Genomic DNA, 288,358 nt, shown 5'->3' with positions numbered 1-288,358 from the left:
GATAATCTATGGAGAATGTGCACAGTAAGAAAAAAAAGATCCAGGATACCAACGTGGACCCAACTAATATACTAGCCAATTTACAGGGGTGACACATCTCCCATACTGTATATTTTCATCTATATTTTCATCTGAATCCTTAATAGATTATGTACCCATTCATTCAATGAGGCTTTATCAAGTGCCTACTGTGGGCCATACAGAGACAAGTATAAAAAATACACATGCTGTCACCATGACAACACTCATGGGTACTGAGAAAATGAAACCAAGGGCTATAATGAAGGTTCCCATTTGTCTTCAACAAAAGTGTTTGACAAATGGTCCAAAATAATCTTTTTAAAAAGAAAATCAAGTGTTGCAATCCAACTCTTTTATCAAAATTAATAAAGAAAAATGCAACCTAAGTGTCCATTGACAGATGAATGGATAAAAAAGATGTGGCACATATATAAAAAGGAATATTACTCAGCCATAAAAAGAAGTGAAATTAAGTTATTTGTAGTGAGGTGGATGGACCTAGAGTCTGTCATACAGAGTGAAGTAAGCCAGAAAGAGAAAAACAAATACCGTATGCTAAACATATATATGGAATCTAAAAAATTAAAAAAAAGGTTCTGAAGACCCTAGGGGCAGGACAGAAATAAAGACACAGACATAGAGAATGGACTTGAGGACACAGGGAGGGGGAAGGGTAAGGTGGGACAAAGTGAAAGAATAGCACTGACATATATACACTACCAAATGTAAAATAGATAGCTAGTGGGAAGCAGCAGCATAGCACAGGGAGATCAGCTCAGTGCTTTGTGACCACCTAGAGGGGTGGGATAGGGAGGGTGGGAGGGAGACACAAGGGGGAGGGGATATGGGGATATATGTATACATATAGCTGATTCACTTTGTTATACAGCAGAAACTAACACACCATTATAAAGCAATTATACTCCAATAAAGATGTTTAAAAAATAAATAAATAAAAAAGAATTTAAAAAAGAAAATGAAAATATAGAAATGGTTTCAATTGCATTGCCTGTAGTAGAATATAGAGATATCATGATACAATTTTTTGTGAAAGACAAAATTCAACTCAGGTCTTGTACCACAATAGGTAGAGAAAATGAAACCTAGCTTGTCTGTGCCATTGCATCAGATTGCTTATGGCTCCACTCATGGCATACTTCATGTCATCATTGAGAGGGTGTTTGAAGAACTTGTTTGCACTGATTAAGCACTATGCTTCAAGAAGTTTCCTGGAACCATCCTACACAATGATGACGATAATGATAATTTAGCCTTCAATTGATGACCCAGAGTCACTATATTAATCAGGTATAAAACCCTTCATACTGGGATAAACTTTGTTCAGAGAATTTTGCCTTTTTTTATTAGTTAGGATGTATACTGTTCAAGATAAAAGACAAAGTGATGACTGGAAAGTATTGTTAGCAATATTCTGTACACAGATTACCATTTTAACATCTATTGTGCTGGGTAGTCATTTATGAACATAAATATTACATTGTACCTTAAGTATAAGAAGTGTTCTGCTATAAAATATGTAAGAAATTAAAAATTTACAAAGCAAGCTGTGCATACAAATTAACAAACATGGTCATTGTTTTCTGATAAGTATTAATGATTCTAAGGAAATCAAAGGAGAACTTAGTTCAAGTTAATCATTAGTATAGGTAATAGAAATATAAACAGATTATTTTAAATAACACTTTAAAAATAAGTATCAATAGGGCCTTAACTTTAAAACACATTGTTGTTGGTTTCGACACTTTAGTGTAAGAATTTAGGAATTGTTTTGGTCCTTAATCATTTCATAGACAGATTTTATTTTATTTTATTTTTGGCGGTACGCAGGCCTCTCACTGTTGTGGCCTCTCCTGTTGCGGAGCACAGGCTCCGGACGCGCAGGCTCAGCGGCCATGGCTCACGGGCCCAGCCGCTCCGCGGCATGTGGGATCTTCCCAGACTGGGGCACGAACCCGTGTCCTCTGCATTGGCAGGCGGACTCTCAACCACTGCGCCACCAGGGAAGCCCGATTCTATATGGGAACATATAGAATAGGCAAAGTGTTACAATGCAGCCTCTATAAAACTCAAAGTTGGGTACTTAAAAGAGGAGGAAGAAAGTTTCTGAAGTGGGATATAACTTCAGTATATCATGCTCTGAAGAGCTGGCCCATGACTGTCAGCAATATCTAAAATCTGAGTGGGTAGTCTGGATTAGGTTTTGCATTACTCTATAATTTAATAACTTAGTATGACTATTATGCTATGAAGATGACCTCTTTGGGGTTCATTTATAGTAGCACCATATACAAGCACTAATTTTAATTGAATAATTCTTTTTTATGATATCTACTTTTTCAGTGTATTGTCCCAAGTCTCAGATAGATCTTGGTTTGAATTCTAGCTCTGCCACTTAAAGCTGTGTGGCTTTGGACAATCAATTTAATCTTGCTTACCCTTGTTTTCTTTATCTGTAAAATGCAGATAATTACATTATCTACATTATATAATTGTTTCGAAGATTAAATGAGGCATAGAGTGTCAAGGTTATGCATAGCACAAAATATGGTAAGCACTCGATTCATCTTATCATATCTTCTGTGATCATCTTCTGTTATCTCTGTCATTTCTCTTTTCGGGGGCAAAGAATTTTGAAAGAGTTAGCACAGATTCAATCAGTAGTTTTTTCTATATCTACAAAACAGAGACTCCATCTAAAACGAAGTAAGATCATACAAGATTTAAGCCCTGAAATTAAGCAACTAAACACAGAAAATGAGGCAGCAGATGAATTAATTGGTTTGATGCTTTCTGACTCCTATATCTGGGTTTACACTCAAGTGTTAAAATTGTGACACACCCCCTATGTTTCCAGTTGTTACCTGCACTCAACATTTTTCACGCATTACCATCGTGGAGTATCTTTGCCAATTGGACCAGTTTATATTTCAATATGAACCCCATGGTGAGTGAGGGAGCATCTTAGAGACTCCAAAGCTATGTGAAAATCTATTAGGGCCCTTTGTAGTTCACTTTTTGGTGTTTTTGAAAGAGATGGAGGAAAATTTATATTGGAGAAGAGGTAATAGCTCAGATATTTTTAATGTCACAGTATGAGCTTTAATGGGCTGGCAGAAATGTCACCTGGAATTCTCATGATCACAGAAGCAGCAGTAATTAATTATTTCACAGTGCATGATGCAGACACACCCTTAATGTCTTTGTTTTCTCCACTGCATCTCATTTCCTAATGATGTCTAGGCAGGAAGCGCTGCATGTGGAGGTCCATTGGTTGGTTGTTCAGCTAAGTTGAAGTGAAACTGGACAGAATTATGAGGTGTATAACTTTTATGTTAGAATTCATAACCTTTTCCTTTTAGAAAACTTCTCTCAGATAGCTTATGTGTTTTTTTAAAATTTTTATTGGAGTTGATTTAAAATGTTATGTTAGTTTCAGGTGTACAGCAAAGTGAATCAGTGAAACATATACATATACCCACTCATTTTTAGATTATTTTCGCATATAGGCCATTACAGGGTATTGAGTAGAGTTCCCTGTGCTATACAGTAGGTCCTTATTAGTTATCTCTTTTATATATAATAGTATGTATGTGTCAATCTCAGTCTTCCAATTTATCCCTACCCCTCTTACCCCCAGGTTACCATAAGTTTGTTTTTTATATCTATAACTTTATTTCTGTTTTTTGGTAAGTTCATTTGTAGCCTTTTTTTAAGATTCCACTTAGAGGGAATATCATATGACATTTGTCTTTCTCTGTCTGACTTACTTCAATCAGTATGACAATCTCTGTGTTCATCCATGTTGCTGAAATGGCATTATTTCATTCTTTCTTGTAATTAATTTTTATTAGAGTATAGTTGCTTTACAATGCTGTGTTAGTTTCTGCTGTATAACAAAGTGAGTCAGCTATACATATACATATATCCCCATATCTCTTCCCTCTTGTGTCTCCCTCCCATCCTCCTTATCCCACCCCTCTAGGTGGTCACAAAGCACCAAGCTGATCTTCCTGTGCTGTGAGGCTGCTTCCCACTAGCTATCTATTTTACTTTTGGTAGTGTATATATGTCCATGCCACTCCCTCACTTCGTCCCAACTTACCCTTCCCCCTCCCCATGTCCTCAAGTCCATTCTCTACGACTGCGTCTTTATTCCTGTCCTGCCCCTAGTTTCTTCATAACCATTATTTTTTTTAGATTCCATATATATGTGTTAGCATGCCATATTTGTTTTTCGCTTTCTGACTTAGTTCACTCTATATGACAGACTCTAGGTCCATCCACCTCACTACAAATAACTCAATTTCATTTCCTTTTATGGCTGAGTAATATTCCATTGTATATATGTGCCACAACTTCTTTATCCATTCATCTGTCGATGGACAGTTAGGTTGCTTCCATGTCCTGGCTGCTGTAAATAGTGCTGCAATGAACATTGGGGTGCATGTATCTTTTCAAATTATGGTGTTCTTCAGATATATGCCCAGGAGTGGGATTGCTGGATCATATGGTAGTTCTATTTTTAGTGTTTTAAGGAACCTCCATACTGTTCTCCAGAGTGGCTGTATCAATTTAAATTCCCACCAACAGTGTAGGATGGTTCCCTTTTCCCCACACCCTCTCTAGCATTTATTGTTTGTAGATTTTTGATGATGGCCATTCTGACCGGGGTAAGGTGATAATTTATTGTAGCTTTGACTTGCATTTCTCTAATAATTAGTGATCTTGCCCATCTTTTCAACTGCTTTTTGGCTACCTGTATGTCTTCTTTGCAGAAATGTCTATATAGATCTTCTGCTCATTTTTGGATTGGGTTGTTTGTTTTTTTGATATTGAGCTGCATGAGCTATTTCAGTACTTTGGAAATTGATCCCTTATTGGTTGCTTCATTCACAAATATTTTCTCCCATTCTGAGGGTTCTCTTTTTGTCTTCTTTATGGTTTCCTTTGCTGTGCAAAAGCTTTTGTTTCATTAGGTTCCATTTGTTTATTTTTGTTTTTACGTCCATTTCTCTAGGAGGTGGGTCAAAAAGGATCTTGCTGTGATTTATGTCATAGAGTGTTCTGCCTATGTTTTCCTCTAAGAGTTTTATAGTGTCTGGCCTTACATTTTGGACTTTAGTCTATTTTGAGTTTATTTTTGTGTATGGTGTTAGGGAGTGTTATAACTTCATTCCTTTACATGTAGCTGTCCAGTTTTCCCAGCACTACTTATTGCAGAGGCTGTCTTTTCTCCATTATATATTCTTGCCTCCTTTATCAAAGATAAGGTGACCATATGTGCATGGGTTTATCTCTGGGCTTTCTATCCTGTTCTATTGATCTATATTTCTGTTTTTGTGCCAGTACCATACTATCTTGACTACTGTAGCTTTGTAGTATAGTGTGAGGTCAGGGAGCCTGATTCCTCCAGCTCCATTTTTCATTGTAAAGATTGCTTTGGCAATTCGGGTTCTTTTGTGTTTCCATACAAATTGTGAAATTTTTTGTTCTAGTTGTGTGAAAAATGCCATTGGTAGTTTGATAGGGATTGCATTGAATCTGTAGATTGCTTTGGGTAGTAGAGTCATTTTCACAATGTTGATTTTTCCAATCCAAGAACGTGGTGTATCTCTCCATAGGTTTGTATCATTTTTAATTTCTTTCATCAGTGTCCTATAGTTTTCTGCATATAGGTCTTTTGTCTCCCTAGGTAGGTATATTCCTAGGTATTTTATGCTTTTTGTTGCAATGGTAAATGGGAGTGTTTTCTTAATTTCAGTTTCAGATTTTTCATCATTAGTGTATAGGAATGCAAGAGATTTCTGTGCATTAATTTTGTATCCTGCAACTTTACCAATTTCATTGATTAGCTCTAGTAGATTTCTGGTAGAGTCTTCAGGATTCTCTATGTATAGTATAATGTCATCTGCAAGCAGTGACAATTTTACTTCTTTTCTGATTTGGATTTCTTTTATTTCTTTCTTGTCTCTGATTGCTGTGGATAAAACTTCCAAAACTATGTTGAAAAATAGTGGTGAGAGTGGGCAACCTTGTCTTGTTCCTGATCTTATTGGAAATGGTTACAGTTTTCCACCATTGAGAATGATGTTGGCTGTGGGTTTGTCATATATGGCCTTTATTATGTTTAGGTAAGTTCCCTCTATGCCTACTTTCTGGAGAATTTTTATCATACATGTGAGTGGAATTTTGTCAAAAGCTTTTTCTCTATCTATTGAGATGATCATATGTTTTTTTCTCCTTCAATTTGTTAATATGGTGTATCACATTGATTGATTTGTGTATATTGAAGAATCTTTGCATATCTGGGATAAACTGCACTTGATCATGGTGTACAATCCTTTTAATGTGCTGTTGGATTCTGTTTGCTAATATTTTGTTGAGGAGTTTTGCACCTATGTTCCTCAGTGATATTGGCCTGTAGCTTTCTTTCTTTGTGACATATTTGTCTGTTTTTTGTATCAGGGTGATGGTGGCCTCATAGAATGAGTTTGGGAGTGTTCCTCTCTCTGCTATATTTTGGAAGAGTTTGAGAAGAATAGATGTTAACTCCTCTCTAAATGTTTGATAGAATTCGCCTGTGAAGCCATCTGGTCCTGGACTCTTGTTTGTTGGAAGACTTTTAACCACAGTTTCAATTTCAGTGCTTGTGATTGGTCTGTTTATATTTTCTATTTCTTCCTAGTTCAGCCTTGGAAGGTTGTGCATTTCTAAGAATTTGTCCATTTCTTCCAGGTTGTCCATTTTATTGGCATATAGTTGCTTGTAGTAATCTCTCATGATCCTTTGTATTTCTGCAGTGTCAGTTGTTACTTCTCCCTTTTCGTTTCTAATTCTGTTGATTTGAGTATTCTCCCTTTTTTTCTTGATGAGTCTGGCTAATTGTTTATCAGTTTTGTTTATCTTCTCAAGTAGTCACTTTTAAAATAAATAATTAATTATTTAATTTGTTTACTTTTGGCTGCATTGCGTCTTCATTGCTCTGAGCAGACTTTCACTAGTTGCAGCCAGTGGGGACTACTGTTCGTTGCGGTACTTGGGCTTCTCATTGCGGTGGCTTCTGTTGCTGCAGAGAATGGGCTCTAGGCACGTGGGCTTCAGTAGTTGTGACATGCGGGCTCAGTAGTTTTGGCTTGTGTCTTCTAGAGCACAGGCTCAGTAGTTGTGGTGCACTGGCTTAGTTGCTCCACGACATGTGGGACTTTCTTGGACCAGGGATCGCACCCATGTCTTCTGCATTGGCAGGCAGATTCTTAATCACTGCACCACGATGGGAGTCACTATAGTTTGCTTTTTAAGTGATTCTCTTTTAGGAATATAGGGACTTAGGATAAAGTACATCAAATAAAGCAATTTTATGTAGGCCCGTATAGTACATTACCACAGCAATAAACATAATTATAAATAACTAAAAACTGTGGGTTGGAAAAAGCCTACTTTATACAGTAAACTAGAGATCCATCAAGAATTTAAGCGGTCCAACTATTTCATGGCACCCTGTCTCCACTTCAACCACAAACGTGAAAGGCTGAAGCCTGACTTATGTTATACAAAAATAAATTTCTGAAAAAAAACCCTATTTTGTCTCAGAGTAAATGAACATAAATTCTTCTACATACCCACTGTCTCCCTATAATGCCATCATGCCATGACTAGCAAAACTATAATACATTGAAAGGACAGTTCCCTCCCCATCTCATCCACAGAATTTCTCTTACATTTTCTACTTTTTTCTTACAAAGCAGTCATAACTTAGATATCATCGCAATTCATCAGTCATCTAGTCAACCATCAGAATTCATTCTGTGGGAAAGGAAGGAAAAGCAAACAAGCAGGCAAAACCTGAGCTTTCTGCAAAATTTTATCTTTTAATACCTCTAAATAAAATCTTTAAGATGATCATTTAAGCTCAAAAGAAGCTATCTTCATACTATGTTAGGGATTCTAATTTGTTTACGAATTCTACTACTACTGCTATATACACAGACATACACACACACGCTCACACACAAAGTACTATTTTTTAGCCCAGTGAGAATGAAAGAGGAAGATTCTTTTCAATCCATATTTGGTACATATTTTCCAACTTCAGGGGACACACACCAAAAACTGAAACTGTGATAAAAAATAAAGAAAATAAAATCAAGGTTGATAGAATTTTTTTAATTTGCATTGGAAGTTCATTTGTTCATGTTACAAATTACACTCCAGAACTTAAGTTCTGGGAGCGATCATACAGTAAGGCTGCTGCTCCTACCCCATCCTCAAACTAAAGAAGACAGTTGCTAACAATGCAGGGTATGAACTCACCCCTTCTCTACTCTTATTTTCCCATCTGTTTTCCCATGGTGTTCTCCTCTACTCATTTGTTCTGCAACCTGAAGTGGACCTAAGTGCTCTCAATGAATAGTTCCTTTTCAGAACTCTTGTTACTGCTCAGTTTCATATCTTTAAGCAGGGATGCTAGGTAGAAGGAAGATCATTATATTAGACATCAGAAACCCTGGATTTGAAGCCTGGTTTGATTTTAAAACTTTACTCTTTATTTTTATATAGACTTCAATTTTTCTCCTGTATAACTAGATGGTTTAGATAATCGCTATATTTCCTTTAGACTCTTAACATTCCATGATTTGCAAGTATTTGCCTCATTTGCTTTCTGTGGTTTTCTTTCTAGTTTTCTCTTTTTTCCCTTTTCATAAATGGCTAGGTTAAATAATGGGATATCAGGAATTGAAAGCCCACTTAGTTGCTTAATTATGAAGTAAGGAGGGTTCATATTCTGAATAAATGAATCTACAAAACAGACAACTGCTCTGCAGAGTAAAATAATATCATCACTTCAGTAAATACAGTAATAATGATGACATTTAATTAGAGGTTCTTGATTAAATAGCTCACAAAACCAACACACACACACATATACACACACATGAACATTTGCTCACTCACACAAATATGAATTACAACAGCTAACAAATGTAAGGAGAAAATATTTCTTAGGGAGCAAATGAACAATACTTGACAGTTGTGCTACATGAGATTGTCCCAGGATAACTCTCATCCAATCTAGCTTTTACTCCTTGTTGGAAAAGAATTGTGGTTTTAAGGACAAGATAACTGTCATAGGGGTCAGTTTAGGGGGCATTCCAGGTAACTTCGTGTTGATGATGGTGATACCAGCTACCATTTATTGAACAAGTATTATTGAACTAGGAAATGTTACTATACCAGGTCTATGGGAATATCCTTATTTTACAGATAAAGAAACTAAAACTTAAGAAGACCAAGTAAAGTTACTGAAGGTTATAAAGCTATTAAGTGACTCTGATATTACTGCAGTTCTGGTGAAAAATTATGTGTTGTTTCTGCTTCATATCTAAGACTCAGTGTGGCGGATGCAATGGAATATAAAACAGCCAATTGTGGGCTTCCTTGGTGGCGCAGTGGTTGAGAGTCCGCCTGCCGATGCAGGGGACACGGGTTCGTGCCCCAGTCTGGGAAGATCCCACATGCTACGGAGCGGCTGGGCCCGTGAGCCATAGCCGCTGAGCCTGCGCGTCCGGAGCCTGCACTCCGCAACCGGAGAGGCCATAACAGTGAGAGGCCCGTGTACCGCAAAAAAAAACAGTCAATTGTTCCTCAGGAATCTTCCCCATGCCCCTCATTTTTTCTCTCTCAGTAGACTTTACATTACGAAGTTTATCCATTTTCTTGAGAGTTTTCGTGTAAAGTCTGCATGAACCTTTGCAATCCACCTCTATCTCCTATCACTTTTGTTGTCTCTTTGACTGTCCCACTGTCAACATGTCTCTGTGTCTCTCTTAGTCACTCTCTCTCTCTCTCCCTCTCTCTCCAGATTTCTCTCTAGTAAGAGAGAAAATGAAGTCACTAGGCTGAAAAGATACATAAATGTGGAACCTAACACTACATTAGTTTGCAAACCCAGTAAGAAACATCTGTGAACATGCAACTGTATGCAACTTGCTGTCCATTGGCTGTTTAAAACTCATAAATGCAGAGATTAGAATGGTGGTTGCCAGGGACTGGGGGTGAGGGAAATGTTAGTCATAGTACGATGTTTCAATTACGCAGGATGAATAAGTTTGGAGAGCTAATGTACAGCATGCTGACTATCCTTAATAATACTGTACTGTATACTTAAAATTTGCTAAGAGAGTAGATCTTAAACTTTCTCACCTCCCAAAAAAGTAACTATGTGAGGTGATAGATATGTTAATTAAGTTGACTGTGGTAATCATTTTTCAGTGTATACATGAATACACAGTGTATACCAAAATATCACATTTTACACCTAAAATATACACAATTTTAATTTTTCAATCATACTTCAATAAATCTAGGGGGAAAAGTAAAAACAAAGAAACAAAAAAAGGTGGTCAGGAAAGGTCTTTCTGAAGAGGTGATAATTGAGCAGAAATCTGATAGAAGAAAGTTATCAAGCCATGCAAAAGTCTGAGGGGAGAGTTTGCACAACATAAAGGAAAACAAGTAGAAAGAATTTAAATCAGAGAATGAGTTTTTGTGTTCTTGGAACAGTACGAATGCCATGGGGGTTGGAGAAGATTGAGTGGTGGGAGCTGATGGGAAACAGGTCAGAGAGCTTAAATAATGTAAAGTCTTGTAAGCCACAGTAGACGAGTTTGGAGTTTATTCTCAGTGCAATGGGAAGCAATTGGAGTATTTAAAGAAGGAGAGTGGCATGACATGGTGTGTGTTTCTAAAAGATTGATCTAATTTCTGTGTAGTGGATAGAATGTAGGGGGTCAAGAGTAGAAGCAAAGAGACCTGTGAAGGGCTACTGAAAGTATGTAAGCAAGTCTAGGCAAGAGTTGATAGTGGCTTGGACTGGGGATATAGTAGTGGAGATGGTCAAAAGTGTCTTGATTTTGGATAAAATTTGAAGGTAAAACTGACACGTCTTGTTGATGGATTGGATTAGAATAAAGATGTGAAAAAAAAGAAGTGTCAAAAATGACTCCTAGATTTTTTAACTTTAGCAGTTTAGTAAATGGTAGTGACATTTATTGACTCAGGAAGTACTGGAGGAGGAGCCAGTTTGAGATGGGGATAATTGAAAGTTCTATTTGTCCATACTAAGTTTGAGTTGCCTCCAAGCAGAGTTTTCATAGGCAGTTGGATATATAAGTCTTGGGGACAGGGGGTGAGGCCAGAGATGGATATATATTAAGCAACCACTTTTTGATAGACTGTAGATTAAGAACCATGAGGTGCATACTAAAAATATAATAATAAAAGGCACTGCCAATCAGGAAACCTCAATGGAATTCATAACATACAACATAAGTCTGCAGGACAACCTTTGGAATGTTTACAAATATAAAGGTTTGTACAGGTGATTATAAATTAATATAAATTAACATGTTTACCAAGGTGGTAAAAAATGAACATTTATTTGAAGACAAGGTGAGGCTAATGTAGAGTTTCCTGAAAGGTCTGGGAAAGTAAGGTTAATGAAAAGGCATGATTTGCTTCTTCTTGATAAAGACCTTGTAACTGAGATTGTATTGTGTAGAGTTAATTTAAATATTTGCCATTTCATACGTTTAAGATCACAAAAAGGAAGTGAGTGGTACATTTAGTGTTTGGGTTGTTTTTAATGTACTTGCCATTCTGGTTTCACTACCTTTGTTAGAGGGAAAATAGAAAACAGGTAACTCATGTAGTCTTATTGCAATTATCCAGATTCACAGTAAGCTAACCCAGGAAACTGGAACAATAAACCTGTCACTCATTTAGTCAAGTGCATGAGATCATGGAACCAATGAGAAGTGTGGCTTGAATAAGAGTTTGGGAACTACACCAATTAGATAGAGGATGCTTTACATTAAGCACTGTTCCACAGTTTTGCTTAAAAGTGGCTTCAGCTGCAACTTAACTGTTTCCTATGGGAATCAAATTTTCTCCTTTAACTTTGCCTCCATTCTCCCTCACTCACACCATGATGCAGATAAGTATGGACATACATAAAGATATCTCTAGCACACACAACAAAAATAAGAATAAATTATACTAGAACAGTTTCTTCAATAAATGATGTTGAGAAAACTGGACAGCCACATGCAAAAGAATGAAATTTGACCATTATCTTAACAGCATACACAAAAATTAACTCAAAATGGATTAAAGACTTGAATGTAAGACCTGAAACCATAAAATTCCTAGAAGAAAACATAGGTGGTAACCTCATTGACATTGGTCTTAGTGATGTTTTTGTGGATCTGACTCCAAAGGCAAGGGAAACAAAAGCAAAAATAAAAAAGTGGGACGACATCAAACTAAAAAGCTTCTGCACAACAAAGAAAACCATCATCAAAATGAAAGCCTAACCTACTGCATGGGAGAAAATATTTACAAATCATATATCTGAAAAGGAGTTAGTATCCAAAATATATAAAGAAGCCATACAACTCAACAGCAAAAAAACAACAATCCAATTAAAAACTGGGCAGAGGAGCTGAATAGATATTTTTTCTGAAGAAAACATACAGATGACTAATAGGCACATGAAAAGATATTGAACATCACTAATTATCAGGTAAAAGCAAACCAAAACCATGAGATATCACCTCGCACCTGTTAGAATGCCTATTATCAGAAAGACAAGGAATAACAAATGTTGGAGAGGATGTGGAGAAATGGAACATTTGTGCACCATTTTTGGGAAGGTAGATAGGTGCATCCACTATGAAAAACAGTATGGAGGTTCGTCAAAAAATTAAGAATAGAACTACCATATGACCCAGCTATTCCACTTCTGGATATTTATCTGAAGAATACAAAAACATTAATTCAAAAAGATATATGCACCTCTATGTTCATTGTAGCATTGTTTACAATAATAGCCAAGATATGGAAAATCTAAGTGTCCACTGATGAATGAATGGATAAAGAAGATTGGTATATATATATATACAATGGATTATCACAGTCATAAAAAAGAACGAAATTTTGCCATTTGCAACAATGTAGATGGATTTGAGGCTCTTATGTTAAGTGAAATAAGTCAGATGGAGAAAGATAAACAATATGATTTCATTCATATGTGAATAATCTAAAAAAACAAAATGAGTAAACAAAGCAAAACAAAACAAAAATAAACTCATAGATACAGAGAACTGATTGGTGGTTACCAGAAGGAAAAGAGGTGGAAGATGAGTGAAATGTGTGAAAGGGGTCAATTGTATTATGATGGAAGGTAACTAGACCTTTGGGAGGTTGGTGATCACTGTGTGGTGTATACAGGTGTTGAATTATAATACTGTAGTGTACACCTGAAACTTGTATAATGTTATATACCAATTTACCCTAATTTTCAAAAGTATACTAGAAAGTGCTTTAGTGCATTGAAATGAAAATATGCAATCTCTTGCGATTTACAGATTTATAGATGCCTGAGAGTAACAGATGAATTTCAAGAGATCAAGGTTGGGAAGGATGTCTTCCTCTGCACCATGTTTTGTTTTTTTTTTCCTTTGAGGGAAGGGTGGAAAGCAGTGGGAATAAAGACTAAAAGCTTGGGAAACACTAGCATAACACCAGGCACCCCAATCTGTTTCCTTGATGACCATTATAAATCAGTAGCCATGGCTTAGTCTTTAGTTGCTATCTTAACATCTACTTCATTTTCTGCCACTCTCCAGGCAGTGTACTCAACTCTGTGCTCCTCTTTGTTCCTTGCTGCTGCTTATAGTAAGGACCATATCTTATTCATCTCGGTAGCTCCAGCACTTAGAACAGAGCTCTGCCTTGAGCAAGTATTCTAATGCTTGTCTTGAGTCCTACTTTGTGCCAGGAATTATTCTCAGTGTTACAAACAGGGGACAAGACAGACAAGGTCATTACCCCAAAAAAGCATAAATTCCAGATGGAGGGTGGAGTAGGGGGAATGAATAAGAAAATAAGTATAAAATATCTCAGTGAGTGATATGTTATGAGAAAACTAATATAGGGTATTGAGGTAGAAAGAAAGAAGCTTATCATTTTAAGTAGGATAGTTAAGGAAAGGCTTCTCTGTGGGGAGATTTTAGCATAAACTTGAATGAAGTTAAGAGGAGGAGTCATGCGGAGATCTGCAGAGATGGTTGTGAGGTTGTATTATAGGCATAGGGAACAAGTCCAAAGGCCCTAAGGCCTGTAAGGCATGCATACTGTGCTCTTAGAACAGCAAGGAGCCCAGTGCAGTTGAAGCACAACCAGGACAGGAAAAGTGCTAGGTGGTAATGTTGAAAAGGTTGGGGGTCAGATCATGTAAGACTTATAGGCAAGTAAGTGTAATGGGAAGGCAGTAGAATATTGGGCTTTGAGAAAAGGAGGGAGGGAGCATGAGCACATCTAATTTGTACTCTGGCCAATGTGTGAGGAGCTGACAAGAGTGGGGGATAGGGAGTGGGCATAAGAGGAATCCAAGAGATCAACTAAGAGGCTAGTGCTGATGGTAGCTTGCACTAAGTAGTTGTGGTGAAATTGGTGAGGAATGGTCTGATTTGAGATATATTTTGAAGGTTATCCAGCATCTACTGAGATTTCACAGTTCTTTATTTCCCAGCTCTCCTTATTACCGCCACATCTGCTGATCAAACCATGGACTCATCTTTGCCTAGGAATGGTTGACTCCTGAAATTTTAAAGTTTATTATCCCACTCTATGACTATAATAACCTCTAACCTTTCTGTTCTCTCCTTTCCTTCCTTCTGCGACACTCATATTCCACCTTATGAATATCTCTGGTCTTTTGACTCCCCATAGCTTTTCTATCAGATTACCAGACTCCTTTGATCTTTCCTTCTTCCATCCCTCAGCCCAGACAGCACCATCCACCATCTCATCTACTACCTGACATCCATCCACAAGACTCTTCCTTCTATCTATCCCTCCTTTCAAGTCACCTACAAACTCCCATGTCTCCAGTCTCAGCAAAATATCTCACCTCCTTCATAAGCCACTAGGCTATAATCTCTAAGTAAATCATTCCATACTTATAGACTTATCTACATCCATACCCATTTTCTCCTGTTTTCCATCTTCCTGTTCTCTCTTCCTGTTCCAGTCTAAATAATCCCTTTGCCTGTGCTTTGTATATTATCCTCTCCCATTTTTTTAGAACCCAAAGTCCATCACATATCCCCTCCCTCAAGCTTCCCCAGAGAATCCCCCCCCAATCCTCTCTTCTCTCTGTCATATGTCTTACTTTCTCTATAGCCATTGTGTAGAAATAGTACTTTAAATTCACCACTGCTTCTCTCTCATTGTCTGTCCACTCTTCAGCCTCCTTGGATTTGGCTTCCACATTGTAACTCCACTGAAATTTCTTTTTTTTTTTCAGATGGAGACTTTTTATTAAAGTATATGGTATACTCAGAAAAGATGCAAAAACCATAGATCATTAGATTTTTCACAAAATAAATACATCCTGGTACGCAGAACCCAGATCAGGAAACAAAATAGTACCAGAATCCCAGAAAGTCCTTCATGTCTCTATCAATGTAATAACTCCCCAGCAGTTATCCTACCCACACTTTTAATATCATAGATTGTTTTGCTTCTATCTGAACTTTATATAAATGGAATCCTACAGCATGTGCCTTTATGTATCTGTCCCCTTTTCTCAACATTATTTTTATGAAAACCATCCATGTTGTTGCAAGTAGTTGTAGTTTGCTCATTTCCATTGCTGTATAAAATTCCATTATGTAAGTATCATCATAACTCACTTATGTATTTCTACTGTTGGTAAGACATTTGGGCTGGTTTTTTTGTTTTGTTTTGTTTTGTTTTGCTGTACGCGGGCCTCTCACTGTTGTGGCCTCTCCCGTTGCGGAGCACAGGCTCCAGACGTGCAGGCTCAGCGGCCATGATTCACAGGCCCAGCCGCTCCGCGGCATGTGGGATCTTCCTGGACCGGGGCACAAACCCGTGTCCCCTGCATTGGCAGGCGGACTCTCAACCACTGTGCCACCAGGGAAGCCCTGGGCTGTTTTTGATATTTGTATATTACAGATAGTGCTTCTGTGAATACTCTCAACTGGGTCTTTTGGTAAACATGCCTATATTTGTAGGATAAATTCTAAGAATAGAATTGGTGAGTCAAAAGATGCATGCCTTCAGCTAAGCAGGCATTTTTCCAAAGTGGTCTCCACCATCAGTGTTCCAGAATTCCAGTTGCTCCTTATCACCATACTTCATGCCATGTCTTTGACATTTTAGCCATTTTGGTAGGTCTATTCATGAGTGCAATGTGGTCTTAGTTTGTATTTCTCATGACTAGTGTTGTTGAGCACTTGTTAATATATTTGTTGGCAATTTGGATAAAGCGAGTCAATTTTCATGAATATTAAGTAGGTAACATAGGTGGTATGTGAAGATGGCAGATATCCTACAGGTGATAATTAAATGACTAAAATTGAGTAAACACTGCTTTCATTAAAGAATCTTTTACTAATTGATATATTCTATTTCTTTAACAAAACTTTTGCTCTGGTAAATTCAATTTAATAAAAGCTTATTGAGAGCTCATTATGAATAACCTCTTATGCAGAATGGAGTCAGGCCACCAAGGTCTATATCATTGAAAGCTGCCCAGAGGAGACCACATCTAAGCCGAGTCTAGAAGCAGGAGCAGGGTCTGACTGTGGGGCAGAAAGTGGAAGCTAATGTACTGGAAAAGCTTGAGTAAAACGTGTAAGTGTGAATGTGTATGAAACTTTTAGGAAATTCCAAATTTGCAGGTGTGGCTACCATAACTGATAAAGAAAATTGCCAACTAGCTTTCCGTAGGGAGTAAAGACTTGAAAAATGACACATTAGCCTCCAGAAGAGCCAAGGGTCCAGAGTAAGCTGGGCTTAGGGTTCTCCACTGAAATTTCTTTTGCTAGGGTCACAATGGGCCTTCCAGCTGCCAAACTGAATGGAGAAATTTTAGTGTTTCAATAAAAAACATACTTTTTTGTCCAGCATACAAGTCCCTTGATGCTGTGGCCCTTACTTACATTTCTAGGTTCATCTCCCTACCTCCATCTACAAACCCTACCCTCCAACCACACTCAACTATTTGCAATTCAAGTGTACAATGATTTTTTGCCCCCAAATTTTTGTATATGCTGTTTCTCCCTACTAGAAATCTCTTCTCTACCTGATGAACTTCTGTTTCAAGACTGGACTTAATGTAACAACCAGATGAAAGGTTATGAGATCTCCCTAGTCAGAGATTAACACTTCTCCTGTACTACCATAGTGCTTTATACATACAGCACTCATCATATCACTGTAATATTTCATTTACAAGTCTTTCTTCCCTCCAGTCTGTGAGACCCTGGCAGCAAGGAGGAGACAACGTTCTAATTATATCTTTATTTCCTCAGAACCTAGAATGACATATATTTGATGTTTAATAAATATTGATTAATAAACAAATGAATTACTATTATTAGTAAAAATTTATTCAGCATCTACTGTTCTCAGGCACTGTGCTAGGTACAGGATAAGTCAAACAAAGTATATGACATGATTTTGGTCCTCAAGTGGACTCTAATCTAATTAAGGTAACAGAATGAATAAAAAAACAGATATACAAATAAATAACAACATAGGTACCCTGCAGTAAGTGCCAAATGTGATAAGGACAAGAGCTATGGGACTATGAATGAAGGAGGACTATGAAGAAGGAAGAAGTAGTCTGGGCTGGAACAGTCACAGAAAGCTTGAACATGGTCTCAAAAGATTGACAGAATTTTGTTAAATAAAGTGAAGAAATGACTGTTTTGACAGAAAATATGGAATGAACAAAGACACCAAGGCAGGGATTCAAGGTCTGTGTTCAGGGAACTGGAAGTAGAAATATCTTATAAGAGTGGAAACTTCAAGACATAGTTCTACCACTTTCTCACTGTGTTATCTTGAGCTTTCTCACCAGTAAAAGTGGATTATAATGCTGCTTACCTCATAGTGTTGGGAAATTATATGTGTGTGTGTGTGTGTGTGTCTGACCCATAGTAAGCACTAAATAAGTACTGGCTGTAAATGCTGGAGTGGTTTTTACTTTAACCACTAGTTCATGGAACATTCACCCTTGAGCAGAGGAGTGTCCCATATAAAATGTTGTTTTAGGAAGATTGACGTGAAAGTGTTGTATAGGATAGATTTAAAGGTGGAAAGACCAGTTAATAAGCAACTGCAATAGTCAAGAAGTGAAGTTTTGAGGCTCTAAATAACGTGCTTACAGTGGGAATGAAACATAATGAGGCACTGCAAAGAGCCTAAAGGACTTGGTGATTAGATATTGGAGGTAAGGGAAAGAGAAGAGTCAGTGGGACGCCAACATTTTTAAGACTGGCTGAGATAATGATAGTGATACTGACAATGTTGGGTTAGTTGACAGGGGAAAACAATATCCTATTATTGGTTTAATTTTTACCTTTGATTTCCAGTGAGGGTGATTTTTTCCCAGATATTCACTAATTATTTGTATTTTTGTGAATTATTTGCTCAAGCATTTTACCCATTTTTAAGTATTAGCATATTATTTGATGTTTTAAATCAAGGCCCTTTAAAAAACCCTCATCAACCAACATTTCAAAACTTATATCCTATTTCTACAGTCTCTGTGGAGGAAGAACACACATTGCTGATCTTCATGTTATATGCATTTTATAACCTTTTAACCATTAACTTTTCTCCTCTCTGTTGGCCATGAAGCTCTATGTAACTGTGACTGATTATACTCCCTTCTGTTCGTTTACTGTTCACTCAAGGAGGCAAAGTTATGCCAGTCATACTACCCTCCCACCAAGGACAACTCCGTTATACCATCCTAATATTCCTCCTGAAACAAAATGATAGGATCATTTGGTCCTTCATACAAGGGACAGAATAAGTGGCAGTGTTAAGCCGTTTCATTTTGTTTTATGCTAGAAAGTTCTGCTTTGTTGACTTATTTTAATATTTCTAAATTGATAACCTTTCACTTTGCTGCCTCTTTTGGAAATGATGACATTACAGGTATTGCTGAGTGGATACAAATGTCTACCCAGCTTTTAAAAATGTATTAGAATAGCCTTGCAAATAGTCACTCGACCAGGGCAAGGAACAACTTACTCCAAGCAAATAGAGAAGAATGACAATTGCCATTATTTTACTACTTATGTGTGTGCTGCATAGAAAATGGCCTGAGAGTGTGGTGGGGAGAGAAGGTGTGAACTGTTCACAATATTTTCTATTTATTTTAATGTTTTACACTTACATTAAAATTTGTTAAATTTCTTACTTGCCTCCTTTGAAAAAAGAACATGCACCAACATTTAAACTACTTCCAAGTCTCTCTTGGGAATAAGAAACCTTATTCTTATAAGACTGTTTATAAGTCTTATAAGAACAGTCTGCAGCTGTTTCTTATGCTTTCATTCCACTGACTATTTTTGTCACAGTCTTCTCACCTCTGTGCTATCCTGTTACTCCTAAGGCATATTGTGTGTGTTCAAACTGCTCTTACCCATCACCCAGTGCCGTGTTCTTCCCTTGTGTGTTTGGGGCTTTGAGGGGGGTTGTTTTGCTTTGTTGGTTAGGAAGTCTTGGACAAGAGATTTTCAATTCAAGTGCTTTGCTGTTCTAGTACAGCAAGCTTCATTTGTGATGTAATTATGAAAGAAGCATGCTTTTCTTGACTAGCAGAGGCTGGTGAGATGTGGCATGAAAGATTATATTGTTTATCGACTCAAGGTCAGGCTAAAGCAGTTAGTGGATTTGGCAGCAAATATTGAGGTAGCAGGAAGACTACCTCATCTGGAACACAGTGTGTGAATATCGTTTATGATTTCTAAGCTAGCTCTCCTTTTACATAGAGTGAATTTCTTTGTTCTAACATTGTTTCAAAAAAGGATTTCACCCAGCAGGCTAGGCATAGCTATTCTGCTACATTTGTTACACTGAAATCTCCTCACCATGTTTCTAAAAATGTTTACATTGAAAAGAAAATGTCATTTCAACATGAAACATCACACAGGAGCAGCAAAACTTGAATTGGAAACTATGGATGACCCTTCTGGCACAGCTGAGTTGGAAAAAACAGTCACACTGCTGAAATGGCAAAGCTTTCAACTTGATGTGATTCGTGAGGCATTGGTTTATAGTGCAGACAATGGAATAAGAGACTGGGTTATTTACTCTTGCAATAAGTGATGTTAGGGGCTGTTGCGGGTAGGGAACAGAAGTAAGTTCTAAGAAAAGTAGCCCCTACATGGAGCTTAGGTGTCCCGCTGTGAAAGCTTAAGATAACATGTTTCTTCAAAATCATGTAATCATTACCTTGGAAAGAGCCTTAGATGTCCGCTAGAGCTTATCAGAATAGTGACCTACTGTAGGGGCTCCTTAACTATTTGTTTCATGATGGACTTGATAAATGGATGAATGCATAAATACACCACATTCAAGAATCCCTTCTACAGAGTTTACTGCCAGGTGGTCATCCAGCATCTGTCTGACTACTTCAAGTGACAAGAAACTCACCACCACCTGAGTAATCCATTCCAACTTTGAATAACTCTGATTATTAGAAAGCTTGTCCTTATACAACTAAAATGAGTCTCCTTGTGCCTTCTACCTATTTATCTCTCCTACTGGTAATGCTTGGAGTCATGAAAAGTAAATTTAATTATTCTTCACTAGCTCTTAATATTTTGGAAGGCTATCATTATCTCATCTTCCCCACTCCAAGTTTTCTCCAGTCCTCGTATTGGTTCCAATATTTCTACCCTCCTCAGTAACTTTCATATGGGCATACTGTTCCAGATGTGATTTGACACAAGTAAAGTAGGACTATCGTATTTCTTGTTAATAATAATAATAACTAGTGTATGAATGTTTATACTTAACCCAGTGCCAAGCGTTTTACATGGATTTTCTCATTTTGCAAGAGCCCTATGAGGAAGGTATCATCATCATCATTATTATTTATTATTATTATTATCCCGATTTTACAGATCTAGACACTAGGCTCTTACTAGTGCCACCTAAAATTCTATTCACTTTTTTGTTTTGTTTCATTTTGTTGTATTAGTTGGTTCAAAGGATGTTTGTGATCAATAAAATTCTATATCTTTTTCCCCATGAATTGCTGTCAAGTTTCTCTCAGGTCTCTGATTTTCTAAACTAAACACAGAACTTTACATTTATACCTACTACATTTCTTTTTATCAATTTCATATCATTTTTCTTCCTCTTCTTTTTTCTGGATGAGTGTGCATTTTTTCTAGCATTTTCATAAAGTTCTATTTTGATCTAAACATTCAACATCTTTTACAATATTGAGTTTATCATTCAGAATGTTTACTATCCTTCCCAGCTTTGTTACTTTTACATACATGATAAACTTGCTTTCTGCATCTTCATCCAAATAATAATAAAAATGCCAAAGAGAACAGCATTCTGTACGACAACATTTTAGAGGTCTTTCCAGAATAACACAAATCAACCCTGTTGAAGTTCAGTTGTTCAATCCAGCTTTTCTTTTGTCATCTTATTTACTAGGACATCATGAGACACTTTGTCAAATGAATTGTTGAGAATAAGATATACTATATCTGGGGCATTTCCTTTACTACCTATCTTGTCACCCCATCAAGGAAAGAAACTCAAGAAAATAGACTCATTTGGTATGACTTGTTACCAACAGACCTTTGCTGTCTCCTAGAGCTCGTCTAAGTATGCATAAATCATCCACAATATTATTTTCTTGACTTCTTTAAGGATCAAGGTTAAATCTGGTTGTCAATTATTTCCAGAATCAAACACTCCAGGCTTTTGGCATCTACAGATTTTCATGATTTGCTCAAGATTACTAAGAGTGGTTCAGCAATCCAATCAGTAAATTTTTTTCTATTTAATTTGTCTGAGTTGAGTTAAACCTATAAAATGGGGCTCAGTGATACCTTGCTATTGTCCCCTATGTCTCATTCTTCTCTTCTTTAGTTACTTCAAAGATATAGGCTGATTTTTGGTATTGACTTCTTAATTCTCTTCCTGTCCTATCTTGTTTTTCACTGGGCAAGACAAATATATACATTGTTGGCAATTATCTAAACAAAAATGGATTCTAAATGAGAATGTTCTCAAGGTAGGAGGAATTTTTTAATATTTAGATGGTGCCATCTTCTCTCACTTTTATTTACAATCAAGGGAGAATAAATCTGATGTCATCTAAGCACATTAAACAAATTTGATTCTATGAACCATTGTAAATCAAAATCTATGTTTATAAGAAAGGAAAACATTGGAATGGGGGAAGTCACCAAAGTAAAAAGTGAGACACCAAAACAATGTGAAATAAATCCAATAAAATAACAAAAGAAGTCTCAAAAGCAAGCAGAAAAAACTATGAGACATAATAGAGACAAAGATCTTACAGTTGATGATGAATGGACACTGGAAGGAGCAACACTGTAATGAATTAAAAGTCAAAAATAATTGAGTTATTAGATATCTCAGAAATCACAATGAGGGACTTGGGAATAATGAAGGTAAATTTTTATAGAAATTGAGGGAAAACCTGAAGTGACTTTTTGGCCATACAATTTCCATAGTAGCAATACTAGTATTTCTTCTCCCTGTAATTCTTTTTCCCAAATTCTAAAGGGATGAATAATGTCTTGTATCTGAAAATGATTTTATTTACCTTGCTCTTAATTCATCTGCAAAAGGGTCCCAATCAACAAGAATGTGGTAGGACTGAGCGTGTCATAAGGATGAATGCCTGGAGCATGAAGAAATATATAATGAGAATGTGGTCCCAAAGCTAGATAGCAGGCAGTTCTATTCCATTTGGCCCCAGACCACTAGTGAAAACCCAAATCATGGTGTCTTAATCCTTCTAACACACAAATGCATAATTACATACACTTCTAATTCTTCCCTGACTTCCAGGGACCCCATCATCTTTTGGTCTTAGTTACAGGACCTGACATCCAGTTGACTGAGGTTTACCCTCCTCACCAGTTTCTCAAAATTGTCTTACCCTAAGTTATTCACACTCATGTAGAGAAGCTTTAATTATCTTCTATTTTTTGGAATCTGCATTATTATTTTTCTTCCATGAATAGGAATATTTGAGAACTGACTGCGCTATTTAACTACTAATCCATGTTTGTTTCCTCCCATCTTAGGCTGTACTTCCACAAGACCTCTTTGCTGAGCTCTGAGTCAGATAATCTTTTAAAAAAGAGATGGCATGACCTTTCATAAAATACATGATTATGGTTGTACCTATCTGAGATAAATGTCTGGTGTGTGACTGTTTTCACAAACCTAGAAAAAATTGGCTGAGAACATGCTTGGGTGTGGCACACCATCAGCTAATTACTAACACTTTGTCTGAAATTTCCCTTAATGTGGTAGAACATTCCAGTTGGAAACAAATTTCTAATGAAGTGTTTGGTAGGTCAAAGGCAGTTCTTAAATTTAGGAACTCACCCTAAACAACAGTGCCCCACCTAGTTCCTTAATAAAAGCTTTATTTGCTAAATCTTACACAGGTTATGTGTTTATCTTTTAACCAGTAAGATAACATGCCAGTTTCTCATAATTTGGTAAGCTGTTCCAGGAGATATTATGAACATTGAGAAAATATTGTGTCTTAGTTCAAAATTTAGAGAAATGAGAAAATACCTAGACATATAGAAATAACTGTGAATGACCTTTGGTGTTAACTTTAATAGTAACTGAGTCAAAGATAATTTCTTAATGTTCAATTTTCAGTACCCTTATGGGCAACCATTCTACTCAATCCATGTTACTGTAACAGATAAGAATCATTCTCAAATAGCCTACAGTCAGCTTCCTTTTTCAAACCAAATAGAGATGTTAATTAAAAATAAAACATCTTTCACCCATTTGTGAGGTTGACTTTTATTTTTTAGAATAGATTTCTTTCAAGCTTTTTCTGACTAAGCACAACATTTGATTACATTCGTGCCTTTAATTGGTGTGTCAGTGCAGAAATGAATCAAATAGGCCTTTGACCTCTTTCAAAATAATTACCTTTTCAGTGATTTTAAGAAGTTAATAAAACCATGCTAGAGATAAGGCACTAGGAAAAAGGAGAGGCTAGATAAATACTATCTTCAGAATTGAGTTCTTTCAGCAGTTCCTAAAACTGCAACCTCCATGATGTGGAAAATTAATAGTCATTTATTTCCTTTCTCATTAAGTAAAACATATGAAGCACTTAATTCAATAGCATGTGCCTGGTGATTACTTAGGTAAAGATGATAATAATGACTATTCTTTATGCAAGAAGCTTTCCTGCAGTAACCTTCAAAGTCAACTTTCATCTTGAGCTATTTCTCCTAGTGAACACATATAATTAGCATAGATTGCAATATATGTTTTTCACTACACATCTGTACTATTAGTATCTCATTAATCTGTATTCTCCTTTAAGGTGATTTTAAAAATTAGGGGAAAATATATGCTTTTTAGAAAACACATTCAACAAATGGTAACTATTATTAGTAGTATTAATGTCTAATGAAGTAGTGTCCAATTCAGTAATCTGTATGTTCTCCTCAAAGAACAAAATCTGTGTTTCTTTGGGAAAGGTACAGTGAGTTGGGCACACTCATATGCTAATAGTAGATGTGCAATTTTGTGTATTTCCAAAGGGCAAATCAAAAATATTTAACAAAATAATATATACCATTTTACCCACTACAGTTAGTTTATTCTAAGGATATAATTATGAAAGGCACAAAGCCTTCTTTATAGGAATATTTATAAAATCTGTTTGTAATATCAAAGTAAATGTTTAGCAACAAGAGATCTGTTGAATAAAGTCTGATACAATTTTATTACATGGCTATTAAAAACTTGAAATGTAATATGTGTTGGCATTGAAATATTTGTGAACTATTGCTAGTTGAGAAAGCAAATAACAAGACAGCATGTTCAGATTACTATATGATTTTAAATCCCTATGCATATGCATGAAAGGAGACTGGAATGACATTTGTCTTTAGGTAGTGGGATTATGGATGGTTTAATTTATTTTTTTCGTTCCTGTGTTTTCCCAGTTTTCTACAATAAGCATGTATTATTTTAGAAATTAAGGGGGAAAATATAGCAACTGGTCCCTTTTACCTGTGAAAGCATGGGCATGGAAGATGCCTGGAGGAGTTTCTACTCCAGCTTTATGATTCTTCAGCTTCCCTTCCTCTGTATTATAAAAGGTGCTGAGGAGCATTAGGTGGACTGGGGAGAGGAAGTGGGTTAAAGCTGCTGGACTATTGCTACCCTAAGTCTGACTCCCTCATTCAAGGCAGGCCCCTAGTAATCTCTCATGATAATTTGTATTTCTGCAGTGTTAGTTGTTACTTCTTTTCATTTCTAATTCTGTTGATTTGAGTCTTCTGCCTTTTTTTCTTGATGAGTCTGGCTAATGGTTTATCAATTTTGTTTATCTTCTCAAAGAAACAGCTTTTCATTTTATTGATCTTTGCTATTGTTTCCTTCATTTCTTTTTCATTTATTTCTAATCTGATCTTTATGATTTCTTTCCTTCTGCTAACTTTGGGGGTTTTATTGTTCTTCTTATTCTAATTGCTTTAGGTGTAAGCTTATGTTGTTTATTTGAGATTATTCTTGTTTCTTGAGGTAGGATTGTATTGCTATAAACTTCCCTCTTAGAACTGCTTTTGCTGCATCCCATAGGTTTAGGGTCATTCTGTTTTCATTGTCATTTGTTTCTAGGTATTTCTTTGATTTCTTCAGTGATCTCTTGGTTATTTAGTGGCATATTGTTTAGCTTCCATGTGTTTGTATTTTTTACAGTTTTTTTTTTCCTGTAATTGATATATAGTCTCATAGTGTTGTGGTTGGAAGAGATACTTGATACGATTTCAATTTTCTTCAATTTACCAAGGCTTTATTTATGACCCAAGATATGGTCTATCCTGGAGAATGTTCCCTGAACACTTGAGAAGAAAGTGTATTCTGTTGTTTTTGGATGAAATGTCCTATAAATATCAATTAAATCCATCTTGTTTAATGTGTCATTTAAAGCTTGTGTTTCCTTATTTATTTTCAATTTGGATGATCTGTCCATTGGTGAAAGTGGTGTTTAAAGTCCCCTACTGTTACTGTGTTACTGTCAATTTCCCCTTTTATAGCTGTTTGCATTTGCCTTATGTATTGAGGTGCTCCTATGTTGGGTGCATAAATATTTCCAATTGTTATATCTTTTTCTTGCATTGATCCCTTGATCATTATGTAGTGTCCTTTTTTGTCTCTTGTAACATTCTTTCTTTTTTCTTTCTTTTTTTTCTTTTTTTGTGGTACATGGGCCTCTCACTGTTGTGGCCTCTCCCATTGCGGAGCACAGGCTCCGGATGTGCAGGCTCAGTGGCCATGGCTCAGGGGCCCAGCCGCTCCATGGCATGTGGGATCCTCCCGGACCGGGGCACGAACCTGTGTCCCCTGCATCGGCAGGCTGACTCTCAACCACTGCGCCACCAGGGAAGCCCCATTCTTTATTTTAAAGTCTATTTTGTCTGATGTGAGAATTGCTACTCCAGCTTTCTTTTGATTTCCATTTGCATGGAATATCTTTTTCTATCCCCTCACTTTCAGTCTATATGTGTCCCTAGGTCTGAAGTAAGTCTCTGTAGACAGCATATATACAGGTCTTGTTGTTGTATCCATTCAGCCAGTCTATGTCTTTTGGTTGGCTCCTGAGAAATACCTCACTGGCTCCACCTCTGCCAGATGTGCTACCTTTTCCTGGACAGGGACCCTGGTCTTAAACTGTGTCTGTTTTCCTGCTCTGCTTAACAATGCTGGTCAATAAAATTCCCTCTACTGTCCTTCCTGAAACCTTTAGAGCTTAAGGACAACTCTAGCAAGAAAGCCTTGCTTTCCGTCTTCTTAGATCCTCCCTCCCCTCTCTCGAGAGTTAAAGGCACTTACCAGACAGAATAACCACCCCCCCACTCGGGCCACCTAATTAGCCTCTCCCTGTATTACCACCGAGAGAAACAAGAGCATAGAAGAGGGGCTTCCCTGGTGGCCCAGTGGTTAAGAATCCACCTGCCAGTGCAGGGGACACAGGTTCGAGCCCTGATCCAGGAAGCTCTCACATGTCACGGAGCAACTAAGCCCGTGTGCCACAACTACTGAGCCCTTGTGCCACAACTACTGAAGCCTGCGTGACGAGAGCCCATGCTCCACAACAAGAGAAGCGACCATAATGAGAAGCCTGTGCACTGCAATGAAGAGTAGCCCCCGCTCTCCACAACTAGAGAAAGCCTGCATACAGCAATGAAGACCCAAAACAGCCAAAAATAAAATAAATAAATTTATTTTTAAAACAAAGAACATAGAAGAGGAATAAATCTTTTTATAATTCTCTCACTGCTTTTACCATAAGTGTGGGAAAGAGAGGTGGCCACACATCACATCACATACCCCCATTTCCCAGAGTAAAAATTTTGTAACTGTTGGAAATGCAATGGACTTATCAAAAATACCTGAAATCAGGTACTTAATGTAAATCATGCTTCTATTTGTTCTGTGACAGTGTGAAATTCACATTTTCAATAAGATAGAGCATAAAAGCTGAGCACTATTACATCTGTGGAATCAATCAGTCTAACCACTTTAGCTAAACCATGGATGTGTCACACAATAAAACCCATACTCACATATCATGTGTTGTACTAACTTGGGGAGGAAGTTGGGTGTGAAATTCGGGGGATATCTGTTACTCTCTGATGCTACAAATGGTATTTTTGCACCTCATGTTACACTTTTCATTACTACGGTGGCTCCTTAAAGCTGCCTACTTTTTAAGTCCTCGATGCATGTGCCAGAGCCCCTGAGGGGACTGTAACAAGGACAGGGAATATGTGGCCAAGAAATAATTCATTTAACATACTAAATCTCTGGTTAAAAAAAAAAAAAAGAGTCCTAAAACTACATCTTTCAAGTTTCCAGTTCTAATAGAATATGTTCACCTAAACCATAAACTCATAAAATTTAATAAATACTTGTCTTATTTCCACCCACTCTGTACTTTCCTAGCCTGGAAAGATTTTTTACGGAAGTCTCTATACCTTAGATAATTTTCTTATCCACCCTATAACTTTTCCCAGAAATTTCTATTCTGTTTTACTTGACATAGTGACTAAACTCACATATAGTGTTCCAGTTACATACATTATGGTTTTGTATTAAACAATGTTAAAGCTTTGTAGTTTTTTCCTAATACATTTATTATGTTTTTAAGACAATCCATTCTCAATATTTGTTGAGATGTAATAGACACATAAAATTATATTCGTTTCAAATGTACAACATAATGATTCAATATTTGTATATATTGCAAAATGATCAACACAATAAGTCTAGTTAACATACATCATGACAGGTAGTTACAAACTTTTTTTCTTAAATTCGAACTTTTAAGATCTACTCTCTTAATTTTCAAACATACACTACAGTATTATTAACTATAGTCACCATACTGTACATTACATGCCATGACTTATTTTATAACTGAAAGTTTGTACTTTTTGACCCCCTTCACTCATTTTGCTCACCTCTAACCCCTGCCTCTGGCAACCGCCAATGCTGTTGTTCTCTGTATCTTTGAGATTGTTTTATTGTTTTGTTTTGGTTTTGTTGTTGCTTTAGATTCCACATATAAGTGAGACCACACAGTATTTGTCTCTCTCTGTCTGACTTATTTCACTTATTTTTTTTTCACATCTTTGTTGGAGTATAATTGCTTTACAATGGTATGTTAGCTTCTGCTTTATAACATAGTGAATCAGTTATACAAATACATACATTCCAATATCTCTTCCCTCTTGCGTCTCCCTCCCTCCCACCTTCCCTATCCCACCCCTCCAGGTGGTCACAAAGCACTGAACTGATCTCCCTGTGCTATGCGGCTGCTTCCCACTAGCTACCTACCTTATGTTTGGTAGTGTATATATGTCCATGCCTCTCTCTCTCGCTTTGTCAAATCTTACACTTCTCCATCCCCATATCCTCAAGTCCATTCTCTAGTAGATCTGTCTTTATCCCTGTCTTACCCCTAGGTTCTTCATGACATTTTTTTTCTTAAATTCCATATACAGGTGTTAGCATATGGTATTTGTTTTTCTCTTTCTGACTTACTTCACTCTGTATGACAGACTCTAGGTCTATCCACCTCATTACAAATAGCTCAACTTCGTTTCATTTTATAGCTGAGTAATATTCCATTGTATATATGTGCCACATCTTCTTTATCCATTCATCCGATGATGGACACTTAGGTTGTTTCCATCTCTGGGCTATTGTAAATAGAGCTGCAATGAACATTTTGGTACATGACTGTTTGAATTATGGTTTTCTCAGGGTATATGCCCAGTAGTAGGATTGCTGGGTCATATGGTAGTTTTATTTGTAGTTTTCTAAGGAACCTCCATACTGTTCTCCATAGTGGCTTTACCAGTTCATATTCCCACCAGCAGAGCCAGGGTGTTCCCTTTTCTCCACACCCTCTCCACCATTTATTGTTTCTAGATTTTTTGATGATGGCCATTCTGACTGGCGTGTGATGATATCTCATTGTAGTTTTGATTTGCATTTCTCTAATGATTAATGATGTTGAGATTTCTTTCATGTGTTTGTTAGCAGTCTGTATATCTGCTTTGGAGAAATGTCTATTTAGGCCTTCTGCGCATTTTTGGATTGGGTTGTTTGTTTATTTGATATTGAGCTGCATGAGAAGCTTATAAATTTTGGAGATTAATCTTTTTTCAGCTGCTTCATTTGCAAATATTTTCTCCCATTCTGAGGGCTGTCTTTTGGTCTTGTTTATGGATTCCTTTGCTGTGCCTAACCTTTGAAGTTTCATTAGGTCCCATTTGTTTATTTTTGTTTTTATTTCCATTTCTCTAGGAGGTGGGTCAAAAAGGATCTTGCTGTGATTTATACCATAGAGTGTTCTGCCTATGTTTTCCTCTAAGAGTTTCATAGTGTCTGGCCTTACATTTAGGTCTTTAATCCATTTTGAGCTTATTTTTATGTACGGTGTTAGGGAGTGATCTAATCTCATGCTTTTACATGTACCTGTCCAGTTTTCCCAGCACCAGTTATTGAAGAGGCTGTCCTTTCTCCACTATATATTCCTGCCTCCTTTATCAAAGATAAGGTGACCATATATGCGAGGGTTTATCTCTGGGCTGTCCATCCTGTTCCATTGATCTATCTTTCTGTTTTTGTGCCAGTATCATACTGTCTTGATTACTGTAGCTTTGTAGTATAGTCTGAAGTCAGGGAGCCTGATTCCTCCAGTACCGTTTTTCATTCTCAAGATTGCTTTGGCTATTCAGGGTCTTTTGTGTGTCCATACAAATTGTGAAATTTTTTGTTCCGGTTCTGTGAACAATGCCAGTGGTAGTTTGATAAGGATTGCATTGAATCTGTAGATTGCTTTGGATAGTAGAGTCATTTTCACAATGTTGATTCTTCAATCCAAGTATACAGTATATCTCTCCATCTATTTGTTTCATCTTTAATTTCTTACATCAGTGTCTTATAATTTTCTGCGTACAGGTCTTTGGTCTCCTTAGGTAGGTTTATTCCTAGATATTTTATTCTTTTTGTTGCAATGGTAAATGGGAGTGTTTTCTTGATTTCACTTTCAGGTTTTTCATCATTAGTGTATAGGAATGCCAGAGATATCTGTGCATTAATTTTGTATCCTGCTACTTTATCAAATTCATTGATTAGCTCTATTAGTTTTCTGGTAGCATCTTTAGGACTCTCTATGTATAGTATCATGTCATCTGCAGACAGTGACAGCTTTACTTCTTCTTTTCCAATTTGGATTCCTTTTATTTCCTTTTCTTCTCTGATTGTTGTGGCTAAAACTTCCAAAACTATGTTGAATAATCGTGGTGAGAGTGGGCAACCTTGTGTTGTTCCTGATCTTAGTGGAAATGCTTTCAGTTTTTCATCATTGAGGATGATGTTAGCTGCGGGTTTGTCATATATGGCCTTTATTATGTTGAGGAACGTTCCCTCTATGCCTACTTTCTGCAGGGTTGTTATCATAAATGGATATTGAATTTTGTCAAAAGCTTTCTCTGCATCTATTGAGATGATCATATGGTTTTTCTCCTCCACTTTGTTAATATGGATTATCACATTGATTGTTTTGCATATATTGAAGAATCCTTGCATTCCTGGAATAAACCCCACTTGATCATGGTGTATGATCCTTTTAATGTGCTGTTGGATTCTGTTTGCTAGTATTTTGTTGAGGATTTTTGCATCTATGTTCATCAGTGATATTGGCTTGTAGTTTTCTTTCTCTGTGACATCCTTGTCTGGTTTTGGTATCAAGGTGATGGTGGTCTTGTAGAATGAGTCTGAGAGTGTTCCTCCCTCTGCTATATTTTGGAAGAGTTTGTGAAGGGTAGTTGTTAGCTCTTCTCTAAATATTTGATAGAATTCGCCTGTGAAGCCATCTGATCCTGGGCTTTTGTTTGTTGGAAGATTTTTAATCACAGTTTCAATTTCAGTGCTTGTGATTTGTCTGTTCATATTTTCTATTTCTTCCTGATTCAGTCTTGGCAGGTTGTGCATTTCTAAGAATTTGTCCATTTCTTCCAGATTGTCCATTTTATTGGCATAGAGTTGCTTGTAGTTATCTCTCATGATCTTTTTTATTTCTGCAGTGTCAGTTGTTACTTCTCCTTTTTCATTTCTGATTCTATTGATTTGAGTCTTCTCCCTTTTTTTCTTGATGAATCCAGCTAATGGTTTATCACTTTTGTTTATCTTCTCAAATATCCAGCTTTTAGTTTTACTGATCTTTGCTATCATTTCTTTCATTTCTTTTTCATTTATTTCTGATCTGATTTTTATGATTTCATTCTTTCCGCTAACTTTGGGGGTTTTTTCTTCCTCTTTTTATAATTGTTTTAGGTGTAAGGTTAGGTTGTTTATTCGAGATGTTTCCCATTTCTTAAGGTAGGATTTTATTGCTATAAACTTCCCTCTTAGAACTGCTTTTGCTGCATCCCAAATGTTTTGGGTCGTCGTGTCTCCATTGTCATTTGTTTCTAGGTATTTTTTGATTTCCTCTTTGATTTCTTCAGTGATCACTTTGTTATTTAGTAGTGTATTGTTTAGCCTCCATGTGTTTGTATTTTTTACAGATTTTTTCCTGTAATTTATATCCAGTCTCATAGCATTGTGGTCAGAAAAGATACTTCATGCAATTTCAATTTTCTTAAATTTACCAAGGCTTGATTTGTGACCCAAGATATGATCTATCCTGGAGAATGTTCCATGAGCACTTGAGAAAAATGTGTATTCTGTTGTTTTTGGATGGAATGTCCTATAAATATCAATTAAGTCCATCTTTTTTAATGTATCATTTAAAGCTTGTGTTTCCTTATTTATTTTCATTTTGGATGATCTGTCCATTGGTGAAAGTGGGGTGTTAAAGTCACCTACTATGAATGTGTTACTGTCGATTTCCCCTTTCATGGCTGTTAGTATTTGCCTTATGTATTGAGGTGCTCCTATGTTGGGTGCATAAATATTTACAATTGTTAGATCTTCTTCTTGGATCGATCCCCTGATCATTATGTAGTGTCCTTCTTTGTCTCTTCTAAAAGTCTTTATTTTAAAGTCTATTTTGTCTGATATAATAATTGCTACTCCAGCTTTCTTTTTGTTTCCATTTGCATGGAATATCTTTTTCCATCCCCTTACTTTCAGTCTGTATATATCTCTATGTATGAAGTCGGTCTCTTGTAGACAGCATATATATGGGTCTTGTTTTTGTATCCATTCAGCCAATCTGTGTCTTTTGGTGGGAGCATTTAGTCCATTTACATTTAAGGTAATTATCGATATGGATGTTCCTATTCCCATTTTCTTAATTGTTTTGGGTTTGTTATTGTAGGTCTTTTCCTTCTCTTGTGTTTCTTGCCTAGAGAAGTTCCTTTAGCATTTGTTGTAAAGCTGGTTTGGTGGTGCTGAACTCTCTCAGCTTTTGCTTGTCTGTAAAGTTTTTAATTTCTCCATCAAATCTGAAGGAGATCCTTGCTGGGCAGAGTAATCTTGATTGCATGTTTTTCTCCTTCATCAGTTTAAATATGTCCTGCCAGTCCCTTCTGGCTTGCAGAGTTTCTGCTGAAAGATCAGCTGTTAACCTTATGGGGATTCCCTTGTGTGTTATTTGTTGTTTTCCCCTTGCTGCTTTTAATATTTTTTTTTGTATTTAATTTTTGACAGTTTGATTAATATGTGTCTTGGCATATTTCTCCTTGGATTTATCCTGTATGGGACTCTCTGTGCTTCCTGGACTTGAATAACTATTTCCTTTCCCATATTAGGGAAGTTTTCAACTATAATCTCTTCAAATATTTTCTCAGTCCCTTTCTTTTTCTCTTCTTCTTCTGGAACCCCTATAATTCGAATGTTGGTGCGTTTAATGTTGTCCCAGAGGTCTCTGAGACTGTCCTCAGTTCTTTTCATTCTTTTTTCTTTATTCTGCTCTGCAGTAGTTATTTCCACTATTATATCTTCCAGGTCACTTATCCATTCTTCTGCCTCAGTTATTCTGCTATTGATCCCATCTAGAGTATTTTAATTTCATTTATTGTGTTGTTCATCGTTGTTTGTTTCATCTTTAGTTCTTCGGTCCTTGTTATATGTTTCTTGCTTTTGTCTATTCTATTTCCAAGATTTTGGATCATCTTTACTGTCATTATTCTGAATTATTTTTCCAGTAGACTGCCTCTTTCCTCTTCGTTTGTTAGGTTTGGTGGGTTTTTATCTTGCTCCTTCAACTGCTGTGTGTTTTTCTGTCTTCTCATTTTGCTTATCTTACTATATTTGTGGTCTACTTTTTGCAGGCTGGAGGTTTTTAGTTCCCGTTTTTTTTGGTGACTGTCTGCAGTGGCTAAGGTTGGTTCAGTGGATTGTGTAGGCTTCCTGGTGAAGGGGACTAGTGCCTGTGTTCTGGTGGATGAGGCTGGATCTTGTCTTTCTAATGGGCAGGTCCACGTCTGGTGGTGTGTGTTTGGGTGTCTGTGGACTTATTATGATTTTAGGGCAGCCTCTCTGCTAATGGGTGGGTTGTGTTCCTGTCTTGCTAGTTGTTTGGCATAGGGTGTCCAGCACTGCATCTTGCTGGTCGTTGAGTTAAGCTGGGTATGTGTGTTGAGATGGAGATCTCTGGGAGATTTTCGCTGTCTGATGTTATGTGGAGCTGGGATGTCTCTTGTGGACCAGTGTCCTGAATTTGGCTCTCCCATCTTAGAGGCACAGCGCTGACTCCTGGCTGCAGACCAAGAGCCTTTCATCCACATGGCTCAGAATAAAAGGGAGAAAAAGTAGAAAGAAAGAATTAGTAGAAGTAGAAAGAAAGAAAGAAAGGAGGGAGGGAGGGAAGAAAAGAGGAAGGAAGGAGGAAAGGAAGGAAAAAAGGAAAGAAAGAAAGAAGATAAAGTAAAATAAAATAAAGATAAAATATAATAAACTTATTAATATAAAAAATAATTATTAAGAAAAAATTTTTAAAAAACGGATGGGTAGAACCCTAGGACAAATGGTGGAAGCAAAGCTATACAGACAAAATCTCACACAGAAGCATACACATACACACTCACAAAAAGAGGAAAAGGGGAAAAAAATCATAAATGTTGCTCTCAAAGTCCACCTCCTCAATTTGGGATGATTCATTGTCTACAGTAGGGAAGGAAGGATAGAAAGCAAGCAAGAAAGAAGATAAAGCAAAATAAAATAAAGTTATTAAAATAAAAAAATTATTATAAAAAAATGGACGGATAGAACCCTAGTACAAACGGTGGAAGCAAAGCTATACAGACAAAAATCTCACACAGAAGCATACACATACACACTCACAAAAAGAGGAAAAGGGGAAAGAATCATAAATCTTGCTCTCAAAGTCCACCTCCTCAATTTGGGATGATTCGTTGTCTATTCATATATTCCACAGATGCAGGGTACATCAAGTTGATTGTGGAGTTTTAATCCGCTGCTTCTCAGGCTGCTGGGAGAGATTTCCCTTTCTCTTCTTTGTTCTCACAGCTCACAGGGGCTCAGCTTTGGATTTGGTCCCGCCTTTGCATGTAAGTCGCCGGGGGGCCTCTGTTCTTCTCTCAGACAGGACGGAGTTAAAGGAGCAGCTGCTTCGGGGACTCTGGCTCACTCCGGCCGGGGGGAGGGAGGGGTACGGAGTGCCGGGCGAGCCTGCGGCGGCAGAGGCCGGCATGACATTGCACCAGCTTGAGGCGCACCATGTGTTTTCCTGGGGAAGTTGTCCCTGGATCCTGGGACCCTGGCAGTGGCGGGCTGCACAGGTTCCCCGGAAAGGGGGTGTGGATAGTGACCTGGACTCGCACACAGGCTGATTGGTGGCGGCAGCAGCAGTCTTCGCGTCTCATTCCCGTCTCTGGTGTCCACACTTTTAGCCGCGGCTCGCGTCCGTCTCTGGAGCTCCTTTAAGCAGCGCTCTTAATGCCCTCTCCTCGCACACCAGGGAACAAAGAGGGAAGAAAAAGTCTCTTGCCTCTTCGGCAGGTCCAGATTTTTCCCCGGACTCCCTCCCAGCTAGCCGTGGTGCACTAACCCCCTTCAGGCTGTGTTCCCGCCAACCCCAGTCCTCTCCCTGCGCTCCGACCGAAGCCCGAGCCTCAGCTCCCAGCCCCGCCCGCCCCGGCGGGTGAGCAGACAAGCCTCTCAGGCTGGTGAATGCCAGTTGGCACCGATCCTCTTTGCGGGAATCTCTCCACTTTGCTCCCCGCACCCCTTTGGCTGTGCTCTCCTCCGCGGCCCCAAAGCTTCCCCCTGCCCCCGCCACCCGCAGTCTCCACCCGTGAAGGGGCTTCCTAGTGTGTGGAAACCTTTCCTCCTTCACAGCTCCCTCCCACTGGTGCAGGTCCCATCCCTCCCTATTCTTTTGTCTCTGTTTTTTCTTTTTTCTTTTGCCCTACCCAGGTACGTGGCGAGTTTCTTGCCTTTTGGGAAGTGTGAGGTCTTCTGCTAGCGTTCAGTAGGTGTTCTATAGGATTTGTTCCACGTGTAGATGTATTTCTGGTGTATCTGTGGGCAGGAAGGTTATCTCCGCGTCTTACTCTTCCGCCATCTTCCCCTCGTTCCCCCTTTTTCACTTAGTATAATGCCCTCAAGGCTTATCTACGTTTTCACAAATGGCAAAACTTCCTCCCCTTTCATGGCTGAATTATATTCCATTGTGGTGTGTGTGTGTGTGTGTGTGTGTGTGTGTGTGTGTGTGTATACCACATTTTCTTTTCTTTATGCATTCTTCCATTCATGGACACTTAGGTTGTTCCCAACACATTTCTTAATAATGTCTATATTTCCATAATGAGTCCCTAATTCTTTACCAATATTTTGGACTTTGTGTAATTTTCTTGCAAACTCATTTATTCTTACTTGTCTGTGATGAAACTCATACTTTGTTATCTGCTCAGACTTGGGAGGGTTTTCTGAATTTCTCACCATAGTCCTGGCAATGCACCACCTAGATAGACGTCAAGTATCTCTCACAAATATGGAGGCATGGAGGCAATGTGTTGTGGAAGAAAACTCTAAGGGTCAAGATGTCACAGTTCTTAGCACTAGCTCTGCTGCTAGCTAGCTGTATGATATTGACAAAGTCACCTGAGGCCTCTTTCCTCCTCTGTTAAATAATTTCCTCATGGACTCCTGCTTCCATATTTATTAAGTTCTCTAGTAGTAAGGAGAAACATTGTTCCCACCTATTGGATAGTCCCAAGTTCTCAGTCTTTTAATGAGTTAAATGTATGTCTCCTTGAAAGTGAGATGCATTTCTTTGGCTACAAAATAATATAAGATTCAACAAAGAATTCAGAAAATGAATCACAATCAAACATAAGATACAATGCAAGAAAGTATTTAAACTTTTGCTTGAATTCACATATTTGGATGATTTTCTGTCAAGAGAATATGAATACAGTGTAAGAATGATTAAATCTATCCAAACCTACACGAGAATTTATCTACTTACTTCAAATACTGGGTAGATCAACCTAGGTAGATTTTTATCCTTGTGGGCTAAAATCAGCTAGAAAAGGAAAAATCTTTATCTGAAAGGTTATCCTTTGTATTTGAAAATGTTGTTTCTGATTGTATATTTTCTTGAATGGAAACATAGGCACCAGCAAGATTTACACCTGATTTATTTTATTGTTGGCTCTTATATTTTCCATATTGGAAAATCTCAACCTTGAACAATATTATTCTAAAGAATCCCTTATCAGCCAGTTTTTAGAATTAACAGTGCAATCCCCCACCAAGAATAATGACATAAATAGTGACTATATTCCCCAGCTATCACACAATAGCCAGTTGAATTCATGATGTAGCTGAAGTATATTATCAATAGATTCTTTAAAATTGTAACAGAGAACACTTTGGGGGAATGGCCCAGAAAAGGTCAGTTGAAAACTAGAAGAAATTTTAATCAAAGCCAAGATTTGGAGAGGCAGGTTGTCTGGAGTGTGCTTATGGTTGGGAGTTACCTAATAGGCACCAGGAAGCTAAAGTCCACAAGGAAAAGACAAATTTAAATTTACCTCAGATGTTCAAGAGGAAGAAGTTTCCAGGAAGATAGAGAGGGAAGGAGGAAGAAGCAAAGAGAAGGAAAATAGCTCTTACTGATTAATAGGCTAGAAGGTAGCCTATCTGCCTTGACTGAACGAATTTCAATAGGATAGCATAACCATTATTCAGGTAGCATCAGCATGATAGTAAAATAGGGTGACTTTGTAACAAAATAGTCTCTTGATCATCAACTAAAATCTAGTCCTGTTAAGTGTCTTATTTCTGGTATCTCTCTTGCAGGGAGACCCTGTGGTGTTTTTCATGCATTAGTAAATCACACGTGCTGCCCACATTTATGAATGGTTCTCACCTCTCTGTCTGCTGTTCCTGTTCTGGCTTGTTGGTCATTTTAAGTTTCTATAATAGCCTATGAAATCACCTTTCCTGGCTACCGATTCCTTTCCACGGTTCCTTATGCCTCATTTAGATGGATAGCCAGGATATTATTTAACAATCATGACACTGAAGTGGGAGAAAAAACTTCCTCCTTCATCTCCTACCCATCATCTGCTCAATTACAGGACCACAAACAAAAGCACCTCATGCTTTCTGTTTCTAGTCTAATTTAAAAACTTAGATATAGCTCTTTCATTTCATTTACTTCTTGAGTCAGTTACAGGTCATCTTGCCGTAGAGATCTGTCACTGTTTCCCATGATAGTACCAGAAGCCATCACCATCATATGGCCCTCACTGGCACCCACATTATTGCACTTACAATCATTCTTCACCTGCTACCCCCACCAGACTTCTAAACCAAGTTTCATTATCTTGACTCTCATTTTCCTCGAAGTAAGTCAGTACCTTCATTATTAAGTCAACATTCTGAAAGGGTATAAGTTAAGAGGTCACCCTTATTCTTTTACACTATATATGTCCTTAGCCTGAGGAGGCATCTGTTGACCCCAGCTCATCCAGTTATTGTCACACATGAGGATCATTGACGTTTATCCAAACAAACTCCAGTTCAGAGACACAGTATCTCACAGTGTTTTGCTTCAAATCTTGGACCTGCATTTTCTAAATAAGTGATTCTTGACTTCTGGCTGAAGAAAACACAGATTTCTGGAGCTTCAAAAGCTATAAGAAATGATACTCAACATTATTAGTCACTAGGGAATTGTAAATCAATACACAATGAAATACCACTTCACACTCACTATAATGGCTATAAGAAAAAATAAACAAAATAACAAGTGTTGATAAGGATGTTGAGAAGTTGGAACACTCATACACTGCTGGAGGGAATGTAAAATGGCATGGCCACTTTGGAAGGTATTTTGATGATTTCTCAAAAAATTAAACATAGAATTACCATTTAACCCAGGAATTTTACTTCCAGGGCTCTACTCAAGAAAAATAAAAACACAAATGTTCATGCAAAAATGCATACACAAAAGTTCATACTAGCGTTATTCATGATAGCCCAAAAGTGGTAACAACCCAAGTAATTGTTCATTAACTGATGAATGGATAAACCAAATGTTTTATATTCATACAAAGCAATATTATTCAACCAGAAAAATGTATGAAGTACTGATACATGCTAAAACATGGATGAAACTTGAAAATATTATGCTAAGTGAAAGAAGCCAAACACAAAAGGCTTGTAAGATTCCATTGATATGAAATGTCCAGAATAGGCAAATCCATAAATATAGAAAATAGATTCATAGTTTCCAGGGAATGGAAAGAAAATGGTGAATGACTTCCAATGTGTATTGGTTTCTTTTTCAGGGTGATGGAAGTGTTCTGGTATTGGATAGTGGTGATGGTTGCACAAATCCAAGAATATACTAAAACTACTTAATTGTATACTTTAAATGGATGAATTGTGTGGTATGTTAATTATACCTCAATAAAAAGAAAATCTATACAGACACAGTGGATTAGTGTTTGCCCGGGCTGGGGGTAGGAATAGGAAGTGTCTGCAAATGGATGGGGGATTTGAGGGTGGGTTGATGGAAATATTCAAAAATTAGATTGTGATGATAGTTGCACAACTCCATAAACTTATTAAAAACTACTGAAATTGTACACTTTAAATGAGTGAATTTTATGGTATGTAAATTATACCTCAATAAAACTGTTTTTTAAAACATTATGAATATCTGGTCTCCTCCTACACTGATTAAATAAGAACACTTGGGGGTAAGTTCTTGTCATCATTAGTTTCTAAAAGTTCCCCAGGTGATTGTAACATGCAGCTAGAATTGAGAACCATTGTCTTAAATCATGGTTACTGGGTCAAAGAATTGATTGATCTTGAAATGGCAATTCTTTTTTTTTTAATAAATTTATTTTGGCTGTGTTGGGTTTTTGTTGCTGCACATGGGCTTTCTCTGGATGTGGTGAGCGGGGGCTACTCTTCGTTATGGTGTGTCGGCTTCTCGTGGTGGCTTCTCTTGTTGTGGAGCATGGGTTCTAGGCTCACGGGCTTCAGTAGTTGCAGCACATGGGCTCAGTAGTTGTGACTTGTGGGCTCTAGAGCACAGGCTCAGTAGTTGTGGCGCACGGGATTAGTTGCTCCGCAGCATGTGGGATCTTCCCGGACCAGGGCTTGAACCCATGTCCCCTGTGTTGGCAGGCAAATTCTTAACCACTGCGCCCCCAGGGAAGCCCGGCAATTCTTATGGCTTATAAAATGCCTGGTACCATCTCTAGTACTACATTCTCATCTCACCCCACTTGCTACTTACATAGCATTCATCCATGTATTCAACCGGGATTTATTAAGCATCTATTGTGTGCTAAGTACTGAGCAGATCACTGAAGGCACAGCTCATAATCTAGTGAGATAGATAGAAAAACAACAAATTGCGATAAAATATGATAAGGGATAACTGAAATATATGCTAGTTCCAAAAGTCCAGAAAAAGGCATGACCAACTCATCCAGACATGCTGCTAAAAGCTTACAGTCAAATGATAAAGCAGATATACAAATGAATAATTCAAGTTCAGTATCATAAGAATTGCTAAAGTTTTGGGGGTGTTTTCTGTTTTGTTTTTTGTTTGTGTTTTTGTTCTTTTGTTTGTTTGTTTGCCACACCACATGGCTTGAGGGATCTTAGTTCCCCAACCAGGGATCGAACCCATGCTCCCTGCAGTGGAAGCTCAGAGTCCTAACCACTGGACTGCCAGGGAATTCCCAGGAATTGCTCAAATTTAATCATTCACAAAAGGCAATGTGAGCACCAAGTATACCTGGGAGTCTGAGGAAAACCTTACAAAGATTACATTTGAAGTGGATCTTAAAAGAGGAGAAATAGTTTGCCAGGAGAAGAGGGTGGGAAATGAGGGAGGATGATTAGCATTCACTGAGGGTTTACTTTGAACCAGTTATTGTTCTGAACTTTTTAAATTTGTTCTTAGTAAGCTTCAGAAATTTTTGCCATATTATACAATTAGGTGATTCTAAATCTGAACTTTGAACCCACGAAGTCTGAATATAGATCCCAAAATCATAATCACTACATTGTTGTAGGCTGGGATTTTGGTAGCTAACAAACTTGCTACTCTGGAAAGGCAGCTAAAGTAGCAAACATCAAAATACTCACTTAAGATTTGACCACATCTCAAATTGAAGGTTGATTAATTTGCTAAGTTATTAATTAATCTATTAGTGGGTGAAAAAGTTAGTTTTGTGTAATTTGGGTAATTCCTCCCTGCATTCTTTTATTCCTGTGGTTCCAAAAATAATAAACCAAACAGAGCGAAAAAACTTAGGATATAAATTTAAATTACTGGAAAAGAATTTCTATGTCAGCTCTTAGCAGAATGTACTGTCCTTTGAATAACTTGGGAAGCGTGAGAATAGGACACGTGCTATAATTATGGCTAAAGAAGGAATAGTCATCAATGTGTATAGCAGGAAAGATCAATAATAAATTAATTCAAATATTGGTACTGGTCCCTGGAATAATCCCTTTTTAACACCTGAGTTCCTCTTTCATTTGTTACTCTTTTATCTTTTCCTTTTGGTTATTATACTGTCACCTAAATTAGTTGAAGACCATAGTCCTTAAAATCTGGCTGAATTTACTTTATTATGAGAGGTGATCTGAACTTAGGTGCAAAGGCTATTTTTTAAATATAGGAGTATGATTGATTCTTAGCAACATAATTTTAAAGATTGTTAAAAGAATTTTACATGCACAGTCCATATAAAACTTATGACTACACTCAGCCTTAAAAAAAAAAAAAAAAGATCCTGTGGCTTGTTTTCTCTTTGGAGACCTGAGTCTAGGTTTTCTGGATATATTTACAGAGGCCCACTGGGAGGATTGCTGTTTTTCCCCTGACTGGACCAACTTGACAAAGCAGGCCAAATTCCTTGCCAAATTGAAGGCTCCTGTAATGATGCCCACCCTCCTTTTATGCTGTCTGAATATGTTCTACCCTTCTTGGAGTAATAAGAGACTAGAATTCCTTTCTTACTTTCGGGCTAGGTGAAATTAGAATTTGCTTTTATTTCACTAATACAGTGTAAGTCTGTGTTTTCTGTGTAAAGGCCCTCTCATTTAGAGGGAGCACAACCAACTTTCCCACTTTTGAAACTATAAATTGGTTTCTAATCAGACTAAGATAATCCATTAGTGCATTATTCACATTTTCGCAGGATTCTAATCACTAATTTGCATGTAATACCTAGAAAAATAACTGGCACAAAGTTGAAGATCCTCAATGAATATTTGTTGACCAGATTGATCAATGAATACATGTTTAATTGAGAAACTACTTTGAACCAAGCTTTGGAAGAGGTCTTATGGAAGACTCAAGAGAAAACAGTGACTGGATCCATCTTGTAAAGAAATTTAAAAACTAGCTTGGGCAGAAAAGATTGACAAATTTTCAAAGAATTGATTAACAATGGTACAAAGCAGCATACCAGTAGGTATAAAATTAAATTTCACAAGCTAAATGTTCCAAGTACCATTAAGAGCTTTGACTGGTTTTGAGTAGATCGAATATTAAATGATTCATATTATCAGTGAATGAAATGTATACCTGCATAGTCACATAAACATTAGGCCATGCTATATTTTGCAACTATAATTGAAGCTCAGTCCATATTTTTCTTTTAGTAGATAATAAATCAGCTCTTCTTTGGACTATTTGGAGACATGAATCTGAAGGTACAAAAAGATTATAAATCATTTAAATAGAAATTCAGTTTTATGATGTGCAACTTTATAGCCAGTATATTCAGCTACAGATTATAAAGGACTTCATATAAAATTTATTTTAGTGTATAGATTTTTTATAAAGAGTTTAAAGTTAACATAACAAATGTTTGAAAGATACTTAGGGATTTTAAATCTCACTTTGTTCTTTGAGTATAACATAAACATTTAAAAAATGTATTTACATTATTAATTTGCATAGATTTCCTGCATAAACATCAAGAAACTAAACAATCAAAGGCCAATAGCAAAAATTCCTAAATTAAGATAAACTGAATTATTCATGCATTTGATAAGCATTTTATGGAGAACTAAGCAAGTGCCAAGAAATAGTCCACGTACTTGAGATACATTAGTGATCAAAACAGACAAAAAGTTCATGTCCTCATGGAGCTTACATTCTAGCATGGAAGGTTCATGAGACTTTAATTACCTCAGAAATGAAATGAAGATGAAAAACACTTAGCCCAAAGGCAATAATAGCCTTTTAAATGCCCATGTCACTAAGAAATTTAGTAAAATGTTTAGGCTGTTATATTTCAAAAGAGTGCAAGACAAATATTCATTCTTGACTCCATGTCTCTCTTTGTTCTTCTTATTCTCTTATCACTCTTTATTCTCTTTGTGTCTTTACCTACACTGTATTGCAGTGTGTGTGTGTGTGTGTGTGTGTGTGTGTGTGTGTGTGTGTGTGTGTGTTTGGCAGAAGATGGAAAAGGAATGTTTTATATCTGTAGCTTCTGTCCCCCCTTGTTTCTTACAATTTCTTTGTTTGTCTTTTTTTTCATCTGTTTCTGTCTGTCTCTCAATCTGTCTACTCTATGCCTCTTAATATATCCTCTGCTTCTGTCATTTATCTCCTTTAATCTCCCAACAATGCTTTGAGACAGATACTTTTGTTATTTCAGTTTTACAGCTGAGGAAACAAGACACAGTGTGTTTGCTACTTTACAAAAATTACCCAACTGATAAGACAAAGCACAGGTAGTCTGACTCTGAATCATGGGACATTTTCATTACACCACAATGTTTCATGCTTGTCCCTTAAACAAGGAAACAAACAAAACAGGCAAGGAATCCAGTTCTAGGTAAGATGGAGTAAACACATAGCAATCATTTTCTCTTATAAATGCAACAATAAAACTTGCACATAATGCATGATACAGCTATTTGAGGTCTCTGAAAAGTAAATATCAACAGGAGGAAAAGGAAAGCACACTTGAATTTGAAATGTCACTGAACCAATTGTGAGTTTACCATTGTTTTCCTCTGGTATCCTGTAGCCTGAATTCAACGATGCCTTAAATGGAAGTGAGTACTGAGAGAGAGAAACAGACAGAGAGATAGAGACATAGATAAAGAGATCCAGGAGAAACCCACTAGTTCTAGCTCAAGAAGAAAAGGGAACCCCTAAAGTTCAGAGGCTGTTGAAAAATCCTCTGGGTTTTTTCTCCATTCACTTGACTTAACCAAATCAAGTGCCTGCTGAAGCAAAAATATAAATATTATCAATAGGATATAAACAAGAACCAAAGTCACATAAAGTATTGCTTACAATACAAGTACAAAAAATTACTCAGTGTATGAATTACCAGTTGAGATTACCAAAATCTCAACTCATAGAGGAAAAAAAATTAACAAATGCCAAAGACAAAGTAACACATATTTTTGAATTATCTGACAAGGTATTTAAAGCAGCTATTATTATGGTGCTCAGACACAAAATCATAGATATTCTTAAACCAATATAAACAGAAAGAATCAGCAAAGAAACGTAAAGCAAAAAGAAAAGCCAAATGGAAATTTTAGAACATAAAATGCTACAACCAAAATAAAAAAAATCACTGGAAGGGCTCAATAGTAGAAGGAAGATAACAAAGAGTTAGTGATTTTGAAGATAGATGAATAGAAATTATCCAATCTGAGCAACAGAAAGAAAGAAGATTGAAAAAAGTTAATAGAGCCTCAGGGACCTGTACAACAACAAGAGGAGCTAATGTTCATGCCATTGGAGTTCCAGAAAAGGAGAAGAAACCATGTGGTGATGAAAATAGTTGAAGAAATAATGACTGACTGCTTACCAAGTTTGATGAAAGATATTAACACACAGAATCAAGAAACTGAGCAAACTCAAAACAAGATAAAACCAAAGAAATCTATGCCCAGACACATCATAATCAAACTGCTGAGAACTAGAGAGCAGCCAGAGAAAAATGACACATTAACTACAGGAGAAAAATGATTCAAATGACTGCAGATTTCTCATCAGAAACAATTGAGGTCAGAAAGAAGTGGCCATTTTTTTTCAAGTTCTAGAAAGAAAAGAATTGCCAACCCAGTATTCTATATCTGACTAAAATATTATTCAGAAATAAAGGTGAAATAAAGACATTCTCAGAGGAAGGAACACTAAGGGAACTCATAGCCAGGAGAAATGTTCTGAAAGCATGGCTAAAGGAAGTTCTTGAAACAGAAAGGAAAGGAAACTTTGAACACCAGGAAGAAGGAAAGAGCAAGGGAAAGAGTAAAACTATGTGCAAACATAATAGACAATTCTTCTCTTGAGTTCTTTAAAATATGTTTGACTGTTGAAAGCAAAAAGTATAGCATTGTCTTATGCTGCTGCTAATGTATGTAGATGTAATATACATGAGAATAACATCAGAAAAGGGGGAGTATAAAGGACTTGTATGGTGGTATGGTTTCTACATTCCACTCTAAGTAGTAAAATATTAATTCTAGATATACTGTGAAATAGGTGAGTCTATATATTGTAATCCCTAAAGCAACTACTTAAAAAGTTATGTAAAGAGATATACTTAAAATACAATAGATAAAACCAAATGGAAAACTAAAAAAATATTCAAATAATCCAAAAGAAGACAGGAAATGGGAAACAGAGGAGAGAAAGATGGATGGTACAAACAGAAAATAAATAATTAAATGGTAGACCTAAATCTGAACATTACTTGGTATTTATTCTAGAGAAATGAAAGCTATGTTCACACAAATATCTATAAAAGAATATTTATAGCAGCTCTATTTATAATTGCCAAAACCTGGTAACAACCAGGATGTACTGCAATTGGTAAATGGGTATACAAACTATAGTCCATTCATACAATGAAATTATACTCAACAGTAAAAAGGAAAGAACAACTTAGATAAAGCTGGAGAATATTATATGAGTAAAATAATTCAGTCTCAAAAGATTACATGCTGTTTTGTTCTGTTTATATAACATTGTTGAAAGATCAAACTACAGGAACAGAAAACAGATCAGTGGTTGCCAGGGATGGGAGTTAGGAGTAGGTGTGACTATAAAGAGGTGACAATGGAATTTTGGGGAGTGATGGAACAGTTTTGTACACTGATTGTTGTGGTGGTTACACAAATGTATACATGTTATGTTACCACTTATATGTGGAATCTAAAAAATGAGAAAAATGAATATAACAAAACAGAACAAAACATAAACAGACTCACAGATATAAAGAAAAAACTAGTGGTTACCAGTGGGTGGGGAGAGGGAGGGGTGGAGGGGTAACATAAGGTTAGGGGATTAAAAGGTACAAACTACTACGTAAAAACCAAATAAGCTACAAGGATATATTGTACAGCACAGGGAATATAGCCAATACGTTATAATAACTTTAAATGGAGTATAATCTATAAAAATATAGATTCACTCTGTTGTACACCTGAAACTAATGTAATACTGTAAATCAATTATACTTCAATAAAAAAAGTTCATAGAACTGTACAACAAAAGAAAAAAAAATCAATTTTACTGCATGATATTAAAAAATAAGTAGGTGATTAACTTGCTACTTATATGGCCTTGATATTTATTTCTCTGTTAGTGGCCCTGGATAGGCTGTAAAACATCCCAAATCCTGGAGAATCTTAAGCTAACAGATGATTATTTTTTTTACAATAGAGCTACAAACTACAATCAATGTCATTAATTTCCTAATTATTCTTCCCTGCTAATAATATTTGATTCTGTTCCATCCTTAGGTGAGAAACAGCTTCAATATTTCAGTATAACACTACACTATTTGCTATGGTTTCATTAAGTAATCAATCATCTGTATCACTACTATAAAGGAGAAGTTTGTATTTCAGCACATGATTAGGTTTGCTACCTAGAATTTAGTGCTTTTCCAGCCATTGAGATGGGTATTTGTTAAAATGGAGATAGTTGAATGGAAACCCATGCTTGTGGGCAGGTGGGAGCCCCAGATATATTGCTCTTAATTGACAGCGTTTATGACCTTTAACCAAACACAGAGCTGTTGTTTTTGTCCCTTCCTGAAAACACAAAGATGGCAAATAACATGGTTGCTAGTGATTCTCTTGAGAAGGTTGTGTCTATAGTTGCTTCTAATAGTTAGAAACCATTGGTTCTAGTATCATAATAATCTCACTATTTTTCTTCAATAACAGCCCTGGCTTTCTTGGGTGTCAATCCTTTATTAAGAGAGAAAACCATTTTGGCTGAAAAATTATGTGTGTGTGTATATATATATATATATATATATATATGTGTGTGTGTGTGTGTGTGTGTGTGTGTGTGTGTGTGTGTGTGTGTGTATATATATTTAAAATCACAATAAAACAGCCCTTACATTGGATTTTCTGTTTGAGAACAGGGACTTCCACCATACTTGTCTTATGCATGGTTCTGATAAAAAGTGCATTATTATTATTTTTTAATAAATTTATTTATCTTTGGCTGTGTTGGGTCTTCATAGCTGTGCACGGGCTTTCTCCAGTTGTGGCAAATGGGGGTTACTCTTCGTTGCGGTGTGCGTGCTCATTGCGGTGGCTTCTCTTGTTGCGGAGCATGGGCTCTAGGCGTGGGGGCTTCAGTAGTTGTGGCTCGGGGGCTCTAGAGCGCAGGCTCAGTAGTTGTTGTGCATGGACTTAGTTGCTCTGCAGCATGTGGGATCCTCCCGGACCAGGGCTCTAACCCGTGTCCCCTGCATTGGCAGGCAGATTCCCAACCACTGTGCCACCAGAGAAGCCCAAAAGTGCATTATTGATTGGAGTTAATTGTAGACATTTACCAAAACCCACAAAAAAAAAAAACTATTAAAATTCTCATATCTTGGCTATTGTAAATAATGCTGCAATTATCATAAGGGTGCATATACTTTTTCAAATTAGTGTTTTTGTATTCTTCAGATTAATACCCAGAAGTGGAATAGCTGGATCATATGGTAGTTCTATTCTGAATTTTTTGGGGGGTAATCTCCATACTGTTTTCTATAGTGGCTGCACCAATTTACATTCTCACCAACAGTGTATGAGTGTTCCCTTTTCTCCACATCTTCTTCAACCCTTGTTATCTCTTGCCCTTTTTGATGATAGCCATTCTAACAGGCATGAGGTGATATCTCACTGTGGTTTTGATTTACATTTCCCTAATGAGTAGTCATGTTTAACATCTTTTCATGTGCTTGTTGACCATCTGTATGCCTTCTTTGGATATAAAAACAAAACAAAAGAAAACAAAATAAATGAACAAACCAAACTAAACAAATACCAACAGACAGATTCAGAGAACAGAGTAGTGGTTACCAGAGGAGCAGTGGGGTAGGGACAAAATGAATAAAGGGGATCAGCTGCATGGTGACAAATGGAAACTAAACCTTTGGTGGTGAGCACGCTGTAGTGTATACAGATGTCAAAGTATAATATTGTACACACAAAACTTACATAATGTTAAAAGCCAATAAAAAGTCTCAGCCCTGATCACTTAGCCTTTTAGGAGTTCTCAGTGGTAAGGAGGGAAGATGTTAAGACTGATGGGAGCTGAGACTGGCCAAAAGTGGAGAGTAGAGAAAGAGTCAGGGCAAAATGACTAGCTGCCTTTAGGGAAGAACACTGTCCAAAAAACAAGTTTCGGTAATGTGACGGAGTACATTTAAATCCATATGATCATTCATGTGTTTGTTCAGTCAATAAGTATTTGTTGAGTGACTACTCCATGTCATGCACTATTCCAGGTGCTGGGGATACTGCAGTGAACCAGACAGCCAGTATTCTTCTTCTCATGGAACTTATAAGTTTAGTGGGAAGAGAAAGACACTAAATAGGTAAATAAGACCATTTCAGATAGACGTAAGTAATACTGAAGAAATGAAACAGAGAAATGTGATAGAGAGTGACTAGCATAAGAATGGGGGTAGGTTTGGGAGGGTATTTTACGTATGGAGATCAAGGGGACACTTGAGCTGAGACCTAGTGATGAGAAGGAGGCAGGCATGAGAAGACCTAGGCTGAAAGAACAGCAAAGGCAAAAACCCTGAGATGAAAACAAGTTTGGCCAATGTGGCTAGATCATTAGAGAAGTAGGTAGAGGGACAGACCACTTAGGGTTTGGGGAGTCATAGTCAGCAGTTTGGATTTTGTTGTCATTCCAATGGAAAGCCACTGGATAATTTATAGTGAAGATGAATGATCTAATTTACATTTTAAGCAATTAGGATTTGTCTATTTTGCAGAGAGTGGGTTTTAGTGGGCAAGAGTGGAAGCAGGGCAACCAGTTAAAGTAATAGTGCACTAATCTAGACAAGAGAAGATGGTGACTTGGACCAGGGCAGTGGAAGTGGAGATAAAGGGAAGTAGATGCATTCAGTATATATTTTGTATATATCACTGATAAGACTTGATGATGGATTATATATGGACTGTGAAGGAAAGAGGAATCAAGAAAGACTGAAGTTTGTACCCTGAGCAATTTTATTGAAGATAGAAGCATTTACAGAGATGGGGAAGTATAGGTTCTTTTATTGAGGGAGGAGGGAGACAAAAAAATGTTCTGTTTTGAATGTTTTAAATTTGAGATTCCTATCAGACATCTAGACAGATATGTCAAGCTGGAAGTTGAATATATGAGACTAGAAATCAGAGGAGAGGTTGGGGCTGTAGAAGTACATTTAGGAGTCACTAATATAGAAATTATAAATGAAAATATGATACAATCTCTGGGATCAGAGTGTGACAGTGGAAGATTCTAAAAAAGCATCAGTCTCAATGTTAAGATATTGTCACAGCTGCAGATCAAAGCACTCTATCTGAGTTGATACAGTAGTAGAAAAAGCTATGTCCAGTCTATAGTTAAGGGGTCAATTTTATTCCCAGTGCAATAGGAAACTATTGGAGTGTTTCAAGCAAGGGAGTTATATCTGTTTTATGTTTTTAAAAGCTATATTAAAGGAATCATGTGCTGAATGGATCATATGAGGACAAGAGAAAAAGCAGGGTGTGCTAGGCAAAATTCTAATAATATGGCCCCCCAAGACTGTGGGCCTCTGAGGAAGATGTACCTTCTTTCAGTTATTCAAACTGTAATCTAGGTAATGTTGTGAAAGGGTTTTGCAGATGTATGAAGGTCCCAAATCAGCTGACCTTAAAATACAGAGATTATCTGAGTGGCTATGATGTCATCAGGTGAGCCCTTTAAAAGCAGAGTCTTCTTTGATTGGTAGCATTGCTAGCCTGAAGATGAAGGAGCCACATGGCAAGAAATGCAGGTAGCCTCAAGGACCTGACAGCAGTTCCTGGCTGACAGTCCGCGAGGAAATGGGGACCTCAGTCTTACTGAATTCTGCCAAAAACAATAATCAACTCAGAAGTGTATTTTTCTTCAGAGCCTCCAGACTAGAACTCAGTCCAGCTGACACGTGAATTTCAGCCTTTTTGATACTCTGAGCACAGAACACAGTCATGTCATGCCAGACTTCTGATCTACAGAACTGTGAGCTAATAAATGGGTGTTGTTTTAAGCTGCTAACGTTGTGGTACTTTGTTATGCAGCAACAGAAAACCAATATAAAATGTGTTAGCTTGCGACTGGGGTGGTTTGAACAAAAGAAATTTATTTTCTCATAATTCTGGAGGCTTACAGTCTGAGATCAAAGTGCTAGCTGGGATGGTTTCTTTTGAGGCTTCTTTCCTTGGCTTGTAGATGGGTTGTCTTTTCCCTGTGTCTTCGCATGATCTTCCTTCTGTGTATGTCTGTGTCCTGATCTATTCTTTTTTTCCCCTTTTTTCTTTTTATGGCTGTGTTGGGTCTTTGTTGCTGTTCGTGGGCTTTCTCTTGCTGCGGAGAGTGGGGGCTACTCTTCATTGCAGCGCACGGGCTTCTTATTGCGGTGTCTTCTCTTGTTGTGGAGCATGAGCTCTAGGTGCGTGGGCTTCGGTAGTTGCAGCACGCAGGTTCAGTAGTTGTGGCATGCGGGCTCAGTAGTTGTGGCTCATGGGCTCCAGAGCGCAGGCTCAGTAGTTGTGGTGCACGGGCTTAGTTGCTCTGTGGCATGTGGGATCTTCCCAGACCAGGGCTCGAAACCATGCCCCCTGCAGTGGAAGTGTGGAGTTTTAACCACTATACCACCAGGGAAGTCCCTGACCTATTCTTATAAGGATACTGGTCATATTGGATTAGGGTTCACCCTAATCACCTCATTTTAACTTAATCACCTCTTTAAAGACTCTGCTTCCAAATACAGTCACATTCTGAGGTACTGGGTGTTAGGATTTCAACATACAGATTTGGGGTAGGAATGACACAATTCAGCTTATAACACACGGGGAGACAAGTTAGGAGATTTTTGTGGTAGTCCAGAGGAGAAATAATAGTGACTTGGACAGGGATAATACAGTTGGAGAGAGAGAGAAGTGAATGAATTCAAGATATATTTTAATAAATTTCTGACAGGACTTGCTGACAGCTTATATGTGGATTATGAAGGAAAGAGTGAAATTATGAATGACTGAAAAGATTCTTTCCCGGGCAACTGTAAGGAAGGTAGTAGTATTTACTGAGGTGAAGGAGACTGGACCAGGTATGGAGTTTTTCATAGGGAAATGAAAGTTTTGTTTTGGTTATGTTCAGTTTTAAATGTCTATTATATCCAAGTGGAGATGCCAAGTAGGCAGTGGAAATATGAGAACTAGGCTGTTGATGTAAAGTTGAGGGCTATCAGCAATTAGATGGTATTAAGGCCATGGGACTGGAAAGGAGAATGGAGATTTTTTCCTTGAAAGTATAAAACATGAAATGTCAATGTTATTATAAAATATGTAATAAAAGAACACTACATGTTTGATTCAGCAAATAACCTCTTTAAAAGAGATAGTTAATTACTATCCTATGTTAGAAATAAGTGTTGAGATTTCTTTATAACATTCAATAGCCATCCATAATAAGGCATCCATGGGCTGGAAGGTTCAGTGGGTGGGTGGGGAGGAGTTGGAAGCAGGGAGAGAATATGTGAGTAAACATCAAGATTGATTGCAAAGTACCAGGTATTTGAAAGTAAAGCTAAGGAGTTCAGACTTGATTATGCAGAAGAATGATGAGATTCTAAAGAGCTTTGAACAGATACCTAGCTAAAGAAAGATGGTGCTGATACAATGGATGGTTGGGGAGAGTGATGGTGTGGGAGACATGAATTTAAAAGTAGAGAGACCAATTAAGCTTATTACAAGAATTCATGCAGGATCATCAGACAAAGATTCATAGGGATTCAAAAGCAAGGAGATATACTTTTCTGGTTAAAAAACTTGTCTAATTCAACACAGAGTAGGTTCTTAGAATAATGTTAATTTCCTTCCCTTTCCCCTTGGCCTTATATCTAATTATTGGGCCTGTGAGGCACAAATTAAATACTTCCTTTAAGAGTGGAGTTAGATAAGGAAATTGAGTCTCTACCAGTCTCTTATGTTTCAGGGTTTGATATGAGACAAGTAATAAACATTCTCAAACTATGTCTTAGTAAGGTATTCCTGAGACAAATTCCTTCATGGACTCTACACCTCCTGAAGTAAATGTTACTTCATGATGTCATTTTCTTTATTTGATTATCAGATACTTCCATAAACGAATTGAAGCTATAGTCCTTAAATAATAAAGCCCACTAAGGCAACATGTTTGTAATAAAGAAGTTTGAATTTAAATATCAATGCTAAGTTTGAAATAGAAGTTTGCATTTGGCTTCTGGCTATGTGATTTAAAATGTTGGTAGGCTAATTTTATTATGGCAGCCAAGTCTCTAATTCTCTGGCCACCCTCATTAAAAATCCATGAAAATCAACATTTCACTCAGTGACCCTGTAAAGGTGAGGATCCAGTGTTTGTCTCTGTAGATCAGCCTAAAGCAATCATGATCATGAATCTAGTGGGGCTACTACTGTATCACTAGTGAAGGTTCTATTCCTCCTCCAACTACATATGAAAGGTTTCAATTACCTTGGAAACTCGGGCTATCAGGAAGACTACACAATTCTTTGTCACAGGGTATATCCCATATCCACCTGTAGCGGTGAGGGCTATAATCATTAGCTCAGCTATGGATTCTCGCTTTCTTCCTCCATTAGGTCTAGACCAAAAAGGAGGCAGAAATTTAAGATTGCTTGTGATGTACCTATATCTTGTGAGTCTATATGCTTGCTCTTGGTGAAGCACATTCATCTATAGGAGAAAGAAGCCAATTCCAGCCATATTCCTGATGATAGAAACGTAATTAGACACCATTGCTACCCTCAAGGAATTCCCTGTCAATCTAGATCAAGTCAATCTCCTGTTATGTATGGTATATACTTACGTGTAGTGGTGATTGTTTTTGAAAAGTAGCTTTTATGACAGAATATATCTTTGTAGGGTGATTGTATCTAATATTACACTTACATTGGGACAATGCTGGGAACATTATCATTTAATGAATATCACCTCTTGCTATAAAAGTTCAAGAACGTGGTCAATCTATTCTCCTTGGGAGTGTTGGTGATTTTTTTCTCAGTATTCTTATCTCTTCCCCTACCACATTTATCTAGCTTTTATCATCCAACTGCACACTGTTTATTGCTTCTATTAAATTTGAATACTTTGTATACTTGCAATTTTTGATTGTGCAGTTTTTGCCTTTAGTAACTGAGTCATTTTCTGCTCAGTAATATCTGTTTCAAATGGTCCTACCCAACTAAATAGTTCTGCTTTTATTATTTAATATTTTGGTTTTTAAACAAAATCTTGTTTATATAACTTAGTATACAATCAATATTTTTAGGCTTAATCGTTTTTATTGATAAGCATCCCTCAGATTCATTTTCTTCAGTTTTCAAGGATTTTCAGGCATAAAATTTTATTTGTTATAGATTTAGTATAATAACAGAGTTTGAAAATTTGGCCATAATTTGGAATATGTTACAACATTGCTTGAAATACAGAAAAAGCACATGGGTCTTAAATGTTCACAAGTATGGAGATTGATTTATAGTGCCTCCATACACTGGAATATTATGCAGCTTTTTATGAGTGAGAATTTTCAATATGATATTTATGTAAAAATTTCCCATGATAAATTATTTGGAGGAGAAAGCACATTTCAGAATACTTGTATATGTGTCTATGCATATAAATATATATGTATACATACATTATCTATCTATCTATCTAAATTTCTAGGAGAATACACACAATACATGCAAAACTACTAACATTATTTACCTATGGGGGGGTGAGTGGGGGAAGATCAGGAGGATTTCAGTTTTTACTTTATACCCTACTGTATCATTTGAATTTTCTAACCAAATGTGCATTTTTCTTACAGTTTAATAAGTAAATGTTAAAATAGAGAGGAAGAAAGAAAGGAGGGAGGGAGTTTGGGAAGGAGATGAAGCCGTATCATGTGGGAACATCTGGAAAGCTAGTCACTAACTTCTCAATTAAAGAGATAGTAAATAGATGAAATAACCAACCAAGAAGTCATTCAGTGATATTTGCTGCAGGGACTTCCTGGTAGTCCAGTGGTTAAGACTTTGCCTTCCAATGCAGGGGGTGGGGTTTCAATCCCTGGTTAGGGAACTAAGATCCCACATGCCTCAGGGCCAAAAAAACAGAAAGAAACATAAAAAATGGAAGCAATATTGTAACAAATTCAATAAAGACTTTAAAAAATGGTCCACATAAAAAAAAAGATATTTGCTGCATACTTTTGAGAACCTCTTGAACATAGTAGCATAGAATAAAATGATAGTTAGGTTACTTTCCAACCCTCAGATTTTATTATTCTAGCTCCCAGTAGTCTGCTAGGTGACAAGGGAGATACATAAGTAGAATAAAAGACTTGTCTTCAAGAAATTATCAAACATTTATCAAGTACTACTTTTTATTTTTGCAAAAGAGGATTATAGGATCTGTGAGATGTACGAAGATGTTAAGACATACATAAGTGATGTATTTTTATAATAGTAATATATATGTAATAAACATTGTTGATTCTCTAATAATCACTCTCCCCTTCCTCTTTTCTAAATAATCTCAATCTTGTTTAGGTATCCATTCTTTCCCATTTCAGTTCATATGCCTCAGGGAAAACAGACCTTACCTCTTTTTCCAGAGGTAAGTCTAATAGATCGAGGACTGAGCATATGACCCAAGTTGGTCCAGTTCCACTGAAGGGCTTCCAATCAACTTGTTCTTCCAGATTGTGTGAGAGGGATATTATTTCTGCTGCTGGATGTGAATGAGGAAGCCTGTAACCCTGGTTGCTACTGGCAAGTATCATATAAACATAAGAGGAAATTGCTGTAGGATACTGTGGAGAACAGGTTCGAGAGACACCTCTGCCTCCAGAATTAACAACATAATGATATCATTGAGCAGCTGAATCAACCATCTCTGAATCTCTTCCTACCTCTGGGATCGTTATTAAGATAATAAATATCCTTATTGTTTATGCCACATTGAGTCAAGTTTTCTATTACCTGTGGATGAAACCATCCTAATATACAATGTGCAAAACAGTCTCTTGCTGGTGGTGGTATTACAGAGGCTTTATTTCTTTTTTATAACTTTCTAGGTTTTCCAAATATTTTACAGTAGACATGAATTACTGCTAGAATTAGGAAAGAAAAATAAATGTTGCTTTAAAATAATATTTCATATTACAAAATAAACATATATTAATTGTAGGAAATATGGAAAACAGTAAAACACAAAGCAAATAAAAATTCTTATAAATACATTATTTCAAAATGGCATTTTGCTGTGTCCTTCTAGTCTTTTTTCTATATATGCATATTTTTTTCTTTACCAAAATGAAATCACATCTTATGTGACCTACTTTTCCACTTGTTAATTTATTATTTTATGAACATTATCCATGAAATTAAATGTTTCTATGATATAATATTAATGGTTGCATAATTGTCCATATTACGAATAGAGCAAGGCATTCTTGGATATTTGGGTTGATCTTTGCCCAGAAGTGGAATTGCTGGATCATATGGTAGATGAACTTTTAAAATTTTGAGAATCCTCCATTTTTCTTTTCTTTTTTCATTTTTGTTTCTTTGGCCATGCTGCACAGCTTGCAGGTCCCTGACCAGGGATCGAACCTGCAAGTGGAAGCGCAGAGTCCTACCCACTGGACCACCAGGGAAGTCCCTTCCTTGTCTTCTTGATGATGGCCATTCTAACAAGTATGAGGTGATATCTCACTGTGGTTTTGATTTGCATTACCCTGATGATTAGTGATGTTGAGAATCTTTTCATGTATCTGTTGGCCATTTGGATGTCATATTTTTAAAAATGTCTAATTAGTTCACTGCCCATTTTTAACTGGACTGTTTGTTGTTGTTGTTATTGAGTGGTGTGAGTTCTTTTTTGAATATTAACCTCTTATTTGATATACAGTTTGCAAAATTTTTCTCCCATTCTGTAGGCTGCTTTTTTATTTTATTGACTGCTTCTTTTGCTGTGCAGATGTTTTCAAGTTTGATGCAGTCCCACTGGTTCATTTTTGCTTTTGTTGTTTCTGTTTTTGGTGTCATATCCAAGAAATCATTGCCAGGACCAATGTCGAGGAGCTTCTTCTTTACATTTTCTTCCAGGAGTTTTATGACATCAGGTCTAATGTTAAGTCGTTGACCCGTTTGGAGTTAAATTTTCTGAGCGGTATGAGAAAAGACCCATTTTCATTGTTCAGCCATTCTATCCATTGCAGCAACATCAAAGAAAACTTATCATCCCCTATATTGCAGGGGTTGGCAAGCTATGGCTGACACATTTTTTTGTAAATAAAATCTTATTGTAACACAGCCACTTTCATTTCTTTGCACGTTATCTATGCCTGCTTTTTTTTTTTTTTTTTTTTTGCGGTACGCGGGCCTCTCACTGCTGTGGCCTCTCCCGCTGTGGAGCACAGGCTGCGGACATGCAGGCTCAGCGGCCATGGCTCACGGGCCTAGCCACTCCGCGGCATGTGGGATACTCCCGGACCAGGGCACGAACCCATGTCGCCTGCATCGGCAGGCGGACTCTCAACCACTGAGCCACCAGGGAAGCCCCATCTATGGTTGCTTTTGCAGTGCAAGGCAAAGTTGAGTAGTTAAGTAAGAGACTCTATGGCCTGTAAATCCTAAATTATTTACTATCTGGACTTTTAGAGAAAATGGCTCCTTTAGAAAAATGTCCTTTCTAAGGGAATCACTTCAATTTTATCTAATTTAACTAAAAATAAAGCAGATAGAAGATTTTGATGTTGCAAATGCCATGCTTAAAAAGAAAGTTGTTAGCCCACTTGGAATGTCCATTTGACTTTGATTTATAATAAAATAAACCTGTTTATTTTAGATCCTAAATAATCTGCTGCATTTAACATTGACAGAAAATGAAAGTGATTAATTGCCATACTTTTTATTGTTTAAATCATAAAAATTAGCAGGGTACACTATGAATGAACTGTAACACCTCTGACTCGTGTGTATATTTATAGTCATTTCTAATCGGTTGCAGAATTACCTATACAGAAGCATATGACAATTTTAATATTTTTGTTTTGCTTTTAAAAGGGAGAAGGGAGAAGAAGAAAATGAAAGGTAGTCATGGTTACTCTACTCACAAGTAGTTAATTTCTCCCAAAGAATGACACTGACAAATATCAACCTTTTTATGTAGCTACACAAATGCACATTTGGTGAGTCTTGAAAAAAGGTCTGAGAGGACAGAAAACCGGGGGAAATGCCCCCCCCAATGACTTCTTCCTATCATCAGAGTAAGGAATGCCTACTTGATAATAGATAACTGTTTTCTTTGGATATAACCTGTTAGTAATTCATGACCTCACAGTTAATACTATCCCTCTCCTTCAAGAAAGTACTCACCAAGGAGACTGAAGGCTTACTTTGGGCCATGTATGCCTGACCTGCCCATCAGGAAGTCATACTCCCAGTGCTAATGGCTATCTGGATTTTTTTTTAAAAAGTGTTCATTACTATTATTTTTAGTTGACATACAGTAAAATTAAATTTTCTATTAGTGTACTGTTCTATGAATTTTAATGCATGCATGAATCCTTGAAATCACCATCACTGATAGAATAAAGAACAATTCCAATACCCCAAAGAATTCCCTCATGCTACTCGCTTTGTATTCAGACCCTCTTCTCAGCACTAACCCCTGGTATCCATTGTCCTATAGATTTATCTTTTCCATAAACTCATAAATGGAATAATATAATATGTATCCTTTTGGGTCTGCATTCTTTAACTTAGTAAAGTACACTTAAGATTCATCTATGTTGTTACATGTATAAAATCCATTCCTTTTTACTGCTGAGTAGTGTTCCATTGTATGGATGTCCAACAGTTGAAGGGCCTCTGGGCTGTTTCCAGTTTGGAGCAATTATGAATAAAGCTGTAATAAACATTTGCATGTAGGCTTTTGTGTAAACATAAGTTTTAACTTCTCTAGGATAAGTATCTGGAAGTGTGATTGATGAGTCACATGGTAAGTCTATATTTAAATTTGTAAGAAACTGCCAAACTCTTTTTCAAAGTGGCTGCACCCACTTTGTACTTCCATCAGCAATGGTAGAGTGTTCCAATTGTTTCTCATCCTTGTCAGCACTTGCTAGTGTCAGGTTTTTATTACTATTTATTTCCAATCTAATAAGTATTTAATGGTATCTCATGGCTTTAATTTAAATTTCCCTGATGACTCGTGATGCTGAGCATATTTCACAAGCTTATTTGTCATCCTTTTATCTTCTTTGGTGAATTGTTTGTCAAAATCTTTTGTCCATCTTTAGTAATTGGGTTGTTTGTTTTCTTATTGTTGAAGTTCGGGAGTTTTTAAAATGTATTCTGGATACAAGTCTTTTATCAGATATGCAATTTGCAAATATTGTCTGCCAGACTGTGGCTTGTCTTCTCATTCTATTTATGGTGTACTTAGCAGAGCAAAGTTTTTAATTTTGGTGAAACTCAATTTAGTGGATTTAATTTTGGTGAAATCCAATTTAGTGAGTTTTTCTTTTACAAATTTTGCTTTTGATGTCATAATTAAGAAGTCTTTGCTTACCCAAGGGTATGAAAATTTGTTCCTATGTATTCTTCTATGAGTTTTTATAGTTTTACAGTTTTTTTATAAACTATAAACTGTAGTTTCATAGTTTCATAGATTTAGGCCTATGATCCATTATGGGTTAAATTTTGTATATAGTGAAAAGTTCAGGTTTACGTTCATCTTTTATTTTTGCATGTGTATATTCAGTGTTCCAGTACCATTTGTTGAAAAGACTTGCCTTTCTCCATAGAATTGTCTTTACATCTTGGGTCTGTATCTGGACTCTCTCTTCTGATTTCATCAATCTATGTATCTATCTTTTCTCCAATACCACAGTCTTGATTATTGTAGCTTTACAATAGATCTTAATATTGAGTAGTGTGTGTCCTCCAACTTTGCTTTTTTTTTCAAAATTAGTATGGTTATGGCTATTCTAGTACCATTATCCTTCCATATAAGTATTATAATCCACTTGTGTATATATACAAAGAATATTGTTGGAGTTTTTACTGGGATTGCATTAAATTTATAGATGAATGCAATCCCTATCAAACTACCACTGGCATTTTTCACAGAACTAGAAGAAAAAATTTCACAACTTGTATGGAAACACAAAAGACCCCAAAGAGCCAAAGCAATCGTTTTTTTTTTTTTTACATCTTTATTGGAGTATAATTGCTTTACAATGGTGTGTTAGTTTCTGCTTTATAACAAAGTGAACCAGTTATACATATACATATGCTCCCATATGTCCAAAGCAATCTTGAGAATGAAAAATGGACCTGGAAGAATCAGGCTCCCTGACTTCAGACTATACTACAAAGCTACAGTAATCAAGACAGTATGGTACTGGCACAAAAACAGAAATATAGATCAATGGAACAGGATAGAAAGACCAGAGATAAACCAACACATATATGGTCACCTTATCTTTGATAAAGGAGGCAAGAATATACAGTGGAGAAAAGACAGCCTCTTCAATAAATGGTGCTGGAAAAACTGGACAGGTACATGTAAAAGTATGAAATTAGAACACTCCCTAACACCATACACACAACTAAACTAAAAATGGATTAAAGACCTAAATGTAAGGCCAGACACTATCAAACTCTTAGAAGAAAACATAGGCAGAACACTCTATGACATAAATCACAGCAAGATCCTTTTTGACCCACCTCCTAGAGAAATGGAAATAAAAACAAAAATAAACAAATGGGACCTAATGAAACTTCAAAGCTTTTGATAGCAAAGGAAACCATAAACAAGACCAAAAGACAACCCTCAGAATGGGAGAAAATATTTGCAAATGAAGCAACTGACAAAAGTTTAATCTCCAAAATTTACAAGCAGCTCATGCAGCTCAATATCAAAAAAAGAAACAACCCAAACCAAAAATGGGCAGAAGACCTAAATACATTTCTCCAAAGAAGATATACAGATTGCCAACAAACACATGAAAGAATGCTCAATATCATTAATCATTAGAGAAATGAAAATCAAAACTACAATGAGATATCATCTCACACAGGTCAGAATGGCCATCATCAAAAAATCTAGAAACAATAAATGCTGGAGAGGGTGTGGAGAAAAGGGAACCCTCTTGCACTGTTGGTGGGAATGTAAATTGATACAGCCACTATGGAGAACAGTATGGAGTTTTCTTAAAAAACTAAAAAATAGAACTACCATACGACCCAGCAATTCAACTACTGGGCATGTACCCTGAGAAAACCATAATTCAAAAAGAGTCATGTACCAAAATATTCATTGCAGCTCTATTTACAATAGGCAGGACATGGAAGCAACCTAAGTGTCCATCAACAGATGAATGGATAAAGAAGATGTGGCACATATATACAATGGAATATTACTCAGCCATAAAAAGAAACAAATTTGAGTTATTTGTAGTGAGGTGGGTGGACCTAGAGTCTGTCATACAGAGTGAAGTAAGTCAGAAAGAGAAAAACTAATACCATATCCTAACACATATATATGGAATCTAAGAAGAAGAAGGAAAAAAAAAAGGTCATGAAGAACCTAGGGGTAAGATGGGAATAAAGACACAGACCTACTAGAACATGGACTTGAGGATATGGGGAGGGGGAAGGGTAAGCTGTGACAAAGTGAGAGAGTGGCATGGACATATATGCACTACCAAACGTAAAATAGATAGCTAGTGTGAAGCAGCCGCATAGCACAGGGAGATCAGCTAGGTGGTATGTGACCACCTAGAGGGGTGGGATAGGGAGGGTGGGAGGGAGGAAGACGCAAGAGTGAAGAGATATGGGAACTTATGTATATGTATAACTGATTCACTTTGTTATAAAGCAGAAACTAACACACCATTGTAAAGGAATTATACTCCAATAATGATGTTAAAAAAATTATAGATGAATTTGGAGACAATTGGCATTATAACTATATGGAATCTTCCAGTTCATCAACATGGGGTGTTTTCTGTTTACTTAGGCCTTGTTTGATATCTTTCATCAGTGTTCTGTAGTTTTCAGCATACAGTTCATATATTTTTTGATATATACTTTAATATTTCCCTGGGAGGTATTGTGAATGATATTGTTTGTTTTTATTTCAATTTCCACTTGTTCATTGGTAGTGTATAGAAATACTATTGATTTTTGTATGTTCATCTTACCAACCTGCAGTCGTCCCAAACTTACTTACATTAGTTCCAAGAGGTTTTTTGTAGATTCCTTGGGATTGTCTACATAGACAATCATGTCATTTGCTAATAGGGGAGTTTTATTCTTTTCCTTTCAAATTTGGAATTCTTTTATTTTGTTTTCTTCCCTTTTTCCATTGTCAGTGACTTCAAGGAGTGATGAGAGCAGATGTTCTTGCTGGTTTCTGATTGTAGGGGGAAAACATTCAGGCTTTCACCATTAAGTATATTTGCTGTAGGTCTTTTTTTTGGATATCCTTTATCAGATTTATCATCAACCATGAATGTAGGATCCTGTCAACTGCTTTATCTGCATCAACTGAGACGACTATACATTTTTTTTCTTTTTTGGTTTGTTAATATGGTGAATTATATTGATTGATTTTCAAATGTTGAGTCAGTCTTGCATTCCTGGGATAAACTCTACTTGTTGATAATATATTATTCTTTTTATATATTGTTGGATTTGAATTAACATTTTGTTGAGGATTTTTGAGTTTATATTCATGAGGGTTGCTGTTTTATAGTTTTCTTTTTTGTATTGTCTTTGTCTCTTTTGATGCTGGTCTCAAAACACTTACCAGCATTAGTAAGTGTTCCTTCCTCTTCTGTTTCCTGGATGAGATTGTATAGAAAATGTATTGATTTTCCCCCTAAATATTTGGTGAAATTCAGCATTTTTCTTTTTGGAAGGTTTACTATTATGAATTCTAGTTCTTTTATAGATATAGGGTTAATCAGTTTATCTATCTCATCTTGTCTGAGTTGTGGTAGTTTGTGGTTTTCAAGGAATTGGTCCATTTCATCTAAATTGGAGAATGTATGTGCATAGAGTTGTTCATAGGGTACTTTATTATCCTATTAATGTCTGTGGAGTCAGTAGTGATATCTCTTCTTTTATTCATGATTTTGGTTATTTTTACTTTTTTCTTTATCTTGTTAGAGGATTATCAATTTCATTGATTTTTCTTCAAAGAACCATCTTTTGGTGTTACTGATTTTCTCCATTGTTTTTCTGTTCTCAATCTTATTGATTTCAGTTCTTATTATTTCCCTTCTTATGTTTGCTTTGGATACTTTTGTACATATACTTTAAGTAATTTGATTACATTAAAATTACTCCTTATAGTTTCTCTACATTACAACACAGATACCTAGAACAGACACCATGGGACTTTACCTTCTAGCTAAGCTCTTCCATTCTAGCCAAGCTTTTAAAATTATAAATGAAAACCTTACAATCAAGCGTCATTCTATCTCTCCTTTTTGTTAAGTTGACTGAGCCTTCTCTGTGGCTATGTCATCTGGCATTTCCCCACTTTTGATGTTTTCCCTTTTCTCAAGTCAGACCTGTATCATATGATACTTTCTACTATAGGCAGGTTTCTATCTGCAAAGCCATGGCAAGCCCTTTCTTTCTTTATCCCAAGCCAAATCTAGAACATAATGTTAAGAACTCCCATTTATTGTATAGCTACTAGATACCAGACACCATGCTAAACACTTTACATGCATTTTATCTAATCTACACAGCAAGCCATTTGTTAGGGGCTATTATCCATTTCACTGAGAATAACAGAAGCTCAGAGAAGTAACATGATTTGCCAGGCCATAGAGCTAATACATGGTAGAGCAAAATTTTAAATCCAGGTCTGTCTGAATGCAAAGTTATGCTCATCGACACTACACTATATAACCTTCAATATTCTCCTTTTATTAAGATGAAAATATTAATATCAGAATACCTTAGATAGCTATAATTAATGTACTACACTGTAGTTCATTCTTATTCTAACTTCTTTATATACATAGAACAGAGAGACTCTTACCCAAGTTTGTAGCTCACCTCTACTTCCTCATAGACTTTTTTATAAAATATCTTTATTGGAGTATAATTGCTTTACAATGGTGTGTTAGTTTCTACTTTATAATAAACTGAATCAGTTATACATATACATATGATCCCGTATCTCTTCCCTCTTGTGTCTCCCTCCCTCCCACCCTCCCTATCCCACCCCTCTAGGTGGTCACATACCACCTAGCTGATCTCCCTGTGCTATGCGGCTACCTCATACTCGCTATCTATTTTACGTTTGGTAGTGTATATATGTCCATGCCACTCTGTCACTTTGTCACAGCTTACCCTTCCCCCTCCCCATATCCTCAAGTCCATGTTCTAGTAGGTCTGTGTCTTTATTCCCATCTTATCCCTAGGTTCTTCATGACCTTTTTTTTTTTCTTAGATTCCATATATATGTGTTAGCTTATGGTATTTGTTTTTCTCTTTCTGACTTACTTCACTCTGTGTGACAGACCCTAGGTCCATCCACCTCACTACAAATAACTCAATTTCATTTCTTTTTATGGTTGAGTAATATTCCATTGTATATATGTGCCACATTTTCTTTATCCATTCATCTGTTGATGGACACTTAGGTTGCTTCCATGTCCTGCCTATTGTAAATAGAGCTGCAATGAACATTTTGGTACATGACTCTTTTGGAATTATGGTTTTCTCAGGGTACACGCCCAGTAGTTGGATTGCTGGGTCATATGGTCATTCTATTTGTAGTTTTTTAAGGAAACTCCATACTGTTTTCCATAGTGGCTGTATCAATTTACATTCCCACCAACAGTGCAAGAGGGTTCCCTTTTCTCCACACCCTCTCCAGCATTTATTGTTTCTAGATTTTTTGATGATGGCCATTCTGACCGGTGTGAGATGCCTCTTCAATAAGTGGTGCTCGGAAAACTAGACAGGTACATGTAAAAGTATGAAATTAGAACACTCCCTAACACCATACACAAAAGTAAAGTAAAAATGGATTAAAGACCTAAATGTATGGCCAGACACTATCAAACTCTTAGAGGAAAACATAGGCAGAACACTCTATGACATAAATCACAGCAAGATCCTTTTTGACCCACCTCCTAGAGAAATGGAAATAAAAACAAAAATAAACAAATGGGACCTAATGAAGCTTCAAAGCTTTTGCACAGCAAAGGAAACCATAAACAAGACCAAAAGACAGCCCTCAGAATGGGAGAAAATATTTGCAAATGAAGCAACTGACAAAGGATTAATCTCCAAAATTTACAAACAGCTCAATGACAAAAAAACAAACAACCCAATCCAAAAATGGGCAGAAGACCTAAATAGACATTTCTTCAAAGAAGATATACAGATTGCCAACAAACACATGAAAGAATGCTCAACATCATTAATCATTAGAGAAATGCAAATCAAAACTACAATGAGATATCACCTCATAGACTTTTAATCGCCCACTCCTGAGCTGCTTACAATTTCTTACCCAATACACAGGAAGTCTCATCTCTCTGGCACTACTGCCTTCCTCTTTTGTCCAAGCCTGCCCCCAACATATTGGTATAATTCATGGATTTTCATACTTTTTTGTGCATCAGAATCACCAGAAGTTCTTGTTAAACAGATTGCTGTGTCCCACCACTAGAGTCTCTGACTCAGTAGATCTGGTGTGGGGGCCAAGAATTTGCATTTCTGAACATTTTCCAGGTGAAGCTGCTGCTTCTGGTTCAGGGACCTAACTTCAAGTATCACTGGTATAGTGATATGGCTGATCAAATGGTCTTTGGTACGTTTTCATAATATTGGTAGAATTATAAACTAGTTATGAATTTCCACCTAATGAGTTTAGTTTAAAACATATGGAAGGGACTTCCCTGGTGGTGCAGTGGTTGAGAGTCCACCTGCCAATGCAGGGGACACAGGTTCATGCCCCGGTCCGGGAGGATCCCACGTGCCACGGAGCGGCTGGGCCCGTGAGCCATGGCAGCTGAGCCTGCATGTCCGGAGCCTGTGGTCCGCAACGGGAGAGGCCACAACAGTGAGAGGCCCACGTACTGCAAAAAAAAAAAAAAAAAAAAAAAAAAGCAAGAAAAAAGCATAGAGAAGAAAAAAGTCTGAAAAGCACCAGTCACTAAAGTTTTTCCACACAAAATATATTTCATCACCAACAAAACTTGAAAATATCTAAACATCGTTGGCCCATTTAGAATATCACAGTGTCCATTAGCTTATGAAAGCCTATAAGAATTATGTCAATAAAGCTACTTCTTGCAATATATTTAACCAAGTGTTTCTTAAACTTATTTGGTCATAAAACACTTTTCCAGGTATAACATGCTGTACACTAGTGTTATTCAGGACACACTTTGAGAAATGCTGTTCTAAAATAATCTCTTTCACAGGAAAGGTCAGGCATCCCTGGGGATCTGCCAGAATCATAGTGGCTTGGTGCCTGTTCAGCTGCATTCATATCATACAGAGGAGTTATTTACTCTGTTCAGAATCGAGGTCTGATTTTCTCTAGTGTGACTCTTAGAATGTCGGAGTTAGTTATTTCTGAGCAAAATTATGTCACACTTAAAATTTACTTAAGGACAGAGATTCAGAAACCATAATAGGGGATACCAAAGGATTTTCAGGTATCAACTATCTCTATTCTAAGTATGTGTATCATCAGACACTTGATAATACAATACAGACTTTTGACCTGAATTGATATCAGACTAAACTGTTCAGTATGTAAACTTCGCCATTCAGTTTTTTAAAAATCAAGACAATGATTTTTCATATCTGATATTCTGAAACATTGCCTAGTCTAAACTTTCCCAACAACAGTTAAGCAAGCTCAACTTTTAGTTCTGTCAGAAGGCTGGAATGGAGTTCTGTTGGATCAAGTGACTTGGACCTATTTAATAAAACATAGGTGCTTTCCTACAATCATCTCACTACCTTGGCCTTTAGCTCCCTCTGACCATTGTTTGTCGACCCTTTTTATACGAACATACTTCTCCCTGATCATAGAGAAATCAAAAGTAAAAATATTTGAATAACTTTGCTTTTAACTCTATCTTTTACCATTACACCATTAGCCTGAAGCAATGGGCCAGGGCTAGAGATATATTTGAGAGTCAGCCTCATAAAACAAGAGGTGGAGTACAGGATTAGTTATACAATGAAAACTCCACTGCTGATGCTTATAAAATTCATTTGGTGTTAAATTTATAATTAGTGTTATTATTTAATATTCTAAGATAGTTCTGTATATCAATTTTGATAAATAACTGAACTATTTTACCTTAATGGTTTTATGTAGCTAAGCTTTTAAAAAACCAGACCTATAGCCTCTTGGGACATTCATATTTGCTTTGCTTTTCAAAGCCTTCTATTTCACAAAAATCACACAACACCATCTGTTAATAGTATATTTAAAAATGTTTGTATCTGGATAGTGCATTACAATTCGCAGGCACTTTTTCATTTAAACCTAATAACAATTTTATGAGGTAAGTAAAGTCAAGACTTCAGATGACCTTCGAAACAGCTTAGTCAAAATGCAAATCACTGTTGTTATTTTTTTTTAACATCTTTATTGGGGTATAATTGCTTTACAATGGTGTGTTAGTTTCTGCTTTATAACAAAGTGAATCAGTTATACATATACATATGTTCCCATATCTCTTCCCTCTTGCATCTCCCTCCCTCCCACCTTCCCTATCCCACCCCTCCAGGCCTTCACAAAACACGGAGCTGATCTCCCTGTGCTATGCGGCTGCTTCCCACTAGCTATCTACCTTACGTTTGGTAGTGTATATATGTTGTTATTTTTATTACCAGTAATGTATATGGCAGACATTCCTGATCCTTACTCTATCCCTTGCTCTTACCATCAATATGGGAAGTTTCATTTTCTACTTTTTCCATGTCTTCAGTTATTTTAATTTTTAAAGAATAAATTATTTTTATAATCAAAAACACTAAAGGATTTTAAAAGTCTGTTAGAACTGAATTAGCTTCTAAAGGGATATCACGTCTAAGGGGAAATCAAATTCATCATCATAAATGAGGTTTTTTCAGTACTAAACATAAAATATCTATATTACTGAGTGAAACAAAATAACTGCCAGAAATATAATTAAGGATTCTCTGAACAAGTCTGGAGCTGAGAATAAGAAATCAACTCTTACTGTCTCATCCACCAGTGTAAGAAGTGTAGCATAATCATGAAGCCTGAGGAATGCAGAGTGTCAAGCCCTTGGGTTTTCAAGTAGAAAACAGAGCAATTACCATTATTAAATGGTCAAATAATTTATATGCATTTATTAATAAAAATAGGTATTAACATTATCTGCATAAAGGAGAAATAAAACAATTGGAGAAGCAGATCAACGAAGGCACAAATGCATTCTCGGAGAAGGAGCACAAACTTTGGTGAGAATGATTGGTAAGTCTCTCTGAGGTGTGCAAGGGTGGTCAACATCTGTTTCATATTTAGATGTAGTCTGTCTGCCAGAGAGTGTCTAATCTCATTTCTTATATAGTATCCCTGAGCTTCAAGGTCTCTTTTCCTCATATCCAGGCATGTGGAAAAGTGACGGATGAGGCTCAGGAATTGAAAGAGGGTGTCAGTTTCACACTTTACTCTTTGCCCAACTGCATTAAGGTGGTTGCCTCAAAATGCTATATATCCAAGAAATGTGAAGGGCAGATATGGATGAAGGAATTTTTATTCTTCATCTCAATCTCTTACTTTAGTTACTAGGATACAGATATTAATAGTACTGGATGCAGATATTAACAGCACTGTGTATATGTGTTTGTGTGTAGTTTAAGTTCAGATTTCAACAATCAGAGCTGACTGGATTACCCCACTTAATACCCATTCCCTATTCACATATAAAGCTTATTCAAAATGATACTGCTAATGATATTAACAAGTTATTGATCTGATATTTTGCCAGGCTGTTTGGCAGGTCATGTGTTCCTAATTAAATTTTCATTGATCCTTGAGGAACAGCATTATAATGAACAAGGATTAGATTTGAAAGCTTTGCACACAGTATGCAAATATAAACATAAATATACAATAAATTATTTTAAAGAGTTTTTAAGGTCGGTTTTGCATACCTCTCCTCCATAAAAAATCCATAGATTCTTTTTAAAGTCACTTAACGTGCTAATGGTTCAAAACTGTTTTAGGTTTCCACTTAGAAGATGTATTGGATGCCCAGATACAGAACATAATTTAAATTTTTACTTAGCAGTATAATATAGTAGAGCTATAGGCTCTATGTTCAAATCCCAGACTCATTTTTTACTAGTAGTTTAACTTTGGGAAGTTTTTCAGCCTCTCTGTGTCTCTGCCTCAGTTCCTCACCTATAAACCCTCATAAATTTGTGAGGATGACAGATATTCCATGTAAAGCTTCTCGCATGGTCAGAGTGAATGACCAGTAAGTCACTACCTTTTGTTTACTTAGCAGATTAAAAACCTGGCTAGACAGCTTGATGATATTCTCTTCCTCTCCAGAATGGTGGTGGTGTGCTTGGGTTCTATGGTATATATACACACTAGGAAGATGTCCCTTTTTCTGAAGACACCCTCAGTGAATATTCTAGAGTTCCGTGGTGCTGAAATATCTTGCAGGGAAAAACCTGGTGGTTAAGTAGGCCTTATGATTGTAATTTCAAGTAGTGATAAATATAAGTGCTGAGCATATTTAATCTCATTATATCAGGTAAGGCACCTCTCAGGACTTGCAGCTCCCTTAACAACTAGATATTAAAAAGGCAATCAAACTCAGTGTTTCCTAAGGCACAAATCAAGTCAGGGTACATTCCTTTGTAAAAATGTGAAACAATAAATATAAGTGCTAAAATGCAAAGGGTTTCTGGAATGGTTAGATTTTTCTTGACCAAATCTCCCACCTACAGACAGCAATTTAATCATTTAGACAAATCTTCCTCAATTTAAATTAGAAAGCCACACGAGGCCTGGAGCAAGATAAACAGGTCCACAAATTAGAGAGTGTTGCTAGAAGGAAACCTCATAGCAATCTCCCTTAACTGCAATTACTAGCTGGGTTTTGCAAAGAATGCAGATTTATCTGTGAAAACTAATGTGTCCTTAGGCTAATACCCCTTATTTTGGTCTGGGACTCTGGAATGATAATACTCATGTTTGTAATTACCTTTGCTAAGCTTAAGAACCATGGGAAAGCCACTTTCATGTGATATTTGTGACCTTTTTTCTGCAGTAAGTTTTGGCATGGGCATGTCTTTGTTTGCCTATTTACAGTTCAAGTGAATTTCCAAGACTGTGAATTTGGAAGCTCTGGCTTTAGCCCTGAAATTCCACATTCCTGCTCTTTCCAGACTTCCTTACCCTACTGGACAGCCTAGTAGCTATCTCCATAACAAAGCAGGGCCTCTCCCGGCAGGTAAACCTACCCAGTGATTCCTCCCCTCAGGGGCGTGGCAGTACTATTTCCTGGAGCAATCTCACGGGGTGGTTCCACTTTGCATTTGCACTCAATTACTTTATTTGCTGCCTCCTCTGTAGCTGCCAGACCTGCTTCTGCTGTTGCTCAGGTAACTCCCATCTCTCCCTGGCACCACTGTAGGCAGAGGTGGTTGATAAAAGGCTTCTAACGTGTGCCTGCCTGCCTGCTTTCCTACCCCTTTCTTTCATGATCTCTCTCTGTTTGTTCCTTAGGGAGAGCATCTGGGGAGTACCTTGGTGACCACTGAGAAGATGATGAGCTCAAACTATTGGAGTGAGATGAGCAGCAGCAGCTGTGGGACTCAGCAATCCCCAGAAGTGCTGCAGTGCCAGCCCCAGCATTACCGCTGCTACCATCAGTCAAGACAAGCCCAGCAGCCTCCAGAAAAAAATGTAGTGTATGAGCGAGTGAGGACCTACAGTGGGCCCATGAACAAGGTGGTTGAGGCCTTGGACCCCATCGGCTCACGGGAAGTGTGCTCCCCTCTCAAAACTGCCTCCTCCTACCAAAGCTTGCTTTGGAGCGACCGTTCCCAGGTACCACAAAGACAGCTATGCCAGAAAAGGGAAATCTTTGTTGCCTTTGTTTGCTTTTGAACCTCATTTCTTTTCTTTCTGCTTCTCTGGCTCTGTTCTACAGGATATTATCTCTTGGATTGCAGCTATATACGCAATGTACGGTCACCCAAATTCCATCTCTTGGCTGTTCTTTCATTTACTAGTTCTTGTAGCCATTTGTTTATGAGTTCCAGTGATTTTCATAATCTAACTAGAGCATAGGATGGTTCATTTTTTGTTGAATTAGATTGGAATATATGACCTGAGGTATTCTTTTGCTCCTACCACAAAGCAATCCTCAACTAGAATACCATCATTTTTATAAAATAGGTTCCCACTGATTCACTTCATATCAAAAGTAAACAGGTTTTTTTGTATCAAATATGGCGGTGCAGGGGCAATGGCATGTATGGAGTGACGAGCAATTATTTGTGTTTAGCAAATAGGATGCTACTCCAGGATAAGTGACAGGCACAATGTCTATTTCAATTGTCATATGTGTTTCATCTTTTGAAAATGATGCATTTGTTCTTGCATAGTCGAGGTGGATAATTTATGAATATTAGTAGAAGGAATATTGAAAGAGTGAATATAAGATTGAGGAAGGCAAGATGTAAGCAATTGTTACATGAAAGCTAAATATTGTGGAAGTCTAAGACACCCTTTAAAATGAAACAAATTTGTTTTTAAAGGGGTTAGTTTAACATCAGTATCTGTGTTAATAAACTTGCCAATGAGTATGAAAGAACACTGTAAGACAATACAAAATTAGCAGCTCTATGTCTGTTTTCATCTTTGACTCTCTTTATATTAAATTTGCATGTCTTTAAGCTTTCTGGAAACTTCAGTCCAAACTAAAATTATGTTTCAAGATACAAGTAGTACTGTGAAAAGCTCAAAAAGCAACCATCGGGATGATATCCTATGTTGCATTGTTATGCTGATCTGGAATAAAATGGATTATTTTTCCCAAAACAATAATTTTAATTAGGATATGAAGCAACATTTCTAAAGTATATAATGAAACTATTTTAAAAAGAAGTTTTAAAAGATATAGGTAACCCAACAACTACAAAGGCCACAATTTTCCTGTTTTATTTCACTCCTAGCTTAATTTGAGGGAAAAATATGAAGAAAAACCCAGTATTCACTGTCAGTAATTTCCTATTTGAGAAAAACTCCACCTGCATTGAAGTCAAAGGGAAGAAAAATAAAAGGTCAAAACTACTAGTTTGTGATAATAATAGTGCAAATGTACATTCCAGTATTCAGTGATGTTCATGAACAACAAAGTGGGTGTCACCTATGTTCCTGAGTAGCCCCAAAACAATGGGGAAGTTGAAACAACAGTTATCATTATCATACGAATGCTAAAATCACTCTATCTGGCGTAGTTATTTAAATACGTTAACCTCTTTTCTTATCAACTTCTTAGTAAAAGAAAAATAAATAGATAAAAATTTAAAAAGCTTAAATTTGGCAAATTATAAACATTAACCACAGAATAACTTTTAGGGTCACACTTTATTGTATACTCCATGGTTCAACTTTCCTTTTTAATATTCTTGGGACCAAGCTGGTTGAGTTTTTTACGAGACTCACCTTTCTATCTGATATTTGCTAAGTGATCCTCACAAGACTAGCTCTATCCTGAAATGTAGTTCCCCAAAGGAGTTTATAAAGAGCCTTAGGGACAGAAAGTATGGCCTCAGAAACAGGGAAAAGAAATTGGAATGGAGGGTGTTGTGAAGTCTGAAGTGATTTATAATTGAAAAGAAAGAAAAGGGCTGGGTAAGGAAGAGGGAGGTGAACTTCTAGATATGTGGTAAAGGAAAAAAAATAAGAATCTTCATTCTCTTAGTGAAATTAGAAAGAAAATTTGACTATAAAATTTCAAACTGAGTTCGATATCAATGGGCATTCATAAATCCACTAAAAGATAATTTGGCAAGAAAACTTTTAGATAGCTGCCACAAAGAATGTGACTAGGAAACTGTTATTCTATTATTTTATTTCTTTTCTCCCTGTTTAGTGGCAGGATGGCATTATATAAAGTAGAACCTAAAATTGATCTGAAATTACCTTCATGTTAACAAAATGAGTAAAATGTAGTGGCAGCTTTATTATATACCATGCCAAGCACAAGCAAGTAGTACACATTACTTAAAACACTTTTTGTTTTATGCTTTAAAATTCTCTCCTTAATATGCCATGTTTCAATGACATTTTGAGTTGGTATATAGCAATTATTCTGATGCTAAAGTTTGTGACCATGGCAGCTAGGAAGATAAGTATTATAATCAATTGTTAGTTATCATGAATTCAATTAAACTTTTACTTGAATTGTTTTTAGCATTTTTGTGTTTGGATGATAGTAAAAGAATTCCTAAGATTAAAAAAATATATAATTGCCAGTAGTAAAATATGTTCCCTTTGAGAAACCGAAATTGATGTCACTCTGCTTTGCTTCCTGAATCTTAATTTTCGCTTATGTAATAGACATTTTGGATTTAACCAAATGCTTTTTGCAGCACTTTAGTATTTTCTATTTCTGGCTTTTTGGCCCACGTTTTTCCTTTCTTGTGCACTAAAATAGTGCTTATGGACATAAACATATTTTAAATTTCTCCAGATATAATGTTGCTTTGCTTCTTGTCTAAAATTTATCAGATATATTTTATGATTCCCTCAGTTATTATTTTGTCTGACTGATAAAGTGTTTCTCAGAGAAAACTGACTATAGAAACCAGGTATGGTGAAATTGTCTAAATTGATGGTAGAATTAAAATTACTAAGTTTATCCATATGAACAGGAAAAAATCAAAAGCAGGTGTAATCAAGGTCATATGTGCATTTTAGAACTGAATATAGTCTTGTAAATAAATGGAATTCTAGAAACTACATAAAACTAAAGAAAACAAAAACCTTATGGCTCAACCTTTTAAAAGGCCTAAATATTAAACAGCCGTCATTAACTCAGAATGAAACACTGCCTCAGATGAACAGCATTGATGTTAATATGCATTGAACATATGTATTTCTCTTCCATTAATTTTAGCTTTTTATGAAGTTCAAGATATTTTCCACATATACAGAAGAGTTCTGTTGTGAGAGAAATTGATCAAAATAAAATATTTTTAATACCATTCATTAATTGAACACATATTTATTAAGTGCCTATTATATAAGAAGCACCATGATTATCTGGATAAATACCATTTGCTTATCCAGGGAGAGTTCATATTGAGGACAGATATACACGACCTGATCTGTAGGTGTCCTATATGTTTAGATTTCATTTTAAAATATAACTTTGTGCTTTTGCCATCAATATTTTATTGAATAAAACATTTTGGTGCAAGAAGGGATCTCTTAGAGATTGTGTTTTATGGATTACCATTTTTTTAAATTTGAAACTTGCAACCAAATTTAGCTCCAGAAAGCAGCCCAGGGGAGAATGTGAGTGAGTTTATGAATGGCCTCTGCTCTCAATAATTACCCAGCTTGGGCTTTTCTTTGTTTACATGACTTTTTTCCTTTTTCTTTGGTTACAGAGATAGTGGCTAGTTCCCTTACTGTGCCAGGATTTATATACACTATCATAAAATTTTCCTGTTCTGTGGGGATGGGTGTGTTGCTTTGAAAAATTGTTGTTCAAAGGAGTGGTCACTAAAGTGAATGATTATTCAGGGAAGTAGGTTGCCTGAGAAAGCAATGAGGTTAAAGGATAAAGAGGCCCAGTTTTCAGCTTTGGTCATCCCTTTTGTACTTACAATTAAATGAAGCTATAGAAATTGAGTGCAAGTAATTGCTGGGTGAAAATGTCCTTGCCAATTGTCTCTTGTTTAAGGGAGGTCTGATAAATTGCTAGGCCTGTTTTGAGTCAATGGCACTCATGAGCTATCATTGTGTGTGTGTGTGTGTGTGTGTGTGTGTGTGTGTGTGTGTGTGTGTGTGAGAGAGAGAGAGAGAGAGAGAGAGAGAGAGAGAGAGAGAGAGAGAGAAAGGTGGTGGGGGCAAAGGGGAGGGAGGTGAACTTTTCCTTTAACTGTTGTGATCCAAATTTTTTTTCTTGACAATTCTTGGTAAAATAACTGCAAGTTTGCCATGCTCTTAAACCCTACTTAAAAGTGAAAACCTTTCTAAACAGGTATATTTGAGCTAACTTTTTCTTCACAACAGCAGCTATCTTAATAGCCATCCTTTTTTGGCTTCCAATGGAATGTATGTACTTTGAGTTTTTAAATTAAGTCAAAAAGCATGCGCTACAAAGGGACTGTATACTTTATTTTCTCTCCTAGTTGCCTTCAAGAAAAGAAAGAATCCAGGAATGGGTCTCTTAAATGAGAGATTTTCCTTGGAGGGAAGGGATGAGTGGAAGGAGTTCTATTACTATTACATTCTATTGCTTTCTTTACATGAGAACAGAATCACAGATTTTATCCTAAATTAAGGAAGTGTTTGTTTCATATAAACAGAGGTCATTATAATTTACATGTTTCTTCATGTACAAAGTTCAGAACAGCATCTCAACAATAACCTAAGGCAAGTGTTTAACCATGTTACTGTCTTTGACAGTTTCTAACAAAAGCATCTCCCAAACTATTCTGAAAATTTATTTAAATGGCCTATTTAAATGGCCGTTTGCCTTGGCAAATTCTGTCAGCATAAATTTCAGGTGGTTTTTAAAGATACTGCTTCTTTTGAAACTATTCAGCCTAGCCTTTTCCTAAGTCACTCTTATTACTTTCAGTGATTCTCATAGTCATTAAAACTGACAGGAGCGTATAGAAGGCTCCCATGGTTTTCCTTCTTGGAACATTATATTATGTATTAGTTTTTAAGTAAAGTTTTAAAATTCAAATTAGGCAACATGAAAGAGTGCCATGTTTATTTCAACAAGATTCCAAATATTTAAAGAACAAAGTCCTGTACTATGCATGTAATCTTTTCTATTACCTAATTCTCGTTCCCAGCAGTCTTGCTGTCTCTCCCTTACATATTGCACCGAGGTCTTGAACTCTTTGATCAGAGCTATCAATAGGAAAATGAAAGCCAATAGGTATTGACTGAAAATGTTCATATTACGTAGAGCCTAAAGATCAGTCACAGAGAACATTGTGTGGAGAAAGTGCCCATGCAAATGAATCTATGTGTAGTGTCCCAGAGAGAACTACAAATAATAAATGTGCATTGATGAGGTAGACTTGGGGAGAACTGAACTATGAAACAGTCAAGTGTAGTGGCTAATAGTGTAAGCTTAGGTTTTAAACTTCTTTGGTTTAATTCCTGGTTCAGGGACTTGCTAGCTATATGCTTCAGTTGCCTCATCTATAAAATGGGGTGATAATAACACCTAAGTCATAGGATTGTTATTAGAGTCAAATGCGATAATATACGGTGAAAATTACACAGCACAGTGCCTGACACATCATGTTAATGTTGTATTACCCAGAATAAATGACTTGACCTCTCATGACCTAGTGTCCTCATTTGTAAAGTGGGGACAATAATACCTTCCTTCAGAGTTGTAGTGAGTATTGAGATAACATGTGAAGGTGTCCAGCACAGAGTTAGCACTGGATAATTCTTTCTGTTTGTATTATTGATTTATAAAAATATAGCCAACAAAAGCTGATAGCTGCACAAACTACGGTAATAAACTAAATGAATAGACTATAAAGTAAGGGTTCCTTTGACACTGGGAAGATTAGGTAAACACATATGCTTGAAAGGCTTATTAGGGCTCTACTAGCTAAGAAAGACTAACAAGGAAAACCATTAAAGCAATTTTCTGAAACATGGTATATGATCAAAAGACTGGAGCAGCAGGGATGTATTTATAATGTTTACTGGCATAAATATCCTTTAGAAAGAGTAATTTGGAAGTTCCCATGCTCTTAGAGTCTTTGAACTTGAACCTCAATATTTGAAATGAAGTTTTTTTTAGTGTGTGTGTTTTTTTTTCCTTTTTAAAATGTAGTGATGCTGACATTAAAGCTTGCTTGCAGTCTGCCTCTTACCTAATGCACTTAATACTTCCTCTAGAGCTACACTTCCAGTAGGGTAGTATGTGGTTAATTACATTAACATTTAAATTAATTCAAATCCAATAAAACTAATTATTCAGTTCCTCAGCTGCAATAGCCACATTTTAAGTGCTCAACAGCCACATGTGGCTAGTGACTACTGAACTGTACGGCACAGATACAGGGCATTTCCACCACTGCAGAGAGTTCTACTGGACACTACAGATCTATATATTCAAGCTACTCATTTACGTATAGAACTACCTCTAAGATCATTACAATTCAAAGAAATTCATGGTGGTGCAAATGTGCGATCAAAGGGCTGCCAAAGTACAGGGTCAGCTTTAACGGAAACATAGGAATGAAACAAAAAAGGAAGCCACAAACTTTCAAAGTACAAGTTTAGAATGACAATTTCAGTAGAAGAAGAATTAAATTCATAAAATTTTTGAAAAGAGCTGAATGAAATATTTTTCTGTATGTATGCAGGTATAGTCATCCTTTGCTATCTGAGGAGGATTGATACTTGGACCTCTGCTCCGGACACCAAAATCCACTTATGCTCAAGTATCTTTATTTTGTTGTTAGTTTCTGCTTTATAACAAAGTGAATCAGTTATACATATAAAAATGTTCCCAAATCTCTTCCCTCTTGCGTCTCCTTCCCTCCCATCCTCCCTATCCCACCCATTCAGGTGGTCTCAAAGCGCCGAGCTTATCTCCCTGTGTTATGTGGCTGTTTCCCACTAGCTATCTATTTTAGGTTTGGTAGTGTCCATGCCACTCTCTCACTTTGTCACAGCTTACCCTTCCCCCTCCACATATCCTCAAGTCCATTCTCTAGTAGGTCTGTGTATTTATTCCTGTCTTACCCCTAGGTTTTTCATGACATTTTTTTTTCTTAAATTCCATATATATGTGTTAGCATATGGTATTTGTCTTTCTCTTTCTGGCTTACTTCACTCTGTATGACAGACTCCAGGTCTATCCATCTAATTACAAACCGCTCAATTTCGTTTCTTTTTATGGCTGAGTAATATTCCACTGTATATATGTGCCACATCTTCTTTATCCATTCATCCGATGATGGACAGGTAGGTTGTTTCCATCTTCAGGCTATTGTAAATAGAGCTGCAATGAACATTTTGGTACATGACTCTTTAAATTATGGTATTCTCAGGGTATATGCCCAGTAGTGGGATTGTTGGGTCATATGGTAGTTCTATTTGTAGTTTTTTAAGGAACCTCCATACTGTTCTCCACAGTGGCTGTATCAATTTACATTCTAACCAACAGTGCAAGATGGTTCCCTTTCCTCCACACCCTCTTCAGCATTTATTGTTTCTAGATTTTTTGATGATGGCCATTCTGACTGGTGAGATGATATCTCATTGTAGTTTTGATTTGCATTTCTCTAATGATTAATGAAGTTGAGCATTCTTTAATGTGTTTGTTGGCAGTCTGTATATCTTCTTTGGCGAAATGTCTATTTAGGTCTTCTGCCCATTGGATTGGGTTGTTTGTTTTTATTGTTATTGAGCTGCATGAGCTGTTTATAAATTTTGGAGATTAATTCTTTGTCAGTTGCTTCATTTGCAAATATTTTCTCCCATTCTGAGGGCTGTCTTTTGGTCTTGTTTGTGGTTTCCTTTGCTGTGCAAAAGCTTTGAAGTTTAATTAGGCCTCATTTGTTTATTTTTGTTTTTATTTCCATTTCTCTAGGGGGTGGGTCAAAAAGGATCTTGCTGTGATTTATGTCTTAGAGTGTTTTACCTATGTTTTCCTCTAAGAGTTTGATAGTTTCTGGCCTTACATTTAGGTCTTTAATCCATTTTGAGTTTATTTTTGTGTAAGGTGTTAGGGAGTGATCTAATCTCATACTTTACATGTACCTGTCCAGTTTTCCCAGCACCAGTTATTGAAGAGGCTGTCCTTTATCCACTATACATTCCTGCCTCCTTTATCAAAGATAAGGTGACCATATGGGCATGGGTTTATCTCTGGGCTTTCTATCCTCTTCCATTGATCTATATTTCTGTTTTTGTGCCAGTACCATACTGTCATGATTACTGTAGCTTTGTAGTATTGTCTGAAGTCAGGGAGACTGATTCCTCCAGTTCCGTTTTTCGTTCTCAACATTGCTTTGGCTATTCGGAGTCTTTTGTGTTTCCATACAAATTGTGAAATTTTTTGTTCTAGTTCTTTGAAAAATGTCAGTGGTAGCTGGATAGGGATTGCATTAAATCTGTAGATTGCTTTGGGTAGTAGAGTCATTTTCACAATGTTGATTCTTCCAATCTAAGAACATGGTATATCTCTCCAACTATTTGTATCATTTTTAATTTCTTTCATCAGTGTCTTATAATTTTCTACATACAGGTCTTTTGTCTCCTTAGGTAGGTTTATTCCTAGATATTTTATTCTTTTTGTTGCAATGGTAAATGGGAGCGTTTTCTTGATTTCACTTTCAGATGTTTCATCATTAGTGTATAGGAATGCCAGAGATTTCTGTGCATTAATTTTGTACCCTGCCAATTTACCAAATTTATTGATTAGCTCTAGTAGTTTTCTGGTAGCATGTTTAGGATTCTCTATGTATAGTATCATGTCATCTGCAAACAGTGACAGCTTTACTTCTTTTCCGATTTGGATTCCTTTTATTTCCTTTTATTCCCTGATTGCTGTGGATAAAACTTCCAAAACTATGTTGAATAACAGTGGTGAGAGTGGGCAACCTTTTCTTGTTCCTGATCTTAGTGGAAATGCTTTCAGTTTTTCACCATTGAGGACAATGTTGGCTGGGGATTTGTCATATATGGCCTTTATTATTCTGAGGAAAGTTCCCTGTATGCCTACTTTCCACAGGGATTTTATCATAAATGGGTGTTGAATTTTGTCGAAAGCTTTCTCTGCATCTATTGAGATGATCATATGGTTTTTCTCCTCCACTTTTTTAATATAGTTTATAACATTGATTGTTTTGCATATATTGAAGAATCCTTGCATTCCTGGAATAAACCCCACTTGATCATGTTGTATGATCCTTTTAATGTGCTGTTGGATTCTGTTTGCTAGTATTTTGTTGAGGATTTTTGCATCTATGTTTATCAGTGATATTAGCTTGTAGTTTTCTTTCTCTGTGACATCCTTGTCTGGTTTTGGTATCAAGGTGATGGTGGCCTCGTAGAATGAGTTTGGGAGTGTTCCGCCCTCTGCTATATTTTGGAAGAGTTTGAGAAGGGTAGTTGTTAGCGCTTTTCTAAATATTTGATAGAATTAGCCTGTGAAGCCATCTGATCCTGGGCTTTTGTTTGTTGGAAGATTTTTAATCACAGTTTCATTTCAGTGCTTGTGATTTGTCTGTTCATATTTTCTATTTCTTCCTGATTCAGTCTTGGCAGGTTGTGCATTTCTAAGAATTTGTCCATTTCCTCCAGGTTGTCCATTTTATTGGCATAGAATTGCTTGTAGTAATCTCTCATGATGTTTTGTATTTTTGCAGTGTCAGTTGTTACTTCTCCTTTTTCATTTCTAATGCTATTGATTTGAGTCTTCTCCCTTTTTTTCTTGATGAGTCTGGCTAATGGTTTATCAGTTTTGTTTATCTTTTCCAAGTACCAGCATTTAGTTTTGTTGATCTTTGCTGTCGTTTCCTTCATTTCATTTCTGATCTTATTTTTATGATTTCTTTCCTTCAGCTAACTTTGGGTTTTTTTTGTTCTTCTTTCTCTAATTGTTTTAGGTGCAAGGTTAGGTTGTTTATTCGAGTTGTTTCCTGTTTCTTAAGGTAGGATTGCATTGCTATAAACTTCCTTCTTAGAACTTCTTTTGCTGCATCACATAGATTTGGGGTCATCGTGTCTCCATTTTCATTTCTTTCTAGGTATTTTTTTATTTCCTCTTTGATTTCTTCAGTGACCACTTCGTTATTAAGTAGTGTATTGTTTAGCCTCCATGAGTTTGTATTTTTTTACAGATCTTTTCCTTTAATTGATATCTAGTCTCATAGCTTTGTTGTCGGAAATGATACTTGAAACAATTTCAATTTTCTTAAATTTACCAAGGGTTGACTTGTGACCCAAGATATGATCTATCCTGGAGAATGTTCCATGAGCACTTGAAAAAAATGTGTATTCTCTTATTTTTGGATGGAGTGTCCTTTAAATATCAATCAAGTCCATCTTGTTTAATGTATCATTTAAAGCTTGTGTTTCATTATTTATTTTCATTTTGGATGATCTGTCCATTGGTGAAAGTGGGGTGTTAAAGTCCCCTACTATGGATGTGTTACTGCCGATTTGCCCTTTTATGGCTGTTAGTATGTGCCTTATGTATTGAGGTGCTCCTGTGTTGGGTGCATAAATATTTACAATTGTTATATCTTCTTGGATTGATCCCTTGATCATTATGTAGTGTCCTATGTTGTCTCTTCTAATAGTCTTTATTTTAAAGTCTATTTTGTCTGATATGAGAATAGCTACTCCAGCTTTCTTTGGTTTCCAATTGCATGAAATATCTTTTTCCATCCCCTTACTTTCAGTCTGTATGTGTCTCTAGGTCTGAAGTTGGTCCCTTGTAGACAGCATATATATGGTCTTGTTTTTGTATCCATTCAGCCGATCCTGTCTTTTGCTGGGAGCATTTAGTCCACTTACATTTAAGGTAATTATCAACATGTATGTTCCTATTCCCATTTTCCTAATTGTTTTGGGTTCATTATTGTAGCTCTTTTCCTTCTCTTGTGTTTCTTGCCTAGAAAAGTTTCTTTAGCAGTTGTTGTAAAGCTGGTTTGGTGGTGCTGGACTCTCTCAACATTTGCTTGTCTGTAAAGGTTTTAATTTCACCATCAAATCTGAATGAGATCCTTGCTATGTAGAGTAATCTTGGTTGCAGGTTCTTCTCCTTCATCACTTTAAATATGTCCTGCCAGTCCCTTCTGGCTTGTAGAGTTTCTGCTGAAAGATCAGCTGTTAACCTTATGGGGATTCCTTCGTGTGTTATTTGTTGTTTTTCCCTTGCTGCTTTTAATATGTTTTCTTTGTATTTAATTTTTGACAGTTTGATTAATATGTGTCTTGGTGTATTTCTCCTTGGATTTAACCTGTATGGGACTCTCTGTGCTTCCTGGACTTGATTAACTCTTTCCTTTCCCATATTAGGTAAGTTTTCAACTATAATCTCTTCAACTATAATCTCTTCAAATATTTTCTCAGTCCCTTTCTTTTTCTCTTGTTCTTCTGGAATCCCTATAATTCAAATGTTGGTGCATTTAATGTTGTCCCAGAGGTCTCTGAGACTGTCCTCAGTTCTTTTCATTCATTTTTGTTTATTCTGCTCTGCAGTAGTTATTTCCACTATTTTATCTGTGGAATAAGAACTTATCTGTTCTGCCTCAGTTATTCTGCTCTTGATCCCATCTAGAGTATTTTTAATTTCATTTATTGTGCTGTCCATCGTTGCTTGTTTCATCTTTAGTTCTTCTAGGTCCTTGTTAAATGTTTCTTGCATTTTGTCTATTCTATTTCCAAGATTTTGAATCATCTTTACTATTATTATTCTGAATTCTTTTTCAGGTAGACTGCCTATTTCATCTTCATTTGTTAGGTCTGGTGGGTTTTTATCTTGCTCCTTCATCAGCTGTGTGTTTTTCTGTCTTCTCGTTTTGCTTATCTTACTGTGTTTGGGGTCTCCTTTTCACAGGCTGCAGGTTCGTAGTTCCCATTGTTTTTGGTGTCTGTCCCCAGTGGCTAAAGTTCGTTCAGTGGGTTGTGTAGGCTTCATGGTGGAGGGGACTAGTGCCTGTGTTCTTGTGGATGAGGCTGGATCTTCTCTTTCTGGTGGGCAGGTCCACATCTGTTAGTGGGTTTTGGGGTGTCTGTGGACTTATTATGATTTTAGGCAGCCTCTTTGCTAATGGGTGGGGTTGTGTTCCTGTCTTGCTAGTTTTTTGGCATAGTATGTCCAGCACTGTAGCTTGCTGGTTGTTAAGTGAAGCTGGGTGCTGGTGTTGAGGTGGAGATCTCTGGGAGCTTTCGCCGTTTGTTATTGTGTGGAGCTGGGATGTCTCTTGTGGACCAGTGTCCTGAAGTTGGCTCTCCCACTTCAGAGGCACAGCATTGACTCCTGGCTGCAGCACCAAGAGCCTTTCATCCACTCGGCTCAGAATAAAAGGGAGAAAAAGTAAAATGAAAGAATGAGTAGAAGTAGTAAGAAAGAAAGGAGGGAGGGAGGGAGGGGGAAAGGAAGGGAAGAAGGAGGGAAGGAATGAAAAAAAGAAAGAAGATAAAATAAAATAACGTAAGATAAAATGTAATAAAGTTATTAAAATAGAAAAAATAATTATTAAGGAAAAAAAATATTAAAAAACAAACAAACAAAACACGGACGGATAGAACCCTAGGACAAAAGGTGGAAGCAAAGCTATACAGACAAAATCTCACACAGAAGCATACACATACACACTCACAAAAGGAGGAAAAGGGGAAAAAATCATAAATCTTTCTCTCAAAGTCCACCTTCTCAATTTGGAATGATTCGTTATCTATGCATGTACTCCACCAATGCAGGGTACATCAAGTTTAGTGTGGAGTTTTAGTCCGCTGCTTCTGAGGCTGCTGGGAGAGATTTCCCTTTCTCTTGTTTGTTTGCACAGCTCCCAGGGGCTCAGTTTTGGATTTGGCCCCGCCTCTACGTGTAGGTCGCCACGTAGGCGTCTGTTCTTCGCTTAGACTGGACGGGGTTAAAGGAGCCGCTGATTCGGGGGCTCTGGCTCACTCCGGCCAGGGGGAGGGAGGGGCACGGAGTGTGGGGCGAGCCTGTGGCGGCAGAGGCCGGCATGATGTCACAGCAGCCTGAGGTGCACCGTGCGTTCTCCCGGGGGAGTTGTCCCTGGATCCAGGGACCCTGGCAGTGGCGGGCTGCACAGGCTCCCCAGAAGGGGGTTGTGGATAGTAACCTGTGCTCGCACACAGGCTTCTTGGTGGTGGCAGCAGCAGCCTTAGCGTCTCATGCCCATTTCTGGGGTCCACGCTTTTAGCAGCGGCTCGCGCCCCTTCTCTGGAGTTCCTTTAAGCAGCGCTCTTAATCCCCTCTCCTCACACACCAGGAAACAAAGATGGAAGCAAAAGCCTCTTGCCTGTTGGACAAGTCCAGACTTTTCCCCAGACTCCCTCCCGGCTAGCTGTGGTGCACTAACCCCTGCAGGCTGTGTTCTTGCTGCCAACCCCAGTCCTCTCCCAGCGCTCCAACCGAAGCCCGAACCTCAACTCCCAGCCCTGCCCGCCCCGGCGGGTGAGCTGACAAGCCTCTCAGGCTGGTGAGTGCCGGTTGGCACCGATCCTCTTTGCGGGAATCTCTCTGCTTTGCCCTCAGCACCGCTGTTGCTGTGCTCTCCTCCTCTGCTCCGAAGCTTTCCCCCCTCCGCCACCTGCAGTCTCCGCCCATGAAGGGGCTTCCTAGTGTGTGGAAACCTTTCCTCCTTCACAGCTCCCTCGCACTGGTGCAGGTCTTGTCCCTATCCTTTTGTCTCTGTTTATTCTTTTTTCTTTTGCCCTACCCAGGTATGTGGGGGGGTTTCTTGCCTTTTGGGAGGTCTCAGGTCTTCTGCCAGCATTCAGTAGGTGTTCTGTAGGAGTTGTTCCACGTGTAGATGTATTTCTGGTGTATCTGTGGGGAGGAAGGTGATCTCCACGTCTTACTCTTCTGCCATCTTCCCGGAATCCCTCTTCTAACTTATTGTCAAGTATCTTATATAACCTATGCATATCCTTGCCCGTATTTAAAATCATCTTTAGATTTGTAAATACAGTGTAAATACTATATAAATAGTTGAGAGAGCACACCAAATTTAAGTTTTGCTTTTTGAAACTTCCAGATTTTTTTTATATTTTCAATCCTTCGTTGGTTGAATTTGCAGATGCAGAACCTGTGGATACGGAGGGGTGACTGTATCTATCCTTTATATAATTTCCCCAGAACCTTACTTTTTGAAAGAGTAAATATTTAAATAGAGGAAAATGATGAAATAACCCTCCTCAATAAAAATGCACCTCCCTTTCTTTTAGCACATGATCTGGGTTTCATAGCCTCTCTGGAACTACCTATGTCCCTTAAGCTACTGAATTAATTTTAAACTTTAGTAAGTAATGTTTGAATATCATTCCCATTTTTCCTGATGAGGTAACAAAGGCACAGGAGTGCTATGTAACTTGCTCAAGTTCATGGAGCTAGTATGTGGTAGAACTGGGATTTAAATCTAAGCAGTCTAGTTCTAGGTCTATGCTTGTAACCACCATGCTATACTGGATATTCCTGATCTATATATTTGACTCTTATTTATGTCATACAGTCTCTGATATCTGATTCCTGTATCCCAACTCGGATTTAGGTTAAACAAAGGTATGAACAATTATCTCAAGTGATGTTGTAAAATTATCCCAGAAAAGCAGACTGATTTTAATCCACTCTGATCTTAAAATTGGTAATGCCACATGTACTTATAAGAGGAGAAGGAGGAGAAAAACGGAAAGAGAAGGATGAGGAGGAGAAGGAGAAGGAAAAAGGTGGGGAGGAGGAGGAAGAGGGAAGAGGGCTGCTACAACTTTCCCAAAGTAGAAAATGACTTTAGTCATCGTGGGAAAAACACCCTTGGATTTCATACTAAGCCTAAATCTACTAATTATAAACAAAATTATTTTTCAACAAAACTCTACCTAAAGAATGTTGCCAACAGGCAATATTTATGTATTTAGCAAATATGAGCCACAGGAATAAACGACTCAATACTAGGCTGAATATTTGATCAGAAAATGTAGGGCCTTCCTGCAAAATCAAAGGGCTTAAATGATATGAAAATTAAATAAAAATTCAATGTTTTATTAAGTTTAGAGTTCTGTATGTACACTCTAAATATATAATGCTGTCTACTTTAAAAAAAACCCTATTGTATTTGTAGAAGTTTAAAATATTTAATCAGGGCTATTCTCTCACACGGTCAGTTATAGGTGGATTTCTTGTTTTCAGGCACCAAAAAGTTACTTTTGATAGTAAATAATAAAAAGAGTCAAATATCTAGTCTCCTATTATGGGAATTACTCAAATCTAACAGTAGAATTTTGTTCCACAACTTGAACAGAAAATATAATGAGGCAGGCTATAGGTGTGGGAACGTATAGTGATTAAGGTTATGAGTTCTGGATTTAGTGATTAAGTAGCATCATGCTACTTGAGTTGGAATCCCAACACCTTAGTATTAGCTGTGTGATCTTCAGCTAGCTACTTAATCTATCTTTGTCTAACTTTACTCATATGTAAAATGGGGTTATTATAATAGTACCTTTCTGATGACAGTTTTTCTGAGTGTTAAATAAGATGATCTATGTAATATATTTGGCATAGAAAGCTCTTAATAGGTGTTAGTTGTCATTATCATCTTCATCAAAGGAAAACAAGACTGACAAGTTGAAAGGATTTGAAATTGTCTTGTCTGTATGGAAAAATAAGCTGGGAGTGATCTCTTATATTCACAGAATGTCGGAAATAGAATGAGGCTTAAAGATCCTCCAGTCCACACTTAAACATACCCACATCCCGTTTCTCACATGAGGAAACAAGCTCAGGAAGATGGCATGAGTGTTCATTATCATAACTGGCTGGTGGTATAGTGGTATAACTAGAAGTAGAACCTAGGGCTCTGGACTTCAAGCACAGGACTCTTTCCACTATATTATGATAGTCACCACCACCCCTTCCCCAGCCTTCAGTTATTTTCTTATAAGGAACATGGGGCTATGGCATAGAGGACGTAAGTACAAAAGATGTAACTATTCATTAGATTTAATGATTTCAACATGAAGGATTTAGGGAAGCTCTGTACAGATGAGTGATGCTGAAAATTAAACATTGATGTAGGTTATCAAGAGAGAGATTTAGATTTCTATTCCTGAGATGCCTTTAAAACTAAGACATCCTCTTCATTCATCCATTCATTCATTCACAAACATTTTTGATCACTTCCTGTAGAATAGGCAATGACTACTTGTGGGATGACTTGCTGCAATCCTGCCTAGCGCTAGATGCCACTGAAAGTAACTTCCATCATCAAGACAATGTTCATTTTGGACCTTTACTCACCCTACTTACCTAATTCCGTAGACTTTCAGGGGAAAAGGGTTTTCTTTAGCAAGTTTTTCTGAAATTAATATACCTTATATTCAGATAGGTTTTTTTCCCATCTTATGATAAGTCTAATACTGCTGTAATTTAAACTCATTCTGGTCACTGCCATACGTCTTAATCTCTTTGACCCATATTAAGCTACCACCTTAATATTTTACTTTTTGAAGTCATTCCATTTGTCCTTCGTTTCCATAAGGATTGTATGGGAAAAGCCACATTTGCCTAGATCAATTCTAATAATGAAGGCTCAGAACAATTAAGTAAAGCATAATTTGTGGAATTAATGTACCAGCTTTCCAAATATAAGAAGATTGAATAATTTCTTCATTTTAGCACTAGACTAGTCTTTGTGTAAATACACCAATTTGCCTTTTGAATATCTGCTATCTTGGCATCTGAGTAAAGTAACTGCCTATCAATATATGCCTTAAATATGTAAGATACACACACACACACACACACACACACATATTTGTGTATGTGTGTGTATTCTTACTTGGGTTAATTTCAGCAAGTTTATAAAACTTCTCAGTACACTCTTTCATCTTAAAAGCTACTCCACATAGCTAGTGAAGTTTCATTCTGTTTAATTTTCTGATGTCATCATATTTGAATAGGATAAAGGGAAGGGGAAAGAACTACCATCTATAGAACCAGGTACCAGGCAGTGTGCACTAACTGTATTCTCAAAATAACCCTAGTATTACTAGCTACAGCCTAAAAAGGCTAAAAGTTTTCATAAAAGCATCTTTCACACATGAGTAATTTTACACTTGCTGATGGATGTGGAATTGGCATAGCCATTTGAGAAATCAATTGGGCAGTATGTATTAAAATGAATAATGCACATACTCTGTGCTCTAGTAATTCCACTTTGTGGGATTCTAGAGAAGTACTCACATTGCACAAGGATGCTCTTTGCAGCATAGTGGAAACCTGGAAACAATTTTAAAAAGATAGATAAATAAACTATCAAACAAACATTATGGAACACTATAATTTAAAATAATGAATTAAGACATTAATCTATAATATGAGATATTGTTAGGCTTATATTGCAGAATAATAAAAGCAGTAAATATTATTTATACATATATGTATAAATATGGGTAAGAGATTTGAATGAAGGGAGGATGGTTAAGGGAAGATTTTTGACTTTATAAATTTTTATGTTAGAGTGTATTCATGCACTGTTGTATAACTAAAAATCACATTTTTTGTCTTTCTGAACTTATTCCTGTTGGATCTCTGGGCCAAATCCACCTGCACTTGGTTGTATTTGTAACCATTTTCCTAAACTGAAGAACACGTACATTTTGGTCTAAAGTCTTTAATTCTGTGCATTTGTCTGAGCAATTATCCTCAGCTACCAGCAGGAAATCTGGGAACCTATTCAAAGTCTGCCTAGAAACATTAAGCTTGCAGTATTGCTATTGATGTAACAGAGGGAGGAAGGATGAAAATGTTACAAGTTGAACCAAAAGGAAAACCACAGCATGCAGAACATTTGGCAGTCTGAGTAAATGCACAGTCCTGTTTTAAGAACAGCACGTTACACCTACATTATAGCTATATTTTGATATGAGTCTGTCAGTGTTTCCCTTGTAAGTCTGTGATTCTGATTTTTAATACCTCCTTGATCTGAAGAAAACACTATTTTTATCGTTTTAGGAATATATCCTGGAGTTGTGTCAATTGGTTGTAAATTATAGTAATGTATGAAGAAATTGAGTAATGCTGTTGACTCTTTGCACACTGATAAAGTTATGCAATTTGCTGATCTGGGAAAAATGTTAAGAATGCCAGCATAATCGATAGAGTGAACATTTTATCTAAACATTATCAAAAATCATACTCTCATCTTTATGGATCATTCTTTAACATTAGAATCTACTCTTTGAAATTAAACTAGAAGCAGATCACATGAAGCATAATTAAAAATCAGCTTGAAGTAATATAAGAGCAGTAGTCTTAGTTGAGTTTTCAAAGGTAGTTTCCTATATTGGTTTCAGATTTTTTTACATTTAATGTTTTTGTTTGTTAAACTTTAAATCTTGTTAATTGCAGACATACAATAACATCGGGGGATACATCAGGCGAGTTCTCAAAAAAGCAAAAAAAAGGATGCAAACTAAAAGTGAAAGAAGTATGTACTGTTATGAAAGCATTCTAGAAATTATTTTTCATTAGATTACTTGCAATGCTGACAAAGGAATTGGTAATGTGCTCTTTGGAGAGATGGACATCATCTAAGAAAGCACTAAATAACGTTCTTATTTCTGACAAATTTGGATTATTATAAAAATAAAGGAAATAATAATACCTTAAGGACGTAAGACTTTTTTTTTTTTTTTTGTCGTACGTGGGCCTCTCACTGTTGTGGCCTCTCCTGTTGCAGAGCACAGGCTCTGGACGTGCAGGCTCAGCAGCCATTGCTCACGGGCCCAGCCGCTCCGCGGCATGTGGGATCTTCCCGGACTGGGGCACGAACCCGTGTCCCCTGCATCAGCAGGCAGACTCTCAACCACTGCACCACCAGGGAAGCCCAAGAACCTAAGACATTTAAACGACACTGCTCAGTAACAGTTTCTGAACCCCCTTTTGTTTCTATCAAAAGGAACTTCATTCTACAACTCTGAAAATATCTACTTGTGCCCCAAGCACTGTACATATAACCCCAAATATTGAACAGGTAAAATAAGATATGGGTTAGATCAGATTACTTTCTTTTTGTGTAAACCTTGCTTGTCTGTTTAAGTGATCTTTAGGCCCTCATAAAACTTTACACATTCACAAAAATTCAGGAACATAAAACTGGAAAGGAGAGCCTTACATATGAAAGTCAGCTCAGCGCATTATAGGAATGTGAAGCAAGTGCTGTGGATTGAGGTTTTTCAATTTCATTATCTACTCAATCTGATTGCTTTTGTTTGAGTGCAGTTTATTTTTCTCCAAGGATCTCCCACTGATTATGTATATTTTAAGGGTCTTTGATCTGAGCAGAAATGAAGTACCTAGATCTTGGATTGAGTGAGGACGTGGCTTTGTGAATGATAATACTGTACATTTATATCCAGAGAGAATAACTTGCAGGGTCAGAACTAGCCCTTCTCCAAGGTGCATGATTTGAAAGACACACAAGTTCAAGTTCCCTTAACCTTTGTGACCTAATAATCCCACTTTTAAGATTATTTTTGAGTGTACACATTATATCTCCAAAAGGTAGGTACCTGTAATAATAATTAAATACCATATTAACAAATATGTGTTTAATGAGCTAGTCCCACATATTAAAAAGTAAATTCTGAGTAAATAAACCATATGACATCTTAAGTTTGTTAGTACACAGGAGGGGAGTATAAAGGCTGCAGGATTTGGAAGATAGGAGGGAGAAAGATACTGTTCTGAGAAAACATGCCTGCCCAGACTGAAGTGTCACGATGTGAACTTGAATAGTGAAGGGACAAATGGACAAAAGCTGGTCTCTAGACCTGGGGTACAGTGAGGAAGAGGTGATATTATGCAGAACAAGTAAGATTATCAAAGAAAAGTTTGCCTACCATGTACCAATTCGGCCTGGCCTAGAGCTAGGTCAGTTAGAGTCATGCATTTATTCAGCGAACATTTGCTGACTGCCAAGTGTGTACCAAATATTGCACAAAGGTGAATAGGAACCAATCACTACTCCCAAAGACCTCAGACTAACATGGGTCACACACTAACAAAACATAGGACAGTGGAATAAAGGTTACAACTGAGTTAAAAGTGGAGCCCCATGGGATGGACCACCAAGATAGGATTAGCTCAGAAAAGTAAGTCTACTTAAATCACAGAGCTGTTCACTACACTGAAATCCAGTCATAAAATTGCATTTACTGTTATTTTTCATAATAAATGGCTCTATAATTAAGTTTGCTGTAAATTTTACTTCTGACAAAAAATGTTTTTTCTAGAAAATTTGGAAATACAAAAGAACATAAAGAAGAAAAAATAAAATTCACTCATGACCCATCCCCTACCCAGAGATGGTACTCTTAGCATTTTGTTGTGTTTTCTTCCATTCAAATAAAAAATTAAGATCATACCATATATGCAGTTTTATATCTTCATTCTCATTTAATCTTACATAATGTTATGAGTTTTTAATGTAAATTTGTATTATCAAGATCATTATTTCGATGGCTACATATTTCAGCTTATGCATGATTATTTAATCTTTCCCCTCTCCACAGGAAAATGCTCCTCTTACTGTGCCCTCATCAGCATTATTATTTTAACATTTTCTCAGTTAAAATATGGTATTCTTTTGTTATGTTTACTTGATTCTTAGTTTGTTTGAATAATTTTTGTTGTTTGTTAATCGTTTGCTTTTCTTCTTTTCTGCTTTCATACCGTTTGCTCATTTTTCTATTAGTGTGAAGATTTTTTTTCTCACCGAGGTATAAAACTCTCTTTATATTAATGATACCACTCTTTTTCCATCCAAAATTTACAAATGACTTTGTTCTTGTGTTTTGTCTCCCTTTTAACATTATTTATGGCCCTCGCCCACCACCACACTGAAGATTTAAATGTTTAAGTGTACACACACAGTTTTCTCTTTGCGTCTCCTTTCATTTTTTAAAATATAGGATGTCCTTTCCAAACAGAAACTCTGATTAATAAATATTAAGCTATATTTTCTTCTAATCATGTGGGGGCATTTACAATGAAACAAATATTTTGAAACTCTCATCAAATATAGTTTGGAATGTGTGATGAATTACTATGCAATGAGTATAATAGAAATACCTAGCATGGTGCTGAGCCCATAAACACACTCCTTCATGTATGTTTTTCAGACTGAAATTAACCAAAACATAAATTCATATGTCATCATTTATGTAAATGGTTTTTAAAATTTCACTCTGAAAATTGCTCCCTATTATTCTGGCTGCAAGGTCACTAAATAACTATGATTATATGCAGCTTTTATCTTTTCTTCACAGGAACTCCATTCTCCAACAGTGAAAGTCACTACATATCCGCAGACCACTATTAGGCAATATGTAGTGCAAAATCCTGAACAGGTAAGCTATATCATGCAAACTCTTGTCACAACCTAGTAATTCCTCAGAAGTTGATAGCTTAAACAAGAAGGGTGAGTCAGCTACTAGATTCCTAAAATCAGACTGTTGGAGTTCTTCCAGTTATAAAGTTACTTTCTGATTATTAATATTAACAAAGTCATCTTTAGCTCCAGACAACCATGTGCCTCAGAGATGCAACAGTTCCAAGTAACATGGAAATTGTTGGGTTATAAAGTCTTTCTGCTTCTATAGCACCACCCTTTGTGCACTTTGAACCAAAGAAAAAAGGGACAAAGTTCTTTCACAGGCTTCATATAAAACTATCACCTGTTGCATCGGCAGTTTGAGTCTTTAGTCTATTTAGATTTGCCATTGAGATATGGGCTAGGAAGAAGAAAATGAAAAGTCAAAAGTTCAAAAATGCCTCCATGCCTTTGTTTCCTACAGTGTATGAACTTTTGTGCCTAGAAATGAGGTCTTTTGAAAATTACATTATTATATTTTCTACAAAGATATTTAACTTTATATTATACAAACTAGGATATTATTCTTTGACTCATTTTGAGGAGAAAATTAAGAAAAATATTTTTCCCATAGTAATAAGCCTTCCTCAACACATACACACACACACACACACACACACACACAGCCTTACTTTAGCTGCAAAAGGAGGTTCTTCTATGGGGTTATAAGGACAAAAGTTTCACAAATAGAAACTGTGCCCCGGATAATACCACAATTCTTTGCTTTTCTCTTTATTTTATTTTTCTACTACTGCAGGAAACAGTTCTCTCTCTCAAAAATAAAACTGATCATTTTCTTCAGCTGTGGAAAACAAAGGGTTAAATTAGGGTAACACACTTGGTACTAGTCTAGTTGAGTGGGAAGTATATATTAATACTATACTTCTGCTTGTATCTATCTATCTCCCATCTTCTTTCTTTATTCATTTAAAAATTATCGTCTCATGTCTCTTTAGCTAGAGAGGCTGTCAGTTGTGCACATGCGCATGTGTGAACCTATGAGCTTACAAGCTCTGTGTTGGAGGGGTTGATTGTTTTGGACATTTCTTTGAGTTTTCATACATTTATGTAAAAATCAAGAGAGAATGTGATTATAGTAAAGCAGCTGCTTGCTCCTTTTGCAGAATCAAATGTTTAAGCAAAAAATCTGAAAAATGTGCGTGGGGGAAGGGAGACATGAGGAAGGCCTCGGAGATGAGACTGTGCCTCTTTCTACAACTTAGCCAATCACTTTATGCTTTCCCCTTTTTCCTCTCATTCTCTTTTTCTTCCTTTCACAAGTAAACTGGGGAATATGCATATTTGAATTCATATTACACTTGACATCCCTGGCTCTCAAAGAATTAGTTCTAGATAGCACTTTTTTTTCACGATGTGAGAAGTATTGTGTTTGCCTAAGATATATCCATGGAGAGATTTTAAATATCGAATCATTTGAATTCCAGCCTTCTTTGCAAGTGATTCTTATGTGACTTTGGATGCATTCTTATTCTTTAGTTAATGAGGAAATGGAAGAATTAATACTTATTGGATATACACTCCATGCTAGGCAATTTACATATTTTATCTCATTTAGTTCTAAAAAAGTGAGAAAACAGCAGCACAGAGAAGTTATCATGTATTCAGTGAATTTTTTTCCCTCAGGTTTAATGGGTTTAATAAGTTTACCATTTCAGTTCCTATTTGCAGCACCCAATATCCTTTGCAATACCAGAAAGACCCATCAGTGGCCAACAGTAAAGTTCAGACCTCCAGAGTTTAAAAGTTCAGGTTCTCTGAGCATTCTGTGTTGCAATGGCACTTGTACAAAATTGGTACCTCCCTATAGTTGGGGGCACGTTAAATGTACCCATGAAAAAATCTTTTTCTGCTAGAAGGGGAAGAAAGAAAATCACTTCTCAAAACCCAGCAGATCTAGCTGTGAGGATCTAGCTGTGAGGTCTTAACTCCTGTTCCATCTCTTCAGGCTTGTTTTCCTTGTAGTGCAGCAAGAGAACAAATGTAACCTGAGTTACAAGAAACAAGACAGTGATGGCTATAAAGGGAGTGACCAGGAGCAGCAGAGCCTCCTTTACCTCCCACATCCAATATATGTACTTCACAGAAAAACAAAAATAACAAGTCCACAAAATACAACAGCTAGAATTACAAAAACCCATTCATCAAAGGATGGTGGAAGGCAGGAAGGGGAAGTGGGAAGATAAATGGCACAGGGAGAAATTCAAATCAGTCTAGGCATGGGGGCTGGCAAATGCTAGAAAAGAACTGCAGAAAAACCTGTGGTCCTTTCATACTCACCGGTGTTTAAAATCCATACTGATGTCAGGAAGATTCTGCCTTACCTGCACTGGAGACAAAAATCCCGATTCCTGAAAATGGCAGAAGAGTAGGACATGGAGATAACCTTCCACCCCACAAATACATCAGAAATACATCTACATGTGGAACAACCCCTACAGAACACCTGCTGAACGCTGGCAGAAGACCTCAGACTTCCCAAAAGGCAAGAAACTCCCCACATACCTGGGTAGGGAAAAAGAAAAAACAGACAAAACAATAGGGATAGGACCTGCACGTCTGGGAAGGAGATGTGAATGAGAAAAGGTTTCCACACACTAAGAAGCCCCTTTGCAGGTGGAGATTGGGTGGCAGAGGGGGGAAGCTTTGGAGCCACAGAGGAGAGAGCAGCAACAGGGTGCAGAGGGCAAAGAAGAGAGATCCCTGCACAGAGGATTGGTACCAACCAGGACTCACCAGCCCGAGAGGCTTGTCTGCTCACCCCCTGGAGCGGGCAGGGGCTGTGAGCTGAGGCTTGGGCTTTGGAGGTCAGATACCAGGGAGAGGACTGGGGTTTGCTGCATGAACACAGCCTGAAGTGGGCTAGTGTGCCACAGCTAACTTGGAGGGAGTCCTGGAAAAAGTCTGGAGCTGCCAAAGAGGCAAGAGAATTTTTCTTGCCTCTTTGTTTTGTGGTGAGCAAGGAGAGGGGATACAGAGCGCTGCTTAACTGAGCTCCAGAGACAGGCGCGAGGTGCGGCTATCAGCGCAGACCCCAGAGAAGGGCGTGGGATGCCAAGGCTGCTGCTGAAGCCACCAAGAAGCCTGTGTGCAAGCACAGGTCACTATCCACACCTCCCCTCCTGGGAGCCTGTGCAGCCTGCCACTGCCAGGGTCCCAGAATCCAGGGACAACTTCCACGGGAGAGCACATGGCTCACCTCAGGCTGTTGTAATGTCATGCTGGCCTCTGCTGCCACAGGCTCCCCCACATTCCCATATCCCTCCCTCTCCCTGCCTGAAAGAGCCAGAGCCCCCGAATCAGCTGCTCCTTTAACCCTGTCTTGTCTGAGCGAAGAATAGACGCCCTCAGGTGGCCTACATGCAGAGGCGGGGCCAAATCCAAAGCTGAACCCCAGGAGCTGTGTGAACAAAGAAGAGAAAGGGAAATCTCTTCCAGCAGCCTCAGGAGCAGCAAATTAAATCTCCACCAGCAATGTGATCTATCCTGCATCTTTGGAATACCTGAATAGATAATGAATCATCACAAATTGAGGAGGTGGACTTTGGGAGCAAAGATATGTATATTTTTTTCCCTTTTTCTCTTTTTGCGAGTGTGCATATGTATGCTTATGTGTGTGATTTTGTCTGTATAGCTTTGCTTTTACCATTTGTCCTAGGGTTCTGTCTGTTTTTGTTTTTCTTTTTTTTAGTATAGCTTTTAGCACTTGTTATCATTGGTAGATTTTTTTTTTTTGGTTTGATTGCTCTCTTCTTTCTTTTTATTTAAAAATTTTTTAATAATTATTTTTAATTTTTATAACTTAATTTTATTTCATTTTATTTTATATTATTTATTTTATCTTTTTCTTTATTTCTTTTTTTCTCACTTTTATTCTGAGCTGTGTGGATAACAGGCTATTTGTGCACTGGCCAGTTGTCAGGCTGTGCCTCTGAGGTGGGAGAGCCAAGTTCAGGACATTAGTCCACCAGAGACCATCCAGCTCCATGTAATATCAAACAGCAAATATCTCCCAGAGATCTCCACCTCAACATCAACACCCAACTCCACTCAACGACCAGCAAGCTACAGTGCTGGACACCCTATGACAAACAACTAGCAAGACAGGAACATAACACTCATTAGCAGAGAGGCTGCCTAAAATCATAATAAGGTCACAAACATCCTAAAACACACCACCAGACATGGACCTACCCACCACAAAGACAAGATCTAGCCTCATCCACCAGAACACAGGCACTAGTCCTTTTGACCAGGAAGCCTACACAACCCACTGAACAAACCTTAGCCACTTAGGGCAGACACCAAAAACAATGGGAACTATGAACCTGCAGCCTGTGAAAAGGAGACCCAAACACAGTAAGTTAAGCAAAATGAGAAGACAGAGAAAAACACAGCAGATGATGGAGCAAGGCAAAAACAAACCAGACCAAACAAATGAAGAGGAAATGGGAAGTCTACCTTAAAAAGAATTCAGAATAATGATAGTAAGATAATCCAAAATCTTGGAAATAGAATGAAGACAGTACAGGAAACGTTTAACAAGGACCTAGAAGAACTAAAGAGCAAACAATGATGAACAACACAATAAAAGAAAATAAAAATTCTCTACAAAGGATTAATAGCGGAATAACTGAGGCAGAAGAATGGATAAGTGACCTGGAAGATAAAAGAGTGGAATTAAATACTGCAGAGAAGAATAAACAAAAAAGAATGAAAAGAATTGAGGACAGTCTCAGAGACATCTGGGACAACATTAAATGCACAAACATGAGAATTATAGGGGTCATAGAAGAATAGAAAAAGAAAGGGACTGAGAAAATATTTGTAGAGATTATAGTTGAAAACTTCCCTAATATGGGAAAGGAAATAGTCAATCAAGTCCAGGAAGCACAGAGTCCCATGCAGGATAAATCCAAGGAGAAAGATGTTAAGACACATATTAATCAAACTATCAAAAACTAAACACAAAGAAAAAGTATTAAAAGCAGCAAGGGAGAAACAACAAATAACATACAAGGGAATCCCCATAAGGTTAACAGCTGATATTTCATCAGAATCCCTGCAAGCCAGAAGGGAGTGGCAGGACATATTAAAGTGATGAAATGGAAAAATCTACAACCAACACTACTCTACCAGCAAGGATTTGGTTCAGATTTGAAGGAGAAATTAAAACCTTTAAAGACAAGCTAAAGCTAAGAGAATTCAGCACCACCAAACCAGCGTTACAAGAAATGCTAAAGGAATTTCTCTAGGCAGGAAGCACAAGAGAAGGAAAAGACCAACAATATTAATCCCAAAACATTTAAGAAAATGGGAATAGGAACATACATATCGATAATTACCTTAAATGTAAATGGACTAAGTGCTCTAACCAAAAGACATAGACTGGCTGAATGGAAACAAAAACAAGACCCGTACATATGCTGTGTACAAAAAGCCTCACTTCAGACCTGGGGACGCATACAGACTCAAAGTGAGGGGATAGAAAAAGATATTCTAAGCAAATTGAACTCAAAGAAAGCTGGAGTAGCATTTCTCGTATCAGACAAAATAGACTTTAAAACAAAGACTATTACAAGACAGAAAGAAGGACACTACATAATGATCAAGGGATGAATCCAAGAAGAAGATATAAGAATTGTAAATATTTATGTACCCAACATAGGAGCACCTCAATACATAATGCAAACACTAACAGCCATAAAAGGGGAAATTGACAGTAACAATCATAGTAGGGGACTTTTACACCCCACTTTCAGCAATGGGCAGATCATCCAAAATGAAAATAAATAAGGAAACACAAGCTTTAAATGATACATTAAACAAGATGGACTTCACTGATATTTATAGAATATTCCATCCAAAAACCACAGTATACACATTTTTCGCAAGTGCTCATGGAACACTCTCCAGGATAGATCATATCTTGGGTCACAAGTCAAGCCTTGATGAATTTAAGAAAATTGAAATCATATCACGTATCTTTTCTGACCACAACACTATGAGAGTATATATCAGTTACAGGAAAATCTGTAAAAAATACAAACACATGGAGGCTAAACAATACACTACTAAATAACCAAGAGATCACTGAAGAAATCAAACAGGAAATCAAAAACTACCTACAAACATATGACAGTGAAAACACGATGACCCAAAACTTATGGGAAGCAGCAAATGCAGTTATAAGAGTTATAAGTTATAAGAGGGAAGTTTTTAGCATTACAATCCTACCTTAAGAAAGAAGAAACATCTCAAATAAACAACATAACCTTACACCTAAAACAATTATAAAAAGAGGAAGAAAAAACCTCCAAATTTAGCAGAAGGAAGGAAATCATAAATATCAGAGCAGAAATAAATGAAATAGAAACAAAGAAAACAATAGCAAAGATCAATAAAACTAAAAGCTGGTTTCTTGAGAAGATAAACAAAATTGATAAACCATTAGCCAGACTCAGCAAAAAAAGGGAGAAGACTCAAATCAATAGAATTAGAAATGAAAAATGAGAAGTAACAACTGACATTGCAGAAATACAAAGGATCATGAGAGATTACTACAAGCAACTGTATGCCAATGAAATGGACAACCTGGAAGAAATGGACAAATTCTTAGAAAGGTATAACCCTCCAAGACCGAACCAGGAAGATATAGAAAATATGAACAGAGCAAGCATAAGTAAGGAAATTGAAACTGTGATTAAAAATCTTCCAACAAAAAAAAGCCCAGGACCAGATGGCTTCACAGGGGAATTCTATCAAACATTTAGAGAAGAGTTAACACCTATCCTTCTCAAACTCTTCCAAAATATAGCAGAGGGAGGAACACTCCCAAACTCATTCTATGAGGCCACCATCACCTTGATACCAAAAGCAGACAAAGATGTCAAAAAGAAAGAAAACTACAGGCCAATATCATTGAGGAATATAGATGCAAAAATCCTCAACAAAATACTAGTAAACAGAATCCAACAGCACTTTAAACGGATCATACACCATGATCAAGTGGGGTTTATCCCAGGAATGCAAGGACTATCAATATATGCCAATCAATCAATGTGATACACCATATTAACAAATTGAAGGAGAAAAATCATAAGATCATCTCAATAGATGCAGAGAGAGCTTATGACAAAATTCAACACCCATTTATGATAAAAACCCTCCAGAAACTAGGCTTAGAGGGAACTTTCCTCAACATAATAAATGCCATATATAAGACAAACCCACAGCCAACATCATCCTCAATGGTGAAAAACTGAAACCGTTTCCACTAAGATCAGGAACAAGACGAGTTTGCCCACTATGACTACTATTATTCAACATGGGTTTGGAAGTTTTAGCCACAGCAATCGGAGAAGAAAAAGAAATAAAAGGAATCCAAATCAGAAAAGATGTAAAGCTGTCACGTTTGCAGATGACATGATACTATACATAGAGAGCCCTAAAGATGCTACCAGAAAACTAATAGAACTAATCAATGAATTTGATAAAGTAGCAGGGTACAAAATTAATGCACAGATATCTCTGGCATTCCTATACACTAATGATGAAAAATTGGAAAGTGAAATTAAGAAAACAGTCCCATTTACCATTGCAAGAAAAAGAATAAGTTATCTACGAATACACCTACCTAAGGAGACAAAAGACCTGTATGCATAAAACTTTAAGACACTGATGAAAGAAATTAAAGATAATACAAACAGATGGAGAGATATACCATGTTCTTAGATTGGAAGAATCAACATTGTGAAAATGACTCTACTACCCAAAGCAATCTACAGATTCAATGCAATCCCTATCAAACTACCAATGGCATTTTTCACAGAACAAGAACAAAAATTTTCACAATTTGTATGGAGACACAAAAGACCCCGAATAGCAAAAGCAATCTTGAGAAAGAGAAACAGAGCTGGAGGAATCAGGCTCCCTGACTTCACACTATACTGCAAAGCTACAGCAATGAAGACAGTATGGTACTGGCAGAAAAGCAGAAATATTGATCAACAGAACAGGATAGAAGGCCCAGAGATAAACCCATGCACATATGGTCACCTTATCTTTGATAAAGGAGTCAAGAATATACAGCAGAGAAAAGACAACCTCTTCAATAAGTGGTGCTGGGAAAACTGGACAGGTACATGTAAAGTATGAAATTAGAACACTCCCTAACACCATACACAAAAATAAACTCAAAATGAATTAAATACCTAAATGTAAGACCAGATACTATCAAACTCTTAGAGGAAAACATTGGCAGAACACTCTGACATAAATCAAAGCAAGATCCTTTTTGACCCACCTCTTAGAGAAATGGAAATAAAAACAAAACTAAACAAATGGGACCTAATGAAACTTCAAAGCTTTTGCACAACAAAGGAAACCATAAACAAGACCAAAAGACAACCCTCAGAATGGGAGAAAATATTTGCAAATGAAGCAACTGATAAAGGATTAATCTCCAAAATGTACAAGTAGCTCAAGCAGTTCAATATCAAAAAAGCAAACAACCAAATCCAAAAATTGACAGAAGACCTAAGTAGACATTTCTCCAAAGAAGATATAAAGATTGTGAACAAACACATGAGAGAATGCTCAACATCATTCATCATTCGAGAAATGCAAATCAAAACTACAATGAGATATCACCTCTCACCGTTCAGAATGGCCATCACCAAAAAAATCTACTAGCAATAAAGGCTGGAGAGGGTGTGGAGAATAGGGAACTTCTTGCACTTTTGGTGGGAATGTAAGTTGATACAGCCACTATTGAGAACTGTATGGAGGTTCCTTGAAAAACTAAAAATAGAACTACCATAAGACCCAGCAATCCCACTACTGGGCATATACCCTGAGAAAACCATAATTTAAAAAGAGTCATGTACCACCATGTTCATTTCATCTCTATTTACAATAGCCAGGACATGGAAGCAACCTAAGTGTCCTTCGACAGGTGAATGGATAAAGAAGATATGGCCCATATATACGATGGACTATTACTCAACTATAAAAAGAAACAAAATTGAGTTATTTGTAGTGAGGTGGATGGACCTAGAGTCTGTCATACAGAGTGAAGTAAGTCAGAAAGAGAATAACAAATACTGTATCCTAACACATATATATGGAATAAAAAAAATAAAAATTGTCATGAAGAACTTAGGGACAGGACAGGAATAAATACTCAAACCTACTAGAGAATGGACTTGAGGCCTCGGGGAGGGGGAATGGTAAGCTGAGTCAAAGAGAGTGGCATGGACTTATATACATTACCAAATATAAAAAAGATAGCTAGTGGGAAGCAGCTGCATGGCACGGAGATCAGCTTTGTGCTTTGTGACCACCTAGAGAGATGTGATGTGGAGGGTGGGAGGGAGGGAGATGCAAGAGGGAAGAGATATGAGGATATATGTATATGTATAGCTGATTCACTTTGTTATAAAGCAGAAGCTAACACACCATTGTAACGCAATTATAGTCCAATAAAGATGTTAAACAAAAAATGCCCGATTTCTCAGAAAGCGGAATATGCACAGGGCCCTTGGCAGAGTTGTTGCCTTCCCTAGTCAGGGAGGTGAACAAGGAAAAGAGCTGCCATGGTGCTCCTGTAATCCCGCCCATCTCTTCTTGATGGCAGTTGACTCAGTGGCCTACAACAGCTTTCAGTTTGGCAGGGCATGGGTGAGGTGAGGGGAAGTTCTCTGCAGAAGTTGAGCTACTCAGGGCAGACTGCAGGTAGACTGTCTTGCAGAAGAATCTGTTGCTTAAGAAAACCACCAAGGAGAAGAGGTGCAATTGGGAAGACACTGATAATGAATAAAGGAACGAGGATAGAGAAGAGGCAGGCACTGACAACGTAGGAGTACTGCATTGCTTTGAGGAAAGATGAGGGCAAACCAAATGCAAAGTAGTAAGGCCAATTCTTTCTATGTTTGACAACTGTTGGTGAATTTCAATTCCTTTATTGAACCAACGATATTTGAAGCAGTATAGCGAGTAGAGAAGAGACATGTGAAGGAGACTAACCAGCTGACCAACAAGATGGATGGGGAAGAGACTCATAAACATCCCCTGGAGGAGAAAAAGAGCCTGCAGCAATAGGTTGAAGAGCATGTCAGCAATTATTTTGCTGAAACTAACGAATGGTGAGCCTTCATCCTTGATACCTCGAATGCCAGATCAGTTATACCCTGAAACCAGATTGCGTTCACAACTTTGCTAAGCACAAACGTGGAGCACCCAAAGAGTACTGAAAATTGACGTGAGGAAGAATTCTAGCCACAACAAAACATCCCGAGGGAGTGACGGTTCACCAAAATTTGGCCCACTGCTGACTGAAGCACAGGAATAAACACTCAATAAAACAAGAGGAGACAACCAGAATACTCCGCCATTCCAAGTGCAGCACTGAAAAATTCTAACAATATGTGGTTCACTGTCTTGCTTCCTCTCTATACTCTGGGCTCTCCTCTGAGCCAGGACACTGCTTGCCCTTCTTCGATGCTGCTCCTCTCTCTTTTGTTGACTTTGACCATCTAGCTTTGAGATGGTACAAATTCCCCAGATGGAGTCTTTGATTCCCCTGGCAAGGTCCTGTAGAAAAATTTTGACACTGTCCGCCATCTCTTCACTGCCCAAACTATCAACTACACAATGGAGAGAGAAATGCCCCCAAATCTTTCACCATGAAGGACCCGGCAGCTTTGCCCCTCCATGCCCGGCCGCCCACTACCACCTATCAGTGAATTTTTGTTGAAGCTCCCACCTATTCAGTGAATTTTTATCGATTGCCCACTATGCACCAAAAATTACCCCAAGAACTGGAGATTGACTAGTGAACAAAACAAGGTTGCAACCTTCTTGGAACTGAAGTTCTTAATTGACCCCAAACCATTCGGTTACAAAACAGCAGAGTTGGGACTGAAATTGAACAATGCAGATATGGGAGAGGAACATTTGGGAATTAAGGATGATTGATGATGTAGGTGAACTAGGATCCAGAGACCCACCCACATACCACTTCTCTCCCCCATCCTCACCAGCTAGAGTGTAATCACAAAAGCAGAGAAATCAGAATTATGTATGCAAGTACATAACATATTTGTAACACTGAGCCTGCCTCATTATGGTTGTGTTCAACTGCAAAGAAGCAAATAGTTTCTCAGGGAGAAGATGCAACAGAGGGTTAAAGAAAAATGATCATTTTAACTTTAATATTTTCAGCTTTTAACTCTACATTATTGAGGGGTAAAACAAATTTCAATCCCCATGCTTTGTAAACAAAAATAATCTAACTGGTTTTGCAGAGCAGCTTGAAAATCCTGTCCAGATACATTTTATTTATCTAAGTATATGGCTTTTTGTTTGTTCTTTTAAATTCCCTCAGGAGAAGATTCTGGCTAAATTACAATACTTATAATAAGCTGAGCCTCCTAAATGGCAACTTTATCCTCTTTCACCTTCCAGTTTGTCTAATCTTTACTTCTTCTCCCCATAATTAAACTGATCTCAATCCACTTCTCTCATGATATCCTAACTCTGTTCAGCCTTTTTATTTTTGGTTGCTCCTGATCTTCCTTATTTTCCATTTATTGTCATTTTAGTCAAGAGATTTATGCATTCTGGTATATAACATGACTCAGAAATGGGGAAGTATTTTTATTCAATCAGTAGATATAACCCAATTTATATTAGTCATTTTCATTAATTTTCCACTCACAGACTCCTACTTTGAGAATGGCACTCTACAGCCTTCAAATTGGAAAATAAAAGGAAATAAGACATGGTTCCTGAATCAAAGGGGCTTACAGTTCCTCTCAGGAAGGGGAATAAGATTATGTCCACAAACAGCTATGTAAAATATATGATGAGGTGTATGATAGATGCCATAAGAGAAATACAGATGAAGTCTTACTGAAGTTCAGAGGCTGGAGATAACACATTTGTTTGGGAAATCAGAAAAGGATTTATTGTGGTATTTAAGGAAATATTACAATGAACATCATTATTGGTACCATTTTACTAATGTGGAAACAAAAGCTTAAATAAGTGTGACTTGCTTAGGTTTTCTGACTAAATGTGTCACTCTCTATCTTTTCTGACAGTTATTCTGGGGGTAATTTTGACAAGTTTTGATAACCTATATTGGATTTGGGGTTAAAAGAAGAAAAGTCACATATGACTTAAGCTTTTCAGTTTGAGATACAGGGAACATGGTAGCCCAATTAAAAGGAGTAAGAAGTAGGGGAGAGGAGAAGCTGGTTTTGGAAACGGGGAGACTGAGATCTGTTTGAACCAGTAGCCTTTGAGACACATGGCAGCGAAGATGCCCAACAGGCAGTTAAAAAGTGACTTGAGGAAGGTCACATTTGTGATAAGGATATAGGAGTTATTCCTCTTAAAGTTATCTTTGTAGCTGTGGGAATGAGTGAGATCACTGAGGGGTAATGGAAGGGGTTGAGGTCAGAACCTAAAATGCCTACTCTAAAGGAACAGAAGGAAGGAACCACTTTCACAGGTAGAGGAGCGGTCAGAGAGGGATGTGAACACAGACTAACTGAAGCAAATAGAGAAAGGGGGTGGGCAACCATCTCAAATGGCCAAAAGGCCAAGGAGGATGAGGTTTGAAAATAGAGTTTGACCATTAAGAAAACAATGGTGATGTTTGAGAGAGCAGTTGTGGTATACATATGGAGGCAAAATCCAGATGCAAAAAGTTAATGGGTGACTGGATCACGAAGTGGAGGAAATAAGTGAGGATTACTCTCCTAAAAAGGATATTGGTCAAAGGAGGAGAGGTGGGATAGTAGCACAGAATCTTGGAGATCTGAGAGATTTATAGACAGGGAAATAACTAGTAGTAAGGAAAAGTTACGATGCAGCAGAGAAAGGGAAGAAAGGGGACACAATTCTGGAAGAGTCGAGTGGATAGGATTCCAGGTGCAGACAGAGAAGTGACTTCCAGATAAAAGAGGGGTCTGTTATTCCATAATGAGTGGAACGAGCAGAAACTGAAGAGATTTTTGAGATGGGGAGGAAAATGGAGGAATCTCATTGGACAGATTATATTGGTTTTCTCAGTAAGTAGAAGGTGAATGAACGAACATGAGCATGGGGCTTTGAGGAAAAAAAAATATTTGTTAACAGTAGTTATAGAGAACTTGGTGAATACAAGTATGACCATGAATGTCGGAGGGCCTCTTAAAGTTGGATAACTTGAATTCGTACTGAGCCACAACAGCAAATCTTTTTAAAAAAATGTTCTCCAACAAGGTTTCATGGCCTGGAAACAGTAAAGTGGATGCTGGGGAATATGTACTTTGTTAGATGTGAGAACTACTCCCAGAGGTTCTAAAAGTAACAATTAAATTATAAGATCAGCCATCTTTGAAAACACCTGTTAAATTTTAGGGTGGGTCTGGCACCAATTCCAATGTACAGGTAGAAAAATAAAATAAGCTACCAAATAGTGAAACTGTTTAGCAACTCATTTGTTAGAAATATAAAACTTTTGATTAATTTTGCTGACCTGTTTTATGCAGAGTGATCTATTCATATTAATATTTGGTTTTACTTTCTTATAGATTTGGGGAAAATAATAGTTCCCTAAATTTAGAAGTTTTTCTTTCAGTAGATCGTCTAAAATAAGTCCAACACACAGTTTAGGGAGAATTAATACTCTTAGCACCTAAGTCCTTTTTCTTCTTAAAAAATAATGGTTCAGCATTTAGAGTGAATTTTGGTTCATAGAGAAGAAAATTTCATGCTTTTGTTAAATTTTTTTCTCCTATTAGAAGATGCTTATATCCTTATATAAAAGTTCATATCGTCCCTTCTCATCCAATCATCTGTTCATTCACTATGGGGTATTTAAGATGGATAAAGTTCCTGTCCTCAACAAGCTTACTTTTGTGTATTTTTAAACTCGATATCCTAGAAAAGTTCTAACAAGATTCTCATAAATTATTTTAAAACCAGTATTGATTTTAAATATTATATTACTGTATTATTCAAAACCAATGCTTTTATATATTTACATGACAGATTAAAGGTACTTTAACATACATATTTTGCTTGGCATAAAGTACCCTGCATTACTATCCTTATGATAAAGGAACTGAGCCTCAGAGAAGGTAAATGACTTACCTAACTTTCCACAGCATGTAGGTGATAGAGGCAGAACTGAATATAGGTTTTATTAACCCAGAAATTTTTTTTATTATACCTATTTCCATTAATTTTAGTACTCAAATCCAATAGATTCATAGTAGTTCAAATCCAATCTACTTTGTATTTCTCACCTGTTGACCTCCCTGAAGCATTTATACCTTCACTAACCTTCCTATTGCTTCTTAAAAACTTCTCTTCTCTTGACTGTATGACATTTTTCTCTTATGATTCTCATATGTCTGAAGATTTGTAGTTCTGTCTTTGATCTTCATTTGCCTTTTCAGCAATTGCATGGTTTTAACTAGAACTTCTAAACATATGATTCTGAAATCTAGAACAATAGCCATGAAATCCCCACTTAGTTCCAGACATGTGTTTTCAACTGTGTGCTGTAAAAGAGTTCTTTTGCTAGTTATTTGCCATAAGTTAATACATGTTTAAGGGATTACTATGCACTATATACTTTGCTAAGTGTTATGAGGAATAAAAACATGAATCTGACCTAGATTCTTACCAGGAGCACAGAAAACTCCATGTGTCTCCACTTTTACTGTTTTAGTTTTTGAGCCCATTTACCATATAGTAGATTCCTCAGGTTCAAGACCTCGGAGTCTTCTTCGAAAAGTGCTGTCCTTGATTTAGGATAATTTTCTAACTGGTCTCCTCACCTGTATTCTTTCCATTCCCCAATTAATCTTCTTGAAGTAGACCTATGTTCAAATCACAGCCCCGTTTAAAAGCATTCAAAGGCATCTCACTGCTTGCAGAACCAAGCTCCATCTGCCAAGTATGACCCCTACATATAACTTTACACTTTTCCAACCTTGGTGTCTTGACTTTGTTTCCGTCACTTCAAATACCATTTTCTTTCACCTCCTTATATTTAAAGCCCACCTTTACCTTCTCTTAAATGCTACCTGATCCAAGTAACCTACCCAAGCACTGCCAATGGAACTTGGTTTTTCTTCTTCTGAATTCCATCCCATAAGTTATTTCTCTATACTTTTTATTGGCCCTTGGCTCTTTCTCCCTTGTATTATAGGTATTTGTGTTCATATATCATCTAGACTAGGGATTAGCAAACTTTTCCTGTAAAGGGCAATATAGTAAATATTTTAGGCTTTGTTGGCCACATGGGGTCTTGGTCTTCTTTCTTTTTACTTATAGTCCTTTAGAAATATAGGGTCTTGGTCGTCCTTCTTTTTACTTACAATCCTTTAAAAATATAAATACCATTCTTAGCTTGAGAATATTACAAGTATAGGCTGCTGGCTACAGTTTGAACCCTGATCAATATTCAGTGCTCCTAGTAATAATCTAACTTTGCTTCATGCCTTATAATACTTAGCAAAGTGTATTGTGCATAGTAAGCTCTTAAACTTGTTACATGAATGTAAACATGTGTTACATGTATTACCAAAGAGGCTTTTTTTTACAAAAACAAACACAAAATAGTTTCTAGGGGAATTTTTAAATATATATCCATCTTTAGATTTGGTAATTCATCAGCTAGTCAAAATGAATCACTTATATGTTTGTTTTACCAAAGTATCCCAGGAACATTAAGTTAAAGCACCCTTTATCCAAACTTGAATACAAGAAGTGTATACTTTGGGTTCAAGAGTGTCTTGCTTTCTCAACAACCAGTGTTTTAGTCCAGTTCTAACAGTTTTTACAATAGCAGACTACAAAAATGCTATCATATTTTGTTGGTTTTGAAATGGTCCTAAGCACATTAACTGGTAATAGGTTTAGCCAATCCCCTTCTCTACTGTTCCCTTGCATTAGAAAAATAAATAAATGCAATTTTTGGTTTGTAACAAAATAACCCTCACTCTCCCTATACAAGTGAAAAGTCATATGAAAACCAAAAGAAAGGAGAGGAGTATAATACACAGTACATTTATTTTGGACTCCTGGTCTGATTCTTATTAACCCTTCCTGGTTTCTTTCAGATCTTGGATATGTCACCACCCATTATTACATTGGTGACAACTTCTAAGCGCTTGGATAATCCTACATCAATTTAGTTGATTATATGGAGATACAGTGGCTCTTAAAGCCTCTACTCTGTTCTCAGTATTCAAAACATACTTTGTACTGAGAGCCTTAGCTTTGATTGTAATCACAAGTAGGAATTGTACACTTCAAGGGAACCCAAATTGAGTTCCAAGAAAAAAAATTTTTAATACAGTTCTACCTACTTTATGGCTCAGTGGTGCTGAATTATGTTTATTTTGCATTTCTCTAATAATACTTTGGCATAGAAAGTAACTTGCCAGTGAACGCAGTTTAGATGAGGTTGACCTCATGCCTGTCTACCTCAGAGGAAACTTATCTTGCCTTAGGAACAGAAAAAAAATCTTTACCACTCTTCCAATTTCCCCAAAACACTGTTAGGCTTAGTAAAATGTAGTGGGAGATACATTTTGCTCTGTTTGAGAAAATGGACTATTTTTATTACTATATCCTTATATCTCTCAGAACCTTTTTGGGATGTCATTCCACTTTCCTCCTAAAGTCTGCCACTACCTCAGATTTTATTGGAGAATGCATATTTGCTTAAGTTCAGATTCCTCTGAAAAGGTAACTTTCAAAGCAAAACACAGTCTTTACTGTCTTTATAGGAACCACTGTCGCCATTCCTAAGAGGAGGCCATTTCTTTCCAGGAAATAATGTCATTTATGAAAAAACCATAAGAAAAGTGGAGAAGCTAAATACGGATCCGGTAAGTGAAATTTGTTTTAAGGCTTATTTTATGTGTATACTTTTGAATTATGAATATTTTAATAGAGCTAAAATGACCTTCAATTGTCAAGTGCCAGGCAAGCTCGCTATATAATGATACCTCATTATATCTACAGCCCTTTGTATCATCCTTAACACTTTCATTTCCATTTCCTCATTTGAAGTATTGTCCGCATTTTACTGAAAGGGAAACTAAAATAAAGATATGTCCAGTCACGGGGAAAATTAAGAATCTGAACTTAATATAGATATCTCAATGCTTTGTATGTTTCTTTTAAACGAGGCTCACAAAAATCATAAAACATTGCAATTTTATCTTAATTCATTTAATATGAAGTGAATTTTTAAATGAACACTATCTATGAACAGATCTGTAAAATACTGTATACTGTAAAAGGTCTAGAAAGCTAAAGCTTGAAGTCAGTTTTTGAAATTCCATTAAGCTAAATTGAGAGACCAAGTACAGAGTACAAAACTGCAGCAGGGTGATGGTAATTCCATGGCATCTAGAGCTCCTCTCTCCCCCTGCCCTTCCGTCCTTTAAGCAGAGTTGTTACTGTAACCAGAAGAGGTTTCACATTGATCTCCTCAGTGGGTACAAGCATTCGCAGCCCAGACAAATCCTGGGATTTATCTCTTGAACTAGGACAGTGTATTAGCTTCTTAGGGCTGTGGTAACAAAGTATCACAATCTGGGTGGCTTGAAACAACAGAGATTTATTTTCTCACAGTTCTGGAGGCCAGGACTATGAAATTGCCATGTTTAAAGGGCGATGCCCCCTCTAGAGCCTCTATAGAAGGAACTCTTCCCTGCCTATCTCCTAGTTTCTGGTGGCCTCAAGTGTTCCTCAGGTTGTAGGTGCGTAATTTTAATTCTCTAGTGTCACATAGCACCCTCCCTCTGTGTCTTCACCTGGTCTTCCCTCTGTGCATGTTTGTCTCTGTGTCAAATTTCCTCTTTTTATGAGGACACCAGTCATGTTTGATTAGGACCCATCCTGTTGACCTCATTTTAACTTGATTACCTCTGTAAAGACCCTGTTTCCAAATAAGTTCACATTCCGAAGTACTGGGAGTTAGGACTTCAATGAATCTTTTTTTGGGAGGCACAATTCAACCCAAAACAGGCAGTTAAATATTATCAAATGAATTTTGATCACAAAATCATTTTTCTCATATACAACTGAAACATTAAAATATACTAAATTCTCTTTTTTTCATTTTTCTTGGCATGAGAACATGTCTTATTTTTATGAGCATTTATGGGCAGTTGTTACCCAATTCATAGGAACTAATACATCATTACTCATTTGATACCCAATAAAAATGAAAAAGAGTAAACTCTCAGGATCATAAATATCCAAATCTTTAAGATTCTAGTCTGCTTGGAAAACTGTATATAGTCTGAAGGGTTTAGTAGAGTACATATTAAATACATATTTTTCAAAAGAACTGCAGAATATTTCTGGACATTATGATACCAAATAGAAAAATTTCTCAAAATATTTTAGTTCTTCAAAAGGCATTTTCCTCAAGCTACCAGATTATAACATCTGTCCTTTATCTAACTGGACAGCCAAAACAATGTCTGACACACTTTAAATAGGAAGGAATGTTTGAGACACATCATTTCATGCTGCTTCCAACTTCTTGTTTCAAAGAGAATAAACAGCTTTTCTAAATCTTGGCCCTAGAAGAAAATATTGAATATCCTATACATTATTATTGCTATGCATCTGGAACAATTAAAGAAGAATTCCTTTAATAGAACATTGCTGCTACTTACTGTTAACTAGAATATTTACTTTTACATGTCCACTTTTCTTATTAATGACTTAAATGATTTGGGAGTTTTGGAACTGCCATGGGAGGCTGCCCAAGGTAAAAGGAAACATACATACAACTGCTTTGACCTAGCTGAGTTTCCTCAGTGACAGAAATACAGTGGGATGAGCTGGATAAAGCCAGAGTCTGGATGAACCTGTTTAATGTCATATGAGACTAATCCAAATGGGACTAGCTCTTAGGAGATGGGACCTGTCCAAAAAAAGAGGTATTTATAGTAGAAGGGTGGTAAAGTGGTGTCAGTTTCAAGATAATTATCCAATTCATATAAATTGTACTCTGTGTATATTTTTCTTGAGCAAAAAAGATAAGATATATGGTAAATCAGAAATGTTTGATCTTTTGTACATTAAAAACTCAGCTTGTGGTATACTTCAAAAGTATGAGAAATGTATGAATATCTTGCTTTGGAACAATAATTTTAGTAGTCAGGTGTGAGGAATGGAAACTGAAAACCTGCTAAGACTTTAGTGGTACCAATGAGTGGTTCAGATGCCAAATAGGCTCAGGAAAACCACAAGACATCCCAGATGGAGAAACTGTCAGCATTCTATTCAACTGATGCGTTAATAAAGAAAGATGATTGAGAAATGGGTTTTGTTTTATTTATTGTCCTTTCAAGTTTTTTCCTAATCTGCTTTTTAAGGGACACATTTATTTTTTCAGGAGGAATTCTACTTCAGTAGTGTACAAGCTCCCCACTGGTGAAAGCGTTCTCTGACTATCACTCTGACTTTATCCTAATCTAGTGTATGAAGGTATTTTGTAACATAAAAGAACAGATGATACATTCACCCCCAAAATTTGTACAAAAGTTACTGATAGTACACAGTCAGGCTTCTAAACTGTAGAGCTCTTACTTAGTGCTAGCATATTTGTAAAGTAGGTCATATTTGAAAAGAGCCTAGAGAAAATAATTCTATGAACTGATTCTATGACCTTTATTATCTATATGTCTACCAAGGCAGTGTCTACTTGTAAAATGTGTTTCTTTATATATATTTTTTTTCTTTCAAAAAATTTTTGTATACATGAAAAGATATTTGTATACATGGTAAAAAATTTCAAAGCATAAAAAGTATAAAAAGGTACAAAAAGAGTGTGAAAAGAGAATTAAAATGTATATAGTAAAAAAGCAGCTTCTTTATCTTGATCCTCTTGTCCCTCAGTTCTTCCTCCCAGAGGCAGTTACTCTTAAAATGTTTTTTGCTCTATTAATGCATTTAAAAGCAGCTGTATATATTTGTAAATACACATGTATGTACATTAAAAATATTATACAAAAGGAGCATATTATATTCATCCTTATGCATCTTGCTTTCTTCATTTAATATAGCTTGAAAATTGTTCCATATAAAACTTAAAATTTGAAGTGCCTTACTTTATTAATATAGGTCACCTTTCCAACAGTCAAAAGGAAATAGAGCATTGAATTTATACTTTCAAAGTTAATTGTATGTGCATGAATGTAGCATTATGATTCAAATAGAGTATGTTTTTCTTTGAAAACTGGCTTTCGGGTGCCTGCTTTCAAAGTAGGATAATAACAAAATAATATAGAAAATTCAAGCATACCTGAAATCCCCCAAACTATAACCAGATATCTATTTTTATTCTGTGCTCTACACTTACCAGAAAAAAGCCATGGTAAATAAGCAAGCAGATAGCAAAGATTTAGTTTGAAAAGAAGTTCCAAAATATTTTGAAGACAGTACAAATTCAGTTTAATGTTCTGACAGAACTCTGAGCAAGAAATCGTGAGTTCCAGTCCCAATTTTGCCATTAATTATTTGTGTCATTATAAGTAAATCATCTTACTTCTCTGGACCTCATGGTTATTTTTTTTTCACCTGCAGAATTAATGGGGTGGATGATTATTAAGTTGATGATGATGATGACAATGATAATATATGATAATAATAATAATAAATGTTAATTACCCACCTACTTTGTACTAAGCACTTAACAAACATTAGTTAATTTACTCCTCATAGCAACCCAGTGAGGTACATACTATCTCCACTTTTACACATGAGGAAACTGAAGCTTATAAAGGTTGCATATACAGTTTCTCAAGATCACAGAGTAAGTGGTAGAATCAGAGTTAAAATCCATGTTTTCTGAATCTGAAGGCTTAGTCACTGTTTTCCAATCTTTTTAAATTTATGCTTGATTTTCACAAGCATAAGAACTTCACCTGCCCCCACTGTGTTTCTAATATGCTTCCTGACATTGAAAATCACTACATTATATTATTTTCTAATTTATATCCATCAACATCTTCAGTATTATTTTGTAATTAGATCCTGAAGTGCCTGCTGAATCATCAAAGAAATATTAATATTCATTATAGTTTTAGTGTTAAGTATAACTGTAATATTAATTTAATCAGAACATGCAATTCTCTAGCCAACTTAGGTAAGTATTTGGATGTTTACAGCCACCTGGTCAAATAAAAATAGAGTTCAATACAATTTTTCGCAATGGAATAATTGGAAAAAATAATATATCACTTATTAAAACTATAAATCCTAGGGCTTGAATTATCTTGTGAAAGAACACATTAAATTTTTTAAAGTGGATTCAGTTGGCTTTTCTTTTATTAGTTATTTTTATTCTGAGTGACTGTTTTTGGCATGTGCATGTATTTTAGGAATGCTATCCTCAGGTTCAGTGCCATCATCACATTGTCTAACAGCCCCAGATCTTCCACTCTCTACACTATCAACAATCCCATTCTAGCCAGCAAATCCAAACCATCACAGGAAGTGATTCAATTTCTACAAACACTGGAATTGAACTGTATCATAGTGACTCAAACCATACACATGAGCAGGTAAGATTAATGAGCTGATTCCTTGTAAAACTGAAATAATCTCTTAAACACTGCTCACACCACTGTATAGGTACCCACATTATTTTTTCATCAAAATATTGAGGAGTTATACCATGAAGATTCATGTTTTATTATGGCATTTTTATATATTTATTTTTTAACATCTTTATTGGAGTATAATTGCTCTACAGTGTAGTGTTAGTTTCTGCCGTATAAAAAGTGAATCAGCTATATGCATACATATATCCCCATATCCCCTCTCTCTTGCGTCTCCCTCCCACCCCTCTAGGTGGTCACAAAGCACTGAGCTGATCTCCCTGTGCCATGCAGCTGCTTCCCACTAGCTATTTATTTTACATTTGGTAGTGCATATATGTCAGTGCTACTCTCTCACTTCGTCCCAGCTTACCCTTCCCCCTCCCCGTGTCCTCAAGTCTATTCTCTACGTCTGTGTCTTTATTCCTGTCTTGCCCCTAGGTTCATCAGAGCCACTTTTTTTTAGATTCCATATATATGTGTTAGCATACGGTATTTGTTTTTCTCTTTCTGACTTACTTCACTCTGTACGACAGACTCTAGGTCCATCCACCTCACTACAAATAACTCAATTTTGTTTCTTTTTATGGCTAATATTCCATTATATATATGTGCCACATCCTCTTTATCCATTCATCTGTTGATAGACACTTAGGTTGCTTCCATGTCCTGGCTATTGTAAATAGTGCTGCAATGAACTTGTGGTATATGACTATTTTTGAATTATGGTTTTCTCAGGGTATATGTATTATGGCATTTTTAAAACAAAATTTTCCATCTCTTCTCAGAAGACAAAATAATTCAGGTTTATTAATACATTCAATCTATGAGGGGAGTTAAGAACTGATCAATGAACACTTAATTTCTAGCTGATCCTCAGTTCTAAAATGGGTCCAACAGTTGTGCAACATTAAATATTTTCATGAAGTATGATATTTAAGTGAATAATGAATTGGAAGTGATATTGTCTAAGATGATTATAATGGTCACCATGTGACCATTATTTTTTTATGTTTTCTTTGAAAATATGGCATATTAAGTCAGAATAGGCATACATTTTATTATTTGTTACATCAACAAAATAGAAACTAAAACTTACTTGCTAAGAAGAAGTATCTTGGGATGCAATCATCAGTGACTAATTTATGTTCTGAATACTTTAGAATCTTGTAAACCTCTGTTATACATGTGTTAAAGGAAAAAAGATTGTCTTGTTTCTTGGAAAAACTAACAATTATAACTGGAACTGTGGGGAATAATCCACCCTTTGTATTTTTTCATATTTTTTTCTAATAAAGAATAGCTTGCTCAAATTGACCGCTCTCATAGGCAACTCCTACAGAAAGACAAAAGAAAAAGAATAAGAAAAAATAAAGAGGGAGCCTGCCCACATAAGAATATGATTGTTTTATATTAAATATGAATGAGATTATTTCTAAGGACTGAAACTTGAAATATACACTTTGGCCATATTGGTAAAAAAGAAGCACAAAAAATTTAATACCCACGTTTTTCCAATCTAAAAAAGCCTTAAATTATCATGTATGGAAATACTGGTCTTTAGAATTACTCTAAAACATGGTCCAGATGGTGTTGAATTTCTTAAATTAAATGGATTAGTAATAGCCATTAGAAAGACATTTTATTAGGTTAAATAATTTGAAATTGTCATTTTTATAGGTCAAAGTTGATCAAAGAGCAACAGTTTCATACGGTTCAGTCTAATACTTAACTTCATTACGCTTCAGTTTCTTCATCATAAAATAAAGATTCATCATCCATTTCTTACCGGGTTATTGTAAGAATAAATTATGTCATGTATGTTAAGCACTTAACCATTGTTGAGTGCTGATGGTAAGTACTTAAATGGTAATTACTAATTTTTAGTAGTAATTATTATTTGTAAGCATTAAATCTTCATGCCAGGTACTATGAAAAATACAAATGTGGGTAAGACATTGTCACATTTCTCTTAGGTGCTTATTGTCTAATAGGGGAAAGTCGCAAACACATAAAACATTATACAAAGCAAAGTGTTGTCTGTTATAAAAGAGGATCATGCATTGTGCTTTGGCAACAGAAGAGAGAAGAAATTAATTTCAGCTGGGAGATCTAGGAAAGCTTTGTTGAGGAAGAAGAGATTGTCCTGGGTTTTGAAGAGTGAGCAGAATTTCCAAACGTGGTATTGTGGTGTGTGGCATGGACATCCTAAGAACAGGGAATCACATGAAAAAAGTCATATATTTGGGAAAGTACACTTTGGGTTTCAGGAATAGTGGTTTGGTTTGTATGGCAAGGAAGACATGAGATGAAGAGTACTAGAGTGTAGGGTTAAAATGATACCTTAAGGCCAGATCATGAGGTCCTTCCCACTGCAGGATCTTAGCTCCCCAACCAGGGATTGAACCCAGGCCCTCGTCAGTGAAAGCACAGAGTCCTGACCACTGGACCACCAGGGAATTCCCGAATGTTAAGTTTAAAATTTTGAACTTTATTTGGCAGACAATGGAGAAAGGTTGAAGGTTATTGAGTAGGAAAATATTGATAGGTATGATTTAGGAGGTTAATTCTAGAAGCTTTGCACAAGATAGATTGAAATATTGATTAGTTTTCTTCTCACAATGATCAGATGAAGAAGGTATCATTGTTGCCTTTATTGTTCAAGAGAAGGAAACTGAGGTTCAGAGAAGTTAAGTTACTTGTGAAGGCTTGCATAGCTCTAGCATGTGGTAGAGCCAGGATTCATATATAGGTAGCCTGACTCCAGAGCTTATTGAGAGTTCCCTCTGGAAGTTGAGTCAGTAATGTGGAGAGTCCTTGGTCAATAATGTAAACATGAATAGGACAGTGGATTAATAGTCTGCCACTGGGGAGATATTCATGCTATAACAGAAAGTGGACTAGCTTCAGGGTAGGAAGACCTGGGTTCCAGTTCCAGCTATGTCCCTTCTAAGCTTTGTGTTCTTAATAGATACTAAATCTCTCAGAAATATCCTCATCCATAAATTTTGGTAGTGATGTCTACCTCACAGGGTTGATGTAAAGACTAAATGAAAATATATGTTTGACATGCTTTATAAACTATAAAGCCTACAACATGAAAAAATACCACGGAGAAGAAGTTGCAGAGAGATTATTAAAAGCTAAATATTCCAGTAGTCAAAGTGTAAAACTTAAACTAGGAAAATGACAGTAGGAATGGAGTGAGGGACAATTATCAGAGATGGGAAAAATATCATAGGATTAAGAATCTTGTACAGTGACAATGGTAATGCTATGATATCCTTTCATTAGCTTAGTGCAACTAATAATATATTTGACCAGATCAGATATTGTCTGTTTAGAAAATAGGCAGAGATTGGTAACTAATATATTACTTTCTATTTTATTATTCATCTTTTAGTTTGAGATTCCGACTTAGCTTTGTTAAAGGCTGGAGGCTTTTTGTATACTTTTCTTCTGGTTTTTCAGTATTTTATATGGATAAAGTTGAAGTGCTTCTGAAAATGGAATAGTGCCCTGGGAAGCTTAGAGCTGGTAATTTCCACCTATGTGGATTACACAGGATTGGATCCATTTCTGGTCAGAGTAGGGATGGGGTAACCCGATTTTGCAGATCCCATGGACAAAGTAGGGCAGAGAATGAGTTGTCTCACCTAGGCTCCTTGGTGTTTACATGTGTCTTCCACATGAGTGGAAGAGTCTCTGAAGAGTAATAGAGCAGATGTCAGTTAGGCTTCTTTAAAACTAAAGGATGACCCATTTTCAGTTTGTGTTTAGAGTTAAATTGTAATTCAGAGGTAGTATAATAAGGTAGAAAGAACACAGACTTTCAATTCAATTATCTGGGTTTATAAAACCTGATTCTACTGAGTTGCATGATCCTAGGTAATTGACTTTAACTGGACTGAGGTAATCGACTTAACTGGACTGCACCTCAATTTCCCCATCTATAAAAGAGGGGGAGAATCACACTTAATGTGCAGTGTATCTACAATGGATTAAATGAGGTAAAATATGTAAAGTATCCAGCTTAGTGCCAAGCACATACTAGGTACACAAATGAATGTTTGATTCTCTGCCTTTTCCTCCCCCAACCCCAGTCCCCAAATCTTTCAAAGCATCAAAATAAAAAATTGGTTTCCATTGTAATGATATTCTTTTTAAGATTTATTTATTATTTATTTCCTTATTTTATTTATTTTTGGCTGCATCTGGTCTTAGTTGAGGCATGTGGGATCGTTCGTTGCAGCACGAAGGCTTCTCTCTAGTTGTGGTGTGTGGGTTTTCTCTTCTCTAGTTGCGGCACACGGGCTCCAGGGTGCATGGGTACTGTAGTTTGCGGCACGTGGGCTCTCTAGTTGAAGCGCAAGAGCTCAGTTGTGGCTCGCGGGCTTTAGTTGCTCCGCATGTGGGATCTTAGTTCCCTGACCAGGGATTGAACCCGCGTCCCCTGCATTGTAAGGCGGATTTTTTTTTACCACAGCACCACCAGGGAAGTCCCTGTAATGATATTTTTAAATGAAACTAAATCACCTTTAAAGTGCTTTCCAAGAAGCAAAAGGCATTAAAATATTTTTGAAAATTAGATGTCCAAAAACCTGGCTCCAAAATATTTCTAATAAAACTAATTTATGTATGTTTTCCATGGTTCTCCTTAGAAAGATCATTATTTTGGTTTCAAATTCGAAACAGCACCAATCACATTTCTTTCCCCGAGGACATTAAGAATAACATGCTGTGATCATTTTCCTGCCATTAGCAAGGAACAGATAATTTCACATATGTTAGTGACAGGGAAAAGCTCAGCTGGACTCGTTTTACAAGTTGTTATACAGGTGGTGTTTATAAGAAAGACTCAAATAATTATATATATTGCATGTACAACTCTTTTGCACTTGGCTTGAGGCTTCCAAGAAAACTTTGAGTCATGGGAAGATGTCAAGGGAAGAGTCCTGCTCACTTGGATAGTGCTATTGCCAATGGAAAATTCTCCAACTTGTGATGCCTTTCTTCTGTCATTTGAAAATTTAATTTTTGTCAACATCAAGACAGCACAGATCTTAGTGTCAGGTGCTTTCTCTGACAAGTATCCAGGAAGCTTGTTACAATGTTTATTTAACATAAGTCGTTCACTAATTATGGAAACTCTGGGCTGCTTAGCTTAATAAACTCAGCATTTCTGCCTGTTCCCTCATTCAGTCACATGTGACTCCAGTCCTTCTCCATCTTTTTTTTTTTTTCCTTCGGTACGCGGGCCTCTCACTGTTGTGGTCTCTCCCATTGCACAGCACAGGCTCCGGACGCGCAGGCTCAGCGGCCATGGCTCACGGGCCCAGCCGCTCAGCGGCATGTGGGATCCTCCCGGACCAGGGCACGAACCCATGTCCCCTGCATCGGCAGGTGGACTCTCAACCACTGCACCACCAGTGAAGCCCTCTTCTCCATCTTTATTGCCTTCTCCATCCCCATTATTGAAAATGAGTGTCTTTTGTGCAAAACTCTATTCCCTGCTATCCTTTCCCCAAATTTAATTGATATCTGTTTTGGACCCATTTTTTCTCCAACACCACCCTTATCTGTCTCCAGCTACCTCCTGCTCTGCTCTTGTGCCCTTTTGAACTCTTGTTCTGTGGCAAACAAGAATTGTTATTTATTTACTCTTTTAAAAAGTTTTTATTTTTTTAATCAAAATAATACATATAGATAGCATAAAAGGTCAAATATTATTAAATGGCATAAAACAAACAGCAAGTTCCTGTCCCAACCCTTTCCATGCACGCCTGATGCCCAGAGGAAACCATTTTCTCTTTTGTTTTGTTTTGTTTTATCACAAATAAGATCTTTTATTTGTCACCATTAAAAGTCTGATTTTTAAACAGATTCTTGGACTGGTGGCTCACATCCATTAGCTCTTTCAACTTTAGCACCTGTCTCATCCCCAGCAGCTTCTCCAGAACTACTACCTTCACCATGTAGCTCCATGAGTTTTCCCAATTCAAACTTGGGCTCTTCAGCATTTTTACTTTTCTAACAAAGACATCATGGAGTGGATAAATAGATTGGCAGGCCTTTTCTATGTCTTTTCCAGTGCTGTCTGGAATCAACTGATTGACCATCTCTTTCAAGTCATTTGTCTGCACCTCTTGGGTCATGATTTCCATCATCTTCTTGAAGATCTGGCAGACCTGCTGGTGCTGGGCATAAGAGGTCTTCTGAATCTGATTGTTGCATTTTTTAGTAAAACCCACACAGAATAGACGAAGCAAATAACCATCGGTAGTCTTGACATCAACGTGAGCTTCAGGCATGGTCTGCCATTTTTTTACCATGGAGCACATTTTGTCATGGGTAAGATCCATGCCATGGAAATTAGGCAGTTTTTGCCCTGAACATCCTCAGTAATAAGCTTGAATTTTCTAAATGCAACTTCATCATTCTGCAGATCAACAAGGCTCACTTCAAAAACACGACCCTTGAGGCCATCAGATGCGATTTGGGTTCCTTGAGTTCTTGTGATAGTGTTTTCCCAATATTTCTTATATTGAACATAGCTGGTGCTTTCACATCATACCAATCTTTCTTAGAAAATGGGTCAACGACTTTCTTCTTGGCTCCCTTTTTACCCCCTTTTGTAAGGCGCTTGTTCTTGCCGACTGCCATGGTGCTGCTCAGAGAGCCAAAAGGGCGGAAGTTAGAGGCAACAATTTTCAACTCAGCTTTTTTTCTTCTTGTCTTTACTTCCATATAGCTAAATAATATGGGTATACTTATGCTGCTATTTTTTTGATTTATCAACGTTGTATATTATCTGTTGGTAATTCTGGTACATAAGGATTTAGTTCTATTAATCACCCACCTACCTGTTTACATCCCTTTCATCATCTCAGTATAGTTAAATCCCCATATTTTGGGCTAAATCATTATTCAGTGTTTATATTATTATTGCTATGAAAGTATTATTTACTGCTGAACCAATTTGTGTACTATTTTGCTGCTTTTATTAGTATAACTATTATTTGCTGGTGTTAATAATTCCCTAAATGTTTTCATTTGTTTGGTTTTCTATGTATCTATTGCTAATTATTTTCTGAGTACAATTTTTTTTTTTCGGTACGCGGGCCTCTCACTGTTGTGGCCTCTCCTGTTGCACAGCACAGGCTCCGGACGCACAGGCTCAGCAGCCATGGCTCACGGACCCAGCCGCTCCGCGGCATGTGGGATCTTCCTGGACCGGGGCACGAACCTGTGTCCCCTGAATCGGCAGGCGGACTCTCAACAACTGCGCCACCAGGGAAGCCCTCTCAGTACAATTTTATACAGTCAAGTCTTCTGGTTTTTGTTGATCAACCATTTCCTCTCTTTAAAACCCTGCAATCCATATACACCTCTCCTCTTGGCTCATATTATCACTACTACTGACCTTCTAGTCACTCTCATCATCCTTCAACAGTTTCACTGGCACGCTTACAATCTTCTCCCCACTTTCCCCTGACCCCTGCCCTGGAATCATCTATGAGAACTTCTCCACTCAAATGATAGATCTTTCTCATGCTCTGTCCTCATGGTTCTTCATCACCTTTAATTTCTTCATTTCTACTACATCTTCAGCTCTCATAGACTTTGGCCACTCCTTGAACCTCCACATCACTTGAAACTGTTTCATCTGGAATTCTGAATCTCTCTTTCTCTTATCATCACTTTCTTACTTCATCTCCTACTCCCTAATTCCCATTGAGCCTTGCCCTCAACAAGCTCTCCAGCCCTCAGTTCCAAACCAGGCTGGTGTCCCCTGTCAGCTGATTCAACAATGCTCTTGCTAGAAACCCTTAAAATTGTTGCCTTCTCTGATTAGTCCTCATTTTGCTAATCTCTTACTTTGGATAGACTGCCATCCACTTTCTCTGCACCTAGATTTTGACTTCGTGTGCTAGAGAAAGTTCGCAAACTAGGCCAATTTAGTCTAGTACAGATTATCTCTGTCTTGCTGGATTCCTTCTGTTGCTAGACAGTCCTTTTAGTTAATTCTGATTGACTTGCCACCCCAGTCCTCAGTATATAGTCTTTATTTTTCCCTCTTCACACTCCAGGTCCCATTGCTGTTCTCTTACTTTCTGCAGGTAGCCTTCCCTTCTACCAAGAATGGGCAGTGGAACTCAGATTTTAATGTGTACCAGAATCAGTTGGCTGACCTGCTTAAATATAGATTGCTGGGACTTGATAGTTTGCATTTCCAAGTTCACTTGTTATCCTAATGCTACTTGGTCCAGGGACCACAATTTGAGTTCACTATGCGAACTCCTTCAACACCCTACTTCACTGAAAAATTTCTCTGTACTTTCAGTGAACTTTTGATTCTTCTGATCTTTGAGAATTAATAATCTAACCTTGTCTTCAAGGTGACTCCATTAGCAACCCTACCAATCTACTGACTTATGATCTCAATCATTTTTGTTCCCTTCACTTGCAAAATCCCTGAAGGAGGAAGGCATACTCACTGCTGCCATTTCCTCATTACCCACAGATTCCTTAACACCTTGAAAACCAGTTTCTAGTTTCAACATTCTTCTGAAACTGCTTTTATTGACCTCTAAGTTGCAAATTCCACTTCCTTTTTTGCTTCATTTTCATCTTATTCCAGTTCGAATAAGATGGAATAGTTGATAATGTTGATCCATTGTATTCTTGATATTCTTTCTTTCCATTATACTGTACTGCTGCTTCTAATTCTTCTCAGGCTCCTCTTCCTTCTTTCATCAGATCTTCCCCAAAGACACATCCCCTTGGCCTTCTTCTCCTTTCTCTACCCCTTCTGCCTTGACTATATGGTGTAAAAGCTTGACTTCTATTACCTTTACATATCACCTTTACATGGACAACTCCCCAAACTTCCCTCCGAAGCTCTAATCTATAATTTTTTGTGTGTGTGTGGGACGCGGGCCTCTCACCACTGTGGCCCCTCCTGCCAAGGAGCACAGGCTCTGGATACGCAGGCCCAGCGGCCATGGCTCACGGGCCCAGCCGCTCCGCGGCTTGCGGGATCCTCCCGGACCAGAGCACGAACCCGCGTCCCCTGCATCGGCAGGAGGACTCCCAACCACTGTGCCACCAGGGAAGCCCTAATCCATAATTTTTAATGGACTAGTTGATGTCTCTACTTGGCTGTCCCACAGTCACCTCCAACTGACCATATACCAGCTTTTCATTCTATGCCCTCCATTTCTATTAATGATATCTTCAGTGCACTAATCACCAGACTTAAAATTTAGCATTATTGGGCTTCCCTGGTGGCGCGGTGGTTGACAGTCCGCCTGCCGATGCAGGGGACGCGGGTTCGTACCCCGGTCCGGGAGGATCCCACATGCCACGGAGCAGCTGGGCCCGTGAGCCATGGCCGCTGAGCCTGCACGTCCAGAGCCTGTGCTCCGCAACTGGAGAGGCCACAACAGTGAGAGGCCCGCGTACCGCCAAAAAAAGAAAAAATTAGCATTATTTTTTTTAGATTATTTATTTATTTATTTATTTATTTTATTATTATTATTTTTGCTGCATCAGGTCTTAGTTGTGGCACGCAGGATCTTTGTTGAGGTGCGTGTGATCTTTCATTGTGGCATGTGGGCTCTTTGTTGTTGTGCACAGGCCTCTCTCTAGTTGTGGCAGCGGTTTTTCTCTTCTCTAGTTGTGACTTGCAGGCTCCAGGACGCATGGCCTCTGTAGTTGTGGCGCCCAGGTTCCAGAGTGCATAGGCTCTGTAGTTTGCAGCACGCAGGCTCTAGCTGAGGTGCGTGAGCTCAGTAGTTGCGGCATGCGGGCACGTTTTGGCATGTTGCCCCGCGGCATGTGGAATCTTAGTTCCTTGACGAGGGATTGAACCCACATCCTCTGCATTGGAAGGCAGATTCTTTACCACTGGACCACCAAGGAAGTCCCTTAGGATTATTTTTTACTTTCCCTCTCATTTGCCACCTCACACCTAATCAGTTGTCATAGTCTGAAGAATCTTCCCACATAAAACCACTCTCATATAGCTGAAAGTTGGGTTTCCTTCCTATAACTCTTTTACCATTTTTGTTGTTGTCATCATAGCTAAGGTTTATTACAGTAATATAGCCAGTGGGGGGCTGACCCCTGGGGAGGAGACACCCACTCCACAGGAGCCAGCAGTTGCTTTGGGGGCCCTCCCTGGCTGTGGGGAGGGTGCACCACACTCACAGGAAACGGAGAGCAGAGGAAGGGCCTGTGGTTGCCTTTGCCCAGCAGCCCTGCTGCTCTACAGGGACTAATGTAGTACATAGAGCACATTTAAAATGGGGCCAGCATGGGAGATAAAACCATTATCCACCCTGTGATAACTAGTTACAAAAGTCACCCCTGGGTCAGACTGCTCAGGGAAGGCAGCACGTCATGCGCAGAATCGAGCCATGATGAACGAGGGTGTCCAGAGGCTCGACTTGCCTCCTGGGCGCGGTCTGGGGTCAGGGTGACTGTGCTGGACACCGGCCGCTGCCAGTCCCCCTGGGTCCGCAGGCCAGTCCTTGGCCCCTCAGGCAGGCACTGGGTCAGCAGTCAGGGGTGGGTGGCCAGGCTTTCTCGAGGCCAACCTGCATGGCCTGCGGGAGCCACTCGCAGTACTCAGCCAGCAGGTATTTAGGGTTTTTTCTCCAAGCAGCCAGCAAGGCGTCTCACAGTTGGCTTTCTCGGCAACAAGGGCTCTCAGGAGACTGCCCTGGGCTGCAGTCTAACCCACGTCTTCAGCATCGTGCTGAGGCTAGACAACAAACAGCCCTTGTAGGAGGCCAGCTTGTGGAAGACCTGGGGAGACACCACAGGACGGGGAGAAGGCTCCGGGGCTCACATCCCGCCCATAGAAATATGGAACGCTTCATTAATTTGTGTGTCATCCTTGCGCAGGGGCCATGCTAATATTCTGTGTATCGTTCCGATTTTAGTGTATGTGCTGCCGAAGAGAAGAGAGCACTCTTTTACCATTTGATCTGTGCTTCTCTTCGTATCTCTTATGAACTGGGCAATCTATCATATAAAGTTATTTAGATACATATCTTAGCTCTTCTAAAAGACCATAAGGTCCTTGAGAGAGGAGGAGACAGTATCTTATGTCTTTTCCCCCAGTAGTGCTTAAAACTGTACCATAAGGCAGTACTTAGTAAGTTCTCAGTAAATGTGTGCTGAATGAATGAAAACATCATGCCACTGAGACCTTTTAAATCCTGCATGTGGCTTGGGGGTATAGATTTTAGCCTTTGTGTTAAGAAAAAATGTTAGAATGTAAGATAAATTATCAATACACTGAAAGAGCTACTACATATGTGCAGTGAGTTCCTCCATTGGCTTTACTTACATAATAAAGAACTGGTTCCATTCCTTGAATAAATTACATACTAAGGAATGGCAGAATAGAGAAATGGCAGAGAGGTGGAGAAGAGACAAAAGTAGCAACAAAGATGTTTCCAAGAAGTTATGCATTAAAAAATACATATTCATTTAAAATTAATTTCATTGGGATATATCTCCTGCTTCATTACAAAAAGTATTTAGAGTGGCTTAAAAGAACAAATAAGATGTAATAGAACAGAAAAAGAAATGTCAAGGACAGTGTAAATATAATGGGGCAATAACACCAGAAGGAAAATAGAGTACACAGAAATGCAGGCCACAGAGTTCCATGTCATTAGTAAAAATGGGCTAAAAACTTGGCTCTGAGATTTCTGGAAGCCACAAGGGGGAAAAACATGATTAGTGGCAAAATTCCCATTGTTCATGAGAAAAAGCTTCATAAGTTTTCAGTAGTCACGTGTGTTACAGGAAAATATATTTTATTTTCCAGTCAGAGAGAATAATTTAAGCAGTTACAAATTAGTCACCTGGATTCATTATAAAATGACAATCCAAACCATCTACTTATTTTTAGTTGTTAGAGGAGTGGAAGAATCATCTTGTTTTATAATAACATGTCAAAAGCTATACATATACACTAAAAAGGGAGCAAGGACAGCATTGACTAGGTTTCGGATAAAGTCAATTTCAGCTGCTTTTTTTAAAAAAATTATTTATTTATTTATTTATGGCTGCATTGGGTCTTCGTTGCTGCACACGGGCTTTTCTCTAGTAGCAGTGAGCAGGGGCTACTCTTCGTTGCGGAGTGCAGGCTTCTCATTCCGGTGGCTCCTCTTGTTGTGGAGCATGGGCTCTAGGCACATGGGCTTCAGTAGTTGTGGCACGTGGGCTCAGTAGTTGTGGCGCCCAGGCTTAGTTGCTCCAGGCATGAGGGATCTTCCCGGACCAGGGCTCGAACCTGTGTCTCCTGCATTGGCAAGCAGATTCCTAACCACTGTACTACCAGGGAAGCCCTTCAGTTGCCTTGTTAAAGCACCTCTTCCAATTAGTGCTTTTCCATCTATTATAGTTAACATTTAGCCCAAATTGCATCCTTTATGACAACTTCCTCATGCAACAAATGTTTACTGAGGATCTACTCTACTCAGACTCTATGGTATGTGCTGGAATTAAAGAAATGTATAAAAAGAGTGTCTCTACTCTCCAGTAGCTGAGAGTCATGTAGAAAATTTATAACCATCTTCCACTCCTATCATTATTCAAATAACCAATTGTCCATATGTGTTAAGTTAAATAAAACCATTATTTATATGATGGTTTTTACATGACAGTTTAATAATTTACCTGCCCCCCTCCAAAGTAATACCTCCAGCAACTTTATAAAATAAGTACTAAATTACCTGCATTTTACAGTTGAGCAACCCGAGGTTCAGAGAGGTTAAGCAGTACATACACTTAGGCCACAACTAGGAAGTGGGCGCTCCACTTTTGGCTCCAATTTCCATTCTTTCTTCATTGCAACACTTTTCTGCCTAGAGTTACTCACAGGAAATTAAATTAGGTCTTTATTTCAAGTACAGGACTGTTGTTATGAGTCAAGTCTTCATTTTAGAATTATAATTATTGTACAGTACATTCAATTCAGTGACAACATTTATTGAAAATCTTCTGTGTACCAGGTACTGTATAGTGCAACATTTCTTTACTAAAATATCTATGGAGATTAAAATAGCACTGAGGATTTTCAGAACCTAAAATTCTGATACTTTTTCTCCTAGGATTTCTTCTTGTGGTACAAAATAGGAAGAGACCAATTATTGCTTTTTTTTTACCTTGTTAGCTAAATGACATTGTACATAAAATGCATTTCATTTCATGGGGATTAATGCCAACTAGATTAACTATGGTTTCAACCTATCTGACAGCTATTAAACGTCCCAAATCAAAGCAAAATTAATGAAGCAGTAACCTTATTTATCTACAAGTGTCACCATATAAGGTTTGCAGGATAATAATCCTATTCTCCTATTATTAGGATATTATATTATATATATTATATAATATATATTATATAATATAATATATATTATATTAATAATAATCCTATTATCCTATTATTAGGATTATTATTAATCCTATTATCCTATTCTATTATTACAACCTATACGTTGTAAACTTTCCTTAATAGTGATGTTTTCTGTTGTCATGTAGCAAAAAGTTACTACCCAGGAGGGTCTAAGCACAGAAGACCTTATTAGTTAACATGTCCATGACCTTTTAGAGGGTTAGGCATTTATGTATAATTGCTTTTATATAATATGGCATTTTAAGCACTTTTGAATCCACTAAGCAACCATTCTAAATAGGTGAAAAATGCATACATAAGCCAGTTACCTAGTGGGGATAAATTTAATTAAGCCAGTACCCTCTACTACGAGATTACTACTAGATTGTGATTTGTGCCTTCATCACAGGCTATCCCTAGTCCTGAACAGTATTCTCAAAAATGTGTGTCACTAAGCTTGAAGGGGGCCAGGGAAGAAAATATAGATAGCTCAGCTGAAATCTGCAACTATTGTGTGTCTACTATCGGTAGGACTCTATAATCACTACCACTGAACTTTGTAAATATGGTTGGTCAAAAGTATCATCTTTGAATATCAAAGTTTATATAATGTAGATACTAACAAAAGAAATTCCACACCTGGAATCTCATAGACCACAAATAAGAAACAAAACTCCAGACTAGAAACAGGACAAGAACTTCCAAGGCAGTAGTGAGGTGAAGCCCATGGTTTTCCTTTACAAGGTACTTCCTTTCTATAGATTTTCTGAAAAATGACTGCTGATTTGCCTCTGGTTTCACACTTAAACATTGTTGCTTGCCTTGGGTTTGTGGCAGTAATTCTAGTCAGAGGCTTTTACTAGCAATCAGACGCAAGGAGTTGGACTGCTTAGCCATTATTATGGTCAAATAGTGATCTGATTAAAGGTATTTGATTGATGCATGCTGAAGAATCTTTAATAATTTTTGTAATTTTTTGAGAAATATCACATTTTGTGTATCTTGGAACAACTATTCTTCAGCACAGTTTGTATTCCTGCCCTATTTTTATGTGAAAGCTAAAGCTATTATCTTAGATTGACATTCAAGATAGCTCTCATTCATCAGGCAGAAATGCTGATGTGAGGTAATTTTATTTCAAGTATCCTATCAACTCAATATTGTCACAGAGAGAAAACCTCCATCCATTAGAGCTACCATTCTGACTGAAAACATTCATGTTTCCTTGGGAGGCTCCCTGTCTTGGCTTTTTCAAGTCAACAAGAACATGGTTTTGAGCCAGCTCTAAAAGAAATGTCAAAGCACACCTACAAACAGTTCCAATAAAACTAAAATCTACCGACCTGTGATTTAGTAATGAAAATATTGCTAACTGGCACGTCATAGTTTATGGTTAGGAAATTTCATTTTATTATTGAGTGTAGTCCTGTCAAAGACTTAACAGCAGAAGAGAATCTGATTTCTGTCTGTCCTCTCCCCTCCACACTTTTGAACCCAAGTGGGTTTTGGTTTTTACTGTGTTACTCAAATGTTACTGTAACTTGTGGACTGTATACAACTAAGGAGGAATATATATACAAAGGAGTGAAATTTTGTTTCTTGCTATTCTACCTTGATGGCTGTTTGGTCAAAAGAACCCATTCTTCAATTTTAATGCTCTCACCTTTTCTCTAACTGATTAAAATTTATTAACTGAATTTCAGCCATATTTTGCATGGTTTCACAATAAGAAAATCAAACTCTTGACTGTTTCAACTCCTAGCCCAGCTAACCTCCAAAATAATGCAGTTAGGGGCAGTGTAATTCCTAAGTTGCTGAGAAAACAAACACAAGAGATCTTCTGGGAGGCAATATTGTGTAGTGGTTACAAGAGAACATTACCTCATTTAATCTTTATGTCAAGTTCATAGCACAATGGCTGGCACATAGTAAGAGCTAAATAAATATTAGTTATTGTTATCATTTCTCAAAATAAAATCACCTCCCTTTGGTAACTATTTTTTTTTCCTTTGGTAACTTTTAACACCTCTTTTTATCTATGAACACAGACACGAGGCTGATGCAAATTGTTCCCCGTCCTGGACTCTGTGACTCTTTATTTGGGTGCCACACTGAAATCACAAGAGCAAGAGTTTTAGTAATGGCACAAATTACTAATGTGGGCAAAGAATTGTATACCCAACATGTTAACTAGTGTACAGTGCAATGACAGGAGAATATTTGTGCAAAAATAAAAAAAGGAATAAATACTTTAAGATAATTTGAAACTATAAAATTACTCTGTCAAATTAAACTGGAAGGAAAAAAAAAAACTCCATGGTTTTCACAGCGTTATGAGGGCATTATAATTGGCTAAGAGAGAAAAATAGGCAAAATACTAAGTGTATCAAATTACTTGTGTGCAGATTCTAACAGGGAGCTCAGTACTTGAATGTCCTTGGCTAAAGAAATGCCCTTTTCTACTTGGGAAAGTTAATGGTTTTGGAAGGAACACATATAGAGAGGTGAGGCAGGAAGGCGTTATCTACCTGGCTAGCTATAGCAATGAGATAACCTGAGGATCAGTGGAATGACACTGACAGATGGATAAGCCATGTGATGATAATGAGCAACTCAGAGATTTTGATTTACTTGTTTTACTTTTCATTTAAGCATCTATATTCAAGAATTTTTATGTAAATTATTCAAGGTTTGCATTCATTAGATCACTTAGGCTTGAGTGAAATGAAACTGAAAATGCCATTACAATGTTGCTTTTCCTTTAAATTCCTCCCATATTGAAAAATGTATACATCAGCTACAAAGAAAATTTAGTGGCTTCATTTATGTGATGACTTTGTGATGAGTTACTTGTATTAATAGGTTATTTCACTTTTTTCATTTCACAGCAAAATATCTGTGAACTTAATATTGTTTATAATTGTGATTGATATTTTCTTCAGGTGATAATTCAGGATGATGGCCCTGAAAAATTGGACCCCAAGTATTTTGGAGAGTTGCTTGCTGATCTATGCCGTAAAAATACAAATCTATATCACTGCTTATTAGAACATTTGCAGAGAATTGGAGGAAGGTACTGTAAATATATCATTTGCTTGGCGTTGTAGCTTTCAAACATTTTACAATACCCTGGTATTTTTTAATAGACTTTATTTTTTAGAGCAATTTTAGGTTTACAGCAAAACTTGAGTACTTTTAATGGGGAAACAGGCAACTGTATGAGCAGATCTGAGGAAATATCTCATTTTAAGAGTTAATGTACTTAATGAAAATCATTGAAGATATCTTACCAGCTATTTTGGGGTCAGTAAAGAATTACGTGGATCTTCTTTTCTAACATACTTTGATGAAAAATGCAACCACTTAGACAAGGAGCTCCAAAAATGTGTGGCATACGATGACTTGTTTTAAGATATTACACTGATGATATAAGATACAGTCCCATTGCCAACACACTACTGTTTATCTTCCATTGATGTGTGCTCAACATATGAAGACCAGAGTTTAATATACATTTAGGGTTGTGTATTATTATAAATGTCATGTATTATTTTAATATTATATATTACATATAATGTATGAAATATAAATTATACAAATATCTATTTATAAGTTAATGTAAATATGTATATTATACAATAATATTATATAATAATATATAATACTTATTTAAATATATAAACATAAACAATTTATCAACTATTCATGTGTAGATGAGAGCACATTATGTCATGAAATGAATTTCATAAGCTATACTCCAAAAGTTGCCTTCTACTACATAGTCACATCATATATGTGGTCATCTGTCAGGCAAAATTTAGGAAAGCTCCATAAACTCAGAAAAATCTGGAGGTTAAAGGAAAGTCAGTATAAACTTCACCAACTAGATTCTTCTACTTCTCAGAGATCTTTAATCTCTTCTCTCTTTTCTCTCTGCTTATTACAATTCTGTTTATTAGCTCCCTCCTCCCCAAATTTTCTTGCTTTCTTATTCATGATTGCAACCATTCTCTTAGCATCACCCTCAACTGCCTTGCCTCTTTATCATATTGTCCCTGCCACTTAGCAAAATCCCAACTCTAGATCAGTCTAGCTCTCTGCTTTATCTATTGTTTTCTTTTTTTCCTCTATCCAGTACTCACTGCCCACTACCTCTAGAATTCAGACACTACCCCCCGAGGGCTGTTTCATTTACCCTGGTTTCCTTGGTGCCTAGTGTGGTGACTGATTTAGTGTGGTACTTAATAAATATTTGTTGAATGAATGAATGAATGCCTTCTTTATGCTACATCCATGCAGTTGAGCACAGAGAAAAGCGCATGGTAATTATTAACGCATGGTTTCCATCTTCAGCTAGGCCTTCATCAGTGTTTTATACTAATCAATATCCTCTCCCCTTATCCAAACAACTATTTCACACATTCATTCATTTGCATAATGTCACTACCTTAAAATCTTTCCCCTCATTCTGAGTACTCTATTATGTATTGAGTGTCCACTATTGTGCCAGACACTGTGCTAAGTGTTTTTTGAATATTATCTAATTTGTACAGTAACCATAGAAAGTTTCAAATGGACACCCAAAGAGAATAAGTTATTAAGATCACATAGCTACTAAGTGCTTGAGATGGATTCAAACAGTTTTGAGTACTCTTATACCTATAAGCCATGACTCAGCTTTTCTGCAAAGCCTTCTCTAGATACTGTTTTGTCTAGATGTTCCTCTTCTGTGTATTAATCATGTCTTGTGAATATTTCTGTTAAAGTATCACATGGTAAAATCAAGAGCATATAGAGACATATATTCTTAAGTACCCTGATTGTAGATGCAGGGTTCATACCCTGGGTTCATGTCCCAGCTTTTGTTACATACTAGATGTGTAATATCAGGCAACCTGTTTAACCTCTCTGTACCTCAGTTTCTTCATCTGTGAAATAGGGATTATAATAATGCTTATTTCATAGATTTGTTATAAGCAATAAATGATTTATTTAAGACATGTACTTACAAGCAGCAGGAGCATCATGTGAAATGCAGGTCTGGAAACAGACCTGTAGAATCAAAAACTCTGGGGTAAGGCCAAGCAGCAAGCCCTCTGGAGGATTCTGATACATGTTAAAGTATGAGAACCACTGACCTAAGGCCACAAAAGTGGCAAATCTGGGACCAGAACCTATGGGAGAACCTTTTTACCTTAGGCAAATCACTTAACCTTTCATACTAGATATGTGTCTCTAAATTATTTAACATATTGCAGACACATTAAAGAAATTATCAATTTTTGAATCATCAAATTTGAAAACGTTGGAGGACTTAGACCAATTTTACATTGCTCAAATTTTGCCTTAGATCACTTATGTTTGTGTCACGTACAGGACAAGATAATATTTGTGTTTGGATTGCTGAAATCCAGTTCAGAGCACATGGCCTTGACAAAGTCGCTACTCAATAAAGGTTTATAGAATGAGAGTTAAATATATTCCAAATGTATTAGTCTCATACTAATTAGAAGTAGACAAAGTAATTGAGCAAGGGAAGTTAAATTGTTTTATAATGACCAACCAGGTAGAGATGTAATCTGGGGTTTTGAAATAACTCCCTGTCATTGAGGGTTTTGATAAATGTATATGGGTGACCTAAATGTGTAATTAAGCACTGAAAAACATTGAGTTTAATTTCTAGAGTAGCTAAAAATACTAAAAAGAAAATAGAAAGCTGGGGTCTCCACATTAGTAAACACTCCAGAGTGGAGAGGGTCTCATAAAATTTTGGTGCTTAAGAGTTTTTGTTTGTCAGAAGGTTGTCAGTTTCTTTCTCTTCATTCCACCCGCCTTTTATTTCTTCTTTTGTTTTTTTCCTTATTACATTCCTTCCTTCCTAGGAGGTGAGATGACATAGTGAGTGCCTCTCTTTTTTTTTTCTGCCCACTGTAATTATAGTCACCATCACCTTGTACTGAATGGAGATATAATCCACAATGGTCTTTCCACCTCCCGCCTCTGCTCTCTTTGTTTCCACTCTCTCTCTCTCTCCCACCCCTTTGTCTCCACTTTTCTTCTCTTTCTAAATTGCAATTCAGCAATAAGTAGACTGGAAGGTCAGAATTAAGAAAGGTTGTCTTATGAAACCATTTTGGTTACATTTGTAAATTCCAGTATTAAGTGCTGTTGACTGCTCCTTGTTTGTTTCTTTGTTTTGTTTTCTTATTTGTAGAAAGAAGTAAGTGGCTAGGGACATGTGTACTAGGTTGGCATTGGAATTGGGATTTTAAACATAAAAGGTCTATTAATATTGTGATAATAATTCCAGTTAACAGTAATGCAAGACTACTATACCTGCATTGTGAGTCATATTTTAACTTCTTTTAGCTTCCAATATATGCATGCAGTTACTTCAGTAACACACTAAAAAAGTAGAAGATACTTCATTTTTTTTCGCTAGGGCCTCCCCAAAATTTATATTTTGAGCAACCCAGGAAATACCACATACATACATACAGACAATTGCACATATGCAGTCATGCCTCAGGAAATGAAATCTTCAGTTCTCATTCTCCACATTAGCTTGTGTATTTCTATAAATGCATGTGAGAGGTTTCGCACAGTGAGTGACCCACTTATCTCTGTAAGCAATATATTACTCATAAGCACTTACTTAGAAGGTAAAGGTAGGAGCTAATGTACTAGCTTATATCTCTAAAATATGTTTCTGTTGTACCTGACGATATGGCAGTCATATATCTATGATTTCCTAAGATAGTCTTACTTTAACATACTTTGTCTTGCTGTCAGAACATGTGTACAGTTTTTTGTTTGTTTGTTTGAGAAGTATGTTCATCGTATGTATTTTGGACCCAATTTTTCCACGAAGTGCAGGGGGAACAAGTAGGCAAAAATAAAGGCCTATCTGTTGCCACTGGCAACGCTAGAACTGTATCCTTCCCAGCTTTCACCATTCCCCAAAGGAGCCAGTGCCGGACTGGTATAACCACTAACAATTCGCTTGCAGCATTTGCCTACCTAACATGGCTTCACAAAGGGCCTTCCAACCCTCATGGACAAACCTTCATTTTGATGCTGGAAATTCTACTTTCCCACTAGAATTTTGGTGATGTTGCTTAAGGCTATGTCCCTATGTAAACATTCCAATATCCTTTTAAGCTTTGTCATTGCTATACATACTGTAGTGTAGATTGAATGACTAGTGTAGATTGCGAAGTCTTACAAGTTTTGGTTTTGACTAAAAGGGTATGAATAACTTAAAGACACTGTAGGGAGAAGCTGGAATCAGCATTAAAAGGGAGCAATACAAGGAGAAAAATAAGGTGGAAATAGAAAATGACTTATTGTTATTTGTTCACTCAGATAGTATTTTTTGCCAAACTGAAGACTTCTACATCTAGTCACAAATAAACCGGTGTTAATGAATGGTAGTAATTCTGCATATTATATTGGCTTGTTATTTGGATGTTGTTCATTTTTAATAGATTAGCTAATTCCAGGAAAATTAACTTTATTTTTGTCAAGTGCCATTTTAGTTAGCTTTAAATTTTTCATTAGGATTATAAATTTCACTTGATATGTTATATATCAAAAAGTAAGGTAAAATATTTAGAACACTAACATTTATATATGATCAATGTATATATTTTCCTAAGGTTGTCTGTTTTTTTTTTTCATTCTTGCAGCAAACAGGACTTTGAGTCTACAGATGAGGTAAGTGCAAAAAGAGTTGAAAATCAAATATAGTTGATAACAAAGCAGATAACAAAGCAGATACTTGCATTAATAATATTGTTTTTAGTTTGGTATTTTTATTAGACTGGAAACAGGTTAGTGAAAGAAATAATGATCCTTTTGCCTTTAAAATGATACAACCATTTATATCTTTGTAATGGCTTTAAAGGTGATAATTGTAAAAGTAATAATCATTCACACAAAAAATGTTTTATCAGCTGTCACCTTATGATTTAGCTTGTCTTTGCTTATGAGAACATTTAAAAGTTCATTGACTACATACTCTGTTTTACAAAACTGAAATCTACATTAACTAATTAAATAGCAAATTTAGTTTTAATGTATTTCGAAAACTTGTATGTCCCATGCCAAATAGCCAGCAACTTGAAGTAAATATTTTCAAGTATCAATTCTAAATATTATGTATATACATTTTGGTAATAGTTACTTTTAATGGAATAAGTCATCAAATAGAGAAAGAACTGATTTCAAAGTAACAATCACAATGGCTTCTTTTATGTTAATTTTCATCTTTATTTCCAAAGTATTGACGTACTGCATTTGTTACAATAATTCAGTAAGCCCTAAATTGTCTTTATGAAGTACTGAATTCAATTCAGCTTCTCACTTAAAATTTGTTGAAGCTTCTTAATGTTGCTGTGGCAACATCATAATCTTTCAAAAGTCACCACAGCTCTATGTAAATTCTCAGTAAACCTTTAATTTTATTTTATTTACTCAAATTTTCATTATTTAAAAAATCAGCCTTTAAAGTGTCATATCTACCACCCAACTAAACTTCCAGTTGTTAAAAAATACATGGAAATAAAGTGGTAATGGGATTTAAGTGACTACCCTTTTGTTTTTAAGTTGCTCTTTTTAAAAAATAGAAATGGGACATCTGATTGATTGCCCCAAACTTCCCCCTAAACTTCCTGTAATTCAGGGTTCTTTCCATGGTGTATGTAGTACAATGATTTTTTTAAAAAGTAAGAACTGATAATGCTAGAAGTAAAGTTTGTGGCAACTATTACCCAGAAAGTGAAGTAATCTTCTGATATCCATAAAAACACGTCCCTCTCTACAAAAGTCTGCTGACCCTCTGATTAAAACACTAAAATGTATCTGTTGAAAGATAAGCCTCTCTTTTCTTACAGTCAGAAGACACTGAATCGTTGATTCCTAAAGGATTGTCAGAATTTACAAAACAGCAAATTCGCTATATTCTGCAGGTGAGATGGGGTCAAGAGTGGCTGTGAAGGCAACACTAACAAACCACTAGCCCAGGATGTTTCCTTTAATTAAGGACAGAAAGTCCCAAATAAAATTCCTATTTCACAAGAGTTGATTGCATTTTGATTAAACAAGGGTTGCATTATAGTTTGGTCAGACTATCAAACACTAGTATTGAATGACTAGCATTCAGGAAATCATTATAGAAATATTCCGGGCTGTGGAATGCCCTTATTCTCTCCTCACTGCTGTAGCACAACCTGACTCTAACTTATAGGATTTGCCCTCCTCTTCTCCATTCTACTTTCTATACCTCCCTACCCTACCCCTGGCAGATGGAAAGGCCAATGACTTGATTTTCCTGAATTGTGGAATGCTAGAGACCACTGCAGCAGTAAATTCCCCTACACTGAAGGGAGAGACAGACCAAGACAGATCAAGATAGGTGCTAAAGAAATAAGGCTAAAATGAAGAGTACATGTGTTTGCAAGAAAGGATTCTAAAGATACTCTAGTTTTGTCTAGTGAGGAAAATTTCTAAGTTTGATATTTGGTCTCAAATCTTTGTTGATCATCCAGATATTGGACCTGACATCTTATCTGTGAAACTTAAATGAAATATTTTTAGTGGCACACAGTCTGTATTATAAAGAGACAGTGGTATGGGGAACACATATGCTCTGCAGAACCTGAATCTTGGATACATCCTTGATATTATTTCTGGTGGCAGGATGTCCATCCAAAGTGCATTCAAGGCCTATTTCCTCAAAAAACTCTGAGAATGTTTGCATCTAAGTTCCTGAGAAACATTAGTCTGTAGTTTTCTTGTATTTGCTTTGATTTTGGTGTCAGGATAATCTAGCATCATGAAATGAATTGGTAAATGTCTCTTCCTTTTCTGTTTTCTGGAAGAAAATGTATAGACATAGTGTTAACTCTTCGTTAAACATTTGGTATAATCCTTCAGTGAAAATATCTGGGCATGGATATATATTTTTCAGCAGTTTAAAAAAATTCTAAATTCAATTCCTTAGTAGTTACAGGTCTAGTCAAATGATCTGTTTCGTGTTGGGTGAGTTGTGGTAATCTGTGTTTTTCAAGGAAGTAGTCAATTTCAACTAAATTATCAAATTTATATGTGCATAACTATTCACAGTATTCCCTTATTATCCTTTTGATGTCTGTGGGGTCTGTATTACTCTTCCCTATTTAACTCCTGACACTAGTGATTTGTGTCTTCTTTCTTTTTTTGTTGTCAGTCTTGTTGGAGGTTTATCAATTTTATTGATTTTTTTCAAAGAACTATATTTTAGTTTATTGATCTCTATTGTTTTCCTGTTTACACTTCCATTGATTTTTTTTCTCGTCTGTATTATTTCCTTCCTTTGCTTGCTTTTGGTTTATTTTGATCTTCTTTGTCTAGTTTCTTGATATAGAAAGTTAGATTATTGATTTCACACCTTTTCTATTTTCTAATGTAAGCATTTAGTGCTATAAATATCCTCTCAGCATGGCTTTAGTTGTGTCCCACAAGTTATGATATGTATTTTCATTTTCTTTCAGTTTTATATATTTTTATTTCCCTTTAGACTTCTGCTTTGACTGGTGGATTATTTAGAAGTGTATTGTTTACTTTCTAAGTGTTTAGAGATTTTCCTATTGTCTTTCTGTTATTCATTTCTAGTTTGATTCCACTGTGGGCAGAAAATATACTCCATATGAGATTAATTTTTTTGAAATGGCTAAGTTTGATAGTCAAGGATATGATCTATTTTGGTATATGTTCCATGGGTATATGAAAGGAATGTGCATCTGTTGTTGGATGAAGTATTCTATAAATGCTGATTAGATCCTTTGGTTGATGGTATTGTTGAATTATTGTATTATGTATTCTTGCTCATTTTCTTCTAAGCAGTACTATCAGTTGCCGAGAGAGGGGTATAAAAGTCTTCAGTTATATCTATGGGTTTGTCTATTTCTCCTTTCAGTTCTATCAGTTTTTGTTTGATACATTTTGTAGCTCTGTTGTCTGGTGCATAAACATTTAGGATTGCTATGTCTTCTTGGTGGACTGACTCTTATTATGTACTGTCCCTCTGTGTTCCTGGTAATTTTCTTTGCTCTGAAGTTATTTTTATCTAATATCAATAGCACTCCTTTCTTTTGATTAATGTTTGCATGGTATATCTTTTTTCCCAACTTTTAAATTTCATTATGTATATTTTAATTTTCATTATCTTTGAAATGAATTTCTTATAGAAAACACATAGTGAGGTCATGTTTTTTCTTATCATTCTGTCAATCTGTCTTTTAACTGGTGTATTTAGACCAAGTTGTAATTATTGATATGTTAGGGCTAGATCTGCCATTGTGTTTTCTGTTTGTTCTGTTTTTTGTTTCTGTTTTCTTTGTCTTGCTTTCATGTGGATTACTTGAATATGTTTTAGAATTCCATTTTGATTTACCTCTAGTGCTTCTGAGTGTATCACGTAGTATAGCTTTTTTAGGGGTTGCTCTAAGTATTACATTATATACCCATAACTTATCCCCGTGTATTGGTGTCAACATTTAATCAGTTTCAGTGAACTGCAGAAAATTTTGCTTCTTTTATCTTTCTTTAACCTCCACATTTATAATTTTTAAAATATTTCCTCTACAGGCATTGAGAGCCACATCACACAGTGTTATATATATATATATATTTTGCTTCAATCTTCAAATATAATTTAGAAAATTCAAAAGGAGAAGGAAAGCCTACTGTATTTACCTATATTTTTGCTTATTGTGTTACTTCTTCCTTCTTGATATTCCAAATTTCTTCTTTTATCATTTTCTTTTTCTTCAGAGAACTTCCTTCAGCCATTTTTTTAAGGGTAGGTCTGCTAGTGAAAAATTCTTTTTCTTTTCCTCTGAAAATGTGATTTTCCCTTCATTCCTAAAGGTTGTTTTCATTGCATACAGAATTTGTAGTTGACAATTCTTTTCATTCATCACTTTAAAAATGTATGCCACTTCCTTCTGGCCTCTATGATTTTTCATGAGAAATCGGCTGTCATTTGAATTGCTATTCCCAATAGTTAAGGTTTCTTTTGCTGCTTTTAAGATTTTAAATTTATCTTCAGTTTTAAGAAGTTTGCCTCATATGTCCAGGCATGGATTTCTTTGGGTCTATCCTGTTTAGGGTTTGCTCAACTTCTTAAATCTGTGTATTTTTTTTGCTAATTTGGGGAAGTTTACAGCCATTATTTCTTCATATACTTTTTCAGCTCCCCCCTCTTTCTTTTTTCCTTCTAGGATTCTGATGACATGAATGTTAGATATATGTCATACTCCCACTGGACACTGAGGCTCTGTTCAATTTTCTTCCAACCTATTTTCTCTCTGATGTTCAGAACTCAGTATTTTCTATTGTTCTGTCTTCAAGTTCACTGATTCTTTGCTCTATGCTTTCCTTTCTGCTTTTTAGTCCATCCACTGAGGTTTTTGTTTTTGTTTTGCTTTTTAATTATTGAGTTTTCAGTTCTAAAATTTTCATTTAGTTACTCTTTATAGCTTCTGTTTGTTTTCTGAGATTTTCTGTTTTGTTGCTGAGACTTTCTATTTTTTATTTGTTTTAAATCTTTGCAATTTCTTGTTGAAACTTTTTTTAATTTGGTGTGTTTTTTAAATTAATTTTTATTAGAGTATCATTGCTTTACAATGTTGTGTTAGTTTCTTGCTGTACAGCAAAGTGAATCAGTCTTACATACACATATATCCCTTCTTTTTTAGATTTCCTTCCCATTTAGGTCACCACAGAGCACTGAGTAGAGTTCCCTGTGCTACACAGTAGGCTCTCATTCGTTATCTATTTTACACATAGTAGTGTATTTATGTCAGTCCCAATCTCTCAGTTCATCCCACCCCTCCCTTCCCCTCTTGGTAACCATAAGTTTGTTCTCTACATCTGTGACTCTATTTCTACTTTGCAAATAAGTTCTTCTCTACCATTTTTCTAGATTCCACATATAAGTGATATTATGTGATATTTGTTTTTCTCTTTTTGACTTACTTCACTCTGTATGACTGTTTCTAGATCCATCCACGTCTCTGCAAATGGCACTATTTTGTTCCTTTTTATGACTAATATTCCATTGTATATATGTGCCACATCTTCTTTATCCATTCCTCTGTTGATGGACATTTAGTCACTTTGAAACCTTTTTAAAATGGCTGCCTTAAAATCCTTATCAGATAATTCTAACTTTTCTGATATCTTGATGTTGGCATGTATTAACCCTTTTTTCTTACCAAGTTGAGATTTCCTGGTTCTTAGAATAAGTGACTTTTTTAAAATTGAAACCTGGACATTTTGGGTACTGTTTTCTGACTTTGGATCTTATTCACATCTTCTGTTTTAGCAGACCTCCTCTGATACTGAGCAACAGGGGAAGTAGGGGCATGACTTGTTACTGCCATGTGGGGGTGGAAGTCCAGGTTCCCCATTCTGCCTCTGTTGACACAGGTTGGGGGAGTAGCTCTTTGTTCTTCCTTGGCAGGTGTAGGAAGTGTGGCTCTCTACTAGGCTTCCACTGAAAACACCCTGGTTTGGATGGGGAGGTGTGTTGTGTTACTGTTCCCTTGTTGGCCTTTACTGACACTGCAATGTGAGTGGCCTCATTTCTGTTGGGCAATGATGAAAGTCTTGACACTTCACTAAGAATTCTCTGACATCACCCAAGCAGGGAGGTTGAGATAGAGAGTCTACGTTCCCTTCTTGGCTTTTGATGGTTTGGGTGGGCGTAGAATAGAGTTGCAGGTTTTTTCTGTGGTGTTTGGCTGGAGTAGACTGGTTATTATCTAAATGCTATCTGCCTTGCTAGGCTGCCCTTTTCATGGTACTTTGGGTAGAAAGAGCAGGCTTTTCTAGGGACTTTTGTTGTCTGTATCCACTGGTGTTTCTTTGTTATTGGTTTGCCCAATACCACTCATATATGAAGCAAAAAGAAAACCCAGGAAATCACTTCCGTATTATTCCTTAGCTCCCAATGTTCTCAACCAGACTTCATTCTTCTTTTTTAACTTTCAGAGTCTTTTTATGTTTGTTTTATACATAAAGTGCAGGGGTTTTAGTTAGACTTAGCAGGAAAAATAGAGAAAAGTATTTCTGCTCCATCTTTTCAGAAACAGAAGTTGCCTGTTTTCAAAACCACTTTTCTTTGAAGAAATGAGTTTAATCTAGTTAAAGGGTTTTTCTCCCTCTTTAAATTTTGAGACATTTCTATACTTCAAGGTTAAACTTAATTTGTATTAGATTCTTCTCAACTCAGGCAAAATCTATGCATTTGACAACACACTTAGGGAGATGCAATTTATTACTTGAAGGTTGACTGTCTCATCTTTTCTAATCTTTAAATAGAGAAGAAAAGTAAATTTAAGAATTTGATGATACATTTCTGTCATGAGAAAGATGATACTTTATCATGGAAAAAATAAGAGACCCTTGTTTTAATAGCATAGCTATGATCTCTTCAGGTACTCTTCAGGGATATTGCTTGGATTACTAATGCATGTTATTGACCAAATGCCCTGCATCACTATTCTAATATTGCCATATCAAAAATGAAACTGTTAATAAGTTTGCTTGTAGGAATAGAAAAAATAAGATTATTATTACTTATACTGCCTATTTTTAAATGCTAGTAAAAATAAACCATCAATAATTTTCTTCCTCCAGATGAGGGGTATGTCTGATAAATCACTCCGGCTAGTGCTGTCCACATTCAGCAACATACGGGAGGAGCTTGGAAATCTTCAGAATGACTTGACAGTAACATTTATTTTGATTTTTCTTTCCAAATCTTTTCTAGATCCTAGCTTCATAACATAGAAATCAAAGCATTCAGTATACCTTTCTAAAATTTAATACAACACAACAACATTGTGCTCACCCAGATATAGTTATTTTCCTGAAATAGTTAATTGGGGTTGGGAGAGAGGAGTAAAGAATTATCCAATGTGAAAATGAAAGTTGGGTGAACACTTACTACTTAGTTTACCGCTAAGGTAATTTAATGCATAAAACCAGGGAGTAGTTTGTAAAATTACAATAATCTGACTCTGATTCATACTTTCCCCTTTTCTGTAATAATAAAGCATACTTTGAATTTATTTGAATACTTGAAAACTTCTTTCTCTAAGAACTTAACATTTTCTATTTTAATTGGTGCTCTTCATGACATCAGCTAGATACATTCAGAATACTTTCCATACAATGAATAACTCCTTGGGGACTTTGGAGTGGGCTTTCTTGTTTCTGGGTTCTGATGAACACATTTAGACTCTTAATTTGAAAATTCACCACCTGCTGGGATTAACAAGGGTCTTTGTAGATTGAAGAAAAACATTAAAATAATTCAAAAGGTTCTGCTTCATTGTACTTACAATTAGTCAATTCATCAAAATGTCCATTGATGCAGGTTTTTAAATTTTCAATCCTTTGTATCCCATAGTTTGATTAACTTTTAAGAATTCCGTTTTATTAAACAATTACAAATGAAACAAGTGCTTATTTAAACCTTCCAATGTAAACAGGTCTTTGTATTACATAACTGTTGACAGGATTCTGTAATTCTGAGTCATAAATAATTTTGCTTCTAGTCACTGGAAAATGACAAGATAAGACTTGAGAAAGACTTGGCATTCAAAGAAACTCAAATAAAAGAGTATGAAGAACTCTTAGCATCAGTGAGAGCAAATAATCGCCAGCAGCAGGTAAGTTGACATTTTCTTTGATAATAAATTTGATAGTTTTTCATATGCACAATTACTAGCACATTGGAGTTATGAGATATAATCCAGAAAATTAAATATGATGGAAGAATTTGTTCATATGGGAATTGAGTGGCTTTAGGTATTTCCAAATACTGAAGCCCTCTCAGAAAAATAGATAACCCCAAGTATTTTAGATATAAAGTATATACTATCCACAATTATCTGTTTTGTTGGGTGACAAAAATTGTATAAATATTGAAAATCTAAGTTCACTCGTTCATTTAATCTACTAATGTGTCAATAAAAAAAGTTTTTGTAGATCTTAACACATGTTTGTGCAATGAATAACTGAATGAATGAACTCTAGAAGATTTCTCCAGATACCTGAGCAGAGAGGATTCTTAGGAAATCGTAATGAGTCTCTGAGGCCAGTCCATTCTTAAAATTCATTCCCATGACAGTCCCAAATTTGGCTGAGTTTTCATTTGTCACATAATCAGGCATATGGTCATTTTGGTGCCTACTAAAAGGCAGGTTACAGTATTGTCAAAAAGCAGCAAGAGTCAGGTTGCTAGATTGGTACACTGAAAATTCATCTGATCTTGATTCCTTCTCACTCAAGATAGGCAAGTGAGGGTAATGATGTCTTTCATAGCTGATTTAACTTACCTTTTTTTTTTTTTTTTTTTGCGGTACACGGGCCTCTCACTGTTGTGGCCTCTCCCGTTGCGGAGCACAGGCTCCAGACGCGCAGGCTCAGTGGCCATGTCTCACGGGCCTAACCGCTCCACGGCATGTGGGATCTTCCCGGACTGGGACATGAACCCGAGTCCCCTGCATCGGCAGGTGGACTCTCAACCACTGCGCCACCAGGGAAGCCCTTAACTTACCTTTTAAGGTTAAATATATAAGAAAACTGGGCATGGAAAAATATCAATATTTGCTTTGTTTCATTGAATTAATCAACTAAAAGCACTCTCTCCCAAAAAGTAGAATCCATTTGTCTTATTTACTGTGTCTTTACAGCAAGGACTTCAAGACTCAACCTCAAAATGCCAAGCATTGGAAGAAAACAACCTTTCTCTTCGGCATACACTATCAGACATAGAATATAAACTAAAAGAACTGGAATACTGTAAGCGTAATTTAGAGCAAGAGAATAAAAATCTTAGAGTGAAGGTATTCAAATTTTGTTTTAAATGTGTGTTATTGTCTTAGTTATATGGTTGTAATCCTAGCATTGGCTATATATATATATATATATATATATATATATATATACATATATCCAATTCATCTCGAGAAAATATGTAGACTGCTTTCTGATGATCTCACATGCAGTTAGGTCTTAACTCACTGCCATCTGAGCTGTATAATGCAGTTCCTAAAAATCACTCTCATTATTTCAATGTCTTGTTTAATCAAGTGGTTTTCATCTATTAATGTCTTGTAATATAATATGTGTTTCCTTCATAACAGTCTAACTACAGAAATTTATTTTGTCTTGTGTAGCTCTCAGAGACTTGCACAGGCCCGATGCTGCAGGCTAAAATGGCTGAGATTGGCAACCATTGCATGGAGATGGTAAAAAGCTTAAGAATGGAGAAAGATAGAGAGATCTGCAAACTAAGGGTATGTAGATCCTACACTGCATAAATACACAGTTCAGCACAAACTTTCTAATAAGATAATGATAGTCTCAAGTTTAATGCTACAAAGAAAAATCAACCAAAGGTAGAGTTTTAGGAGTATGCCATAGAACCATTTCTTTAAATACATATCACTATGTAGGGAATATTGTTAAATTGTCTTGTAATTTAGTTTCATCTTTTCTAGGAAAGCAAAAGAAGACCTTAAGTGCAGGGTTGTTGATTTTTAATTTCTATTTATTTACTTATGGTGACAGGGGAACACTTTATGATCTTGCCTAAAGCTTGCTCTATGCAGCCAAGCAACTTTCAAGATTATCCAGTGAAGCCGCATTTGACTTCATAAATATCCTCACTTGATTTTGAAGGATGATAGCTAGCAAGAGTTTTGTCAAGCACATGGATAAGAACTGTTGAATTATATACCTGTAATTGGCATCAAAATTAAGGTGATATTTGTGAGAATAAATATACATTGCCTTATTTTGTCATTCTAGGTCAAATTGACTAACCCTTAATTTACTGATTCCTAATTGTAGTTATATAAACTCAAATATTTTAATAGAAAAACTGACCACAGTTTTTTCTCTCCAAATATAATGTACAGTCTTTACCAAAAATCAAAATGAAACAAAATAGAATTTGTTCAAAAGTCTGCTGATGTTTCTTGCAGATGTCCTCCACTGGTTTATTTTCCATCTGAACGTTACTAATAACACTTTAACCTAAACAGCCATCTGTGCACACATAATGCAGTAAAAAGGGAAATGGACAGGATTTGCAGTCAGAAGACTTGTCATAGAGTTGCAGCTATGTTGCTTAGTAGCTGTTGTGCCTTCGTGTCTCTGGATCTCATTTACCTGTTTTGTAAATAAAGATTATAATAATACTTATCTCGGAGGGCTGCTGTGAGGACTGAGATGAGTCATGCAGGAGGAATATGTTGTGAACTGCAAATTATGATATAATATTTGTTATTGAGTTTTCCTTAATTAGTATTTGAAGGAATATAAAGTACCTGTTTTCTTAGCTTTATTTTAATTCTTGTTGCCTAGGACTTTTACTTAAGTAATGCTTAAGCCTAAATAGTAAAGTCACCTTTTAAAAATGAGAAATTTATTGGACTTCCCTGGTGGTCCAGTGATAAAGAATCCACCTTACAATGCAGGGGACTCGGGTTCGATTCCTGGTCAGGGAACTAAGATCCCACATACCATGGGGCAGCTAGAGCCCACATGCTACAACTACTGAGCTCGTGCACCTCAACTAGAGAGCCCACGTTGCCACAAACTACAGAGCCCATGTGCTCTGGAACCTGTGCGCCACAACTAGAGAAGAGAAACCCCACATGCCACAATTAGGTAGAAGCCTCAATGAAGATCCCATGTACTGCAACTAAGATCCGACACAGCCAAAAATAAACAATAAATCTTAAAAAAGTGAGAAATTCCTAATTGGCATTTCAGTTCACATATTACATTCATAAAGCTCTTTAAATGTTTATAACTATTGGTATTTTGCTCTTCATTTCATAACTAGCTGTATGACTTTATGTCACTTAACCTCTCTGGAACTCAGTTACCCATTTTGTTAATGAGAATTATAATAATTCTTAGTTCTTTTTAAATCCTTAGACTCAATTAAATCAGTACCAAAAAGATGTTTCAAGAAGAGAAGGAAGTTGCAGTGACTTCCAATTCAAGATTCATGAACTGACAAGCTTGCTGGAAGAGAAGGATTCCCTTATAAAGCATCAATCGGAGGTAACAGAGAAGGGGTCAAGGTGGAGACAAACCATACAACTCAGCCCTGTAGGATAAATACTTCCCACAAACTATAAAAAGACATGTTTCCAAGACTTACTTTATTCATGAAGTAGAATGTGAGTGCCTACGAGAAGTAGAAGACTCACATTTCAGGAGAAATAATTCAAATGAAAGCTAGAATTGAAGCAAAAAATATGTGCTATTGTGCCTTTAATAATTTTAAGACATTGATTTTCTACCTCATTGGCAGTCAAACTCCCAATAAGGCTGTGAGCTGCTTCAGCAAGGGACTGTGTTATATTCCTTTCTATGTCTGTAGCATGTAGCCCAAGATCTGTCATAAAATAGGTACTGAAGGAAGAAACTACCCAAATCGTGGCTAATGTTGTATTGCTGTTATTGAACAAATGGTATTTGTAGTAACATTCAGTGATAGATTTTCTGTTATGAAACAATATCTACTTCCATATTGAAATTTCATATTTTTCTGCTATAGATACACATTTAAATCTTTTTGGAACAAAAATTTTCACATCTTCATCTTGAGAATCATGCCCATTCTATCTCATGTTATCCCTTAAGTATAGAACCAGTTAGTGGATTCCTGCAGAGACTTATAATGTAACTGATTAGGTACCATGAAGCAAGACTATATGGAATTCAACAAGTGGGATTGGAACATTCTTACCTCAAGGCTAAAAAGGAAGGGAAAAAAGTAATTATTCTTTAGTAACGTTGTTAAATTATCAAACATACCTCTTACCTCATGTTTCTATGGTTTTCAAATGATTATATTGTCTTTTATTTGTAAGGAACTCTCGAAGTTGAGACAAGAAATATATTCATCTCATAACCAACCCTCCAGTGGTGGAAGGACAACTATTACCACTAGAAAGTAATGTATTTTTAATGAAATTTGGATATGACTTTGGTTATGTTATAATCCAAGTTATAGCATGTTTAACTGATATATATGCCCCTAGACAGAGTTTGGTGTTTTCTGCTGGCCAATAATTCTACTGAAGAATGAATGTTCACAAAAAGACATAGCTATTATGGTCAATAAAATTCAAGAGCACACTTTTACTGTATTTACAATACAGTAAATACAATGAAAGTGAAAAACAAATAATTAGTTGTTTAACCAACCATATTAGTCAGGGCTCTTTCAGTTGCACATGCCAGAAACCCAACTTAAACTGGGAATTAGTTAATTCACGTAATTGGGATTGCTTGGTGTCCAGATGGATTTGTGTGATCAAAATATGTCTTCAGAAATCTGTATATCTTTTGGCTCTGCTCTTTCCTGGATAGACGTCATTCTTAGGCAGGGTCTCTCCTCATGTTAGCAGTACGACCATAGCTTACATCTCAACAATTTAGCAAAACCAAATAGAAAGTGACTCTTTATGAATAGTTTCAGCAAAAGTCTGTTTTTGACATTTCACATAAATGGGATAATCAAAATGTGGTCTTTGGTGGCTGAATTCTTTCACTTTGCATGTTTTCAAGATTCATCCATGTTTTAGCATGTGTCAGTACTTCATTGATTTTTGTTACTAAATAATAGTCCATTTTATGGATGTACAACCTTTTATTTATCCATTCATCAACTGATGGACATTTAGGGGCTGTTTTCAATTTTGAAAAATGCTACTGTAAATATCTGGGTACAAATCTGTGTGGACATATGTGTTCATTTCTTTGAGTATATAAAGAAGAGTAGAATTGCTGAGCACATGGTAACTCTGTTTAACTTTTTGAAGAACTGCTAGACTTTTCCAAAACAGCTGCACCATTTTACATTCCCACCAGTGATGTAAGAGGATTCCAATTTCTCTCCATCCTCCCAAACATTTGTTATTGTCCATCTGTTGGATTGTAGCCATTCTAAGGGGTGGGAAGTGGTATCTCATTGCACTCTTGATTTGTAGTTCTCCAATAATTAGTGTTGCATAGTATTTTTTCATGTGCTTACTGAGCATTTGTATATCTTCTTGAAGAAATGACTAAAGTCTTTCTTCATTTTTAAATTGTATTATTTGCTATTTTATTGTTGAATTGCAAGAGATATTTATATATTCTGGATACAAGTCCCTTATCAGAGATATGATTTGCAAACATTTTCTTCCATTCCATGGATTGTCTTTTCACTATCTTGATTGTATCATTTGTAGCACAAGTTTTTAATTTTGAGAAAGTCCAATACATCTATTTTTTTCTTTACTCACTTGTGCTTTTGGTATCATATGTAAGAAACCATTGACTAATACAAGGTCATTAATATTTACACCCACATTGTCTTCTAAAGAGTTTTATATTTTTATCTATTACATTTAGATTTAGGATCCATTTGAGTTAATTTTTTATATATTGTAAATTAGGTATCCAAGTTCATTCTTGTGCATGGGGATATCCAGTTGTCCCAGACTCATTTATGGAATATGCTATCCTTTCCCCCATTAAATTGACTTGGCATCCTTGTCAATCAAACTACCATAAATGTAAGGCCAAATATGTAGACTTTCAGTTTCACTCCATTAATCTATTTATCTGTCTTTATGCTAGTACCATACTGTCTTGATTATTATAGCATTTTATTGAAGTTGTGAAAGCAGGAGTGTGAGTCTCTAAACTTTTCTTTTCAAGAAAGTTTTAGCTGTTTGTGGTCTTTTGCTTTTCCATATGGGATTTAGGTTAAGCTTGTTAATTTCTGTTAAAAAAGATCCCACTGGAATTTTTACAGAAAATTCATTGAATATGTAGGACACTTCAGGTATTATTGCCATGTAAACAAAACTGTCTTCTGGTCAATAAGCATGGGATCCTTTTCAATTTAGATCCTCTTTAATTTCTTTTTCTAAAAATTTTATTGGAGTATAGTCGATTTACAATGTTGTGTTAACATTCAGGTGTACAGCAAAGTGAATCAGTTATACATATACATATATCCACTCTTTGTTTAGATTCTTTTCCCATACAGGCCAGTACAGAGTACTGAGTAGATTTCCCTGTGCTATACAGTAGGTCCTTATTAGTTATCTATTTTATATATAGTAGTGTGTTTATGTCAATCTCAACCTCCCAATGTATCCCTCCCCCGCTTATCCCCTGGTAACAATGATTGTTTTCTACATCTGTGACTCTACTTCTGTTTTCTAAGTAAGTTCATTTGTACACTTTTTTATAGATTCCACACATAAGCGATATGATATGGTATTTGTCTTTCTGTGTCTGACTTACTTTACTCACTATGACAATCTCTAGGTCCATCCATGTTGCCACAAATGGCATTATTTTGTTATTTTATGCAAGAGTCCACTGTGTATATGTACTGCATCTTCTTTATCCATTCCTCTTTTGATGAACATTTAGGTTGCTTCCATGTCCCAGCTACTGTAACTAGTGATGCAGTGAACACTGTTCTGCATGTATTTTTTGAATTATGGTTTTCTCCAGAAATATGCCCAGGAGTTGGGTTGCTGGGTAATATGGTAGTTCTATTTTTAGTTTTTTAAGGAACCTCCATACTGCTCTCCATAGTGGCTGTACCAATTGACATTCCCAACAACAGTGTAGGAGGGTTGTCCTTTATCCATACCCTCTCCAGCATTTATTGTATGTAAATTTTTTGATGATAGCCATTTTGACTGGTGTGAGGTGAAACCTCATTGTAGTCTTTTTGTTGGTTTTGTTTTGTTTTTACATCTTTAATGGAGTATAATTGCTTTACAATGATGTGTTAGTTTCTGCTTCATAACAAAGTGAATCAGTTATACATATACATATGTTCCCATATCTCTTCCCTCTTGCATCTCCCTCCCTCCCAACTTCCCTATCCCACCCCTCCAGGCAGTCACAAAGCACCGAGCTGCTCTCCATGTGCTATGCGGCTGCTTCCCACTAGCTATCTACCTTACGTTTGGTAGTGTATATATGTCCACGCCTCTCTCTCGCTTTCTCACAGCTTACCCTTCCCCCTCCCCATATCCTCAAGTTCATTCTCTAGTAGGTCCGTGCCTTTATTCCTGTCTTACCCCTAGGTTCTTCATGACATTTTTTTTCTTAAATTCCATATATATGTGTTAGCATACAGTATTTGCCTTTCTCTTTCTGACTAACTTCACTCTATATTACAGACTCTAGGTCTATCCACCTCATTACAAATAGCTCAATTTTGTTTCTTTTTATGGCTGAGTAATATTCCATTGTATATATGGGCCACATCTTCTTTATCCATTCATCCAATGATGGACACTTAGGTTGTTTCTGTCTCCGGGCTATTGTATATAGAGCTGCAATGAACATTTTGGTACATGACTCTTTTTGAATTATGGTTTTCTCAGGGTATATGCCCAGTAGTGGGATTGCTGGGTCATATGGTAGTTCTACTTGCACTTTTTTAAGGAACCTCCATACTGTTCTCCATAGTGGCTGTACCAATTCACATTACCACCAGCAGTGCAAGAGTGTTCCCTTTTCTCCACACCCTATTCAGCATTTATTGTTTCTAGATTTTTTGATGATGGTGATTCTAATTGGTGTGAGATGATATTTCATTGTACTTTTGATTTTCATTTCTCTAATGATTAATGATGTTGAGCATTCTTTCATGTGTTTGTTGGCAGTCTGTATATCTTCTTTGGAGAAATTTCTATTTAGGACCTCTGCCCATTTTTGGATTGGGTTATTTGTTTTTTTTGTTATTGAGCTGCATGTGCTCCTTACAAATTTTGGAGATTAATCCTTTGTCAGTTGCTTCATTTGCAAATACTTTCTCCCATTCTGAGGGTTGTCTTTTTGTCTTGTTTATGGTTTCCTTTGCTGTGCAAAAGCTTTGAAGTTTCATTAGATCCCGTTTGTTTATTTTTCTTTTTATTTCCATTTCTCTAGGAAGTGGGTCATAAAGGATATTGCTGTGATTTATGTCATAGAGTGTCCTGCCTATGTTTTCCTCTAAGTGTTTGATAGTTTCTTGCCTTACATTTAGGTCTTTAATCCATTTTGAGCTTATTTTTGTATATGGTGTTAGGGAGTGATCAAATCTCATACTTTTACATGTACCTGTCCAGTTTTCCCAGCACCACTTATTGAAGAGGGTGTCCTTTCTCCACTGTACATTCCTGCCTTCTTTATCAAAGATAAGGTGACCATATATGTGTGGGTTTATCTCTGGGCTTTCTATCCTGCTCCGTTGATCTATATTTCTGTTTTTGTGCCAGTACCATACTTTCTTGATGACTGTACCTTTGTACTATAATCTGAAGGCAGGGAGCCTGATTCCTCCAGTACCGTTTTTCATTCTCAAGATTGCTTTTGCTATTCGGGGTCTTTTGTGTTTCCATACAAATTGTGAAATTTTTTGTTCTAGTCCTGTGAAAAATGCCAATGGTGTTTTGATAGGGATTGCATTGACTGTGTAGATTGCTTTGGGTAGTAGAGTCATTTTCACAATGTTGATTCTTCCAATGCAAGAACATGGTATATCTCTCCATCTATTTGTTTCATATTTAATTTCTTTCATCAGTGTCTTATAATTTTCGGCGTACAGGTCTTCTGTCTCCTTAGGTAGATTTATTCCTAGATATTTTATTCTTTTTGTTGCAATGGTAAATGAGAGTGTTTTCTTGATTTCACTTTCAGATTTTTCATCATTGGTGTATAGGAATGCCAGAGATTTCTGTGCATTAATTTTGTATCCTACTACTTTACCAATTTCATTGATTAGTTGTAGTAGTTTCCTGGTAGCACCTTTAGGATTCTCTATGTATAGTATTATGTCATCTGCAAACAGTGACAGATTTACTTCTTTTCTGATTTGGATTCCTTTTATTTCCTTTTCTTCTCTGATTGCTGTGGCTAAAACTTCCAAAACTATATTGAATAAGAGTGGTGAGAATGGGCAACCTTGTCTTGTTCCTGATCTTAGTGGAAATGGTTTCAGTTTTTCACCATTGAGGACGATGTTGGCTGTGGGTTTGTCATATATGGCCTTTATTGTGTTGAAGAAAGTTGCCTCTATGCCTACTTTCTGCAGAGTTTTTATCATAAGTAGGTGTTGATTTTTGTCGAAAGCTTTCTCTGCATCTATTGAGATGATCATATGGTTTTTTTCCTTCAATTTGTTAATATGGTGTATCGCAGTGATTGATTTGCGTATATTGAAGAATCCTTGCATTCCTGGAATAAACCCCACTTGATCATGTTGTATGATCCTTTTAATGTGCTGTTGGATTCTGTTTGCTAGTATTTTGTTGAGGATTTTTGCATCTATATTCATCAGTGATATTGGCCTGTAGTTTTCTTTGTTTGTTACAACCTTGTCTGGTTTTGGTATCAAGGTGATGGTGGCTTCATAGAATGAGTTTGGGAGTGTTCCTCCCTCTGCTGTATTTTGGAAGAGTTTGAGAAGGATAGGTGTTAGCTCTTCTCTAAATGTTTGATAGAATTCGCCTGTGAAGGCATCTTGTCCTGGGCTTTTGTTTGTTGGAAGATTTTTAATCGCAGTTTCAATTTCAGTGCTTGTGATTGGTCTGCTCATATTTTCTATTTCTTCCTGATTCAGTCTTGGCAGGCTGTGCATTTCTAAGAATTTGTCCATTTCTTCCAGGTTGTCCATTTCATTGGCATAGAGTTGCTTGTAGTAATCTTGCATGATCCCTTGTATTTCTGCAGTGTCAGTTGTTACTTCTCCTTTTTCATTTCTAATTCTATTGATTTGAGTCTTCTCCCTTTTTTCCTGATGAGTCTGACTAATGGTTTATCACTTTTGTTTATCTTCTCAAAGAACCAGCTTTTAGTTTTATTGATCTTTGCTATCGTTTCCTTCATTCCTTTATCATTTATTTCTGATTTGATCTTTATGCTTTCTTTCCTTTTGCTAACTTCGGGATTTTTTTGTTCTTCTTTCTCTAATTGCTTTAGGTGCAAGGTTAGGTTGTTTATTCGAGCTGTTTCCTGTTTCTTAAGGTAGGATTGTATTGCTAAATACTTCCCTTGTAGAACTGCTTTTGCTGCATCCCATAGGTTTTGGGTCATCGTGTCTCCATTATCATTTGTTTCTAGGTATTTTTTCATTTCCTCTTTTATTTCTTCAGTGATCACTTTGTTATTAAGTATTGTATTGTTTAGCCTCCATGTGTTTGTATTTTTTAGAGATCTTTTCCTGTAATTGATATCTAGTCTCATAGCATGTGATCAGAAAAGATACTTGATACAACTTCAATTTTCTTAAATTTACCAAGGCTTGATTTGTGACACAAGATATGATCTATCCTTTAGAATGTTCCATGAGTACTTGAGAAAAATGTGTATTCTGTTGTTTTGGATGGAATGTCCTATAAATATCAATTAAGTCCATCTTGTTTAATGTATCATATAAAGCTTGTGTTTCCTTATTTATTTTCATTTTGGATGATTTGTCCATTGGTGTAAGTGGGGTGTTTATGTCCCCTACTATGAATGTGTTACTGTCGATTTCCCCTTTTATTGCTGTTAGTATTTTCCTTATGTATTGAGGTACTCCTATTTTGGGTGCATAAATATTTACAATTGTTATATCTTCTTCTTGGATCGATCCCTTGATCATTATGTAGTGTCCTACTTTGTCTCTTCTAATAGTCTTTATTTTAAAGTCTATTTTGTCTGATATGAGAACTGCTACTCCAGCTTTCTTTTTGTTTCCATTTGCTTGGAATAACTTTTTCCATCCCCTTACTTTCAGTCTGTATGTGTGTCTAGGTCTGAAGTGGGTGTCTTGTAGACAGCATATATATGGGTCTTGTGTTTGTATCAATTCAGCCAATCTGTTTCTGTGATGGGAGCATTTAGTCAATTTACATTTAAGGTAATTATGGATACGGATGTTCCTATTCCCATTTTCTTAATTGTTTTGTGTTTGTTATTGTAGGTCTTTTCCTTCTCTTCTGTTTCTTGCCTAGATAAGTTCCTTTAGTATTTGTTGAAAAGCTGGTTTGGTGGTGCTGAACTCTTTCAGCTTTTGCTTGTCTGTAAAGGTTGTAATTTCTCCACCAAATCTGAATGAGATCCTTGCTGGGTAGAGCAGTCTTGGTTGCAGGTTTTTCTCCTTCATCACTTTAAATATATCCTGCCAGTCCCTTTTGGCTTGCAGAGTTTCTGCTGAAAGGTCAGCGGTTAACCTTATGGGGATTCCCTTGTGTGTTATTTGTTGTTTTTCCCTTGCTGCTTTTAATATGTTTTCTTTGTATTTAATTTTTGACAGTTTGATTAATATGTGTCTTGGCATATTTCTCCTTGGATTTATCCTGTATAGCACTCTCTGTGCTTCCTGGACTTGATTAACTATTTCCTTTCCCATTTTAGGGAAGTTTTCAACTATAATCTCTTCAAATATTTTCTCAGTCCCTTTCCTTTTCTCTTAATCTGGAACCCCTATAATTCGAGTGTTGGTGTGTTTAATGTTGCCCCAGAGGTCTCTGAGACTGTCCTCAGTTCTTTTCATTCTTTTATCTTTATTCTGCTCTGCAGTAGTTATTGCCATTATTTTATCTTCCACATCACTTTCCCGTTCTTCTGCCTCAGTTATTCTGCTATTGATCCCATCTAAAGTATTTTTAATTTCATTTATTGTGTTGTTCATCATTGCTTGTTTCATCTTTAGTTCTTCTAGGTCCTTGTTAAATGTTTCTTGCCTTTTGTCTATTGTATTTCCAAGATTTTGGATCATCTTTACTATCATTATTCTGAATTCTTTTTCAGGTAGACTGCCTATTTACTCTTCATTTGTTAGGTCTGGTGGGTTTTTATCTTTTTCCTTCAACTGCTGTGTGTTTTTCTGTCTTCTGATTTTGCTTTTCTTACTGTGTTTGGGGTCTCCTTTATGCAGGCTGCAGGTTCGTAGTTCCCATTGTTTTTAGTGTCTTCCCCCAGTGTCTAAAGTTGGTTCTGTTGGTTGTGTAGGCTTCGTGGTGGAGGGGACTAGTGCCTGTGTTCTGGTGAATGAGGCTCTATCTTGTCTTTCTGGTGGGAAGATCCACGTGTGGTGGTGTGTTTTGGGGTGTCTGTGGACTTATTATGATTTTAGGCAGCCTCTCTGCTAACAGTTAGGGTTGTATTCCTGTCTTGCTAGTTGTTTGGCATAGGGTGTCCAGCACTGTAGCTTGCTGGTTGTTGAGTGAAGCTGGCTGCTGGTGTTGAGATGGATATCTCTGGGAGATTTTCGCTGTTTGATATTATGTGGAGCTGGGAGGTCTCTTGTGGACCAGTGTCCTGAAGTTGGCTTGCGCACCTCAGAGGCACAGCAGTGACTCTTGGCTGCAGCAACAAGAGCCTTACATCCACACGTCTCAGAATAAAAGGGAGAAAAAGTAGAAAGAAAGAATTAGTAGAAGAAGAATGAAAGAAAGAAAGAAAGAAAGAAAGAAAGAAAGGAGGGAGGGAGGGAGGGAGGGAGGGAGGAGGGAAGGAAGGGAAAAAAGAAAGAAAGAAGACAAAGTAAAATAAAATAAAGTAAGGTAAAATAAAGTTATTAAAATAATTATTAAGAAAAATAATAAATGGACGGATAGAACCCTAGGACAAATGGTGTAAGCAAAGCTATACAGACAAAATCTCACACAGAAGCATACACATACACATTCACAAAAAGAGGAAAAGTGGAAAATATCATAAATCTTGCTCTCAACGTCCACCTCCTCAATTTGGGATGATTCGTTGTCTATTCATGTATTCCACAGATGCAGGGTACATCAAGTTGATTGTGGAGCTTTAATCCGCTGCTTCTGAGGCTGCTGGGAGAGATTTCCTTTTCTGTTCTTTGCTCTCACAACACCCGGGGCTCAACTTTGGATTTGGCCCCACCTCTGCATGTAGGTCGCCAGAGGGCGTCTGTTCTTTGCTCAGACAGGATGGGGTTAAAGGAGCCCTGCTTCAGGGACTCTGCCTCACTCAGGCCGGCAGGGGGCGGGTTAGGGAGGGGCACGGAATGCCGGGCGAGCCTGCGCTGCCGCCGGTGTGACATTGCACCAGCCTGAGGCGCACTGTGCATTCTCCCAGGGAAGTTGTCCCTGGATCCTGGGATCCTGGCAGTGGCGGGCTGCACAGGCTCCCTGGAAAGGGGGTGTGGATAGTGACCTGGGCTCACACACAGGCTTCTTGGTGGTGGCAGCAACAGCTTTAGCATCTTATGCCCGTCTCTGGGGTCCGCGTTTTTAGCCGTGGCTCACGCCTGTCTCTGGAGCTCCTTTAAGCAGCGCTCTTAATCCCCTCTCCTCACGCACCAGGAAACAAAGAGGGAAGAAAAAGTCTCTTGCCTCTTCGGCAGGTCCAGACTTTTCCCCAGACTCCCTCCTGGCTAGCTGTGGTGAACTAACCCCCTGCAGGCTGTGTTCACGGCGCCAACACCAGTCCTCTCCCGGAGCTCCGACCGAAGCTCGAGCCTCAGCTCCCAGTCGTGCCCACTGGGGCGGGTGGGCAGACAAGCGTCTCGGGCTGCTGAGTGCCAGTTGGCACCAATCCTTTGTGCGGGAATATCCCCACTTTGCCCTCTGCATCCCTGTGGCTGTGCTCTCCTCCGCGGCTCCAAAACTTTCCCCCTCCACCACCCATAGTCTCCGCCCACGAAGGGGCTTCCTAGTGTGTGGAAACGTTTCCTCCTTCACAGCTCCCTCACACTGGTGCAGGTCCCGTCCCTATCCTTTTGTCTCTGTTTATTCTTTTTTCTTTTGCCCTATCCAGGTACGTGGGGGTTTCTTGTGTTTGTGGAGGTCGGAGGCCTTTTGCCAACATTCAGTAGGTGTTCTGTGGGAGTTGTTCCATGTGTAGATGTATTTCTGGTGTATCTGTGGGGAGGAAGGTGATCTCCACATTTTATTCTTTCGCCATCTTCCTGGAAGCCTCCCTCGTTGTAGTTTTGATTTGCATTTTTCTAATAATTAGCAATGCTAAGTATCTTTTCATGTGCTTTTTGCCCACCTGTATGTCTTCTTTGGAGAAATGTCTATTTAGATTTTCAGCCCATTTTTCGATTGGGTTTTTTTGTTTTTTTGATATTGAGCTTCATGAACTATTTGTATAGTTTGGAGATTAACCCCTTGTGGGTTGCTTCATTTGGAAATATTTTCTCCCACTCTGTGGATTCTCTTTTTGTTTTGTTTATGGCTTCCTTCATTGTGCAAAAGTTTTTAAGTTTAATTAGATCCCATTTGTTTATTTTTGTTTTCACTTTCACTATGCTAGGAGGTGGACTGAAAAACAGTTTGCTGTGCTTCATATCAAAGAGTATTCTACCTATGTTTTATTCTAAGAGTTTTATAGTTTTTGGCCTTACATTTAGGTCTTTAATCCATTTTGAGTTTATTTTTGAGTATGGTGTTAGGGAGTGTTCTAACTTCATTCTTTTACATGTAGCTCTCCAGTTTTCCCAGCACCACTTTTTGAAGAGACTGTTTTTTCTACATTGTATATTCTTGCCTCATTAGTCATAGATTACATGACCATAGGTGTGTGGGTTTATCTCTGGGCTTTCTATCCTGTTCCATTGATCTATATTTCTATTTTGTGCTGGTACCATACTGTCTTGATGACTGTAGCTTTGTAGTATAGTCTGAAATCAGGAAGCCTGATTCCTCTAGCTCTGTTTTTCTGTCTCAGGATTCCTGTGACTATTCATGGTCTTTTCTGTTTCCATACAAATTGTAAAATTTTTTGTTCTACTTCCTTGAAAAATGCCATTGGTAATTTGTTAAGGATTGCATTGAATCTGTAGATTACTTTGGGTAGTATAGTCATTTTCTCAATATTGATTCTTCCAATCTAAGACTATGGTATATCTCCAGCTGTTTGTGTCATCTTTGTTTTCTTTCATCGACATCTTGTAGTTTCCTGAGTACAGGTCTTTTGCCTCCTTTGGTATGTTTATTCCTAGCTATTTTATTGTTTTTGATGTGATGGTAAATGGGATTGTTTCCTTAATTTCTCTTTCTGATCTTTTATTGTTAGTGTATAGGAATGCAAGAGACTTCTGTGTATTTTGTATCCTGCAACTTTTCCAAATTCACTGATTAGCTTTACTAGTTTAATGGTAGAATCTTTAGGATATTTTATGTATATATCATGTCATCTGCAAACAGTGACAGCTTTACTTCTTCTTTTCTGGTATGGATTCTTTTCATTTCTTTTTTCTTCTGTGATTGCTGTGGCTGAAACTTCCAAAACTATGTTGAATAACAGTGGTGAGAGTGGGGAACCCTGTCTTCTTCCTGATCTTAGTGGAAATGGTTTGTTTTTCACTATTGAGAATGATGTTTCCTGTGGGTTTGCCATATATCACCTTTATTATGGTGAGGTAAGTTCCCTCTATGCCTACTTTCTGGAGATTTTTTATCATAAATGGGTGTTGAAATTCGTCAAAAGCTTTTTCTGTATCTATTGAGATTATCATATGTTTTTTATCCTTCAATTTGTTAATACGGTGTATCACATTGATTGATTTGCCTATACTGAAGAATCCTTGTATTCCTGATATAAACCTCACTTGATGATGGTGTATGATCCTTTTAAGGTGCTGTTGGATTCTGTTTGCTAGTATTTTGTTGAGGATTTTTGCATCTATGTTCATCACTAATATTGGCCTGTAGTTTTCTTTCTCTGTGAACTCTTTATCTGGTTTTGGTATCAGGGTGATGGTGGCCTTGTAGAATGAGTTTGGGAGTTTTCCACCGTCTGATATATTTTGGAAGAGTTTGAGAAGGATAGGTGTTAGCTCTTCGGTAAATGTTTGAAAGAATTCACCTGTGAAGCCATCTGGTCCTGGGCTTCTGTTCATTGGAAGATTTTTTTTTTCTGTACATGGGCCTCTCACTGTTGTGGCCTCTCACATTGTGGAGCACAGGCTCTGGATGCGCAGGCTCAGCGTCCATGGCTCACGGGCCCAGCCACTCTGTGGCATGTAGGATATTCCCGGACTGGGGCACGAACCTGTGTCCCCTGCATTGGAAGGTGGTCTCCCAATCACTGCACCACCAGGGAAGCCCTGTTGGAAGATTTTTAATCACAGTTTCAATTTCAGTGCTTGTGATTGGTCTGTTTATATTTTCTGTTTCTTCCTGGTTCAATCTGGGAAGATTGTGCTTTTCTAAGAATTTGTCCATTTCTTCCACGTTGTCCTTTTTATTGGCATACACTTGCTTCTAGTAATCTCTTATGATCCTTTGTATTTCTGCAATGTCAGTTGTTACTTCTCCTTTTTCATTTCTAATTCTGTTGATTTGAGTCTTCTACTTTTTTTTCTTCATGAGTCCAGCTAATGGTTAACAATTTTGTTTATCTTCTCATACAAGCAGCTTTTAGTTTCATTGATCTTTGCTATCGTTTCCTTCATTTCTTTTTCATTTATTTCTGATCTGATCTTTATGATTTCTTTCCTTCTGCTAACTGTGGGGTTATTTTATTCTTTCTCTAATTGCTTTAGGTGTAAGGTTAGGTTGTTTATTTGAGGTGTTTTTTGTTTCCTGAGGTAGGATTTTATTGCTATAAACTTCCCATTTAGAAGTGCTTTTGCTGCATCCCATGAGTTTTGGGTCGTCGTGTTTTCATTATCATTTGTTTTTAGGTATTTTTTGATTTCCTCTTTGATTTCTTCAGTGATCTCTTGGTTATTTAGTAGTGTATTGTTTAGCCTCCATGTATTGGTATTTTTTACAGATTTTTTCCTGTAATTGACATCTAGTTTCATAGTGTTGTGGTCAGAAAACATATTTCATACGATTTCAGTTTTCTTAAATTAACCAAGGCTTGATTTGTGACCCAAGATATGGCCTATCTTGCAGAATGTTCCATGATCACTTGCGAAGAAAGTGTATTCTGTTGTTTTTGGACAGAATGTCCTATAAATATCAATTAAGTCCATCTTGTTTAATGTATCATATAAAGCTTGTGTTTCCTTATTTATTTTCATTTTGGATGATCTGTCCATTGGTGAAAGTGGGGTGTTAATGTCTCCTACTATTATTGTGTTACTGTCAATTTCCCATCTTATGGCTGTTAGCATTTGCCTTAAGTGTTGAGGTGCTCCTATGCTGGGTGCATAAACATTTACAATTGTTATATCTTCTTCTTGGATTGATCCCTTGATCATTATGTAGTGTCCTTCCTTGTCTCTTATAACAGTCTTTATTTTAAAGTCTATTATGTCTGATACAAGAATTTCTACTCCAGCTTTCTTTTGATTTCCATTTGCACAGAATATCTTTTTCCATTCCCTTACTTTCAGTCTGTATGTGTCCCTAGGTCTGAAGTGGGCCTCTTGTAGACAGCATGTATATGGGTCTTGTTTTTGTATCCATTCAGCCAGTCTATGTCTTTTGGTTGGAGCATTTAATCCATTTATATTTAAGTTAGTTATCGATATGTATGTTACTATTACCATTTTCTAAATTGTTTTGGGTTTGTTATTGTAGGTCTTTTCCTTCTCTTGTGTTTCCTGCCTAGAGAAGTTCCTTTAGCGTTTGTTGTAAAGCTGGTTTGGTGGTGCTGAATTCTCTTAGCTTTTTCTTGTCTCTGAATGTTTTAATTTCTCTTTCGAATCTGAATGAGATCTTTGCTGGGTCAAGTAATCTTGGTTGTAGATTTTTCCCTTTCATCACTTTAAGTATGTCCTTCCAGTCCCTTCTGGCTTGCAGAGTTTCTGCTGAAAGATCAGCTGTTAGCCTTATGGGGATTCCCTTGTATGTTATTTGTTGCTTTTCCCTTGCTGCTTTTAATATTTTTTCTTTGTATTTAATTTTTGATAGTTTGAATACTGTGTGTCTTGGCATGTTTCTCCTTGGATATTTTCTGTATGGGACTCTCTGCGCTTCCTGGACTTGATTGTTTCCTTTCCCATATTAGGGAAGTTTTCAACTATAATCTCTACAAATATTTTCTCAGTCCATTTCTTTTTCTCTTCTTCTGCGACCCCTATAATTCGCATGTTGGTGTGTTTAATGTCCCTGAGGTCTCTGAGACTGTCCTCTATTCTTTTCATTCCTTTTTCTTTTTTCTGCTCTGTGGTTGTTATTTCCATTATTTTATCTTCCAGGTCACTTATCCATTCTTCTGCCTCAGTTATTCTGCTGTTAATTCCTTCTAGAGAATTTTTAATTTCATTTATTGTGTTGTTCATCATTGTTTGCTTGCTCTTTCGTTCTTCTAGGTCCTTGTTGAATGTTTCTTGTATTTTCTCCATTGTACTTGCAAGATTTTGGATCATCTTTACTATCATTACTCTGAATTCTTTTTCAGGTAGACTGCCTATTTCCTCTTCATTTGTTTGGTCTGGTGGGTTTTTACCTTGCTCCTTCATCTGCTTTGTGTTTCTCTGTCTTCTCATTTTGCTTAACCGGATGTGTTTGGGGTCTCCTTTTTGCAGGCTGCAGGTTCATAGTTCCCTTTGTTTTTGGTGTCTGCCCCCAGTGGGTAAAGTTGGTTCAATGGGTTGTGTGGGCTTCCTGGTGGAGGGGACTGGTGCTGTGTTCTAGTGGCTGAGGCTAGATCTTTTCTTTCTGGTGGGAAGGACTATGTCCAGTGGTGTGTTTTGGGGTGTGTGTGAACTTTTTATGATTTTAGGCAGCTTCTCTGCTAGTGGGTGGTGCTGTGTTCCTGTCTTACTGGTTGTTTTGCATGGGGTGTCCAGCACTGGAGCTTCCTGGTCATTGAGAGAAACTTTGTCTTAGCATTGAGATGGAAATCAGTGGGAGAACTCTTGCTGATTGATCTTATGAGGGGCTCTTAGGTCTCTGGTGGACCATTGTCCTGAACTCGGCTCTCCCAACTCAGAAGCTCAGGTCTGACACCCGGCCAGAGAACCAAGACCCTGTCAGCCACACAGCTCAGAAGAAAAGTGAGAAAAGAAAAAAGAAAAAAAAAACCCTGAAGTTATTAAAGTAAAAAAAAAATTTTTAAATATTATTATAATAAAATTAAGTAATTAATAAAAAGAAGGAAGACAGCAACTAAACCAATAAACTAATCCACCAATTATAAGAAGTGCTAGAAACTATAGTAAAAAACAACAGACTGACAGAACACTAGGAGAAATGGTAAAAGCAAACCTATACAGACAAAATCACACAAAGGAGCATATACATACACACTCACAAAAATGGAAAAAGGAAAAAACAAACAAACAAAATACATATATATATATAAGGAAGAGAGAAACCAAATCAATAAACGAATCTACCAATGGTAATAAGCTCTAAATACTAAACTAAGATAAACATAATACTAGAAACAAATTAGACGTAGAAAGAAAACCCCAATTCTATAGTTGCTCCCAAAGTCCACTACCTCAGTTTTGGGAGGATTCATTGTCTATTCAGGTGTTCCACTGATGCAGGGTACACCAAGTTGATTGTGAAGATTTAATCCGCTGCTCCTGAGGCTGCTGGGAGAAATTTCCCTTTCTCTTCTTTGTTCACAGAGCTCCTGGGATTCTGCTTTGGAGTTGGCCCCACCTCTGCATGTAGGTCACCCTCTGGCATCTGTTGTTTGCCCAGGCAGGGTGGGGTTAAAGGATCAGGTGATTAGGGGGCTCTGGCTCACTCAGGCCAGGGGGTGGGAGGGGTACAGAATGCAGGGCGAGCCTGTGGTGGCAGAGGCCCGCAGTGACATTGCCACAGCCTGAGGTGTGCTGTGTGTTCTCTTGAGGAAGTTGTCCCTGGATCACAGGACCCTAGCAGTGGCGGGCTGCACAGCCTCCTGGGATGGGTGGTGTAGATAGTGACTTGTGCTTGCACACAGGATTCTTGGTGCCTGCAGCAGCAGTGTTAGCGTTTCATGCCCGTCTGTGATGTATGCACTGATAACTGAGGCTCACACCAGTCTCTGAAGCTCGTTTAGGCGGTGCTCTGAATCCTCTCTCCTCACACACCCTTTTGGGAAGTCTGAGGTCTTCTGCCAGTGTTCAGTAGGTGTTGTGTAGGAGTTGTTTCACATGTAGATGTATTTTTGATGTATTTGTGGGGAGGAAGGTGTTCTCCACGTTTTACTCCTCTGCCCTCTTAAAGGTCCTCTGCCTCTAGTGTATTTTTATTTTCATTATTGTGTTGTTCAGCTCTGTTTGTTCTTTAGTTTTTCTAGGTGTTTGTTAAACTTTTCTTGTATCTTCTCGATCCATGCCTCCATTCTTTTTCTGTGATCTTGGATCATCTTTACTATCATTACTTTGAATACATTTTTAGACAGATTGCTTATCTCCTCTTCATCTAGTTGTTCTTGTAGGTTTTTTTCTTGTTCTTTTGCCTGCAACATATTTCCTTGTCATCTCATTTTGTCAGACTTATTCTGTTTGTGGTCTCCTTTTCACAGGCTGCAGGATTGTACTTCCTCTTGCTTCTGTTGTCTGCCACCTGGTGGGTGAGGTTGGTCCATTGGCTTTTGCTGTTATCCCGTTGGTAAGGTGTTTGATTGGTGTTGTGGTGATCAGAGCCTGCCCTGGATATTGAGAGGACCTCCCCTTTGCTCCCAGTGGCTGTTACTGCCCTGTGAGGGGTGGGGTCTTCTCTATTTGTTGGAGTAGAGGTCCCTAGATCTTTTTCTTTGCTGTGATTCTGATCTGCGGTGTGATGTGAAGTATGTGGGATTGGAGGACTCCCACTGAGAGAGAAGCTAATGAGTGTTCCTCCTCTGGAGGTGTTCACTGTGAATGTGCTCTGTTGTGTCCCCTTTCATCCGTTGTGTGGACTCACAAAGTACACTGTTGTTGGCACTGCTCTTGGTCCCACCTTAACTGTGGGTATGCCAGCAATTGGCCCTGGTGACTCTCAGGCATTCTTTTCACCCAGTCACTGGCACAGATCCACTGAGGTCAGTTCCTAGGACTGCAGCATTCATTCACCTGGACCTGCCATGGGAGCTATGGAGGCTGCTCAGACTCTGGTCTGGCACATTCCCCATGTGTACATGCCCACAAATCCCACAGCTACTAGTGCCATATCCATCCAAGTGCAGGAGTTCTTGTTGTCCTTTTGGATGTTTCACAGGTGCTGAATTTAGGAAGCCATCAGCAGAGGTGTAACTCCACAGTTCGTTCAGCTCCGAGGAGAGATTTCAGCTCTTCTTCCTTAGTCACACAACCCCTGGCTCTCAGTGGTGGTTTCAGCCCCTACTCTGGGTGGATTTCCTAGTGGTGGGAGCTATCCCTCTCCTTCTGGGACAGTGGGGCAGGTCTGGACACCCACTGTCAGATTTCCCTGTAGCGAGAGCTATCCACATGCTCCCTGGATAGTGGGGCAGGTCCTGGCACCCGCTGATGAATTTCCTAGTAGTGAGAGGTTTCTGTGTGCTCCTGGGACAGCGGGTGAAGTCCTAGCACACGCTGACAGTCCCAGCACCCACTGGTGGATTTCCTTGTAGTGAGAGCTATCAGGGCACTCCTGAGACAGTCAGATGGGTTCCAGTATCTGCCTGTGGGTCTGGAAGAGGTGGCCAGTGCCTGCCTCTGGAGACCAAGATGGAGGTGGTGACTCACGCCCACCCTGAGAACTCCTCTAGGCAGTGTCCTGTTGACTGGGAGCACTCATAGGGAAAGAAGCTTGTGGTCACATCCCTCTCCTCATGCACCTCCCAATAATGGTGCCTTGTTTCTCTGGTTGGCCAAGGCTTCTTCATGGTATACCTTCAGTTGCCACTGCCTGACCTCTTCAGGCTGCTTCCACACCTAACCCTGGTCCTCTCCCTGGGACCGAACTTCAGAGTCTGAGCTTAAGCACCCAACTCCCACCCTCACCAACAGAGGAGTGTTTCAGATTGGGGAGTGCAGGGTGGCAGTTCCAGCCCTCTGTGCAGGTTACTCTCCATTTTGCCTTACACGAACTGGTTGTTTGCTCTCCCCTCTTAGGCTCCGAAACTCCCCCTTCATCCAGTCTGATCTCTCCACTGGTGAGCAGACTTTCCAAGGTGCGGGAATCTTTCTTCTTTCCCAGTTCCCTCCCTGTCCTGATTCCTTTTTTTTTTTCCTTTTGTCTTATCAGGTTATGTGGAGGTTTTCTTGTCTTTTCGGAAGTTTGAGGTCTTCTGTCAGCTCTGTTTTGTAGTTTGTGTCTCTCGAGGAATTGGTGCATGTCATCTAAGTTATCAAGTTTTCTTGGCATAAAATTGTCATAATACTCCTTTATTATGTTTTCAAGACAAAGTATCTCCTTTAAAATTTTAAAAATTGAGATATAATTAACTTATAACATTATTTTAGTTTTGGATGTACAAAATAATGATTCACTATGTGTATACTGCTAAATGATCACCACAATAAGTCTAGTTAACACCCGTCACCATCCATAATTACAAATTTTTTTCTTGTGATGAGAACGTTTTAAGATATAATCTTTTAGCAACTTTCAATTATCCAATACAGTATTATTAACTATAGTCACCACACTGTTCATTACATCCCCAGGACTTATTTATTTTATAACTGGAAGTTTGTACTTTTTGACCACTTTCACCCATTTTGCCCACTCTCACCCCCCACCTCTAGCAACCATCAATATATTCTCTTTATCTATGAGTTCATTTGTTTTAGATTCCATGTATAAGTGAGAGAATATGGTATTTGTCTTTCTCTCTCTGACTTATTTCACTTTGTTTAATGCACTCAAGGTCCGTCCATGCTGTCATAAATGGTAGGATTTCCTTCATTTTTGGCTGAATAATATTCTAGTGTGGGGCGGGGTGGTGGTGGGATGAATTGGGAGATTGGGATTGACATATATACACTAATATGTATAAAATAGATAACTAACAAGAACCGGCTGTATTTTTTAAAAATAAACATAAAATTTTTAAAAAACTAAAAAGAATATTCCAGTATGTGTGTAAATATATGTATATATATATTATACATTTATTTTATATATATAATATTTTATTTATCCATTCTAATATTGATGGACACTTACATTGATTCCATGTCTTGACTATTGTAAATAATGCCACAGTGAACATGAGGGTGTAGATATATTATAGTGTTTTCATTTCCTCTTGATAAATACCCAGAAGTGACATTGCTGGATCATATGCTAGTTCTATTTTTAATTTTTTAAGGACTCTCCATACTGTTTTCCATAGTGGCTGCACCAGTTTGCATTCGCACCAACAGTGCACAAGTGTTCCCTTTTCTCCACATCTTGCCAACACTTGCTATTTCTTGTCTTATTGATAATAGCCGTTCTAAGACATGTGTGAGGTGATAGCTTCTCTTTCTTAATATCAGTTAATTGTGTGCTCTTTCTTTGCTAACTAGTCTGCTTAGAACTATATCAATTTTAGTGATATTTTAAATGTTCTTTCATTATTGTTTTTATTTTATTGGCTTATTGGGTATATTACTTTCTTATAATTGGTATAAGTTTCAAAGTATTCCTTTTTATCTTATCACAGTCTATCTTCAAATAATATACCTCATCACATGTAGCATACAAACTTTATGGTAGTATACTTCCATTTCCCCTTCATGATTTTTTGCTATTTTTTTCATTTATATGTACTTTTTTTAGTCCAAATTTTTTTATTGAGGTATAGTTGATCTACAATATTAAATAAGTTTTAAGTACACTATGTAGTGATTCACAATTTTAAAGTATATTCTATTTTTAGTTACTATAAAGTATTGGCTATATTCCCTGTTTTGTACAATATATCCTTACAGCTTATTTCATTTTATTTTTTTAACATCTTTAATGGAATATAATTGCTTTACAATGGTGTGTTAGTTTCTGCTGTATAACAAAGTGAATCAGCTATACATAAACATATATCTCTATATCTCCTCCCTCTTGCATCTCCCTCCTATCCTCCCTATCCCACCCCTCTAGGTGGATACAAAGCACCAAGCTGATCTCCCTGTGCTATGTGGCTGCTTCCTACTAGCTATCTATTTTACATTTGGTAGTGTATATATGTCCATGCCACTCTCTCACTTCGTCTCAGCTGACCCTTCCCCCTCCCCGTGTCCTCAAGTCCATTCTCTACCTCTGCATCTTTATTCCTGTTCTGCTCCTAGGTTCTTCAGTACAATTTTTTTTTAGATTCCATATATATGTGTTAGCATACGGTATTTGTTTTCCTCTTTCTGACTTACTTTGTATGACAGACTCTACGTCCATCCACCTCACTACAAATAACTCAATTTCGTTTCTTTTTATGGCTGAGTAATATCCCATTGAATATACATGCCACATCTTCTTTATCCATTCATCTGTCGATGGACACTTAGGTTGCTTCCATGTCCTGGCTATTGTAAACAGAGCTGCAATGAACATTGTGATACATGACTCTTTTTGAATTATGGTTTTCTTGGTGTATATGCCCAGTAGTGGGATTGCTGGGTCGTATGGTAGCTCTATTTTTAGTTTTTAAGGAACCTCCATACTTTTCTTCATAGTGGCTGTATCAATTTACATTCCCAACAACAGTGCAAGAGTGTTCCCTTTTCTCCACACCCTCTCCAGCATTTATTGTTTGTAGATTATTTTGATGATGGCCATTCTGACTGGTGTGAGGTGATACCTCATTGTAGTTTTGATTTGCATTTCTCAAATGATTAGTGACGTTGAGCATCCTTTCATGTGTTTGTTGGCAATCTGTATATCTTTGGAGAAATGTCTATTTAGGTCTTCTGCCCATTTTTGGATTGGGTTGTTTGTTTTTTGAAATTGAGCTGCATGAGCTGCTTTTAAATATTGGAGATTAATCCTTTGTCAGTTGCTTCATTAGCAAATATTTTCTCCCATTCTGAGGGTTGTCTTTTGGTGTTATGTTTTCCTTTGCTGTGCAAAAGCTTTTAAGTTTCATTAGGTCCCATTTGTTTATTTTTGTTTTTATTTCCATTTCTCTAGGTGGTGGGTCAAAAAAGATCTTGCTGTGATGTATGGCATAGAATGTTCTGCCTATGTTTTCCTCTAAGAATTTTATAGTGTCTGGCCTTACCTTTAGGTCTTTAATCCATTTTGAGTTTATTGTTGTGTATGGTGTTAAGGAGTGTTCTAATTTCATTCTTTTACATGTACTGTCCAGTTTTCCCAGCACCACTTATTGAAGAGGCTGTCTTTTCTCCATTGTATATTATTGCCTCCTTTATCAATGATAAGGCCACATATGTGTGGGTTCATCTCTGGGCTTTCTATCTTGTTCCATTGATCTATCTTTCTGTTTTTGTACCAGTACCATACTGTCTTGATGACTGTAGCTTTGTAGTATAGTCTGAAGTCAGGGAGCCTGATTCGTCCAGCTCCGTTTTTCTGTCTCAAGATTCCTTTGGCTATTTGGGATCTTTTGTGTTTCCATACAAATTGTGAAATATTTTGTTCTAGTTCTGTGAAAAATGCCATTGGTAATTTTTCTCACTACTAAGGTGATAGTCTTTTGTAGTATTTGCCTGATGCCCTCTGGTATTAGGAGGTCTTTCCACTCTGGTTAGTGGAACACAGATTGGAGTTCCCTTTACTATGTGAACTCCAGGAATTTGAAGAGTGCTCTTTTTCAGTGCTTCTTTCCCTAGCCTCAGTAGCTTTTTCACAAGCCTATACTGATCAGTGCTCACCCAAGGACTTGTGGGGGAACTCTCTACAGATCCCATGACCTCTCTCCAACTATGTAGCTCTCTCCTGTCTGGTATTCTGCTCCACATATTCTGACTCCAGGCCATGAGCTAGGCACTTGTAGTGCTCATGTCATTTGCTTCCCTTCTCTGGGATCACTGTATTGTGCAGCCAGTGGTCCATTATTGCCAGAAGCAAAAGTACTTCCCTCTTACTCTCTTGAAAATAGCCGTAGTAAATCTTTGTACCACTGAGAGGTGATTTTCTTTTTAGAAAGAGTTAAAAGTCATTCAAAGCCAAATTAATTAAATAAGGAGGATCAAACTAGGAGTGACTAAAAAGTAATGAGAGTTATTTTCTTGTCCAGCTTGTAAACTAACTTTTTTTTTCTATATAGGTACAGGTCACAATATCCTATCTTAGGCCTCCTGTATGATGACTATGAATATATACCACCAGGTAGTGACACACAGACTATTGTGATTGAGAAAATAGAAGACAAATGGACTTGTGTAAGTTCACTTGGGCATTTTTCGAGTATATAATTAGGGAGAAAAAAATCCTAAGGCCATTGTGTTGTGTTAGCAGAGTTTCTCAACCTCAGCACGATTAACATTTTGGGCTGGATAATTTGATGTGGGGGGACTTCCCTGCACATTGTAGGACATTCTAAAATGATGTAGAATCTCACTTTTAACACTATGAAAATGACAGTCTTTGTCTTGTTATGTTAAAAACTTCTTAGGTACTGAAAGCAGGTAAAACTAATCCATGGTTATTAAAGTCAGGAAGTGGTTGGTTATCCTCAAGGTCGGGTACTGATTGGAAGGAAACAAAAGGAGGACTACTGGGGTACTAATAATATGCTGTTTCTTGATCTGAGTGATAGTTGCATATACATGTTCAGTTTGGGAAAATTCATTTAGTTGTACACCTACATGTGCACTTTTCCTATGTTTATTATACTTCAATAAAAGTCTTAAAATGCTTAAGTATATCATGATGAGCAATAGATAAATGTATGTCAATCAATTATTCTGTACAACCTTTTGAGGAAATTTTTAAATGTAGATTTATCATTAATAAAATACTACAGATGTATAACTAATAAATTACTACAGATGTAGTTAATAAAATTAAATATCTGTTAAATAACTCACTTTAAAAAAATTATCTTTTGGTTGAACAAGCTCAAATATTTGAATAAACCAAAAAATTCAGAAAGTTGATAGCTCTGAAGCACTTCTCTGACTACAATAAAGCCATCAATCTTGTATACATGATTATCTATCATCACTGAAAGCAACCAACACTTAGTAATCCTAAGATAAAAATTTAAGCTTTGAAATATATTGTGCTTCTTAGGTCATTAATTAGTTGAGAATTATTTATTACTAATTATTAATTGACAAAGGGTGCTTTGTGGCCCAAGAACCAGTTGAGCAACAAGAGAAAGTCAGCATAGGATTTAAAATTTGTCACTCAAAGTTTATTTGATTCTGAAATTTAATACTGAGAAGCAATTGCTGCTACTAACCACATGTGTCTCAGAGGTGGCATCAATGTGAAGACCTTCCAAATAAAGGGTCTACAGAATAATAGTCATTACTTCTCCTTTCATTAACAGCATACAGCAATGAACATCAAACTCAATATCTGAAGGAACTAGATACTGATAGCAAATTCAAAATATATTTAAGTAAATTCACAGATGATAGATCTGTACTTATTAACAGAGACTTTTGGACATATTTAACTTCTAACTATGACACCAAGGAGTAAATCTACTCACATCTCCCTCCCTTGTGCTTAAAATCATTTGAAACATATACTTTGGCTAAAGTCAGACAAACCATTGTTTCATTGAATATACATATAAAAACTGCCCAAACTGTGCCATACATTTCCCTTGGTATTATTCATATCAATTTAAATCATTTTTACAACTGTGTGCATACAATTACAATGTTTTAAATTAATTATAACCCATTCTAAACTTTTTTTTTCTTTTCTAGCCGTGAATGAATCTCCAACTCAAAGGAAATTTTTTTGTCTTCATTAGTACTTTGTTATTTTTCCATAACTAAAGCCAATCAATATTTTGAACCAAGCTACTACCCAGGAAGTCTAATGGAATTAATTAGATATACAGATGAGAGTTTCTCCAACCATTTATAAGGCCTGAATCCTTTCTATCACATTTTTGTATTCAGTATAGCAACACACCACTTTTTTTTTAACATCTTTATTGGAGTATAATTGCTTTACAAGGGACACCACTTTTAAAACTCAATTACAGGCACTGTAGGACTTAATCCACTATTTTTCAATAGGGTGCTTCCTAGACACTGAATTAACTTTGTTGGGGTAGAGATTTTACAAGTTATTCCATTAGAAGATTTTTCTATGATATTAGATGTGCAATTTAGCTACAAGAGTAAATACTGTGTTTTAACAACAACAAAAAGCAATACTATTGAATTAAAAACAACAGTTTAGTGCATGGTATATACAGCATATATTTGCTTTTCTCACATTAGACTTTGTGAATAAAAGAGGTGATTTATTACATGCTATTCATACCTCTTGGAGACAGAACTAAATCAAAGGTGATGATTAATTTCATTTAGCAGGGAAGTGGGAAGCATATTTTTTAAAATACCTAAATCCACTAAATTGTACATTATGCTATTATGGTTCTAAGTACATATCAGTAGCTTGGCAAATCTGTTCTTTTGAAGCATATCATCCCCAAATGAGCCCACCCACTTCCTTAAAAACCTGTAACACTGGGCTTCCCTGGTGGTGCAGTGGTTGAGAGTCCGCCTGCCAATACAGGGGACACGGGTTCATGCCCTGGTCCGGGAAGATCCCACATGCCGCAGAGCGGCTGGGCCCATGAGCCATGGCCGTTGAGCCTGCGCATCCAGAGCCTGTGCTCCGCAACAGGAGAGGCCAGAACAGTGAGAGGCCCACATACCGCAAAAAGACAGACAAACAAACAAAAAACCTGTAACACTACTATTATAGTAACTGGTGGAAGGAAGGTGGGCTTTTTTTTTTATAGCAGTAGACAAAACAACATTGAAATACTGTGTAAAAGCTTAAGGAATAAAAATAACGAAAACAAATACTTGATATGTGTATTCTACTTGGGAGAGACTTTATAGTAGAATATTTAATGTACTTAGAAGTTGGTTGATTAATTGGGTTCTAATGACCTTACTAAAAGTGAACTAAAGTATTTTCTAAATACAGTAGTAGATAAGAATAAATTTTTAAAATGTCAAGGCCTTTGGTTAAAGTTAAGAATTAGCAAAAATTAAACTGTTTGCATTTGACAAAGTATAGATTAAGATAACAAATAAATTTGGGTTTAAATGTGAATGAGATTTTGCACTGAAATGTCTCTGCAAGTAACTATATAGAATTCTGTCATTCCTTATAATTATATTCTAATAATTATCCATTATATTAAGAAACTGTTAAGATAGCAACATATAAGGCACTACATGAAATCAAACCACAAATGAAGAGAGAAAATGCTTTTAATACTTATGTAAATATCCAAATAAGTTTTGATATGAAGCTAAAAGCCTTATTTTATTTTAATACCTCAACTAAAATGTTAAGCTTGAGAACATCCTGGCGGTCCAGTGGTTAAGACTCTGCCCTTCCACTGCAGGGGGCAAGGGTTTGATCCCTGGTTGGGGAACTAATATCTTCCATGCCGTGCAGTGTGGCCAAAAAAAGAAAATATATTAAAAAATATTAAATGTTAAGCTCTATAATGTGGATTGATACAATTCCAGTCTTATTAGTTATTTTGTGATAGAAAATGTTAATATTCTTTATGAGCTATGTAGTCCTTACATTTTTTCCCTTGGTGTAAGAACAGGGTAGTTTCTCCTCTGCTAACTACTCATATGTGTAACTGTAATTATGCCATGTTATCTACCCATTGCATATAAGTGAAAGTTTTTAGTAGCTTGATAGAAAAGTGCCACCATAACTGTCTGAAAATTAGAACAAGTGTGATTTTCCTAAAATACTCTTAAATAAAAATAAGTGTCCAAAATTTGGGATAGTTAAGAAGTCAGCACTTCATTGGCTCACTTGATCCATGCATAGTGAGAAATGCGGGTCATAACAAGGTGCTTATTATACTTAACAAAGTTAAATGTATGTATTTCTTTTCCAATTTTTGATTAAGCTCAATAGAAATACTAGTGATTTTTTCCTCTCACAAGTTTCGCACAGCTTATCTCTGAAAATTGCAAAGATATTGTTGGATGAGGAATGCCTGTTTATCTAATTTCTATTCCCAGCATATTTTGCTTTAGATGTTGAATAAAATGGAGACTGTGCAATGACATGCAAAGTAATTTGTTTAAGTGTGTAAATAAAATATATATCTGTATGGTCTTTGTGGAAGTCCTAGTAGGAAACATGCGGAATGGAGTTTTAGCTTAGCTGTATACTTTTGTCAGGAAGTTATTATCATGTGAATGTTTATGTTAGAGCTAACAAGCACCACTATAAAAATAATCCTGATGTGGACTACTAGAGACAGCAGTTTAACATAGTTGGACCTCTGGTTGATGCAGGTTTCTGCTTTAAATGAGAATTTATTTGCTTACAAACCTAGTCTTCTAAGTTGTGTAATTCTCTAAGTTCATAACTAGATGCCATAAAGCATTCTTCCTATCTTTGTAATGGGGCTTTAACTGTTATACTTTGTCTTTACACAAACAGTACAAAAGGAAAAAAATAAAGCTCAAAAAATTGCATGTCACCACCCAATTTAGATCACTTTTAACAAAAAGCCATTCTCACTTCTTTCCTGTTATAATCTACAAAGATAACATGTAGACATAATTTCCTCGAAAGTAAATAATAAGCCATGAAAAGACTTCCCTACAAGGTCTCTCTCTCCCACCACACACCATTACTGAATTTATTGGATTTCCATAGTACTTTTTTGTCCAATAAAAAAGTGCAACGTATTTCAAGCCCAACCTAGGATAAATAAAATATATTTTTTAAAAACAAAGAATGGAATAAACAACTACATCTGTCTTATAAAACCATTAATCTTTAGTGACAAAATAAGACATACTGCTTTTGAGTCTACAAAGGAAGACTGGAATCGTTGTATGACATAATTATAATACATGATAGCCAGGCAGTCTTGGTAATCTTGGGTTGGTCTCTTGTAGATGAGATGTTAAGTCCAGTTCTTAATCTCTGCTGTTTTCCTTCAAAAATTCTTAAAAAGCTGTCTGGGATTTACTTCAAATTAAGCCAGTGAGAGAAGGGGGCATCAAAATAAACCAATGAGAGGCAGGTTGGTGAAAGCAGGAGTGAGGAAGAGTAAAAGTGAAACAAAATTGGCCATAAGGTGATGATTGCTGAAGCTGGGTAATGGCTGTATGGGGATTCATTATATTGTATGTGGTTGAAGATATTTTACAATAAAAGTTATCTGTCATACTACATCTATCATACATATCTTTAAGGGAAGGCCAAGGTTCAAACTGGTGGTTGTCCTGTATGAGACGTGAATTGGAGAGGTCTGCCTGAATAATTCTAAATATTTTCCTGTCCATCATGGTATAGGCCGCATAGAAGTGACAATCAGACAAATTCATCTGCACATAATGACCCTAATGACCCTGGACTGTCCTGGAAAAGTGCCTTTTTTTTTCTTTTGTTTGTAACATGGGCTGAATTCTCATGTGTTCTATCTTGGCTGTTTTTTTCTTTTGTTTGTAACATGGGCTGAATTCTTATGTGTCCATCTTGGCTGTTTTCTAGGCCCAATTTATAAGAAAGAAAATCCATTTGCTTTTCTCCAGCACCACTGTGACCACGAACAACTGGAATAACCTCTTCACATGGCTGCCTGCTTCCTCTGGTCCCTGTACAATACATTCCTCACACAGCCTCTACAGTGATCTTCAAAACGTAAATCACATCATATCACTCCTTTCCTTAAAACCCTCCAATGACTTCCCATTTCAAATTCTCACAGGTGTCATCCCTTATCAGTCTCCCTTCACCATGATCCAGCCAAAGCTGGTACCATTTCAGGTTGTTCGCATTTGCATGTGTGTTTCTCTGCCTTGAATGCTCTTGCACTTGCACAAGATTTTCATGACTGGTTCTTTCCTGCCACTCATGTCTCAGCTCAAATGCCAAGTCTTCAGTATGGATCTCCTCTATGTACTCACCCATAGATATTTGTTTAAGCAAAGTTGGCAAAGTGTACGGGAATTACACTGGGGGCTTTGTCTAACACCTTACTGTTTCTGTGGTGGTAACACATTGGGGGCTTGCTAGAAATGCAGAATTGTAGGCCCCGGCCTGCACCTATGGAATTAGTATATTTTAACAAGATCCCTAGATGAACTCTATAGAATTAAAGCTTAAAGCACCGGTCTAACATGTAATGGCTAACAGATTCCTTCTTTTTCTCTTAGTGATCATTAAAGAATAACCCAATTGACAAAGAGTCTTAGCAATAGTGCTATATATTCTATCCAGGTACATGGATTCTACTGAATGCTGACTAGTTTGAATACAGCACGTTATTTTTACGCTCATTTGCAGAAATATTTCCCAAATACTTGATTTAATACTTTTCCTTTTGAATGTATATTGGTCTATTGGGAATATAATTAGATTCATTTTTCAGGATTGTGTTACTTAAGCAGGTTAAGAATTTTTAGTTTCCTCTGTAATACTAAGTCTCAAGTCTTAAGATGGGCAACTTTAAAGCATTCCATCACGGTTTTAGCAAAAACACAAAATTTTGAGGAATAATCATGCCATAGTCATCATAATTGTTTAAATTCCTAGCTCATGTTGTTAATGCACAAAATCCTACAAGACGCTAAACTGCAGACAAAATTGCCTAAGAGCAATTTTAAGTGAAGTCTTTTAATGAGGGACACTGCAACACAACTTTAAATAAACTCATAAAACCCTGAAGTGCAATAAATGCTTTTTATTGTATGCTCATTTCAATGAGTAACATTTAGAAATAATAATCCCACATAACAGTGACAATCTTATTTTACAGCGTGTACATCATTTACAATCACATGACACACAATTTTAGATTTCCAAATTTAATATTCTGAAGTTAAGAAAGATAAAAAATTTATTCTCAAGGAACTGATTCCTATCTGGTGCAAAAACAGAAAGGTGAACATTATTTAAAACACAAAGCCACAATATAGCATGAAGTAAAATTACATTTTAGTTATGTTTAACAGATGAGTGTAAACATGAAGCAACTAAAACTTAAAAATACACATCATATGCATTACATTTATGAACAGGATTTTCATTAAATTTCCCTAAACCTGCTTTTTATTTTAAGCGCCATGTTGATTTGCAGCATGCTAACATGAAGCATTGTTAAAGGGATGCATATTTTAAATTTATACACTGTAAACTGAATATCCACCTCCAAGTTCTATTGGCAGCATAGTGTTTTGTTAAATACCGCATAAATACTGCCTCATATTGAAAATTCATGTTAATAATATGGTATATAGATTTTAAAAATCAAAATTTTCAATAATGGCATAAAATTGCACCTTTAAACATTAGAGCAAGTAAGACTAGAACAATCATACTTGCTATGACTGTCTTAAAAAAACCTCTAAACATAATATTTAAGAAAACTGTGTTCTCTCAATGTAATCTTTAGATCATTAAGAAATATAGTGCTAACTTTGCAACATTACTGTTGCATCCATTTTAGAAAGCCACATTTGACTCAAATATACTTCTGTCATATATGCCACACTGAACAACAATCAACTTGAACATCAGAAAAAGGGGAACTTTAATCTTTAGACTTCAGTACAGAATGCTATATTTCAAACATCCTATCCTGTGTTAAAATCTTAGCAGCTCTGAAATTCTTTTAAATAGTATTGAATTAATCTAACCTGTTTTCCAGTGAAATTTCTTTTGATGAATACACAAAACTTTTGCCATTTCTGGAATTCAATTTCCAGGTACCATATAAAGGCTCAATGACTAAGTGACTAATGGATGACTGCATTTTATTTCCCCACTCCATTTCTAAAACGGCATAAAAGTGACGCTTGCGATAGCAAAGCATTGCTAAACTCCTCAATTAGATATGATCTTTTCAGAAACATCTGTCTCTAGTATGATCAGTCAAATAAAGTGGTTGTCTTTGCTCTTGCCCCCTGTAGCTGAATTATGCTTATAATACTATTAAATAGACAATAAGGTTTTCTGCAACCATTCTATGGTGCTCCTTAAATTCTTTAATTTCAAAGGGCTATGAGATCCCCTCTCAATTCAAATATCTTAAGATCTTTAGTAAAAAGAATGTAAATTTATGATTTAATATCAAGCTTTGTAACCAGGTGAAACAGTTCATGAAATTATCTTTCCATGTAGCATGTCATATTTTCTAAATAGCTTCTTTCTTTATATTGATCTTATTACATAAGAGCCTCCTTGTGGTGCCTCATAATATGCTGATTTTTTTCTGATGGTCTTCGGAATCCCTTCTTGCAGAATTCACACCTGTGTGGATAGTCTTTTGTATGTATTGATATCACATGTCGTTTAAAGCCAGATGCATCTGTAGTGCTGTATTCACAATACTCACATTGGTAAATCTTCCTTCCAGTGTGAGTCTTCATATGCTTTTTGAGCTCATTTTGTTGTCTGAACCCTCTTTTGCACCTTTTACACTTCAGTGACTGATCCTTAGTATGAACTGAAAGGATATGACCACTAAGAATAAATGGATCTGATGTTTTAAAGTCACAGTGCCTACACTGATGAATCTTCCTACCCTTATGGATATCACTATGCTTTTTGAGCTCAGAAGGACGATGGAAACCTTTATCACAGACCTCACATTTGTGAGGAAAATCCTTAGTGTGGACAGATATGATGTGCCGCTTAAGGTCACTTGAGTTGGTGCTCTTATGGTCACAATGAGGACACTGGTGTGTCTTATGTCCTTGAAACAAATCCAGATGGCGTTGAAGTTCCCTCTCATCACCAAATGCTTGGGGACAATGCTCACATTTATATGGCAAATTGTTACCATGCTTAGACTTAATGTGAGTTTTCAAATTTGATTGATCTGCACACCTGAAGACACAATACTGACATTGATATGGCTTCTCACCAGTATGGGTTCTCATATGCTTCTTGAGTTCAGAAGGATGTCGAAAGCCCTTCCCACACTCAACACAAACATGAGGAAAATTCTTGCTGTGAACAGCCAGTAAATGTCGGTTTAACAGTCCTTGTTCTGCAGTTTCATAGTCGCAGTATTTGCACTTGTGCATCTTCGGCTCCTTGTCTCTTAATATAAGTTTATTTGAACTCAATGGACTAGCCTCTCTGTATCTTCGTGTGTATTCTGTAAATTCATGGGTTTTGTCAACTTTGTTTATAAGCTTATGGCTTTCTAAGTGGTTATGGAAACTCACTTTCTTGTTAGTTGTAAAGTCACAATCTGTACACTGATATTTTTTTCTCATCAAATGATCAGGATGATTCTTCATGTGTCTTTTCAAGAATCCCCTGGATTTAAACTTTTTCGTGCAAATATGGCAAGGGTATACTGTCAGGGGCTGTCCATCAGGACCTATTATAACAGCTAGATTAAAAACAACAACAACAACAACAAAACAAAACAGGGAAGTTGTGAAATTTGGCCAGACTGTTTTAAAGTTTTACCACAAAGGCGGCAAAATTAGCTGACATTCACAATGTGAGAACTGTACTAGTAGAATAAGATCCCGTAAGATAAAATGCACATTGAAAGCAATTTATAATAAAGTAGCTCACTAAAAAGTAATGAGCAGCACTCTACTATAGACTATTCACCTGCCAAAATGCTATATCACATGCACTTTGTAAACTAGAAATAGGCACCCTTTATTGTTAAATCAACCTGAAAATTCTCTTTAAAAACATCATTTGGGTAAAAAGCAAACAAGCACAGTTTTATTAAGTACCAGTAGAACATTTAAAAAACCCCAACTATTTAGATCAAACACAAGTAGGTACATGGGAGTAGGACTAACTACACTACAAACAACTGGCATATTCTTGGGTTACAAAAAATACTACTGCATTTCAAGTAATTATAATATTCATCGAGTAATGTATTAGTATTTTACCTGTTTGCCACTGCCTCATTTCTCCCCTTCTCCTCTTCTTAGCTTTTTGTTTAAGTACTTTATTTGTATTAATGCTATCACAAATTTGAAGGTATTGTGCTGCTGTACTACTTCTGTTTTCTAATGTTGAGTCCAAAGTATTTCCTGGAAAAAAAATCGATACACTATTAAACTACATATATTTATACTTTTTTGGTTTTAGTTAGAGGAATTAGAGAAGACATGGCATTCAGTTGCCATTGCAGTACTAAATTTCACAAAGTACACCCATCTTCTCCTTCTCTGTCTTTTATACTCGTACACACACATGTGTATATGCAAATACTTTAAATACGATACCATGTGGAAGTAACTTTAAAATATCCCAATTTATTCATCCTAAAGGAACAAACTGATAAGGTGAATGAAACATAAGAAACTGAATTTTATGATCCTAAACAAAATCTTGACATCAGATCAATTTCTCATTGATGAAGGCTGATGAAATTAAAGAGATTTAGCAAAGAAATTTACACATGTCAGTTATCCAGTACAATCATGGTAACTGTAATACATGACAAACAACAGATTTCTTGTATTTATGCTTTAGAATAGTTTACTTAATGTTAAAAGTATTAAGATTGATTTTTTTAAGTGTTAAGATAAAAGTGGCAGGCAATCTACTGCAATTTCAGTGGGATCAGTGTATATGGAATAAAGTACTTAATAAAATCTCAGTTCTCACAGTCTCTTGTGTTATGCAATTTAGTTTAAAAATGTAGCCCTAAGAAACTGTTTAGCTTAAATGCTGTGATATATATGCCTCTCATTAATTCCCCTGAAATCTACAGTTAGAGAGTCAAATACCTCCTAAAGATAGAAACAAAATAGACACTTTATCATTAGAAAAAGTCTCCTTGTGTAAGAAAATAAAAAGAACTATCAACCATGGAATAAATAACACTATATGAAGTGTATCAAAACTAAAAAAGAAAAATTTACGCTGACACATGAGCTTTATGTAACAGCTATATAAATCTACTGGTTGCCATAGAAATTAAAAAAATAGTTCCATCCCAAGGAAGACATTAACAAGTAGTTGATATCATGGGCAACTTTTACTTTCATGTCAGAGTAATTTCTATTTTATAATTTTTTCCATAGTAACTTTTTTATGGCCCATGTAGTAAGTGGCCTGATATTTGTATCTTGAGGTAAATCTATTTTTTTAATTTTAATTTTTTATTTTTTGGCCATGCCATGTGGCATATGGGATCTTAGTTCCCCAACCAGGGATCAAACCCGTGCCCCCCTGCAGTGGAAGGGCAGAGCCTTAACCACTGGACCACCAGGGAAATCACGAGGTAAATCTAAAATGAACTGCATTCACAGAATAACACACGCTATGTCTCTATATAAATTAATCAATTTCCCAAGGAGGTAAACTCTTCTAACTAACTAGATATGACCAGGCAAGTAAGAGTCTAACAAATGGGTCTGTACACACAAACTAATAACTCTGTATCTACCAAGCAGTACACAAAACCAGTTACTTAACTTAACATCTCACATACAATGCTCTCTCACCTGATGACTGACAATCTTCATACCTTCGAGAAACTCTTCTTTCATCTCCTTAAAAAAAAAAGGCTAATTAAAAACTGATAGACTGAGTATAATGATTACTAGTAGATCACATCTTAATCTACAAAATCTTACTTTGATCACCGTTCCTTGGATTAAACTTTTTTGTTGTTGAGTTCTTCCACTCCCATAGATTAGATAATATCACACACTGAAAATAAGGGCTGCTGTCAGCATCCTTTGAACTACTAACATCTAGGACAACCTTACTTTTCAAATAAAACCTGGGTAGATATTTCTGCAGAATACCCTCAAAATTGAAGATGCTCAATAAATGACTGTTGAATGAATGAACCTTTGGAAAAACCAAGTAAAGATAAATTAATGCATTTGAACAACAAAATTTTTCAAAGTAAAGAGTATACCTGGACCATCTTGTAAATTAAGTAAGAATGAGATAAAATAGAAAGGGAAAAAATAACTTGATAAATTTACCTTTCATTACGTACTTCCTAGAAGAGCACACTTGGATTTCTGTTCCTTTTCAAAACCCCAATATCTTATTATTTGTGGTGTTAAAACATAAAATAAGTTTTTCCAAAAGGGGAAGGATCAATTTTCAAAGGATATTCCTATTTTAGAAAAATAAAACTTTTTATGGCACTCACTTACACATGTAGGATTTAAAATAAATCCTACTGAAAAACAAAATGCATTAAGCAAGGTTCATTGTAAATAACACAAGATATGTGGTACAAAAATTATGTAAGTAACTAGAGATGAATCAGTCCACAGCAAAACATTTTATAGTATTAGCCAACTCATGGGGGCATTAGCACAGCATATTTAATGACCTAAAGGCTGATCAAATAGATATGTTATGTACTTATCAGGTGAAAAAATGCCAGTGTCCTACCATATGTCGCAGCCCAGACAACAGGGACAATTGTTTTATTAACATCAGAGTCCTCAAGCTGAGTCTCAGGGAGAGAAGTTCCTTCCTCTTCCCCTACAATGACTTCCATGTAAACTTCATCTGCTATTTCAGCGCAACCTAAATTTTAGAAATAATTGCTTGTTTATAACCCCAAGTATTTAATAAATGGGTAAAAATTTCCAAACGATTATCTTTCAACTTTCAAGATTTCAATTTGGTTAATTTAAAAATTACATTAGGCACTTCGCAGGCTGGTGCCACTAGGAGACAGTAATCTATCAAAGTTCTTATCCTCCTCTTAAAACCTAGTCCTACGAAAATGACTTCTAGATTATATAAAACGTGCGCTTGAAATATATTGACTGATTTCACAGTCCATTGGGCATTAGGAATTTATAAGAAAAGCTGTATTCCATAATTCTGCCTGACAGTTCTTCAGAACTCAGAAGGCATTTCCCATAGAATCAGTACTAAAAAGCGGTCCATGCTATCCCACATGTAAATTAAATGCAGTACTGTACGTGCAGTGAAAAATTGTCAAAAATATTAGTAATTGAAAAAGAATTAAAAATGAAAGTAAAACCATAATATATGGTTATAATATAAAATGTTGGTGGCTCAAGGCTATGTGGACACCCATTAAGAGGCAGGATTTTCAGAGACCCTACTGAAGACAAAAGCGTTAAGTGAGACATTTAAAAAAACATAGTATTAGTGTAAAAGAATTTAAACCTAGAAGGTCAGTAAGTATATTTTATGTGAAATAATCCATTTGGATTTGAAGTGTTAAGTAGAAAATTGGCTTGAATTTATGCTTTTCCTTTGATTCACATACTGGGATTTTCTACTAAATTTTTTTTTCTTTTTTTGGCCGCGCCGCGAGGTGCGGCATGCGGAACTTCCCCAACCAGGGCTCAAACCCATGCCCCCTGCAGTGGACGCATGGAGTCTTAACCACTGGACCACTAGGGAATTCCCTACTCACTACTGAAAAATGTGGAAAAAATGTGGGGAAAAAGTATCCCTTTTCTCCTAGGTTTCCCTTCTTTCAATTAACCAGAAGGAAACATTGGTCTAAGTTTTGCACATCCTTATGGAATTCTGGCATCAGCTAACCTAACCTTCAGTCTCCTGACCAATGAGCAAAACAGAAAAGAAATAATCTAGACACCAAATAGAAATTAATTCTTTTTCTCTCTAACCAAATCCTCTAGACTCATTTGTTTTGACATTTTCAGCTGTGGTATATTATTCATGTTTGTTTGGGATTGGAATTCAGCTCCCTATGACTTCTAGGGGAGGAAATTTGAGGAGTGGGGATCATAGTGCAGTATAGGTAAAGCTAACTATTATCAAGGTAATGCACTGAAGTGGAGGCTCTTGCTCTTCTAGGGCAAAACAAAGTCGTTTTTGTCTCAGCATGGCAAGAAGACAGAAAAAGCCTTAAGGAAGGGCTGCATTCCTACACTGAGGTGAGGAGAAAGTAGGAAGAAAGTAAAACATCTTCATAAGGAAATGTGTACCATGGCAGGAAAGGAAATGTGAGGAGCTTTTTACTCCCTGTGGTACTCAGCCGCAAGAAACCTTAAACAGCAACTACTTGGAGACCATCAACGGCATAATAAGTAAAAATCCTGGTGGCTTGACTTGGAAGAATACTTACTCAGCTAATCTCTCAGTGGCAGAAGGAAAACAAACAGCTAGCCCTTCTACTGCTAAATTCAGAGAGAGTTCAACAGTGCTCACTGCCATGTACAAAGATTACTGACAGCAGAGTTAGGCAGACATGAGTTCAAATCCTATCTTCCTCATTTAATACTGGAATGGCCTTGGGCAACTGCTTAATTTCCCTGAGCACTTTCTCCTTCCATAAAACAGGGCTAATACCACCTACCTCAGAGATGAATTATGAGAATTAAATGAGATAATACATATGCAACATATTCAATAACACACACAAAGTAGATTCTCAGTAATTCCCTACATATTTGTGGGCTATCCTAAAGTCAGGAACCATATTTAGCTGATCTCTGTATCCCTAGTATCTCAGACACAGTATTTTACGTTTGCTCATTTGAACAATACATGCATGCACGGATTGTCAAAAGGACCCTTTTCCTTTAAATTAATTATAGAGAAGGGTCAGATTTATTTTATTGAACTTTGTTCCTATGTAGTGCTTGAATATGAGATTGTTTTTTTTTAAGAATGCATGATGACTACTGATAAGTCACTACAGTGCCTTTTTTCCTTACTGATATCATCTTCTTCTTGAGAAGAATCTTTAACTGCCATGTAAACCATCTTCTCCCGCTGCATTCGGCTCTGGTCAAGCACTCCAGCTACAGAATGCCCATTGGTGTACTCACTCTCTGTGACAATTTCCGTTCCACCTTAAAAGTTAAAACATGTATCAAAATCAGTAAGTATCATGGAATAATTCCCTAAATTAATAAGAAGGATACATAAAAATATTTTCCTTTAGAAAAATATTCCCCCTCAAATATTCAAACATAAAGTTCTAAGTGTCAAGAGAATTTTCTTATAAATTGCACTTTAAATTTTCAGTCATCACTAAGAAATAACAACAAATGTTAACACTTACATTACACTTGTATATGCCAAGCACTATTTAAGTCTTTTACATGTATTTACCCATTTAATCCTCACAATAGCATTATAAGGTAGTTACTACCATTATGGCCATTTTATGGATGAGGAAACTGAGGCAGAAGAAGGTTAAGTAATTCACCAAAGACCACTCAGCTAAATGGAAGAACTAGGATTAAAATCCAAAGCACCCTGCCTCTAGCCTGCCCTTAAATACTCATAATTTCCTTCTCTAAACCAAATCCCCTCCACTCATATGTTTTGAAATTTCAACTGGAATCTTCTACTCAAGTTTAAAAATATCTAAGATGACTTGTTCTCTACCCGTGATTTATATTTATATATAATTTTTAAATATTCCATCCCCAAAGAAACCTTTTATAAGAGTTGCACTTTGAAGGCAATATTAGAACTTAGTCTCCAGAAAAGAGAAGTTCTAATTCCTAACCATTATGGCAATAAATTAAAATTATTATTTGTACCTATTTCAACGTCATCTTCAGCCTCAGCTTTAAATATATACACTTTTATTACTTCTGAACCAAATCCATCTTCTTTAACATCTTCTTGTGAACCATCACTGCTGATTTTTAATGGTGTGTTCCCCATATGCTCTAATTTTTCCCCAACATCATCCACTGTAAAATATAAACAGGAAACTGTTTCAGTGAAAAAGTACCATTGACATTTAGTCGGTGTTAAGTATTAGTGCGATGTGAAATAATGTGTTAACCACCTACCCACTATATTCAATTAATGACCTATTATGCAACCATTAAGAGTGGTATATTTCATGAAAAAATGTATACAAGACAGATATACTACATGATCGTAATTATATAAAAGACATAATCACAGATTTCAATTTATGTATATGAAATACTCTTAACCATACAGCTTTAATTAAAGTGGTTTGGGAAAAGATTAAATAATCTTCCATTACATTCAACATTTTAAGCTAAATCCTAACACCAAAATTAATAACAAAAATTACAACATAAAATATATAGTACTCATGAAATAAGCTGACATAAACAATTCCCAAATTAAATAGCAGTATATCTAAAACCAATTAACATATAAAATCTAGTATTTAAAAAAGAGAAAATAGAAAACACTTGAATTATTTTATAAAAAGGGCTTTTCAGAAATCATGAAAATAAAATCTTAGTAAATACTTTTAATTCTTGTTGAGTCAATGGAAGGCTACTTCAAATCAGAAATTTTGTATACTTCCAGGTTTACCATTGTATGATTTGCTTCAAATCATATATAAAATAAAGCAACAATAATTACTTACATTTTAAGTATACTTAAAAATTTGATTCTTTAAGAATAGCATTTAGTTTCAAGTGAATACTGTGCATAAACTATGCAATGAATACATTATATTCATAAAGTTTGCTCTTTGAACATAAATATTAAACAATATACTCCCCCAAAGATTATATGCCTACCATTTTTTATTTCAATGCTTGTCCTGTCCCCATAAAAACTGAAATGTAACCTAAACTGAAAATCTGCTCCTCCCTACTATATGTATCATAGTATCATATATGAAACAAAATCATGAAGACTTGACTATATCTAAACAATTCCAGAGCTACTGAAAACAGAATAAAGTGACATTAAAAAGTTTTTAACTCAGTACTCTTAAAATATGAATTTCAGTAAGATCTAAATGGGTCAAAGTCTAGATTTTCTCTACCTCAGTTTCAAATTTGATACATGCAAATTCAAAAATATTCCTTTGGCCTTTCAAAATGGTGAAAACACCAGAATTTCAGAAATTCTTCTTACAATGTAAAACTACTTTAACTTTGTGGTTAAATATAAATGATTCCACATTATTTAAGAGTTCAAATAGTTTATTGTCTATGAAAGAGAGTACCTAAATGATCAAAATAAACAGAAAAAAATATTTTCATTCCATCATAAACCTAATTCTGTTAGTACTTTTTTGGCAAATATTTTTTTCACAATGGGACAGATTAAAATGAAAGAAAAAAGGATGAGGAAGAATCTGATATTACTGGTTTTTAACAGCCTCTCTTTTAAAATACGTTGAATAAAACAATGAGATCATTAAAAAAATTAAGAGGCAAGTTAAGTCTTCAGAATAAAAGTACTTTCTCATTCTTGGAAATAAAGACATAGGATATAAAACACTCAAAAAGTGTCCAAAATATGAATTTCTTAGGTTGGACTAACAGTAAATTAATGAAAAAAATACTCTCATCTGATAAATACTACTTTATTACACTTCAATGGTTAAAAGTAATCAGAGTTCCTCCTGGGATAAACTGAATTAAAACTGTAATTCACAAAACTAAAGCTCATGAAATGAAATAGACATTTGTTTGGTCATTTCTCAAAAGTTTTGTACCATAATTTTTGCTTTAAGTATTGAAATTACTGGTGCTATTCTGATTCCATTTACACCTTTCCTCGAGGTCCACAGTTTAATGCATCCATTATTTTCTACTTAATTAGATTCCTCAGAATGAACAATTTTGAAATGTATTGAGTAATTAAACTTGTTCTGTATTTTAAGTTCATAGAAGATGATAAAGTTATTAAATATGTTAGTGTACAGTTTTAAGAGATAAACCATCAACTTCACCAAGATTTATTCTATACCCTTTGTTATGGAAAGTACAAAGTTAACAAAGATTTAACAAGCAATCAACAGATTTTAGAAATAGATCCTCAAAGACTCTTCTTTACACAGATAATACTCAAAATACCCAAAATTCAAGCTTAACCTTTTTGTTATAAGGCTTACAACATTCAAATCCCACGGTGTTGTTTCCCAACCCACATGACATCCCAGCCAGTGATAAGTGGGTAATAGTATATAAAACGCAGAATTCTACTGGTGCTAAATATAACATTAAAACAGTAAGGTGCGGGGGTGGGATGAATTGGGAGATTGGGATTGACATATATACACTACTGTGTATAAAATAGATAACTAATGAGAACCTACTGTATAGCACAGGGAACTCTACTCAGTGCTCTGTGGTGATCTAAATGGGAAGGAAATCTAAAAAAGAGGGGATATAGGTATACGTATAACTGATTCACTCTACTGTACAGCAGAAACTAACACAACATTGTAAAGCAACTATACTCCAATAAAAATTTAAAAAAAAAACCAGTAAGGTGCATTATTTGCCAACCCTACAAAGTTTGCTATCGTTCAATATTCTTCTATAGCCCATTGGTACAATTTGATTAAAATTTCATTTTAGCAAAATGTACAGTATAATATTTCTTTTAAACACTAAGTAGGCTTTTTACTGTACCCCTTTCATGTTACATCTACCAAAATTATATGGTGAATATGACATCAGTATAGACTACAGCTGACCCTTGAACAATGCAGGGCTTAGGGGCACTGACTCTCCACATAGTCGAAAATCCATGTATACCTTTACAGTTGCCCCTCCGTATCCATAGTTCCGCATCTGCAGACTCAATTAACCTCAGATTATGTGACACTGTAGTATATATTTATTGAAAAATATCTTTGTATTAGTGGACCCACACAGTTCAAACCTGTGTTGTTCAAGGGTCAACTCTGTATTGATGTACCACAGGGATGGGGTGAGGCAATGTGTAATGGATCCGTATTATGCAATGATGAAACAAACAAAAATTAGTAATACTTAAATTACAAAGGTATTCCATTCCCAGCTGTATATATCCAAGACATCTGAAAACCTATGTGCACAAAAACTTGTACATGAATGTTCAGAGCAGCATTATTCATAACAGCCAAAAAGTGGAAACAACCTAAATGTCCATCGACTGATGAACTGATAAATAAACTGTATATCCATATAATGAAATATTACTCATTAATAAAAAGGAATGAAGGACTGATGCATGCTACAACATGGATGATCCTTGAAAGCATTATACTAAGAGAAAGAAGCCAGACACAAAAGGCCATATATTATATGATTCCATTTACATGAAATGTTGAGAACCGGCAAATTATAGAGAAAGAATTTGGATTAGTGGTTGCCTGAGGGGTGAATGGAGTGGCAGGGGTGATTGCTCAAGGGTATGGGGGTTTCTTTTGGGGGGAAGAAAAATTCTAGAATTGATTATGGTGATGGTGATACAATTCTGTGAATATATGAAAAACCACTGAATTGCACACCTTTAATGAATGAATTGTATGGCATGTGAATTATATCTCAATAAAGCTATTATACTAAAAAAAAAATACAAAGGTGTTAACTTTTCTCTTTTACCCCTGAAATTGGTGAGGTTTCATGACCGCTCCCATAATGACCCTACCAATATGTTTTGCTTTATACAAAATTATTTTCCTGGAAGAAATAAAAACTGATTTTATAGGTAAAAAAAATAATTTGAATGCATTATATTGGTTCATTATTTAAAGGAACCTCCCTTCTCCGGTGAAGCTTTTCATAAAGCAAATCATCACCCAGAAATGTTTTGAGGGTGTTAGGTATTTTTAAAGAAAAGCACACCTGGGATAACTTTAGACAGATACAGTTATCCTATATTAATTTCCAAGTTACTTAGCACAAGTGGAAGAGCCTAACCAACTGCTAAGATAAAGAAATTGTGACATTTGGTCTGAAAGTGGAAAAATCTCAGATGCACCTCAGAGACTGAGAGAAGACAAACTCAGCTGCTGATAAGATTTCCTTACAGGAATAGTTAGGGATTTAGGAATAAGATAACAGTCTGTTTTAAGTCTTCAATTTTATCCCTTGAGTAGTTTGAAGATATCTTGGGAAAAAAACAGAGGACTTTTAAAATTACCATTGAGACATTTCAAGGCAATTTATTCTCTAACTCCTGAAAGATTCAATGGTCAACAGAAACCAAGAGGTAAAAAAATGAATTAAAGATTAAGTGATGAAGAAAAAAAGGGAAAAACTAAATAAAATAAAATAAATGAAAATGGTTAAAAAGAGTAACTAGTCTCAATTTGAATATTCTAACCATTATAAAAAGTTAGGGATCTGGGTGGCAAGAGAATGAATGATATAAAAAATATTTAATTTTTGTATATTCTATTTTCTAAAATAAAAAATTATTTAAGTTTTAAAGGGATTTTTTAAATAAAGGAATGCCTTCAAATTTTATAAAGAATAGACCCACTTCTTCCTCAAGCTCCATCAATAACTTATCGTGAGATTTTTATTATTGTTGCTGTTCAGGCAAACTTACCACTTAAAATGAGAATAAGATATTTCTATCTTCCTCATTCAGATAGAATGTCTTAAGGACATCGTAAAGCAGTCTGAAATAAATATGTTTAAAGTATTTTTGCATGGACTATAAAGACACATATATAGACAACAGAAAACAAACACAGGCAGAACTGTAGAACACAATCTGAGTTGATTATTTACTTTTCAAGTATTTAATTCAAAAAACTAATCACACATTTCTTAACATACTATGCTTAAACTCCTAAGCAAAACTGAACTGACATCTCCAGTACCTGTCATATTAAAAAGAAAGCAGTGGTTGCATGAAATAAACTTCCCATTTTGAAATATATATATTTACCATTAAAATATTGCGTCACTTAATGTTCTTTTTGAACCTTCCAAATCTGTATTTTTGTTCTAAGATATTAATAAATTGCATTATTTTACTCCATTGTGGGTATAAATTTTCATAAATTAAAAACATGAACAAATTCAAAAAAGCATCTCAACAACACAGCTTTGAAAAAAATTATTTTTCAAAAAGATCACCCCCATGACTTTTATTGAATAGATCCCCATCTTAGAAAACCTGTCGGTGTTATACATAAATCAGTTTCTACCAAGTAATTATGGACTTTAAGTTTCACTTACAAGATATCATTAAGTAGTCTTCAGAAGTGCTCTTGACATCATCATCATCATCATCATCATCATCATCATCATCATCTTCAGTTTTAATAGTAACTGTAGAACCAGGAACACCTCCAGCTGCTTGAATCACAGTTTCTGTATCTGAATTAGTTACAAGAACCTCCTCTGATACCATTGTGGGAGAGTCAACTCCTGAGACACAATCTTGGACCACATGTTCTAAGTGTCCATCAGGACCAGTAACAAGGTCAGCCACAAAAACCTGCTCAGGTACTCTAACAGTTTCTGTAATTAGCTCAGACGTCAAGATGTGATCACCGTCATCTTCCTCTAAATCTTCTTCAATAGCAACATCAGCCTCAAGTACGGCTTCAGGAACAATTACACCTTCTGTTACTACATCAGTCTCGGTGATGATATCAGGCCCATGGACAACTTCAGCTGCGAGGCCATGATCAAGAGTTATCCCATCGTCTGTGACAACATCAGAAACTAATACAGCCTCAGGAACTGAAACAACAATATGGTCTCCATCGATATGCGCAGTACCAGCCATTCCAGCCACTACAATACAAACAATTATCCAAAAAAAGTAAAGTTATTTTATTAATTAAAAGTACTGTATGTATATATCAGATGACATAAAATAGTTTTTAAATATGAAACAGTCCTGGGCAAACTATCATTTTAAAGAACCACTGACAATTTAACTGTAATAAAAATCATCACCAACCAGGAACTGGGGTGGAGATGGGTGAAAACAATATTAGTAAAATCTAAATTAAGACCTTAAAAATAATGTACTTTATTTTCAAGTAAAAAAAAAGCTACAATGAGATATCACTACACACCAATTAGAATAACTAAAATAAAAAACAATAACACCACAGGTTGGTGAGGATGCAGAGAAACTGGATCTCTCATACGTGATGGCAGCAGCCACTCTGGAAAATAATTTGCCCAGTTTCTTATAAAAACATGTGCTTACCAATACAACCTAACAACTGTACTCTGTGGCATTTCTCCCACAGATATTAAAATATGTTTACACAAAAAGCTATACATAAATATCCATAACAGTGCATAGTAGCTATTATTTCTAGTAGCAAAAAACAAAAATACAACAACTCAAATGTCCTTTAGCAGGTAAATGGTTGGTTAAGCCAACTCTGGCACATCCTTACTATGCAATACTACTCAGCAATAAAGAAAGGGACAAAACTATTGATACATTCAACAACCTGAATCAACTGCTAGAAAATTATGCTGCATGAAAAAAGTCAATTACCAAAGGTTACTGTACTGTATAATGTATAAATGGAATCATCTATATAACATTCTCAAAATTCTAAAACTATAGAGATGGAGAACAGATTAGCAGTTGCCAAGGGTTGGGGTGTGTGTGACTATTTTGGCATAGCATATATATGGAGATGGAGCCATTCTGTATCTTCATTGTGGTGGTGTCTACACAAATCTATATATGAAATAAAACTGCATAGAACTATATACACTCTCACACACACAAATGGCGAAAACTGAATGAGATCTGTAGTCCCATTAACAATAATGTACCAATGTTAATTTCCTGCTTTTGATACTGTACTACAGTTATTATAAAGATGTCACCATTGGAGGAAGATGAGTAAAGGGTATACAGGACCCTATATACTATTTTTTCTACTTCCTGTGAGTTTAACATTTCAAAAAATTAAAATTAAAATAAAAAGGGCACACAAACATAAAAGGTTGCTAATATGTTAAATTGAGTTAATAAAATATGACAAGCTTAATACATTAGAAATACATATTATAAACATAAAAGTCCCTGAACTTCTTTATTGTACAAGAATTACTATATTCAAAAATGGAAAGCATCCTTTAACATCTGATTTGAGGAGAAAAAGAACCAACTCATTTTAGGCAAAGATTTGGTTTATTTAAAAAACATACATACAAACTCTAAATTGCATTAAATTCTAAATTAGTAAATCTGCAGGAATAAAGTTTTAAATAACGTTTTTCTTGAGCAGCACGGTAAACACCAACTCCTACCCCCCTTGTAAATACTGTAAGAGTGTAAAATTCCTTCATAAGTAATTCTGTTACATTCTCCCTGAGGTGGTATAGTAAACAAATTAACAGAGTTTGTGGACCAGGTTACAACAAAATTACCTACATGAAATAATCCAGTACAAAGCCTTTTCTTCATAATGATCACTTTCTATACAGTAATACCTGAAAGAGTACCATTTGTTATACACTGTTCACTATTATTAACCAATTCATTATGGAAGTTTGTTAGCAAGTTAGGATGGAGACCAGTAAACACTACTAATACCCTAACACATCAAAAAATAAGGTGAGAAGGGAAAAGCTGCCTTTCAGGATTATATTCCTTTCAACCCTTCTGTAGCCTTCTCACTATTCTCAAACTCTCACCTAAACCACCATATTACCCAAAAGGACACAGCCTCAACCTTGAAAATCTGGTAGACAAAGGGAGTACGTACAGAACAAGTACTTTCTATTCACTTGTTACTCCACTGGCCATTTTTGGAGACAGGGAGAAGGTGAGGGTTCAAATTTAGTATTCAACCAGACTGGAAATATGGTTTTTACCAGGGAAAAGTTAAATGTTAACCCTATAAAATTCACAGGATTGCAATTCTATGTATATGAACAATGAAATTAGTATTTTATAAAATCTTTTCATAAGTTAGACTTAAAATATGGGAAATCTCATTTATTTTAGAACATTGCTGGAGAGTAGTTTGGTTTCTGAGAATAGACACTAGGGAAGGATGGAAGGATAGAATAATGCTAGTGCTGGCTTGGGTTCAGATTAATCTGTTTGGGAGGGTTCTAAGAAGAAGGAATAAGTGTTTTTTAGTTTACCTAGTCTTTAACTCTAGCAGGAAATTACAGGTCAAAATAAATCAGATCTAAACCAAAAAAAAATCCAAACATCCTTGTTTGCCCTGAACTAAATAATTTAAGGATCTTAGACCAAGAATTAATGGGTTCCTCACAGGGTATTGGCACATTACTCAGACCAAGATCCAAGATGTCTTTTATTAAATTTTGCACTTTCCTCTTATCAACTCATCTGTTAGATTTCACTGACTTTCTAAACAAAGTCACTTATTTTAGCTATACTCTAGCTATATTTATTGAGTACTATGCACCAAGCAACCTAATACTTTTACATATATTATCTCATTTAAGCCTCAGAACTCTGTAATAAGGTAAGTGTTATTATCCCCATTTTAAATATGAACAAACTATGGTTTAGAGAGATTAAATAACCTTGCCCAGACAGGAATAAAGACGCAGACCTACTAGAGAATGGACTTGAGGATACGGGGAGGGGGAAGGGTAAGCTGGGACAAAGTGAGAGAGTGGCATGGAAATACATACACTATCAAACGTAAAATAGATAGCTGTGGGAAGCAGCCGCACAGCACAGACAGGGAGATCAGCTCCGTGCTTTGTGACCACCTAGAGGGGTGGGATAGGGAGGGTGGGAGTGAGGGAGACGCAAGAGGGAAGCGATATGGAGGTATATGTATATGTATAACTGATTCACTTTGTTATAAAGCAGAAACTAACACACCATTGTAAAGCAATTATACTCCAATAAAGATGTTAATAAATAAATAAATGAATAAATAAATAAATAAATAAATAACCTTGCCCAAGGTTCAAGCTGGGAACTGAACTCATTGTTTTACTCCAGACTGGCTTTTTTTTTAAACTTGCCTAAATGAGGAGAATAGAATTTACTTATTCTAGAGACTGTTTTTTAAGGAATTTATAGGGCTAATCAAGTGAGTAACTACTAAAGGAAGAGTTTGAAAGAGAAAGAATAAGAAGACCTACCATAGAGTCACTCGTTTAAAATTTAAGGCATTTAGTAAGCAACATTAAAGGGCATTAAAATTTATCTCACTAGGTAGCAAATTATAAATGATATGAAGAACTTTTAAAAAGTGTGAAATCAATTAGATAACCAGATAACAGTAAGAAACAAGTCATTTTTCAAGCATTTCCTTTTTTACTAAAGTTATTTAATTTAAATGTGAATACCTGGAATTTCACCAGGACAGCATAAAATTTGGTATTTGTTGGGTCCATCTTGGGCCACCATCTAAGGTTTTCTGCTACTTAAGTCCCAAAGCAATATGGACTCTTTTCAGCAATAAAAACTTAAACAACAATTAAATTCAATGGCACAGATTCCAAGGGCAACTATTACACTGAGACATGCACAAGTTATTACATAAATCATACTACTGTAAAATTTAAACTCTAAAGTATCCTTCAAAAGAAACTGGTCCAATAAACTTCTCAATTAAATTAATAGTTCAGATTCTTTTTCTTTTTTTTACATCTTTATTGGAGTATAATTGCTTTACAATGGTGTGTTAGTTTCTGCTTTATAACAAAGTGAATCAGTTATACATATACATATGTTCCCATATCTCTTCCCTCTTGCATCTCCCTCCCTCCCACTCTCCCTATCCCACCCCTCTAGGTGGTCACAAAGCACCGAGATGATCTCCCTGTGCTATGTGGCTGCTTCCCACTAGCTATCTATTTTACGTTTGGTAGTGTATATATGTCCATGCCACTCTCTCACTTTGTCACAGCTTACCCTTCCCCCTCCCCATATCCTCAAATCCATTCTCTAGTAGGTCTGTGTCTTTATTCCCATCTTACCCCTAGGTTCTTCATGACATTTTTTTTTCTTAGATTCCATATATATGTGTTAGCATACGGTATTTGTCTTTCTCTTTCTGACTTACTTCACTCTGTATGATAGACTCTAGGTCCATCCACCTCACTACAAATAACTCAATTTCGTTTCTTTTTATGGCTGAGTAATATTCCATTGTATATATGTGCCACATCTTCTTTATCCATTTATCCGATGATGGACACTTAGGTTGCTTCCATCTCCTGGCTATTGTAAATAGAGCTGCAATGAACATTTTGGTACATGACTCTCTTTGAACTATGGTTTTCTCAGGGTATATGCCCAACAGTGGGATTGCTGGGTCATATAGTAGTTCTATTTGTAGTTTTTTAAGGAACCTCCATACCGTTCTCCATAGTGGCTGTACTAATTCACATTCCCACCAGCAGTGCAAGAGTGTTCCCTTTTCTCCACACCCTCTCCGGCATTTATTGTTTCTAGATTCTTAATATAGTAGCCATTTCATATTAACCAAAAACCTTACAGAATTTAGAGATCCTGAGCCACACAATGTGTTTACTTGGCTAGGTCTACCTATGTATGCTAAACTCTTATGTTTCACAAGTATAATTAATTTATGGCATTGCAGATATCTAAGTTTTGATGTTAGCAAAAATTTAAAGAGAATGTATCTAATTTCTAATCAATTTTTAGAATTTGGAAAGCTTAGTATTAGATAAATAAGGGATTAATTAAACCTCAAGACATTGAGGAGGAACAGTGGAAAGAAAGGTAAGAGGAACACCAAGCAAATATTCACCAGCACCAATCAGACATTTTTTTCACTCTTTGAAATGAATCAAGTTTTACTTGCCAATGGGCAACTTCTTCAGGAGTGAGGGTGGTTCTGGCACTTTACCAGATACTACAGGGTAGGTAATATTTTGTATTAAATGGAGAAAATACTGCCTTTCTTCCATTTAAAAATATCTTACTTTTAAAAGGTAAAAAATTAAAGTTGAAATTTCAACCAAAACTTAATTTATCACACTGAATTTCAAGTGTTCCAGAATTTGAAAAACTATCTCTAGTAAAGAATTCACAAAATTATTTGTGAAATCTCTTATGCTTCAGCCTTTTGTCCTTCTTCTAGAGTTTATTCCTATACTTTTTTTTCACATAAAATCACTTCTAAGTCATCAATAATCAACACAACTCACTTCTGACTCTTTCAGCAGAATAAATCCATAATTCCTTTCTATTTCATGAACTACACAGTCATCTCGATTCCCACCATATTAAATCTTAATCTACGCATTGCACCTTTACCATCAGACAGAAAGGTCAAGGAATCAGAGAACTGGGGAGGACATTAAATGTTTTCTAGTCCAACCCCTTCATAAAAGTGAAATATGTAATTTGCCCATTTACACAGATAATTTAATAGGCCTGCCAAGACTAGAATCTAGTTCTTCTGGCTCTCATTACTGTGGGCTTTACAACAGAGGACAAAATAACATATTCAACCATATTATCTGAAAACAGTAGGAGCATTTTCTTAATTGAGTAAAGTATCACTTGTTGTAATCCCCCATTCCTAATTTCATCTTTAACAATTCCACAGTATCTCATGTTTCTGTTTACTTTTGGTCCCAATTTACCATTTATCTTTTTTACTCTCATTCTGATCTTTTCTTTAATTCTTACCACTCTATGCCCGCCTCTTACACTTCAGATACCTCTCTCTTCTATCATTCAGACTGAACCTGTCCAAATTCAGTTTCTTTGTTGACTGTCAAGCGAGTCTTATCATCTTCATCAAAATGACTACTGTTAAGAGGCTACTGAAAAACTTGGCCACAAAAGTAGGGAATTTTTTTTTCAAAAAAAATAAAAAGGTAATGCTATTAGTAACAACTTTCTGAGGATATGGCATCAGAATATAATTAATCACTTAATGCAAGATATTCCTCTATCACTATATAAGCATCTAACTAACTTCTTTGAAATGACTGAAGTACTTCCTTTTTCAGCTTTATTAACAATGCAACTTAAAATGTATTTTATATTTTAATATTTCCTACACATGAGAACTGATGCAGGTATTTATGCAAACTGAGTTTTTCATTTCCAATGACATATTACCACTATATTCCAAGTTTCCTTACCTCAACCTTCCCACAAAATTATAAGAATGATTTTATCTAGACTACTGACAAATCGCCTTACTTTAAGAAAATAAGCCCTACAAATGTATTTTCCTGGCAAAAGAACAATTTTTCATTGTAATTTCTCCCCTTCCCCAATACAGTTTTGATATTTAGTACGTTCTGACTTTTAAAAAAGAAAGAAAAAAATATAACAAAGAAAATGCTTTACCAAAATCCTGCATAATCATGGTATGTGCCATTCTAGAGTCTGATGTGTGCAATCCAAGACTTCCACCACCTGAATCCATACTTAGCAAAGTTCATTCACAAATCTCTGTAAAAGAAACGGTTTTAAAAATAGTTTAAATACATTTAGGCCAAAGTCAGTTGCTTTGAGAAAATGATGCAGTTGAAAATGTGCCTCTCAACCAGGTGTGCAAATCTTATTACAAAGGAAAACAAAACAAGCAAAAACCTTGATTAGATGCTTTACGTGACAACCATAAATAAAAGAAGGGTCAAATGGAAGTAAACCAAAGATAATGGAGAATAAGCACAGTAAGGGTGATGAGCCATAGGGAAGTGAAAGAAGCAAGCAAAAGAACAAAACTGTAGCACTGAGGTTCCACTTAAAATGTTATTAAATAAGAAGAAAAAAGAGAACAAGATGACAACAGGCAATAGTTGGGATATTTATACATTACTAGAGGACTCAGGTGTCTAGTATTTGTGAATTTCATCCAGTGGCTCTCATCCATTTCTTCCAGACCCAGCTCAGCTCTGCAGCGTAGTTCTGCAGATAAACGTGTGTTTCACCTCTGGCTCCCGGGGTTCTACTTATAATGTAAAATGTTCTATCCCAGTTTCCCTGGAGTTCTTTGAGCCAGTAAGGACGTCTGGCCTTATTCTACTACATTCTCTTGTCTCACAGTTTTGAGGACTCATGAAACATGACTGCTTCCTAAATATAGTGGAGATAAGATCAATCACATACAAACATTTAGTAAATTGGTTCTTTCAGAATATCTTTTACTTGTAATTGTATGACTAATTTTTTTCATTAATGATTAATAAAGTCACACTAGCCTCATGCTAGTTTTGAAAGCAAGGGCTCAACCTATTTCATTTCAAATGACTTATCCTATATTTAAGATCACCAGATCGTATGGAACCTAAAGTCAGGTTCTGTAACTCAACGTATTTCTTACAACTACATGTATACTTTGCTTTCAAACATAAGATTCTAAGTAAATCAACCAAAAAGTCTGTCAATTTTATAAAACATTTCCTCATTTTTAGTTAGGAATGTTTAATAAATTGGGCTATACCACACAAAAGATGAGGTTGCATCATTAAGTTTTAGAAACTTTTAGAAAGCTGCCATGTAAGACAACTTAATCTATCCTTAAGTACCAGAGATCACTAAGATTTTTTCCCTTGTCTCAAAATTTGATAGGTGTAAAAGAGGCAAGAAAGTCTCACAGAGTAATCTTTATTAACATTTGAGTCATGTATATCAAAATCCTACAGCAGTAGGTTATTTATCTGTATATTAAAATGATTCTAACAAAATTACTTCATGTGTGAGCAAAATTACAAATTTTTAGAAACTCTTAGCTATATTTCTCTATATTTTTTCAAATACCACATTATTTTCTGCCTTCAAAATGAAGTCAAGAGGGGCCAAGAGAGTTCACAATAAACTACCTGGGGCTTCAGAGAGATAAATTAAAATGCCATAAGGACTTATTTTTAACATTTAAAACAGTGTACTATTCCAAATTTAATTAGAGTAATTGCTTTCTTTATCACATAACTAATAGAACAATTATAGATGTCTTTAAAATGTTTTAACACTTAATTTTGTTTAATTATTAAAGATAAAACATTAAGTAATTTGTTAATCACCTTAATATGAGTATCCTGAAGAAACTGTTGATTTTCTTACATATTGTAAAATAAAATCTGCAGCACTTTCTTTTTGTTATTTTTCCTTCTGAACTACATTACTTTCTTTGGAAAAACGTTCTTTTTACCTATTGTAAAAATACATTCACAATTAGATATTTTAAAACATTTTAAACCAAATCTCTTACACAACTTAAGAATTTTTCTTTACACTTTAATGTTCAGGGTGAGATTAGGAAGGGTTCATATGCTCAAAACTGCTAATCCAAAAAGCAACCGAAGGGATTGCAACAGAAACAACTACCTAAAACGACATAAGCAACGTTATTTCACTTAGAATTCGACCACCTGATTAAACCAAAATCTTCCCTAAAGCATATTTTAATAATCACTAGCAATACCTTATTTTGGAAAGTAAAAGAGAACCAACCAAGGGCAAGCGTTACCCTTGCCAAATTCATAGAGAAAAATCTGCACTAGTGCTCAATGAAGTGTAAAAATTTTAACACACAGTGCAACTATTACGGGAAGTATCACACTGCAAGAATACCAAATAAATAAATTGGAGCACCTTTTTCCCATATAGGAAGTTTCAATAAGATCAATAATGAATGAGGTATGAGAACAGCAGTGTGTTAAGGATTCAACAGCCAATAGATAGCTAGGCTTCTCAGTCTTCTCAAGAGTGTATCTCCCATCCTTATTGAATGGAGGTACCCACCAAGCACTCTTCAAGTAAACATCTTTCCATAAATATGTGGGGAGCAGAAATCACAAAACAAAAATCAAAACAAGACAACCCCACCCCCACATTTTACTCTCATTTGTCTCCTCGTCTCCTCTAAACATAGTTCACTCAGGACCTAGCTTCTCAATAATGTAAATAGGGTGAAGGACAGGAGAGAAATCCTAAGGCGGCAGAGCAAGAGAATGTGAAAGTAGTATTAGCAGAGATAGGAGACAAAGGAGCCCTGGCAAGTAGCAGTATTGCAGCTTTGGACGCAGCCCTCTTCCCGCAGAAGTCTCCCTTTCTCATGATCATGCCAAGTTTCAATCATTTTGAGCAGAATGCACACATGTGCCCTCCCATATATTACCCATCTGCCTGGATCTTCAACCAAACAAGAGAACCTTCGCAGTGGAAAGTCAAGAGAGCGAAGAAACAAGAATACCCTTACCCCTCCTCCCGCACTTGGTGCAGCGGTCGCCACCGCTGCTACCCACGCCGTGCTGCCCAACCCCTCATCCTCCTCCTGCTACCTCTGCCCCGCTACACGGGAGACGGCGGCTGGGAACCAAAATGGTGGTGTTTTAACGGAGGCGACAGTTGCCGCACACGGCCCCCCACCCCCACCCCAGGCTCTGACGGCTCCCTAGCCCCTAAAATGCCCGATTCGGTGCCACCTTCTCGCAAACGCCGCCATCCCTCGCGCGTTCCAAGGTTACCATTCGCGGCAGGCGGGGGGCGGGGGCGAGGTAGGGGCAGTGCAACCGAGAGGAATATTGCGGGGCGGGGGTCGCCGAGAGAAAATGCCAGGGGGCCGCCGCATTCTTCACTTCACTGTTTTGTTTTCCGCCATTTTCCCGTCACCCTAAACCACCGACGGCCTCCACGACGGCTCTCGCCCCCGGGGGCTCTGGCCTTGGGGAAGAACGGATCGGCTGAGGGGGAAGTAATTTTCTCAATTCCTCCAGCCACCCGCTGCTGCTGAGGAGAAACACTGTCTGCCCGAGGGGGAGGGAACGCTTAGGGACTAGACGCCACTTCCATTGTTCCCTTCGTCCTACACTACACGCTGGGTGGGAGCCTCTCCTCAACTCACGCTAACGACACTGAGCGCAGCGGACCCGAGTCCCTCTACTTTCTCCTCAGGAGTCTCCTTACCTGCAGCCGCTACCGCCAGTTGGCTTCTGACCGCGCTCCGGATTTCTGCGGGGGGCGGCAGCTGTGGATCCGTAAGCTCCTCACATTCGGGTTTCCGAGGTTCCGCAGCTCGAGCCAATCACAAGCTACTCTGCGTCTGGGAGGCGCGCCGCCTAGTCCTCCTTTATATAGCGGCTGACTTGCTGAGGTTGCATTACGTCACGCTCCCCTTGCTGCAGGGTAGGGGGCCGAGGGAGGAGCGCGCACGCGCGCGCGGTCGAGCCAGAAGCCCGCGCTGGGTTTCTGCCCGGAGACCCCGCGGACTTGCAAGCCGGGGCTGTGCCACCGGCCGAGACCCAGTGCGCAAGCCTCGATCTTGGCGCGACCCTGAGGAGTTTCCGTGGGAAGATTTTCTATTTTCCAGGTTTCTCAAAGGAGAGGAAGAGGGGGAGGGGGAGAATTAATATCTGAATGGCCACTCACTGAACCTCTCATAGATGTTGGATACCGTTAAGAAAAAATCGGCCCTACCCTCGAGGATTTGACCAATTAGGCTGACCAGAGTGATAAGAGGTTTACCTCCCCAAATGAAACCCTCGTGTGTTTTGCAGTTTCCCTCCTTCATTTCTTTTATATTTCGTAATGGTAGACAATTCGATGAAGAAAGTAAAGTGAAGAAAAGCATAGAAGGGAAAGGTGGACAAAGGACCTAAATGAAGTGAATATTAAATATCTTGAATGTGTCACTTTCAGCTTGTGTCTGAACAAAATGGGAGAACAGTGAGAAATTCAGTGGTGAAAGGTGGGGAAAAGAGTGATGCGATGTGACTAAAAGGTTGCATTTGCAAAGGGCCTTATGTTCTGGAAATTTAGCTTTAGTACTATGAGCATTTGGAATGAATAGCAGAGTTTAAGGAGGGAAAGGGTATGATCCTTAAAAAAAAGAAAAAGAAAAGGTAGCATTACCTTTGCCTAAATAATTTGAATATTTTACAAATAAAACGTTATTTTTCTCCATCAGCTAGATATTTTCTCCATGTCTCTATAACCTAATATACCACTAAAGGTTTTGAGAAAAGTAAGAGACACGGTGTGAAAGCCCTGGAACAGTATCTGGCTTATAGAAGACCGGGAGTCTGCAAACTGTCTACGTACAGAGCCAAGTAGTAAATATTTTAGGCTTTGAGGGCTATAGGGTCTCTGTCACAACTATTCAATCTGCAGCTGTAGCCCCAGTGCAGCCATAAACAGTATGTACACAAATGAGCATGGCTGTGCTCCGTAGAACTTTATTTATGGGCACTGACATTTGAATTTTGTCATTTTAAAGTGTCTTGAAAAATTATTTTTCTTTGAATGTTTAAAAACTATTTAAAAATGTAAAAAACATTCTTAGTCTCAGGCCATTAAAAATACAGGCAGCCGTCCAGATTTGGCCTGTGCACAATAGTTTGCTGACCCCTGTAGGTATTACTTGTTTACACTTTTATTTTCCCTCCTAGATGAAGAAAGGTATTTTTATGAGTATATTCCCATCCATGCTGTGTTTCTGCATTGGATACCCTGGCAAATACTATTTGAAAGGTCTTCTCCCAGTGACAATTCCAATAGGCGACATGGAAAAATCTGAGAAAGATGTGGGGTTTCTACATTAAAAACCTTTGTGAACAGTACATTGTGGTAGATAATTTTTAAAACCTGAAGATCATCCTTGCTCTTCTCTCTTTCTCCAAACACCTCTTCCATCAAATTGTCCTGAGACTTCTACTTCCTTAATATCTGTGTAATTCATCCAATTTTTTCCATTCCTAATATCATTACCCTATTTGGGTTCATATCCCTTCTTACCTGGATTACTGCAACACCTTCCTAACTTGTTCATCTGGTCCATTTGCCATCAAATCCTGAAATCAAAAATCACCAGATCAGAAAAATATCTCAAATAAAGCTTCCTGACTTCAATTTCATTTCAGTTGAGGCCCTCAGCAAATAGGTCTGTGCAATAGCCTCCTAACTCATTTCTCGGCTACAAGTCTCTCTTTACTCCACTTGATATCTTTTACTGTGTAGAGTCTACACCACCACAAAGATCACTTTGCATAACAAACCAAACAAAACTGATACCTCATTCCCCTGCTTAAACATTACTGTCAATTCCCACTGGAAGTCAAGGATGATATTCAGGCAAGGAATGAAGGAGACTTGTAGGACTCCCAGCTGGGCAACCATGTGGAAGACGATCCAACATACATCTTTTAGATATTTGGTCAATATTTATTTGAAGGGTAAATTAAATACTATGTTAAGGATGGCTGTTTGTGCTATTATTTTAATTAGTAAGTGTTGCTTTTATAGTCATGCTTCAGCGTTTTTAATGGCCTGAGACTAAGAATGTTTTTTACATTTTTAAATAGTTTTTAAACATTCAAAGAAAAATAATTTTTCAAGACACTTTAAAATGACAAAATTCAAATGTCAGTGCCCATAAATAAAGTTCTACGGAGCACAGCCATGCTCATTTGTGTACATACTGTTTATGGCTGCACTGGGGCTACAGCTACAGATTGAATAGTTGTGACAGAGACCCTATAGCCCCAAGACCAATATTAGTTAGTTGCTATAAACTCTTTGTAGTTTGTAGCTTGCTTTGTTTTGTAGCTTGCTCACTTCACTCCCTCTACTTCCCTTGATAGTCTTGGCTAACTAATAGTGTTTTGCTATGGTACATTTAGAAACCACATGTTGCTGTCCCTCCTTCCTCATGTACTTCCGAAGTCACAGTTTGTCATCAGATATATTCCCTTTAACTTCAACCTGTTCTCTGAAAACTCTTAGACTTCTTGCTTTAACCAGCACCTGGCCATCTCCCAAGGAAATAATCTAAAATAAATTAACATAAGCATATTCAGAATCATCTGGAAGACTGCTTTGTAACTGAACACTGTCATACATTAGCAACACTCACATTTGTTTTTGTATTTACAAGCACATCAACACCAGAGAGTACCACTTTAATTATTTTAGGTTGATATGAAATGAAGGAGTCAGACTTTGTAAATTGTATGGTCTGGTCATATACCAGGTGTGCTGTACATAGTATAATTTCTTGGTAGTTGGAATAAAGTGGTGGGGCAAGTGAGTCATCCCATAGTATACAATAAGATAAGCTTTGCTCAATATGCTATTGTGGAGTCATATTCATGTTATGAAATGTAATTTACTTTCAGGAAAACAATATAATGCATAGCATTAATGCTGTTAATTTATTAGTTTTGTTGTTTATTGTTTTGGTTTTCTAATTGTATAAGCACCATAAGCCTATGATATTCATTTATGCATAGCTCTACTGTTATTTATGTTTAAGTAACATTATAATAAAGCTAGCTTAAATCAACATTGACTACAAATATTTTTCCTTTAGTCTATGATAAAAATATACAAAATGATGCACAAAAAGTTCTCTAAATACTATTCCACAGAAAAAGTATGAGGACTTACTGGGGGTAATAGCTAATTCCAGGTTTGAGATAGGAAATAAACAAGATGAAATTGTGTTATATTGTTGTGTCAATGAGCAAAACAACCATCAAAGACAGTGAGATCATGTCAAAAGTACACAAGAGCAAGAGGGGCTGGAAAAAGTTGCTGCTGAAGGCGGCCCAGCTTTAGGAAGACCAGCTTTAACTACATGTTGAAAATTTTACTCCATAAAACAAAAACCTAGGTCAGAGAGGGCTAATGGCAGACTCTGGGAGGGCTCACGCCAAGAGTACATCCCAGAAATTCTGCTGCCAATGTCCTTGTCCCCATGGTAAGCCACAGCCACCCCCCGCCTCTGCAGGAGACCCTCCAACACTAGCAGCCATGTGGCTGACAAAGTCTTGGTGCTCCGGCCAGGTGTCAGGTCTGTGCCTCTGAGGTGGGAGAGCCGAGTTCAGGAAACTGGTCCACCAGAGACCTCCCTGCTCCACATAATATCAAATGGCGAAACTTTCCCAGAGATCTCCATCTCAATGCTAAGACCCAGCTCCACTCAGTGACCAGCAAGCTACAGTGCTGGACACCTTATGCCAAACAACTAGTAAGACAAGAACACAACCTCACTCATTAGCAAAGAGGCTGCCTAAAATCATAATAAGGTCACAGACACCCCAAAACATACCACCGGATGTGGTCCTGCCCACCAGAGAGACAAGATCCAACCTCATCTCCCAGAACACAGGCACTAGTCCCCTCCACCACGAAGCCTACACAACCCACTGAACCAACCTTAGCCACTGGGGGCAGACATCAAAAACAACAGGAACTACGAACCTGCAACCTGCAAAAAGGAGACCCCAAACACAATAAGTTAAGCAAAATGAGAAGACAGAGAAAAACACAGCAGATGAAGGAGCAAGGTAAAAACCCACCAGACCAAACAAATGAAGAGGAAATAGGCAGTCTATCTGAAAAAGAATTCAGAGTAATGATAGTAAAGATGATCCAAAATCTTGTGCATACAATGGAGAAAATACAAGAAACGTTTAACAAGGACCTAGAAGAATTAAAGAGCAAACAAACAATGATAAAGAACAAAATAAATGAAATTGAAAATTCTCTGGAAGGAATCAATAGCACAATAACTGAGGCAGAAGAATGGGTAAGTGACCTGGAAGATAAAATAGTGGAAATAACCACCACAGAGCAGAATAAAGAAAAAAGAATGAAAAGAATTGAGGATGGTCTCAGAGACTTCTGGGACAACATTAAGTGCATAAACATGAGAATTATAGGGATCCCAGCAGAAGAGAGAAAGAAAGGGACTGAGAAAATATTTGAAGGGATTATAGTTGAAAACTTCCCTAACATGGAAAAGGAAATAGTCAAGTCCAGGAAGCACAGAGACTCTCATACAGGATAAATCCAAGGAGAAACACACGAAGACACATATTAATCACACTATCAAAAATTAAATACAAAGAAAAATATTAAAAGCACCAAGGGAAGAACAACAAATAACATACAAGGGAACCCCATAAGGTTAACAGCTGATCTTTCATCAGAAACTCTGCAAGCCAGAAGGGAGTGGCAGAACATATTTAAAGGGATGAAAGGGAAAAATCTACAACCAAGACTCTTCTACCCAGAAAGGATCTCATTCAGATTCGACGGAGAAATCAAAACCTTTACAGACAAGCAAAAGCTAAGAGAATTCAGCACCAGCAAACCAGCTTTACAACAAATGCTAAAGGAACTTCTCTAGGCAGGAAACACAAGAGAAGGAAAAGACCTACAATAACAAACCCAAAACAATTTAGAAAATGTTAATAGGAACATACATATCGATAACTAATTTAAATGTAAGTGGATTAAATGCTCCAACCAAAAGACATAGACTGGCTGAATGGATACAAAAACAAGACCTGTATATATGCTGTCTAAAAGAGACCCACTTCAGACCTAGGGACACATACAGCATGAAATTGAGAGGATGGAAAAAGACACTCCATGCCAATGGAAATCAAAAGAAAGCTGGAGTAGCAATTCTCATATCAGACAACATAGACTTTAAAATAAAGATTATTACAAGAAACAAAGAAGGACACTGCATAATGATCAAGGGATCAACCGAAGAAGAAGGTACAACAATTGTAAATGTTTATGCAGCCAACATAGGAGCACCTCAAAACTTAATGCAAATGCTAACAGCCATAATAGGGGAAATCGACAGTAACACAATCAAGTAGGGAACTTTAACACTCCACTTTCACCAATGGACAGATCATCCAAAATGAAAATAAATAAGGAAACACAAGATTTAAATGACACATTCAACAAGATGAAATTAATTGATATTTATCAGACACTCCACCCAAAAACAAGAGAATAAACTTTCTTCTCAAGTGCCCATGGCACATTTTCCAGGATAGATCATATCTTGGGTCACAAATCAAGCCTTGGTAAATTTAAGAATATTGAAATCACATCAAGTATCTTTTCTGACCACAACACTGTGAGACTAGATATCAACTACAGGAAAAAAATATGTAAAAAATAAAAGTACATGGAGGCTAAACAGTACACTACTAAATAACCAAGAAGTCACTGAAGAAATGAAAGAGGAAATCAAAAAATACCTAGAAACAAATGACAATGAAAACACGACAACCCAAATCCTATGGGATGCAGCAAAAACAGTTCTAAGAGGGAAGTTTATAGCAATAAAATCCTTCCTCAAGACACAATAAGCATCTCAAATAAACAACCTAATCTTACACCTAAAGCAATTAGAGAAAGAAGAACAAAAAATCCCCAAAGTTAGCAGAAGGAAAGAAATAAAAAAATTCAGATCAGAAATAAAAGAAAAAGAAATGAAGGAAACAATAGCAAAGATCAATAAAACTGAAAGCTGGTTCTTTGAGATAAAAGAAATTGATAAGCCATTAGCCATACTCATCAAGAAAAAAAGGGAGAAACTCAAATCAATAGAGTTAGGAGCGAAAAAGGAGAAGTAAAAACTGACACTTCAGAAATACAAAGGATCATGAGAGATTACTACAAGCAACTACATGCCAGTAAAATGGACGACCTGGAAGGAATGGACAAATTCTTAGAAATGCACAACCTTCTGAGACTAACCAGGAAGAAAGAGAAAATATAAACACACTAATCACAAGTACTGAAATTGGGACTGTGATTAAAAATCTTCCAAAAAACAAAAGCCCAGGGCGAGATGGCTTCACAGGAGAATTCTATTAAACATTTAGAGAAGAGCTAACACCTATCCTTCTCAAACTCTTCCAAAATATAGCAGAGGGAGGAACACTCCCAAACTCATTCTACGAGGCCACCATCACCCTGATACCAAAACAAGGTAAAGATGTCACAAAGAAAGAATACTAAAGGCCAATATCACTGAGGAACACAGATGAAAAACTCCTCACAAAATACTAGCAAACAGAATCCAGCATCACATTAAAAGGATCATACACCATGATCAAGTGTGGCTTATCCCAGGAATGCAAGGATTCTTCAATATACACAAATCAATCAATGTGATACACCATATTAACAAATTGAAGGATAAAAACCATATGATCATCTCAATAGATGTAGAAAAAACTTCCAACAAACTTCAACATCATTTATGATAAAAAATCCTGAAGAAAGTAAGCATAGAGAGAACTTACCTCAACCTAATAAAGGCCATATATGACAAACCCACAGCCAACATCATTCTCAATGTTTAAAAACTGAAACCATTTCCCCTAAGATCAGGGACAAGACAAGGTTGTCCATTCTCACCACTATTATTCAACATAGTTTTGGAAGTTTTAGCCACAGAAATCAGAGAAGAAAAAGAAATAAAAGGAATCCAAATCGGAAAAGAAGTAAAGCTGTCACTGTTTACAGATGACATGATACTGTACATAGAGAATCCTAAAGATTCTACCAGAAACCTACTAGAGCTAATCAATGAATTTGGTAAAGTAGCAGGATACAAAATTAATGCACAGAAATCTCTGACATTCCTATACACTAATGATGAAAAATCTGAAAGTGAAATTAAGAAAACACTCCTATTTACCATTGTAAGAAAAAAAAATATCTACGAATAAACCTACCTAAGGAGATAAAACACCTGTGTGCAGAAAATTATAAGACACTGATGAAAGAAATTAAAGATGATCCAAATAGATGGAGAGATGTACCATATTCTTGGATGGGAAGAATCAACATTTTGTAAATGACTATACTACCCAAAGCAATCTACATATTCAAGGCAATCCCTAGCAAACTACCAATGGCATTTTCCACAGAACTAGAACAAAACAATTCATAATTTGTACGGAAACACAAAATACCCCGAATAGCCAAAGCAATACTGAGAAAGAAAAATGGAGCTGGAGGAATCAGGCTCCTGGTCTTCAGACTATACTACAAGGTACAGTCATCAAGACAGTATGGTACTGGCACAAAAACAGAAATATAGATCAGTGGAACAGGATAGAAAGCCTGGAGACAAACTCACGCACATATGGCCACCTTGTTTTTGATAAAGGGGGCAAGAATATACACTGGAGAAAAGACAGCCTCTTCAATAAGTGGTGCTGGGAAAACTGGACAGTTACATGTAAAAGAGTGAAATTAGAACACTCCCTAATAACATATATAAAAATAAACTCAAAATGGATTAAATACCTAAATGTAAGGCCAGACACTATCAAACTCTTAGCGAAAAACATAGGCTGAACACTCTATGACATACATCACAGCAAGATCTTTTTTGTCCCACCTCCTAGAGAAATGGGAATAAAAACAAAAATAAACTAATGGGACTTACTGAAACTTAAAAGCTTTTGCACAGCAGAGGAAAGCGTAAAGAAGACGAAAAGACAACCCTCAGAATGGGAGAAAATATTTTCAAATGAAGCAACTGACAAAGATTAATCTCCAAAACTTACAAGCAGCTCATGCAGCACAATATCAAGAAAAGAGAAAACCCAATACAAAAATGGGCAGAAGACCTAAATAGACATTTCTCCAAAGAAGATATACAGATTGCCAACAAACACATGAAAAGATGCTCAACATCACTAATCATCTGAGAAATGCAAATCAAAATTACAATGAGTGTTCACCTTACACCGGTCAGAATGGCCATCATAAAAATTTCTTCAAACAATAAATGCTGGAGAGGGTGTGGAGAAAAGGGAACCCTTTTGCACTTTTGGTGGGAATGTAAATTGATACAGCCACTATGGAAAACAGTATGAAGGTTCCTTAAAAAACTAAAAATAGAGCTACCATACAACCCAGCAATCCCACTACTGGGCATATACCAGAGAGAAACATAATTCAAGAAGAGTCATGTACCACAATGTTCATTGCAGCTCTATTTACAATAGCCAGGACATGGAAGCAACCTAAGTGTCCATCGACAGATGAATGGATAAAGAGAATGTGGCACGTGTATACAATGGAATATTACTCAGCCATAAAAAGAAACAAAATTGATTTATTTGTAGTGAGGTGGATGGACCTAGAGTCTGTCATACAGAGTGAAGTATGTCAGAAAGAGAAAAACAAATACCGTATGCTAACACATATATATGGAATCTAAAAAAAAATTTTTTTTCTGAAGAACCTAGGCGCAGGACAGGAATAAAGACGCAGAGATGGAGAATGGACTTGTGGACACGGGGAGGGGGAAGGATAAGCTGGGAAGAAGTGAGAGAGTGGCATGGACATATATACACTATTAAATGTAAAATAGATAGCTAGTGGGAAGCAGCCACATAGCAAAGGGTGATCAGCTCTTTGCTTTGTGACCACAAAGAGGGGTGGGATAGGGAAGGTGGGAGGCAGGTGCAAGAGGGAGGTGATATAGGGATATATGTACACATATAGCTGATTCACTTTGTTATAAAGCAGAAACTAACACACCATTGTTAAACAATTATACTCCAATAAAGATGTTAAAAAAATATACAGGAGCATCAAAAAATAATAGTAACTGCATGATTATTAAGTGATTGAAACACATTGAATATGTAAAAAAATCATGAGTTTATTAAGGATACTGGAAGAGAAATAGAGGTCACCCCCCTATGCCCACCAAAGATAAACCTCATTGGATACCATTTGAAGTAAAGAAAACATCAACTCCTTTCTCTGACAATTAACAATTAAAAGAAAATAACTCAGTATTTTATTCTGCTTTTCCTGTACACACTATTTTATTACAACCAAATAAATCTAGGTTGATGAGGGAAAGTTCTTTTTTCACAAGAAATATAGTAACTATGGAATAAACATAGAAATAAATATAGAAATTCACCATTTTACAACCTTTAATGAAGTAACAGATCCAGGCAGTAATCATCAGTGGATGAAACATTAGATGAAGTGCTGATGGAAAACTTTATAAAGGAGTTCAGGCTGTCATAACCTGGACCCCCTAATCAGTTTCTCCCCATCCTTGCCGGAAGTTGGTATTATCACTATTTTTTATTTCAGCTGGTCTATTATATGTGTAGTGATACCTCATTGTGGTGTTAATTTGCCTTTGTGTGGTAGCTAATATTGTTAAACATCTTTCGTATGCTCATTTGTCATAATCTCTTCAGTGAAGTGTCTTTTCAAGTTTTTTGCCCATCTTTTAATGTGATTGTTTCCTTATTGCTGAGTTTCATAGTTTTAAATATATATATTGTGAAAACAAGTCCTTTATAAGGTTTGTGATTTGCAGATATTTTCTCTCCATTGTCACCTGGTCTTTTTGTTTTCTCAAAGTGTCTTTGGCAGAGCAAAAGTTCTTAAGTTTGATGAAGTCCAATTTATCAACTTTTTCTTGTATAGATTGCACTTTGGTGTGAATTCTAAGAATTCTTTTCCAGTTTCAGCTCACAACCATGTTCTCCTATGTGTTTTCCCAGAAGTTTTATTGTTTGGGCCTTACATTTATATCTATGATCTATTTTGGGTTAGTTTTTGCATAAAGTGTGAGATTTAAGTTGTGGTTCATTTTTACATATATCGATGAGTAAAGAGTCCAACAACATTTGTTAAAAAGTCTATCCTTTCTCCAAAGAAATTTTACACATTTGTAAATAATCAAATGGCCATATTTATGTAGGTATATATCTGTCTTATTTATTAGGTTCCATAGATCTGTGTATATCTAACCCTTCACAACACAGACCTGATTACTTTAGCTTTTTTAGTATGTCCTAAAGTTGGGTAGTGTAATTTTTCCAACTTTTTCTTTTTCAAAATGGTATTAACTATTCTCCTTTATTTTAATATCACCATGTCTATATCTATAAAAAAACCTGCTGGGATTTTGATTGATATTTGTGAATCTGTAGATCTCTGAGGAAAATAGACATCTTTACTTTGTCAATTCTTCTAATTCATATAACACAGTATGTTTGTTTCTTTAGATCTTCTTGGGTTATTTCATTAGCATTTTGTATTTTTCAGAATTCAGCTTCTGTACATGTTTTGTTAGATACACACTTAAATATTTCATTTTGGGGTAACTGTTGCTTCTTTTTTAAATTTGGTTTCCAATTGTTAGTTGTGTTTAGCTTTAAGCACTTTGATTATAATGTGACTGGGCTTGGATTTCTTTGGGTTTGTCCTGTTTGGAGTCCACTCAGCTTTGGGACATTTTCAGCCATTATTTCTTTGAATACTCTTTCAGCACCGTCAACTTTTTCTAGTCCTTTGAGACTTGGATTATATAAAGTTTAGACACTTTGTTGTTATCCCACAGGTCCCTAAGGCTTTGTTCATTTCTTTCAATCTTTTTTCTTTTTGTTGTTAAGACTGGATAATTTCTACTGGTCTAACATCAAGTTCACTGATTCCTTCCCCTGTCATCTCTATTCTGCTATTGAATCCAGAAACTGAGTTTTTCGTGGGTTTGTAATTGTTTTGGTTATTGTGTTCTTCAGTTCTAAAATTTCCATTTGATTCTCCTTTGTATATTCTATTTCTTTGATGATACTTTATTTTAATATTGGATTCAGGAGTGTTATGATTGCTTATTTGAACATTTTTGTCAAAGACACTTTCAAGTCCTTGTTAGATAATTCCAACATCTTCTTCATCTCATCATTAGCACATGTTGATTGTCTTTTCCCAGGTACATTGAGATTTTCATGGATCTTCATATGCTGAATAATTTGGTTTGTGTCCTGTACATTTTGAGTAATACATTGAGACTCTGGGTCTTGTTTATATCCTATAGAGTATGTTGACATTTTTGTTTTAACAAAGACTTGTTTTGGTTAGGTCAATGAAGAATGAAGAAAATGAGAGAGAGAAAAAAACAAATGGTGTTTTACCTTATTCTCTTTGAGCTTTAAGAATTCTCTTTTTCTCTCTCAAGCTAGAGCTAGTGGATTTCTCATGGCTCTCTATCTCTGCACTCCCAGTTCTCACTTTTGGGTTTCAAGTTATATCAACTTCAGGCCAGGGAATACTGGACGGGGTAAAAAAGGGTAAACTTAATCACCGGTTCACTGGTACTTTGATTTCTGATTTTCTTCCCTGATCCTCTTGTTGTTGTTTACTTTTCAGAGCTCTCAAACAGCTTTCTGTGCAGTCTGTCCATGTTTTATATTTTAATTCAGTAGGAGATAAAGGGAAGCATGTGTTTACTCCATCTTACCTGGGAGAAGAAGCTTGAAAGTAAACTTTTCAATTGTTTGAAATTTATTCAAAAATAATTTTAAAAAATTTTACCAAAAATGCAAGGAATGATCAACTGTATCAATATCAAATGCTCTTGACAGACACTTTGAGTATGATAACAGCTAATATTTGATGATTGGATTGAGCAATATGAAAGTTATTGGTGATCTCAACCAAATGTCTTTTGGAGAGTGGTGAGAACAAAAGCCTAGTTAGAATGGGTTCAAGAGAGAATTAGATAAGAAAAAGTAAATATAATGACTAAGGACAACTCTTGGATTACTAAGTTAAGGCTTTATCAACCTGAGGCATAGAGGCTTAGTATTTGTCATTCATTCAGTCAAGCAGTTATTCACGCATTCATTCACCTATTTATTCAATAAAGATTTAGTACCAGGCACTTCTAGACACTGGCAATAGAGAGATGAACAAGAAAGTCTCTGCCTTCATGGAGCTTACATGCTCCTAAAGATCTAATATTTAAGCCAAAGAAGGAGTGAACTCATATGAACCACTTACCATTTTAGAGACTAAGGACAAAATTTTAAAACTCTGTGCCTCATTTGTAAACTGCGGATTTAAACAGTACTTTACCTCATAGGGTTGTGAGAATTGATGTGAGAACTGAAAGAGGGAATCCTTATAAATGCAGTCCAATGCTTGGTACACAGTAAAAGCTCAATAAATATTACTGTTTTTATTAATCTTGTTATCATCTTTACTAACAGAACAATTTGAATATGTCCCTTTCCTACATTCTCTGGGAATCTGAAATGATTTATTCAAGGCTAAATATCTGTGAGTGGCCATATACTTGCTTAAGCTTTGTCTTTGTGCTTTAGAATAGTCCAGTGGTATTCTGGTAAACAGTCTGAGAGAAGATGGGAACCTTGAATTATAGTATTTCTTGATTTCCATGGTGTAAATACTCCCACCATGGGTAATTTTAAACTACTAATGTGACATTACTGAATGTGGCCTTGAAAGAGATGTACTAAAAATGGCTTCAGTGAGTCAATACATACAGCTCTAGCACACCATTGAAATACTCCTGTTATTTCCTGAATTCCTATATAGGAATCCATCTCACTTCAAACCAGGTAAAACTTAGGCAACTTGTGACCACTGAATTACTATTTTCCATAATGTTACCACCACTTTGGAAAACACTTTGGCAGTATCTACTAAAGCTGAACATATGCATACCCTGATACCTAACAATTCCCCTCCTAGGTATATACCCATCAAAAGTGCATACATAAGCACAACAATAACAACAAAAATATGTCCAAGAACATTTATAGCAGCATTATTCGAAATAGTCAAAAACTGGAAACAAACCAAATGTCATCAAGTCATTCATTCATTCATTCATTCATATTCTTTGAGTGCCTAATATGTGCCAGGCCCTTATCTAGTGTGTCTTTGCCTTTTGGAGCTTACATTCTAGCTGAGGGATACAGATAGTAAACAAAATAAACTAACAAGCAAATATATACAAATTGTGAAAGCTGCTATGAAGGAAAAGGAGTGAGTATTCAGGTAAATAAAGCCTCTCTGAGAAAGTGGTATTTAGGCTGAGACTTCAAGTTTGAGAACATTTTAGTCAGAAGAAGAGTTGGAAAAAGAGCAACACCCAGAGAGAACTGTATATGTGAAGACCTTGAGACCAGAAAAATCTTTATGCACTTAAGAAATTGAAAGAAGGCCAATGTGGCTGGATCATGGTAGGTGAGGGGGAGAGCAATGCAAGATGAAGTTGAAAGCATGCAGATCTCAGATCATTCAGGGCCCTGTAATGAGTTTGTATTTTATTTTATTCACAATGAGAAGTCATTGAAAGATCCTACTGATTCAACTTTCTAAGTATTTTTTATATTCCTCATCCATATTCCATGTTGTCATCATCCCTCACCTGGGTTACTGCAATAATTTCCTAACACATCTGCCCCCTTCCTTTAGTTTATCCTTTTCATGTCCATAAAAGAGATCTTTTAAAAATGCAAATCTAATCACTCTGCTATCCTATTTAAATCTTTCAATGATTCCCATGTATTCTACAAGATGAAGTTCAACTCCTTAACCAGGCCTATAAAACTTAGTGCAAGACCACATCATGACTTTCATGAGCCGTAGGCACTTCTGTCTTCCTCTGTAAGAATATACTAAAAATTACATTTTTTGACTGAGTTGTTATAAAGACTAATATAATTCAGGCTGGATTCATTATTGTATGTTCATTATTATTCCTCTTTTTCTTCTGATTTTAAAATAAGGTTAAAACATTTTCACGACTTTTATAGGTATCATGGGCCCTAGGCATGGTGCCTATTTTACTTAATGAGTATGTCACCCCTGTTAGTGTGATATAGCTCCATCATAACTCTCTATATTCATTCATTGATTAATTCAAAAAAATATTTTTTGAGTACCTACTGTATGCCAGACACTGTTCTAGGTACTGGGAGTACATCAGTGAACAAAAAAGACAAAAAGCCATGACTTCATATTGCTTTCATTCTATTGCGGAGGGAGAGGGGCAATAGGTAAACAAATGACTAAATAAAATGAGTAGTGTGATAGGCAGTGATGAAAGAGGGAACAAGGATGATGGTTTCGGGGATGGTTTGCAATTTAAAATAGGATATTCAGGGGAAACCTTACTGAGAATATATTATTTATGCAAACACCTGAAAGAGGTGAGTGAGTGATCTAGGTGGCTATCTGGGATAAAAACATTCCAAGTGATGGAACAGCAAATGTAAATGTCCTGAGACAGAGAGTTGGCTAGTGTATCACTGAATAACTAGGAAGCCAGTGTGGTTGGAGTAAGAGAGAGAAAAATGGATCAGATCATGGGCCTTTTATCATTATAATTTTGACTTTTTCTCTGGGGGAAATGGGAACCTAATGGAGGGTTTTGACTGTGGAAGTGACATGATTTAATATATGGTTTATCATCCTGGCTGCTGTGTTGGGAGTAGACTATAGCAATGCAAAGGATGAAGCAAGGAAACCATTTAGGAAGGAATTACAATAATCCAGATGAGAGATAATGATGGCTTTGACCATGGTGGCAGCAGTGGGTGGTGAGAAATGGTCAAATTCTAGATATATTTTTAAAGTAAACCTAATATGTTTCACTGATAGGTTGGGTATGGGGCTAAGAGAAAGAGAGAAGTCAAGGATGACTGCAAAATTTTCAGCCTGAATAACTGAAAGGATGGAGTTGCTACCAAGTGAAGTGGAGACACTGATAGAAGGGAAGAATGCTTTTAGGGAGTCCAGTTGTAGACTGGTTAAGTTTGTGATGCCCGTTAAATATCCAAATGTAGTGTGGATTTTAGGGGAGAAGTCCAGGACAGAAATATAAAATTTAGAGATGATCAAGAAAGAGTATAGATACAAAAGAGAAGGAATGAAATCTAGAGAAATGAATTGTTTAGAAATCAGAAAAGTGAGAATGAATCAGCAAAGGAGACTGAGAAGAAGAAAGAGGAGCAAGGAAGAAGAAAACCAGTAGAGTATGTTGTTTTGGCTGCCAGGTGAAGAAACTGTTTTGAGAAGGGAGTGATAAACTGCATCAAATGCTACTGAGAGTTCAAGTAAGGTGGGGACTGAGAATTGACCGCTGGATTTAACAACATTGGGATTATTAGTGGCTTTCACAAGAGAAGTTCCAGTGGTGTGGTAGGAGCAAAAGCCTGGTTAGAATGGACTCCAGAGAGAATAGGATAGGAGGAGTTGGAAACTATGAATGTAGAAAACTCTTTTGAGGGGTTTTACTCTAAATGCGGCAGAAAAATGTGGCAATAGCTGGAGGGGTATACAGGGTGCCTAAAGAGGACTTTTTTCTTTAAAGTAAGAAATTATAGCATGTTTATATGCTGATTGGGGCTGATCCAGTAGGGAGGGGAAATTAATAACGCTGGAATGACATCTTTGAATAGCTGAGAGGGATGGGCCCTTTGTACACTTTGAATAGTGTACAAATGAAGTGGTCTGCCTTACCATGAGGTGTGGATAATGGCAAGAGGGAAGCAAAATATGTGTGTACTGTTGCCGGTAAGTCAGCAGGAAGTTCTCTTCTGATTGCTTGTGGAAAATCTCTCTTTTAAAATATTCTTCATTTTGGAAAAGTTCAAACATATACTGAAGTAAAGAGAATGGGATAATGAACCTCTTGTTGTCATCACCCAGATTTAGCAATTATCTCTTCATCACCTATCTTGCTTTTCCTGTTGGCCCACCTATACTCTCTCCATTCCCCAGATTACTTTGAAGGAAATCCCATATGGCATATTATTACCATAAATGTTTCCATAATAAGTACCATAAGGACCTTAAATATTTATGATTTATGAACAATAAATATTTCATTATATGTCTCTAAAAGACAGTTCTTTTAAAAATTTAACCACATTACCACAATTAAAAGATTTATGATAATTCCTTAGTAGCATTAAGTATCCATTCAGTGGTCAAAATACCCCAATTGACCTTTAGCAATGTTTTCTTGAAACAGGATCCAAACAAGGTCCATGAAATGCAATTGGCCAATGTGTGTCTTAAGTCCCTTTTAATCTATAGATTCTCTTTCCATCTATTTTCCTTAATTTGCTTGTTGAAAAACTGAATTATTTGTCTTACAGAATCTCCCACAGTCTAGATTTTTCTTTTTGCGTCCTCATGGTGACTTTTAACATGTCTTTCTGTTCTCTGTAATTTGCATTCTAGAGGCTTAATGAGATATGGGTTCAAGTTTTTGCAAGAATATTTCATAGATGGCATTGTATACTACCATCAGGAGGCACATAATGTCCAGATGTCTCTCTTGTTAAGATGGTAGCAGCAATTGATGATTTTTGCTTAGATCTATGAATTTATTAGGGGTTGCTGGAATTAGCTGGAATATTTCTAAAATAAGAAACTTCCCCTCATTCCTGATAAGGTTACACTAGTATACAGTTGGAAGTTTTATTTTGATTGATTCAATTTTCTCAGTTAAATAGGAAGGAATGTCATCAACTAGAGTGAGGAGAGAGAGGAGATACTGGAGATTTGATGAGGAGAAGGTATTAGTTAGACATCTAGGAGAGTGGGAACACGATTGGACTAAGGAAATTTAATATGATTGCCAGGTAATACTAAGAGCACAGATGAGGTTCATGATCAAGAATTTGACATAAAACCAGTAAGTGTAGTTGTGCGCTTTTCTCAAGAAAACTTAAGCTGCATGGGTGCAGGTAAAAGTAGGTAAAGAACTGGATTTAACCAGGATTGGGTTTTGGAAGATCAGTACAAGCAAGAAAAAGACAAGAATATTGAGGATATGTGCAAGGGAATGATTGTAATGATGAACCATGGAATTTGAATTAGGTAAAGGGGGAAGTGAGGGCATGAGAATGATGAGGAACAGTGAAAAGTGGATAGGGTCAAAGGAGTGCATATCCTATAATGGCTGAATAATTAAAGAAGTCAAGAAGCTAAAAAAAAAAAGAGTGTGCTACAGGGATAGGTGGTTTTGATCAGATAATGTAAGACTAAAAATTGAGTTATGAAGAGAGCAATGAATGACTAAGGCTAGGGAAAGACTACGGGAGTAAGTGGCTGAGGTGGAGTGAGGGACAAGATCACTGGAAGAGAGGAGATCAAGGGAAAAGAGGCCAAAGGATTGGAAAATTCATTAATATAGATATTGACATTATTAAGTATAATGACGGCTAGTGGGCCAGAAGCTAAACTCCTCAAGGGATGAGTGTTATAACTCAATAAGGAAGGGTAGTAAAATATAAACTCCATATGGGCAGGGGTTTTTCTCTATATTTTTTATCACTGTATCCTCAGGTCTTAGGATAATACCTGGCATATAGTAAGGTGCTCAATAAGTTATTATATGAATTAATAAGTGAATGAATGAATGACTTGAAATTCAAAGCTGAAGAGTGTTTAGGTAAGAGACAGAGAGTAAATGAGTTGTAAGTAGAACATTTAACCCACCTCTAGGACCATTGATTTGAGGAGTATGGGAAAGGAAACAGCTGCCACTTGATAGGACTTCAGGGGAAGCAATGTCTTCATGGGAGAGCCAGAGTTCCTAGATCAAGAAGGCGAAAGGAATGTTCAGAAAAGAGGTTGAGGATATAGGAAATTTTTCTGGTGAAGGATTGTAAGTTCCAGTAGACATTGTAGAAGAAATTCAGGAGGGTGCGAGGGGTGGGGGAAAAGGACCAAAAGAGAATTTGTGACGTTGTATGCAGATTAGGGATTTGGGATTTCTGGACTTCTCTTGGTGACTGAAGTAAGCTGAGATAAAGGGTGAAATGAGATGATTCTAATGATTTCAAAGCAGATAATGGTTGTGAGGCTGTGAGTGTTGGGGGTGAGGAAGAGAGAGATGGGGATCCTGCAAGGAATACAGAGAGATATGAGGCCAATTCTTAATTTATGTAATGAAAAGGTGGAGACCAGGGAAGGAGGTATGTCTTTCTCCTAACTCTTGGAGAACAAGGAATGCTAGGGTTCTCTTTCAAACTTTATGTATCATAGTGTTGAATTCCAGGGATTCCTTTTGACTACTACCAAAGGTGAACATTTCAGGAAAAGTGATATCTCATGCATAAGCTCTTTATGCTTCAGCCGTACTTCACTTACTTGCAGCTCACTCAGTCTGGCATGCTGTCTCAGGTTTCTTTGCCTTCTAGTCTCTCTTCCTGGAGTATCCCCTATATACATTCCCCATCTACCTGGAGTGCTCCTACTCATTTTTCAAGACTCAGTTTAGGCATCTATTTCAATACAAAGTCTTCCCTTTTCCTCACATCCAAGGCAGATTTAAGCACTTCCTCCTGTTGTATTCCTTAGCACTCTATAAATATACCATCATGACATTAACTTTTTTATTAGGATAGTGTAGATTCACATGTAGTTGTAAGACATAACACATAAATAATCAATATACCCTTTACCCAGTGTTCCCCAATGGTAACATCTTGCAAAACTATAGTACAATATAGCAACCAGGACACTAACATTAGTAGAGTTCATCAATCTTATTCAGATTTCCCCAGTTTTATTTGTATTCATGTGTGTGTGTGTATGTGAATTTAATTCTATGCACTGTTATCATATGTGTAGGTTCCTGTATCCACCACCACAGTCAAGGTACAGAATAATTCCTTCACCACAAGGATCCCTCTTGTTGCTCTTTTCTAATCACAGCAAACTCTATTCTACCTCCTGCAACCCAACCCCTGACAACCATGAACATTCTCTCTATTTCTAAAATGTAGTCATTTCAAAAATGTTATAAAAATGGAATCATATAGTTTGGAAAATTTTGGGATTCACATTTTTCACACATAATTCTTTGGAGATTCATCCAGGTTGTTGCATGTATCAGTAGCTCATTCTTTTTATTGCTGAACAGTAGTACATCATATGGATGTATCATGGTTTATCCATTCACCAGTTGAAGGACATTCAGCTTCCCACCCCCCCCCCCAGTTTTGGCTACTACAAATAAAGCTTCTATTCATATATATGTTTTGTGTGAACGTAAGTTTTCCTTTCTCTTGGATAAATACTCATGAGTGGAATTGCTAGATGTAGTGGAAGGACCAGGGAAGTCCATCTCCTCTTATCAGGAAGGCAAAAACTTTCCCAGAACCCTATCCCCATCATACTCCCCCTTCAATTTCATTGGCCAGAAATAGCCGCAAGGGATGCTGGAAAAAACAGGGACAAACTTAGATGACCCAAACAAAACTGGGATTCTGTTAGCAAAGATGAAGAGGATATTGGTTATAAAATTTAAATGCCTGCTAAAAAGTCAATGTTTGAGAACAAAAGAAACTGAATAGGAGAACGTGTATCATAGTAGTTATAGTGGGCTAAATGGTGACTCTCCCAAAACTATATCCCTAACCCCTGGAACCTGTGAACATTACTTAAATGTCAAAATATGCGATTAAGTTAAGGATCTTGCTTGTCTGTTAAGAGACAGAAGAGGAGACAGAGACATACACAGAGGAGAAGGTAATGTGAATACTGAGGTGGAGATTGGCATGATGTGGTCACAAGCCAACAAAGCCATCAGAAGCTGGAATGGATACTTCCCTAGAACTTCTGGTGGGAGAGCAACAGTGCTGACACTTTGAATTCAGGGTTTTATATTCCATATCTGTGAGAGAATAAATACCTACTGTTTTAAGTTGCCCAATTTGTGGTAATTTGTTATAGCAGCCACAAGAAATTAATACAGTAGTTAAGAGCACTGACATTAGAGTTACATCTGAGTTCAAAGCCTTCCTTAGCTACTTAGGATTATGACATTGGAGAAGTGACTTAAATTTTCTATGTTTAAGTTTCCCCATTAATGAAGTGGTGACATAACATAAAAACATTGAGCACTGTGGCTGGCACACAGTAAGCACTTATTAGCTTTTAGCCATTAGTGTTATTCAGAGAGGTGAACCTACAGAGGAAAGCAAGAAAAACACTCACATTAATATATAATCCACCAATCTCAAACTCTGTCTCTCTCTCTTCCAGTGTTATCATTTCCATAAAGAATGCTTCAGGGTTTTCAAGATGGCAGAGGAGTAGGAGGGCATGGAGTTCATCTCTCTCCACAAATGCATCAATAATATATCTACAGATGGAACAATTCTCACAGAACACCAGCTGAACACTAGCAGAAGACCTTGGACACCAGAAAGGACAATAAAGATCCCCACATAACAGGGTAGGATGAAAGAAAGAAGGGAGAAAGAAGAAGAGAGGAAGCAGGATGGAACTTGCAGACCTTGAGGGGAGCTGAAGCAGAGGAGAGGTTCCCGCATTCACGGAAACCCCATCACCAAGAGGGAAATCAGTTGGGACAGAAGGGAAGCATCTGAGGCTGTCAGAGGAGGGTGAAATTGCCTGTCTGTGGCAGACTGGACAGAGTGAGAACTACATAGACAGTCCGTACCACGGCTCTGTGTGCCTCAGACTGGGACATGTATCCACTGGTGTGCATGTCCACTGCTGGCTGAGAGCTGTAGTGTGGGAATTGGAGAGCAAACCTGGGGGGAGAACTTCTGTTGGCTGCGAGGAGACAGACTGAAGGGATGGGGGGAGGAAATCTGCAACAAGGAATGCTTGTGGAGGAAACCCGGTCTGCCATGGAAGCAAGGTGCCACTGTTGAGTGACGCACAGGGTGTGGAGCCATCATTGTGGCCTCTCTCTCAACACGTGCTGACCCCTGCCCCCCAAGGCACCAGGAAAGGGCCCCCACCAAGGCTGGCCCTTGCACACCTGCCACCAGGCACTAGAAAAGACTCCCACTAGGGCTGGATCACTCATGCCCATGGCCGCTGGCTTACCCATGCAGCTGTCACCCCTGGGGCTCCTGCGACCCAGGAAGCCGCGCCACCTCCATGACCTGTCCTCAATGGGGCAGACCTGAGTGCTCTAGGGCAAGCTTGGGAGCAGACTCCTGTGGGTGGCCCACATGCAGAGGTGGGTTTAAAACTACAGCTGAGCCTCAGTGGCGGGGTGACTAAGGAAGAGTAATGAAAATCTTCCCCTCAGCTGCACAAGCCACATTAAATGCCTGCGATCTGCTTGATAGACACTGCATCTATGGAATATCTGAATGGAAGAGTGTTCCCACAAAAGAAGCCAGTCTAGCTCCGACAGCTGTGGATTTTGGGGGAAAGCACACATAAGAGTTGGGCCTGATCAGAGTCTGAGCTGTCCCCACAGGGCCCACAGTAGATCCAGAGACCCACCTAGAGGCACTGGAGGGCCTCCGGGGGAGGCAGAGGTGGGCTGTGGCTCACAACAGGGGCAAGGACAGTAACAGCTGAGACTCCAGGGAAATACTATTATTACTATTATTTTTATTATGTTTTGATTCATTCAGCTGTTGGCATTGTTTTGTTTTCTTAAATTATTTTTATTTTTTATTTTTATTTAGTTTTCTGGGTTTTTTTTTTTGGTTTGTTCGCTTTTTTCTGTTTTCTCTTTTAAATTAAATTCTTTTTTAATATATTGTTATTGTTTTATATTTCTATTTTTACTTTGCTTTTTCATTCTGCTTTTTTCCTTTTTCTTTTCTTTGTTCTGTTTTGTTTTTATCTTTTATTAAATCATTTTTATGTGTTTGTTTTGTTTTCTTTGCTTTATTCTTCAGTTTGCATTCCACTTTAGTTTTGTGGTTTCCTTTGTGTTTTTGTTAGTTTTGTTTTTAATTGTTTGATTTCATTTTGGTTTCTTTTGTTTGTCTGGTTGTTCTCTTGTTTTTTGTTTACTTTGTTTTTGTTTCTTTTTTTGGTGTTTGTGTGTGTTTCTTTGCTTTTTTGTTTGGCTTTGCTTTTACCATTTGTCTGTGGTTTTGTTTGTCTTTTTTTTTATTGCTGTTTGTTTGCTTCTGTCTTTGCTATTTGTCTTTAATTTTGTTTCTCTGTTTGTTTTCATTTGTTTTCTCCATCCCAATATTTTTCCATTTATTGCCATGATGTGTGGCTTGCAGGGTCTTGGTTCCCCAGCCTGGGGTTGAGCCTGAGCTTCTGGGGTGGGGTTGCAAAGTCCAGGACGCTGGACCATCAGATAATTTCTGGCCCCAGGGAACATTAATCAGACAGAGTTCTCCCAGAGGTCTCCATCTCCAATCCAAGACCTGGCTCCACCCAACTGCCTGCAGTTCCAGTACTGGACACCTCATGACAAACAACAAGCAAGACAGGAACACAAAACCACCCAACAGACAGGCTGCCTAAAGTTGTACCAAGCTCACAGACACCCCAAAACACACCACCAGACGTGACCCTACCCATCAGAGGGACAAGATCCAGCTCCACCCACCAGAGTTCAGGCAACAGTCCCTCCCACCAGGAAGCCTACACAAGCCAGTGGACCAACCTCACCCACTGGGGGCAGACACCAGAAGCGAGAGGAGTTATGACCCTGCAGCCTGTGGAAAGGAGAGCTTGAACACAGCAAGTTAGAGAAAATTAGAAGACGGAGAAATATGTTGCAGATGAAGGAGCAAGGTAAAAACCCACAAAACCAAATAAATGAAAAGGAAATAGGCAATCTACCTGAAAAAGAATTCAGAATAATTATAGTAAAGGTGATGCCAAATCTCTGAAATAGAATGGAGGCACAGATTGAGAAAATACAAGAAATGTTTAACAAGGACCTAGAAGAACTAAAAAACAAATGAAGAGTGATGAACAACACAATAACTGAAATTAAAAACACACTAGAAGGAATCAAAAGCAGAATAACTGAGGCAGAAGAATGGATAAGCCACCTGGAAAATAGAATGGTGGAAATAACTGCCATGGAGCAGAATAAAGAAAAATGAATGAAAAGAAATGAGGACAGTCTCAGAGACCTCTAAGACAATATTAAATGCACCAACATTCAAATTATAGGGGTCCCAGAAGAAGAAAAGGGCCTGAGAAAATATTTCAAGAGATGAGAGTAGACTACTTCCCTAACATGGGAAAATAATAGTCAATCAAGTCCAGGAAGGGCAGAGAGTCCCATACCAGATAAACCCAAGAAGAAACATGCCAAGACATATATTAATCAAACTGAAAAAATTAAACACAAAGAAAAAATATTAAAAGCAGCAAGGGAAAAGCAACAAGTAACATACAAGAGAATCCCCATAAGGTTATCAGCTGAGTTTTCAGCACAACCTCTGCAGGTTGTGTGAAGGAAGGGGCAGGATATGTTAAAAGTGATGAACGGGAAAAACCTACAACCAAGATTACTCTACCCAGCAAGGATCTCATTCAGATTCGAGAGCAAAATCAAGAGCTTTCCAGACAAGCAAAATATAAGAGAATTCAGCACCACCAATCCAACTTTACAACAAATGCTAAAGGAACTTCTGTAGACAGGAAACACAGGAGAAGAAAAAGACCTACAAGAACAAACCCACAACAATTAAGAAAATGGCAATAGGAACATAAATATCAATAATTAGCCTAAATGTAAATGGATTAAGTGCTCCAGACAAAAGATGCAGACTGGCTGAATGGATACAAAAACAAGTACCATATATATGCTGCCTAAAAGAGACCCACTTCAGACCTAAGGACACATACAGACTGAAAGTGTGGGGATGGAAAAAGATATTCCATGCAAATGGAAAAAAAAAAAAACAGGAGTAGCAATTCTCATATCAGAGAAAATAGACTTTATAATAAAGACCATTGCAAGAGACAAAGAAGGACACTACATAATGTTCAAGGGAACAATCCTAGAAGAAGATATAACAATTGTAAATATTTATGCATCCAACATAGAAGCACCTCAATACATAAGGCAAATACTAACAGCCATAAAAGAGGAAATCAACAGTAACACAATAATAGAGGGAGACTTTAACACCCCACTTACACCAATGGACAGGTCATCCAGACAAGAAATTAGTAAGGAAACAAGGCTTAAATGACACATTAGACAACATAGACTTAATTGATGTTTACAGGACATTCCATCCAAAAGTAGCAGAATACACTTTCTTCTCAAGTGCACATGGAACATTCTTCAGGATAGATCACATCTTGGGTCACAAATCAAGCCTTGGTAAATTTAAGAAAATTGAAATCGTATCAAGCATCTTACCTGTCCACAACGCTATGAAATTAGAAATCAATTACAGGAAAAAAAAATGTAAAAAGACACAAAACTTGGAGGTTAAACAATATGCTACTAAATAACCAAGAGATCACTGAAGAAATCAAAGGGGAATTCAAAAAATACCTAGAAACAAATCACAATGAAAACATGATGACCCAAAACCTATGGGATGCAGCAAAAGCAGGTCTAAGTGGGAAGATTATAGCAATAAAAACATACTTCAAGAAACAATAAAAATCTCAGATAAACAACCTAACCTTACACCTAAAGTAACCAGAGAAAGGAGAACAAAAAACCCCCAAAGTTAGTGGAGGGAAAGAAATCATAAAGCTCAGACAAAGGTATCACAAAAAAGAAAATTACAGGCCAATAACACTGATGAACATAGATGCAAAAATCCTCAACAAAATACTAGCAAACTGAATCCAACAACACATCAAAAGGGTCATACACCATGATCAGGTGGGATTTATCCCAGGGATGCAAGGATTCTTCAACATACACCAAACAATCAATGTGATACACCATATTAAAAATTGAAGGATAAAAAACATATGAAATTCTCAATAGATGCAGAAAAAGCTTTTGACAAAATTCAACACCAATTTATGATAAAAAATAACTCTCCAGAAAGAGGGCTTAGAAGGAACCTACCTCAATATAATAAAGACCATACATGATACACCCACAGCAAACATCATTCTCAGTGGTGAAAAACTGAAAGCATTTCCTCTAAGATCCAGAGGAAGACAAGGTTGCCCAATCTTGCCACTATTATTCAACATAGATTTGGGAGTCCTAACCACTGCACTCAGAGAAGAAAAAGAAATAAAAGGAATCTAAATCAGAAAAGAAGAAGTAAAGCTGTCACTGTTGGCAGATGACATGATACTATACATAGAGAATCCTAAAGATGCTACCAGAAAACTACTAGACCTAATCAATGAATGTGGTAAAGTAGCAGTATACAAAATTAATGCACATAAATCCCTTGCATTCTTATACACTAATGATGAAAAATGTGAAAGAGAAATTAAGGAAACTCTCCTATTTACCATTGCAACAAAAAGAATAAGATACCTAGGGATAAACCTACTGAAGGAGACAAAAGACCTGTATGCAGAAAACTATAAGATACTGATGAAAGAAATCAAAGATGACACAAACAGATGGAGAGATATACCATGTTCTTGGATTGGAAGAATCAAGTTTGTGAAAATGACTATACGACCCAAAGTAATCTACAGATTCAATGCAATCCCTAGCAAACTATCAATGGCATTTTCCACAGAACTAGAACAAAATTTTCACAATTTGTATGGAAACACAGAAGACCCTGAATAGCCAAAGCAATTGAGAACGAACAACGGAACTGGAGGAATCATGCTCTCTGACTTCAGACTATACTACAAAGCTACAGTCATCAAGACAGTATAGTACTGGCACAAAAACAAAAATATAGATCAATGGAACAGGATAGTAAGCCCAGAGATAAACCCGTGCACATATGGTCACCTTATTTTTGATAAAGGAGGCAAGAATATACAATGGAGAAAATACAGCCTCTTCAATAAGTGGTGCTCGGAAAAGTGGACTGCTACATGTAAAAAAATGAAATTAGACCACTCCTTAACACCATATACAAAAATGAACTCAAAGTGGATTAAAGACCTAAATGTAAGGCCAGATACTATAAACTCTTAGCAGAAAACATAGGCAGAATACTTCTTGACATAAATCGCAGCAAGATCTTTTTTTTTTTTTTTTTTTTTTGCGGTACGCGGGCCTCTCACTGTTGTGGCCTCTCCCATTGTGGAGCACAGGCTCCGGACACGCAGGCTCAGTGGCTGTGGCTCACGGGTCTAGCCGCTCTGCGGCATGTGGGATCTTCCCGGACCGGGGCACGAACCCGTGTCCCCTGAATCGGCAGGCGGACTCTCAAGCACTGCGCCACCAGGGAAGCCCCGCAGCAAGATCTTTTTTGACCAACCTCCTAGAGTAATGAAAATACAAACAAAAATAAACAAATGGGACCTAATGAAACTTAAAAGCTTTTGCACAGCAAAGGAAACCATAAACAACATGAAAAGACAGCCCTCAGTATGGGAGAAATATTTGCAAAAGAAACAACTGACAAAGATTAATCTCCAAAATGTGCAAACAGCTCATGCAGCTCAATATCAAAAGGATAAACAACCCAATCTAAAAATGGACAGAAGAGCTAAATAGACATTTCTGCAAAGAAGACATACAGATGGTCAAGAGGTACATGAAAAGCTGCTCAACATCACTAATTATTAGAGAAATGCAAATCAAAACTGCAATGAGGAATCAGCTCACACCAGTCAGAATGGCCATCATCAAAAAATCTACCAACAATAAAGGCTGGAGAGGGTGTGGAGAAAAGGGAACCCTCTTGCACTGTTGGTGGTAATGTAAATTGAGACTACCACTATGGAGAACGGTATAGAGTTTCCTTAAAAAACTAAAAATAGAACTACCATATGACCCAACAACCCACTCCTGGGCATATACCCAGAGAAAACCATAATTCAAAAAGACACATGCACCCCCATATTCACTGCAGCACTATTTACAATAGCCAGGACTTGGAAGCAACCTAAATGTCCATCAACAGAGGAATGGATAAAGAAGATGTGGTACATATATACATGGAATATTACTCAGCCATAAAAGGAAACGAAATTGGGTCATTTGTAGAGTTGTGGATGGACCTAGAGACTGTCATACAGAATGAAGTAAGTCAGAAAGCGAAAAACAAATATCATATATTAATGCATATATGTGAATTCTAAAAAATGTTATAGATGAACTTATTTGCAAAGAAGAAATAGAGACACAGATATAGAGAATAAACGTATGGATACCAAGGGGGAAGGGAGCATGGGATTAATTAGGAGATTGTTATTGACATATACACATTACCATATGTAAAATAGGTAACTAATGTGAACCTACTGTATAGCACAGGGAACTCTACTCAGTGATCTGCGGTGACCTAAATGGGAAGGAAATCCAAAAAAGAGGGGATATATGTATACATATAGCTGATTCACTTTGCTGTACAGTAGAAACTAACAGAACATTGTAAAGCAGCTATACTCCATTAAAAATTAAAGAAAAGGAATGATTCATTTTCATTTTGTAATCTGAAAACATTAGGCAGTATACTCCCAACTATGATTCATGCCTGCATTTATCCTCTATTCCCAGAGACATAAAAGTGTACAGTGCCTTCTTCATTCCTATACTTAAGAATATATTATTTTACTCTCAGTCTAAATACCTAGTTTTGAATGTTGACAGAGAAAATATCCTAAGGTTAATATAGTGACAGATCTGATTATCTGTTCAGCTAAGGCTCTGGGCATTGAAATACTATCCTACAAATACTACATCTACCAAGGGAGCTCCTCAATATCAGTAATGAATTCACCAGTGAGAATTAGTTTTGTTTCAAGGAGCCTTAGGCAAGAAAGTAATTTAATATATAGTATAATGCTTCATTTTAATTATGTCATTCAAAAACAGATAACATACATGTGTTATAGCTGATTTCAAGTGGATGTACCTAATCAGATACTAAACTGTTAAAATTTGGGGTTCCCGTCAGAAAGCTGAACATATTCTCCAGTCCTGTGTTTGGAAAGTAAATACGCTATTGCCAGATGTCGGCTTTCTTAAAAGGAAAACGATTCTGTGAATTGCAGGCTTCTAACACACATTTTGACTCTCGTTTGGGGACCATAACTGGACCTTTATCTTACCTAACACAGAAAGGAAATCCTGGCAAGCTTATCAGGACTTCAGAGTTTCAAGAACTTTTTGAAAAGACGAAACATGCTCTGATTTCATTACTAATGTTGAAAGTTCCAGTCTTTTCAAATCCATTCATAATGGCCTACTACAAAATTGGATGCAGCTTTGTTTTAGGAACATGAAAATATAAAGCATCTTGTAATATATTTCAATAGAATGTTATTGCTAAACGAAAGAAAATTGTTTTCTTTCTAGAAATATAATCTAGAAATTTTGCAGGACATTTTTTTTTTTTTTCCGGTACGTGGGCCTCTCACTGTTGTGGCCTCTTCCGTTGCGGAGCACAGGCTCTGGACGCGCAGGCTCAGTGGCCTTGGCTCACGGGCCCAGCTGCTCCGCGGCATGTGGGATCTTCTCGGACCAGGGCACGAACCCGTGTCCCCTGCATCGGCAGGCAGACTCTCAACCACTGCGCCACCAGGGAAGCCCCAATAGGTGTTTTGTAGGAGTTGTTCCACATGTAGATGTATTTCTGATGTATTTGTGGGGAAGAAGGTGATTTCCACGTCTTACTATTCCGCCATCTTGAAGGTCTCCTCTCTCAATTTTTTTTTTTTTACTTGGTTTATTATCATCTAAAGGTCCTTCCTCTGCAGGAATGCTGTTCTTCACTTCACTGCGTGGGAGAAGAGGGAGCAATATTGAAGGCTTTAAGAAGAGAAGTAACATTAGATTTGTATTTTTTATTGAAATATAAATGAAGTAAAATATGTTGATTTCAGGTGTATTACATAATGACTTCATGTTTGCATACATCATGAAATGGTCACCATGATAAGTCTTTGTATTTGTCCCCATATAAAGTTTTTACAATATTTTTGACAATATTACTTATGCTGCATATTACAGCATAATGTGACCTATTTATTATATGACTGGAGGTTTGTACCTCTTAATCCCCTTCATCTATTTTGCCTACTCCCCATCCCCCACCCTTCTGGCAACCACCCATTTGTTCTCTGTATCTATTAGTCTATTTTCACTTTGTTTTGTTTTTTAAATTCCACGTATTCAGTGGATCATGGGGTATTTGTCTTTGTCTGACTTATCTCACTTAGCATAATACCATCCAGATGCATCCACATTTTTGCAAATGGCAAGATTTCATTTTATATTTGGCTGAGTAATATTCAATTGTGCATATATATATGTATATATATACACACACACATACATACAATATCACATTTCTTTATCCATTCCTCTATCATTGGATACTTAGGTTGATTCCATATCTTGGCTATTGTAAATAATGCTGTAATGAATATTTGAGTTCATATGTCTTTTCAAATTATTGTTTTTGTTTTATTGTTATAAATACCCAGAAGTGAAATTGCTGGATCACGTAGCAGTTCTATTTTTATTTTTCTGAGGAAACTCCATACTGTTTTCCATAATGGCTGCACTAATTTTCAATCCCACCAACAGCGCATGAGGATTCCCTTTTTCCACAGCCTCGCCAACACTTGTTATTTGTTGTCTTTTTGATGATAGGCATTCTGACAGATGTGAGGTGGTATTTCATTGTAGTTTTGATTTGCATTTCTCTAATATCAATTTCTCTTTCTGATAGTTCATTTTTAGTGTATAGAAATGCAACAAATTTCTTTACATTAATTTTGTATCCTGTAACTTTACTGAATTCATTTATTAGTTCTAATAGTTTTTTCGTGGTATTTTTAGGATTTTCTATATATGGTATCATGTCATCTGCAGAGTGACAGTTTTCCTTCTTCCTTTCCAGTTTGGATTCTTTTTATTTCTTTTTTCTTGTCTGGTTGCTGTGGCTAGGACTACCAATGCAATGTTGGATAAAAGTGGCAAGAGTGGGCATCCTTGCCCTCTTCCTGATGTTAGAGGAAATGCTTTCAGCTTTTTACCCTTGAGTATGTTAACTATGGGATTGTCATATATGGCCTTTATTATATTGAAGTATGTGCCCCCTATAACCACTTTGTTGAGAGTTTTTTTTTTTTTACCATAGATGGATGTTGAATTTTGTGAGATGCTTCTCCTACATCTATTGAGATGATCATATGATTTTTTTAACATCTTTATTGGAGTATAATTGCTTTACAATGATGTGTTAGTTTCTGCTTTATAACAAAGTGAATCAGTTATACATATACATATGCCCCCATATCTCTTCCCTCTTGCATCTCCCTCCCTCCCACCCTCCCTATCCCACCCCTCTAGGTGGTCACAAAGCACCGAGCTGATCTCCCTGTACTATGCGGCTGCTTCCCACTAGCTATTTTACATTTGGTAGTGTATATATATCCATGCCACTCTCTCACTTTGTCCCAGCTTACCCTTCCCCCTCCCCATACCCTCAAGTTCATTCTGTAGTAGGTCTGCATCTTTATTCCCGTCTTGCCCTTAGGTTCTTCATGAAGATCATATGATTTTTATTATTCAATTTGTTAATGTGGTGTATCACACTGATTTATTTGCAGATATTGAACTATCCTTGCATCCCTGGGATAAATCCCACTTAATCATGGTTTGTGATCCTTTTAATGTATTGTTGAATTTGGTTTACTAATATTTTGTTGAAGATTTTTGCATCTATATTCATCCATGATATTGGACTATAATTTTCTTCTTTTGTAGTTTCTTTGTGATGTATCTTAAATTCGGGGGGGGGGTACAATTGCTCTCTTACCATAATGTTAGTTTTAGTGGAGAAATTGATTTTAGGCACTCTAAAGAAGAACTAGCCTCACTGTAACTTAGACTAGAAGACCTCTACATTCTCTTCCTCCCACTACATCCACAGGCTCTGAACAGCTTCTACATTCAACACTAGAGATCATGGAATTTGCAAAACTTTCCCAACTTTGGAACAATCATATGAATCCCTTCTCTCCAGTTGTTGGATAACAATTTAGCTGGAGAAACAGCTAAGCCAATCCCCCATCAACCCATCTCCATCTGCCTTTCTGTGAGGGAAAAATGGTGCTGCATGGGTTAGAATTATATTGGAGGAATGTGGCAGACACTTCTGGATGCCATTCCAACACCCATTTTCTCCTTTCCTCTTGCCAACAAAACCCTTATTGTGATCAAAGTCTTGAATGATACAATAGTAAGAATAATGCCCTTCCCCCAAAGATGCCCATGTCATAATCCATAGAACTTGCGGATTTTACCTTAAATGGTAAAGGGGAATTTAAGTTGCAGATGTACCAAATGTTGCTAATCATCTAATGTCAAGATAGGGAGATTACCCTGGATTTATCTGCGTGGATCCAATGTAATTCTTAAAAGTGGAAGAGGAAGGCAGAAGAGGTATTTGGAGTGATGCAATGTGAGAAGGACTCAACCCACCATTGCTCGCTTTGATGGGGACCATAAGCAAAGAGATGTGAGCAGTTTAGAAGCTGGAAAAGGCAAGGGAACAGATTCTCCCCTAGAGCAGGAGCAATACAGCCATGTCCATACCTTAATTTTAGCCCAGTGAGAGTCATGTTCAGACTTTGACCTACAGAACTGTAAGACAGTAAATTAGTGTTATAAAACAACTAAGTTCTTGGTGATTTGTTACAGTGGCCATAGGAAACTAATATGAGCAACTAGATAGATGAGCTCACTTTTAGAAATATTGAGTTTTCAATGCTTTTGAGATATCCAAGTTTACAGTGACATTAATCTGCCTCTATCCTCCCAGCTCTTTTGTTCTCTTACCCCTCTCCCAGTCTGCTCATTAACCTGTTGATCTGTTAACAACCTACCTCATTGAATAGTCCCAACATCCTTTCAATCATAATAACTTCTTCCTCCCATCTGTGACATCTCATGAGTCTCCATGTCCTGTCAATTTACTTAGAATTTGCTTCAATCTGCCTTTCTTCTCAATCTATTTCTCTCACTGCTACAGTGATAGGATTCCTCATCTCTACCTTCTAACTGGTCGCTCTGCCTCTCATCTTGTCTTCTTTATTTTTTAAAAAAACATTTATTTATTTATTTGGCAGTGCCGGGTCTTAGTTGTAGCATTCAAGATCTTCATTGCGGCATGCAGGATCTTTAGTTGCATCATGCAGGATCTAGTTCCCTAACCAGTGATCAAACCTGGGCCCCCTGCATTGGGAACACCGAGTCTTAACCACAGGATCACCAGGGAAGTCCCTCATCTCCTTTAAATCCATCCTCCACTTAGCCATCAAAGTGATCAATCTAAACATAAAATCTGATTATGATTATTTAAAACCCTTCAAAGGATCCCCATAACCAATAAAATTTAGTCTAAACTCATTAACAAGACATATGAGATCCTCCATGACCTAGTTTTTGGCTACCACCTCAGCCTCATCTTTTATCTTATGCCCTTGCTCACTTTTACATGCCAGCAGTACTTGAAGTTCCCTGCATACTCCATGTTGTTTTTCATTTCTCCACTTTTTGCTTTCCCTCTGTCTCAAAAACTCTCTCCCAACCTCACTTCATAAAGCTAACTCCCACTCACCTTTTATGACAGCTTAGGCATCACCTTCTTTTATGGCCTTCTTCCTTCACCATTATCATCATGCTTCTCCCTAGGCTTGGTTAATTGTTCTTTGAACTCCTACTTCCTTGTATACATTTTTATCATTGTATTGATAACATTGGATAATAAGTGTTTTTTTGTTTCTGTCTCTTCTACCAGTCTGAGCTCCAGGGACTATCTCAGATTCATCTTCATACCTTTGCAACTAACCAGTGCTTGGCACATAGTTGGTGTGAAATAAGTGCCTTTTAAAGAAAGGAGGGATGAAGGAAGAGAAGTAGGAATAAGGGAAGAAAGGAAAAGGGGAAGGAGCAACCCAGATCTTGGGATCATTCCACAACACCACTCAGTTACAGAAATCATTTAGCAATTCTTAGTTTATTTTAAGGAATTAATTTATAATCAAATCACACATTTCAAATAAAATTCATTATTTATATGCCAATGCTTTGGTGCAATTCCATAGATTTATCCAGTAACTAAAAAGTATTCAATATTCTCTATAAGCAATTTGCAACCAACCTTCTATGCATTTCACTGAGTACTTCATAAAGATACATGTCATAAATCAGTAAGCAAGTGTTATGCTGAATTTTGGAGATAACAAGTATTTGCCATTCCTGCTGGTTAAAGAAGTTGGATATTGGAAGTGAAAGTTTCGCTCTGTGGTCATAGAAGGAAGGGTTGGGGGAAGGAAAAGTTAAACATATAAAGAGATAACAATTGATGGCATTAATACAGAAAGAAAGGTAAAGTATAATTTATAGCATAGGTAACTCATACTCATAGTTCTCTAAAAATATTCCAAGTATGCTTTGAAAATGATCAAATTATATTGTATATATAATATATATAAATTATATATATATACAGATTTTTTTCTGCCGGAAACGTTTAATAGTTGGGTTTTGTCTGCACACGTCCTATCTTATAAGGGATTTCTGGCTCTTCAGAAATTGGGTATCCAATTTGTTGTCTCTCTCTTTGAGTGTAGCTTGACTTTGGAACTCCTGGTGTGGCCAAACTCTGCAAGGAAGTTAAAAATATCAAACATAATTAAATGATATTTAATAAAATTTCTATTCTTGTTTAGATATGTTGTGTATTAGAAAATTGTGCATATAATATCTGAATCATTTTAGAAATTTGTTTAATCACCATTATACATTTTAGTTATTTAAAAACACACACATACAGAATTTTTTTTTAGCAACTGAATTGTTGGCTGCTTTTAAATAACCTTTAAATACTGTACTCATAGTACAGTTTCCCTAGACAAGTTTAGATATTGTCCAATCCAGAATCTCTGTACTAAAGTAAGAACCTAACATTACAGGAGCAAATTTATGGAAGAAAAACAGATACCTCTTTTTTCTGAAATTACAGTACCAAAGTCCACACTCTAATCTTGCAGTGATGAATGTTAGTACTATATAACTGCACAATTACATTTGTTGCTTTTATGAAGTATCTCACTTTTCTTTTGTTGTATGATCTTATTCACAAACTACATTACTAGTGTTTCCACATCATATGTTATTATAACAACATTGTTTATGTTATAGTAGCCCAGACTTCTGTTACCACTATAATATTGTTTTATGATAGGGGTTCATGCTAAAACCTCATTTTCTCAGCATAACATGTTACTTTTTGACAATTAATCTCTACTCACAGATGCACTTTTCTATTGCAAAGACCCTCAGAAACATGTTCATGAGCATTTAAAAATACCATTTTAAAACAGATCTGAGAAAGAAATGAAGGCCTTTATTTTGAGAATTCTCTATTTTTATTGGAAAATATTGCACTGATCACTTTCCTCAGTTGTAAGAGAATGGTTCAAAGATAAACACACATATGTGCACATATACACATATGTTGACCACCACTCTGTGGCAGGCATTGTACTTGGCACTAAGGATACAATAATGAATAAGTGAGCGTTCTTGATCTGGATGAATTAAAAATCAAGTGGAAGACACATACCAATAGTCAGGTAGATAAATAATTATAACATAATATCTTAGTATAAGAATGAAGGCAATAATAGTGCTGCTGGGAGGGCAGAGGATAGAGCACTACCTCTGCTTAAAGGTTTGGGAAAGGCTTCATGAATGTGATATTCAAAGTACATATTAGGATGACTAGGAGTTTTCCAGGCATGGAACCATAAATGCTTTGGAACCATATACTTGAGAAACCATACATGTGGTATGGCTGGAACATAGAGTGCAAACCTAAGATCAGCCAGAGATGAAGCTGTAGAGCTGGAGAGATCAGGGGAGGTAAAATCCTTCACATTATGCTTACTTGAGGAATTTTGACTTTGACCTATTTGTAATAAGGATCAAGTATGGTCTTTTAAGCTAGATAACAATAAGATCATATTTGGTTTTAAGATAATAATTTTGGCAGCTGTGTGACAGTTAAGCCTGAAATAGAGACACAGGTGGCAGAGGAATTAGTTGGTAATAATTTAGAAGGGACATGCTGAAGACCTGAATTTAGTCCGTGGCAGAGGGATTGAGTTTTCCCAGAACTGAGGGGGTTCCTGGAATGTGGGACTTTCACTTTTAAAACCAAGACTGTCCCAAGCAAATTGTGGTGAGATGGTCACCCTAGATTTAAGGGAAAACATTAATAACACATGACTTTGTGCATGATTAGATTTAGAGAGAGCAGTAAAGGAGAGAAAACAGCCTCCTAGTGCTCACAGACTTCAGTTTTAGATGATTGGGTAGATGGCACCGTTCACTTTAATACAGAATACAGGAGAGGAGCAGGGTGGAGTGAAGAGATAATGACATAGGTCTTTAAGGGGCCTGCTAGACATACAAATGTACAGATATCCTGTAGATTACTAGAATCACTGGTCTAGATCTAGAGAAACTTCTATGAGTTGAAATTAGATTTGAAATTCACAAACAAGATGGAACCCTGAAAAAACAGCACCATTTAAGTTGTGGACAGAGTTGGAAGTGTTTCAGAAGGAGTTTGAGGAATAATAATCAGAGAAGTATGCAGACAACCAGGGCAGTGGTACCCTGGCAGTCAAATGAAGAGTCAGGAAGCAGTGAGTGTCAAATGCCAACAGAGACGTCAAGTGAGGTAAAGTCTTAAAATAAGCTTTTAGGTTTGCTTATCAGGGGCTTACAGGTATATGTAATGAGAGCAATCTTAATAATATGGTTTAATAAAATGCTGAGCTTGGTCTCTTGTGTCCTTTAAATGATAGTACAACGAAAGATTTCTTGAGAAAAAGATAAGTTGAAGTTGTTAAAAGAAACTCAGATGAAAATTTCCCTAGGTATTAAGTAAGGAGCTCTTGGCATATTGTTTTCTTGTTTGGTGCACTACCTTCTACCCTTATCAATATCAACTTCACTTCAACTTTTTCTCTTACCTTGCCTCCTCCACTTCCAACCCTGCCCCTACTTAGAAATTGCTACTACTTTTTGACTGAGGTAGCCACAAAAGGGAGCTACAGCCCACTTCTTCCCTTTTAAGTCTCTTGTCCAACTCTTGTATATTACTGCTTTTCTTTTAGTGACTGTAATTAAGGGTAAAATTGATATGCGCACTGCATTGAAAGTGACTGCACCAACTTTGTTATTTTCTCTCACTACCCTCTGAGCTATTTCCTCATAGCACTTATCACAATTAGTAATCCTATATGTGTTTATTTGCTTAATATATTTCCCCCACTATATTACAGCTCCATGGAGCAGGAACTTTTCTTTCATCATTCTTTAACTACCACAACAGTGCTTGGCATGTAATGGGCAACAAATTAGTTGAGTGAATGAAAAATGTCATGTTACTCTGTTAACTTCACTCAGTTTTAAAAGATTAATCTATCTGTCCCAAGATTTCTATAATTCTATAATCTTTAAGGGTCACTATTTTTTTCCTGTTCACCTAGTCTTCCAGTAAAATGCTGTTTTAGTACCATTTTAGTCCACTTTAAGTGGTAACCTGCTATTTATCTGGACACACCCTAAAGAATGACCCTCCAATGAGTCATGTCCCCTGTGTAACCCCCTACCCTTGAGTGTGAGCAGAACCTGTGATTCGCTTTTAGCCAATAGAATATGGAGAAAATAATAGGAAATGTCAATGGAATAGTTATTCCCTTGAATAGATTTTCTTATATGACTCCATCTTAGGAGAATGGAGCTGAAGCTTCTTCTGCTGGCCTTGAAGAAAGCTGTAATGTTGTGAGAGAGTCTGTCAGAAGGCCAAGTGGCAACTGTAGGTAGCCTCTACAGACCGACAGTGACCCCCTAGTTGTCAGCCAGCAAGGAAAGATATGGGGCAGGGTGGGCGGAATCATCTAAGTGATTCCTAAGGAACTGGATTCTACCAACAACCATGTGAACGTAGAAGAGGACCCAAACTCCAGATGAGAATACAGCCTGCCTGACACCTTGATTGCAGCTTGGTGCAACCCTGAGCAGAGCACCCAGAAAAGCCATATCCAGACTCCTGACCCACGTAAATTGTGACACAATAAATGTATAATGCTTTAAACTGCAGAGTCTATGGTAATTTGTTATGCAGCAACAGAGAACTAATACATAGATCAAAACTAATATGATGTCACCTGCATTCAAACCCAGACAGTTTACCTGCTATATTCTCAATATTAGTCTTTCCTCTTTCATTATTTAGATTGTATTTTCTCTTGGATTTCCACGTGTATTGACCCACAATGAGTTCAGTACCATTCTCTATTTCCTTCTCTTTCTGATTTAATATGTCACTTAAAAATTCCCAGTTTCTTCCCAGTTCTATCTTCCAGAATCACTGGTCCACATACATGGTACCATTTATCTAATGTGTGAAAAATCAGTTTTTATTCCATCACACATCCAGCATTTTGCCTTTCTCTTGTACGTCACTAAAACTCCACATTTGTATTTCCTTTCTTTACCTCTCTGAGCTCACTCATCAATTCACAGTGTTTTTTTCTCCCAATTTTAATGAGAAACAATTAACATGCATCACTGTATAAGATTAAGGGGTACAGCATGATGGTTTGATTTACATATATCGTGAAATAATTACAACAGGTTTAGTTAACATCCATCATCTCATATAGCTACAATAAGAGGGAAAAAATTTTTTTTCCTTGTGATGAGAATACTTAGGATCTACTCTCTTAACAACTTTCCTATGTATCATACATCAGTGTTAACTATAGTTATCATGTGGTACATTACATCCCTAGTAGTTATTTATCTTATAACTGGAAATTTATACCTTTTGACCACCTTCCTCCAATTCCCCTCCCTTCACCCCCACTTCTGGTAACCACAAATCTGATTTCTTTTTCTATGAGTTTGGTGGTTTTTCATTTGTTTGTTTTACATTCCACTTCAAGGACCATCCATGTTGTTGCAAATGGTAGGATTTCCTCGTTTTTATCTTGCTGAATAATATTCCATTGTGTGTGGTATATATATATACACATACCACAACTTCTTCATCCATTCATCCATTGATGGATGTTTAGGTTGTTTCCATGTCTTGGCCATTGTAAATAATGCTGCTATGGGCATGAGGGTGCAGATCTCTTTTTGAATTAATGTTTTCATTTCTTTTGGATATATTCCCAGAAATGAAATTGCTGGATCATATGGTAGCTCTGTTTTTAAGTTTTTGAAAAATCTTATACCAATTTACAATCCCACCAACAGTGCACCAGGGTTCTCTTTTCTCCACATCCACATCAGCATTTGTTATCACTTGTCTTTTTAATGATAGCCATTCTAACAGGTGTGAGGCGATATCTTATTGTGGTTTTAATTTGCTTTTCCCTAATGAATAGTGATGTTGAGCATTATTTTCATGTAAACATTGGCCATTAATATATCTTCCTTGGAAAAATGTCTATTCAGGTCCTTTGACTATTTTAAATTTAATTATTATTTTCCTGTTAAGTTGGATTAGTTCTTTATATATTTTGGATATTAACCTCTTATCAGATATATGGTTTGCAAATATTTTCCCCATTCTATAGGTTGTCTTTTTACTCTGTTGATGGTTTCTTTTGCTGTACAGAAGCTTTTTAGTTTGATGTTATCCCACTTGTTTATTTTTTATTTTGTTGTTTGTGCTTTAGGTGTGAGTTTCCAAAATATAATTACTGAGACTTGTGTCAAGAAGATTTGTTCCTATGCTTTCTCTTAGAATTTTCATGGTTTCAGGTCTTACATTTAAGTTTTTAACACATTTTGAGTTAATTTTTGTAAGTGGTATAAGAGAGGGGTCAAGTTTCATTCTATTACATGTGAATATCCAATTTTCCCAGCACCATTTATTGAAAAGACTCTCTTTTCTCCATTGAGTATTCTTGGATCTTTCACGTCATTGGTTAAATTTATTCCTAAGTAGTTTACTGTTTTTGATACTATTGTAAATAGCTCAGTTAGTTCTTTTTCTATTACTTAAGGCATAGAGTTAGGTTGTTTATTTGGGATCTTTCTTGCTTCATAATGTAGTCATTTATTGCTATGAAATTCCCTCTTAGAACTGCTTTTGCTGCATCCCATAAGTTCTCATATGTTGTGCTTCCATTTTCATTTGTCTCAAGAAATTTTTAATTTCTCTTTTAATGTATTTTTTGATCCAGTGGTTGTTCAGGAGAGTGTTGTTTAATTTCTATGTGTTTGTGAATTTACCAATTTTCTCTTGTTATTGATTTCTAGTTTCATGCCATTGTGGTCAGAAAAGGTAATTGGTATGATTTCAGTCTTCTTCAAGTCACTAAGACTTGTTTTGTGGCCTAATGTATGGTCTATTCTAAATAATGTTCCATGTGCAATTGATAAGAATGTATATTCCGATGTTGTTTGATAGAATGTTCTGTAAGGTCAATTGGACTATAGCATTGTTCAAATCCAAATCCACTGTTTCTTTATTAATTCTCTGGCTGATCTATCAATTGTTGAGAATAGGGTATTAAAGTCCCCAAATGTTATTGTATTACTGTTTATTTCTCCTTTTAATGTGTTATTGTTTGTTTTATATATTTAGGTGCTCCAATGTTGGGTGCATAAATATTTGCAATTGTTATATCTTCTTGATGGATTGACTACTTTATCATTATATTATGACCTTCTTTGTCTCTTTTTACCAATTTTAGTTTAAAGTCCATTTTTTTCTCGTATAAGAATAGCTACTTCTGCTTTTGTTTTTGGTCACCATTTGTTTGAAATGTCTTTTTCTATCCCTTCACTCTCAGTCTATTCATCTAAGGCTAAAGTAAGTCTCTCGTAGGCAACCAATCATTGGATCTTGTTGTTTTTTTTTTAAATCCATTCAGTTATTTCATGTCTTTTGATTGGAGAATTTAATCTATTTCAGTTTAAGGTAATTATTGATAAATAAGGACTTACTATTACCAATTTGTTAATTTTTTTCTGGTTGTTTTGTAGAGCCATTGTTTCTTGTTTCTTATCCTGCTCTCTTTTTTTGTGTTTTGATGCTTTTGGTATCAGTAAGCTTTGACATCTTTATCCTATTCTTTTGTGTAATTGCAGCAGATTTTTTCCCTTATGGTTATCATGAGGCTTACATAAAATATATATAACAGCTTAACTTCAATGAAATTCCTAAACTTTACCTTCTCTTCCTTCTTACATTTTATGTTACTGCTGTTATAATTTACATATATTATGTTGTGTAACTAATAACAGATTATTGTAGTTATGGTTATCTTTATGACATTCATTTTCTTAAACATTTAAACTAGAGTTGTAAGTGAATTATGCACCACCATTACCATATTATAGAATCTAACTTTGAGTATATATTTACCATTAACAGTGAGTTTTTGCTACCTTTTTAATGTTTTTATGATGTTAATTAATGTGCTTTTACTTCCACTCAGAGAACTCCCTTTAACATTTCTTGTAAGGTAGGTCACATGGTAATAAACTCCTTTAGCCTTTTTATTTTTTCAGGAAAGTCATTATCCCTCCTTCAGTTCTGAAGGACAGCTTCACTGGGTATACAATTATTGGTTGACAGGTTTTTTTTTTCAATATTTTGAATGTCATCCCATTCTCTCCTGGCCTGAAAAGTTTCTTTTGAGAAATCTGCTGATAATCTCATGGGGGTTCCCTTTTATGTAACTTCTCTCTTTAGTCTTGCTGCTTTTAAAATTCTTCATTGCCTTTGACTTTTGACAATTTAAATAATGTCTCAGTGTAGCCCTATTTGGGTTCAACCTATTTGGGGTCCTTTGGGCCTCATGGATCTGGATGTCAATTTCTCTCCCCAGGTTCAGGAAGTTTTCAGCCATTATTGCTATAAATATACTTTCTGTTTCTTTCTCTTTCTTTTCTCCTTCTGGAATTCCAATCATGCAAATATTGTTTCTTTTCATTGTGTCCCATAAGTCCCATAGTCTTTCTTCACTCTTTTGCATTCTTCTTTCCTTTGCTTCTCTGACTGGATAATTTTAAATGTCCAGTCTTCCAGGTTGCTGATTGTTTCTTCTGCATGGTCGAGTCTGCTTTTGAAACTCTATTGGATTCTTCAGTTCAGTTTTCATATTTTCCAACTCTAGGATTTCTGGTTGGGTTGTTCTGATGGTTTCTATTTCTTTGCTGAACTTGTCATTTTGTTCATGTACTGTTTTTGTAATTTCAGTTTTTTGTTATCTATTCCTTGTTTTTAATTACAGGGTAACACAGTAAACTCCAACACAAAGGTAGGGATGGGGGAGTGCAAAAGGAATAAAGAAAATAGAACCAGTATTTCACAAAAGCATCAAGCCAGTGATGAAGTAGCAGTTAATGCTTTGCAGAGTCTTGAGGGTATAATTTGCTCAGGGTGCTCTGAGGGATTCTCTTCAGCATTTCTTTGGAGAAGGTTTGAAGCAGCTGCCAGCCAATGTTCAAAGTCTCATAGACAGGGCGATTTTCACAAGGACTCTGAGCAATAACGTTCTTCTCAAACTTCTGCAGAAATTCCAAGTAAAGAAGATCATCTGAGGTAAGGGCTTTGTCTCCAACTACAGCTTTCATGGCTTGTGCATCCTTACCAATAGCATAGCATGCATACAGCTGGTTAGATACATTGGCATGATCCTTTCTGGTTATACCTTCTTCAATAGTAGACTTCATTAACTGTGATAATGAGGGCAGCACATTAATAGGTGGGGAAATCTGTCCGTGTGTAGATCTGCCACTCTGTAATATATCCAGTCAAGTCAGGGATTCAGTGAGTGATATCATTGTTACGCATGGTGAGAATAGGAATTTGAGTAATAGAGTCATTTCTACCTTCCACTCGACCAGCACATTAATGTATTGTGGGTAAATCTGTATACATATAATTTTGGAAGCCTCGTTGACCAGGAACCTCCTTCCTGGGCTGCTGAAACCTCTCAAAGTGTTTCAGCATAAGAACTCATGTCTGTTAGGGTAACCAATACATGTTTTTCACACTGATCTTCACTACTCAGCTGTGGTTAGAGCCAAGTGAGGAGTGATAATTTGCTCAATAGCTGGGTCTTTAACCAAGTTAAAAAAGAGGCAGGCATTGCCCCTTGAGCCGTTTTCTTCAAAGTCAGATTTGAAGAACCGGGCAGTTTCCATGTTTACACCCATAGCAGCAAACACAATCACAAAATTTTCCTCATTGTAGTCCACTACATCTTTGGATTTTTTTTTACCATACCAGGCTGGCAATAGATTAGAGCTGCAATCTAATTGTGTGGTAAGCCATCTTCAGAGAAGATAGGAATTTTCATGCCATCTATGGGCAAAATACCAGTCTGAATCATCTCCTCTGAATAGCTTCGACACTGAGGATTGATTGCCTGGCCCATGATGTCAATGAACTCTTCAGCCAGTACAACAGGACCTCTGTTGATTGTTTTTTCTAATCCATTGAATACCCCACCAAGCACCTCCTTAGACACTGGTGTTTGGAGAATATCCTCAGTAAACTCACAGGACATTTTCTTGACATCTATACCTGAAGTCCCTTCAAATACCTGAACGACTGCTTTGGAACCACTGACTTCTAGAACTTGCCCACTCCGCTTCATGCCATCAGGTAATGTCAAGTGCACAATCTCAGCGTATCTGGGAAACTTAACATGAACTAAGATCACTAGTGGACCATTGACTCCTGATACTGTCTTGTATGCCCTAAAACAATTTCTTCATTGTTCTCATTTTAAAAGCATGCAAACATTGTTTTTCAAAGACTTTCTAAAATCAACTGTCTGGCTCATCACTTGTTCTTTAACTCTATGCTGCTGCTCAAATTCTAAAACTGAACTGTTCATTTTTTTGTGGTCTGGGACACTCTGTATCATTACTGAAAAACAACCTTTCTCCAATGGAGTGTAGCCACTGGAGAAGTTCTTCGGTCACTGGCTAAGCACACACAGAATGTTGAGAAATCATAGTCATCTCCCTTAAGGGTTTACAACCTTAGTCATGGAGTACTCTTTAAACTATGTTATTGTTTCAGTTGATACTCTCTGAATTGAGATTGAGTGAATAATTATATGGAAAAATGACAGCTGCCCCTTATAATCTTTTCCTAGAAGCTGCCCCTCCTAGGGGCAAAACATATAAATGAAATTCATAAAAGAGTATTTATAATTGTTAGGTATAAATTTATTGTCATAAGAATGCAACATGTGTCAGTTACTTGACACATCTACTTCAGCTCACATAAACTCCCCAAAGGCATTCTCTAATGCAAATAATTCCCATTATAAAAAGCACATCTGGGAGAGGAGGGATAAATTAGGAGTTTGGGATTAAAATATACACACTACTGTTTATAAAATAGATCACCAACAGGGACCTAGTGTATAGCACAGGGAACTATACTCAATATCTTGTAATAACCTATAAGGGAAAAGAGTCTTAAAAAGAGTATATATACTGAATCACTTTGCTGTACACCTGAAACTAACACAATATTCTAAATCAACTATATTTCAATAAAAAAAATTTTTGTAAAAGCACATCTCCTCAAACCATAGAATCAAGTCTTTTCCTTCTTCCTTACACTGCAGTGCTGTCACATGACCCAGTGACTGATCAGGACAGGATTAGTCAGGCAGGAGAGCGCCCAGACTGATACCCTTCATCTGAAATTCTTTTTAACCAATGAGCCACAAACAGGCACTCTGGCAATTAACCAGTGCAAACATAGTCTTACAACCTGGGGAAAAAACAGGTGCTTTCCTAAGTTTTAAAGAGTCTACTTCCAGGGCTCATCCCCAGTTCCTAAGGAAGCTATGAAGAGGTCTGATGCTACACAATTGTATTGTTTAGTAATCAAGAACCATTTCTTTCAGAACTGCTGAGCAGTCCACTTAAGCCTGGTTTATTAAGGTCTTTTTACAATCACAACACTTAAACATATCAGTGCATATGCTTTGGATATATGTTATATAATATGGGCAAAGCTGCTTGTCTTCCCCAAAGAGAGCCTTGAGCTGAAAAAAGTTAATGGTAGAAAAAGGTCAAACAAGACTTAAGAAACCTGGAATTTTCCTGCTCTGCCAATAATCAGGTGTCTAAATCCTGGCAAGCCCTGTCCCTCCCATAACCTTAGGCTTCTCACTGTAAAATGAGAGGGTTAGACTAGATGACCTGCGGGGTACTTTTCAGCTCTGGCCTTCTCTGATATCTAGGTGTCCTCCTGCAGAGCAGCCTCTCCACTGAACAACACCTCCCTCTGGCTGCGGGCCTGACCTCCATCCATGAAAGCAGTTTTCCTAATTTCATTTAGTTTTTTTGGTGTGTGTTCTTGTATTTTGCTAGATTTCCTTAAGAGAATTATTCTGAATTATTTGTCTGACAGTTCATAGATCTCCATTTTGTTAGCGTCAGTTCTTGGAGCTCTATTAGTTTCCTTTGTTGGTGTCATATTTTCTTGGTTTTTCGTTATCCTTGATTCCTTACATTGGTATCTGCACATTTGAGTAATTGGGGTCCTCATACAGACTTTACAGGTTTGCCTTGGCAGAGACGGATCTTCACCAGTCAGCTCAGTTTGGATCTCTAGGCATATTTGTTGGTAATATACTTAGGCAAGTGGGGCCTACTGTTATGCTGGGGGTGGAGGGAGGCAACTGTTCAAGCTCTGAGGTTGGGGATGGGAAGGTGTGCCACTGGCTGAGAACAGTTGGATAGGACTGCTGGCTTTGTTCCCTACCCAAGTAAGGCTGTTAGATGGTGCTGTACTTTCCTGGATTCTCTGGTCAGGCTTACTAGATGGTTGGGACTGGGGACTATATTCAGTAGTAGATGGGACTATGAATTAGCTTCACTCCCTGGTAGGGTAGCAAGGACCTGTATGGGCTTATTGTTTGGGAACCCAGATCAGGCAACAGTGTGCACTGAATTCCCTGATCAGGTGAGACCACCAGTTTTTTTCTGCAAATGGGGAAAGACATGGCTTGTGCTCTCTGTTCAAGTGCCACTCTAGTCTGGGCTGTTGGATGGGCTATGCAGCTTCCTGTGTGCTCTGATTAGGTTCCCTGGTTAGGCAGGCTAGAGGCTGTATTCAGCAATGAGCAGGGCTATGAATTAATTTTCCTGCCTGGGTGCAGTGAGAGAAGCAACATAAAGCCAGTAAAGCTCTTTGTTGTCTTAACTAAAGCCAACCTGCACTCCAAGTTCTCTGGCCGAACAGGTTCATTGGCTTTGCTCTGCAAACTATCAGCTCTGCCTGCCTGCCTCTTGCCTTGAGTGCTGCTAGGCTGCACAGCTTCCAGTTTTTTTGCCAGCCTTTCTGATCAGATGGGGTGAGAGATACTGTCCACAGTGAGTGGGGATATGTCTCAGTTCCCTTGCCTGGGCAGGCCCGCATCTTGGCTCAAGCATTGCTGGTTACACAGCTTCTAGGGGTTCTTGCCAGCTCTTGTGGTCAGATGGAGCTCTGGAGCCACAATGGGTGGGGCTATGTTTCAGGTCACTTGCTTGAGTGGGACAGTGAAGGGTCACTTCAGGCAACTCCCATTTTTCTCCAAGCAGGCTTTCTAGTCTCGAGGGGTTGGGAGCTACCCTCAGCCTTGGCTATGAGTTAATCCCCCTGCCTGGGCTTAGCAAGAGAACCCTCCATGCCCAGTATTGGCTTTACTCTGGGGGCAATCAGCTCTGCATGTCTCTCAGCTGGAGTGTTGCTAGGCTACACAACTTCCCGGTGCTCTCACTAGCTACTCATCAGATGGGGCTGGGAGACACTCTTCCTAGTGGATGGATCTATGACTCAGCTCCTTGCCTCAGACTCCTTGGTTCAGGCTCTACGGCCAGAAAAACTCCTCATTTGAGTACCCAAATCAGTCAGATCTGCATCCTAATGGGTTCCCTAGCCAAAGTGCACCACTGACTTGGTTCTGCATATGGGCAAAGCCATTAATTAGGATTACTACTTGGGCACTGCAGGTATGAACTTGGTCTGCCAAGATCTTTGTTGCAAGCCCCTTCTCTCTTCTCCATAACAGTCAGATTCCTAGTGGTTGAGCCCTGCAGATTTCCCTGCAGTCTCCATGTAGTGAGACCAGAATAGGGGCTCCCACATGAGTAGGGGCTCCAAGAAACTTAGGAGGTTTGTTGTCCCCCTCGCCTCTCCTTTCCCACTGGAGGAACCAGAGACTCAGGGAAGACTTCTCTGTGTGTTGCTACACTGGCAATGGGAGGGACAATGCAGTCATTGTGTAGCAGCTTCTCTTATCCTTCCGAAGCAGTATCTTTTGCTCTCTGTGGTGCAGGGGGTGCTTTAGTCTCACCCTTATTTCTAGAATTCTTTCAGGAGTGCCACGTACTTGAATAGATATTAGTTCTTCTTCTGAGGGGGAGTGAAGTCAGGAACAACATATGTTGCCATCTTGGTGATATCACTCTCTCCACTGTGGGTTTTTTGGGGAAGGTTATTTTGTCAGTGGTCACTCAACTAAAAATGACCCTTCCCCCCAAAAAACACAAAAATTCAATATGTCAACAAACATAAGGTATTCATTTTTGGTGAATTATTTTCATTTTTCTATAATTCATTGCATTTGTCAAGAACATTCATAAAGATAACTTTCGGGTGATGATCTATTTCACTTTTTTTTCTGATTTCTGGTTTTAAACACTTATACAGAGAAACACAGTTTGTACTTCATGATAATTGTTAATATGTCTTGTAATTAGAGATCAGCAATTAGCCAGTATTCAGCATTAGCTTGAGCAATGTACTATTTAATGTATTAAGTACACTAAAACACAAAATAGCAGTTGCCTTGTTAAATTATGATAATTTAATGATTATCATAAGACCAGTCTCACAGAATTTAACCAGTCTTCCTTTGATCTCAAATCTCCTTTCTAAAGATTGCAAATTTAAGTTACATACATAGTATATTTATACATATGAAGTATTATATATACTATACCTTTGACTCATATTTCCTAATCCCATTTAACAAAGTGAAATAGTAGTGATAGTGAGTCTTATAAGCTAAACTTTCCATATCTTTATCTCAAATGATTCTGTCATATCATTTTGCTATAGCAAAGTCTTAGTATTCATTATATTACCTTTACTAGAACTACAGTGATGATAACTATATATAGAAATGGAAATGCATGATACATACGAAAAGTGGCTTCATATGCATGGCTGAAGAATACTTGTCCCCATAATTTGCTTCAGGTCTAGCTGTTCCCAGAGAGCCATTCCAATTAAAAGATGGATGGATGTAAGGATTGTCCTCTTTGGGCTCATGAGTCATAATGCTATTTTAAATGAAAAAACAAACATGAAATATCTCAGGATATTTTAAAAATATCAAACACACATAGATTCTTATCACTATATTCTCTAGGAAGCAAATAAATGAAACCATCCAGAAGGCACATTAGATCGATATAGCAGATATACTAAAATAATGGCATCTTCATAAAACAAAGAAAATGATTCTGCTTTTATTCTATTCCTCACTAAAACTAGGGTTTTTGTTAGAGAATATTTCCTATGGTCTAAGAATGTCTGAGAAATTACTATGATACTTAGATAAGTGAAGGAAATATAATTTTAAAAATCTTACAGATTAATCTAGGTCAGTGCTTTTTTCCTCAGGAAATGTGTTATCTTCTGGCATAAACACAATTATGTATATATTCATAGTTAGAAACACTGTTATCTCTGACTATGCCTCTCCTTCTCTGCAACCCCACCTCCTACTGAAAAATAAATACATAAAACTTTCTGCTAAAATTCTTTCCAAATAATATCCTGCTTTCTTTCTTTTTCAGTATTTACAAGCTTTAAATTTCCTTTTAAGGGATTGCTTACTTGTAATTTCTTCCAGAGAACTGTTGTGGTGGAGATACAGGACTTCTAGGAAGGATGCTCTGAAGGGATGAACTCCAGGGATTCTGCAGGTAGATTTTGTTTTTTGTTTAAGGGAGAGAGGAAAGGTTTAGCCATGATTTTAAGGAAATTTGAAATACAATGGCTCATATTGATACCACATGCTAAATATCTAAATGTCAAGATACCTCCAGGCCTGCTCCTAAAAAATGACAAATAAGCAAAGGTATTATTAAAAGGCAAATGTTTACATATTATAGTGGTAATTTAGCAGGTCTTTGTCTATTTCTATCTATTATCTATTTATATTTATCTATCTTTCTCTCTATGATGTAGAATGGCTTACTGAAGGGGAAATACAAATGGAAGATTCATTTCAGCTGGTACTCTAAGCAATACGTGAAGCTTCCAGTCAAAAGAATTAAATATAAATCCCCCTTCCTATTGTCATAGTGTGAAAAACGCTAATCCCCAGACAAAACAGAGTTGACAAAAAGTAACTTAGAGAATACTGAAGCTGAATATAGAGAGCTGCAACATTAAACAGTTACAGCATACAGCAGAGTTTTGGAGGGAAACAAATACAAATCAATTGATAAAGAGTTGGTTCTTAAAGACCATACTTTAAGTACATAAGCAAAGAGTAAATTGTAGCAATACGGACTTTGAAATAAGAAATTGGCATTTTAACACAGACATGAGGCATATAAGTGGATCCAGACCAGATCTACACAGAGCCTATTCTTACAGCCATACTGGTTATGTGTGGGTACATAACATTGTGACATAGCCATTTTGATGGAGCCATATTGAAATCAAGGATATTTTTATATAGGTACTTTGATAGAGATATTTTGACATGGGGGAATTTGATGCAGATTATAAAATAATCCATTGAACTTTCTGATTAAAATAAGATTAAATTGGATGTGAAATATATACCATGACTCATCCTTAAGTTTAAGCTCATGTCCATCCACAACCACCCCTGGAGGAGGGGGTGGTGAGGAACCTTGGATTGATAATAATGTTGGAGATGAGATAAAGGTTAAGTATCATCTGGGGAAAAAAAAACTGATACAAACAGGAAGAATGAGACAGACCCAATATTTTTCCTCTATTGTTTAAATATTTGTCTTTGGGCTTTCCTTTTCTGCTTTGTTTTGGCAATCTTCTTTAAAATAAAATTTTAAAAACCCACAAAACTAAAAAAGAAAACCATGACTCTTGAAAGTGTGATTTCAGTGAAGCTTGGCAAGAAAGCTTCACTTGTGTCTATAGCCAGTCCCTCTTTTCTTGGCTCCCTGATGTCATAGTAGACAGAATCACGGGTTCCTGAGCATTCTGTACATCAGTTCTTAAAGGGGCTACCTTTCCTTCCATGGACTTAATTTCATTGGTCCAGGCCTTTTTCTCCAGCAGGCAAGAGAGAATAGCATATCTGATGCAATGAAAAGAGAGCTATCTAAAATTTGGATTTGCGGACCAGAGACCAGATTTTCTAGCTGAAGCAGTATGGATATATTTGGGGAGAAGGATCCCATAGGAAGTAGTAGGTGAGTCTCGGCTACTATATAGAGGGATGCTGCATACTTCCCACTTGTCCATTTTGGGCCTAATTTAAACTCATTAAGCCAGACCTGGGCCTTGATACAGCTAGATAGATGTAGAAAAGTGTTTCAGGCAGAACCTAAGGAGTATAAACTTATAGAATAGAAGGCAGGGTCAGATTGACATGGTGACTTATTTATTTATTTATTTCTTGAGATCAGGTCCTAGGGGTGGTGGTGATGGTCATGTGATCATAGTGTGACACCCCACTCTTTTTTTTTAACATCTTTATTGAAGTGTAATTGCTTTACAATGGTGTGTTATTTTCTGTTTCATAACAAAGTGAATCAGTTATACATATACATATGTCCCCATATCTCTTCCCTCTTGCACCTCCCTCCCTCCCACCCTCCCTATCCCACCCCTCTAGGTGGTCACAAAGCACAGAGTTGATCTCCCTGTGCTATGCAGCTGCTTCCCACTAGCTATCTATTTTATGTTTGGTAGTGTATATATGTCCATGCCACTTTCTCACTTTGTCACAGCTTACCCTTCCCCCTCCCCATATCCTCAAGTCCATTCTCTAGTAGGTCTGTGTCTTTATTCCTGTCTTGCCCTTCAGTTCTTCATGAACTTTTTTTTCTTAGATTCCATATATGTGTTAGCATACAGTATTTGTTTTTCTCTTTCTGATTTACTTCACTCTGTATGACAGACTCTAGGTCCATCCATCTCACTACAAATAACTCAATTTCGTTTCTTTTTATGGCTGAGTAATATTCCATTGTATATATGTGCCACATCTTCTTTATCCATTCATCTGTTGATGGACACTTAGGTTGCTTCCAAGTCCTGGCTATTGTAAATAGAGCTGTAATTAACATTTTTGTACATGACTCTTTTTGAATTATGGTTTTCTCAGGGTATATGCCCAGTAGTGGGATTGCTGGGTCATATGGGAGTTCTATTTTTAGTGTTTTAAGGAACCTCCATACTGTTCTCCATAGTGGTTGTATCAATCTACATTCCCACCAACAGTGCAAGATGGTTCCCTTTTCTCCACACCCTCTCCAGCATTTATTGTTTGTAGATTTTTTGATGATGGCCATTCTGACTGGTGTGAGATGATATCTCATTGTAGTTTTGATTTGCATTTCTCTAATGATTAATGATGTTGAGCATTCTTTCATGTGTTTGTTGGCAATCTGTATATCTTCTTTGGAGAAATGTCTATTTAGGTCTTCTGCCCATTTTTGGATTAGGTTGTTTGTTTTCTTGATATTGAGCTGTATGAGCTGCTTGTAAACTTTGGAGATTAATCCTTTGTCAGTTGCTTCATTTGCAAATATTTTCTCCCATTCTGAGGGTTGTCTTTTGGTCTTGTTTATGGTTTCCTTTACTGTGCAAAAGCTTTGAAGTTTCTTTAGGTCCCATTTGTTTATTTTTGTTTTTTTTTCCATTTCTCTAGGAGGTGGGTCAAAAAGGATCGTGCTGTGATTTAAGTCATAGAGTGTTCTATGTTTTCCTCTAATAGTTTGATAGTGACATCCTACTCTTATGAGCCCATAGGGGTTCAGAAAGAGTAGCAGCTAGCTATGAAGACATTTTTCTCCACAATCAATGACTGTATCAGCCTCTTGAAGTAGAATGACTATATAATTTATTGCCCAAACCAGAACACTTATGAAAGTGACAGGGGTAACTGTTCATGTTTACATTGGAACAACAACAGAAAGTGGGGCTATCCTGATCACCCTACATTGAAATCACTGCTGTTGTACCCAAAAGCTGAGCCTCCACCTGTTTTTCAGAAATACAGTCAATACGGCTTCCACTTTCTCCATCAAAAGAAATTTCTCTTCTATATCTTACTTCAGAAAATCTTGAAATACCCTATTTGGTATTACATAGGCACCATCATTAATTCCATTGTTCAGCACCCACAAGTAGGTTGACCCTGTGAGTGTGTGAGACAGATGTGTTCAGTAAAGCATTAAGCCATGGTCCACCTTGACAATTTCAAAGGAGAATGAAAAAGCCATGTGGAGGGAAAAATTAGCATATGATAAGTGTAGAAAAGTCAGCAGATTCTGATTTAAATCTATGATCAAAGAGCAAAACATCATGTGAGTGTTGGGAAAATTAAAGAAATCAAGAGAAGCCTCTGGAACTCTGTGATGACATTCCAAAGAGCAAAATTTGTATGTAGGAAGACACACAGGTCATTCTAATCTATCTGGGACAGCCTGACTAGGTGCCCCATGTATTGAGAGTCAGAGGCAAATTACTTGTCCTATTCATTCTCTTCTCCAATGCCAGTGAAGTTTTTCTAATTGTTACAGATCAAGGCTCTTTCTAGGGCATCAATACCTGGAACCAGGAGTAGACTGCGCCAATGGAGGGCTGGATTTTAGTTTCTCAGATGAATTTCATATTTTAAAATGTATGATTAAAAATCTCCAAAAGGCCAAACAGCACTGTCTAGCAATCCTACAATTTCCTAATTTATTTTCCTATTCTCTGAGACAACTATTTCACCATTCCATCTCTCCACAAATCTTCAACTTCTCCTCTATGTTCTTTATTCCCAGTTAATGACCTCACATCTTATTTCACTAAGAAAATAGGAACAGTCAGAAGAGAACTATTTCATTTTCCAACCAGCAAATTTACCAACCGACCTGAATCTGTATCCACACACTCTATTATGGATAAAATGTCTCTTCTTGTATCAAAGACCAACTCTTCCAAATGTTCTCAGGATCCCTCTTTTTGCCCTCCCATGGCTTTTCTTCATGCAATTATTAGCATTCTATCCCATAGTGTCACATTTTTCCCTCTCAACTGGATCATTCCTATTAATATATAGATTTGCATTACACAAAACTCTCTTAACTCCACATAATTTCGCAGCTGCTGCCTCATTTTTCTGCTTCTTACGTTAAAACATCACAAAAAAATGTTGTCACCCTCATTGTAACCATTTCCTCACCTCTCTTTCACTTTTTAGTCCGTGTCAGTCTTGCTTCTGTCCCCACCACTCTGCTGAAACAGCTCTTGTGAAGGTTGCCAGCCATCTCATTTTACCAAATCTAATATTATTTCTCAGTCTTCACCTGACTTTATCTCTCAGTATCATTTAATATAGTGGATCATTCCCTAATTCTTGAAATACTTTCTTTTCTCTCTTTGCTTCCTTGAGACTACACTCTCCTAGTTTTTCTCCTATTGCTCTATATGATCTATCCCAGATCTTTTTCTGGCCCAGCTTCTCCTTTGCTACATGATCTCTAAATGTTGGAACACCTGAGGGCTTGTTACCAACTTCTCTTTTCCTCTATATTTATACTCTGTCTATAAGTCCAGTAACATGACTTTAATTAGCACTCATATCCTGATGACTATCAAATTTATATCTCCAGTTTGTACTTGTCCCTGAGATCTAAATTCATATATCCAACTGCCAACTCAAGGCCTCCACTTGGAAGTCTAATAGACATACCCAACTAACCATGAAAATACCAAAAAATTTGACCCCTCTTCCATCTAAAAACACTCTGCTTTTCCTCCAGTATTCCTCATACATCTGGTTGCTCAAATCAAAATCCTTGAAGTCATCCTTTGTTCCTCTCTTTTCCTCATGCTTCATATACACTCTGTCAGTAAGTTTTCAGCATTCAGAATCATTCCCATGGAGAAAGTCCTCCAGTGTGACTTTCCACTGAACTAATAACAAAATCAAATCCTACATACCTTACCATATCCTACAAAACCCAGTATAATCTGCTGACCTCACCAGCAATTCAGTCATGTTGAATTTCTTTTTTTGAGCACATCAAGCCTGTTTTTTCCCTTAGGGTTTTTGTATTCTTTCTGCTTAGAAAGTTCTTTCCCTGACTTTTTGTATGGAAGTGTTTTTTACAACTTTCAGGCTCAATTTAAATATCACATTTTCAAAAAGTCATCTCTAAATTTCCCATCTAACGTTTCCCCACTCCAAGTCACTATTATATCACTGTTTATTGTACTTATAGAATTTATCACAATCTGAAATTATCTTATTTATTTACTTGCTTATTTGTTTATTGTCTGCCTCCTCTCCCTTCTCTAATGTAAGATCAATGAGGACAAGACTTAATCTCAAATACCACTGTATCCTCAGAGTATAGAACAGTTCCAAGAACATAGTAGGCATTTGGTAAATTTTTTGTTCAATGGATAAATGAATAATGATATCTAATGAACACAACTGAGTGCATTTTTATGTTAAGAACCAAAGTGAAACATTGGTTCCTTCTTGTTTGGAGTCTGCAATCCCTTTGCTGTGACCTTCTATTTTAATGGCCTCATAATATACCTATCTTGAAAGAACATCAAGCACAGATGAGGAATAATCTGCACAATAATAAGGCATAGTGGGCTCTCAATCAGAACTAGTGTACTGATTATCTAGGATATTTTACTTCTCTATCCTTCTTACTGCCTGCCTGTTGGTACCTTTGTGCCCTCCTAAGGTGAATAAGAATGATAAAATAAAATTTGATACTCAAACTTATCAATTTGGTTTCCATTAGCAGCTTTAATCAAAAGTTGGTAGAAGAAAAATTATTCTGAAAGGAAATTTGATTAATTTTCTGTTTAGAGATTTAGTATATCCACATTTCCTCTTGTCTCACCTCTTGGTCAGGACTAAAGATAATTAAGCATTGGGAATTTAAGATCTGGTGAATAGTGGTCACCTATCCAGGGAAAAAGTGAGTCAAAGAAATGGAAGAAAGTGAAAGAGGTAAGTACTCTTTAAACCCCACTCTAAGATTACTCCATCAGAAAGGAACTCTTTCTTTTCCTGCTTCTGCCTCAAATAATAGTCTTGTCCACCAAAAACAGTGACTCTAGACCCTGCTAGAGTTCTTTTGGATCAGTTGTGAAGTGAGTTTTTAACTTGCTAGACTGGCCTGTGAAACTCAGAGAAAAGTTTCACACCCATGACAAACAAAACAAAACAAAACAAAAACAACACATCCATAAGTATATATAAAGTATGTATAAACAGAGTTAAAACAACTCATTGAGAGTACAACTTAAAAAAGATCAAGTCTATATTAACACATGATACAGTCTTTAAAATGGGCCTTGAAACTAGCATAATAGAGCCTTAATCTCCTTTAAAAATTCATGTTAATTAGCAACATCCTAGGCTGTGTTTAAATTCTCTCTAGCCAGAAGCACCAAAGTCTAATGAAATTAAGTATTTTAAAGTTTCGAGTAAAATTTTTCTTACTTTTGATCTAAGAAGCACATACACATACATGCACACAAAAACATACACACAAACACACATTTATGTGAGTGTGTTGGAAGCTACATTAAAATGCAGTCACCTCTTTGGGTTCTATTTAGTACCACAAAACAGTATCCTGAGGTATTGTAGACCAGAAAGAGTGAATGCATTTGCCAAAGGTATACATTTTACAATGGTTGTAATTTAAATCCTGAGACAGTATGACTCATGTTACTCACAGTTTCCTCCATTAGCACTACACCTAATAGAGCAACCATATGTCTTACCTTTTTATAGGGACAACACTGACTTCATGTAACTTTTTTTCAATAATGGAAATTTGCTAAATGTATTATAATGCCAGGGACTTCCCTGGTGGCATAGTGGTTAAGAATCCACCTGCCAATGCAGGGGACACAGGTTCAGTCCCTGGTCCGGGAAGATCCTACATGCCATGGAGCAACTAAGCCCGTGTACCACAACTACTGAGCCTGCACACCACAACTACTGAAGCCTGATCGCTTAGAGTCTGTGCTCTGCAACAAGAGAAGCCACCGCAATGAGAAGCCTGTGCACCGCAACAAATAGTAGTCCCCGCAACTAGAAAAAGCCCACGCACAGCAACGAAGACCCAATGCAGTCAAAAATAAATAAAATTAATGAAAAAATAAGCATGATGCCATACCTCTGCAAGAACTAGCATTGACATATATACACTACCAAATGTAAAATAGATAGCTTGTGGGAAGCAGCTACATCGCACGGGGCGATCAGCTCAGTGCTTTGTGACCTCCTAGAGGGGTGGGATAGGGCGGGTGGAAGGGAGAGCAAAAGGGAGGGGATATGGGGATATATGTGTACAAATAGCTGATTCACTTTGTTATACAGCAGAAAATAACACAACACATTGTAAAGCAATTATACTCCAATAAAGATGTTAAAAAAAAGATTAGATGAGGTGACTATTTACCTCCCAATAAAAGAAATATACATTGCAAATAAAAAATAAATAAATAAATACACAGGGTAAACAAAGAATGTTGCCTGCCCTTCCAGTTCTACCAGGATTAAGTTGCAGCGCACTGCAGTGTGGCCTGAGGGGAATTCAGGATGGAAAAACAGGAAGCATTCTGTGTTTTGGATATACGGGGCCCCTCAATAGTTAAGATGCACATCTAAGGAAGAATTTCAGTGACCCTAGATTCTTGCATCTTCCCATACATAGAAAAGCACTAAAATCATTAACTTCAGATTTTTTCTTTAGCTTATGAGAACTGGCTTCATTATTTTATAGTAGAATTTTGAACTTGTGTCTCTTTTGAACGAATGACAGGGTCTAGTGATAAGACAATAAAGTACAACTGCTAACTGAATAAGTTCCATTTCATTATTAATTTTATTAAATAGCAGAGTTATTTGTTTTAACATCTAGTATATCTTTTAGTGGGTATTACCTAAGATATCCTGTCATTAATGTTCATAGTTCTCTTATAGCACATTTCCTAGTGATTAGCCTTAACCCAATTATCATGCCTATTAGGAGAATAATACAAACTGGATTGAGCTCCTTGAAAAATAAGACCATCACCTTTATCCAGCTGGGTTAGACACCAGCAGGTGTGGATTAACCATCTGTAGATAATCATGAGTTTTTAGTATTATTACTATTATTAATTTATTTTTATATCAGATGACTCTATCTTATTCAAACAGGACAGACACTATTGGATATGGACATTGGTTATTAGAATAGAATTTTCCTGGTGAGAGAAAAAGTCCTTTATTTTTGTTATTTCTAAATTTTATTTCTGCTATTTCTAATTTTATGTATCTATATTACAGGCTAGACTATTTTGTCCTTAGCTCATGATGACAAATAGAGGCACACTATTGGCCAAGTGTAGCTGTTTTATAACCATAATTTCAGAATAAATATGTTTCAAAATAATTGTATTAAGACCATTCTGCAATAACTGTAAAGGCTACAACTGGACATTATATTTATTTGTAATTCAGTAAAAGAACATTTTTAAGCATGAATACATAAATGCTCATATTTTTAAGTCTTTTCATTTCTAAAAAAGAGTTTGACAATCATACTTTTCAGTTTAGTAATAGATTGGTATGGGAATAAATCAGCAAGGAAATGATTAAAAAAGAGATAAGAGGTTACTTTCTGTGAGCATTCACTTATTGAATGCCGCTATTAACTATTCTGACCATGCTGTATAGTTAGCGGCTGTCTGGCTCCAACTGTGCAACATCCATATTAGAGCGCTACATGACAATTGAATATTAAATCTTGCCAAGTAGCATTCATAGTCTCATGTTACAGATATCTTGCCGTGCCTGATGTCTGAAAGCTCCATGTATGATTCAAGTGGTTATTAGCATTAATTTCATAGAGAACTTTTATCTGAGATTTTGAAGCAACAGTTACAAAAAGTTGCTCCCTTTTTGGGTGCTATGCAGCTATCAGGAAATCTGTGATTACATTTAAGCCTTGGACTGTGGGGAAAACAAAAACTGTTCCACACTTATTCAGAATTCAGCAAGTTGAAATGCTGGAACCTGGATGAAGACCTTTTGATACAACAAAATGTCACATCAAAATTTTGTTTGCTTCCAAAAAAGACCCCCTTAGCAGCAAGTTTTCTGAGATATCATGCCCATAGAATGAGAGATAGAAACTTTCAAAGAAAGAACATTTTAGCAAAGCTAACAGAAATGAAGCTTCACAGTTTCTGTGTTTGGCCGATATGACTAAAATCACTGGAGCTTGAAAGAATTTGGTATGGTCATTTTGATAAGCCTAATGGTTAAATTATATTGCTGCTTGGGTGAGCTAATTAACTGCATGATCAACAATTTGTTCTATACACTGAAATAAAAAATCCAAAAATATTGTGAACAATTTGGCAAACATTGATATAAATAATGCTTTGCTTTAATACGTATGAGAGTTAGAAGTGAGAAGTAAAAGGTGGCACTGTTTACTAAATATCTGTTCTTCATCATCATTAAATAAAATTAATTGAGCATTCATGTGGTACATAGCACTCATATAAGCATACAGGAATATCAAGAATTTTGTCACATCCTATTTATTAAGAAATTTGCAATCCAAGTGGAAAAGTAATGAAGATATTTCCTCCCAATATTTTATAATATCTCCATTTTGAAATATACTATTTTGCATGTACAAACACGTTTGAGAAACCTATCTCTGCATGAAAAGGCTGTGGCTAATTTATATTAACAATTATTTTCATTTAGATATTCCGTTTTATAATTTTAACTATTTTTACTTCTTACAATAAAAGACACACACACACACACACACACACACACACACACACCTCTTCCCAAACGTCTCCTTAAATCTTTCCACTTCCCCACATGTCACCCAACTCATAGACATGTAAAACTATCTTCAAACCCACACCAGCCTGGAAATTTTAAATTTAATTATTTTATGGAAAGTATGAAAAAGAGAGCACCATATACCCACTGCATTAAAGCATATTTATTTTGCATTTTCACGTGTGTGTTATGGCCAAATATCTTACTTATTTTTTAACATCATTATTGGAATATAATTGTTTTACATTATTGTAAAACTTATTATTTGTAAAAATAATTTGTAATTATTTGTAATAATTTGTAATAATTTATTTGTAAAAAACTTACTTTTTAACATCATTATTGGAATATAATTGTTTTACATTATTGTGTTAGTTGCTGCTGTATAACAAAGTGAATCAGGTATACATAAACATATATCACCATATCTCCTCCCTCTTGCATATCCTTCCCACCCTCCATATCCCACCCCTCTAGGTGGACACAAAGCACCGATCTGATCTCCCTGTGCTATGTGGCTGCTTCCCACTAGCAATCTATTTTACATTTGGTAATGTATGTATGTCTAGGTCACTGCCTCACTTCGTCCCAGCTTACCCTTCCCCCACCCCGTGTCCCCAGATCCATTCTCTACGTCTGTGTCTTTATTTCTGCCCTGCCCCTAGGTTCTTCAGAACCTTTGTTTTGTTTCTGTTTTTTTTTAGTTTCCATATATATGTGTTAGCATACAGTATTTGGTTTCTCTTTCTGACTTACTTAAATCTGTATGACAGACTCTATGTCCATCCACCTCACTGCAAATAACTCAATTTCATTTCTTTTTATGTGTGCCACACCTTCTTTATCCATTCTTCTGTCGATGGACACTTAGGTTGCTTCCATGTCCTGGCTATTGTAAATAGAGCTGCAATAAACATTGTGGTACATGACTCTTTTTGAATTATGGTTTTCTCAGGGTATATGCCTAACAGTGGGATTGCTGGGTAATATGGTAGTTCTATTTTTAGTTTTTTAAGGAACCTCCATACTGTTCTCCATAGTGGCTGTATCAACTTACATTCCCACCAAGAGTGCAAGAGGTTAACTTTCCTCTACACCCCCTCCGGCATTTATTGTTCACAGATTTTTTTGATGATGGCCATTCTGACCGGTGTGAGGTGATACCTCATTGTAGCTTTGATTTGCATTTCTCTAATGATTAGTGATGTTGAGAATCCTTTCATGTGTTTGTTGGCAATCTGTATATCTTCTTTGGAGAAATGTCTATTTAGATCTTCTGCCCATTTTTGGATTGGGTTGTTTGTTTTTTGATATTGAGCTGTATGAGCTGCCTGTATATTTTGGAGATTAATCCTTTGTCAGTTGCTGCACTTGCAAATACTTTCTCCCATTCTGAGGGTTGTCTTTCGTCTTGTTTATGGTTTCCTTTGCTGTGCACAAGCTTTTAAGTTTCATTAGGTCCCATTTGTTTATTTTTGTTTTTATTTCCATTTCTCTAGCAGGTGGGTCAAAAAGGGTCTTGCTACGATGTATGTCATAGAGTGTTCTGCCTATGTTTTCCTCTAAGAGTTTAGTACTGTCTGACCTTACATTTAGGTCGTTAATCCAGTTTGAGTCTATTTCTGTGTATGGTGTTAGGGAGTGTTTTAATTTCATTCTTTTCCATGTAGCTATCCAGTTTTCCCAGCACCACTTATTGAAGAGGCTGTCTTTCCTCCATTTTATATTCTTGCCTCCATTATCAAAGATAAGCTGACCATATTTGTGTGAGTTTATCTCTGTATTTTCTATCCTGTTCCATTGATCTATATTTCTGTTCTTGTGCCAGTACCATAATGTCTTGATGACAGTAGCTTTGTAGTATAGTCTGAAGTCAGGAAGCATGATGCCGCCAGTGCTCTTGTTCTCTCTCAAGATTGCTTTGGCTATTCAGGGTCTTTTGTATTACCATAAAAATTGGAGAATTTTTTTGTTCTAGTTCTGTGAAAAATACCATTGGTAATTTGATAGGGATTGCATTGAATCTGTAGATTGCTTTAGGTAGTATAGTCATTTTCACAGTGCTGATTCATCCAATCCAAGAACATGGTATATCTCTCCATCTGTTTGTATCATCTTTAATTTCTTTCATCAGTGTCTTATAGTTTTCAGCATACAGGTCTTTCATATCCTAAGGTAGGTTTATTCCTAGGTATTTTTTTGTTGTTGTTGTTGCAATGGTAAATGGGAGTATTTCCTTAATTTCTCTTTCAGATTTTTCATCATTAGTGTATAGGAATGCAAGAGATTTCTATGCATTAATTTTGTATCCTGCTACTTTATGAAATTCATTGATTAGCTCTAGTAGTTTTCTGTAAGTGTCTCTGATATACTCTATATACTGTATCATGTCATATGCAAACAGTAGCAGATTTACTTCTTCTTTTCCGATTTGGATTCCTTTCATTTCCTTTTCTTCTCTGATTGCTGTGGCTAAAACTTTCAAAACTATGTTGAAAAATAGTGGTGAGAGTGGGAAAACTTGTATTGTTCCTGATCTTAGTGGAAATGATTTCACTTTTTCACCGTTGAGAATGATGTTGGCTGTGGGTTGTCATATGTGGCCTTTATTATGCTGAGGTAAGTTCCCTCTATGCCTACTTTTTGCAGGGTTTTTATCATAAATATGTGATGAATTTTGTTGAAAGCTTTTTCTGCATCTATTGAGATGATCATATGGTTTTTGTCCTTCAATTTGTTAATATGGTGTATCACATTGATTGATTTGTGTATATTGAAGAATCCTTGCATTCCTGGGATAAACCCCACCTGATCATGGTGTATGATCCTTTAAATGTGCTGTTGGATTCTGTTTGCTAGTATTTTGTTGAGGATTTTTGCATCTATGTTCATCAGTGATATTGGCCGGTAGTTTTCTTTCTTTGTGACATCTTTGCCTTGTTTCGGTATCAAGGTGATGGTGGCCTCATAGAATGAGTTTGGGAGTGTTCCTCCCTCTGTTATATTTTGGAAGAGTTTGAGAAAGACAGGTGTTAGCTCTTCTCTAAATGTTTGATAGAATTTGCCTGTGAAGCCATCTGGTCCTGGGCTTTTGTTTGTTGGAAGATTTTTAATCACAGTCTCAATTTCTGTGCTTGTGATTGGTGTGTTTATATTTTCTATTTCTTCCTGGTTCATTCTCAGAAGGTTGTGATTTTTTAAGAATTTGTCCATTTCTTCCAGATTGTCCATTTTATTGGCATATATTTGCTTGTAGTAATCTCTCACAATCCTTTGTATTTCTGCAGTGTCAGTTGTTACTTCTCCTTTTTCATTTCTAATTCTGTTGACTTGTGTCTTTTCCATTCTTTTCTTGATGAGTTTGGCTAATGGTTTTTCAGTTTTGTTTATCTTCTCCAAGAACCAGCTTTTAGTTTTATTGATCTTTGTTATTGTTTCCTTCATTTATTTTTCATTTATTTCTGGTCTAATTTTTATGATTTCTTACCTTCTGCTAACATTTGGGTCTTTTGTTCTTCTTTCTCTAATTACTTTAGTTGTAAGGTTAGGTTGTTTATTTGAGTTGTTTCTTGTTTCTTGAGGTAGGACTGTATTGCTATTAAATTCCCTCTTAGAACTGCTTTTGCTGCATCCCATAGCTTTTATGTCGTTGTGTTTTCATTGTCATTTGTTTCTAGGTATTTCTTGATTTCCTCTTTGATTTCTTCAGTGATCTCTTGGTTATTTAGTAGTGTATTGTTTAGCCTCCATGTCTTTGTGTTTTTTACAGATTTTTTCCTGTAATTGATATCTAGTCTCATAGCATTTTGGTTGGAAAAGATACTTGATACGATTTCAATTTTCTTAAATTTACCAAGGCTTGATTTGTGACCCATGATATGATCTATCCTGGAGAATGTTCCATGAGCACTTGAGAAGAAAGTGTATTCTGTTGTTTTTGGATGGAATGCCCTATAAATCAATGAAGTCCATCTTGTTTAATGTATCATTTAAAGCTTGGGCTCCCTTATTTATTTTCATTTTGCATTATCTTTCTATTGGTAAAAGTGGGGTGTTAAAGTACCCTACTATGACTGTGTTACTGTTGATTTCCTCTTTTATGGCTGTTAATATTTCCTTAAGTATTGAGGTCCTCCTTTGTTAGGTGCATAAATATTTAAAATTGTTATATCTTCTTCTTGGATTGATCCCTTGATCATTATGTAGTGTCCTTCATTGTCTCTTATAATAATCTTTATTTTAAAGTCTATTTTATCTGATATGACAATTGCTACTCCAGCTTTCTTTTCTTTTCCATTTGCATGGAATAACGTTTTCCATCCACTTACTCTCAGTCTGTATGTGTCCCTAGGTCTGAAGTGTGTCCCTTGTAGACCGCATGTATACAGGTCTTGTTTATGTATCCATTCAGCTATTCTATGTCTTTTGGTTGCAGCATTTAATCCATTTACATTTAAGGTAGTTATCGATATGTGTGTTCCTATTACCATTTTCTAAATTGTTTTGGGTTTGTTATTTTAGGTCTTTTCCTTCTCTTGTGTTTCCTGCCTAGAGAGTTTCCTTTAGCATTTGTTGTGATGCTGGTTTTGTGGTGCTGAATTCTCTTAGCTTTTGCTTGTCTGTAAAGTTTTTAATTTCCCTGTCGAATCTGAATGAGATCCTTGCTGGGTAGAGAAATCTTGGTTGTAGGTTTTTCTCTTTCATCACTTTAAATTTGTCCTGCCACTCCCTTCTGGCCTGCAGAGTTTCTGCTGAAGGATCAGCTGTTATCGTTATGGGGATTCTCTTGTGTGATATTTGTTGCTTTTCCCTGGCTGCTTTTAGTATTTTTTCTTTGTATTTAATTTTTGATAGTTTGATTAATATGTGTCTTAGCATGTTTTTTCTTGGATTTATCCTGTATGGGACTCTCTGTGCTTCCTGGACTTGATTGACTATTTCCTTTCCCATATTAGGGAACTTTTCAACTATATTCTCTTTGAATAGTTTCTCAGTCTCTTCTTTTTCTCTTCTTCTTTTGGGAACCCTATAATTTGCATGTTGGTGTGTTTAACGTTGTCCCAGAAGTCTCTGAGACTGTCCTCAATTCTTTTCATTATTTTTTTTTTATTGTGTGCTGTGGTAGCTCTTGCCACTATTTTATCTTCCAGTTCACTTACCCGTTCTTCTGCCTCAGTTAGTCTGCTATTGATTCCTTCTAGATAATTTTAATTTCCTTTATTGTGTTGTTCATCATTGTTTGTTTGCCCTTTCGTTCTTCTAGGTCCTTGTTAAAAGTTTCTTGTATTTTCTCATTCTATTTCCAAGATTTTGGATCATCTTTACTATCATTCGTCTGAATTCTTTTTCAGGTAGACTCTATTTCCTCTTCATTTGTTTGGTCTGGTGGTTTTTACCTTGCTCCTTCATCTGCTTTGTGTTTCTCTGTCTTCTCATTTTGCTTATCTTACTGTGTTTTAGGTCTCCTTTCTGCAGGCTGCAGGTTCGTGTTTCCCATTGTTTTTGGTGTCTGTCCCCAGTGGCTAACGTTGGTTCAGTGTGTTGTGTAGGCTTCCTGGTGGAGGGGACTGGTGCCTGTGTTCTGGAGGATGAGGCTGGATCTTGTCTTTCTGGTGGGCAGGACTGCATCCGGTGGTGTGTTTCGGGGTGTCTGTGAAATTATTATGATTTTAGGAAGCTTCTCTACTAATGGGTGGGGTTGTGTTCCTGTCTTGCCAGTTGTTTGGCATAGTGTGTCCTGCACTGTAGCTTGCTTGTCATTGAGTGGAGCTGGGTCCTAGAGTCAAGATGGGGATCTCTGAAAGAGCTTTTGCCATTGGATATTATGTGGGGCTGGGAGGCCTCTGTTGGACCAGTGTCCTGAACTCAGCTCTCCCACCTTAGAGGCTCAGACCTGAGACCCAGCTGGAGCACCAAGACTCTGTCAGCCACAGGGCTCAGAAGAAAAGGGAGATAGAAAGAAAGAAAGAAAGAAAGAAAGAAAGAAAGAAAGAAAGAAAGAAAGAAAGAAAGAAAGAAAGAAAGAAAGAAAGAAAGAAGGAAGGAAGGAAGGAAGGAAGGAAAGAAGGAAGGAAGGAAGGAAAGAAAGAGAAAGAGAAAGAAAAAAAGAAAGAAAGAAAGAAAGAAAGAAAGAAAGAAAGAAAGAAAAGAAGGAAAGAAAGAAGGAAAGAAAGAAAGAAAAATAAAAGTTATTAATTTAAAAATAAAAATATTATTAAAAATAAAACAGTAATAGAAATAAAAAAGAATGAAAGAGAGCAACCAAACCAAAAATCAAATCCACCAATGATAAAAAGTGCTAAAATATATAGTACAAAAAAAACCAGAGACACAGAACTCTAGGACAAATGGTAAAAGCAAAGTTATACAGAGAAGATCACACAAAGATGCATAGACATACACACTCATAAAAGGAGAAAAAGGGAAAAAATATATATATAAAAAGGAAGAGAGCAACCAAATCAGTAAACAAATCAACCAATGATAATAAGCTCTAAAGACTAAACTAAGATAAACTTAAAACCAGAAACACATTAGATGCAGAAAGCAAACCCCAAGTCAACAGTTGCTCCCAAAATCCACTGCCTCAATTTTGGTAAGATTCATTGTCTATTTGGGTATTCCAGAGATGCAGGGCACATCAAGTTGATTGTGGAGATTTAATCCCCTGCTCCTGAGGCTGCTGGGAGAAATTTCCCTTTCTCTTCTTTCTTCACACAGTTCCTGGGGTTCAGCTTTGTATTTGGCCCTGCCTCTGCGTGTAGGTCTCCTGAGGGCGTCTGTTCCCTGCCCAGACAGGACAGGGTTAAAGGAGCAGCTGATTAGGGAGCTCTGTCACTCAGGCCAAGGGGAGGGAAGGGTACAGTTGTGAGGCAAGCCTGCAGCAGCAAAGGCCAGCATGACGTTGCAACAGCCTGAGGCGTACCGTGTGTTCTCCTGGGGAAGTTGTCCCTGGATCATGGGACCCTGGGAATGTGGGGCTGCAAAAGCTCCCTGGAGGGGAGGTACGGATAGTGACCTGTGCTTGCACACAGGTTTCTTGGTGCCTGCAGCAGCAGCCTTAGCATCTCATGCCCATCTCTGGTGTCTGTGCTGATAGCCGCAGCTCGTGCCCATCTCTGGAGCTCATTTAGGCAGTGCCCTGAATCTCCTCTCATCGTGCACCCCAAAACAATGGTCTCTTGCCTCTTAGGCTGGTCCAGACTTTTTCCCAGACTCCCTCCTGGCTAGCTGTGGCATACTAGCCCCCTTCAGGCTGTGCTCACGCAGCCACCCCCAGTCCTCTGCTTGGGATCTGACCTCCAAAGCCCAAGCCTCAGCTCTCAGCCACCACCTGCCCCGGTGGGTGAGCAGACAACCTCTCAGGCTGGTGAGAGCTGGTCGGCACCAATCCTCTGTGCAGGAATCTCTCTGCTTTGCCCTCTACACCCCTGTTGCTGCGCTCTTCACCGTGGCCCCAAAGCTTCCCCCCCACCCACCCACCGTCATCACCAGTGAAGGGGCTTCCTAGTGTGTGGAAGCTTTTCCTCCTTCACAGCTCCCTCCCAGAGGTGCAGGTCCTGTCCCTATTCTTTTGTCTCTGTTTTTTCTTTTGCCCTACACAGGTACGTGGGGAATTTCTTGCCTTTTGGAAGTCTGAGGTCTTCTGCCAGCGTTCAGTAGGTGTTCTGTAGGAGTTGTTCCACATGTGGATGTATTTTTGATGTATTTGTGGGGAGGAAGGTGATCTCCATGTCTTACTCCTCCGCCATCTTGAAACTCTGCCCCAAATATCTTTTTACATACTACATTTTTTACATTCAAGAAAGGTAAAAAATTATTTCCAAAGAGATATTAAATGGTAGAATATGCTTAAAACATACCAGAGACCATTCGCAGAGTCATAGTATTTTTTAAATGAACAAATTAGAAACTACTAGAATTCTGTGGTAGTCTGTTTTCTCTTTACAATTATAGAGTAAGGGTTAGAAATTTCCAGAAATTTAAAAGGTCTAGAACTTTTAAAAAATGAAGCCTTGTTTTATTTTGAGAGGTATGCATTTTAAATGTACCAAAAAACCCAGAAAAAATGTACAGTCACTTAACCTATCTTATTGTTGATTTCCTCGTTATTAAAAATAGGATTAATAAGACTATGCAGGGGCAGTCATGAAGATTAAAATAGATATCCTATGTTACAGACATTCTGTGATTTAAAAATGCCTTGTGTATGGGACGTATTCAATAAATGTTAGTTCTTCTCTACTCCATTACCTTACTTATATCCCAGAGTACCTCAATCACAGTAAAGTCTTAATGATACTGAACGGACGGTTGATTGGGGAAAAAAAATCATTTGAACTGCTTGATTACCACGATTCAACAGATTCAGACTGTATAAATTCTATATGTAAAAAGATCACAGAACTATTTCTCAGGCTCTGATCATATGATTCCAAGCTCAGATATTTTTACACCATAACCCAAAGAGGGAAATGAGAGAACAGACAAAAAAGCTAGTTTTAGAATTAACAATAAGATTAGTGAAGACACTACATGAATTATTTTCATTGGTTTTTACTGAGGGAAATTAAGAATAAAGCTTTCCTGAAAGTGTTTAGTAAATCAAAGGGAACTTCCCTGCTGGTCCAGTCGTTAAGAATCTGCCTTCCAATGCAGGGGACGGGAGTTTGATCCCTGGTCGGGGAACTAAGATCCCACATGCCACAGGGCAACTACGCCTATGTGCTGCAACTACTGAGCCCGTGTGCTCTGGAGTCCACATGCCACAACTAGAGAGAAGCTGGCATGCTGCAACAAAGAGTCCACTCACCGCAACTTAAGACCCAATGCAGCCAAATAAATACATTAAAAAAATGTAGATTAAAAAGAATCAAAGGTGTCAGAGAAAAGTTACTTTAAATGTGTAGGGTGGTCATACCTGTTCTATCCAATATGGTAGCCACTAGTCAGATTTGGTTATTTAAATTTAAATTAATTAAAATAAAATAAACCCACTCCTTAGTCATACTAGCCGAATTTCAAGTCCACTATAGCCATATGTGGCTAGTGGCTGACACATTGGACAGCACAGATTTATAGAACAGTTTTTTCATTGCAGAAAGATTTATTCAGAATCACTTGTCAAGTCTTAGTCAAAATACTAGGTGTAGGAGAATCATAAGGGCTGGAGAGCATCTCTTGAACAGTTTGAAGAAAGTCAAAATTGAAATTGTGGAATATATGACCACGAAGTGTTACATTTTGTTATACATGGCCACTATGCTGACTCCAATCCATAAGAATCCTGAGAACTATAGACCAATAATTCTTATTCTTACATTGTGGGTGAGGTGGAAGATTAACAGCAATATCATCAGATGCTTAAGAAAACATAACTTATTATGTAAAAGCAATCATGATTTCTATAAAGGAAAATTATGACTGACAAAATCAACTAGGGTTTTTTGAGCATTTTGAGTAAGGGGGTTGAAATGGTTATAACTTATTTAAACTTTCAAAAAACTTTTACAAGTTTCCACACCAAAGGCCGTTAAAGTGTCTGTCATTGAATAGATGGTCTCTAAAATTTCTTCCATACTAACATCTGATGCTGACCTTCCTGAAAATGAACTGCCAAGCTGACAAGGAAAATCTGCGTGGAGATCTCGCAAGACTGAGTGAGTGGGTAGAACTCAGCAGATAAGCTTCAATGAGCTAAATATTACTTATTAGAAAATGAGCTTCAAACAATAACCTTGGCATTTAACATACTGAAAACACAGAGTTGAAGGATAGCAATAAACAAAAGCTCCTTTGATTCTTCAAATATGAAGGAAGCTGAAGCAAATTTAAAGGGTGATATGCCAGAAAGGATACAGAACCTTAGCAGTGACTATCATAGAATCTTATCTGTTATCTAGTCTATTCTTCCACCTGAAGATGTCACTCCTGTCTCATCCTACCCTTTTTTGGAATATTTTCAGTTTTGAGGAGTGCTCCCCTCACGGGACCAATCTGTTTAATTATTTGATTGCTCCAACTGTTAGAAAATAGATATATTACATCGAATTGAAGTTTGCCTACCATAATCTCCACCATTGGTTTTGGTTCTGAATTTCGGAACTAGGCAAAAGAAAAATAATCTTTCTTCCACTTACATTCCCTACACATGCTTTAAGACACTTATCATGTACAATATGTACAGACATTTTCCTGCTCCTAGTGGGGAAGAAGATATTAAAAAAAAATCACCCAAACCAGAATATAGTTGCAAAATAAGATATGTTACTAAGGAAGAAACATCTTCCTGCAAGAGGGTATAGCATGATTTCCCTGGTGGTGCAGTGGTTAAGAATCTGCCTGCCAATGCAGGGGACGTGAGTTCGAACCCTGGACTGGGAAGATACCCCATGCTGCAGAGCAACTAAGCCTGTGTGCCACAACTACTGAGCCTGCGCTCTATAGCCCGCAAGCCACAACTACTGAGCCCAGGTGCCACAACTACTGAAGCCCGTGCGCCTAGATCCCGTGCTCCTCAACAAGAGAAGCCACTGCCATGAGAAGCCTGCACACCACAACGAAGAGTAGCCCCCGTTCACCGCAACTAGAGAAAGCCCGCATGCAGCAACGAAGACCCAACACAGCAAAAAATAAATAAATAAAATAAATAAATTTATTAAAAAAATAAAAAGAGGGTATAGCAAAGGAACCTGACCTAGACTTGTCCATTGTTTCATGGATCTTTATCATATCCCTGGACACCAGGCATAATGATGTTCATCTGTCTTCCTACACATTCCAGCAGGACTTTGGACCAAAGAGGTTTTCAACCAATGTTTATTTTTAAAAACGTTCTATTTTGAAATGACTTTAGACTTACAGACAAGTTGCAAAAATTGCACAGTGTGTTCCTATATTACCTTGACTCTGCTTCCTCTAAAGTTTACATCTTATATAGCTATAGTACATTATCAAAATCAGGAAAATAATAATGGCACAATATTACTAACAGCTGTAACTAATTAACTAACTAAAGTTTTATTTTTTCCATTATTAAAAGCAAAATACTCTGAAAATTTTTGAATGAGTAATAATTTAAACAATGAATTTCTTTTTCTCACCCCTGACCTCCAACCATTCAGTCTCCACACGCAACCCCCTAAGCAGTAATCATTTTTATAGTTGCTTGTGTATTAATCCAAAGTTTTTTAATATAAATATAAGCAACATGAATATATATTCTTACTTCCTCCTCTTTCTTATACAGAACGAAGCACACCATACACACTTTTTTGCACCATTTTTTGTTTTTCACTATACCTGTCTTGGAGATCTTTTCATATCAGTACAGAGATAATCCACTTCGTCTTTTGTAAATTCCCATAGCGTTCCATTGTATGGATGTACTATAGATTATTTAACTAGCCTCTCTTGATAGGCATTTGTGTGGTTTCCAATCCTTTCCTATTGTAATCCATGCAGCAATAAAAATATTATAAACATATCAGTCTGCACTTATGGGAATATATCTGCAGGATATTCACTCCCCCAAGTGATATTGCTAGGTCAAATGATATATGCATTTGTAATTGCCAAACTGCCTTTCCACCAGCCATTTTCCTCAGAGCCTTTCTAATAGAACATATTAACAAACTTTTGGATCTTTACTAAAATGATAGGCAAAAAATGGTATTTCAGTATAATTACAGTCACGTTTCATAATAATGAAGGAAGGTTAACATATTTTTATATGTTTAAGAGCTATTCGAATTTCCTTTTCAATGAACTGTCAGTTCATCTAATTTGTCCATTCTTTTATTGAATTGTTGATCTTTTACTTCACGATTATGAAGAATTTTTATATATTAAGGAAAATTAACCTATAGTTTCCCACCTAAAGAAAAGTATTGTTAATATTTTGGCATACGTATTTCCATCATATATGTATACTTTAGAAAAAAGATAGTTGTGATCCTTCACCATTACAGTTTTCTATTTTCCTATTTTCCACTTGATTGATGCTTGCTTTACAATGCTGTTAGTGTGACACAAATCAGTTAAGATTTTATCAGAATCGCCATAATTTGATACTGATGGTAAGTCCTCTCAATGATTTGGCCCTGAGTGCTTAACTACAGGTTTTCTGCTTTTGAATTTTTACAGAGGAGGCTCTTCCTCAGCAAACCAGAACGGCCTAGGAAGATACACTTAATGGTTGATCACTGCCATCTGTTGGTAAATATGGAGAATTTCATCCAGTGACTTTCCCCTGTGGCGTGGATATTTTATTGTTTTTGAAAACATATCTTAAAAATTCCAGAAAATTTGGGTGCATGATAATCTTAAATAAAATGACAAAAATAGGAACAAAGATTAAGGAAGCTTAGGAGTTTAGTCAGAACATATTTTTCTTCGAAACACTGATTCAAAAAGGTGCATACACCTCAATGTTCATAGCAACATTATTTACAATAACCAAAACAAGGAAACAACCGAAGTGTCCATCAACAGATGAATGGATGAAGAAGATGTGGTATAGATATACAATGGAATACTACTCAGACATAAAAAAGAATGAAGTTTTGCCATTTGCAGCAGCATGGATGCACTTGGAGGTTATTATGCTTAGTGAAATAAGTCAGGGAAAGATAAATACTGTATGATATCACTTATATGTGGAATCTAAAAAGTACAACAAACTAGTGAATATAACATAAAAGAAGCAGACTCACAGATATAGAGAATACAACTAGTGATTACCAGTCGGGGGAGAGGGAGAGGGAAGGGCACTATAGGGGCAGGGGAGTGGGAGGTACAAACTATTGGGTTTCAGATAGGCTCAAGGATATATTGTACAACACAAGGAATATAGCCAATATTTTGCAACAACTGTAAATGGAAAGTAACCTTTAAAAATTGTATAAAAATAAAAAGTAAAAAAAATAAAATAAAGGTTAAAAAAGCTGCAAAATAATATTCCCCTCCAATTACTAAGATTCCTTTAGTGTTTCTAACCAATTAATATTATTTTCCTAAGCAGAATATTGGACTGTTGGAAAAAACTAATCTCAGTAAAAGATATTATTTCTACCTTGCTGATTTCCAGTTCACTTTACATAACTGGTTGTCATGGACAAATTAATTTAATGAATTGGATAAGTGACACAACATAAGGTTTTAACTATGCAAATATTCATAAAACTGTGACTACTTGTTTACTGATAAGGTAGAATAATGTACATATCCAAAGATAATGCAGACTGAAAATGTAGCAACGGTCTGGAGATTATCACAATTTGCACAGTGCCATCTGTAGTGGAGTGCTTGATAACGTTTAACTGTTTGAAGATGATATTAACAACTTCTAGTGAGAAATTACTTAAATAATATAATATTCTCAGGTATCAGTAAAGACTACTTTAATTATTGGATATTATTTTCATTTATTATCTAGGAAGAATAATCTCCTGGATTTGGTAAATTGATCATTTAAAGCTTAGCACATTATCTCCTCCTGCTTTCAATTCATTCTATTTGAAAACACAGTAAATCCAGCAATTTGGTAAGTTTGTGATTATAATGCCAAATTTAGAAGATCTTATTTTTAGTCAAAGTATTCTTCCTTTTCAGTGAGCACATCTCAATATTTGTTGCCTCCACTATATGGTTTATTATATGCTCTTTAAGTCATACCAGTATTTATTTCTTTGCTCTTCAGACTATGCCAGTTACCTGGGTCTCTATCAAATGTAGGGGTGTTTTTTTTTCCCCTCTGGACATAGCTGTCATATATTTTCACCAGGTGAAAGTAGCTAAAGCATGTTATATCCTGTGGCTGAATGTGGCTGAATCATTACCTGGCATGATAAACTTAAAGGCAGATAAACTTAAAAAAACATATTTATGATCAGAACAATAACTAAAAATAAACAACAATAGCAATGGTGAATTCTCACAGGACTAAACTATGCAGCACACCTTCCTGCCAGAGATTCACAGAATATATTGGGACTTCTAATTATATGCTCATGCTAGGATTGTAACAGCTTTGAAAGCCACAAGCTATTCTGTGCTAAAAGTAAAAGTGGGTGGAGGTGAAGAAGAGGTAGCAAATACGTAGTCTTACCTCCACCCAGTCAAATCTAATTGTTAAGTCAATTAGAAAAGATTAACGTTGACAATTCAAGAATGAACTCAGGCTCTGCTTATTAATTCCTGGTTCTCTGCGTGTGAGTTAGCTGAATAAAGAAAATAGTGATGAATTTGCATGAAAAAGCATTATTCACGTCTGTGGAAACCTGATCTGGGCCTTAGCTTCTGAAAAGTCATCACACGCCAAAGTCAATATTTTAAATGTACACTCAGAGCACAGTGCATCTGGACACCCTTCTAAAAAGTTTAACTCAGTTGAAAAGTTTCCTAGTCCTCTATTAAATTGTTAACCTGCAGTCCACTTCTACTTCCTAATGCCCTAGACTCTGGGAAACCCTCAAGAAGAGAAGAATATGGTAGATTGAGACCAGGCATGGTGGTTCACTTGTGCCGTCCTCAGTAAAGGGAAATTTAGGAAATGTTCACAGCAATGAAGAGAAAGTGTCTACAGTGGAAGTATTCAGATAGATGTAACAGGAACGGAGCAGACATTTAGCCATAGGAAGTCTGAGACCAGGAAAAGGGAGAGTAACATTTATTGAATATAGCCTAAACGATGTGCATTATATTGGTCCTCCTCCTGAATTTTATCCGCTATTAGAGCTTGTATAGCATTAAGTAAAAAAGGGATGATGAAAGGAGAGAAGGAGATTTGAAAAATAGGTGGGTAGCCAAAGTAACTACAGAGGCTAAGAATAAGTGAATACTTAGAAGAGGAAAAACACCATCTCCCTGCTTGCTTTTCTAACTCATAGGATTCATCTACAAAATAATTGGTCACTTCAGGAGAACAACTGACAACTAAAACAATCTGACAGCCCTAGAGTTAGCCTTTCATAACATCAACATTATTCACCATAGTATATTCATCCAGAGTACCTTAAACTTCGTTTTTGAAAAATGTTTTAGATAGACAGATAGACACAGATATATTCAGAAACACATAAATCCTATCCTCATTCTCTAAGTTCCAATATTTAACTGTTCTGACTTCTAATAGAAAATATATGACCACTATCATTCACTCATCCACCGTTTATCAACTTTTTATCTTAACCTTTTCATGAGTTTTAATTTTAACTGGCCTTGATACTATTGAGAAGGTACCATATCAGGAATATATGTAGAATTATACTGAGGCTTGTGTTCTTTAGTCTCAAAGTAGGTCTTCCTTAAAATATAGAGATCATAATTGGGCATATTCTAGGACTAAAATACCATAACAAAAAGATGATGCTGCAGTGTCTTACTAGCGATTTGTTTGATTTAAAACAATAAAAGCATTGCTGCTGCTTCTGATACTTGTGGTTGGGTATGACATCCAGACCTCTTACTTCAGAGCTATTCCTAAGGTACACTGAATTGAAGAGATCCACACAAGTCTTCTGTTTCAGAGGATCTGTGCTACTGAGAACATATTGTTAGATAAGAAGAGATTTTCAGCTAATTCAAAAAAAAAAAAGCCACATAGCTCTAATCTGTGTCCTGTTACGCATATCTTTCTAGTCCTCTTTTAGTGGCTTCCTTTTCCCCTTTGATATGTGTTTTAACTTTCCCCAAGGCTGCCTTTGATATATGTTTTAACTTGATTTTACCTGGAAAGAAATGCTGGAGAAAAGAAGGAGAGAGCACTCCCAGTGTAATTTGCCCCAGGCCTGGCCTGTACTCTACTGATAAATAACTTGTCATCAACAATCCCATATTTGTACAATTTGATCTTCTGATCACACTTCATTTTGTTGTCTCTGACTACTTCTTTAATCTCCCAAAGTTCTTTTTGTTTCTCTAAGGCATTTCTCTCTTTGGTGTCTTCTGTAAGCTTAGTTTACCTTACAAATGAATTTCAGTGTTTACCTGGCCTTGATCATGTTGAGAAGGTCTCATAGCAGTATCAAAAGCATGTGCAGAATTATGCCGAGGTTGGAGTCCTGATAAACTCCTCTGTTCTCTGGCACAGTAAATTAAAAAAAAAAATATATATATATATATAGTTAGGATAGAGAAGTAGCTTAATTGGTTATAAATCACTTTTTAAAATAAACTCATTTTTGACAACACAGAATGAATGTTCCCATCTTAAGACTCCATTATTATATGTACCCGAGAGAATGCAATAATATTGGCTACCATTTGTTGAGTATTTTCCATGCTCGAAGTGTTTTACTTTACATTATCTGATTTTTCCCAACATTTTATTAGGAAAATTTTCAAACACACACCAAAATTGAATTTTATAGTGAATGCCTATGTATCTACCACCTTGATTTAATCATTAACACTTTACTATACTTGCTTTTGCATATATCTATCCATCTATCCATCCTTCTATCCACCCATTAATCCATTATATTTTTAATGCAATTGAAAGTAAATTTCACACATCAGTTTATTTCACAAAAATTACATTATCTTACTTGAGTAAGGCTTGCAAGATAAGTATTATTAACTCCATTTTACAGATGAGAAACCTGAGGCTGAGAAATTTTAAGGAAATTCCCCAAGGCCACACAGTCAGTGATTTATAGGACAGGGATTTGAATCCCAGTCTGTCTTGCTCTATGTCCATACATTTTCCACTACACTAAGGAATCTTCCAGAGTATATATAGAAACACTCTGTCAATTCACAATTGAGGGAATGGCAGAAGGGAAAAAAAGGAGCTCAAACTAAATTATATTTTAACTGAAGAAAAATAAGGCAGATTAATTCTTTACCCAAAAAACCTATAAATAAGTCTAAATGCTTATAAACACTATTACTATTCTAATCTATAATCAAGCTTTTTGTTTTGCTTTTGCTTCTCAATGCAGTTTTCCATTAATTATTTCATTTGATTCTCACAACTATAGAGAAAAAGGATATGTATACCCAACTCTTCATTTATAAAGGAGGAAACAGGGGCTAAGTGATCCTCTCAAAGTCATAGACAATTAGTAGAAGAGAGAGGATTGGAATACAAATCCAGTGTTCTAGAAAGCTTTGGAGTAGGAAAACTATGGAGAATACTTAAAAGGTGACTTGTTTATGGGTATGATTTCTAATTAAAATGATTCTTTAAAATCTCAGGAGGTTTCCAACCTAATTCTATTCTTAGAAGTGTGAGGCTGACAGTACAAGCCACTTCCAATTTTAAAGTAATATTTCAAACTATCTTCATACTGCATAGAGGGTAACATTATCTTGTCACTGGAGAATGACACTTTAAAGTAGATGCTAATTTGAATTAACTGATATAAAATTGGTGAGATTTTACCCTACTGGTATTTACCTTTCATATTTCTATCATTTAGAGGCAGTGCAAAATATAAAGGATACTATTTGCTTTTAAGCAAAAAAACAAAAGGAATGCAACAGGGCTTTACAGCTTTCAGAGCACTGTTTTATCTCATTAGAGTCCATTAGTGTAGCATGGGGATTAAGAGTTTAACCCTGGGAGTCAGATTGCCTGGGTATAGACTTAGCCCTGTAACCTCAGCCAAGTTATTTGATCTCTCTGTGCCTTAGTAATCTCATCTGTACTTTATAGGGTTCTTGTGAGGATTACATGGGCCGATAGGTATGAAACATTTATAATTCAGCCTGATACATATAATAAGCTGTCTGTAAATGATTGTTGTTTTCAGTATCAATCTCACCATCTCTGTAAGATGTGTAGGTCAGATTATAGCAATCTCTACAGCTGAGAAAATTGAAGCCCAGTGAAGTGACGAGATTTGCCCAAGACAGAGTCAGAATACAGTCAAGCCTATTGGATGCTGGGGGTTGGGGTAAATAGGAGATACTGGTACAGCTGTCCCCCTTCCCCCGCCTCAACTCTTAGGACAGTATGTGTGGTGCATACAAATAGCACGTTGGTGGAAGGAAGGCAATGAAGTAGGACAATTCTTTAGTGAATTACACTTGGCTCACTTGGTTTTTATCTGAGGAAGGGGCTTTACAGTTTTTGTTGTATCCAAATCCTGAACAAAATTTATTTAGTTATCCTGACTTTTGTTCTAATTTAATTAAATGTTGATGAATATGGAAGAGAATATATCAGTTGTATGCATGATAAATGATATCCATTATTTCTTGAATCATTTAGTGATCTCACAAGCGATTTCCCATCATTCTCAGATGTATTTAGAAATTTCTTACCGGTGATCATTTGTATTCCTTGACTTCTTTTTACAGTAGTGGATAGTCTGGATTGTTACACCAACTAGTATAGCCAGTCCTATTCCAGGCAATGCTGCTACTAAAATCAGGTCCAGAGTATTCCAGAGCTGGTCACATTTGGTCCCCATGTACCAATAATTTCCCCACCGGCCTCTGAAATTTGGACATCTTGATAGAGATAATAAAAATAGAAAAAGCTCACAAATTAGAGAAATAAAAACAAATTGTTTCCCCTGAAAGAATCCAATCTTTCATTGTTACTAAACCATAAGTTTTCCCTTTAAGGCCCTCAAGAGATTTCTATTGTACTATTTTTCCACTTGAGCAAACATGCTAAAATGTACAGGTTTGAACACATTGAATTAGCATGCAGAAGGTGGTCAGGATTTCCCAACCATTGGCTAATGAAGATGTGGTACTTAGAAGTGAAAAAAAAGTCTCACCCAGAATGGCTGTCTCAACACTGCTTTTAAAACTATCCACATTTTGCCCATTGCTCATGCCTCTATTCACTCTGGCTACTTCAGTTCTATGACTGCTATGAAAAGAGTTTGAAGTGGCCTAATCTACTAGTTCTGTAACTGCAGCTGGGTGTTCCCTTGACCAACTCCTACAGTGATGAATGCAGGTTAACAGCCTGACTATGCCACTCGACAGCAAATACAAGAAGAAACATGAGAAGGTGAGAATAGACTGTCTGCCAGCAAAATCTGCCTGTTTCCATCTTTCCCATGACTCCAGATCTTCCTCCTCTATTTTAAAGAAATAAATGACTCATACATAAACTTCTTGTGTTTTTATAAAGCCTGACACTTTGCCAGATAACCTGAGTGTGGTTCTCTGGTGCCTAGATTGAACTGGCATAGCACACACCCACATAGAAATGTCTATGGGTTTGTGGAAAGGAAAAATGTGACTTCTCACCATCCTCAATTAGAGTGACTAATGGTGAGGTTAGTTCATGTAGTGTCTTTAGAGATTACTTCATTATCTCCTGTAGAATTGATAAAGGATTACCCAGTTTAACAGTGAATATCAGATCCTAAGTAAACTAAACCTGGTTTGTATTGTTCCAATACATTGGGTACTGTCATGCATGACATGAAGGGATTGATTAGATGATTACTATAATCTTTTATAGCTCTGATACTCTAGGCTTCTATAATAAAGTGCAGCTACCAGCTTCAAATAGGTAGTAATCTGCTCAATGGGACATGGCTTCTAATATGTAATATAATGTAATTCATTTAAGCAAGTTAAAATATGTTTGAAAAATATGTCTTATAAACTCTCACGGATTTCTTCCTAGAAAAAAAGACTTTTTCAAGAGTGTATTTCTTGTTTAATTTAGGACTGAGTCACAAAAGGAATTATATATAAAACAGTAACAGTTCATTCATTTATTCAACAACATTTATTGGGTTCGTACCATGTACCAAGTACTGTGCCAGGCATTTGAGATAGACCAGTAAATAAAACAAAGATCCATGTTCTCAAGCATCTTAAAATGTAGGAAAGGAAGACAGACAACAAAAATAAGCATCATTAGTAAATTATCTAGAATGTTTAAAGGTGATAAGTGCTAAGGAATAAAGAAAAAGTAGAGCAGGGTAAGGGGGATTAGCAATTTGGGGGGGGCAGGATAGTAGGACAGGTTGCAGTGATATAATAGGTTAGTAAAGGGCAGGCCTTATTGAGAAGATAATATTTGAAGAAAGACTGGAGGTGAGGACGTTAGACACAGGTTTATTTGGGGAGAAGAGCATTCCAAGAAGCAGGAACAGCAAGTACAAAGGTTCTAAAGCAGGATGGAATGTGCCTACATGTCTGAGGATCACAGGAAAATCAGTGTGGCTGAAGCAGAGTAAGGGAGTAGGGTAGAAGATAAGGCCAAAGAAAGAAGGAGACCAGATCACAAAAGTCCTTATAGGTCATTGTAAGGACTTTAACTTTTATACTGAGTGAAATGAGGAATAGTTACAGGATTTTGAGGAGTGACATGATCTAGGTTGTTTTACAAGGATCGCTCTGTTTTCTACAGTATTGAAAAACAGACTATAGGGGACAAAGGTAGAAGCAGGGAGAAAGGTCACAAAGCTGTTCAGTAATCTAGGTAAGAGATGACCAGAGTAATTTAGACCAGAATGATAACAGTGGGGGTGAGGATAAAAGATGGTTGATTTCTGCTTATCTTTTTAAAGGTAGAACCAGCAGGATTTCCTGATAGACAAGGAGGAGAGTGTGCAAGAAAAAGAGGACTGAAGGATGACTTTAAGTTTTTTGGCATAAGCAAATGAAAGGATGGAGTTGTCATCAACTGAGATGGGAAAGACTGTGTAGAAAGAACATTTTGGGGTGGGAGTGATGGGAGTTGGGGAGTTCAGTTTTGTACTTGCTGATTTTGAAAGGAGTATTAGATATCCAAGTAGAAATGTTGAGTAGGCAGTTATACCTCTAAGTCTGGAGGTATGAATTTTCCCAGTTGGATGGTATTTAAAGACATGAGACTGGATGAGATCACCAAGGGAGGAGGTACAGATAAAGAAGATGAAGGACTAAGTCCTCGGACACTCCAACATTAAGTAGGTGGGGACAAGAGAAGAGATTAGCAAAAGTAATTCAGAAGTGGGCAGTGAAGCAGAAGAAAAAAATAAAAACAGGAGAGAGGGATATCCTGGAAGCTAAGTGAAAATTCAAGGAAGAGAGATTTATCAACTGTGTTAATTGCTGCTGTTAGGTAAAGTAAGATGAAGAATGAGATTTGACCATTGAGCTTAACATCATAGTGGCTAGGGAGAAGAAATGAACTGACTTTGCGGGAGCACATTTCTGAACCAGTTACTTTACGAGGAATTTTAAGTATTTTATCTTACTTAATTCTCATAGCAATCCTGGGAGGTACGTAATTTTTTTCTATCATAAATGGAAAATAAAGCCGTTATATAAAAATACACTTAAAATATAGTTTAGATTCTTTTTCCTCAGAAACCAGTAAGTATGTGAGAAATGTGAATATTGGTTGAGAGATACATTAACTGTTCCAAGTAAAAATAGTCAAATGCATAGAAGCAGAGAATAGAATAGTGGTTTTCAGGGGCTGGGGGTGGAAATAGGGAATTATTTCTCAGTGGGTATGAAGTTTCAGTTGTGCATGATGAGTAAGTTCTAGAGTCTGTTGTACAACATAGTACATATAGTTTATAATACGGAATTGTGCACTTTAAAATATGTTAAGAGGATAGGGGATTGGAGACAAGGTGGTGGAGAAGAAGGACCTTGAGCTCACCTCCTCTCACAAACACACCAAAATCACAACTAACTGCTGAACAATCATCGATTAAAAAGATTGGAACCTACGAAAAAAGATATTCTGTTAATACATCCAAAGACATAAAGAAGACCACAACAAGATAGTAGGAAGGGTGCACTTGGGATATAATCAAATCCCATACAACCTGGGTGGGCAACTCACAAACTGGAGAATAATGATATTGCAGAAGTTCTTCCACAGGAGTGAGAGCTCTGAGCACCACATCAGGCTCCCCAGCTTAGGGGTCCAGCATCAGGAGGAACAGCCCCCAGAGCATTTAGCTTTGAAGGTTAGTGGGGCTTCATTGCAGGAGCTCCACAGGACTGGGGGAAACAAAGACTCCACTCTTAGAGGGTGCACACAAGGTCTATCACACACTGAGACCCAGGCAAAAGCACTGACTTCATAGGAGCCTTGGCCTGACCTACCTGCTGGTCTTGGAGGGTCTCCTGGGGAGGTTAGGGGCAGCGGTGGCTCTCTCTGGGGTCATAAGAAGTGGTGGACATATCGAGGACTGTTCATCTATATGAACTCTTGCTGGGGGTTGACAGCAAGACCCTTGCTCGAGTCATTAGCACCAAGACCTGGCCCCACCTAACAGCTTGTAGGCTCCAGCTGGGACACCTCAGGCCAAACAACAAACAGGGTGGGAACAAAGACCCGCTTGTCAGCAGAGAGGCAGCCCAAAGACTTCCTCACCCCACAACTACCTCTAGACACTTCCCTTGACACAGCCCTGCCCACCAGAGGGTCAAGACCCAGATCCACCCACCAGGGGGCAGACACCAGAAGCAAGAAAACTGTCATATCAGAGCCTGTGGAACTGAGTCTGCAAACATGGGTCAGAACTTATCCTGGGACCAGCTGGTCCCTGACCCTTGGGTGACAAGAGGAGAGTGTACTGCTTGGACACATAGGACATCCCCTACAGAGGGCCAATTCTCCAAGATCGAGAAACGTAACTAACTTACTACATACATAAAAACACAAATAGAATTTATAAAAAATGAGACAGCAAAGGAATATGTTCCAGATGAAGGAACAAGATAAAACCCCAGAAGAACAACTAAGTGACATGGAGATAGGCAATGTACACAAGAAAGAGTTCAGAGTAATGATTGTAAAGATGATCCAAGAACTCAAGAAAAGAATGGATACACAGAGTGAGAAGTTACAAGATGTTTTTAAGAAAGAGTTAAAATATTTTAAGAGGATAGATCTCGTGTTGTGTTCTTATTAAACAAAGAAAAAAAAGGTGGGGTGGGGGGGAAGCAAGCAAGGAAGAAAGTAAAGATACCACAAAAGAACACAAGAAAATTTTTGGAGTTGATGGATATGTTTAGTGCCTTGGTTGTGATGATGATATCACTGGTGTATGCATACGGTCAAACTCATCCAGATATAAACATTAAATGTGTGCAATTTTTGTAGAGCAATTATATCTCAATAAAACAGCAATACCAAAAAAAGATTTGCATCCTGTTTAAATATACTGAGGTACTGATTCTCATTTTGATGAGTGATGGACATAGGGGGTCAGAGTTAATTGAATTTTTTTTTTTTTTTTTTTTTTTTTTTTTTTTTTGCGGTAGGCGGGCCTCTCACTGTTTTGGCCTCTCCCGTTGCGGAGCACAGGCTCCGGATGTGCAGGCTCAGCGGCCATGGCTCACGGGCCCAGCCACTCCGCGGCATGTGGGATCTTCCCGGACCAGGGCACGAACCCGTGTCCCCTGAATTGGCAGGCGGACTCTCAACCACTGTGCCACCGGGAAGCCCATAATTGAATTTTTTAAAAATATAAAATGATCTTAAATAAGCTTTATTCTATTTGTATCAATGTAAAATGTAGTTCTTTTAAACAAAACATGACTGAAAAATTAAAAAGCGTGTATCAGGCATGTGTTCTTAATTTGGCCAATTTTCTTAAATTGTTTATCTTTAAACATATTTTAAATTTGGCTTTTGTTCATTCATTATTTGAATGAAATATTTGGAACATCTGTGCATGTACGTGTGTGTGTGACAGAGATCTGCCTGGAGGGGTGTGGGTGGTGGTGATGGTATATATATCCTGACAATTTCAGCAATGCCATTAAAATGTTTTAAGAACTTAAAAATAATGATCATACCATTTAATTTGATATGTTCAATTATAATTTGTTAGTGCCTAACTCTTATTAACAATGTCAAAATAACTGACTCAAACTGTGTGGTGCTAATATATTTAGTAATAAAAATGATCCCTTGTCATTAGGTAGACATTCAAAGAACCTGACAGATACATATATACACAGGCACACCAAGTCCAGAGCAGTTATGCTCCACATTGAGATCTACCAGTAAAATAGGTTGAAGTAATTTGTTTGAATCAACTTGGTGGAGAAAAACTTTAAAATAGGCATAATGTCAATGTGATGTGGCAATTAACAATTGTAAAGACTTGTAAAAGAAATGAGGTACATAATTATAATAAGGATTAGGAAGACAGGTAAAAAGGTAATTAGCTTTTAGCCAAAATTTTGATTACATGCCTCCAGAATTCCTCCAACTAAGAGTTTACAAATAACATTAAAATTGTCAGATGACTTATATATGTTTCTTCATTGCCGTATTACATTTACTTCCTACTCCTTGGATGTAATTTTGCAATCTGGTTTGTATTCTCATCTCAGTCTTGGAATATTCTCAAAGATTATAACCAACAACTCCTAAATGCTAAATCCAATGGATTTTTAAAATCACTTTTTATCTTTTTCAATATTTTTCCAATATTTTGCACTATTGAATTACTGATTCATTCAACAAACCCTTGCAGAACGTCTTCTATATGACAGGCATTGTGCTAGGTGCTGGAGATAAATAAAACTAAATTTTTGTTCTTGTGGTGCTTTCAAAAAGGAAACATACACCCTACATTCATAGGCAGAACACTCTATGACAAAAGGAACACAGCAAGATCCTTTTTGACCCACCTCCTAGAGAAATGGAAATAAAAACAAAAATAAACAAATGGGACCTAATGAAACTTAAAAGCTTTTGCACAGCAAAGGAAACCATAAACAAGACGAAAAGACAACCCCCAGAATGGGAGAAAATATTTGCAAGTGAAGCAACTGACAAAGGATTAATCTCCAAAATATACAAGTAGCTCATGCAGCTAAATATCAAAAAACAAAAAACCCAATTCAAAAATGGGCAGAAGACCTAAATAGACATTTCTCCAAAGAAGATATACAGATTGCCAACAAACACATGAAAGGATGCTCAACATCACTTATCATTAGAGAAGTGCAAATCAAAAGCACAATGAGGTTTCACCTCACACCGGTCAGAATGACCATCATCAAAAAATCTACAAACAGGGCTTCACTGGTGGTGCAGTGGTTGGGAGCCCGCCTGCCGATGCAGGGGACACGGGTTTTTTCCCCGGTCCGGGAGGACCCCACATGCCGTGGAGCAGCTGGGCCCATGAGCCATGGCCGCTGAGCCTGCACATCCGCAGAGTGTGCTCCGCAAAGGGAGAGGCCACAACAGTGAGAGGCCCGTGTACTGAAAAAAAAAAATCTACAAACAATAAATGCTGGAGAGGGTGTGGAGAAAAGGGAACCCTCTTACACTGTTGGTGGGAATGTAAATTGTTACAGCCACTAAGGAGAACCGTATGGAGGTTCCTTAAAAAACTAAAAATAGAACTACCATATGACCCAGCAATCCCACTACTGGGCATAGACCCTGAGAAAACCATAACTCAAAAAGAGTCATGTACCCCAATGTTTGTTGCAGCACTATTTAAAATAGCCAGGACATGGAAGCAACCTAAGTGTCCATCGACAGATGAATGGATAAAGAAGATGTGGCACATATATATATATATATAATGGAATATTACTCAGCCATAAAAAGGAATGAAATTGAGTTATTTGTAGGGAGGTGGATGGACCTAGAGTCTGTCATACAGAGTGAAGTAAGTCAGAAAGAGAAAAACAAATACCATATGCTAACACATATATATGGAATCTTAAAAAAAAAAAAGGTTCTGATGAACCTAGGGGCAGGACAGGAATAAAGACACAGACGTAGAGAATGGACTTGAGGACATGGGAAGGGGGAAGGGTAAGCTGGGACAAAGCGAGAGAGTGGCATGGACATATATACATGACCAAATGTAAAATAGATAGCTAGTGGGAAGCAACCACATAGCACAGGGAGGTCAGCTGGGTGCTTTGTGATGACCTAGAGGGGTGGGATAGGGAGGGTGGGAGGGAGGCGCAAAGGGAGGGGATATGGGGATATATGTGTACATATAGCTGATTCACTTTGTTATACAGCAGAAACTAACAACAATGTAAAGCAATTATACTCCAATAAAGATGTTTTAAAAAAATAAAATAAAATTGAGAGGAGGAGTCTGAAGGAAGATGGCGGAAGAGTAAGACGCGGAGATCACCTTCCTCTCCACAGATACACCAGAAATACATCTACACGTGGAACAACTCCTACAGAACACCTACTGAAGGCTGGCAGAAGACCTCAGACCTCCCAAAAGGCAAGAAACTCCCCACGTACCTGGGTAGGGCAAAAGGAAAAAAGAATAAACAGAGACAAAAGAATAGGGACGGCACCTGCACCAGTGGGAGGGAGCTGTGAAGGAGGAAAAGTTTCCACACACTAGGAAGCCCCTTCGCGGGCGGAGACTGCGGGAGGCGGAGGGGGGAGCTTCGAAGCCGCGGAGGAGTGCACAGCAACGGTGCGGAGGGCAAAGCGGGGAGATTCCCGCACAGAGGATCGGTGCTGACCGGCGCTCACCAGCCCGAGAGGCTTGTCTGCTCACCCGCCGGGGACGGGCGGGGCTGCGAGCTGAGGCTCTGAGGCTCGGGTTTCGGTTTCGGACGGAGCGCAGGGAGAGGACTGGGGTTGGCGGCTTGAACATAGCCTGAAGGGGTTAGTGCACCACAGCTAGCCGGGAGGGAGTCCGGGGAAAAGCCTGCACCTGCCGAAGAGGCAAGAGACTTTTTCTTCCCTCTTTGTTTCCTGGTGCGTGAGGAGAGGGGTTTAAGAACGCTGCTTAAAGGAACTCCAGAGACGGGCGCGAGCCGCGGCTAAAAGCGCGAACCCCAGAGACGGTCGCGAGCCGCGACTGAAAGCGCGGACCCCAGAGACGGGCGCGAGCCGCGGCTGAGGGCGCGGACCCCAGAGACAGGCGCGAGCCGCGGCTGAGGGCGCTGACTCCAGAGACGGGCGCAAGCCGCGGCTGAAAGCGCGGACCCCAGGGACGGGCGAGAGCCGCGGCTGAAAGCGCGGACCCCAGAGACGGGCGCGAGCCGCGGTTGAAAGCGCGGACTCCAGAGACGGGCGCAAGCCGCGGCTGCAAGCGCGGACTCCAGAGGCGGGCGGGAGACGTTGGGGCTGCTGCTGCCGCCACCAAGGGGCCTGTGTGCGAGCGCAGGTCGCTCTCCACTCCCCTCTTCCGTGGAGCCTGTGCAGCCCGCCACTGCCGGGTTCCCGGGATCCGGGGACGACTTCCCCGGGAGAGCGCACGGCGGGCCTCGGGCTGGTGCAGGGTCACGCCGGACTTTGCCGCCGCAGGCCCGCCCCGCATTCCGTGCCCCTCCCTCCCCGCCGGCCTCAGCACGCCAGAACCCCCGAATCAGCGGCTCCTTTAACCCCGTCCTGTCTGAGCAAAAAACAGACGCCCTCCAGCGACCTACACGCAGAGGCAGGGCCAAATCCAAAGCTGAGCCCTGGGAGCTGTGAGAACAAAGAAGAGAAAGGGAAATCTCTCCCAGCAGCCTCAGAAGCAGCGGATTAAAGCTCCACAATCAACTTGATGTACCCTGCATCTGTGGAATACATGAATAGACAGCCAATCATCCCAAATTAAGGAGGTGGACTTTGGGAGCAAGATCTGTGATTTTTCTCCCTATTCCTCTTTTTGTGAATGTGTATGTGTATGCTTCTGTGTGAGATCTTGTCTGTATAGTCTTGCTTCCACCATTTGTCCTAGGGTTCTATCCGTCCATGGTTTTTTCTTAAAATTTTTTTCTTAATAATCAATTTTAATTTTAAGAACGTTATTATACTTTACCTTCGTCCTTTCTTTCTTTCTTTCCTTCCTTCCTTCCCTCCTTTAGACAACGAATCATCCCAAATTGAGGAGGTGGTCTCTGACAGCAAGATTTATGATTTTTCCCCCTTTACCTCTTTTTGTGAGGGTGTATGTGTACGCTTCTGTGTAAGACTTTGTCTGTATAGCTTTGCTTCCAACAGTTGTCCTAAGGTTCTATCCGTCCCTTTTTTTTTTCTTCTAATTAAGAATTTTTTAATTCAATAACTTTATTATACTTTATTTTTACTGTATCTTCTTTCTGTTTTTCCTTCTTTCCCTCCTTCCTTCCTTCCTCCCTCCCTCCCTCCTTTGGTTCCTTCTTGCCTTCTTTCCTTCTTTGCTTCTTTCTTTCTTTCTTCCTTCCTTCCTTCCTTCCCTCCTTCCTTCCCTCCTTTAGACAACGAATCATCCTAAATTGAGGAGGTGGTCTCTGACAGCAAGATTTATGATTTTTCCCCCTTTACCTCTTTTTGTGAGGGTGTATGTGTACGCTTCTGTGTAAGACTTTGTCTGTATAGCTTTGCTTCCAACATTTGTCCTAAGGTTCTATCCGTCCCTTTTTTTTTTCCTAATTAAGAATTTTTTAATTCAATAACTTTATTATACTTTATTTTATTTTTACTGTATCTTCTTTCTTTCTGTTTTTCCTTCTTTCCCTCCTTCCTTCCTTCCTCCCTCCCTCCCTCCCTCCCTCCTTTCGTTCCTTCTTGCCTTCTTTCCTTCTTTGCTTCTTTCTTTCTTTCTTCCTTCCTTCCTTCCTTCCTTCCCTCCTTTCCTTCTTTCTTTCCTCATAGTTCTACTAATTCCCTCTACTTTCTCTCGCTTTTATTCTGAGCCGTGTGGATGAAAGGCTCTTGGTGCTCCAGCCAGGAGTCAGGGCTCTGCCTCTGAGGTAGGAGAGCCAACTTCAGGACACTGGTCCACAAGAGACCTCCCAGCTCCACATAATATCAAACGGCGAAAATCTCCCAGAGACCTCCATCTTAACACCAGCACCCAGCTTCACTCAACGACCAGCAAGCCACAGTGCTGGACAACCTGTGCCAAACAACTAGCAAGACAGGAACACAACCCCACCCATTAGCAGAGAGGCTGCCTAAAATCATAATAAGGCCACAGACACCCCAAAACACACCACCAGACGTGAACCTGCCCACTAGAGAGACAAGATCCAGCCTCATCCACCACAACACAGGCACTAGTCCCCTCCACCAGGAAGCCTACACAACCCACTGAACCAACCTTAGCCAC

General features: G+C 37.0%; 2 protein-coding genes, 1 non-coding gene and 3 pseudogenes across 15 annotated transcripts; 1 reads left to right on the top strand and 5 right to left on the bottom strand.

Annotated features, from left to right (window-relative positions):
• Positions 1-70,442: 70,442 nt before the first annotated feature.
• On the top strand, positions 70,443-173,332 carry POF1B (POF1B actin binding protein). 3 transcript variants are annotated; one of them, XM_049705109.1, is made up of 16 exons: positions 70,443-70,834; positions 89,677-89,751; positions 92,048-92,128; positions 108,966-109,067; positions 130,167-130,297; positions 134,913-134,940; positions 136,119-136,193; positions 141,910-142,002; positions 142,833-142,946; positions 143,973-144,125; positions 144,459-144,578; positions 146,230-146,358; positions 147,174-147,256; positions 162,803-162,844; positions 169,315-169,429; positions 170,933-173,332. In XM_049705109.1, exons 1-16 carry the CDS (start codon positions 70,550-70,552, stop codon positions 170,936-170,938), a joined length of 1,632 nt encoding a protein of 543 aa, XP_049561066.1. In that variant the 5' UTR covers positions 70,443-70,549; the 3' UTR covers positions 170,939-173,332. The 3 variants fall into 3 exon arrangements, with proteins under 3 accessions (XP_049561066.1, XP_033267440.1, XP_033267439.1); XM_033411548.2 differs by lacking the exon at positions 89,677-89,751 and having other exon boundaries at positions 70,444-70,834; XM_033411549.2 differs by lacking the exons at positions 89,677-89,751; positions 92,048-92,128.
• Positions 101,328-108,051, bottom strand: LOC125963129 (etoposide-induced protein 2.4 homolog; annotated as a pseudogene).
• On the bottom strand, positions 116,485-120,909 carry LOC125963131 (40S ribosomal protein S3a-like; annotated as a pseudogene).
• LOC117197882 (U6 spliceosomal RNA) lies at positions 124,671-124,775 on the bottom strand. The gene has a single exon (XR_004478780.1). It is a non-coding gene; the product is annotated as a U6 spliceosomal RNA (small nuclear RNA).
• Positions 173,333-175,911: 2,579 nt separating the features above from the next.
• Positions 175,912-200,870, bottom strand: ZNF711 (zinc finger protein 711). 11 transcript variants are annotated; one of them, XM_033411538.2, is made up of 11 exons: positions 200,721-200,870; positions 198,836-198,963; positions 197,627-197,888; positions 197,157-197,261; positions 190,079-190,642; positions 184,706-184,861; positions 183,869-184,006; positions 181,593-181,730; positions 180,680-180,727; positions 179,114-179,257; positions 175,912-178,587 (listed from the first exon to the last, which is right to left on the bottom strand). In XM_033411538.2, exons 4-11 carry the CDS (start codon positions 197,233-197,235, stop codon positions 177,410-177,412), a joined length of 2,445 nt encoding a protein of 814 aa, XP_033267429.1. In that variant the 5' UTR covers positions 197,236-197,261; positions 197,627-197,888; positions 198,836-198,963; positions 200,721-200,870; the 3' UTR covers positions 175,912-177,409. The 11 variants fall into 11 exon arrangements, with proteins under 11 accessions (XP_033267429.1, XP_033267430.1, XP_049561043.1 ...); XM_033411539.2 differs by having other exon boundaries at positions 197,632-197,888; XM_049705086.1 differs by having other exon boundaries at positions 197,627-197,720.
• A 41,651-nt stretch (positions 200,871-242,521) lies between these two features.
• Positions 242,522-277,819, bottom strand: LOC101285492 (V-type proton ATPase subunit B, brain isoform-like; annotated as a pseudogene).
• Between the last annotated feature and the right edge of the window lie 10,539 nt (positions 277,820-288,358).

The sequence above is a fragment of the Orcinus orca genome, chromosome X (genome assembly GCF_937001465.1).
Source record: "Orcinus orca chromosome X, mOrcOrc1.1, whole genome shotgun sequence".
Classification (NCBI taxonomy): domain Eukaryota; kingdom Metazoa; phylum Chordata; class Mammalia; order Artiodactyla; family Delphinidae; genus Orcinus; species Orcinus orca.
This window is presented reverse-complemented; position numbering and strand designations above follow the sequence as displayed.

What these genes read in the sequence shown, in the direction of transcription:
- ZNF711 (XM_033411537.2), bottom strand. Translation starts at nt 197,235, where the DNA reads ATGGATTCAGGTGGTGGAAGTCTTGGATTGCACACATCAGACTCTAGA. An exon ending in TGAAGATTGTCAGTCATCAG is followed by an intron (nt 179,258 to 180,679) that starts GTGAGAGAGCAT and finishes TTTTTTTTCCAG; the next exon opens with GAAATACTTTGGACTCAACA. An exon ending in AATGAGGCAGTGGCAAACAG is followed by an intron (nt 178,588 to 179,113) that starts GTAAAATACTAA and finishes TTTTTAATCTAG; the next exon opens with CTGTTATAATAGGTCCTGAT.
- POF1B (XM_049705109.1), top strand. Translation starts at nt 70,550, where the DNA reads ATGATGAGCTCAAACTATTGGAGTGAGATGAGCAGCAGCAGCTGTGGG. An exon ending in TAACCCCAAATATTGAACAG is followed by an intron (nt 89,752 to 92,047) that starts GTAAAATAAGAT and finishes TTTTCTTCACAG; the next exon opens with GAACTCCATTCTCCAACAGT. An exon ending in GAGAGATCTGCAAACTAAGG is followed by an intron (nt 144,579 to 146,229) that starts GTATGTAGATCC and finishes TTAAATCCTTAG; the next exon opens with ACTCAATTAAATCAGTACCA.